Raw genomic sequence first — 288,358 nt, forward strand, 5'->3', positions numbered from 1 at the left:
CATTTGTATAACGGTGCATTCCGCCCTGATACACCAGGGTGTTTTTCTCATCTTTTTGCTGTACAGATTATTTAAATGGGTATTTATTTATACTCACAACTTAAATATTTAAAGTACAATGTTGACTCATTTAGTCTAAAATTTGAAGTATGTCATGTGCTTGCTCTAACATGTTAGGATGCAGTCAGATTTTCATTTCTTCTTATTTTCACGATGACTGCAGTTGATCTACACATCACATCCTGTATGCTGAACATATGCTGATGATCGTGAAAGTAGCACACAGAGAATTATAGAAGCAAACATAGAGAAGATAAAAAAACTATAATTTATGAAGTAAGAAGGAATTTTTCTCCTTTTTATGACAAAAATAAAACATGTTCATCATAGGAAACTTAGGAAATGCAGAAAAGGAAGACGTCTGCTTGTATGTCCACAATAGCAGGAGCTATATCAATCTTGACAACCATTCTATCTCCAATGTTTTATAGAAACAGCTTTCTTTGTACCTGGTAATTTTCCTTTTCTTAATTCTACTTTGTTTGATTATCAATATTGACACTCCAGATTTCTTTGAATTAGTTTTAGTACAGTGTATCTTTTGCCATTCTTTTACTTTCATCTTATCTTTGTCTTTATATTTAAGTCGTTGTATATTTCATACAGTTGAATCTTACGTTTTTATCCAATCTGACAATTAAGTCTTTTAATTGGAGTTTGATTATATATATTTAATTTAATTATTGATTTGGATGGGTTTAAGCTACTGTTATGCTATTTGTTCTCTATTTGCACCATCTCTTTGTTCACTTTTTCTTGTTACTGCCTTCTTTTGCATTTGAATGTTTTCTATGATTCTATTTTATCTCTATTATTTGTTTGCCAGTCAACTTTCTTTTTATTTTAGTTATTGGTTGCTCATGGCTTTACATTATACATCTATTAACTTATTACAGTCTACCTTCAAGTAATAGTATAACAAATCACATATCGTATAAAAACCTTGCAACAGTTTACTTCCATTTCCTTCTACTTGACCTTCGTGCAATTATTTATATATACTTTTATGCATGTTATAAACTCCACGAACTACTGCTTACATGTTTTGTTTTAAGTAGTCAATTATCTTTGAACAATATTTTAAAATTAGAAAAATGTCTCTTATTACCCACAAAGTTGAGTTCTCTTATTTCCTTTGTGTCAATCCAAAGTTCCATCTGATATCATATACTTTTGTTTGAAGGACTTCCTATAGCATTTCTTATAGTGCATATCTGTTGGCAAAAAATTACCTCAGCTTTCCTTATTTTGAAATGTCTTTGTTTTCCATTTTAAAGTGTATTTTAATTGGATATAAAATCCTAGGTTGATGGTGGTTTGTTTTCTCACTCGAAGTATATGGTTCCATTGTCTTCTGACTCTCATGCTTTCTTACAATCTGCTGTAATTTTCAGTTTTGTTTCTTTGTAAGTAATGTGCCTTTTTTTCTGGCTGCTTTTAAGTTTTTCTCTTTATCATTGTTTTGTAGAAACCTGATTACTTGTATAGGTATGGTGTTCTTTATTTTCTTCTGCTCTGGGTTTGTTGATCCTTTCCTTATCGTTTCCTACAAATTTTAAAAAGATTCAGTCACTATTTTTCAAATATTTTTTGTCTTCTGGCCACCCTTCTCCTTGGATTCCAATTAGATGCAGGTTGTAGACTGCAGATAGTGTCTCCAGACTCAGAGTCTTGTTTAATTTAACTTTCTGAAGACTTAAAAAAAAAAAAATCTGTGCTTTATTTTGGATAGTTTTAATTACTATGTCTGTAGTTCACTCACTTTTCCTTTGGCAGTGTCTAATCCAATGTTCTTTTTCATTTTAGATATTGTATTGTATTTTTATATCTAAACTTTCATTTTTGTCTCTTTTAATCTCCCATTTATCTTCTCATTGTGTTCCTGCTTCTTCTACCTTTTTGAACATATTGAATATATTTATAATAACTGTTTTAGTTCCTTGGATTCAAGTTTCATTATTTACAATGTAGATCTGATTCTCTTAATTGATTTTTCTTCTGGATATAGTCATAGTTTCTTACTGCTTTGCATTTTTTTTGCATGCCTGGTAATTTTTATTAGATATTAGACATTGTGATTTTGCATCATTGGATACTGACTACTTTGAATTCCTTTATATCAGATTTATATTGTGTTACCTTAGAATCAGTTTGACCATTTTAAGCTTTTTTTAAAAATTACTATGGCTAGTCCAGAGAAGGCTTTATTCTGAAACTAATTTAGCACTACTTTTAAGGCAATATAGTCTGAAAATTGGACCCACTGACCCATTTATTACAAGTGCTTTCTACTCTGGCTGGTAGGAAAAGCATTATTCCTAGCCTTCTCTGAGCCCTGGAAATAACTCAAGTCTACTGCCTTTTGGAGATTCTTTCCCTCCAGGTCTTAAGTAATTTCATATCACATCTATACAGGTCATACTCAACCAAAGTCTTGATACGAATCCTCTGCAGATCCTTAAAGTTCTTTCACTACATAGCTCTCTTCTCTCCAGTACTGTGCCCTGCAAATTCTATTTACCTTGATCTCCTTGAACACTAATCTCTAGCTCCTCAACTTGTGAAACGTCCAGGCACTATTTCAGTTTCCTCTCATTGTATTGCAATCTGGAATGTGCCTCCAGCACTCATTCTGGGTTCACGGTGTTTGCCTCGTAATCCTGCACTGCCTGGTGTCCAATGTCTTCTCCTCCATTTACTTTTTTAAAAATTTGTTTAGTTTTCTACTTGTTGTAAATGTTAATTCCCATAGCTGTTACCCCTTCATGGGCAAAAGTGGATGTCATATGTACACATTTTAATGAGATTGTATTATACATGCTGTCTTATAGATTGCTTTGTTTTTCCAATTATTGTGAACTTTTCCCTAGAACATTAAATACTTTTCAACAACCCAATTTAAAATGCTGCAGAGTAACATATGGCCTTATTCAATCAATACTTTATAGCTGAACATATAAGTAATTTCATTACCAAGCACCATGTCATAGATATATGTGCACATTTTTTTTTCTAAACAACCTCTGCCCATATAACTAGTGAAAAGAAATCATGGTTTCTTTACTAGGAATTTTCTCTACAAGCAACTAGATTATTTAATTGGCTTGACTGAGACATCTGGAACATATGCATATAATACAAAATTCCAAAAAGCCATAGAAGTTGGAATTTTATCCAATAAGCCTCTTTAGACCAGAATCTTGAGCAAAGACTGTACAATTCCACCTTTCATGTTCTGGGAAAAAGGAGGACTGTACATGAACACTAAAAGTTGATAATTTTTAAAATTTATTTTCTAAGGTATGTCCTTAAACCACAATTAATTTGGTTCAGGTTCCTTCACCTTTCCATCTTCAACTGTTATGTCTTAGAAAAGCTTTAAATGATCCTTTTAAAACAGTCTTGATGATATTTTTGATAGTGTATCCCTAGCAGTAAAAATAGCATAATCACACACTTCTGATATGCATAGTACATTTATGCACAAATATTATACATTAGTATATTTAACATATTGTGCTTAATCATCACTTACACACATAAGAAAGATAAACTCCAGGTTGAGAAAAATATATATAGAAATAGCAATTCTAATATTTTCTTTGCAAAATTCTTAATGGGTTATCTTGCATCTCTGAAATATATGTTTATCTACCTTGGAGGCCGCTACTCTCAGATATAAAATGGTATAAAATAAATCATTGGCAGTCAAGGTAACCAACTTGCTGAGTTGGCCTATGACAACTCAATAAGACAGAAGATAATTCACATTTTATGGTAAGAAAACTGAGGCTTAGATAGGTAAGAGGTTTATTAACAAGAGTCCAAGTCTAAATCCAAGTTTCTTCATTCTGAATCCAGTCAACTTTCCTTTGTATTACCAGTCCCACCATTTGAAAAATGATACTTCATTCTTGATAAATATGGTCAATATTTTTGAGCAGCCTAATAACTAGGAATAACTCAAAATCCTTCATAATGTGATTAAAACCTTAGTTTCCAAAACAAATGACATATAATATTTTATTGAATTAATATTATTCAATGATGATACTGCTGACCATATAGAATATACAGGAGATGACATTTAGTTCAATGTTTCTGTATCATTTGCTCTTTATTATTTCTCTCATTTCAGGTATGGAAGGAAGTGTGGTCAGTGGGAATTAGCTTTTTATTTCCAATTAATAAAAGGTTTATGGGGAAAAGTAGGTCTGAAATAATGGCATGGAAATGAGCTAGAAGAAGGAAAGTAGAGCACTTAGAGATAGAGGAACCTTTGGGGGAAGCCCCAATTCTCATCTGCTATCCACCGGGTAATCATACAGAGCAGACAGTGAAATACTGGACCAGATTCAGTCACTGACCTGGAGATTAAATTCTCTTTTTTCCATCATCAACTCGGCCAGAATCCACTCCCCTGGAGCCATACTTAGCCAACTTGCTATCTCCCTCCACCCTGCCTGGTTCATAAACACAGATTCAAGCAAGGAGGTGCACAGACCCAACATTCTCTTCCCAAAGGGCAAACTATTTCTGTACTGCATCAAGCAGAGCACAGGAGCCAGAAATGGTTGTAGTAAATAAAATAACAATATTATATCCTGTTTGCGGTCCTGTGACTGATGGGTGAAAGGAGATAAGAAGAGAAGACAGAGAATCAGAACTGGAAATCTTCAGCCCACTGGCTATAGAAAAGTAAATACATTTTATAGTGGTACAGTTTGGTATAGGAGAAAGAGCTTGAATTACAGTGGAAAGACCTGTGTGTTCATGTTCTCCGTTCTACCATTTCCTGTGGCTAGAGTTTTTGCACACCACCATAACTTTCCTGGCCTCAGTTGACACTTGAAATGGGAATGTAATTATTGATGTCACCATAGAGTTCTTCTAGATATTAATGTGAAAATGAGAGTACTCCATTAGCATTTATTATTTACCTTCAACTCATTTTCTGGGGTCATAACCAAGTCCCTCTTTCCTACAGACCTCTCCATTACCTTCTTCTAAAGAATACTTTGGAATAGCACTGGCCAATAGAAATATCGGTCAGAAGAAATGGGAGTCCCAAGTGTAATTTTAAATTTTCTGGTAGGCTCATTATAAAAGGTAAAATGAAATGGGTGGAATTAATTACAATAACATTTTATTAAACCAAGGATATCAAAATATCAAAGAATCATCATTCCAACATGTAATCAATATAAGAATTACTAGAGTATTTTACATTCTTTTTTCCTACTCTGTCTTCAGTATCCAATGTGTATTTTATACTCACAACACATCTCAGTTCAGACCGTGTATTTCAGGTTCTCAGTAGTCACCTGTGGCTAACAGCTACCATATCGGACAATGCAAGTCTAGATCTTAAAACTTGCCCTCCTTGTTGGATAGGTAATCCTAAACATTGGGAAATACTGTAGTGATCATCTGATCAAACTATATTTGGCAGGTGAGAAAATTGAAGCTCACTTACTCATATACTGCTTGTATCATCACATTTTGAAAAGCAGTGCCATCTCCTTTGTCATTTGAAACACAGGACCTCAAGAATTCCTCATACTCTCAGCAGTGAGGGTCCTCAGGGCACTTACATTAAGGAGGGAGGAAAAATGGATGCCATATGCTGCATATATGGAAGGTAAGAGCCTCATAAGTTATGTGACTCCTTATTTATAAAACAAATATACTAATAGCACTGACTGCATGGCATTTCATAAAGCTAAAATAAGGTAATGTATATAAAGTCCATACCATGAGTAAGGGTTCCATAAATGATTTATATTATAATCAGTGAAATAATCCACATTATCTGAAACACATGACACATTTGGTCTTTAATTTATTTTCTTCCTCTACCCAAGGAGTAAGATGCTTGAAGACAGGATATCTTAATTGACCTTGGTAATCCTTGCACTTGACCCAATTCAGTGCCTTATACTCCCTTACCTCTTTTAAAGCTTTTCATGGTTTGTATAATTCTTAAGAGTTTTAAACATATATATCCTTATTTTAACCTTTGCAAAACCCATGCATGGTGGGCAGGGCATGTATCATCACTCTCATTTTTTTCTAATGAAAAAAATGAAGTCCAGGGAGATATAATAACTTATCCTCTGCCTCATTATAACAAGTAAAAGGTAGTCAGAATTCAAATCCCAGTGATCTTTTTAATTCTTCTTCATAGCTTGAAGCATCTTGCTAATACTTCTGGGGGGAAACTTGAAGTAAATAAATAAGAAGAAAATGAAGCTAGTAAAACTTCATATTGCCTCTCCTCTCTGAGTGCCTAAGGCACATTGGAGAAGCTACTTCCAAGAACCATCCCAGAAGGTGACAACTTTCCTCCTTTGGGTGGACTGATACTTTCCTAAGGTTACTCTTGGGTGGCAACAACCAGCCCCGGGAACCCTTCAAAATACCAGGCCTGTCTTGGAGTTTCAATCAATTCAATCATCTTTGCTGATGGGCTGGGCTCATTGACTTCACCTTTAAAGATCTCGCTTGCCCTGACTCTGTGCTCCACAAATCCTCAATGGAGACTTCCAAGGGCATCTCCAGTCGTTCAGATAAATAAAGCCAGGGAATGAGTGGCCAGACTAATTTGGAACCCCAGTGCCCTCCTTTCCTACCCTCCACAATTCGAAAATTGGAATGCAGCTGAATTCCAGAAGATTCTGTTTGTGTAGCATGAATGCAGAGGTGCCCAAGTGTATAAGACCCTTGCTCAGCCTACCATATCCAAAATTTGGCAGGCTCACTAAGTCATGCAGGATTATGCAGTTTAAATTGGATGAGCATGAAGATGGTTGTTAAAAACATAATGTCAACAACTACAAAAATGAAACCAGAGACTGCCCCCATTCTCATGTGAAAACACATTTATCTCAAATCTCTAATCTAAACCAAAAATCTCCTAAAATCAGACAGTCTCAAACAAATCTGTTAATTCAGAGATTTTGTAGCTATTACTGTGTGGAAAGGGTATCCTTGGATTTCTAAAAGCACGGAAGCCCTGGGAGGGATTTGTGTTTCCCCAAGTCTCTGCAGAGGCCTGCAGGATGGGGCCAGATCTATGGTCATTTAGTAGGCAGTGGAGGTCCATTGTTCTTATATAAGGTAGATGGCAGCTTCCCAGAAGACAGATGTTTGCGCAATGAATTCTGGGCACAATCAAATAGGATCACTACTTAGAGAAGTATTTGTTTGCAGAGGAGAAATGCAGTTCGCATCCCACTAGAGACCTAGAGTGCACCAGAATATCAACGCAGCTCTCCAGGAACATATTCAACATGGTTTCAGCTTGTGATGAACAGGCCTAACTATTCCAACTTGAAAATAATGCATGCTGCAAGTGCTTGAAAAGGGGCTAGAAAAACACCTTCCTGCCTCCTCCCAGCTCACAAGCTGCGTTTTGTGAAAAGAGCAAGAGGGGCATGGAACCAGGTCTGAATTTAGCTCATGGATCAAAGGACTTTGCAGCAATTCTTGTCAATGGGAAATGAAGGTCCCCTTGCTTAGAGATGCCTTGGGGTCAAATAAGCCTTGCAGAGCGGTAAGGCCATCTCTCAGTATCACTGTGGGTGGCCTTTCAGGGATCTGGGGAACCAGGCAGGAGCTGGAGCACTGGTTGGGCCTTTTCTCAGCTCCCAGGTGCATTCCTGCATTCCAGGTGCATTTTTAACAGTATGATTGTGGAAAAAATAAAGTACCCCCTCTCTTCCATATTCTTGACCTCCCTTTCTATAGATGGCAAAAAATGATAACTTGCAAATACTAGGAGAATATCTTACACTGTTTGGTTGTCGTAAGCCAGGTTAGTGCCCCAGACAGAAAATATGTTCTGATTGTTCACTGTGTGTTAGAACTTCTAATATTTTTAAATGCAGAGAGAAAAAAGAAAAAGATTAGATTAGATGTTAGTGAGCATAGGTATGTTGTGTTTTTCATTCACTTACTCACCAGACATTTACTGAATGCATGTTGTGTGCCAGATGGTACCACAGGTTTTGTATTCTAATCCTCAATCTACCACTTACAAACCATGAAATCAAGACCACATTCTGAACTTTAGTGTCCCTGACAATGATAGAACACACAATCTGTTTTTTTTCATACACTGGATTAAAATTTAAGTGCATCAGGCACACAGCTATATTTTAATCCTCACTTAGTTCTTTAAGTTAAATATTATTGGGCTCATTTTACAGATAAGGAAAGTGAGGCTCAAACAGGTGACGTCACCTGGCCCAATTGAACCAGTTACCTAATATCAGAGGTAAGATTTGAACCCAAGTTCTTACTCAAAAATCATGCACTTAACTATGTGAAAGTCTTTATAACCAACCTAGAACAATTCTCCCATTATTATGATACAGCTAATCTCATATATTAGCCCCAATATACCTATGGGATTTTAGGAACTTTTTGACTGCTTTTATCAGCCAGTTTTTAGAAGGTTGGAAATTATCTGGTAGGATAGAAAGTGGTTCATTGTCTTCCTTAGGTCCATTTCACCAGCGCAGCACTTCAGCCAAGCTTCTGTTGCCATAGAGCTGACACCCGGGCAGCAGAGTTTGTGTTTGCACCTGGTCCTGATCTATAGCTCCCGATTGTGATGTAGCAGGCTGCCATGCTGCAATTAGGTTCCAAATACACACCAGAGTTCATGGACTCGCCAGCTGGCAGAGATGGAAGGGACTTTCAAGATATTTTAGTTCAATCTTCTCAAAACTGAGGTCAAGAGGTTACATAATGCCCTTGGCATCATGCTGTTAAATGAGTGGAAAAGCCACAAGGAGAAAACACTCTTCCTGAATTCAATTCTTGAGTTTTATTTTTAAATGCTGATTTCATGCATCTCTCAATATATTCATTAGAAATAGCTATCCATGTACTTTAAAGAAACCAATATATTAAAAATGATATCACGGCCTGGGAATACGCCCATACGGGTTATTGCTAATTGCTATGCAAAATCTTATTATTTTCCATACATAGAAATCTGGATTATGCTCTGCAGTCTACTTGGGCTGGGAAAGAGGCAATTAAAAAATATTTCTAGCTTCCGATTCCTAGACACATTCACTTTCTGATTTTCTTTGTGATGATTGGAAGTGTGGGCACGTAAAGGTAAAAAAAATAGAATCAATGTTTTACTGCCTTTGGTAATTTTTAATAACATCATTAAAATATTTCAAAATTAACTGTGATCATTGAATTGTGAAATGTGTAAGGTTCAACTGTATTTAAGAATCTTTCTGATAAAGTGTTCTGGCATTCTGAAACAACCCTGAGAATGATGTAGGAAAAGTATTACCTTCATATTGCAGATGAAGACACAGGTTCTGCAAAGTTGCGAGGGTCACACAGATAATGGTGAAGGTGAATGCCTGCACTTCATCCAGTGCTTTACAGAAGAAATTTTTTAAAAATATTTAAAATTAAAAATTATTTGTCTATGTGTTTGCCTAGGAGAAAATGATTAGAACCAAATGGGCTGGTGATGTGGACATTTATTGTTTTGGTAGTCATTATCTCTTCTCTGTATTTCTGGTAATAGCACCCCAATTGCCTTCTGAAGATCTATCTTTTCCCCTTAATCGATTGATGGACTGATGTTGAGTTGTGCCCTGGTTTTGGTGCATCAGAAGAGCACAATGGAGATTTAGTGATGATCACACAAACTTATCAAAGCCAATTGGACAAAATTTTAGGACTTTGGTTGGGATTGCTGGGAGCAGTTAACATTGGTGTTTGAGCTCCCTAGTCCTATGCGTGGAGAAAGTCTGCCTGACGATCAGGCCAACTCAGCGGGGGAAGAGTTGAGATGACCTCATAAGGACAGTAAGTCCTGATGACACAAAGCCAAACCTGAAGCAAGTTCCGTCTCTGGGTTTTTCAGTTACATGAACCAATGAATTCCTTTTTATGGCTTCAGCCATAAATGGGTTCCTGTCATTTACAAGCAAGAGAGTGTTAACTGATATACAAATTTGATTAAATATTCTCTCTTAAAGTCCATATGAAGTTGTTGTAGCCCCCTGGAATGTGTGGCAAGATCATCCTGCAAATGATTGGCATGTAAAAGTATATGGCTTGGTTGTATCATGGTCTGATATTTAATAGTGTTATTATCAGGAAGTTCTAATACAGGAATATAGATAAACATCCTAGAAGAGAAGAACAATGATTGAATTCATTAACCATGGCTTTGTTAAACCTCTCTTTGTTTGATTAGATAGACTTAATTTATTTCTTGTGACACCTGTCCTTAGTAAAGTCTACAGTGCCCAAATATTAATGAAAGAGGGTTTGGTAGCTACAACTATGTTTTCCACACAAGCAGCAGTAGGGACACAGGCTCTGTAAACAATTTTCTGTACTGACATCAGTAATAAAAGCACAGAGAATGATAAAAGCCCTGCAGTGCTTGACTTCCATGGTAGAAAGGTAAAGATATCCTTAATTCACAATTTATCTAATTCTTTCTGTATGATCTCGCCAGCAGACAAGCATGATTTCATGTCTAAAATCTAGAGAGGACCTTCTTCTGTCTCCAGGAGAGAGTATGTTGAAGTGCTGGACTGAAACTTAGGTTTCATCTCAGGTGTCAGAGCTAATTGATTGGTAGTTGTTGCCTAGAGGGATGTACTAAGAAGGGTTTGGGGTATTTGCGGGATAGAGTTCCATGATCGATTAATAATGGCTACCTCAGGCAAAGAATGGACAAGAGATAACACCAAGAAATATTGAAAATCTAATCAATTTTAGATTGGTGGGTTGAATCTACTGAAAGCAGAGAGTAACCAGCAGAAGTCAAGCTAATTGCAACAGAAGCCAATTATAATCACTGATCAAAGAATATATTTATGCCATATAAAATACCAAGCCAACCATACCTCCTCAAAATAGTAGTAGAGTAACCCATGTCATAAATGTCCAAACACCCTGAAGCTGAAAAGAAAAGAAAATATGTTTATATGCCAATCTGATGTGATGTTTGACTCTAGTTGAGGCTTACATTGTCTGTATTATAGTTTGTAAAAGTACCACTTGCATAGCTAAGCACAGAACAACATAGCAATTAAGAACATGGACTAGGGCTAGGTTTCAAGCCTAACGTCAGCTCTTGCTAGCTGTGTGTTCTTAGACAAATTATTTTACCTCTCTGATTCTCAGTTCCTTCATCTATGAAGTAGGGATAATCTTTGCCCCCACAGTTTGTTTTTTGAAATTAATTATAATTTACTTAATTTATTAAATTAATCAATATTTGTGAAGCACTTGGCAAATTTTCTGGCACATTATAAGCATGAAACAAACAGTAAACAAAATAATCAAGAATAGTAGAAGAGTCATTATTGTCATTTTGTCCAACTTGATCAGTGTGGTAACTTGGGTCAGAATTGTCATGTGTACAGTACTCAGAGTGTAGAGGTGTCATATGCGATCGGGGTTTGGGGAAGATTACATCATTCCAAAACAAAACAATACAACACAACAAAAAGCCCCTTCACTTTAATGGCATCTAATAAGCAGTGGTATGAAATCATGCTTAAATGTATGGATTTGGGAGCCTAACCATCTGAATTTTTTTAAACCCTAGTTTGACACTTTATTTTCTCATTGGGGATGATAATCATCACATCTACCTCTGAAATTTTTATGAAGATTACATGTGTTAATACCATGGAAAGCACTTAGAGAAGTGCCTGGCCCAAAGTAAGTGTTCAATAAATGCTGCTATTAATAATTATATTATATAATACCTAGTAGGAGATGCAGTATGTCTAAGCTTGGCTCTCATTGAATAAGGATTCCTGTGTGTCAGGTTTCACACTCAATACTTATTATTTCATTTAATCATTACAACAACCTTGGTGAAGTAAGTACCACTTCCTCACTAGAATATATGCTCCAAGAGGGAGTGGTCTGTTCACTGCTATAGACCTGATATCTGACTCAGAGAAGATGCTTAACAAATCAGTGCTGGATATATTATTGAATCCCCATTTGATAAATGAGGACTTTGAGGCTTGCATGGGGTTAAAGTTGTGTGCATAAAGTTGCTAGTAGGGCTTACTGTATGTCTTCCTGGGAAGGGCTGGGGCGAGATTGGGCCCAGATGTGCTTGACTCAAAACTCTATTTCTTAAATCCAGTATGCTCAGTGACTTGAAAATAATTAGCTTATTCACATGTAAGGCAAATGATGTCATTTGATCATAAGATCATCCTACCGGAGGCAAGTGGTGGGGCAAAGGAAAATCATTTTCACATCACCCATTCCCAATGATCATTTTTAGCCAGATGGAATTAACTTAAAAATGCTGCATTAACAGGGCAATGCTTTATATAGAAAAGAAGTCATGAATGGGGTAGCTTTGAAAGCTAGGTTGGAGGGTTTGTTGACTCTCTGGCCTAGAAGATGTTTGTGCATGGGTATGAGGTGGGTTGATCAGGGATGGGGGCTCCTCAGGTAGTTAAACACCAGCAGGTATTGCCACTGATCTTGCAACGTCAGAGCTGAAAGGAAAGACTGTAAAGTGATTTGATCCAAAGACCCTATTAATAGATTATATTAGTTTTCTATTGCTATATAACATGTTGCAACAAATTTAGTGGCTTCAAACAACACAAATTTAGATTGGAAGTCCAGGCATTGAGTGAGTGGATTCTTCACCAAGAGTCTTACTAGACTGAAACCAAGGTGTCAGCTGGGGCTGTGGCTCTTTTCTAGGGCTTGGTGTCCTCTTTCAAGCTCACTTGTTGGCAGAACCCATTTTTTTGTGGCTGTAGTTCTAATGTCCCTGTTTTCCTGCTAGCTGTTAGCCAGAGACCATTCTCAGCTCTTAGAGCCTTCCCTCAGTTCTTTGCCATGTGGTCCCCATAACAGGGTCAAAAACATATGTTTGCTTTCTTCTAGGCCAGTTGTAGTGGGTCTCTGGGACTTCTTTTGCATCCAGTCAGAGAAAACTCTCTTCTTTTAAGGGTTCACATCATCGGGTCAGGTCTACCAGGATAATCTTCCTTTGGTCACATAATGTATCATAACCTCCAGAGTGATACCTCATCATACTCACAGGTTCCACCTACATTCAAAGGAGAGGGGATTTGACAAGGGCAAGGGTCAGTGGGGGTCGTCTTAGAACTCTGTCTACCACACAGATTAAGAACACATGGCCCGAAAGGGCAAACAGACTTGTATGGGGGCCCAGGGCTTGCTAGAGCAAAATTGGATTAATGATTAGTCATTGGGGTCTCAGTTCTTATCTCTACCCTCTGTCTAGTCTCTCTAAATCAAAACCCTTCAAAGTTCTGTGTCTAAAGTCCAATAACCCTGATTTACAATATTATATTAGTCAGGGTATATGTCTTCTCAGAAAGTTAGAAGACCCCAAATCAAACTTAAATAGAAAGGAAAGTTATTGGCTCATCTGTATGGAAGAGTGAAGTATTTGTGTATGATTTCTGGCACTGCTGGATCAATTTTGTGGTTAAACTTTCCTCCATGTTGCCTTCACTCCCAGTAAGTCCTTCTCAGTGTGGTGGCAAAGATAACCACCAGAGCTCCACACTTGGATTCTGCCAGCTAAGTATATCCATTATTATTATTATTGCTTTTTTTTTGAGAAGAACTTTTTAATAATGGTTCCAGCAAACATACTGGAGCTGACTCTCATTGGACCACCCTGTGTCAATGCCCAAGTCTAAACCAATCACAGTAACCGGTGGAATAGAACACCCTGACTGGTCCCTTGGTTGTGTGCCCTGGATCAAGGGTCAGGATCAGCCCCTTAGAAGCAAATGGACTGAGAGACAGAGTAGGATGGTTTCCCACAGAAGAATAAAGATGCAGTTAGTAGAAGAGGAAAATGGCTGTGAGTCAGACAAAAAAAACTACACATAGCCTATGTAGGGCTCCCCCTAGTGGAGTGTGGCAGTGAGAGTTGGAATAAGGCAGACTCATCAGAAAGAGGGAGGTGCCAAGAGGCGTGGAATAGATTTGATCACTAGATCACGAAAATCATGTTTACTAGAGAAATAGAGAACCAATAACAGGCTTGGTCTGAATACCTGGGTTCAAGTAATGGGTTCATTATGACAAAGTGTTGTGATTATGCAAGTCGTTCCACATCTCTGAGCCTCAGTTTCCTTTTCTGTAAAGTGAGGCTACCTGCTATGCCTACTGTAGGTTTTGAAAACACTTTGTTATCTTTCAGTTATTGCAAAAAGTAAGATTGCAAACAAACAAAGTAAGGGTAAAATTTTATGAGATTTCAAAAGGGCTTACTTAAGATGAATTATTAATTCAAGTGGGATATTGAAGGGGTTTGTAATAGGGCTATCCCCTGAGCCTCAGCCAACATGGTAGTAATTTTCTGGACACCTTTGTTGAAACCTTTTTAGAAATCATATGCCACCTGGGTAAAAGCCTGGACAGGCTCAGGCCTCAGGAAGCTGGAATTTTAGCAAAATGGAAAGGAGGAAGAAGAGATGGAAAGAAAGCAGGGTATGTCTAATAGAACCACGTAAGAGTGTTCCAACACTTCCATTCTTGTGGCTGGAGGAGTTTTATGGGAGACCAGGGAAAGTACAACTCCTGGTCAGAGAGTTAGTAGCTATACAATATCGGTATGTTTGCTGAAAGACCAGAGCCAACAGCTGGGGATACCAAGGATAAGACATGCAAATGACCATCATGAAAGGCAGAAAGTAAACAGTGCCACAGAGTCAGAGGAGAAAGAATATACTTAAAGATTGAAGGGATCTGTACAATCTTCATTTATTTAATAAATACGTACTGAGTTTCACCCACATGAAGGGCTAAATTGAATAGTGCTTAAGAGTTTGGCTTCTGTAGGGAGTCACCCTTGGTTTAAATCCTTGCTCTGTTATGTGACATTGGGCAATTTGTTTAACCTCTCAGTGTCCCAGTTTTCCTTTTCTGTAAAATGGGGTTGATAAGCATAAGGACACTGACATCACAAGAATGCTTGAAGATTAAATGAATTAATATTTGTTAAATACACAGAGTAGTTACTAGGGCATATAACATGGTTAATACATGCTTGTCATAGCTTTACGTACCAAGCTCTCATAGTGAGGATATCCCTTATGTCTTTAAGTTTTAGTTCTAACTGGGAAAAAGTTGCTAAAATAATATCACCAATAACTGTATGGTGAGAAAGCTAATAGAGGGGATGTGCCTTGCTCTGGCGATCAGGGAAGTGAAATTTAGACCGAAACTTGAAAGATGATCAAGACTTGACCAGGTGTGGAGAGTGATGTCTGGCAGAGGGAAACACTAGTGCAATGGCCTAGAGGCAAATAGGAACTTGGTAAACTCTAGAAATTGGAAGGGAGTAATATGAGAGTAGGGGGGCACAATTTTAGGTAGAAAGTTAGGGCGAGATCATGCACAGCCTTGTAAACTTCATGTTAAATCTGTTTTTTCCTAATTGAAGTGGAGGAGGAGATGGCATGTGTACTAAATATTTATGGAGAGGTCAGATTTTGTCATGTAGAAATGAAAGGTTGCTGAGAGAAAAAGACTTTGCAGTAGAGAAACCAGCATGAATAAGCTGAGAGACGAGAGCTCAGGCAGCTACAGGAATAAGTGAGCAGAAAATTTTCGCCAAACAAAAGGTACAGGAGTGATAACTAAGGATAAATAAGACTGTAAAGGATACAGGGATGGAGGGCATTGGATTCTAGGGAGAAGGTTTGGGCTTTGGTATGCAATTAAAAGACCTTATGGGTTTCTAATAAGTGGAATGATGGATGAGAGTTGAATTTAAATCATATTGCTCTTGCAGGGTTGGTTGGGGTGAGGTGGGGGCAGGGGAGAGAGAGAGAGAGACACCAAGAGACAGAGAAACTAAAAGGCATTTTTATTCAATTAGAAGATACTCATAACAAATTAAATGAGAGACATTGGAAACTTAAATCCTTCTCATACATAGAAAGCACTCACTAAATATTAGTTCTTATTAATTCAACTGCTTTTTTAAAAAGTTAGAAAGAGCACTTGATGGATGCCAAACACTGTACCTCATACAGAGGCAACCTTTTCTTCCTCTTAGCTCTTGCAGCATTTCCTACGTGCCAGTTACATTCCATGATTGTGATTATTTTGGCATTTGTCTGGCTCTGCAATGGACTTTAGGCTCCTAGAAGGCCAGGCAACACTTTTATCTCTGAATCTTCCATACCATCTTACATTCAGTAGGCACTCAACAAGTGCCGGGTTCTTTCTGCAGCTGTTCAGCCAGTTCTGAACCCAAAGCACCCTGGATTAAGGGATTTTAACACCTTTGAGATTTGGCAGGAGTAGTAAACTTAAGCTTTTGAGGCAGCGGCAGGTGGCTTCGAGTCCTGCACAAACAGGGCTGAATCTTGTATTTATTTAAGGAGGGGGAAGTAGTGCTTCCGTCTCATCACTGAACATTCATCTATAGTTTTGAGTATTTCTAGAAAATAGACTGCTTACCTGCTTATGGATTTCCCTGGTGGCTTCCCATTTTCATTTCTTAAGCTCAAATATAAATGAAGTAATCTATAAAATCTAAGGCCATGCTGGAGATCAGAAAGGTCATCTAATGTAGATGTTCTAAATCTGGGGTCCAGGAATAGATGCCCATGGATGAGATTGGTAAGGAGACATTCCATGAAATCTCATGCGAAATTTTGTGGAAAATTTTTTTGTAAATATATTTTTGACAAGAAAGAGGGTCCTTAGAAATTGTGAGGTTTGCAAAAGGGTCTGTGACCCTTAAAAGAAGACCCAATGTTTATCAAATCCATCATGCTGTGAAGACTACAAATGAAATCGCTCATTGTTTCATTAAATGCCCTTGGAAAAAGGTCCTGTTGTAGTATATTCCAAGATCTATAGACAAGAAGTTCTTTCTTAAGTCTACCTTAATTTATTGGCACCTTCTTCCCATGCAAGTCCTTGGTAAATTCAGTGGAAATAGCAAACAGCTGCTCACCAACACCCACCCCAAAGAAAGAACAAGACATTTCTCACATATCTCAAGCTGCCTTAAATGTTCTTTCTTTGGAAAAGAAGAAAAAAAAAAGAAATATATTTTTGGCCTCTAAACCTTTTCCCACCCGTGTGTATTTCTGCAGAAATGTTATCCATATGGTTCCTATTGCTTTCTCCAGAAGTCATTAGGAATGCGTCACACTGAGAACTTTTCTGATGACCAAGGAGTCTTTGGAGACATTTTTTAATGGCCCTCTTAGCCTTTCTTCATAGAGACAGGGAAGCTAAACAGAGCCAAATGCAAATGAACTAAGACCTGGAAAGATTGGAATTTTATTCAAAACTCAGAAGTCTTAAGGCTCGGGTGAGCCTTAAATCTGTCCATGAAAGACCCTCACCTCCTCCTCCAGGAGCTGCTAAATACTCCATTGGCACAGAGTATGCAGTGGTCCCAGCAATTTAAATTGATGTTTAGGGTTAGGTGCTATGACCTATTAAATCCCCAGCTCTTCCAATTAGGCCAGGGCTTCTGTGTTATTCCCAGAGTACTCAGTATAGATTCTGAAATCAGACATGAGTGTGGAATTCCTGATTACATCACTTACTGGCTGTTTCTTGACATGTTCCTCAGGTTTTTTAAACCTCAATGTCCTATTATGTAAAAATGGGATAATAATACCCACCTCGTACCTCATAACACTGTAAGAACTGTAAGATGTGATATAGGGAAAGTTCCAAATGAAATGCCTGGTGCATGATAAAAAGTTTAAAAAAAAACTCTGCTTCTTCTTCTCTCTAACAGTAGTTGGAACTGGGAAGGCTTCTATATTTCCTTAGGGAAATATTGACTGTGTGAGTTGGGGAAGAAGAAGATAGGAAAATGTTCCACAGCGTTAAGTCCACTCTTTCAAAGACATCTAGAAACAGGCCCATCTTGGGAGAGTTATTAAGGGAGAAGTGCTAAGAGGAGTCAATCTGTACCTTGGTGCTCCTCCTGAAGTTGCCTGATTGGGTTTCTCAGGCTGATTTCAGATCTGCATTCCTGAGAGAATGCCATTGTCTATTACTGCCCAAGGAGGCAGGTATGAGCTGGGGGATGTTGGAGAAATGTAGAGAAAAGAGAGGATGAATAAAGGAAGGAATGAAGTCAAGCGAGACAGAAAAATAGAGGAAACAGAGAAGGAGGGAGAAAGGATAGGAGATAGCAATCTGTAGCTTCATACTGAAATTGACAGCATAAGAGTGAGTGTGGTGAGTGTACTTCTTCAAGGTCTGCTTCGGGAACCATCGCTCAGATCATAATCTGGACCAGGATGTGAGGCAAGGAGAAAATTGCCCAAGCCAAAAGGAAGGAGTTTCCACCATCCAGAGAACTAGTCATGTGGTCAGTGGCTGGAGAGCTGTCCGTGGTGCTGACGCTTCCTGCTTGGATTAAAGTGGAGGAAAAGCAAAGAGAAGTCCCAAAAGGCTACTGCTCTCCATTTCTTCTCTTTACCCCTCCCCTCAGCAGCATACCCAGGCTTGCTGCCACCCCGAACTCTGTCTCTCTTTCTTCCTCCCTCTTTCCTTGCTAATTAAATATTTTACCTCAAATTATTTCACTTCCATTTTGCTTCAAGACTCCTCTTTGTTCAATTAGTTCCCTGGCTCCAAGGCCTCCCTGGTTATGGCGTCTTCTCTCTCCTATCACACCTTGGTAATAATGTTAATAACACTAGCAATTATAACAGCAGATAACATGTAGAGAGCACTTAAGTGCCAGAGAGTGTCCTAAGTGCTTTTACATATATTAACTCATTTAAAACTCACACCCATCCTATTACATACATGGTTATATTATCCTATTACACAGATGAGGACTTGAAGCCATATAGATCAGTAAGTGAATTGGCCAAAATCATATAGTTACAGGATCCCAACCTCTTCTGAACCTGTGCTTTTACTCAATCTGCATTCCTTTAAATTTTCTGTCACTTTTTCCTTATCCCTCCCAGCCCCACCATCTGGCAGCTTCAGTGATATCTCCTCTTCTTGTTTAATCTTCAAGGGACTAGAAATGTCCATTGCTGACTTGGTTAAAATCCAAAGAGGAACAAAGTGAGCAAACATACGGAATATGCACAGTGTGTGTGTGTGTTGGGGGGTGGGGTGGTGTTCAGACCGTGAACAGCCTTCTTTTCTGCTTCAGGGAGAGGCTCTTTAGCAACCCTGCGCTGCATCTCAGGCTGAACTCCGCCTCCTGGGCTCTCTCTGCGACTCCTGCCTTAGCCCCCGCACCTTTGCCCAATCCCTGCTTCTGGTAGTCTCGAGAGAACTTTGCGTCCCCTCAGCTTCTCACTCCTACATCCTGCCCACGTAGAGAAGCGCTTGCTTAATTCTAGGAGGTTACGTGAGCTCACGCCTACACACGCATAGGGGGGAAAACCACTCTCAAATACTCACAGAGAAGCACGCAGATACAAACGGACCCACACGGGCACCCCTCCAAACACATACACAGGCAAAAATACTCTCAGATACACACAGCCACACAAGCACCCCCATAACCCAGAAACAGAAGTCGCCACACACACACAGCTACAGACACGCTTAAGCACACCACAATTCGGGGTTTGCGCGCACAGACACAGCTCCTTTGGGTGCACAAACACGAAGACCCTCCGCCCCTAATCCCCGGTACTATGAGATTCCCCAATGTCTCAGCCCCAGCCCACCCAGGCCGCCCCTCCCTCTGAGGCGGCTTGGGTTCTCTGCTCTTCATTCTCCTTCTCCTCCGCCTAAAGATGTACAAAACACTCCTCAGAATAAGCCCTGGCTCTCGGCTCCTCCCTCCCCGCCTCCCGGCAGCCGCTCCCCCATTCATTTCTGCCCGTCGCGGGTAAGTCCCTCCCTCCTCGTAGCCCAGCCTCCGCTGCTCCCCGCCTGGAGACCGCGGCGCACTTGGACTTCTCTCTCCATTCGCCAGCCGCCTCGCTCCGGGTCCCCACGGCTGCGAACTGATCTGGCGCGGGGGGAGGAGGAAAGCTCAGGCGAGCGAACCAGCGAGAGAGGGAGAGAGCGAGCGAACGAGCGAGCAAGAGCGAGAGAGCCGGGAGGCAGAGGGACTAGTGACCGCCTTCCGGCGCCGGGATTCATGCCTGTCCTCGGGGCCAGCGAAGGGGACTTTACGGCTGAGTATGAGCCAGGCTGCTAGGAGCCAGGTACCCCCACGCCTGCAGTCCCCGCGCCGTCCCCGGTATGCGAGCTGGACGCAGGGCTCTCCCAAGTTCCCACCGAGCCGAATAAAAAGCGTCCCCCCGCAGCTCTCCGCCAAAGACGGACATTGACTCCAGGTAAGGCGGCCCCGGGCGCAGCGCCCGTCAGCTCCGCTGCCCTTGGAGCCAACCCCGGGCCGCATTCGGGGCTCCCCCGCCCGCTCCTCCCTTCCCCCTCCCAGCACCCTGGTCCTCTGGTCCCCCGGCCGCCCGCCGCTTCCAAGCCCTCTCGGGTTCCAGGGAGGGGGTCTTTGTACCCTCGGGCGCAGGGGGTTGAAATGCGGGTTTTAGTAAGTGGCGTGTGTGCCCCCGCGAGCTCACGACGTGTGTACCATGGTGGGAACTTGATGTGCTGCTAGTGTGTTGGCGTGTGCGGCGTCGTTTGCGTTTGGTGCGTATGTGTATGTGTGTGCGTTCGTGTAAAGGAAGGGGTGAAGAGAGAGGTCCTATAACCTACTTATGGCGCGATGTCTGTGTGCATGTTTGTACGTATGTGTTTGTATGTGTGCGCTTGTGTGTCTTTTTAATTAGGTCTCACCAGCGTACACGGAACCGGGTCCTTGCTATAGGATCACGTAGCTACCGGGAAACCGGCTGTGGACTTCCTCTTGGTGTTCTGGGCTTGGGGCAGATTGTGGGCCTAGGGATGGCATCTTATTTAACCTAATGTTTGTACCCTTGAAGGAAAATTCCTCCAAGGGATGGAGTCCTGTTACACTTGGACCCACCGTTTAATATAGAAGAGAAATGGCCAAACCCTGAAGCAAATGAGTCACTGTCACTTTAAATCCCACACTGGGCAGACTCGGGATTTTGATGGGAATTTGGAGACACTGGGTAGTGGGGGACAGGAAAAGGGGGAAGTCAGGGTGAGTTCCTTGTCTGGGGCTTCACAAGTCTGGGAAAGAGATCTGCCCCTGCCTTTCCGTTTGTAATCATAACTGCATTACAGCACCTTCTGTTTCTGGTGCTTTTTGGGGAGGATCTGAGCAAGTTTGCAGGGCTGTTCATCGGGGGAAAGGAGAAAGAGTCCTGGGGGACTTGCTCATCCGTCAGAATTACACAGGGTCTGGATGAAATTTCATTTGGGGGCAGCACTGGGTAATGAGGAAGGAGATGGATGGGGCACTTTAGGAAGGCAGATTTTTCCTTCCTCTCCCCAAATCACAAGGTTTGAGAAGCCCCCAGGGACTCCTTTTCTAATCTGTGCCCCCCATGGCTTCACTGGTGTTAGGATACTGGGAGAAAGCAGGTAAAGAGGTGGAGTGTGTGTGCATGCCTGTGTGTGCGTGTGTATGCAGGTGCACACATCTGTTTCAGTACTGAGGGAGACCTGTAATTTGGGAAAGGATTGTGGATGGAGAACCCATGGCAGATTACGGGGGTAATTAACTTAAACTGCTATCGAATTGCATCTCCCATCTCTTGCTTGGTTCCCAATTACTACCAAGGGCACATGGGGCCATGGAAAGAATCTCATAGTAAGGAGGATACTTTGGGTCAAGGCCCCCTTTCCTCTTTGCTCCACCATCTAGGAGGCTCTATAGTTAAGTCCCTTGCCCATCCTGATTAAGACCTGTCTTGGGCTTGGACTCTGGGGCCAGCCATTGATTTGATTCCCGGCTGCCTCTTAAAGGCTTGCCCTACTCAGCAAAAATGCTGAGTTTTACTGCTGTTAGCATGGCTTCCAGACTCAGCAGCTGTTACTTTCCTAAGGTAAGAGGCAGCCGTTCTGCTCTAAGGCAGTGAGGCTCTGGGAGGGCAAGGGCTGAGATGCTGGGGTTGGGCCTCTTGTCTGCCTTAGCTAGAAGGGGCCACTGAAAAGGCCCTTGGGGAGAAAAGGAGCAGAAATATACTTGGCTTTTAAAAAAATTGTATAAATATGCACACAAATGTGTGTGTGTGTGTGTGTGTGTGTATGTATACCTTCTGGGGAGAGACAAAATCAAACGTGTTTGCAGGAACCTGCCCCAGCGGGTGGGTGGCTGTGCTACCTGCATAATCTTGTAGACACACCAGTCACTGGCCAGAGGCTGATACACAGCCATAAGGAATCTGCTTTAGGAAGCTCATGTCAGAGCAGAGCTCCCCAGTTCATTTTGGAAGGGGGTGTGAAGGCAGAAGAGGAGGTACCATGTCGGGAGTTGCTCTCATTTTCTCTCTCTCTCTTTTTTTTTTTTTTCGATTCATAGAAAATTGAAGCTGGAAGGAATGTGAATGAGCAGACAGGCAGGACTCAGAGGGGGGATGAAAATGCCACAACCTTCTCTAGAGAGTTGGTGGCATGCCCAAGGATAGCAACTGCATGGCCTGAGAGCCAAGTCAATTTCCTTTCCATTCTGCCACACTACCCGTGTGTTCCACCCCTACCCTCCCATCACATCCCACCCAACACTGTCACTTGTCTTTCTTCATCAAACTTCTCGTTTCAGAGATGAATTTCAAAGCTGCTCCATCTGGAAACATGACCCTAGAGAGAAAGGGTCCAATGCCTCCATCACTAAACACACACACATGCACATACGGGTGCACATACACACACAGAACAGACGTTCTTTCTTCAATGCTTTCAGAGCATTACACACAAACAGGGACCCAATACTGACCACAGCTGGTAGATAGAACCCAGCAAACCATCTGGTCTGTACCCGAACTCTCTACTAGGAAGTGCTTTACTTTCCAGAGATCATAGTGGATATCCCATCCACCAATGCAAATACTTCAGCAAATTTATTTCCTTATATTAATTGGAATCTAACCCCTATATATTTGTTTATATGACAGGCACAGTCACTTACACAAACATACATGCATGCATACTCTCATGCACACACATAGACCCAGAAACCTTTCCTACTTAGTGTATTTTCCAAAAGAGAATTGCAACCTCTGCACCAAATTGTGTGCCTCTCTATTAAGGCATCACCCACAGGAAGACTGGACTTGTTCCCCAAGGAGGGGGAGTTCTAAAGCCCTATGAAAGATAGGCTCTTGAGAAATCACCCTCAGGCCCATGCAAAAGCATGCTCCCAGACTCCTAGATTCCTGTTTCGGGGTGCAGGCAAGCACCGAGAAACAAGGGGTTTTCAGGCCCATCTGCAATATATCTTTTTCCATGCTGGCTTTTCTGGGGCTGGATGGGTACTTTAGCTCCCAGAAGGGGGAGCTGTGACTCCATTTCATTCAAGGAGAAAAAGCTCAGAGATTCCGAATCAGCTGCTGGTCCCCCGTTGAGTTTAGACAGTCCAGCCCAGGCTGCGATGAATATGTTTGAAGCAGTATGGGCGAGGACTGTAAAAACACTCCCTCTTCAGTCCCAGTAAGACATATCCCCCTTTTTAGTGTTGCAAGAGTTCATGTTATTGACCAGGAAGTCCTCTATTTCCCTGAAAAGGTCTTGGCACAAGGAGCCTTCAGTTGAATGAGAAGACGTTTTCTGATTTGCATCCTCTCACTTGCTCTTAGACAAAATCACCAATACTTATCACCTGGACAGGCCACTAAGGTTAGATATAACCCTTCTTCTCTTCCTAATTCCCCTGTGCTGAAATTCAGAGCTTAACCAGTTGTCCACTGAACTTCTGGCAACCACCTTAAAGACAAGATGGGAGTCATGTGTAAAGGACAGGTCTCCAAATGTCAATCTCCAAATAATATCTCCCTGTTGTCCCCCGCAATGTTTTCCATTCCAACCCTTCTGCAAGGAATAGATAACTTTCTTTTTTCCAACCACTATCTTCAGTCTCTAGTTTTAAAAGCCTACACGTATTTCAACATCCAGCTCGAATGACCCAAGAAGTTTTCCCAAGAGCTTACTTTGGAATTAATGCCTTTCTCCTCTATTCTGCCATATAATTTTGTCTGAGACTCTGTTTTCACTGTTGTCTCTGTTTTCCCTGTTTTACAGCTCCTTGGTATATGTGCATTTTGCCTTTTACAGTATGGTCTTCTTGGGATCATCTTTTTATCCCCAGGGACCAATAAATAGTAGTTGCTCTGTAAGTGTTTGCTGAATTGCATTTCAAGTCCAGTCTCAACTGCTGCACTCTCTCGCCACCCTCTCACTCTTTCTCTCCTTCTGTGTGTGTGTGTGTGTGTGTGTGTGTGTGTGTGTCTGTGTGTCAATTTCTAATTCCCTTATATTCACTCAAAGCAATGTGGTCATGGCTTCAAAATTATACCACCTATACCAACAAAATAGGAATATGATGGTGATATAGACAGTTAAAACTGCATCCTACTTGGATGTGAGCATTGCCCTATTGTGTTCCAGGGTCTTTACTTGTGCTGTCTTATTTAATATTCCTTCACACCCAGTGAGGAAATACGATCCCTTTTTTACAAAAGGAGGAAGTGGAGCTCATCCTGACTAGGTCCTTTGCACAAGGTCAGATCTAGGTCCTCTTTGCTTCAGCATCTCTGTTCTTTCCACTGTACCTCTATGGATTAATGGTAACCATTGTGGATGGCCAACAGATTTGGCTTGTTTAATGAAGGCTGGTAAGAGCTGAATATCATTAACTCTTTAAAGTTGATGTTATCATGGAGTCAGGGAGTCCCAGAAAAAAAGTACCCCAGAGTTTAAAGGTTTCTCAGTAATCAAATCTTTCTTATTCAAGAACCAATAGTTCTTTTTTCTGTGTCCAAAATATGTGGCTACTCAGTCTCAGCTTTAGCACTTTTAGTAACAGTGAGTTTATTACCACAGAATACAGCCCAGTTTACATTTGGAGAGCTCTGCCATTTATCCATAAGTCTTTAAAGTCATACAACATATGTGTAATTCCTTTTGCAATGATAATTCCTTCAGATATTGTGGCAGCATAATCATATTGCCACATGCATTCTCTTTCAGACTAGATGGTAGTGCTTCCACAGTTCTGTCTCCTGTGACGTTGGTTTGGAGGATTCTTACCAGGCTGGACATTGTTCTATGGCTTGTTCCACTTCTAAGGTTTAGAGCCTCAAGTTGGGAAGAGTCACTTGAAATTGAGTGAGAATGAAAAGGGGCATTCATTTATTTATTCATTTAACAAATATTCCTTGGTTTCCTACTGTGTACCAGGGATTGCTCTACACTAGCACTGTCAAATATTATTTTCTTTGATGATAAAAATATTCTCTGTGCTGTCCAATATGGTAGCTACTAAACACATGTGACTATTGAGCACTTGAAATATGGCTAGTGTGACTAAGGAACTGAGTTTTAAATCTTATTTAATTTTTACTAATTTTTATTTTAATTTAAATAGCTATATGAGGCTCATGACTACTGTGTTGGACACTGCAGACACAGACATTAAAAAAGTAGTATGAGTATGGTCCTGTTTTCATGGAGGTCCTACTCTAGTGGGGAGAGATAGATAATATATGAGTAAACAAATAGATAAGAAAAATTATTTCACATTGTGGTAAATATTTTACATAGTGGTAAATAATCCAAATGTGGATGGGACAAGTTTCAGGAAAATCCTTCTTTGAAAGGGAGATACTGGAAGTCAGATTTAAATGAGAAGGAACCAGCCGTATAATTATGTGGGGGAAGAGCATTCAAGGCAGAGAGGAGAACAAAATGAAGTCATTAAACATGAAGTCTTAGCAAGGGTAAGGGACAGGCTAAACGCCAAGGTGGCTGAAGCTTTTGAAAGGGAGGACAAGTGGCATGAGATGAAAAAAATGTAGGCAGAAAAGTAGGCGGGGGCCAGATCATACAAGGTTTTATATATGATGAGGAACTGAAAAATCTTGACATCTCCTCCTTGATTATTTCCCTGGTTGAGGAGCAGGCAGAGTCCGAGGACTGAGGAAAGTTTGGGAATTGACGGATGTTTATCAAGAAATCTTGACACATTTTCACCATGTACATTCTTTTTTATTTTATTTTTTTCTTTTTGAAGGCTTTTTAATTGAAATAATAACCTGCATTTCTTGGGCAAGGACTCTCTTACCTGAACACTCCAGCATAATATAAAGTGATGAGAGCAAAATGTTGCTGGAAAAAAACAATAGGCACAGTCTCTACCACTAATTCATCAGGGCCCCCATGTGCCCATCCTGTTCTTTTCTTTCTCAGGCCAAGCATTTAGTCAATAAACATGACTTTGGTGTGCTAACTATTCGTTAGGCTTAGGATACAGGGCATCTTTGCCCTCTGGGCACATACAGTCCAGCAAGAAAATACTGAACATCTCAAAAATTATAACACAATATTATTGTATATTAAATGTGTTAAGATATAAACAAAGGTAGCACACAGAAGGGAGAGATCATCTTTTCTTAGGGGTGTCAGGAAGGTTTCAAGAGCTGATACCTGGGATGAGATTTTTAAGATAAGTTGACATTTGTGAAATGGACAGGGCCCAGAAGGCCATCCATGGAGGCATTCACCATGACCATTCTTAATCATTTCAGTGGTTTCTTCTGAATCTTAATTTCTAGCCCTTCTCTGAATGCTGCACCCTGGAAATTCATCTAAAGGGAGGGGGAGAAACAGGAGAAGAGGAAATGGAAAATGAATACCTGTGGAGAAAGCAATTGCAACGAAGTCTGATGTAAAAGGACGAGAGCTGAAGTCAGTTGAATCAGCAGATATTAATTGTGTATGTTGCCTGTGAAAGGCCTTGAGTGAAGTGACTTAGTGGGTATGGTGATGAATCCTGCTAGGTGCTGGCAGTGTAATAGAAGAGCTGTGCAAATCCATGAATAATTATCATTCAGTGTAGAATGATAATTGCCATTTCAGAACTTCTATGAGAGTTTGGGGAAGGGAGAGATTGGAGGGTGACACAGTAGTGGTGATGGTGGTGGTGATGCTGAGGATGATGATGATGGTGGTGGTGTTGGTGGTAGTGGTGGTGGTGGTGATGATGACATTGATGAGATGGTGGTGAGGACAGTGACTATAAGCTTTTGGAGGACAGAGGCTGTCTTTTCAATGACCATCTTCACTAATTCCTAATTTGATATGGTAAGAGCAAAGGGACTCAGGACACCTGATTCTAATCCTGCCTCTAACTTTAATATCTGGAAGGAGGACCAAGCTGTGTCTTGCCTTACTGTAAGGACATTGTCCACTATATGAAAATGCTACATGACAAAGTTCTTGTAAAAGCAGAGAGACACGACACATGGTGGCCATGCTTCATCATAAGCTTTAGATGTCTTTTCAAAATGAGCATATCTAAAAGAAGTCATACCTCAGGGCACAGATTGTGACTCAAGACAGGGGACTGAGTGAGATAGATGGTGACCCTGCACCACTATTGTAACGTGGTGACCCTGCACCACTGTTGTAACACATAATATCAGAGTGATTACGTGTTCAAAACCCACTGTCCTCCTAGAACACGGCAGCCTAAAAAGACTGCCTGGAAATCCACAGACGGTCCTTGCTACTGAGGGGGCAAAGAAGATAATTAAGAAGATAATGAGGCTGAAGAAAAGTTGAAATTAATTTTTTTTTCATATGAAGGTAAAGGGGATCCTTGTCTCCCAAGGAAACTATTTTTTGGAGATTGCAGGTGGCCTTAAGGAGAATAGACTGAATAAGACGGGGTGTGAGAAAGTTCAAATTGGTAAATTACCAGGCCTGCATGCTATCCATTGGAGTAGACACAGAGGAATAGAGAACAAAGAGGCAAAGAGCCTGGTGAGGACACAAAATATATCTTTCTGAATAAATCCTGTTCTCCGTTTGTAGGGGGTTTTCTCCCAGGGTGCAGAGCTGTATACAAGGATGTCAGGGCCATGCTAGGAACAGCTAGGAGACTGTGCCCCCCAAGCATGGGGTGATAGATTCCTTAGGCAATTAACAAAGGCAAGATGCAATCATTTTTGTGTAAACTGCAAAGGTTGGAGCAGCAGGGCTCCAAGTAAATGGCCCATCTGAACAGCTAGAACCCTTTGTAAGGGTTAGCCCAATACTGGCCTGGAGGAGTTTCTGAGGTATAATTTATCTAGCTTTTCAAAAGTCCTGCAAATGAGCCAGTGGCAACGTGTATGAGAAATAATGGATCCTGGGGGTGGTGTGGAATAGCCGTGCTACAGATTGCAAACTGGTTCAGATGGAAGATGGGCAGGCACCCAGGATGTGATTGCTTCTTAGAGGGCCCACACTGATGAAAGCTATGGTTAAATGTCAGACCTCAAGTCTCCATTCTAAGAATCTGCAAAAGCAGACGAAACTCTGGTGGGTTTTGGAATTCCTGAAATCTCCGGAAGCCCCAGGATAAACCTGGAAGAGCATTCTGAGAACTGCTTCGGGGACATACATCTTAAGTAAGTTTGTTTCAGTTTACGTGGTAATGGGTAAGCTAAATTTCTCTGGAATTTGATGAGTTCTGAGTTTATTGATACTTGATAGGGGAAGGAACTACAAGAAGCATTGACTGGTACTATAAAAACATCTGCACAAAGCACTGGGGCCACTGAAAAAGAAAATCAATGCTTTGGTCTGTTTAAGAGTTTACGGGGAAGACAGAAAAACAGATTACTCTGCAGGGGTTGTTTTTGCTTCAGAGACACATTTTGGGGACACGACTCTTTTACTTGAAGTGGTCCTCATCAAAAGCCATTGCCGGAGATGGCCGAGGCAAAGGAGGGCAGGCAGGGGCCGTAAAGAATTTTATTCTGAAGGCTTATCAGCAGTGCAGCATCATTCAGTGTCCAGAGAAGCCTTACAACTGATTCCTGAAAATATTACCAGACCAGCCTCTCCTCTTATTCCTGAAAGTGGGAGTTCTACATTTAGGGACAATGTAGGATAGAATTTGAGTTGATTCTGAAAAGAGCTTCAACCCTAACATTTAAAGATGGTTGAAATGTCAGAAAACCATTAGAAAACCATTCTCAGTGGAAAAGTGTATTGCCAAGCATTTCACATATTCTTTCTTCTATAATCAGTGCTAGGTGTAGATTATCTTGTTGAAAAGTCCAAACAAGCTCCTGCATAAATAGTATTATTCCCATTCTAGAGATGAGGAAACTGAGGCTTGCAGCAGGGATGCCTCTTGTCCAAGACCACGGACTGAGTCAAAGGAGGGGTGAGGATTTGAATCTATCTCTGTTTGACATGAAAGTGTAGAGGTTAAAAGCTTGGGCATTAGAATTTAGATGCCAGCTCTGCCATGTACTAGTTATCTGACCTTGGGCAGATTACCTAATGTTCCCGGGCCAGTTTCCTCACCTGTAAAATGAAAATAGATAGTAATGGCAACTCTTCATAGAGTCATCATGAGGAATTAATGAGTTTATATGATAGGTGCTTTGAACAATGCCTGGCAGATCATCAGCGCTGAGTGACTGTTAAATCTATTGTTACCTTTCGTTATGACCGCACCATAGTGCATTAAGTTAAGTAGTGCCTGTGGTATTCCCAGGTATGTTCTTAAACTGGAAATACCCTGCAGCAAAGAGATTATTGTCAGGTTCATGGCACTATCTTGCAAATGAGCCCACTCAGTGATGCTAATTCTCCTTCCCCCGATATGTCAACATCATTGCATCAATTAGGGAAGGAAGAATTTGAGAAAGTAGTACAAGGCACTAAAAAATGCAGAATGTCCATGGCAGATATTTTATTCCTGATAATACCCAGAGCCAGAACCCAAACATAACACAGGATCGTTGCTATCAGAGCTGAAAGCCATCTTCAACATCATCTGGTTCAACTTTCTTTCCCCCTTTTTTTTTTTTTTAAACATATACACTCTTTCTGCTCTAAAGTCAAATAAACAGTAACTGGGTTGGACTAGAGCTTCAGCTTCCTGCAGCCCAGCTCACTGTATGTCTTGATTTGTTTTTTTAATTAATGAGACCAGGGTATTCATCAGGTGCATATGGGAGACTGGCTGATTGACAGCACGCTGGATGCTCTTGTCTGAACCAATTTATTATCCCCCTCCCTCATCATTATTTATTTTTTATTCATTTATTTATTACTGTAAAGCCAATTCTACATCTCCAAAATTATATACAATAGAGTTAAGTCAGATACAATTATTTATTTAAAGCAAGAAAACACTCCCCTTCTCCTCTCCACCATCTCTCCTTCCCCTGGTAACCTCTAATCTGCTTTCTATCTCTGTAAATTTGCTATTTCTAGTCATCTCTTATAAGTGATATCATACAATTTTTGTCCTTATGTGTTTTGCTTATTTCATTGAGCGTAAGGTTTTCAAGGTTCTTCCATAATACAGCACCTATCATAACTTCATTTTTTTCTTACGGCTGAATAATAGTCCGTTCTGTGTACATACTGCATTTTGTATATCCACTTTGTTGTTGCACATGTGGTTTGTTTCCAGATTTGGGCTATTGTTAATGACGATGCCATAAACATTGGTGTACTAGTACAAGTTTGGGACCCTGTTTTCACTCTCTTTGGCTCTATACCTAGAAGTGGGATTGCTGGGTCAAATGGTAATTCTATTAAGTTTTTGAGGGGCCTCCATATTCCTTTCAGTAGTGGCTGCAACATTTTACATTCACACCAACAATGCATTAGAGTTCCAATTTCTCCGCATCCTTTCAAACACTTATTTTCCACCTTTAAAATAACCATCCTTGTGGATGTGAAATGGTATCTCATTGTGGTTTTAAGTTAACACTTCTCTAATGGCTAATGATGTTGAGCATCTTTTAATGTGTTTATGGGCCATTTGTATGTATTCTTTGGACAATTGTCCATTTAAGTCTTTTGTCCATTTTTAAAAATCAGGTTGTCTGTCTTTTTTGGTGTTGTGTTGTGAAAGTTCTTTATATATTCTGGGTATTAAACCCTTATCTAATATATGGTTTGAAACTATTTTCTGCCATTCTGTAGTTTGTGTTTTCACTTTCTTGATAATTTTTTTTTGATGCACAAAAGTTTTTATGTTTTAAAATCAAATTTATCTACTGTTTCTTCATTATTTTATTAAGTGCTTGCATGCCTTAATATGTTTTATCCCATTTAAACTTTTGAAATTGGAATTTTGAAATTGGAATTTTCTACACATTTTGCAAATGAGGACATTGTGACTCAGAGGTGAAAGGATTTGCCCAGAGATATACAATAAGTGACAGCACCAGGCCTCAAACTCATGTCACTGGACACAAAACGTAATGTTCTTTCATCAGATTGCCTTCCCTCGCTCCACTCCTCAAGACACTGTCCAGTCTTTAGTAGCTCAGTTGCCTCCCAGAGTAAAAGGTTGGTTGCTGCTTCGTCTCTGCTGTCTTGGGCCAGATGAGTTTTTGCAAATTTTCAACCACTCTGCCACCCTCATGGATGGGAGCAGTGTTGTACGTGCCTAAATGAGAAGGCATCCATTTTATATGTTCCAGGAGATGGCATAACTGTTGCCATTGGAGGGAGGCTTCTTAAATCTCCTTAACAAACTGTATTTTGTTTTTTCTTCTTTATTTGTCAGCATCATGAATATTTTCCACTCTTCCAGGTATTTCTGGCTGTCAACTACATAGCCTCTTGAAACAGTAATATATCTTCTCAGTGTCTCAGCAGGAAACCTTAGTTTAGCATGTTTATTTGCACCCTTAAATTGTGGAAGTTCAAATGCTATCAAGACCAGCAGTCATAGAGTAAACTACTTTCTAACTCTAGGGCAGAACCAAGAGCAATGATCTCACTTTCCTCATGGATAGAGTCACCAAAGTCACCCCGGATAATAGTAACTTCTTAAAAGCAGTTCAGAAAATAGCAGAGTGGAGGTGGCATGAAGTGTGACAGCCAGATGTTGCATGAGAAAAGATGTATCTGTATCTGTCTCTCTACATATATCTTTATTTGTATCCATATGTCATCTCCGTCTCTCTCTCAATCTCTCTTTCTATACACAAACACACATACTTGTGCATATAAAGAAAGTAGTATTAAACATGGTTGAGATCAGGTAGGAATGAGGAGAGCAATAGATAGAGGGGAAAATGTCCAGGGGAAGTTTCTTCTTCCTTATTAATGGAACATGAGCCCAAATATGGTCATAAGATCTTCTACCATTAGAAAATGATCTGGAAGTGGGAATTCCAGGTAAAAATAGAATGGAGAACACATGCAGCCAATAAATCTGTAAAAAATTTCAACTACACTATGAATCAAATAAATGAAAATAGCAATATGATGCCATATAGCATCATCAAAATGGCTTATTCACTCACTGATTAATTTATTTTTAAATGCCTGCGTCCAGTCTTGACAAGAACGCGGGGACTAGGATATTCTCATGTAGTGTTGGTGGAAATACATATTGAGTATAGCCTTTTAGAAAATGCAGGTTTCATTCTTCAGTTTAAAAAGTCAGCAAGCATTGTTTATTTAGCACCTATTCTGTGCCCAGCACTGTTCTAAGAGCCGTGAATTACAGCAGTGAACAAAGCCAATTAAGTCTCTGCCATCTTGCAGCTGAAATTTGAATTGAGGGAGCAGATAATAATCGAGTAAACATATATTGTGTCAGATGATGATAAATAGAATTAATAGAGAAGAATAACACCTGGGTAGAGAGGTAAGGAGTGTGGGGTGGATGGTATGGTGCAAGAGGGCTTGTTATTTTATACAGGTGGACAAGGGAGCCCTCAAAGAGGTGCTGATGTTTGAGCAGAAATCTATAGGAAGTCAAGGAGAGACTGAATATCTTAAGGTAATTCCAGGTGGAGGCAGCAAGAATAAAGGCTCTCAGGTGGGATTCTTTTGGTGCATTTGAGGAACAGTAAGGAGAATAGTGTAGTTGGGGTGAATTGAGCAAGAATAAGTGGAGAGAAGAGGAGGTACATTGGAGAGGCAGCTGAAGTTTGAGCTCCTTCTCTAATTCTATCATCTCTGTCTCCATCATCTGTATTTTTAGAAAAAGGTACAACTGGTTTCACTCAGTAATTCCACTTTTAAGAAACTCCCCATGATGAGATATAAATGAATTAGTTGTAGGCAAGCTTGTGAAGAAGGAGATTTATCAGAGTGTTTGGAAGAAAAGAAAAAAGAGAAGCAATCTGCATGTCATTGATCTAGGAACAGAACTCTTAGATAAATTGGGTTACAGTGTACAATGGAATACTCTGCAGCCATTAAGAATGATGTTAGAGGAGCATATTTTGCACGTAGAATGTGAAATGAAGATAGACGCATTGTCTGTAAAACAGGGCTAACCAGTGTACCTGCCTGATAGGTTTGCTGTGAGAGTTAAACGATGTCACATACATAAAACACTTAGAAGTATGCATTTATTATGACATTCATCAAAAGGGACATATTGTTTTGGTGAAGTGTGAAGTTAAATAAAAAATGCAAAGTACAAAGTATTATGCCTATCATGGTCATTTTATAAGATGCACCCTTGTATTTAAGTGTGATTATATTTGGGTGATGGGATTATAAGTGAATTTCATTCCCACTTCCTTGTATTTCCTAATATTTCTTTAATGAATGTGTTTTTTACATGGTAGGATGTGGGTAATCGGTGAGCCATTCTTGATAGGAAAAAGTTCTAAAGAAGAGAAACATGGAGAGTTTAATGGAGAGTTTTCTAAATTTCTGAGTTCACTGGCCCTAAATCAACTCTAAATTGACTGAGATTTTTTCTTTTTTAACTTGACCTTGGCCTAAGCAATAATACCCATAAAAACCAAAGATTTAATATGTGACTTTTACTTTCTATAACACATTAATGTAGCTATAACAGCCTTAAATGAAAAGCTGTACCACCTTTGAGTCACCCGGAATTATCTCATGTTCTAGTAGTAATTTGGAAAGCACAGATTTAGTGGCTGCTTCCTTGGTGTCAGAAGACCTTAGAGTTCTGACTCGATCTTCATTTTTAATTTTGTCTAAATTACATTTTGTCTCTGGACCTTAGTTTTTTCATTGTAGAATGAGGCTTGACATTCAAAAGGGGCTCTGAGAAGCCAGCTGAGACATACTGTGGGCTTAGGAGGGGTTGAGCAAGTGGACTTGGATCCAAGCAAGGAGCTCTGCTTTACCTGCTTTACTTTATCACACTTTTTTGTATAATATTTGTAATACTTGTATCATATTTGGTATTCAAATAAGGAGTATAGTATTTGAATAAGAGGTTCTAGAGCTTTAAAAATTGACTTGAAAATCATTGATTTAAACTTAACTTTGAAATGGTTTCTAAAATGGACTTACCAGTGACAGATGCTGTCCCAGATTCAGCACCTGATATGTTAAGTCAATGTGCTGAGCTCTTTGAGAGACCAGATATGACTAAAACACATCCTGGGGCTTAGTGGGAAGAGAAGGTATACATAAGATTGTGTCTTAGTCACCGTTGTGATCACAATACATAACATATAATTAGCATCAACAGATGAAATGAATCCAAGAAAGTATGTGCTATATTCAAGTCAGCCTTGTATGGAAATGAAATAAATTTTCGTTGGAGACCTTTGGAGACAGCATGTTAGTTCAAGTTGCCCAGGAAACTGGACAGGTGGTGGCATTGGAGATGCACCTTGTAGGACAGGTAGGATCTGGACTTGTGGAAGTGGAGAGAGGGGGGACATTTCAGGTGGAGAAAATAGTAGGTACTAAGGCATGACCCCTAGCTTGCATCTCTTTCATCACAGAACCACAGAATGTTTGAACCAGAAGGAACCTTAGGACCCATCATGTACAACCTTCCCCCATTTTACAGACAAAGGAGCTAAGGCTCAGACAGGGGAAGTACCTTGGTAAAGACCATAATCTACATTAATAGGGATGCTAAACCTAGAACCACAGACTCCTGACTCTCAAGGATTTTCCGTGGTGCAACTAAACCTTAAAAACAGAAATGAGAAATGTGTTGTGTGGTCTAATTGGTATGGAAAATGCTTCATGATACTTTTTAAGGCAAGGATTGACTTGATCAGATTTGGGATTAGGAAAGAGAAGGAGGGAGTTGGGAGGAGGAGAGCGGCTGGACACCTGGTAGTCGTTTAGCAGGTTATGGTAGTGGTCCAGATGGTAGAAAGAAGATGTCCTTCTGGGCTGAGGCAGTGGCCAGGATGTTCAGGGACAGAAGTGCTGCAGTGGCACAAGGGAGAGGGAGGGGTTAAGGATGACATCCTCCAAGGTCGTGCCAGATCCAGGCCTGCTCTTTGTAAATAGTGCTTCCAGAAACAGCAGGGTCTCAATTATCTCACCGTGGGCTGTGGAATTCTAAAAAAAAAAAATAGTTCTCAAAACAAAATTACGTTTAATTTGCCTTAATTGAAAAATAAACACATGCCATCTACAGCACTCTCAGGAGGAGAAGAAAAGGCTAGAAAATGAAATGAACAGTTGGGTGTGGTAGCCCTTCAATTATTGGAGCTCCTGAAATGCGAACAGGTAGTGATTGAGAAAATGAATTCAGAGTTAAATTCAGAAATGGAAAGTATAGGCCTCCTCTCTAAGCATTGGCTTTCTTAATCTTGGGTGATATTATTGTTATTATTAAGAACATTATATGGTAGATGTGGAATAAAAGAAGGAGCTCTGAACTTGGAGTCAGACCATTCGTGTTTGATCATTTTTCTGTTGCTAAGCTATGTGATCTTTGGTAAGTTGCTTCATTTCTTAGTCTCAGGCTCCTCATTTGTAAAATGGAGATAATAAATCATACTGGATTCCTATGAGGACTGAATGATTACTATATATGTATATGTATGTGTGTGTGTGTGTGTGTGTGTGTGTGTGTGTGTGTGTGTATCCTAAAGTACTAAAAAGAGATGGTGGAGAAGTGGGAGGAGGAGGAAAATGTGGAGGAAGGTTAGAAGGAGGCAAAGGAAAAGGAGGAGGAAGAATATTACAGTGTGCCCAGTTCATTCATTCGGTCACAGGGCATTGATGGGGAGCCTTCTGTGTTCAGACACTGTGCTAGATGCTTACGATAACATGATCAAGAGAAGTGATAGGACTAAATTATAAGATAAAAATGGCAACCACCAATAATTGCCTCTGGCACCTGTATTCTAGGGATCAATGTTCTGAACCTCTAGGTCATAGAATAGAGTCAAGGACGAGGACTGGGCTCAAGGAGGTGCCTGGAAAGTCTTGAAGTGTGTTTTAGGCGCTCTTCTCTATTGGATACTTCCCTCTTCTCGTGACCACTCTGCCTTCTGCAATCAAGTGCAGACCCTCTGATCCTGACTTGGGTTCCTTTATTCTCATGGGAAATGGTCTAAGCCCCTTTCCATCCAGGTGATGGGGCTTAGACTCACAGGCTCTAAGTGTCAGATTCTTATAATATGGGCATCCTAGAATCATAGTTATAGAATTTTAGAATCTATCAAGCCTTGGAATCAGAGAATCTTGGAATAATAAAAACACAGAATCAGACTCTCATAGAATATTCATAGAATATAAAAATCAAATCTTAGTACCACTGAATCTTAAAGATCATAAAATCATGAAATTAGAGTCGCTAAGAAGAGGGTGATATTTTATGGTTATATGATCTATCCTCCTTCCAAACTCAGGAGAAAAATACTGAGAATATTTGTACAGAAAAAAAGTGGCCATGAGGGAAGTGTAATGCGTAAGAGCAAATTATTCCCTAATGGTGAATGTATCGGCCAAGAGGCACCAATGGTGGAGACAGGTGGAATTTCTGAGAACCGTAAAAGCTCATAGTGGGCTGATCATTGACTTTACTGATGCATGAGACAAACATTTATCTTAAGTAATAGAAGGCTTGAAGCAGTATTGGATTCATGGCTTTGCTCACTGACCATCCCTTCCAGGATTATTCATGTGGGTCCAACTTAACCATGCTGTCATTTTAGAAAATAGTCCCCTAACTATTGGTCTTCTTTCTGGGACTGTAAGATCCAGGAGGCTAGGAGTCACGTATGGCTCTACCTGACTTCCGTAGGGTTTCTAGACAAGGACTTTGCCTAGCTGAGACCTTCAGGCAAAGAGACTCATGGCCTTTTCCTTCTGTGTTTTGTCTTACGTACACATGGTAAATTATTGTTGATCTGTGCCCTTGCTTATGCTTCTTCTGAAGCATGGCTTGGTATTGCCAAGACTTTTTTGTAAAGAACCTGGCATCCATTTTGTGTGTGGTAGTTTTTTTCTCCACATTCTCTCATAGAACCTCAGATCCAGTGCCATATTTTGACAGGTACTGGAGGAGCCTGGTTAAAGGAAGGGTGTAGAATGTGTTGGGCTGTTTGTTTTGTATCATGGATGCTTTGTGTGTGTGTGTATGTGAATGTGCTCTTGACATACAATTCGAGTTTGAGTGTGTCCGCACTTGAATATGCGAGTGTGTGTGGGTGTATTCATGGATTCCTGAGTTCATTCGTATCTGAGTAAACTTGTATAGAAATGAATGTGCTTCTGAATAGGTTAAGATATGTCAATGCGTATGTGGATCTTGGTATACATTTATTAAACATCTACTATGTTTCCAGCAGTGAAATCGGTACTGTCATTAATGCTAATACGTTTGATTTACAATTATGAAGTGGGTTTTAAAATTTCTAAGTTGAAGATGTGCCAGCTAAAGCTCTTAGAATTGAAGTGACCAGGGCTGGGTGATTGAAATGGAGTCTCTATGTTAAAGGCTTTTTTGTATATATGTTTCTGTGTTGTGCTGGTGTATGCATGCAGAGATGTGTGTGTATGCAAATGTGTATATGGTCAGGTGGGCACGCATATGTTTCTTTCTATGTGTGGTTGTGTGTATCTATATGAATATGTGTGTGGTCAATGTGTAGTCACAAGCTGAAACCCTGATCATTCAGCAGAGCGAGTCTGTGTGGTTGTGCTGTGGGGCCAGGGGAGCAGGGACTGAGTGAGCAGCAAGGGCAGGGCATCCAGGAGACAGAGGATGGATGGCTCAGTGTATCCTCATCTGCTTCACTGACATGATGGTGGGACTTGCAGGTTCCTGGGACCATGATTCTTAACCAGCAGTTGTTAACCCTAAGGACTTTTTCTAAACATGTATACCCAGGCTCAGTCCTGATCCATGGAATCCGATTTTCCCAGGTAGGACTCCGACTTGAGTGTTTTGGAAAAGTTCCCGTCAGTTATGCAGAGCCTCCCTGATTGAGAACCCCAGCTCTGGCAGGCTTCATCTAGAACACTGGTGTGTCCCATCTCTAGGGACACTGATTGACATGTAGCGTCACAGACCCCAAGGGCCTGGAGTCTTAGAACGTCCATGGCCCCCCAAATCAACATTTTTAAAAAGCACGCAGGTGTGTCCAGGTCAGGGGGTCCTGAGACCACAGTTTGTGAAAAGCTCATCTAGATGTTAAAGTAGACTTTAACGATGGAAGAAGAGGGAGCAAAAGGAAGCAGACGTCGGGGGGCATTCATGACACAGAAGCTTAAGGAGGAGAAAGAGATAAGGAACTGAGAGGAGAGGAATGCAGCAACAGAAGAGGGAGAAAACAGGATGCTGTCATGCAAGCACCTTGGGAGGTACAGGATGTGAGAAACCTGCACGAATTATTTCCTTATGTGCCAGGTGTTTTGCTTACATTGTCTCACCTAGAGTCTGCAGGAGATCTCGGAGACAGGCCCCGTTTTTCTATTTCACAGGTGACGTCATTGAGTCTCCGGGGTAAGTGATTTTATTGAAGACACATGGAAACAGAGCTGGGATTTGAACCCGGGTTTTCTTGCCCTCATTTCCCTCTCTCCTGATCTTGCCCTCAGTTTCCCATGCTGGGAGTTTTCCCCAGGTACAACCTGAACCTGTATAAATCTCCTGTGGTCTGACACCCTGCCAAGCCACCTAAACATTCTGAATTCACTGCACTGATGCTCAGAGGGGCTGAAATAGAACTTTGGAATTTGCCTGCACTTTTAATTAAAAAAAGATTTAGGCCAACCCTGGGTTCCCAGTTCTATTTAACTGCAACTGATTTTAACCATGGCTGTATTTTTATTGTTGCGAATGTGATGCACCGATCCATCTTCCTTGTAACACTTCTCGGTTTCTGCTCCATCTGTTGAAGAGAAAACATTTGCAGAAATCTCTCGGCTTCTCTCCAAGGGCTGAAACTTCAGTTGTCTGTACAAGGAGTGCACTGCAAGAAATGGGGCAGGACATCGGTGAAACCAGTAAATTGGCAAACTCTATTTCCAGTATCTGTTTGATTATCCTTTCCCCAAACTGACAGTTTGTCCATGTCCCCTTCCGCTGCCATCAGGCTACCCTTTATTGTATACCTGGGGCACCTTACATTTAGGTTTTTTCACCCTCCCTTTCAATGGAGTCCTCAATTCTGTTCTCATTTTGCCTGTCCCTTTTCTTAGCTAGTTTCTACATTGGGGTTGTCCTATAAACCTATCACTGTTAGTTCTTAATAACAAAGACTATGTTTTGTTTCTGGAAGGGGCATTGGACTCAGTGTTGGAAGACTTGGGTTCAAGTCCTTGCTTTGCCAGGTTTTAACTTGCCAGATGGCTGGAACTCGCTGAGCCTAGATATCCTGGGAAAGCCCCAGGATGTTGTGAGGACCAAATGTTTTAATTGAAAAACAAATGCTTTACAAATTGTGAAATGCTACACTCGTGCTACATGTATCCAGTCATGTTCTTCTACACATTTGTCAGTTGATGTTCATTTATTCATTCATTCCTGTATTTATTAATGAAACATTTGCTGGATGAATGCTGTGCACCAGCTCTCTTGCTTTGCTGTGCATGATACCAGGATATTAAGGGGAAGTCCAAATCCTCCAAAGCCCATGCATGACAGTGTCTTAGGTGTTGGTATAAAGTTATGAATGGGGTGTGTTGTGTGTTTTCTTCTTCCTTGGGGAGCAGAGAATTCTTCAAAGAGGGGATGGCATTGAACTCAATCTTAAGAATAAGGGGTTTGTTAGTTTTGAGATGGGGATGGGGCAGGGAGGACATTTTAAGCAGAAGGAGCAGCCTGGGAAAAAGTGGCAGAGGGGTTAAATAGATTCCAGCATGTCTGCAGGGAATCTAGAAGTGAAGACAGAGGAATGAGAAGAGGGGATGGAGAAGGAGCCATGGAGAATGATAGGGTGAAGGGAAAATGGATAACAGGTCATATCTAGGGGTGAGAGGGAGCCACTGATGGGTTTAATCAAGGCAGTAGCCCAATAACAATGATAGCTGCCTTTTACTGAACACTTACTATTTGCCAGACACTGGGTTAATGTTTTACATCCATCATTTCATTGAATGCACAAAAAATAAAACCCTGGATAATAGGTACCGTCTGACTGATGTGGGAACTGCAGTTAAAAGGTTAAGTGACATGCACAGGGTTATATAGATAGTGGGCCCCAGAGCTGGAACCAAAGCCAGGTCTATCTGCTGTAGTCTTTGTTCTTAATCTCCATACTCTCCAGACTGGCATTTTGGGAATACCAGGTTAGCTTTGGGAAGGAGGTGATAAAGAGGGAAGGGCTGAGCAAGTGACAGACTGTGGTTCCTCCTGTGGGTGAGAAAATCCCTTAGAACTATAAAAAAAAGAAGTCAGTTTGCTGGTGGAATTCCAGGCAGCATTTCTAGCCCTTTCAGGGAGACATTTTGGGGTGAGAGGGAGAGCTTGCGGGAAGCAAGTCTATGTGGGCAACTTCCTGCTGCACCCTGGGAAAAGAGATGGGAAGTAGGAGAGTGTCAGGCCCTCTGGCTTGTGCTAATTAACATCCTTCACACCCATTCTAGTGGGTTCTGAGGAGATACCTAACATTTCTGGATAATGCCATGGAAGCTGCTTTCCCTGGAAATCCACCAGAGGCAGAATCCCAGAGTGAAAAGGCCATTGAACAACCCATAACCTTAATTTTTTTTTCACTTCTATAATTACATTTTTCTAGCATTTTAAGATCCTTGAGGGAAAAGCCATAGAATCACCAACTCTGGGTTATGGAATATCTCCGAGATTTTCAGTATCTTTCTCAATTCATGGATCCCAATGCCTATACCCCTTAATTCTACCTCTTTCTATTGCCAACATCTCTGACTTTTGGGCTTTTCTTTGATACTTGTGCCACTCTGTGATGTTCATCTTTGGTCAAGTCCTGCAGGTTCAGGTTGATGACTCACAAGTGCTGGTCTAAAATTTGGTGTCAAAATTTGAAGGGCAATCTTTTATTTTGAGATGATGGTCTCCCTATTTTATACTGGTGATTCAAATGTACTTTCTCTTATAAGCTGGGAATAGTACTTGCAACTTCTGTTCGATTGAATGTTCTTTCCCAGCACAAGAAAATTTTGATAACGTCATGTTCGTCCAAAAAAGTTGGTTTTAGAAATTTGACTTGACCATGGATTCCTAAAGGTTAATGTTGATGCAGTAGGTCACACAGAATAAGTCTGTTTCTTCTTCAACATCACAAGTCTACATTTGACCTCAGAGTACTGTTACCGTATCTTTGTATATTTCATTATCTCTGTAACACCTTGGTGATGCCTTGTCTCCAGTAGGTGGTCATTAAATGTGTGTGAAGTAAATGAATCTCCAGGCAAAAACTTAACCAAGCACTTTTCTATGTTCAGTCCTGCTTGACATGGTGCAACATGCAATAGGGTATAAATAAATTTCAGTATGATACAAAGCTTGCAGTCAAGCCTTTGGTGTTGTAGAGCAAGCTTAGTGGTTAAGAGCTAAAGTTCTAGAACCAGATTGTCTGAATGTGAGCCCAGGCTTTCCCACTAACTAGATGGATAACCTCAGGTGGTTTACTTAAGAATGCAGTACCTCACTTACCTTTTCTGTAAAGTGAGTGTAACAAAAGCTTCATGAAATTGTGAGGATTGCATGACTTCATCCAGATGAAGCCCTTAGAGCAGTTCTTGATACATAGTAAGTGCACGTTAGATGGGAGCTCACAACATTAAGTTGACACACTAGAAATGGTGGAGTGGGGAGCCCAACTTGATTTGGATCAGAAGACTTGAGTGCAAGTTACTGTTGTGTCACTTACCAGTTGAAAGTCACTTAGCATCCCTTTGTAAAACCAAATTCAGAACTGACTAGTAGTTAAGAGTTTAGAGAAAGCCAGTCTGCGTAGGATGGAGAAGTTGAAAAAACCTCCATGAAAAGGGGTCTGGAAGGATGAGCAAGGAATTACTAAGAAGAGGCTGGAAGATGGGCCACCATCCAGGAGAATCAGCCTGTGGAAATATTTGGAGTTACCTAGTTTCTTCTTTCTAGAAAGTTTTTAAAGAATTAATAAGATCATTGCGGGTGGGGGATGGTCATTGAAACAATTGCAACTGCAGCCTTTTCCATAGGGACCCTCAGAAATAAAATTTCAGTTCTCCCCAGGAATTCGTGATGAAGCCCTTCTTACCATAAAGGGTTGATGAAAAGATGAAACTAATGTTGAAAATAGGATTCAGGGAATTCAAGTTATTAGACTGCTATTGTTCAGGGTCTGAAATTGTTATCAAGTATACATAAGATTAGATCAATCTGGAAAGGTTTTCTGTACCGCGTGGGTGAAATCAGATGTGTGTGTGAATATTCAATGAGACAGGGGTTGGGGGTGCTTCTGGCTCTCTAGATTTTTCTTGTTGCCAGAGATTAGGCTGCCATCTGGATAATACCTGCATCCAAGAAGTTGCATGGATTCTTGTTGATTTTCAGAAATTCGTCAACAATGCCTTCAATTTATTTTTTGGGCAGAGAGGAAAGAAATATTGAACCAGTAAGCTTATTAGAGGGTGATCATGCTGGATGAGGTGGGGGGAGACTGAAGCTATGGTTTTTATATACTGGGGGGGGCCTTGATAAACCACAGCAAGGACTGAGTTAAAATATGTATATTTTTCATATATATATACACACACATATGTTTATATATATATTTATATATATATAAACATATATATGTGTATATCAAGTGTGAACAGAGCATGCTGAATGAATAATCTGATAGCATGCCCCTTGTAGCGAAATAAAGGTGTCTGCAAATTCAGCGGTGGCTGTGACATTTTAGGTGGAAGGGGTGACCTCAGAAATGGGAAGTGGAGGTAGGTTCATAACCTCAGCACTGGTTATCAGGTAAGCATTTTCACTAGAGCATCTTGAAAATCCATCCATCCACCCACCCATCCATCTATTTAGTTGATGAGCATATGTGGAAAGGTTCCTCTTTGTGCTAGAAACTGTGGTTAAAGAGAAAAAGTAGATGTGTTTCTGCTCTAGTGGATTTCAGTCAGTTGACAAATACATGTCATGCACCTACTCAGTGCCAAGTTATGATGATATAAAAATGAATAAGGCAGATACGGCATTTATTTTTAAAGCTCTTAAAATTCAGGAGAAAGATAATTTTAAGCAAACAGAGTATAGTATGAAAGTGTTAATATTTATATTTCTCTATTCATACTAGGTACTAATATGGTATATATATGTATCATATATGTGATGAGCATTTACTGAGTATTTACTATGTGCAAGGCATTGTAATAAAACATCGTATATGTACTGCCTCAAGGTCTTAAATAATTCTCCCCACAACCTTCTGAAGTAGCTAGGATGCTGTTAATATGCAGATTTTATCCTTATCCAATAAGGAGACAGATTCAGGAATGTTAAAATAACTTATCCAAGTTAACAACCCAGGTCTTCTGACTCCCACGCCCTTTCTCTTAGCTTCTATCCATCTGTACGACCTCCCCAACATTGTCTGGGTCTAGAGGCAAGATCAGCTAACATAGTGGGAATGAGGATGGGGCAGAGGCAGGAAAGCTGCTTAGGCTGCGTACCACAGGTCTAGTTAGAGTTCACAGGGAGGACACGAGCAGGGAGAGCATTTCGGGCTGTGGGAACAGTATCACTATGCCTAGGAGGTCTGGAAAATCATGGCCTGTTAGGAAGAAGAATTAGCTCTGAGTAAATGGGTTGGGGGCAGCTGGAGTTGAGGCAGAGGAGAGAGACAGTCATTCCCTCTGCACAGCTTTGGGCAGGTAACAGCGTCTCAGATTTCAGGATCTGCCAAGGATCACTTACTTCTCGGGGACTGAGCGAGGGAGGAAGGATTCACTGACCTGATTAGTGAACACCCCGCAGAGATGGAAATAAAGGATGAGGAAGCAGGTATTAAAAGTAGAAAGAGGGGCTTTCGGGTTCAAGAACTCCTTTGCGGGGGGCATGGGAGGCTTTCAAACAGGGTGCTGTACAGGAGGAGCAAACATTCTGAAGAAGTCAGATTCCATAAAGTTGAATATAAATGCAGTGAAAGTGGCAAGTGTGAGTCGGGGCATGGGGGAGAGCGGCTGCCTGGTGCAAGGCAGGGAATGGAGCCGTTAAGTCCAGGTTTTATGACTTGAGGAACGTGACCCATATAACCAGCTTTCTCTTGCTGATGGGTTTTTAATCGGATGTTCTTCTAAAATTCACCCTTCACTGACTCCATATCTCATTCCCCATAGGCGGTTTGGAACAATCTGTTTGCATCTGCACTTTATACAGCAGTGGGTCCTTCTCCTGTCACACCTGGTGGGTCACATCTTGGCCACAGCACAACAACCAAAGTACCATTATGCTGAATTCTCCCAGTGACCCAGAGGAAGCTCACTGTGACACTGTGTCCTAAATAATAATAGGAAGCATTTGGTGCATGCTCCCTCATGCTCCAGGTTTTCTGCTAACTGCTTTTTTTGCACCAATATATTTTATCCAGGGAAGAGCCCTGTGTGCTCTATCTGTCTCTATTTTATAGATAGGTAAACTGAGTTGCACAGGATTTGAACTGGGGGATGTCTCAGTTCTAGAACCTTGTGCTTAACTGGTAGAGTATATTACTTGCTTGAGGCTGAGCATGCATTTTCCAGTATAAGTGTAGGAGAAGTTTGGAGCAGTGCTACAATAATAATTTCATCTTAGGAACAAGGATGAAAATAATATCAGGCCACCACAAATATCATCAGGCTTAATTTTGCTCACAAATCTCCTGTCATCCATCTGGGGAGCCTTATTGGTCTAATTTCCAGAGGTCTCTCAGACTGTATGGACACATTTACTCTAGGCCTATTTCCAGGCCTCGATGCAGATGCCATGTAAGTTCCCCATTTTGTGGAGAGGTAAATGGAGGCTTAGATGGATGATGTGGTATTCTCAAGGAAACTGGAGTAATTGACAGATGTGGGGTTCATACTGAGGTTGATCTTGCTCTTCCATGAGACTGTGGGTGGGCCCCTACTTCCCTTCTCTTGTCTCTGTCTCTGTCCCTAAAACAAAAGAATTGATTAGATTAAAGCTTCTGAAATGTCATTTCTTTGGTCCCCACCTTAACAATTTCTTCTGTCCTTTTGTTCCATTTGTACTACTTAACATTTTTCTTAAAATGAATCTACTTTTTACTTAAATGCATATATTTCCAATGGAAACTTCATATCACGACTGCAAATTATAAACAACATCAGTAACAGTATTATTTGCACTAAATAGATGGTAACTGTACAAATAAATACAAAGGAAACAAAAACTGTGCAATGATATTCTAGCTTCACATCATTGCCTACCCAAGCCTCTGATCTCGAGGCCTGCCCTCTGTGTGCTAAAAAGGAATATGTGTACATGTTAGAGCTGAGCTGAAGTCATAATAGCACCATAATGAGTCTTTCTCTGTAACCTAATCAGGATCAAGAGATAGTTGAAAAGGGAATATTTATTTCGATACATGAGTTCAAGTTCCTTTATGAAAAATCAGGTCTCCCTTAAAACCCTGTCCCCTCTGACTATTGTATTGCAAAATGCTAGACCTGGGCATCTGTAGTGTCTTCCCAGCTCTTGTGTTCTCTAAGAGTCTTTTAAGGATCCACACATACCTAGAGATTCAGTTTGAAATGAATCTCTAGGTATGATTCATTTCACAGGAGATTTGTGAGCAAAATTAAGCCTGATGATATTTGTGGTGGCCTGATATTATTTTCATCCTTGTTCCTAAGATGAAATTATTATTGTAGCACTGCTCCAAACTTCTGCTACACTTATACTGGAAAATGCATGCTCAGGGTGCATGACTGGATGATGACGTGAAAGATGGATCTACACTATGACAGCAAAGAAGGAAGTGAAAAGAGAGAGCTGTTGCTAAGATGCTCTTGCTATCTTGAAACATCTAGAAGGGAGCAGGGGTTGGCACCTATAAAGTACCCCGTGTTGGGATTTTTTTTTTTCTAGACCCACCTCCTCCCATTCTGGCCTTTCTGTTCTTTTCATCATTCCACATCTGATGCCCATTAGCTTCCTATTCTGTGGCTCTTCCCATGATTCTTACCTGTTTGTTCCTCCCTTTTTCACCAGGACTGATATCAATTTAAAAACCCATGTCTAATGAGGATTTGCATTTTAATAATACTGTGCGAAGAACTAATATGGATCATGCCTTCACTCCATTCCCATCACTGGTTGGGTATTTATCATGTTATTTCACTTCCGCCCAACCACTCAATGAGGTAGGCAAGCGTTAGTGTTTCAGTGGACACATCAGAAAATGGGATTTATAGAGTGGCAGTAACTCAGTCTACGTCCCACAGCTTTTCAGGCCTAGAAAACCCGACTGTCTCCAAATCCTGTGCTTTCCTTTTGCAATTGTTACATCCTGAAGATTTGCCATGCGAAGACGAGGTTCTCAGCATGGGGGCATTTTCTGGCCCCCTCCCTGTACCCTAGGGTGGGGCACACTGTCCTGCCTCTCGGCTCAGCCTCTCTTTGTTCAGAGATTGGAGTATGATACTAATAAGACCCTACTCGTGGACTTTAGCCCCTTGGGGGCCAATTAGCTTCACTTTCCTTCAGCTGCCAGGAACCTCAGAACTAAATCCAGATCAATTAGCTCATCCCAGGTGCCCAGTAACAGCTATTCCTTCACTCATTTCAACTCTTCTTTGTTCCAGTTTTATTTTTAATTGTCCTGATTTATATCTTATTTAACTTCATAAAATCACTTTAAATGTGTCTTGGGGATAGGTGGAGGGTGGATTCTAAATAAATAAGCAAAATCACTGCGTGTCATCTCTGTAGAGGAAGAACAGCCCATCTGTCCTCTTTTGGGTGAAAGTTGGGGTTGTTTCCGAGATAGTGGCTTGTGGAAGTGAATCCCTTCCGGAGCACAAGGGAGCAGGGAGTGGGAATGGATGTGGGGAGTAGCGGGCAGAGATGCCATGTCCTTGTGGGCTAGTGAAGTATAGCTTCAAAGAATAAGATTGCAGGTAAAATCTCACTGGGAGACCAGAACTCACCCAGGATTTTATGCTGTATATAACCCTGAACAAGGATGTTGCCAAGCAAATTGCATTTCCTGTGATATAGTGGGACAGCCTTGGATTTGACCTCTTTCTCTTTAATGAGCCATGGGACTGTGAGTCACTTTCCTTCTCTGAGCTTATTTCCACATCTGTAAAATGGAAGTAATAATTGCTACTTTGATTAACAAACACAGCAAAAGCCCAGTGCCTGGCACTTGCAAGGGGACAGCCAATAACATTAACTTATTAATTTATTCATTCATTCAGAAATATTTATTGAAGTCGTGCTATATGCTGTCCACTGTTCTAGGAGCTGAGGAGTCACGGTTGACGAAAAAAGACAAAGTTTCTGCCCTCTTGGTATTGATACTCTAGTGGAGAAGGCTAATAAGTAATCAAATGGATGTCAGACACAACATGATGTAGTTGTGTAAGTTCTCTGAAAAAAAAATAAAGCAAATTAAGGCCTAGCTCAGCAGTTAACAAACTACAGCCCATGGGTCAAATCTGGCCCACTACCTGTTTTGTAAATAAAGTTTTGTTGGAACACAGCCATGCTCATTCATTTACTTATTGTCCATGGCTGCTTTCATGCCACAGTGGCCGAGTTGAATAATTGAAACAAAGGCTGTGTGTTCCATGAAGCCTAAACTATTTACTACCTGACCCTTTACAGGAAAAGGTTTTCTACTCCTGGATTAGACAAAAACAAGATTATTGGGAGCATTCTGTCCAGGAAAAAGTGGGGCTTAACTTTTCTTTATTTCCCTTCTTCATTTAGTGCCTTGTTTTTCCTTTTCCTCCTTATTTCTTCTTCCTTTATTTTCCTTTCCCCTTTCTTTTCTTCCTTTCCCCTCCCTCCCTCTCTTCCTTCTTTCCTTCCTTTCTCTCCCCTTTCCCACCCCAGTTTGCCCCCAATGAAAGTTTCCTTGTAGTTCAGTCTTTTCAATTTATAAAGAGGAAACTGAAACCCAGAAACCAGAAGTGACTGCTGAGATTAGGTGGCCTGAGAGTGGCCATCAAGGGGCACCCACTGTCCAGCTGGTGGTGTTCTCCCTGCACCTTTCACAGTGAATGCAGTGCATCGTTAGAGACTGAGAGAGGGAATATAAAAATACAGGAAAACAGCTAGTACACTCCCTGACACATAATAAAGGAAGCTTGGTAGCTACAATCCTTGAATGCAGGAAAAGCCCAGTCTAGTTGCAGAGGCAAAAAAATCATATACCCAAGTTCTGAATTCCAGAAACCAGTTAGAGTCGGAGATGCTGGTGTTTTTCAAGGGACAATCAGAACACTCCTTCAGGCATCATGACCACCTCTGAGCACACTTTAAAAATAGCTGGCTTAAGGCAATCAACTAATTTCCAAAGGAGAGGAAGCCACTTGCCCCAGGCCACACGGCAAAGTAGAAGGAAAGCCCGTTTCCCAATCAAGCACTCTTTCTATCACAGAACTCTGTTTAGTAACCATGGAATGTCAGTGTATGCTTTAAAGGGCAAAGAACAAAATTATATTCCCTCAAAGCTACAGAATTTGAAAAGGGACTGATGCAGTCATGGAAGTCTTCCTGGTGGAGGCAGGGCTTAGAAGGAATTTGGATTGAGTTGAAGATGGGGAAACATGCAGAGAAAATGTTCTGCATCTAGAAAGATAGTTAGTCCCCCAAAGCTTGAGGAAACTGGACTGGCTGTGGTTCAGGATCAATTTTGGAAAGGAAGCAAAAGCAATTTTAGGGAATTAACCCAGTTAGGAATGAGGCTTGGGTACCTAGTTAAGATGTTTGGACTCGATCTTGCAAGCCAGAGGTCACAAACTGATGCACCTAGTTAGCATATGCTTGTGTTTTGCTTGGCTGTCATAAGGTGTGGATGCAGGGAGAGAGGGGCCATTTGTCAGTCCTTCAGAATGGAGAAATTTCATATAAAAATCTGGATTTCTTTCAGATTTCTCTTGGGTGTTTTGTCCTCTCTTAGCTGCAGCTGCTCTGAAGACCTTCTGTTTGTGAGCCCCTTTATAAGACTCCAGTGAACTAATCAAGGCCCACACCTCCATGGAAATGTTCAATCAGAGGTCACACCCTAACCAAAGATGTCCCTCACAGTTGGGTGGGTCACATCTCCATGGAAACGCTCATTCACTAGGTTCCTTCCTTATCAATGCTAAAGAATATGGCTTTTTCTGGGGGACATAATATATACAAACTAGCACACCTGGACATATGCCTACAGTTGTCACTGTTCTTCTTTCTTTCAACTCTATACCTGGCTGCTTCATTCCCTCATGTTAACTGCCTGGCCTCTGTATACCACCCCTCCACTAGCACCTTGCATTGGTGTGGAACATTACAATTGATGATAACACTTTTAAAAATAATTGTGCTGTTTTTCTTAACCGTAGTTACCTTTGTTACAATTGATGAAATATTCTTAAAATAGCTCCATAATTCATTATTTACATTAGGTATATGTTTTCCCACATACCACCCTATTATTACCACCTTGTATTAGTATTGTACTTTTGTTGTAATTCATGAAATGATATTCTTATGCTTGTATTATTAGGTATAGTCCATCATCTAAATTAGGGTTCATTGTATTGTACAGTCCTATGTTTTATCACTTACTTTTTATTCTAGTAAGATATGCAACCTAAATTTCCCTGTTTAACCACATTCACTTATATATTTCAGTGTTGTGTTGTACTCATGATAATGTGCTACCATCACTACCTTCCATTTCTAAACCTTTACCATCAGCCTCAATAAAAATTCTGTACAAGTTAAGCATCAACTCCCCTTTCTCTAACCCTGATCTAATTCCTGATAACCCATATTCCAGATTCTAACTCGATGAGTTTGCTTATTATAATTAGTTCATGAAAATGGGATCACGCAGTATTTGTCCTATTGTGTCTGGCTTATTTCACTCAACATAATGTCTTCAGGGTTCATCCATGTTGTTGCATTCATCAGGAATTCATTTCTTTTTATGGCCAAATAATATTCCATTGCATGTAAATACCAAATTTTGTTTATTCATTCATCCTTTTATGGAAACATGGGTTGCCTCCACCTTTTGGCAATTGTGAATAATGTCTCTGTGAACACTGATGTGAAAATATCTGTTTGAGCCCCTGCTTTCAGTTCTTCAGGGTATATACCTAGTAATGGGGTTGCCAAATGATATGGTAATTCTTAGTTTCCTGAGGAACCACCAAACTGTCTTCCACAGTGACTGCACCATTTTACATTCCCACCAGCAATGAATGAATGTGCTCATTTCTCCACATCCTCTCCAATGTTTGTAGATTTTTTAGTAGATGTGAAATAATATCTCATTATGGTTTTGATTTGCATTTCCCTAATAGCTAGTGATGTTGAGCATCATTTCATGTACTTTTTAGCCAACTGTATTTTCTCTTTGGAGAAATGTCTTTTGCCCATTTTTAAATTGGGTTGTTTGTCTCTTTATTGTTGAGTTGTAGGATTTCTTTATATATTTTGGATATTAAACCCTTATCAGATATGTGGTTTCCAATCATTTTCTCCAAAAGAGGAGGTTGTGTTTTCACTTCCATGACAAAGTACTTCGATGCACAAAAGATTTTAATTTTGAGGAAGTCCCATTTATCTCTTCTTTCACTGCTGTGCTTTGTGTGTAAAGTCTAAGGAACCATTGCCTAGGTTGCCTTTAGGGCTTTGATTCATTTTGCATTAATTTTTGAATATGGTGTTAAGATAGGTGTCCTCTTTCATTCTTTTGCATATGAATATCCCATTTCATTCTTTTGCATATGAATATCCCAGCCCCTTTGTTGAAGAGACTATTCTTTCCCAGTTGAGTGGACCCGACAGCCTTGTCAAAAATCAATTGACCATAGATGTGAAGGCCTATTTCTGAACTCTCAGTTTGATTCCTTTGCTTTGTATGTATGTTCTTATGTCAGTGCTATGCTGTTTTGATCACTGTAGCTTTGTAACATGCTAAAGTCAAGAAGTATAAGTCTTCTAACTTGGCACTTCCTTTTCAAGATGTTTTTGGCTATTAAGGACTCCTTTTCCTTCCAAATAAATTTGATAATTGGCTTTTCCGTTTCTGCGAAGTAGGCTTTTGAGTTTGCATTTCCTGACAGAAGGGATGAGGCACTAAAAATTCAGCATCATTGACATGAGGAAATCAATGTTAGGCTGTTCATTTGTTCATCGATCAATTATTGAGCATCTGTGTCCTTCAAGGCCTTGGAAAAGAAAGATTGAGTCCATCCAGGAGATGAGTTGGGAGGCTGCTCCAGTGGTTCAGATAAGAGAGGATAAAATCTGCTTGGGGATATAGCATTGCAGTGGAGAAGAGGTTGGACCATTCTCCCTGGATTTCCCTTGTCCTCCTTTTAAGGAAAGGGCTGGAGTGCATCCCATTGCCATAGAATGTGGGTACCTTCCTTTAAGACTCCTTCCCCAGGATTCTTTTATATTATATTCACCTGAGAAGAGAGATCATCTTTTTTTTTTTAATCTTCATTCTCTCTCTCTTTATCTATTCTCTCTCCCATCTGGTCCCCCATTCCCTACAGACCTACCCCCGCATTCAGAGCAGATGATGCTGAACCTCCAAGGGGTGGGTGTGTGTCTTCACAGAGCTGCTAGAGCAGACCAGGGAGAGACTGGCTGGCGACGTCAGCCTCGGTGAGCCACCGTTTCAAATCAATATAACTGCTTTGTTTCCATCTCCGCATTTGACTGCAGTAGTTCTGTTCCTTCTGCCTTATAGCGTGCTCTCTCCTCTGCATTTCACACCCACCCTCACAGCCCACCCTCTCTGTCACTTCTCCAGTGCTTTCCCCAAAGGCCCAAACATCTCACCATCCCTCACACATATTACAGTATGATTGCTTCAAAATAATGAGGAGCTGAATTGGGAAGTTGACTTTACTGGAAATGGTCCTTATGCTAAAACAAAGCAAAACAAAAATCTTACCAAAAAAAATCAATGCCTGTAGCAGCAGGAGAGGCAGCTTGGAGTAGTAAAAATAGTATGCAGACTTGGTCTTTACTCTTGCTTCTGTCATTAACTAGCTGTGGGCCCTGGGGCAAGCCTTGGTCTCCTTTGACATAAAATAAAGCAATTGGACTTGATTCTCTTTAAGGACTACTCAATCTAAAATATTTTGGAGCACTAGAAGGAAAAAGCACCCTAATATTCCTGATGAGTTTTTTTTTTTTTTTTTTCCCCTGTAATTCTGTATCTGATGTGTGATGCTAGTAAGACATAAATGCTGCAAGCCAGGAGACTTTTACCCATATGTTTCAGCCTTAGGGAAGACTTTACCTCCTTGAACAGCAAGGCATGCTTAGGTAGGACCCCAAAGAACATCCCGACTGCATGAAATCTTAGAAGTTCTTAAGAAATGCCCTTTCCCTTTCTTATGGATCAGTGGGGATAAGATGAACATCAAATCACGGAATGTTAAGATTCTGTACATTGTGCAAATGAAAGACCAGATCAGATGATACCTTTGGGTCATTCCCCCACCTTAGGGGAGTGTTGGTAATATTGCAGAAAGCAGATTTTAGTTTTAGTGAAGTCAGCATGTGGCCTGGCACACAAAAGATGCCCAATAAATGCCAGTGGAATGAGTGGAAGTCATTAATATTTGATTACAGTTTGTCATCGGATGCCTGAGTTGGGAGGGCCCTTAGATGTCATCTGATCCATCAAACTGCTTTCTACATGGACAGACTAATGTACCTGCATAAAATGAGCCTGGTCCAGAGGCTCATTGAATTAGAGACCAAGCCGGGGCCATGGCCAGGCCTCCTGACTCCTAGGCCAGCACCTTTTGCACTGACCAACTCTCTTTGCATCCAACAATGAAACTTGGCTAAAGCAGTCTTAGGTTCACCATTTCCTGGGGCCCTTCTGGATTTTGGGCAAATTACGGGAGCCTTTTGGCGGAGGCCCAGCTGCTGCACTCCCTTCTTTATTCTCTCCTTGCCCTGGGCTGACTCTCTGTTGGTCTCAGACAGGAGAACATTATAATCTTTCTCCTCACTCTCGGCCATCCAGTCACTCACTCTAACAGACCCTGCTGAGAACCCACAGTATATCTGGAAGCCATTTTCTGTTTGGATGTCAATGGCGGTCAGCCAGCATTTCAGTAATATTTGCTTTCCTAAGGCTTAGACAAATCAAATCCATTCACTTCCTTCAGACTTGATCCCTCTTTTCTGGCATGATTTCCTCTCATCTGAGGCGAACCAAGATTGAGCATGGTTGGTTTGTTTCTTTCTCTCTGTCTCCTTCCTCCCCTTCCTTTCTCCTTCTCCCCCCCCCCCAAATGTGTTTCTTCTTTATTTACCAGGATAGAATCATAGCTTGAGACAGTTTTAAACGTGGAAGAAACATAAGAAAATATCTAAGCTGACCCCTTCTGATTTTATAGGTGGCAGCAATAGGGTTAGAATTTGGGCATCCTGATTTGGCCTAGATCAATGTCAGTTAAACCCAATGGCATCCTCTAGTTTTTCCTCCACAGACAACTGTTTTGGGCTTCATCTCAGCTTTGCTGATTGTCCTGGGGCTGGGATCAGATCTATGTGAGACCCAGCATTGCCTGTGGTCGAGAAATCTTAGCCTTATTTCTTCACTTCTCCAGAAGTTAGTTTCCTTGTCTATGGAACGAGGACTCGGTTTCCCATTCTGCCAGTGACACAGTGTTGACATGAGGGTCTGATGAGGTATTGCCCCAGGAGTGTCAGATAGGTGCCCGCCCCCAGCTGCTTGCTAATGTGAGCCCTCTTCTTTGAGCAGGAACTTTTAATATTTTGAACATGTATCATCTGTTCTATAATGAGCATTTGGGGCATCCTGGCAAGGAAGCAGGTATGATATTTTGAGGCAAAGGATTCTCTTTTAGGAACAGTTCTATTTATCTAACTGCCTACTGTGTGCTGGGTCCCAACCCCAGCAGGGAAGCAGGGCTCTTCTGGGGCTGCATTTAAATCCGCCTCTGTCAGGCAGTGCATCTGCCAGGAATAGAACAGGTGCTTCCTTTGGAGTTTCACAAAAATGGATCCGTGAGGTCAAAGGCCCCCTTAATCTGTAAAACACATGCTGTTTCCTGGACTTGAGGCCTCAGCAGACTTCTTAAGCTTGAAGGGGCTTTGGTATGGAAAAAAAAATATTTTGTGTTTTGAAGATTAAGGGTCCTTTCATCCAAAAGATGCAATTTTTTTTCCCCCTGAAGCTTCCAATGATACACCTTGTTCCTTTCTGGTTTAAAACCTGCAAACCTCCTTTCTTATGCCTAGATGGATTAAACCCAGACTGCACGTTCTGCCTATGAGAAGGATGGAACCTCAGAGAACACTCAGTGCCCCTTCCTCCAGAACCAGTCCTGCTCCCCAACTCCAAGTATGGGCCAAACATCCCCCAAAATGCTTTAAAATAATCTGGGAGCTTCTTAAAACTACAGATTCTGGGACCTCACCTCCAGAATTACTGATAAAATAAGTCCGGAGGGAAAATGGTATTTTAAAAGCAGAGACTGCTTAGGGCCCATAGGCCACTCTGGCCTTAAGCTGACATCTGCCTGGGAGACGAGAATCCTCAGCCTGACTGTCGTGCAGCAGGTGGTTAAAAGTCTAGGCTTTGGATAGACGTAGGAGTAAATTTCAGCTCTGACTCTTACTTGCTATGATGGGTCCTGGAACAAGTAACTTGACTCAGCTGACCCTCAGTTTCCTTATCTACGAAATGGGAATAAGAATAATATTACCATGCATCAGTTAGCTATTCTACAGAATTGCTGAATAACTCCGTCCACTGCACTCTATCCCCATTCGCACCCCGGCATTCAGGAACTTTAAACAAATGGCATTTATTCCTTTAGCTTTTCTATCTGTGGGTCTGGGGGGCAGCTAATCTAGCCTGATCTCTTTGATCTAGGCTGGACTGCTTGTGCCTCTGCAGTCCACCTCTGCTCCTGACTTGGCTGAGACATGATAGCTGGGCAGCTCTACTTCACACGCCTTCCATTCTCCTTTTGCAACAGTGGGCTACCCCAGGCATGTCGTTGTGGCAATAGCAGCAGCCCAAGGGAATAAGCAGAAACTGACGAGGCCTCTTGAGGTGGAGGCTCAGAGCTCTTGCACCATCATTTCTGCCTCATGACCAAAGTGAGTTACTAAAGACAAATCCAGATTCAAGGAATGGCAGAGAGACTCTGACTCTTTTGCAGGAGAAGCTTTAAAACCACATGATAGAGTGCCTGAATATAGGGAGGTGTGACAATTTGGGGCCATTAAAATAATATACCATACCTATCCCATGGGTCGTTGTGCAGAGCAATTGAAATAATGCTTGTAAAGTGCCTGACACAGCCCCTGTCACACATTAAGTGCTCAGTAAATTAGTTTTGTCACTATCATTAGTATAGTATGCACTCAAAAATGGTGGCTACTATTATTAAACCCAGAGTTCCTGAATCTAGCAACACAGATATGATGGCAGATGCTCAGAGAGGCAGTGTAGGTTTATCAAAATCGCACAGATGGGGCTGGCTGGGCCTTTACAAGTCAGGCAGTTTTTTTTTTCTTAATTCAGGATTTGAAGGGCATTATGCAAGGGCATTCAGGTATCTAGCTCAGAGTGATATCTGAAGTTCCAACAATAGCAAGGTATTAAGCCGTGGCTACAGATGACCCTGCCCACCTTCCTCCCCATAGGACAGTGGTTTTCACATTTTCATGTACATGACATTCACCTGGAGCATTTGTTGAACTGCAGCTCTCTACACCCTGCCTAATACATTGGGATTCAGTTGGTCTGGGTCAGAGTCCAGGAGGCTGAATATCAATTAAGCAAGCACTCCTAGTGATTTGGGCATGGGTGATCTGTGGACTACTCTTTGTGAAACCCGGGATTGTGCCAAGGGGTGAGAGCTAGTGAATCCCTTGTATTTCTCTTGGACTGATTATTACATTAATAGGACTGGTGATGCAGGACGTAATGAAAAGCTCTAAGATCTGTTAGGGTGTAGAGGGGTTTGGAAAGAGACACTTGCCATGCTGGAAGAAACAGCTGGCATGCACATGTTTGCCAAGGAACATTTGTGGCAGTGGGGACACCCCAAAACTAGAACCACATGGAAGGTCAATGAACTAAGGCTAGACTGAACAAAATTTCATACAATTTATACAAATATGTGTGGAGAAATTGCTGTGTCAGTTAGGGCTTTCTGTTTTCTTAGCAACAGAGAACCCAACTCACACTGGCTTAAGATGAAAAAGTAATTGGCTGGTTTATGTAAGGAAAACCCACTGGCAGAGCTGGGCAGGCTGCTCCAAGGCTCCTAGGTCTCATCATGTTGGAGCATGCCCTCCCTTTCCCAGGATCTCCCTCAGCACCCAGCCTCCCATCCTCTTAGGTTCAGGTCTGGCAGCAAAGCCTGGTTGTGTCAGTCCCAGTGGCCAGGTGAAAGGCTTTTACATCTTATTGGTTCAAATTGAGTCATGGACTAATGGCTGAGCCAACCTGTCCCTCACACTAAAAGGACTGAAACTGTGACAGAGATAGCACTACAGATAAAAATTGAAGACTCTTAAGAAGGGGAGATGAGCACCCGAGAGGCAAATAGGAAAGCTCTATCCCATTTATTGTATGCCAGGCTCCATGGTAAACCTGAAGATAAAGGGATGAGTTACAACCTGGGCCCTGCCCTTGGGATGCTCATTATCCAGAGGCAGAAACACAAATAAACACAGAATGGGAAAATGAGATAGAAACACAAATAGAGGTGCAGACAAGTTGCAGCAAGATCCCAAAGATGGGAGTGTTCACTCATCCCCGGGGAGGTCAGGAAAGATCTCCGGGAAGAGAAGACTCTGGAGATGAATTTTCAAGGGAGAGTAAGAATTTGCTCTCTGTCTAAAGGTGTAGAAGCATTTCAGAGAGTGCAGAAAAATCAAGATTACTGTGAAATGTTTGGTGTGCTGGAGAGAAGAGCATAGGGGTAATGAGGTGTGGCAAGATGGGTCTAGAAAGCAGGTAGGAGGTTTGTAAGTGGAATGCATGCTAAGGAATTTGGACTCTATGCTGTGGGTGATGGGGAGGTAAGGGCCAATTTGACAGGGAAATGCACTAGCAATGGTGTAACTAAAGGTGGATAGGGGACATGGTAGCTGGCTCTGGTGCCTCTGTAGATTCTGAGACCTGAAGAAAAGGTAGGAAAAAAATGGGCATCCTCTTTTTTTTTAAATTCAATTTTATTGTACCATGCACTCATCCAAAGTGTACAATCAGTTGTTCACAGTACCATCATATAGTTGTGCATTCATCACCCCAATCTATTTTTTTAACATTTTCCTTGTACCAGAAAAAATGAAAATAAGAATTAAAAAAAAGTAAAAAGAACACCCAAATAATCCTCCCTCCACCCTATTTTTCATTTACTTTTTTGTCCCCATTTTTCTACTCATCCATCTGTACACTGGATGAAGGGAGTGTGATCCAGGTTTTCACAATCACACTGTCGTCCTTTGTAAGCTACATTGTTATACAATCGTCTTCAAGAGTCAAGGCTATTGGGTTGGAGTGTGTTAGTTTCAGATACTTACTTCTAGCTATTCCAATACATTAAAACCTAAAAAATGTTATCTATATAGTGCATAAGAGTGCCCACCAGAGTAACCTCTTGACTACATTTGAAATCTCTCAGCCACTGAAACTTTATTTGGTTTCATTTCACATCTCCCTTTTGGTCAAGAAGATGTTCTCAACCCCATGATGCCAGGTCCAGATTCATCCCCTGGAATCATCCTGGAGTCATATCCTGTGTTCCCAGGGAGATTTTACACCCCTGGGGGTCAGGTCCCATGTAGGGGGGAAGGCAGTGAGTTCACCCGCTGAGTTGGCTTAGCTAGAGAGAGAGAGGGCCGTATCTGAGCAACAAAGAGGTACTCAGGGGGAGACTCTTAGGCACAATTATAAGCAGGTTTAGCCTCTCTTTTGCAGTGACAAGCTTCATAAGGGCAAGTCCTGTGATAGAGGGTTAGGGTCATCAAACCACAGTCCTCAATGTTTGTGGTGCCCTCTTTTATATGCTCACTTCTTTCACTGGAGGAGCCTGGCCATGCTTCTGTGTTAGAAGCTTTGATTTTTATCAGTGTGCAGGAAGGATGAGAAAGTTTAAGTCTGGAAGACCAGTTGGGGGTCTGCTCCAAGAGTTTAGAACCAGGCTACTCATGATCTCATTAGAACATGGTTGAGGTCTTAGTGCCTTGTAGTTTAGAGTGTAAGTTCTGGGTCCCAACCATATGGATTTGGTTCTAGTGCTACCTCACACTAGCTGAGTCTGTGGATGAATTACTAAACCTTGTTGGCCTCCATTTCCTCACTCATTAAATGACAATAATAATCATACCTTTTTTCAGAGGCTTGTTGTGGTGATTAAACAAATTATGGGTATTTAATTTCAAGAATTTACTGGTGTTGCGTCTCTGAAGTTTAATTTCCTTATCTCTTTAATGAGATGAATGAATCACTGCCCTGAGATTGAATGAGCTCAATCCCTTTGCAGCATGAAGTCCTGATGGAATGAAAAGATCATATGAGGAGTGCCTTGAGAGGGTGGGGATGATGGGAGCACTCACACTTTCCATACTGAGCTACGTTTTTTGAATCTGAGATTGGCAACCCAGGCACACCTGTTTAAGCACTCAAATGTGTCCCCTGCCTTTTTCCTTGGGCTCTATGGCTGTCATGGACAAACAACAGCTATAGCAATTCAGCCCATCATTTAAAAAACATTCTATAAAGTGCTAATGGCATTGTCCAAAAACTAGCAGAGCCTAAGGAGATTCTATCCAAATGGCTCGACCAGAAACCTGTCAGCTGATTTCATCAGTGACCTGCAGGAAACATCAAGCAGAGGTTTTTGATGAACAAATTGTGGGGGTCCAGATAGAAACGTAATTGTTTTTATTTATTTCCTGTACAGATTAAGAATGGATTAGCCACAGGGGAGAATTCAGAGCCATTGACTCACCAGAACACCCTATACATTTTGAGCATCTGTATAGTACCAGTTCCCATTTTCAACATATCTTTCTTCCCCCAAGCTCTTCGATGTGCCTCCTTGGGCATAGTGACCTTTCCATACTTATCCCTGTATCCTGCCCTGCCTATTTAGCAGTTTTGACATAGTAGATGGGTTTTCATGATTTCATGCTTTTGCTCACTCTGATCCCCTTATCTGAGATATCCCTTATCGAGTCTTTTTTTTTTAAATTAAATTCAGTTTTATGAAATATCTTCACATTCCATACAGTCATCCATGGTGTACAATCAACTAACTGTTCACAGTACCATCATATAGTTATGTATTCATTACCACAATCAATTTTTGAACATTTTCCTTACATCAGAAAGAATCAGAATAAGATTAAAAAATAAAAGTAAAAAAGAACACCCAAATCATCCCCCCCATCCCACTCTATTTTTCATTTAGTTTTTGTCCCCGTTTTTGTACTCATCCATCCATACACTAGATAAAGGGAGTGCGAGCCACAAGGTTTTCACAATCACACTGTCACCCCTTGTAAGCTACATTGTTATACAGTCGTCTTCAAGGGTCAAGTCTACCGGGTTGGAGTTTGATAGTTTCAGGTATTTACTTCTAGCTATTCCAATATATTAAAACCTACCTATATAGTGCATAAGGATGTCCACCAGAGTGACCTCCATTTGACTCCATTTGAAATCTCTCAGCCACTGAAGCTTTATTTAATTTCATTTCGCATCCCCCTTTTGGTCAAGAAGATGTTCTCAATCCCATGATGCTGGGTCCAGATTCATCCTTGGGAGTCATATCCTGCATTACCAGGGAGATTTACACCCCTGGGAGTCAGGTCCCATGTAGGGGAGAGGGCATGTAATTAAGTTGGCTTAGTTAGACAGAGAGGACCACAACTGAGCGACAAAGAGGCACTCATGGGGAGACTATTAGGCACAATTATTAGCAGGTTTAACCTCTCCTTTGTAGTAACAAGTTTCATAGGGGCAAACCCCAATACAGAGGGCTCAGCATGTCAAGCCATCAGTCCCCAACGTTTGTGAGAACATCAGCAACAAGCCAGGTGAGGAAGTCCAACACCTCTGCATCCTCTCCCAGCTCTTCAGGGGGACCCCGAATATATATTTTTATTCTCTGCCCAAATTACTTCGGGATGTGTTGCTATTTCACTCTAACCTATACAGACCTACCACATCTCACTTCCTGTTCAAAGTTCCATGTAATTATGGTGTTTGAACAAACTGACTGCAGAGTTACACTGTTTAGAAAATATAGATCTTGTATCAAATAGACATCTCTTCCTTTGGTCTCACATGGAAGTTGAAGTTTTAAAACACGGTTTCGACCTTTATCCCTTTGGCCTGGTTGCCCTAGTCTTAACCAGATCAGCTTCATTCATATCTCTAATTGAAGTCTGGACTCTTTCTCAGTTTTTTTTTTTTTTTAATGGGTGCTGTATGCGTTAATACTGGCATTCATATCTGCTGAGTTCTAGCTCTGAGTTTTAGGTTTCACACAGATACCCAGTGTTCCAGAGACCAATCAAGTCATACACAAAGGGATCAATATCTCAGAGTTTGGAGACAGCCATTACAATTCAGGAATAGATGTGACTGCTGTAAGAGCTTACAATCTAGGGACCATTACAATAATCATTTCCCTGTTAGACTGTGCTCTAAGATTCAATTCTGAGTTTACAAATTGTAGTTAGTCCATATTGGTGATACATTATAGTGTTTGCCTTTGTTTCTGGCATACTTCACTCAAAATGCTGTCTACAGGATCCATTCACCTTGTTGGGTATCTCATAACTTCACTCCTTCTTGTAGTTGCTCAATATTCCATTGTATGCACACACCACAGCTCACCATTCTGTTCCTCAGTCTATGTACTCTTAGGCCACCTCCACCCATTGCAAATCATGAATACTGCCTCCGTGAACACCGGTGTGCAAATGTCCATTCATGTCTCTGCTCTCAAATCTTCCAATTACATACCCCATAATGAGGCTGCAGGACCTTATGGCCCCCACATACTTAGCTTTTTGTGGAGCCACCACACTGACCTCCATAAAGGCTACTCCATTCTGCCTGCTCATCAGCAGAGGTCCAACAGAGAGGTACATCCCTCTCTCCATGTTTTCTCCATCACTTTTACTCCTATTTATATTTTTTACTACAATTTTATGGGTTTTCATGATTCCATGCTTTTGGTCACACTGGTCCCATTACCTGAGAAATCCCTTATCAAGTGTTTTTCTTTTTTTTTTTCCCTCCCCACAGCTGGAAAATCCCTACATGACCATCAGAGCCTAAGTCAAATCTCACCTCCCCTGATAAGTCTTGTTGAGTTGGTTCTCGGTGAGTTACTTTTTCCTCCATTGCTCTCTAAGAGCATTTTGTTCAGGTTGCTGATAAAATTCATTCCTGTGTTTTGCAGTTTGGGGTTTTATGGATTTATCTCTCTTATCAGCCTATAGGTCCCCAAAGCCATGAATACTTTATTTTTCTTTGATTCCCAAGTGGCTGGCCTAGAGTTTGACATTCTGCTTTAAGATTTACATCCTACCCTTTGAGCCTTTAATACTTTTTCAATAAGTTCTAATTTCCTTTCTCCCCCATAAAGTTAATAGCTTCTTTTCTTCTGGATCTATTCTTTGAGTTTATAAATACATTCAAGTCTTTCTAGGAAGAAAAAAATCCTCCTTTGACCATTGGCTTCCCTCTCTGGTGGAAAGAAAGAAGAGACACTGGCTACTGCTCTTCTTATTTTTCCTTCTTATCTAAGAACCGTGCTCTGATTTCTCTATTTACTCATGTCTCATTCATGCCTCAATCTCTTTCAGTGACTCTTCACTTTGCATCAAGGCACTGAAAACTGCCAGCCACCTATTCTTAAGTCCAGTGGGCATTTTGCATCTTATCTTGTTGGATCACTGTTCAGCATTTTGAAACTTGAGGCCCTTGTCTTCTTAAACGTCTCTACTTGCCGGGCTTTGTTGACATTATTCTCTCATAATTCTCCTCTTTCCCCTCTTACATTTACTTCTCTGTCTACTTCATGGGATTCACTTTCTCTTCATTCTGCTTAAATATGAGTGTTGCTCAGCCTTTGGTTTCCATCACTCTATTTCACACATGTTCTCTGGGTGTTGTTGCCCACTCCCAGAACTCTAACCACTGTTGGTTTCATATTGACTTGCAAATCTCTACCTCTAGCCCTGGCCTCTGTTGATTTTTGAATTCATAGGTTCTATAGCCTATTAGACAAGCGTCTCAAGCTCAATAGGTCCAGGAGGGAGCTTCTTATCATCCACCCCAAATCTGTTCCTCTTTCATTATTGCTTATTATCATGATGGGTCCCACCAGCTTAGTCACAAAACCAGACCTAGGATTTATCATAGTCAGCTTCCTTTCCCAAGGCTTTCTTTGCCTCCCAAGTATTTTTTGCTTTCTGTCTGTCAGCTAGATGTTGTTCAGATCTTGTCTAGTCTGGACTATCATGATAGCCTCTCAACTTTACCCTTATCCTTCCTTAAGTACATCTGCCACCTCCAGTAGTAGTTGTAGTTGGAGTGATCCATCTAAAATGAAAATCAGAATCCTTCAATGGCTGTCTCTGACACTGTGGTGTTCATCCTAGCTCTTGATTTATTCAGTTTCTTCATTTAGTAACCAGTGATTTAGCAGCTACTATACACCAATATGCTAAGAATGGTTCCAGATCCATTGGCACATGGAGGTGGGAGGAGAAACTTTGTTTTCAGTTAACTCCCAGTCATCTGTAAATGGGAGATAATTATAAAAATAAGAGACTCAGTTCACTTTTTTGCTTATCTCCTGCCCTTTGCTGTTTCAGAATTCCCACTGCGGTAACTTTGAGATGATTGTAGATCCTACACTCCATCATACTCCCATACTCCATCGTTCCTTTCCGCAGGTTGCTCTTATGGCCTGAAATGTAGTGCCCACTTTTCTTCACTTCACAAACGCCTAAGTGTCCTTAGGGCTCCACATCAGCATCATCTCCAGGAGGCATTCACAGAGGCCTCAGGTTAGGGCTCCATGCTCTACAGCACCCAGGGCTCACTCTCTCTGTGCCCTGTTACATTATATTGAAATTGCCTGTTTCTATGTCCCTTTCATACCTTGGACTAGGAGGTCCAAGAACACTATTAGGAACTCAATAAATATTTGTTGAATTTTACTAAACTCGCCCAGAATAGGCACTCCAAAATGTTACCTTCACCTCCCAGACAATTTGAGGGAAAAGCTCAAAAGGCAGTTTCCTTGAATCTAGAGCTTCATATTCATGTGAATGAATTCATATTCAATCAAATGTGACTCCAAATGAAATGTTTATGAAGAACAAGATGGTATGCATAACTTATGCTTATATTATTAGTTAAAAAATAATATTTACAATCTCAAAAATTTGCAAACAATAGTCCCTATATTTCAGTTTTCTTTTGAGATCCTACAGCTTTCCCTAGGTTCAGAATTTCAGGAATTGACACAACTCAAATTGACTTAACTGCCTCGTTGTTAATATTGATACAATTGATTTGTTGTTTCTGTGATTGTCAAAACAACAAAACTAAAACTAGGATTTTGAGTTTCTTAGCTTAGTGTTTTAAAGCACTGAGTCATAGAAGACAGAATTGACTTATGATGAAGTTGAATTCTGCTATTTTTACATAATACATGACATTGGACAAATAACCACATTTTTTAAAGTCTCAGTTTTGTCATCTGCAAAATAGAAATAATGCTATCTATTTTATAGGATTGTTAGGCAGATTTGATATCATGGAACAGGAGAAAGAATCTGGCATAGTGTCTAGCATAGAGTAGATGCCCAATAGTTTTTCACCCACCCCTACTAATGCATTTTAAATATATTGTGAAACATAAATAGACTATAACAAAATTGGAAATTGGAGACGGGCATTGTAAGAAGAAGGTGCTTAGGAATTATAGTTACAGTTCCTTCAGTCTGTGCAACTGGGAAATTTCAAAAAAAAAGAGTGTTGAGGATGAGATGTGAAGAAGTGGAAGTAGGAAAGATGAGTATGAAAAGGATCTAGTTCATAAATATTGTTGAATGCAAGACTAAAGAAGTAAGACAGTCAATAGGCAATGATTGGGCATGTTTAATTAGAGACATAGACATTGTCATATCCGTATCTAGAAAGATCACTCTAGCAGCTGGCTTGGTGCTTAGGTTGAAGGAGGCAGAGATCCATGAAGCAGGAAGACCAGTAGGAAGTTGATTGTGATAGTCTAAGTGAGAGATAGCTATGCTCCCAATGGCAGACTGCAAGGGAGGACGGGGCTTAGAGTGTATAAGAGGGAGAGAGAAGTGTGGGATCACACTGTGGTTCACAGAGAAGACAGGAGAAGGATAAGGTTTGCAAAGGAAGTGGATGAGTATGAAAATAAAGGAAATAGACAGATGTGAAGATTTGGGTGTGGAGGAGGGTTGGTGATGGTTGACTTGGGTAGAGGAGGGAGTTAAGAAAAGACCCACCCTTCGCATGGGCATGATTTGGGAGACTATGGGATTCACTTGGATGTGGAAGATTGGAAGAAGAGGAAGTTTGAGAGGATGACAATGGGTTTACTTTGGGATATATTGAGTTTGATGTGCTCATGGAATTTCCTACAGAAGCTATTGATTAATTCATTGAAAATGATAATATAAAAATGATAACGAACACTCGTTCCAGAGGTTCCTAAACTTTTTTTGTAATCTTGCACGTAACAATTAGTAAAAGTTTTTGACTATATACCTCCCTATGAATGTGTGTAAAAAAAAATATGTGTATATACACACACACTTTACAAATATTACCTTCATTAGCTACTATCACATTCCTGTGTTCAATATCATACTTAGGGTCAAGCAAGGGTCAGCATTAATAAAAAAATAATAGATGTAAATAGATGTAAATCCATGTATCAGTTGTAAATCCATGTATCAGTTGGCTGATCCATGTATCATGTCTTGATAATCATGAATTATTTTGCCCAATTCTTGACAAATATGATTAGCTCCTCCTTGTTTTGATCTGGCATTGCAGTGTGGCTATTCCTCTGCTGTTTTCTTTTTGTTCTCTCTGGCATATATTATCATTTTTGTCAATCTACAATTCCTTTGCAGTAATTTTTTTAAGCTACTTGCCAATTCTGTGAGGGTTGGTTTACTTAAAATCAGATAATATATTCCTAAAATCCATATCACTAGGCACAAATAATTGTCAAGTCATCCACAATACATTCCAGGTGAGGAAAAGAGGGAATCCTGCCCCTCCATGCTATAGCCCTCCCACTTTTTCACTCCATTACCCCTGGCAACTTGCGAGTGTCTGATATTTGGGCTGAGACTTGTAAATAAGCAATAAACAAGTACATCAGAAATTATAATTTTTTTTCTGCCTTGTATGCCCTGATCAGTACATTCTAATAGGACTTAATTAGCACTGAATTATATGCTTTAATACATGAAAACTACTTTGGGCAAACAGGATTCATTCACGGGATACAATAAAAAAAGAATTGTTCTTGTCTCCCACTGTTTAAACTCATTGCTAGGTCTGATTTTTCATGACATTTGGATGAAAATTAAGGCAAAGCCCATGGTAGTTTTTGTTACTTTCAAAAATTTTCCTGATCACTCCTATTCCCCACACATACTCTCAGTTCAGTAATTAATATGTCCAATTCAGTATATTGTAACCTTAAGTCAAGTTTTATTTACCCTTGAAACTTGACCCTTTCCATCTTCTCATGTCTTTCCTCATTTTACACTTCTGCGTCGCCTCCATTTTGCTAGCCTTAATCTTGACTTCTTCAGAGTGAAGGGGTTGGTCAAGGATGCGAGGTAAGGAGGTGGCAGGATTCTTCCTTGACTAGTATTATTTTGATGATCTAGTGGGTGTCTTGTGTTTAATATTTTTTCACTTGCAGCATTTTGGGGGTATCTTTAGAGCTTTCCTTCATATTTCGGATCACTTGTGACTCCACTGTCATAGGAAAATAAATCTCTCTTCAGCTGCTTTTGTGTCACTCATTCCTTGGACCCTTGGTAAAAGACAGTCTAATCCCAGGCTTCTTTGGCTGGGGTCCACTGCTCCCCCCAGGGCAGGTTCTAAGGCACCCTTCTCTGCTCTCTCTTGTGCGTGGTCCACCACCAATCCACAGGGAACACATTTCTCTGATTCATGAGTTAGGGATTGCTTCTCAAATTGAAGACCTAACTATGTTGCCACATTCCAGCTTTGCTCTCTTTAGATTTCACTTTTTTTAGTCCTTTTTTTTAGATTTCTCCAGTGTAAGTCACATACCAATCCACCATATTTCCTCCCCAAGCTCCAGTGAATATTTATTATTCTTTTTCTTCAGTTTTCTTGAAGCTTCTTTCCCTGGGCTTGCGGTGAGGGGCTTCTGCCCTCAACTCTCCCCCTGAGGAGTTTGGCAAGGGTGGAAGACTCACAGCATGGTGTCAGCTCTTACCCCAACTCCAGTCCTAACCTCAACATCTGACTGTTTTAGTGTTGAGGTGGGTGAGAGCTTAAGGATCACAAAACATGATGGATTTTGGCCACCTTGTTTTGTAAGTCCTGTGTAGTGGTCACATACCTCACTTTAAAATATGATGTCTGGTGTCTTGAGCTTCAGCTGAAACTGAGGTAAAATAGTTGCATTTAAAATCCTAGTCGATCCTTAGCCGAACCCCAACGGTTGCTCATCTTCCTGTAATTGCTTCCATTTTACAGAGGAGGAAACTGTAGCACAGGAGGGTTATTGACATTCCCAGGGTCATCCAGATTGATAGGTCTGTAGCTCAGGTGGGAAGTCTGAGGTGGAGATACAAGTTTGGAAGTTGCGACCTGGATGAGATCAGCCAATTGACCCGGGTTCAGAGGTCACCTGCTCACATCTGGAGGCCAGTCCTGTTCCTCGGGGACCCTGGAGCGAAAGGGCAGGTATTGCCTTCCATCTTCTGGTCCAGAATGTGGGTAATGACCCAGCAATCAATGCAGAAAGCTCCAGAGAATGTTCCAGAAAGCTCCAACACTGCTACTAGAAGGCCGTTCTCTCCCTTTCTCTTGCGTTTGTACCTCGGATGTAAATAATGTACAATGGCAACAATTAGAGAGCATGCTTGATTCCCTTAATAACACTCTAGGCTTAGACGTAACACGGTTCAGCTGAGGGATTCCCCCTCCCCATACTCTCCATGCTACAGTCTGCGTCAGTGGCTCCACGTCAACCAGGGCACCACACAGTCGCAGCTGGTGACTCACTGAAGGTCACTGTGGGGTCAAGGGCAGCTCCTGGAATAGAACCAGCCTCTCTTTCACAGGCTTTAAACCCCAATGACAGGAAATTCCCTTTATGAAACTTTTAGGAAAATAACATTTCCAAAATGCACGATGGCAAATATCCCGGGCTGTCTCTAGGACATCAAGATTTGGAGATGTGGTCCTTGACCCATGGAATTTTTTTTTTTGTAATGTATTTACTGAGTGTTCATTTATTGATTTTGGATGGAAGAGGCAACTGGACAGTGGCTCAATGAAAAAGTTGTAAAGGAGCACAAGTCAACCTTCTTGGGCCATGTCGTACAGTAGAAAGGGACTGCCTAGCCCAGTGCTGTCCTCTAGAAATACAATGCGAGCCACATGTGTAATTTTAAAGTTTCTAGCAGCTACACTGGAATAATTAAAAAGAAACAGTGGAAGTGATTTTAATAATGCATGTTATTTAACCCAATGCATACAAAATGGTAACATTTCAACATGTTAACAATATAAAATATTAATGAGATATTATGCATTCTGTTATTCCTACCAAGTCTTTGAAATCCAGTACGTGTGTGTTTTATACTGGCACATCTCAATTTCAACTTGCCATATTTCAAGACAGTGATAGCCACATGTGGCCAGTGGCTCCCAAATTGAAAAGCATAGTCTCCATCTCAGCCATTTGCTAGCTTTGTAGTGTTGGGCCAGTTAATTAATGTGTCTGAACCTCAATTTCCCCCGATGTGTGAAGTGGGGACCCTAACCCTTCCCTCTCATGGTATTATGATGAGTTTATGTGTGTAAAACAACATGCACAGTTCCTGGCACATAGTAAAAGCTCAGTTAATGCCTGGCTCTCTCCTCAAACCAACTTTTACAGCAACTAAACTCTAAGCTCCCCGAGGGAGGTTGAAATGCAAACCTGGCTTCTGACGTATCCGAACTGAAATCAGCCCTGCTTTTTTCCTTTCCTTCCACTGACATTTCTTTTTCCCTGAGGCATCTCCCCCACTTGCTCCTTACTTCTTTCGAGTCTCTGCTCAAAAGCCACTTTATCAGAGAACCTTTTCCCGACCACCTTGAATAAAAAGCAATACCCAAATCCTCAACCCCCCTTACCTGCCTTAATTTTCTTTAGAGCACTCTTCACCACCATAAATATAGTGACTCCTAGAAAGTGAGCTTCCTGAGCATCGTGGCTGATCTGTTCACTATTGAATCCCCAGCTTCTGGGACATTGCCTGCCACACAACAGCTGCTCAATCATGGATGAATAAAGGAATTTACTGAACATCTATAATGCTTTGCCCTTATTGTATAGCATAGAAATGAAATACACAGTTACAGCTTGATGGAGGGGTGAGAGAGGGAGAGACAGGTAATCAATGCCTTCCCAGCCCTTGTTCGCACAAAACCCCTCTGCCAGCCAATATACCAGTCTTGCTGCACACCCAATCCCTCTTCTAACAATTTCCACCCTCTCTCATCCCCAGGGCTTCTTTTATGCTACCTGCTCTGCCTGGAACGCCTCTTGCCCAATCTGTCTCTGGTACAACCTTCCATGCTGTTTAAGGTCCTCCTCAATTATAACCTCTTCTCTGGGGTCCTTCCAGATCTCTTGGTTCAAAACAATCATGCTTTCCTCTATTCATCCATTGGGGTTTATTCCTTCATTGCAGTATTTATGACAGCATATTTTGTATAGGATCACACATGTATGGGTGTGACTGTCCCTCTGTATTTTGAATCTCTGGAGGGCAGGACCTAATTTCAGCTGTGTTGGGGTGGGGAGCAATGTAGTGGAAATTATACAGACTTGGTAATGAGATATACGTAGGTTAGAATGTCGAATCTCACACTTAATGTCTTGTGATCTTGGGAACGTCATTTTACGTCTCTAAGTCTCAAGGTCCTTGCCTGTTCAGTGGGATATCTGTACTCACCTCATGGAATACGGCTTTTTTACATACACTCTGCACTGGATGCTTTGGCTGCTACGAAGAGAGCAGACAGTTTTAGAGACAAGCACACAGTACAGGCACCTCAAGTATCGGTCTCGTGACCATGGTGTCTGTCACCATAGCTCACATGACAACATTTAGGTAACATAAGTGCTAGTCCTTGTTCTAGCCCACGAAATATCTGTTTCTATTAAAATGCACTTCATAGAAACTTGTGTTTTCATTTTTAGCGCTCTGTGGATTATTGTGATTTTCTAAGTCAACAGAGATCTATTCGGACTTCTTCCATGAAGTGCTCATTTCTATTAGAGGAAATGTAGATTGTGTCACAGGACTCAAAAAAGAAAACTGGTTCAAACACAGCCACACGCCCCCCCCCCCCCCCACTGCCCTGCAGGGACAATGCAGCAGAGAAGAACACTAAACAGGGACCGAGGAGTCTAGCTCCATCTGCCCTTCACCTGCTATGACCTGGTGCAAGTCCTTCGACCCATGGGCCTCAAGGTCATGCCCAGTAAAACAAGAGTTGGGGTAGAGCAGGGTTTTTCAGCCTTCACGCCGCTGAAATGTTGGGTCTGATATTCTTTGTTGTGGGCACTGTCTTGTGACTTGAAGGATGTTTCGCAGCCTCCCATGAGATGTCAGTGGCACCCGCTCTGTCGTGGCAATCAAAGATGTCTCCAGACATTGCCAAATGTCCCGCGGCGGTGGTGGGGCCAAATTCTCCCCTACTTGAGAAGCGCTGTATTAGATCTTTCAAGTTCTAGCTAATTCTAGGACTCTAGGCTGAGGTCTCATTCTCTTACACACACACCCATAAACACACACATACACACACAACACACACGCTACTGCTCCATCCAGGTATAACAGTTTGGTTCCACTTCTGAAGGCTGCAGTGTTCTGAATTCTGCTTCCATGCAAACAGTCTAACAGCTGAGCATTTTGTCACAGGCTCCCGTCCTGCACCCACACATAACAGAAACCATGTACAAGGGCTGTATGGGTGACACGCTATGATTTCAGCATGTTGTAGCTCCCCACCGGGATCTCTGAACAATCGCCTCCTCCCCCTGCTTGCCATTCAGGTGGGCTCTGGCAGACAGCTTTGGCAGCTGTAGCTGTTATGCTTCTGTGCTCAATGTGTATAGCTTTGTTTTAGGCTCTGAACAAAACTTCAGACCACAGCTTCTGCCAGCCCACTCTCTGCCCACGTGCCTCCCTCCTTTGCCCCTGACAGCTGGGGCTTGCAGTGCCGAGTGGATTTTTGTTGCCGTTCACAATAAAATGGTTCAACTGGGTAACAGAGAGAAATATCCAACTGGGCAGGAAATTCACATCCATCCCTTTTTGATTTTCTCTTTCTCAGCTTCACTTTCCTCCCATTTCTAGCTGGAAGAATAGACAAGGTATTATATCTCATCATGTGTATATATGGTTCTAGAGTTGACAAAATGTTTTTACAATCATTGTGTCCTCACCTCATTTTTCAACGGCTAACGTAAGAATCTCAAGTCTAGAGAGGGGACGTGACTGTCCAGAGCTTCACAGCTTCACAGTGTGGTGAGCCAGACAGACACATAAACAAGTATCATAAAATACAGTAGATGCTAACATACAGGTGTATAAAAGGAGCAACTAGAGCCGAGAGCAACAGCGAGCACATTGTTAGAGGAGTAGGAGAAGCAAATGGCCATGGGGGAAATGACCTGAACTGGCCACTGAAATATGAACAGTGCCTGGAGGGCAGGTGGGAACAGTGTAAGGGAAGACACTCCCCACTAGGGGTGCCCACGACATCAGCAGCAGCTTTTGTTATAATCATCGTCATCATCATCATCATCCATGATACCATTTTATTGAGCACTTACTATATGCCAGGCACTGGTTGAGCACTTCTCATAAATTATTTCACTTAATGCTCACAGTAGTCCTGGATGTAGGTGTTGTTATGAAAGCACATTTTCCATGTCAGGAAACTGAGTCTCAGAAGATAAAATACTTGCCTGAAATAATATTGTTTATAACTGATGGAAACTGGATTCAAAGCTGCCTTTTAGTATGGAGTGGATAAGTTCTTTTTAGAATGAGTGGGTCGGGCTGGGACACAGACAGTATGGTGTAGAATGATGATGAAGTCATAGGAACAAAACCTGTAAATTTTCCTAAGGCTAGGTGTGAACTTGTGATTTATGTTCTCTTCTCCGCACAAGGGACCTGTATATAAACTGGGCCTTAGTCTCCAGCATTCTGCTAACACAGCATCACTGTGCTACGCTGCCATCCCAAAAGAGAGGCAGGCAAGAATCACCACCCCCCCCCCCCCAACCATAGCCTTTAGTTTCCCTTCTGAACACCAGGGAACTTTGAAGTTCACCGGCACTAAGGGTGATTATTTGGTCTTGCTTCCTTGGAGTGAGTGAGGCAGTCTACTGAGCATTATAGAAGTGGACTCTAATGAGCTCCAGAAACTCGTCATCACTAAGGTATCTAACCTGGATAGCCATGAAAATAATCCACTAATAAGAATGTGTGTTCATCTCATAATGAAAAATCAAAGGGCATGCTCAGTGGATGCATGTCTGTGTGAGAAGGGAAGAGAAAGGAACTCTTGTTTACTGAGTCCCGTTCTGAGAAGCAAGTTGGTTGCCATGATGCAGGTGTTAGAGACACCTGACTTCTGCCTCCATGATTGTGATTGTCTTCATTCATTCATTCATTCATTCTCATTCATTCATTCGACACAGGTGTCTTAAAAACCTGCGTTTTGCCTGCGGCTGAGATAGAGACGCTTAAGTCCATCCTCCAATTTACAGACAAAAAAATGGAATCCCTAAACGGAGAAGCAGTTTGTATACGTTCCCACAACATGTGAGCTGCAAAGCAGGACCGTGAGCCCAGATTTCCAGGGCTTCCATCCTCTTACCCAGAAACTGTGCTGCTTTCCATGAACTTTACAGCACTCTACTGATATAAGGTATTATTAAGATGGTGTGTTAATTGACTTTTTCTTTTTTTTTTCCTTTTTTTTCCTCTCCCCTCTCTCCCTCCTTTCCTTCCTCCTCTCTTTTTCTCTTTCTTATTCTTTTCTCCACAGGACTCCTCAGAATGGAGCAAGAATGAGAGGAAAAAGGCCGGCAGAAAAAGCATGAACTGGAGGTTTGCTGAGCTCCTCTACTTCCTGTTTGTATGGGGCCATATCTCTGTGCAGCCCTCCCACCAGGAACCAGCCGGGACAGATCAACATGTCTCCAAGGAATTTGATTGGCTTATTTCAGACAGGGGGCCTTTCCACCACTCCAGGAGCTACCTATCCTTTGTGGAAAGACACCGTCAAGGATTTACAACCAGATATAAAATATACAGGTAAGATCTGCGCTCAGCCAGCTTGGCTTTTCATGTGCTATGTGTTTTGTGGGGTCAGGCATTGGCCTGGGCCTTGATATATGGGGGGAGGGGTGTCTGGGTAAGGGGATGACACCCCTTATTTTTTCTCTTTTTAGATTATTTTTTTTATTTTGCAAAAGAGATTGACAGTAATGTGCTGAAGAATGGATTGAATAGCTAATATTCATTGAGTACATACTGCATGCTGGACATTGGGCTTGACACTTTGTATACTTTATTTCATTTAAATTTGATAATAACTACGGAAGATAGGTTCTGTTTTTTTCCTCCACGTTACAGATGAGCTGACTGAGCCTCAGCTAGGTTAAATAACTTGTCTAAAGTCACACCTGAAATTCAAATCCTGGTTTACCTGCGTCTGTAATCATGATGTTTCTATTGAACCACATCAGATGTAAGTAGTGTTTAGCTATTCATATACCCAATCTCCTACCTAGACATATTTCTACATCTGGAAACAAGTAGTGACATTAAGTGAACAGCCTTTTGTTGAGGAGCTCCAAACTGGTTCTTGAGCTATTGAAATCCTATTCATTTGTTTAGGCTCAGCCCAATGCCCTTTCTTCTTTGAAATCTTAGATTTTCCCCATTCTACTTAATCACTTTTTCTTTGATATAGTTATAGTTCTTTACTCTCATACCTCTTCAACCTTAATCCTTTTGGCATTTGAGTGCCTTCTTGTATTTGTTTCTCACCTAAATGGAAACTCTCCGTGGGTGGGGCTAATATATAATTTGTTTTTGTGTCCTCAAGGTGATTTTTGCTCTGCTATGTAATCGTAAGCACACAATAAATGTTTGTGGACTGAAATGTCTTGGAGGACATGAAAACTCCCTGTCGGTATAATCCTTGTCTTAAGGTTAGAGAAGAGGGGCAAATGCTGGAACTTCTGGGCTAATTAGAATAAGATAGCCAGACAACAAACTGGAGAAAAGGACCCTGGCCTACAGCTGAGAAGGCATGAATTCAAGTCTTAAATCTTCCAGATTTTTGGTATGAAAAATGGGCACACTTCCTTTGCATATTTTGTGGCATGAAGGATTTGGGCTGCATGATCTATAAAATCTCTAACAGCTGCAAATGCCTGTGATTCTGCTTTGAATGTGAAGTCACAGTGTGAAAGTAGGCTACTAGTAAATGAGGATTTGCAATGATTCCATCTATGCTAGAGTTCCCAGATGAACTTTCTATGGGCTTTAAGTAGTAAGTGATCAGAGAGTTATTAGGGAAAGGTTGTTCTGGGCAGGATGAAAAATAGGAATGCCAAGGAAAATTAATATAGGGTAGGTAAGAAAAAGGAAAAAAAAAGCACAAGGATGAGACATGTTGGGGGATTCTTCCTTAGAAGAATTTTAGAATTTCAAAAATAGAATGATTGTTTCAAAGGGTTACCCCTTGGGACAGCTATTCCTAAATCATCCAAGATTACAGGTTATCTACTTGTCAAATTTGCATACTTAAAATATTTTTTGGCAGAATGCAGTCATTGATGTTTGTAGATGCATCAACAGAATAGGGTGCACATTGACTGTTCAACAGTGCATGTAAATATCTGAAGTCCCCAGCACTGGGGAAGATGCAGTCTTGATATGCTGGATTTTAGGGAACCAAAGAAGTAATGAAGATCCAGCATATCTTGTTCTGTTTGTGTTTTGTCAGACAACAATGACCCCTTGCTTTTATGTATGGATTTCTATCCCACTGCCGCAGCCGAAGTTCCCGAGGACCCTTTAAGTTTGGGATGACTGGAATTCATATCCTCATTTTCAAGATGAGGAGATGAATGACCTGAATAAAGAAAGTCACATAGCCATGAAAAGGTGGGGCCTGGACTGGAAATAAAGTCTGATTATAAGCTCATAACCACATTGAAAAATATGCTAGGACTACAGGCATTCATTCACTGTTTACAAATGTTTCTTAGCAAATACAACATGCCTGGCCCTATGCTAGACACTGAGGATAATTAGTCCTACAATGTAGTCACAATGTGACATGGTGATAGCTATAATGGAGTTGGCAAGCAGAGCTATGGCACGTGTTAGGTGATCAATATATGTTTTTGATTGGTGTTGAGATAACTGTATAGCTAAAGAGGTACCCTGCATGGAACCACAGATACATAATTCTTAATAGCAACCGTTTATTGAGCACTTACGCTGTGCCACCGAAGGGAGGGCCTCACTCCTCACAACATCCCCTGTGAGATGGGCAGAACCTTGGTGTTTCACAAACGGGAAAACCAGAAATTGGGTTGAGCACGTTGCCCTAGGTCATCCGTCTGGTAAGGAGTGGAGCTGAGGTTCAGACACTGATCTCCATGACCCTAAAGCCCTTCTTAACTGCTACACTGGATGACCCCCAGTACAACTTCTAATTATTAGAGTATTGCAGAGCTCCGAAAGGGATTTTCCAAACATGTTCACATTGCTCTCTCACAACCACTCTGGAAGCATTTCAGGGAGAATTTTAGCGATGCTAGAAAGTTACCAATGAGGCGAGGCGGGAGATCAGGACACCTGGATACTGATTTCAGCTCTGCGGTGTACTAGGTGTGGGACATTAGGCCAGACCCCTCCTCTTCCACTCTCTTCACCTGCCAAACAATAGGAGTGATTCAGATCAGTGGTTTTCAACCTAGTTCTTTGAATCTTGAAGATTAAGTAAGGTTGTCATAGAAAACACTAGTGTGGGGAGAGAGGCAAAGGGGCTGATCAGGCAGGATTCCCAGTCCTTTGCTCCTCTTAGACAAAACAGATTGTGTCTGCTTTTGAGTTTAGATTTCACATATGCCTTACTTCGGATTCCACTGATAAAACAAAGTTTTCAATCAACCAATAAGATGATTTCTAAAACCCATTCTAGCTCTAAAATTAAGTATAAGACTTAACCAAGGTTATGGGGCTAATTAAATGATTAAGTTCAACCCAGAAGTCAGGCACCTGGCCATGCAATATTCCTTCTTTATTTAATCCTCAGATAATATTAAGCATCAGCTAGAGGCCCAGCACTGTTTTTTTTGGGGGGTGGGGGGGTGGGGACAGTATACAATATTGAGTAAAATAACCATGATCCCTACTATCATGAAAGAGACTGGCATTAATTTAATAAGCACACACACACATTCATAGAGGGTATGTATAATCTAAGTGCTACAAAGAGAAAAGACCATGGTGGGCATGGCTAGGAGACTAGCTATACCATAAACACTGACTGGGCACCTACCATATATAAGGATTAAGTGTGTGTGTGTGGGGGGGCTGTTCATGCCAAAATATGGACATGGACACACATGCAAATAAATACCCAGAGACATGCTCTCATCCAGGCACAAACCAGAGCAAAAGCCAACTAGGATGTGCGCAGTGGGGCATTTGTCAATTGATGCTTTCTCCCTAGTCTGCTTTGTTGAAACATTAAATAATGTTGAAACATTAAAACACGTTGGCAGTGATTTCCAACTGTGTCTTGCTGTGTGCTAACATGGATGCAGCACATTAGAAACTTGACATTTGCATCCCTAAAGAAGACCTTACTTATCAGGATGTGCTTATTATCTGATTCTAGAGGGTCAGTCTTACTGGGATGTCCCAGACTTCAAGCCTTGGCCAGTTGCCTCCATGGCAGAATTGAAGCTGGAATCTAGGGTGATCTGGGAACTTCAGAAAGAACGTGGGAGGAAGCCTCCTCTCATCACTGGAGTAGGTTATAGCCTTCCCCTTCCTCAGGCATGTGTGCATAGAGGCTGGTTTCAGCTCATAGAGTCGTGGTGGAGAGTCACTGCTAGTGGCAATGATGAGAATCTTTCCTGTTAAATCCCAGCAAAAGACCCCTCTCATGTTGCTTCACGGGTTGAGCAATAATATGTGCATATGCAATGGTTTGGGTACATGAGGTACATGCTCCAATACCCACAAGCCTGAGCAGACACGTGGAAGGCTGAAGGAGTTTTCTGCTCTTGAATATGCCAGGGTTTGGTGGCAGCAAGGTTGACCTTGGAGTTGGGTAACCTGGGTGGTGGCCAAGCTTGCCTGTCTCTTTGCCGTGTGAGTTTAGCCAGGATAGGGGCTTCTTTGAGCCTCTGTTTCCTCATCTGTAAAGTGAGAGTATAACTGAAATTCCATGATTCCATGAAATACTGCCATTTGAAAATATGGCATGGAATAGCAGAGAGGACTTTGGATTTGGAGTCTGGGACTCTCAGGTTTTATTCATTTTGGAGCTACTTTTAGCTTTCTCATCCTGGGCAAATGCATTCATGCAGCATATATCCTACATGTATTAATGATTCTAACATTTAGTCTGTTTATGCCACAGACTATGCTGTGGTCAAGTGATAGGTGACCAAAAGAAAACAGTAAAGCACATTCATAAGTACACAGAAAAACCAAAGCTCACAGGGTCCACTCCCTTCTTCACCAGGCTCAGAGTTGGGAAAAGGGATGGAGGGGAAAAATAATGAATAAGCAGACAATTATCATCCCATGGGGAGTAATGAATATGTAACCCCTCAGATATCCAATTTTCTCCTCTGTAGAAGTGGAGAATGTTCTCTGTCCTACCTACTAGGTCAACTGTGATTTAGTTTGTGTGAGAATGCTTTATAAAATGATTAATATCATACATCTGGAAACTTTTATTTTCATTAAGGTTCTAAATCTGCCATTCTAACAAAGTCACCTATTTTCACTTTTTCTCTGTTAAACCTATACATATATTAGTCATTAAATATTCACAGCTGTTCTATGAGGGCAATACTATTATCAACCTCTGTTACAGAGGAAAAAAGTTCTGTATCAAGAGGGTAAGCAAATTGTCTACATCACCCAGCTGGGAAGTGGCAGAGCTGAATTCAAACCCAGGCCCCTAAGACTCCACAACCCGAGTCCTTGCCTCCATGCTGTCATACCTCTCTCTGGTTCTTGGTTACCTGATTTATTACCAAATATTGAGAGGCTCCCTGTTCCGGTTTGCTAATGCTGCTGGAATGCAAAAACCAGAAATGGATTGGCTTTTACAAAGGGGGTTTATTTGTTTACACAGTTACAGTCTTAAGGCCATAAAGTGTCCTAAGGTAAGACATCAGCAGTCGGGTACCTTCACTGGAGAAAGGCCACTGGCATCCAGAAAACCTCTGTTAGTTCAGAAGGCACGTGGCTGGCGTCCGCTTGCTCCAAGGTTGCGTTTCAAAATGGCGTTCTCCAAAATGTCAGTGTCAGCTGCCAACAGCCGTCTTCAAAATGTGTCTGTCAGCTGCAGCTAGCAGTGAGCTCCTTCTCTCTGAGCTTTTATAGGGCTCTAGTGAACTAATCAAGGCCCACGCTAAATGGGCGGGGCCATGCCTCCATGGAAATTATCTAATCAGAGTTATCACCTACAGTTGGGCAGGTCACATCTCCATGGAAACAACCTAATCCAAAGGTTCCAACTTAATTAACACTATTAACATCTGCCCCTCCAAGATTGCATTAAAGAATATAGCTTTTTCTGGGGGACATAATATATACAAACCAGCACAGTCCCTTTGACCATGAACAGTCTCTCAGAAACTCAGTTTTCTCATTTGTACAATGGAGATAATATTACATACTAAGTGTAGTTGTGAGAAATAACTTTGATATCCTGGATATGGAGCCTGCTATCTTGCAGGAACTCAATAAATGGGAGTTCTTTCCTCCATCAGGGGGGTGGGGTGGGGTGGGGGGTGGTTGCATTAATACAAATTATTTTCTCCCCACAGTAATTTAAAAGTCAGTTTGATCTAAACACGCGTCCCCTGTCTCCATTGCATTTTTACATTTCTTTTTATGTTTATATTTTTTTTCCTGATTTTGACATCATCAGTAGTTGCTATAAATTTAGCAATTATTTCAAAGGTGGGTTTAATAGGAGCATTTTGGTACCCTTTATGGGCTTTGGTTCAGGAGAGTCAGGGCAGAGGGAGAGAGGCTGATAATGGTGGTTGCTTTGCCACAAGAGGTGGTGTTGTGTTGAGTGGTTTTCCCTGCAGTTTCACAGCAAGTGGTTTGTGGCTTATGGTGCACCTCCCTTTGAGTCCTAAATAAGCACCTGAAGGTTGAGTGTTAATCAAATCTCGGTAAACCAAGTCTGATTGTCTAGCTGTCTTGCATATTTATTTCAGAGTTGAATGAACCTCAATTCTAATGTGCTATCCTGATGGTTCTTTAATGTGATTCATAAAAGTATCTGTAGCAGCCTTATGAACAGTGCTACTTGGTTACGTGAATGGGGCTCAGAGGGAGTGGATGTTTCTACCAAGATGAATGAGATGTGGTCCTTTTATCTATCAATCAGTCACTAGTGGATGCACCCACATAGGCCAGGCACTGTGCACTGGAGATTCAGTGAAGGACGAGGTGGACAGGTGCCTGCCCTCAAGGGGTTTATGGACAAGAAGGAGTGAGAGAAAAGTCCGTCTCTGCATCATGCAGGAGGTTTGTGGTTTAACTGGAAGGGAATCCAGCCTCTGGATTCCAAATAGAATTTTGATATCATTCATGCAAGGGTTATATTTGTATTAGTGTGACTAAAATTAATTTAACCAGCCTTTCTTAAAGTATATAGCATGGATCTCTAGTTGAAAGTAATGTTAAAAGGTGTTTTCTGGGGGAAAAAACACACACACACAGAAGGACCTCATCAAATAAGTAATCCTTAAATCAAAAACTATAAGTTAATCACTAATATTGAAACCATCCTAAGTGCCTAGCATTGTACTACACACTGTATATAAATTATTCCAACTGATGCTTATAATAATCCTGTGTGGTAGGTGTTGTTATTGTCTCCATTTACATGTATTTTCCAAGATAAGAGAGAATTCATGGTGGAGTACGATTTGTCTCCCCGCAAGCTGATTCCAGAGTTTTCACACTTAATCATGCTCTGCTGTTTCCCAAACAATATAAATGTACATGTGGGAAACAGATCAAAATTATACAGGTCTCTTTACCAACGGACTTTTTCAAGATCTCTATTAGATTATTTAACAATATTTAACCAAACCTCTTTGACCACAGAACCAAAAGGTCTGGAATTCTGGTGAGCAGGCTCAGGAGTCTCTGGCTCTACTTGGTTTCCTCAGCTTGAGTGTTGTTTCTTTGGATGTCAGCCTGTGCAAACGCAGATGCACTCTTAAAGGGACATCTCTTCATCCTGGGTAGCTGGCTCCAGGAAGCCACCCCTCCTGATGAGCTTTTCCTTCCAGTATTTTGGTCTGAATCCACCTCTTGGTTTACGATGAAAAGAATGGAATTAGCAGCTTTGGCTTTCCTGTTGTGTCTAACCGACTTACCTTTTTGTTCTGCCCCTTTTCCTTTCTTATTCCTAAATTCAGCAGCTTGATTCAATACATGGAAAAGTTGTTCTCAGTGTTGGCTGCACATTACAATCCCCTGCAGATATTCAGATTTAATTGGTCTAGAATAGAAATGAGAACCAGGGACCTAGAGCAGGGATTGTCAACCAGGGGACATTGGCAATGTCTGGAGACATTTTTGGTTGCCACAACTGGAGGTGGTGGTGGGAAGGTTATAAGAGAATAAATGGTCTTGAATTTTGGTCTTCATGTGTTTGAGCCAGGATGGCTGAAATATGCCATAAGGGTTAGGTTCCCAAACTGTATGGCTCTGGGATCAAAGGGGAAGAGATTTTCTATGCTTTTTGATATGGCCTTGGACCAGGGTGGCAGTTGATGCATTAAGGAAAGTGAATCAATTTATACTTATTGCTGCAGACAGGGAGTGTTTAAGGGAAACTATTTCTCCTCTCCAGAAAAAGTCTCCATTTTTCCAGGAGATCTGGAAGATCTGGTGGGTTTCTCCTCTGGCTATAGGATTCCTTAGGAAGCAGGGAGTTTAGGCTCCATTTTAGGTCCAGATACACATGGCCTGAATGACTTTTCTTTCCTTTTAGAGTATTCCTGGTAGGTTCAAAGAAAGGTGAGATAGGGACAAAGTCCCATGTTTGCATTTGTCAGTTTCATCTGTTTAGAGCTTGGCAGCATTGGTGAGAGCTGCTACCCTGAACCCCCCCGCCCCCACCTTGTCCCCTCACTTAATCCAAATTTTCTATCAAGATCCACCTGAATTGAGAGAGATGGGGAGGGGTATCTAGCAAACATCTTCTACTTGTGTCAATTCAAAGATAATCTTCAATGTTGACTATTTAAAATCGATTTTCCACTTGCAAGAAAGATAGCTTTATTGCTATCAAATTGGTACCTTAGCAATCTTTTACCTCTTTCCCCCCATGCTATTACTGAAGTGACTTCCGTGAGCTGCAAACTGTGGTTCGCTACAATCTCCACATAGCAATTGTCTGGCTTTTGTCGAGAGCAGTGTCTGAAAATGGACCAGCTTGTACACTCCCTCATATGGACAAAATGACACAGTGTCTTTAAACTGATACAAAAGATGGCTACTGTTACGAATGGGGGGTTTTAGGAGGAGAATGGAGACAAATCCTTGAAGCTTCAGACTCTAAGCTCTAAGAAATGGGATCCATGATGTGGTGCTCCTGCAGCTTACTCATTCATTTGGAAAATGTTTACTCATTTCCTAACTCTTACAGACCAGACTCTGTTCTGTTCCCTGGGCATAGTCAGAAGAAAGCCTTGATCCCTGCCCTCAGGGAGCTCTTGATATCTTGGAAAAAACTTACTGGGAGGCAAACACTCACAATGCTATGTGCTAACTTCTCTGATTAAGCAACCCCAAGGGTGCTCTGTTTATTCCCCTTATGTAGATAAGGGGAATATCCCTTAGCATTGGAATGATGAAGGGGGTAAGGTTGGGAGGGAAGGACAAGTCTGGGAAGAGATTCTGGGGAAGTGGTGTTGAACTCAGTGTTCGGAGAGGGTCAGGACTTCATGGGAACATGACAGGGAGAAACAGTCTAGGCAGATGAAGTAGTGACTGCAAAGACAGGGAGACAGAAGACAGCCTGGGACTACAAGTCTTTGTGTATGTTTTTAGGTAGGAGTGACGGAATCATATATGGCTGGATATCAGCTTGAAAACAACACTGAAAGGAATTTGGGATGGCAAATAGACTCTAACCAAATTGCAAACTCTGGCTGATTGGCAGGTTATTACTGAATAACTGTTTAGAACAGTGTCGTCTGTAGTTTTGACCCTAAACCATGCAAAGAATTACCTTTTACACTGACACTCAATAAACGCAGAGATATAGATGTAGATAAGATATGTAATTGAAACAAAAATTCATGAAAGCATACTTAACCTTACTACATGTGATGCATTTTTTTCTATTTTTTTGTTTTGTTCTATTCCATTCTAGTATAATTTATCCCTTTCTGATTTTAACGCCTGTGTCTACCAACTAAATTGATTTCAGCCTCCACAGTGTTTACAAAACACTGATTTTGAGTCTATAATTGTTGTCAAGTTTTGGCTCTGAGGAAAATCATGCCAAGTTCGATTAGCAGGGTTTGCAGTTGGTTCAGATTGAGCAGGTTAGAACCTGTGTCTTGCTGGATGTGGGCAATAAGAAAACAATGAGGGTTTGAAACGAGAGACTGGCGTGATCTGATATACATTTAGAAAGATTGCTCTGGCTGAGGTGTGAGGAATGCATGGAAGGGAGAAAGAGCCAAGGGTTAGAAGGCTGTGGTAGTAATTCAAGGGAGAGAAAGGGAGCCCCTGTGCCACAACAATGGAGTTGAAGACGGAGATCATTAGCTCCCAAATACCACCCAGGACCAAGAGCAGAGCTACTGAACTGCCGCTGTTAGGCAGCCCTCTTCCTGTGCTGCCTGTAGGCTTACCTGCTGAGGATTCCGTTCTCACACCCTGTAGCAGGATGCATTCTTTTATGCAGAGTTCTGCAACTGCTGAATACCTTCATATCTCTTAAGAAAGGAACTAGAATGCCCTGCCTTCTGCCTCCAGGCATTTTCTTTTTCTCTGAAGTCTTTCCTTTTGGGCACAAGAATTATTGGGTCTCATTAGCAGTGGATTCTCAGACTGGCTTGGAGGAACGGTTTGCAACCCATCGTTTATCTATACCTGACTGTTGTTCCCTGTTCACCTTGATGGAAACTTCAGTTACAAGCTGGTAGCTAAATGTAAACGTAGTTGAAACCCGTGAAACCTGAAACAGTCACTGTAGCTTAATGATTAATAGCAAGACTTTAGATTTAAACAGACCTTGGTTTGAATCCAGGTTCTGCCACTTGCCACCTAGGAGATCTTGGGCACTTTACTTAAACACTTTTGATCCCCAAGTTCTCCCATCTGCAAAATGGTGATAAATTCCAAGATTGTTATAAGGATGTATGAAGATAATATATGATAGCACCTAGCACAGAGCAAGTACTTGGAAACTGGTAACTAAAACAAATAATCTAAAGCTCCAACCCCTGGAAATTCACCAACAGAGACTCTGAGAAAGCTTGGAACAGGGGGTTACAAGCAATAGGGGGTATGATTGACCGTTGTGTTCTGTTTCCTGAGCTTAGGTATATAGCGTAGGTATTCTAGGAAGGCAGCATTTGCTCCATTTTTAGACTAGGGGGACACTTCTTAGTAGGAAGATAGAGAAGGATGCCCGGATAGGATGATTTCTGATTCTCTGAGGCCAGCAGACTGGCAAGGTGTCCTTAAGCTATCAGCATGCATTGATTCATGTATACAATACACGTCTCATGATCTGCAAGCATCTAATTTATTAATCAGCCCAGGTGATGAGAGCAGTCTGTGACGTCTCATCTTCCGGTTCCCACTGCACAGTGCTCTCCAGGTTGTCTTTGATCTTAATGCTCAGGAGACATTGGCACCTTAGGGATGGCTTCTCCCCAGGCACCTTCACAGCAGTCAGCAGAGAGGCAGGACAGGGTGGCAGAAAGGGTAACTCTGCTTTCTCTCAAATTGCAGGCCAGTAAGAGGCTGCCTCTGTTCCAGAGCACCTGTGGCAGCCTCTCTGTGACTCTAGTGTGACACCCGGTTTTACATCACATTGATGGGGGAGTGTGGTTTGTATGACAAAGGAGGTGAATACAAGTGATATAGAAGTATCAGTGCCGCTAAAGGGCTTAGGATTGTCTGACATGATGGAAAATGCCACAAATATTTGCAGAAACCTTACTATGTGCAGGTACTGTGTTAGACTCTTATGACCCCAAGCCATTGCAGATCCATGTCCTTTAGGGTCACCACAGAGTATTTAGGGAGAGACAGACAGTAAGCAGCCAAATTGCTACCCAGTAGGAGGTGTGATAAGAAATAAGTATAAAATGTGGTAGGAATGCAAAGGAGGAGCACTAAAGTCGGTCTTGCAAGATTAAGCAAGAGGAAATTTTCAAGAGAAGAGTTTTAAGTTGGGATCTGGGCAGTGGGAATTAGGCAATGGAAGGTTGGTATCTATGAGTGTGTTTTGAGGGGATGTTGAGCAAGAGACAGACTTACTCTGGGGTCTTCCAGTAGTTCAGTGTGGATGATGGACAGAGATAATTGTAGGATGCAAGATAGAGAAGTCTATAGGATTCAAGTAATGAAGCCTTATGCATGTTGTGCAAACAATATTGAATTTTATCTTAAGGTGGAGGTACCCAATCTTTTGCATTTCACAGTTGCTTCATGTCTCAATAATTTTGTTATGGAGCCCCTAAGCCAAAAAAAATACTAGTAATTCTGTTTATTAAGTCGTTAGGGCCAAACAACTTAATAAAACATTTATGTCCTAACAACTTAGTATCCACTTGAAAAATAATAGACATGCATGGAAAGAAAAACTAGTATTTTAATTTCATTCTCAAGGAACCACATTGACTTACTACTTCTCAAATCTTGCAATCAGACTGGATATTACCACCCTCATTTTCTGTTTCTTATAACTTGTGTGCAGCACTTACTTTGTAATTGCAGCAACTGCCAAAACCCCAGCATCACAAAGATATGCTGTCATTGAATGTAGTATTGAAATTGTGAACTACCTTGAGTTAGTAGTTCTTGTGATGCCCAACAAATGTCAAGTATCCATCCATGTTTCAAAAATTTTAAATAATCCTGCCTTGCTTCTATGAGGTTACTGCAGTGCCCTGGGCCACCTCTACACACAATTTGAGAACCATGTCCCTAAGACAAAGGGGAGATGTGCCAGTTTGTATATATTATGTTACCCCCTCCCCCCTGAAAAGCCATATTCTTTAATGTAATCTTGTGGGGGCAGAGTTATTAATCTTTTTGATTAGGGTTTAGTCCTTTTGATTTGAGTGTTTCCATGGAAATGTGACTCACCCAACTGTGGGTGATAATTTTGATTAGATTATTTCCATGGAGGTTTGGCCCTGCCCATTCAGGATGGGTCTTGATTAGTTCACTGGAGTATTTAAGGGAGAAGCTAAGAGCTAACTCAGACCCAGATGCTTTTTGGAGTGGCAGACAGAAGGATATTTGGAGATGCTAAGCTAAGAGATAAAGCCCAAAGTTTGTCCCAGAGAAGCTAAGAGAGGACTCAGGTGCTTAGAGAGAAAGCCATTGGAATCGGAAGCTGAAAGCAATGCAGTCTGGGAGCAAAGGACCAGCAGATACCAGCCACATGCCTTCCAAGCTGACAGAGGTGTTCCAGGCACCACTGGCTGTTCTTCAGTGAAGGTATCCTTGTTGATGCCTTAATGTGGACACTTTTATGGCCTTAGGACTGTAAATTTGTAACCAAATAAATCCCCTTTATAAAAGCCAATCCGGTTTTGGTATTTTGCATAACAGCAGCATTAGCAAACTGGAACAGGAGCTATTTAGAGGGTTTTTCCCAGAGGTGGGGCATGTTCAATTTGCCATCTTAGAAAGATCGTCCCTGGTAGAATGCATAGAATAGACTGGTGGAGAAAAGTTGAGAAAGAGTATGGAAGGAGTACCAAATGAATGGCAGGGAGACAGAATGTTCTGGCAGTTAGCCAGGTAAAGGATGAGGGTGTCTTTGTCTAAAGTAGCAACAATGGGGATCTGAGATATTTTAAGAAGATAGAAGACTCAATACTTGGTGAGTGATTGAATCTGAAGGTTGAGAAAGAGAGAAGACTCACGAAGCAAGGGAATTGATAAGAATATATCTTAAGTGATGAATCACATGATCTAGGCTATGTACTGAAAAGAGAAAGAGCACATTTTTGGTTTGGTAAACTTGGTAGGATTATGCTCTTCATAAAGTTAGTGAGCTCCGGAAGGCAAGGAGGCTTTTGGGGTTGCATATGTTTGAAGATGATGCGCTGGTCTTGGAAATGTTGAGTTTAAACTACCTGGGATATTCAAGCACAGACTTAGTAGGAAGTTGTGAAAATGGTTTTGACCCTCAAAGGAGAGTGATGGGATAAAAATTTTGGCATTCAGAGTCACCAGGTTACTGGTGATAATTGGAGTCATCCCACAACGGCTGTGTTCATTCATGGTGTAGCCTTGTGGCATGGATAGAGGAAAGCACTGAGAAGGTGAAGAATGGCCAGTGGTACAGGAGGAAATCCAGAGATGTTTGGTACCATGAAAGTGAAAATAAACCAATGTTTCAAGACAGAAGGTATATGGAAAATAAGGAGGAATGTTTTCTGATATATTACATACATAGTTTTTAGACTTAAAATATTAACTTTGGAAAGAGCTGTTTAAATGGAATGTTGGAAACAAAGCCAGATTGCAGTGGATTGAGAAATAAGTGAGAAATAAGGGAATAGACTTTTTTTTTTTAAAGAAGCTTGGCTATGGAAGGGAGTAGAGGTGTGAAATAAAGAGCAGTTTTTTGCTGGTTTTTAAGAGGGAGGTGACCATTGGAAAAGAAGAGACTGATGCTGCAGGACACAGTGGGACTATTTTTTTAAGTTTATTATATATTTTACTGATACAGAGAATGAACAGTAAACAATTTACTAATACAAATATTTAATATTCTTTATTGTAAATTCCATATAGTCAATTGATTCTTACAGAATGCTGTTATTGATTTTTGCCAAACTCTTGTTCCTGCAGTCAACTTCTGGTTGCAATTGATGAACAAGTATATTTTGAACATGAGTGATGGCTAATATTTTTCTTTGAATTGGGGAGTAAGATGAAAATGAAAAAAAAACAAGGATATATGTTGAAGAATGACCAGTGGTAGAGGAGGAAATCTGTCTATGATGTGAGCAGTTTGTTCTAGAAGAATATCACGTTAATTTTTTTGTACTAATAATATTACTACTACAGTGCAACACACACATTTCTGTTTAATCTGCATTATTCACATTTACTCCATCACTTTCTTAAGTCTATATCCGGGGTTAGTGAACTATGGCCCACAAGCCAAGTCTGGCTTTCTGACTTTTTTCTTTTTAATTAGAGAAGCTGTAGGTTTACAGAAAAATCATGAAGAAAATACAGAGTTCCCATATACCACTGCCCCCCAACACACAGTTTTCCCTATTATTAACACTTTGCATTAGTGTGGTACTTTAGTTACAATTGATGAAACAATATTTTTATAATTATATTATTGACTATAGTCTATAGTTTGCATTAGGTTTCCCTATTTCTGTTGTACAATCCAATGTTTCTGTTTTTGTTTTTTGTTTTTTTCTAGTAATATATTTACAACCTAAAATTTCCCCTTTTAACCACATTTAAATATATAATTGAGTGGTGTTAATTACATTCACAATGCTATGCTACCATAACCACCAACCATGACCAAAACTTTTCCATCATCTCAAATAGAAATTCTACAAATTAAGCATTAACTTCCCATTCCCTACCCCCAACCCAGTTGCTGGAATGTCTATTCTAGTTTCTAACTGTGAATTTGCTTATTCTATTTATTTCATATCAGTAAGATCATACAATATTTGTCCTTTTGTGACTGGCTTATTTCACTCTACATGATGTTTTCAATGTTCGTCCATTTTGTCACATGTATCAGAACTTCATTTATTTTTAGGGCTGTGAAGTATCCCATTGTATGTGTATATAACATTTTGTTTCTCCATTCATCAGTTGATAGACACTTGGGTTGCTTCCGTCTTTTGGCAGTTGTGAATAATGCTGAAAATATTTTTTCAAGTCCCTGATAATATATTCTTTGGGGAACATTCCTAGAAGTGGGATTTCAGGGTCATGTGGTAATTCTATACTTAACTTTCTGAGCAGCAGCCAAACTGATTTCCAAAGCAGCTGTACCATTTTACATTTGCATGAACATGAAGGAGTGTTCCTATTTCTTCATATCCTTTCGAACACTTGTTACTTTCCAGTTTTTTAATAGTAGTTTTTATAGTGGGTATTAAATGGTATCTCATTGTGGCTTTGATTTGCATTTCCTTAATGGCTAATGAATTTGAGCATCTCTTTATGTGCTTTTTGGCTATTGTATATCTTCTTTGAAGAAATGTCTATTTAAGACTTTTACCTGTTTTTTAATTCACTGGTCTGTTGTTGATGAGTTTTAGATTTTGTTTTCTAAGTGTTTATATCAGGAAGTAGAGCTGGATTTTTTTTTTTTTTTTTCAGGTGTCTTTCCTGCATCAGTTGAGATGATCATGTGCTTTTGTTTTTCTTGTTTTCTTCTTCATTCTATTAATGTAATGTTGTGACTTGGAACTGTGTACCCCAGAAAAACATATTCTTAAACTTAATCCATTCCTATGGGTATGAACATCTGTAAATAGGACTTTCTGTTGAGGTTACTTCAGCTAAGGTGTGGCCCAGCTGAATCAGGATGGGTCTTAATCCTATTGTTGAAGGCTTATGGGAAGGTCACAGAGAGAGAGAAAGCCACAGGGATCATCCAGGAGCTGGAAGTCAATGGAACTAAGAAACCAGAAAAGGCCACCATGTACATTGCCATGTGACAGAAAAGCCAGGGACCAAGGATCCTGGCAGCCAGCCCTTGAATGCCAGAGTCTTCTGGAAAAAAGCATCACCTTGATGACATCTTTATATTGGACTTCTCCTAGTTTCAAAACTGTGAGCCAATAAATTCCCTTTGCTTAAACCAACCCATTACATGGTATTGGCTTTGGTATCCAGGGGAACCGAAACATGTAGTGCATTACATTAATTGATTTTCTTGTGTTGAACAGCCTTGCACAATTGGGATAAAACCCACTTGATCATGATGTGTAATTCCTTCAGTGTACTGTTGAATTTGATTTGCTAGTATTTTGTTGAGGATTTTTATATCTATATTCATGAGGGAGATTGGTCTGTAATTTTCTTTGCTTGTGGTTTCTTTATCTGACTTTGGTTTTAGGGTAATACTGGCCTCATTGAATGGGTTAGGAAGTGTCCCCTCCTTTTCAATATTTTGAAAGAGTTTGAGCAAGATTTGTGTTAATTCTTCTTGGAATGTTTGGTAAAATTCACCAGTGAAGCCATCTGGTCCTGTACTTTTCTATATATTGGGAGGTTTCTGATTACTGATTCAGTCTCTTGACTTGTTATTGGCCTGATGAGATCTTCTATTTCTTCTGTGTCAGTTTATGTAACATTGTGTGTTTCTAGGAATTTGTCCATTTCATCTGGGTTTTCTAATTGTTTCGTGTGCAATTGTTTATTGTTTACTTATAAAATCATTTTAAAAATTTTTCTGGGATCAGTAGTAACGTTCCCCCTTTCATTTCTGCTATTAGTTATTTGCCTCCTCTCTCTCTCTCTCTCTTTTTCTTGGTCAGTCTAGCTAAAGTTTGTTGATTTTTTTCATCTTTTCGAAAACCCAACTTTTGGCTTTGTTGATTCTCTCTAATTTCTCCCCCTCTATATGATTTATCTCCTCTTTAATCTTTGTTATTTCCTTCCTTCTGCTAGTTTGGTGTTCAGTTTACTCTGCTTTACCTAGACCCTCTGACTGTGACCTACACTAGGTCTTTGATTTGAGATCTTTTTTCTTTTATAATGTAATCATTTGAAGCTATACATTTCCATCTTAGCATTGCCTTTGCTGCATCCCATAAGTTTTGCTGTGTTGCTTTTTCTTTTTCCTTTGCCTCAATATATTTCTGTTTCCTATGTGATTTCTTCTTTAACCCACTGATTGCTTAAAAGTGTGTTGTTTAATTTCTACATATTTGTGAATGTCCAATTCTCCCTTTGTTATTGATTTCTAGCATCATTCCATTGTGGTTGGACAAGATACATTGTTTGATTTCAATATTTGTGAATTTATCAATACTTGTTTTGTGACCTAACTTATGACCAATCTTGGAGAATGATCCATGTGTTCTAGAGAAAAATGTGTTTTCTATTAGGGTTGGGTGAAGTGTTCTATATATGTCTGTTAGTTCTAGTTGTTTTATAGTATCATTCAAGTCTTCTATTTCCTTATTGATCTTCTGTCTAGATGTTTTATCCGTTATTGGAAGCTGTGTATTGAAGTCTCCTGCTATTAATGTAGAACCATCTATTTCTCCCTTCAAACCTCTCAGTGTGTGCTTCATATATTCTGGGGTTTTGCTGTTAGATGTGTATTATACATAATTGTTACATCTTCTTGTTGAAATGGCCCCTTTATCAGTATTTAGTGACCCTCTTTGTCTCTGATAACTGTTTTTTTTTTTTAAAGTATACTTTATATGCTTCCAGTATTGGTATCCCAGCTTTCTTTTGTTTACTGGTTGCATTGTTTGCTTGTTTTTTTCCGATCCTTTCACTGTCAACACACTTGCGTCTTTGAATTTATGCTGAGTCTCATGCAAACAGCATACAGTTGGGTCATACTTTTTCATCCAATCTGCCAACCTCTGCCTTTTGACTGCAAAGTTTAATCCATTAACATTTAAAGTAAATACTCCTAATACAAGATTTTCTTCTGCCATTTTTCTGTTTGGACTTTGTATGTCTTTTACCTTTTTGTCCCTCAATTCTTCTGTTAATACTTTTCATATGTCTTTGATTTTTTTGTATTGCACCAGTTTGAGTTCCTTCTCACTTATTTCTTCATATATTTTTATATACTTTCTTTATGGTTACCATGGGACTTAAATTTAACATCGTAAATTTGTAACAGTCATGTTTTATTTGATACCAACTTAATTTCAATAGCAGACACATACACTGTTCTATATCTTTTCATGCCCGCATTTTTTTATTACTTGCTACAAATTATATCTTTGTACATTGTATGTCCAAAGCCACAGATGTATCATACTTTTTATGAATTTGCATTATAGAACCTGTGAGAAGTATGAAAGTGGAGTTGCATACCAAAAAATAAGAGTACTACAGTACTAGCATTTATAATTACCCATGTGGTTATCTTTGCTTAAGGTCTTTATTTCTTTATGGCTGTTCGATCCACTGTCTGGTGTCCTTTATTTTCAGTCTGATGAACTTCCTTTAGCATTGCTTGTAGGGCAGATCTGATGGTGACAAACTCTGTCTGCTTTTTTTTATCTGGGAATATCTTAATTTCTCCCTCATTTTTGAAATGCAGTCTTGCTGGATATAAAATTCTTGGTTGGTAATTATTTTCTCTCAGCACTTTAAATATTTCATTCCACTTCATTCTTGCCTCCATGGTTTCTGATGAGAAATAGGTACTTAATCTTATTGGGACTCTCTTATGCATGAAATGTTACTTTTCTCCTGCACCTTTCAGAATTTCCTCCTTGTCCTTGACATTCCACAGTTCCACACTGTTTTAGTTTTTTCATTGCTAAAGCATTACCATACAATGGTTTGGCTTAAACAATGGGAATTTATTGGCTTACAATTTGGGGGCTAGGAGAAGTCCAAATCAAGACATCGTCAGTGCGGTACTTTCTTCCCTAAGATGCATTCTGGGGCTGGCTGCCAGCAATTCTTGGTCTTGGCTTTTCTGTCACATGGCAATTCATATTTTCTACTGACTTTCAGCTTCTGGTGCTTCCTCTTTAGCTTTTCTCTCCCTCTCTCTCTCTCTCTCTCTGTCTCTCTCTCTGTGACCTGTAAGGCCTTCAGTAATAGGTTTCAGACCCATTGTGGGCCACACCTTACATGAAGCAACCTCATCAAAAGGTTGTATTTACAAGGGCTTACACCCACAGGAGTGGATTAAATTTAGGAACATGTTTTTCTGGGGTTCATAGTCCCAAACTACCACAACTACTAAGTGTCTGGGTTTAGTTCTCTTCAAATATATCTTGTTTGGGGTGTGTTGGGCTTCTTGAATTTATATATTCAAGTCTTTTGTTAAATATTACTTCTTTGACTATTCCTTCTGCCCCATTTTCCCTTTCTTCTACCTCTGGGACTCCCATAATGCATATTATTGGTAGACTTGATAGTATCCCACAGGTCTTTTAGGCTCTGTTCACTTTTTTCATTCTTTTCCTTTGTGCTTCTCAGCCTGAATCATTTCAACTGTCCTGTCTTTGTGTTCACTGATTCTTACTTCTGCCAGCCCCAATCTGCTGTTGAACCCATTAGGAGCATATTTTATTTCAGTTATTGTGCTCTTTTACTTTAGCATTTCTATTTGTTTCATTTTTAAATTGTCTATCTCTTTATTGAGATTCTCACATTGTTCATCCATTGTTTTCTTGATATCCTTTAGTTTCTTCATGGTGTTGTCTTTTATCTTCTTGATCATACTGAGGATCTTTTTTTAAAGTCTTCTTCTGTTACAGCCAAAGTCTGGGCTTCTTTGTTGATGGTTTTGGATTTTTATCTTGTTCCTTTTCTTGGTTCTTGGTTCATATTTTATGTGATCTTTTGTGGCACCCTGTACATTTTATTATATTAAAGTGTTCACTCTGGGATTTAGTCCCTGAGTGATCTGTTCCTTAACTTTGTATGATAGATATTTCCTTAAATGCCAAGAGCCAACTGACAGAACAAACCAGCACAGAAAAAACTTTTCAAGTCCTTACAAATTGACTCTGCTTTGCTTGGTTTAGCCCTCTTATCAAGAAAAGCCATCCAATTTGAATGTGAAATACAGGTTCCTCTCCATCTTTTCTGAGTCTTTGTCTTATCCTGGGATTGTACTTGGGGTGGACTTGGCAAATCTCTCATTTAACAAATCAGCATTTTTGACTTAAAGCTGGTAATCCTTTGTGTCACATCCTTTGACTTCATTGTTTCTTTAGCTGTCCGCAAGCTGCTTCTGCCTGCAGGGCAAGTTCTCATAGGGTGAGCCAGAGGTGAGTTTCCTGGTTCAGTCTTTCAAGCTGCCAGTGGATAGATTGGCACCAACACACAGGCACCACCGCATGCACATGGGTATTATGATGCTCCTTCCAGAACAGGGCCAGCCACCCATAATGGGAGTCTAGACTCTCAACACTGTGGTAGGGAAGGAGCCAGGATGGGAGCCAGGATCTTTTCCTACAATTTTTTTTAAAGCTGCTTTGCTTTATCTTGATTCAGCACTCACCCAGTTACTGTGCAACCATTCAGCTGTTGTCTAGAGTTTTGACGAAGATGGTTCTGCCAATTTTTGCTAGTTATGCAAAGATTCTGTGGGGAAATGGTACTCTGGAGCATCTTACGATGCCATCTTGGTCCCCTTCTCAGAGTGGGGTTACTTTTAAAGAAGAAATTCTCGAAGAAGCAGAAAGGGCAAGAATAAGAACATAAGTGGAGGTAAAGGGAGGGACAGCTTTTCATTGAAATAGGAAGAAATGAAGGATGGAGAGATGTGGGTGTAGATTAAGTCCTATTGCTATTACTCCTGAGGATTTGAAAGGACTTTTGATGTTTTCTGTTCCCTTTGTTAAACAAGATTGAAACCAGTGACTGAGAAGGACAGGTTAGGCAATGCCAAAAATGTTCAGAGTTTGGAGAAATTTGAAACTGTTAATGTACGGAATGGTAGACTAATCGGATTATGGAAAAATATAAGAATCATCAGGGAGCAGTTAGGACTCCAATTTATGATGGCAGTATTTTATGCAGCTGAGATATTATTCTCCAAAAGAACTGAAAAGTTTGGGTAAGTGCATGTATGGTGGTAGTGTAGGGTTGAAGTAGTGTGGGTGTTTGTCAAGTAGACGAGATGGAAGGACAACTGGGCAAAGGAGTTAAGGCTGTTGACAAAAAGAAATGTAGGGATGGGTCTTGGGATCTAAGTTGGATATAAAAGGAAGTGAAGTTCGTAAATAGTATGTAAAGAGGAAGAAGGCCATGAACCTGGAGGCCTTGATGTGGTAGGAGAACTTCTGTAGTGCTAGATAAGTTAGAGAGTGGAATGTTTTAATATAACATTTCAGAGTTACTACAATTCTGGTAGTAACCACAGGAGTAGGCAGCTGGAAACAGGTAGAGGTGAAGGCCAGAGGGCATTGGACGAGTTAGATACATGGAATGGAGACAGGACTTGGGTAAAGATACAGTGTGAAGGTCAAGGATGAAGAGTTCAGGGAAATTAATGTCCAGGAATACCGTGGACATTAGTTATGGAACATAACCAGGAAGAAGTGAAGGAAGAGGATGGTGGAGTACTTGATCTGCAAAAGAAGATTTGCATCTGAGTCCTTTTTCCTTCACTATTAGATCTTTAAGTCATGATCTGACCTCTCTGAGCCTCAGTTTCTTCCTCTTTCAAGAGAAACTTAAAATCTTCACTTCTCCCACAGGGTTGTAGAGTATGATGCTCAGTGGAGAAAGTGGAAAGAAATGTGCTTGGTAAACCCTTATCTGTTAGGTAAATATAGGCCCTACTGTACTTGTTTACTGGCACCAGGGGACTGGTTTGGGATTCCTTCCACTGCTCTGATGGAAGATAGTGATTTGGTTCTTAGTAATTGCATTTGAATGGCCTGATTTCAGAATATTATTGTAGGATAACAAAATGACATCTTTTAGATGTCCAGAATAAATGTGCGAAAACAGTTGACCCAAATTGACCGATGAAAGGATAACTTGAGTTGCAACATAATAAGTTCAATATTCTTTTGATTTATGAAAAGTAACTGGGGTACCTAGGCCTGGGATGTCTGTCAGCAAAAGGGAAAATGCAGATCCTCCTACAGCTCTTTTAGACAGCACAGGGTTCTCACTCTCCAGCAACTTCTTTAACCTACGTCCTTCCTCCTCCTTCTTCTCCTCCTCCTCCTTCTCCTTCTTCTTCTTCTTCCTGTTGTTACTATTATTATTATTATTATTATTTATGAAGAACAGCAAGAGAAGAGACTACAAGAGGCAGGGGTTTCCAAACAGATTGTGTTCAGGAAGTTGAAGTGCCCTACCATGTAACTCTTCCATCCTTGATGTTTCAAGTTGAACCGAAATGGACTGGATAATGGCGAGGATCTCCAAAACAGAATCCATTTGCAATTCATTCCAGAACCAAAAACAAAACTGAAAAATAAAACAAAACAGAAAGGAACTAATAAACTAGTTTTGTACATCACTATGATATTTGTAACTAACCCTTGTATAACCTTACAGAGAACTTTATGCAACAGGTACTACCTTTCATCTTATTTTTCAGATGAGGAAATGGAGGCTCAGAGAAGTAATTTGCCCAGGGTCACACAGCTGGAAGATCACAGAACTATGATTCAGATCCTGACAATCTGGTTCTAGAGTCTATGCCCTTAGCCATGGCTATCCAGAATGCTGGGGAGGGGAAAGGAAAGCAGTCCTGGGAATCAAGACTTTTCCTTTCCCCCTCCTCCTTTTCTTTTCCTGCTCTTCTTCCTCCTATTCAAATATGCATTCCATTTGTAATGTTTTAAACGTCACAAGACACTTTTCCATCTGATACAGGTGGTAGTTTTCTGTTTTACAGATGAGGTAGCCAAGGCTTTGTGCAGCTAAGTGATTAGTCCCATGTGATATGTCTGGTAAGGGATTGAGCACTGAGTTGAATCCAAGTCTTCTGACACTACCTTCACTAATTTTAGCTGTTCCACAGCTGCCTTTTTGTTTGATGAGCCCCTTCTTTTCACTGGTACTCAGTTGAAGTACATCATTGGTGCTGACTGCAATACTTTTTAAGGGATAATGGAGAAGAGTTTTGCACACATGCAGTACTTTCAACTGTTCATGTGTGAGGATTCTAGAGGTAATATTTGGAATAAGGGGGAATGAGGCATATGCAGCTTTTACAAACACCTAGAAAAATTCCTCTTTCCTTAATTTTTGGAGCAGAACATAATCTCAAGATTCATACCTCAGCACCCCTGAATGTATTCATAGCATGCCATATTCTAGGAAGAATTTACTCTCAATTTACTCATCATTCATACTGTATAGTAGGAGCTTCAGGAAACTTTGGTCCAGAATGTAAGCTGCATAGAGGCATGGTCTTTTGTCTGTTTTGATTGCTTTTGTCTTCCCAGAGCCAAGATCAGTGCGTAATATGTAGGTACTGCTCAACAACCTTTTTGGAATCAATGATGGAATCAATAAATTCATTGTAATTAATCTTCTTTGGGTAAACTTTTGCTAGTAACCTGGATTCTGGGCTCCCATTCCTAGATTTACTGACCTCAACTAATGTCTAATATTTGATCTAGTTACCATCACAAAAAGCTAATTGGGTGCACACCTATCTTGCATGCCTTTGGATGTAGAACTTTTATACATCTGGAGCATCACTCACTGGGTGAAAGGCACCAATTCACATAATTTTCAAGTAGGAAGTTGGATTTTCTGCATTGGCAGAATTTATGAAAGGCTGAACTTGAGTAAACCATAAACTACCAACAGCTTACCTACCATCTCTCCCCCTCTACTTGTCATTCATTCATTCATTGGACACAATATAGGTATTTAACTTGTATTCTGTGCCAAGTACTCTACTAGTTTCTATGGATATGAATACTAACATAACCTGTAACCCAAAGGAGCTTACAGTATAGTGGTAATGATAGACAAGAAAAGTTATGAAATGATGTTATAAGCCATAATAAAAGCATCTATAGCCTATGTCTTTATTTTCCTTGTTTCTCTCCTGACTGTGTCCATTGTATTTTTCCATTCCCCAGTTGGCAGTCAACTTGAGCAGAGACACTGTGGTTGACTTGGTGGCAAAAGTAATGGAAAGGCTCTTATGACACTGTAGTTCTAATCCTAACTCTAAAGCTAATTTGCTAAACGGCTTTGGTCAAATCCATTGCCCTTTTGGGCCTCTGTTTACCCATCTGTAAAATGAGAAATTAGGACTAATCTTTGATTCAATGAGTCCAGCCCCTTGGTTTATCAGAGATTTCAGAAAATTAACTCTCTTCCAGAGTCATCCCCTGGCTCTGGGAACAAAGTTTTTTTCCCAAGATTGTTTTCTTAAAATTAGTAGGCTGGTATTGTAGCAGTAAAAACAACCAGCTCACCACTTATCGGGGTAGAGATCCTTTTGTCTGTTGCTGATGGAGGCTGGTAGAGGGAAGGTACATGACTGTACCTATTATGCCATCCTATTTCAGTCTACTGTATAATTTTCTTCCCTTTTTTGGATCCTGTTCTTTTGCTGAGTACCACCCACCTACTTCTGGGAGACAAGGCCAGGTGAAAGATATCCACAGATGTCTCCACTGCTTAATCATCCACCTGGGCTGGGTGCTAGATTGTCAGCAATAACTTGGGATCTTGTCTCTCAGAGGGAACCAGAGAAAGTAGCCACTGGCCTTAGATCAATATATATTATGTGCAGGAACCTACCCTGGGGAGCAGAGAGTTCCTCATGGGCTAGATTTAGAGAGAGAATTGGTGGTGGTGACTGGAAGACATCTGCTTAGTGAGAAGAAGTTTTCAATGGTCAGAGTTGTCAGATGATGGGAGGGAGCAGCTTGTCGGGACTGAGGGGACAGGAGTCACTCTCCAGTCACCATAGGGATTTAAATTAGCATAGTATGGCCAAGAGAGAATGTAAGTTCAAGTGGGAAATTGGTTTCAGTGACCTTTGATACCCTTGCTTAGTTTTCTGGGCAGTCATATACAGTTGCACAGTTTGTCCACTGCACAAAGGATCCTTGTTGTGGAAGGCAAGTGGAGGCTGCATTCTGGCATGGGTCTGCATAATTATGTCTAAAACAGACAACTCTCTGTGATTTATCTGCTGGAAGAGAATTTTTTTTCTAATTTTCATCAGTCATCTCTTGTACAGCTGATGGTTTTGATTAAACATCCAAGGGATGCTTGCATAGTGTTATAGATATTCTATCCCAGCCTTCTCTGTGGACCCCTTTTCTTCCAGACATCAATCCAATGCTACCATTCCCTCCACTTTCCCAGGGTAATCACATTCACTCCCATGTCTTCTATTATCACCTACATTCCAACAATTCCAAAATACCTATCTTCAGCTTTCATCTCTCCTCCAAATTCCAAAATTCTTGCACCCAATTTCCAACTGGACATTTCCACTGGACTTTTCCATGAAATTTTAGAATCCTAATTTTCTCCTTTCCCCACCAAACTGCTGCTTTACCTATGTTCTCTGTCTCTAATAATGGCACCATCATCGGTCAGAAGTTCAAGCCTGAATGTTGGCCACTATTCCCAAGTCATTCTTCTTCCTCACTTCTAATTAAAAAAAAATTTTTGTAGTAAATACTAGTATTTATTGAGTGTTTACTATGTTTTAGACTTCATGTTAACCACATTACATAAACTATATCAGCTAATTATTCTGCTAACCTATAACTGTTGTCCCAATTCATAAACAGAGGAAATGTAGCATGCAGAATTTAGAGCTTGCCCAGGACAACATAGTTGGTAAGTGGAGGGGCTGGGATTGAAGACAATTGCATGTGCCTTGGACTGCTTGCTATTGTCATACAGGTTTCTGGAACTCTGCTTTTTTCTTTGATCTTTTTTTCTCTCTCTGTCCGATTATGTAATTTCTTATGATCTTTCCTCAAATATACTGTTTGTTCTTCCATCTCCAATATGCTCTCAGGGCTCTGTAATGAACTTTTAAATTTTAATTGTTATACTTTTAAGCTCTAGAATTTCCAATTTTAACATACAGTTTCATCTCTCTCTTTCCCTGTTTATATATATGTGTGTAGTTTAGGTGTCAGCAAGAGATTTAGGCACAGTTCTTGCTCAGATTTTGGTTCTCATTTCTTCTGCAGGGCTCTTGCTTCCAGGACTTCCATTTTAAATTTTGTTTTGCTTTGCCATTTTTGACCTCTGTTCTCTTCTGCCCCAAGTCTGTGAGACCGGATATTTTTACCATTTTATTCTATTTTATTTTATTTTATTTTATTTTATTTTATTTTATCTTATTTTATTTTATCTTATTTTATTTATTTATTTTTGGTGCTGTCGCTTTGGGGTTGGGAACATCCTCAGACCAAAAAGCCATAAACTTATAATTCCTTACCTTTTCCAGTTATAAGTTTCATGAGTAAACTGTCTTGTGGCTCTGTCTGATTTTGAGTGCCTTCCCCATTGCCTTTAAATAGCTGACGGTTTTTTTCTGTGAAATTGAAAACAATTTTATCATTGTTACCTGTAGGAGGTTTTGTTTGACCACTTCACTCCCTTTGCCAGAAGTTCCTGATATACTTGTTGAAGGACCACTGTGGATGAAACAATCAGTAGGGGGCACTAGAGTGTAAGTGGGGATTAATAAAGAGGCTATCAGAATTGTCCAGGCAAGAGGCCGTGAAGGCTTGGACTACACAGTGTAATGGTGTTTGTGATAAATTATCCAATTCAGCAGGTTTAAGAAGCAAGGATTGTACCAAGTCGTGCGGTCTGTCGGGTGGAAAACACCTTAGTCTTCTGACAGACCAGTAGGTTAATGGTCAATGCATGATTACTAGGTTTCTGAGCTGATGAGAATTTAGAAAGAGTGACTGTTGGGACACTGAGCATCCACAATACTTTATGGGTGGCATTCAGGGCTCTCTGTGAAGTTATGTTTTTAAGGAAGTTTCTCAGCCAGATGAGAGGATCTTAGACGTGCCTCTTGTCTCTTTCCACATATCAAACCCATCACCAAATCCTACTGCTTCTGACTTACCCTTTCTACCTTCCTCTATTCCATAGCCCTAATACAAGCCACTAGCTTCTCTCAGCCTTATAACTGCAATAGTTTCCTGATTAGATCTCCCCCTTGTACAGAAGAGCCAGAGTTAATTCACTGATATCCTAAAATAAAGATCAGACCATATTTTGCTTCTCCACTATCATCTTTAATAGTTCCCAGTGCTTACAGGTATAAAATACAAACTCTCTAGCTTAGTCATTTCCTTACTATTGTATTTCTTTACGTAAGCAAGGCCATACCCAATTACTTACCACTCCCTGAATTTCATTCTTAATTTCCTGCCTCTGTGCCTTTTCTGATACTGTTCTTTTGCTCTAGAATGCTTTCTCCTCCTTCTCCATCCTCTACCTCTTGAAAGTATATTCAAACTTCAAGAGTTGGCTTAAAAGTCATCGCATCTTCAATGCATTTATCTTTATGCATTTGATTCAAATCTTTTTATTGAGCACTTAGTATGTGCCAGCACTGTGCAGTAGCCTGAAGCTATGAGGTTAACTAAGAAGCACTTTTCCACCATCCAAAGATATTACCAACAAACGGAATAACCCTATTTAAGGATTTATCACTTTCTTACTCTAAATCCGTTGCTTCCAGCTTTCGTTTCAGCTTTGATAGGTGACATATAGTAGACACTTGATGACTGTTTATTAGTGACTGCTAGAAGACATCATTTTGATTTCTGCATTGTATTATTGCTATCTTTTCCACTCCTTCTCATCTCTGCAAGCAATCTGTTGGTTGATGAGGTCAAGGCCAAGCTCTACTCATCCTTTTGCCAAAGCATTGAGCATTATATTTTGCACCCATCAGGTCATCAATTTATGTCTGGGGTATGGGAAAAAATTTTAATAAAAGGAAAAAAATTATTGAATGGTAAATGTTGCCTCTTACATATTTGGCCTCCACGAGTCACACACTGACAGCCTCATTCATGGTGAATTATTTACAGAAAGCTACTGGGAGGTTGAAGTTATTTGTACTCCTTAAATGAGTCTCTTCAGGTGAGGTGAGAGAAAGAAGGACAGCAGGAAGGAGTTCTTGCATGCAAGGAAAACAGACATTTAACAGCCTCCCACCTATGTGTTCTGGTCCTGCAGTGTAATATCTAAAGCTTGCAAACTGGCTACCTAATCCCCAAATGAGCCCCAAAGACATATTTTTGCTTGGCTCAAGTGAGTTATTAAAAGTAATAATGGACCTCTGATTTAAAAAAAAAAAAAAGTGAGGGAGATTTCACAGAAAAATCCAGATATCTGGTTTCTCTTGAAGTCTAGTAAACCTGCACCATCATGTATGCAGATCAACAATTATTGGAGCTGTTTCACAGCTGATCAATTCAGATGGAGATACTGCTCAGGCTCTACCACCAAGATGGTTTAATAAGTACATGTGCGCTTGGGCATATCTTCCATGTCCCAATGAGGTTTTTTCCCCCTCTTTTTAATGCAATTTTGTTGAGCTATATTCACACACCATACAATCCATCCAAAGTATACCATAAGTAGTTCACTGTATCATCACGTAGTTGTGCATTCATCACCACAATCAATTTTAGAACATTTTCATTACACCAAAGAGAGAGAGAGGGAGGGAGGGAAGAAGGGAGAGAGAGAACGAACCCAAAGCATCTGTGCTGGTTTGAATCTGTTGTGTACCCCAGAAAAGATGCATTCTTTTAATCCAGTCTTATGAACACAGACCTATTGTCGGGTGGGACCTTTTGATTAGGTTGTTTCCATGGAGATGTGACCCTGCATATTCAAGGTGGGTCTAAGTCATCTTTGCTGGAGTCCTCTATGAGAAGATAAAAGGCAGAGACATTTTGAAGAGAGCTCAGAGAAAGAAAGCCACCCTGGGAGAAACAAGAAGGACACACAAGAGAAGCTAAGACAGAAGCCCAGAGATATTTTGGAGAAAGCCATGGAAACCAGAAGCTAAACCCAGAAGAGGACCAGAGACTCCAGCCATGTGCCTTCTCATGTGACAGACAAACCCCAGAAGCTATTGGCCTTTCCTCAGATAAGGTATTTTACTCTTGATGCCTTAATTGGGGCATTTTCCTGACCTTAGAACTGTAAATTTGTGAACTAATAAATGCTCATTATAAAAGCCAATCCATTTCTGGTATATTGCATTTAGGAGCTTTAGCAAACTGAAACAGCATCCCATACCCCTTATTGCCCCCATCATTGATCCTAGCATTGGTGTGTGGTACATTGGTTACTGTTGATAAAAGAATATTAAGATATTACTGTTAACTGTGTAGTCCATAGTTTGCAATAGGTGTGTCTTTTCCCATTTACCACTCTATTATTAACTCCCTGTAATATTTTCATACATTTGTTCTAGTTCATGGAAGAAATTTTTTTATATCTGTACTGTTAATCACAGTCATTGTCTACCACAAGATTTACTGAGTTTTTCAGTCCCAAATTTTAACCTCTGGCTTTCCTTCGGGTAACATATATTACTCTAAACTCCTCCTATCAACCACATTCACACAACATTCAACACTTAATTATACTCAGAATGATGTGCTACCATCACCTTTCTCTGTTTCCACTTATTTAAATTTAGCTTATTTAAAAATTCTGTACATCTTAGACAACTGCTCCCCATTTTCTAGCCTCATTCTATTTCCTGGTAACCTATATTCTAGATTCCATGTCTATGAGTATACATATTATAATTAGTTCATGTTAGTAAGATCATACAACATTTGTCCTTTTGTGTCTAACTGATTTCACTCAACATAATGTCCTCAGGGTTCAACCATGTTGTCGTGTGCTTCAGGATTTCATTCCTTCTTACTGTTGAATAATATTCCATTGTATGTATACACCACATTTTGTTTATCCTTTCATTGGTTGATGGACATTTGGATTGTTTCCATTTTTGGCAATTATATATAATGGCACTGTGAGCAGTGGCATGCAAATGTCTGTTCACCTCTTTGCTTTTAGATCTTCTGGGTATATACCTAGAAGCAGGATTGCCAGATTGTAGGACAATTCTATACTTAGTTTTCTGAGGAACTGCCAAATCATCTCCCACAGCGGCTTACCATTTTACATTCCCACCAACAGTGAATAAGTGTTCCTATTTCTCCACATCCTCTCTGACACTTGTGGTTTCCTGTTTGTTTTATAGTGGTCATTCTAATAGGTGTGAAATGATATCTTATTGTCGATTTGATTTGCATTTCCCTAATAGCCAATGAAAACAAGCATCTTCTCGTGTGCTTTTTAGCCATCTGTATTCCCTCTTCGGAAAAATGTCTATACATGAGGTATAGATTGAGGTTTTGATTCCTTTGTTTTGATTGTAGGAAACTCGATGTCCTTTATATTACCTGAATTTATATATTTAATTCTCTGTTCATGAATGTAGCAGGCTCAGTGTTCTTACATATCTCACCAATTGAATTACTCTAACTACTCTGCCACAGAGATGTGACTATAGCATTCCTACTGATGAGGTGTTTTTAGTTCAGAGAAGTTAATAAACTTGCCCCAGATCACACAGTAATAAAACTAAAAAATGTGAACCATCTCTGAGTAAGGATAATGAGGAAATTTCACATTGCAGTGATTTATTTATTCAAGCAAGGACTGTTCCTTGGAACCAGGTCTCTCTTATGATGGAACACTCTCAAAAGGTTGAACTTAGAGCATCATGTGAATTATTTAAAACCAAAGTGCTCTGTACCCTGTAAACTGAGCATTTGGAATGATCTAAGATTGGGTCCCCAGAGAAGAGAGAGAAATCATTTAATATTTGCAAGGTGAATCTTTTTTTTTTTTTTTTTTTTTTTTTTTTTACCTTATCTCAAATTTCTCTTTACCTTTGATTTCCTCAAGGTGAAATCAACCAGATTATTTGGAGATTTGGGGGGACAAATGCAGCCCACTACATGTTCATGCAATCCAAATGTTTGAAGAATCTTTAAGTCTAGAAAGAGTGTAAAGTTGTTTCTTATTGAGTAAACTGAGACCAGAGTGGTTAGCCAAGTTGATCAAAATCATACATCAATTAATGGCTGAAACAAACCTAGAACTCCCTGTCCAGTGAGTCTCCACTTTCTTCTTGTGTATAGCCTCTTATAATAGGTTTCACTGCATCTGAACTTTCAGAAGACAAAAACAGTCCTTTGGCATTCAGAATTAGAGCTTGCATTGTCATTTAACTTGTTTACCCAGTTACATCAAAATCTCAAATGTGCAAAGACCATGCTGTTTATTCTTCATATTTCCAGTACATAGGAATGCATTAAATTTGCTACTGTTTGTTAAAAATGATGATGGCAATGACATTCTCGATGCCCTCAGCGGTTATGAGGAGGATATGTTATTTGTGGTGGAATAGGTTATTGATAATAGTAATGTTGACAATGACAAAGATGATGTGATCACATGATGGGAATTTTGATGGTGATAACAATAATGATATCTCTAACTGGTGCCAGTGCTGCTATTTATATTGGTGATGATGATGACAATGATGGGAGGATGGTAAATATGAATTGTTTCCAGGTTGCTCAGCTTTCTTGCCTATGCTCGTTTGTAGTTCTGCTTGAACCCATTCAATTCTCTGCCCTAATGCAAGCTGGATCCCCAGTTTTCCTAAAAAAGATGTGTTAGCAATATGCCAAAATTGAAAAGCTGGAAAAGGGCCATGCTGGATACTCTGATCAAATTGTGTTTCTTCCTGAAGGATATCAGTCACCACTACTGAGGCACCAGGAAGTCACTGGGGAGACAGGAAAACCTGATGGACAATGAGGTGGGAGAGGGGAAATGAATGAATGGGTGCATACAAAGCAAGAAAGAGTGGTTAGGCATAAAGTGCGGGGAATCTTGGGGCCCAAAGGCCTGGACTGGACGCTCTCTTGATACTATTAGTCCCTAAATCACAACTTTCACAGTTTGATAAGTAATTAGATGAAGGAATATGAGTGTATGCTCTGAGGTCAGAAATAGCTAAATTGAAATTGTTCATCTACCACCTATTAGCTGTGTGGACCTTGGGTAGCTGCTCTGAACTTCCGTGTTGCCTAATCAGTAAAACGGAGACAATCAGATCTAATTTTCCTGCTGGTAGTGGTTAAATGTATACGCATGCTTGAAGTCAAATTCCTCAGTGCCTGACACATGCATATGGTTCCCTTATTTTCTTGATTCTTCACTGTCATCCCTGTTCTATTTTGAATGTGCGGATCCACTCTGCACCAGCCCCACGGGAGCCATAAGGGTCTTTCTCATTGGTTCGTTCTGTGTCCTGATTTCAGTGATTCTCTAGAACTTTTTTCATGCCTGCAAGAACTTGATTAGTATGCAAAGGAGTGGCTGGTCCACTCCACACTGCAGCAAGAGCCCAGAGTGGAGCTGAAAGCCTTGGGAACAGTGCGATGTATTTCTCAATGGCAGGCAAAATGAACTCCGGACCAGCTAAGCCCTTGCTTGTTTCAAAAACTCCGTCATAAATTAACCTAAACGTGCTCGTTTTCCTCACCAGCCAGAGGATGGGCGCGTTTCAGTAGGCAATTAATCTTGGCTGATCTATATTAAATATTTATCTGCTGAAATGAGCCCAGTATTGTGGTGGTATTTTTCATTATAGGACTTTATCATTTCTAAAGAGATTTCCTTGTGCCGGCTCCCTTGTATATATTAAATCCAAATTTCCTGTGGAATGACACATCTTTCTTGGCGACGACCTTTTCTCTTTGTAACAAGCTACTGATATGCTGGAATTTACAGAGTGATAAACACATTTATTGAGAAGGAGGGGGTGGAGCAGTCCCCAATAAGAACTCCAGGATAGGCTCGAAAATCTGGAAATTGGTGCCTGTTTTCAGCAGGATGGGATGAGGGGGGCAAGGTTTTGACATCTGCTCTTGAAAAAGCCCTAAGGAAATTTAACAATAATTATTATAATTCCTTGAATTTGAAAACAAAGTCCTATTGTTTACCCAGGTACACCTGGATCCATTTCTTCATTTGATACAACTATCCCAAGAGAAAACAGCATCTCCATGTTAGAAGTGAGCTAATGAAAGGTTAAATGTCTGTCAAACACATAGATGAGGCAGAGCTGGGAGTGAACTGGCAACTGCTGATGGCTGCATTCAGGGCTCTTGTCTGCTCCACCCTGCCTCCCACAGGGGGAAGAGAAAAGTGTAGTTTCATCTTCAGCTGGCGCTGAGGATGTCATTTGATATTCAAGTCACTGGGGAGTGTGCAATTTGTTAAACTTGATGGTCAGCCTAGATCTAAGTTGTGCCTCTCCAAAGCAGAGGCATCTCCAAGGGGACCTAAAAGAAAAGGAAAGAGATGCAAAATGAATGAGAAGAGGAATCAAGAAAGGAGAGGGAAGGGGAGAAAAAGGAGGCCTGGTGGCAGGCTTCTCACTGTGCATTAGAATCAGCTTGGCTCTTGTTAAAATGTAGATTCTTATTCTGTCCGCCTGGAGTGGGACCTGCGAATCCGAATTTCTAGTAGGTTCCCAAATGATTCTGATGCTGTTGGTCCAAGATCGACGATTTAAGCAGCAAGGTGGCAAGGAACAGGCCTAAGGAGGAAATAGGAGTGATTGTATCAGGCATCAGTGTGTGTTTGCCCCAGGAGATCTGAGACTAGGAAAAGGTTGTTTAATTTCAGACCTTTTTATTTTTAATTCCTCGGGCTAAGCTTGTGTAATGTGACAGTGGCAGAAACATTGGTGATCTTTTGATTCAGTGATTATCAAATGTTAGTATGCATGCAGTCACCTAGAGGGCTTGCTTAAGCACAGTTGCTAAGTAAGAAGATCTAGGGTAGGGCCTGATTTTGCATTTTCTAACAAGTTCCCAAGTGATGCCAAGGACTTTGGAGCCACGCCCTAATTTGCTTCAGCCTCTTTATCTTAAAGATTCACTTGCAAAGGCATCATTTGCAGTTCCAGAACAAGTAAGGGGCAGGTTTAGTTCTCAGACTCTAGTCTGTTAACAACTAGTCCAGTCCTCTTGCTACTTCTCCAGAGCTCGGTATCCTTGGTCAGTCCTCTCATCAGTTTCTGTTCTGCCTAGGTTTAAGAGAAGTCACAGGGCTGATGGTCGGTGAAGATGATGACTCTGGCAGTTGTGATTAAATAGCTTTGAAGAGAATAGAACTTAGCTTCCTTTCAGTGGCAGGGAGCTTTAGTGTCTGTGGCACCCACGAAAACATGTACCCGTGATATGATATCGCCACCCTCTCTCTCCCTTGATCAGCTATTACTCTCTCCTTGGCTCCACTCAACATGAAAAATGTTATTTCTGAGCAAAATTAAATGCGGGGTTTTTGAAAATGAAAGAACAACATTCTTTCTCCCTAGTCCCTTTTCAGAATCTCTTTTTCTTTCTTCCAAATGTTATAGCTCCTGGCATTGCTGCTTATTGAATTTTGTGAAGACTTTTCCATATCAACAGCAGTGGAGATGGCTTATTCTTTATTGCTTCCTTTCTTTCTTTTCTCACCTTTTCTTTTGTTACCCAGTTTACGTGGCCTACCCCCATTCTTCTCTTTTGCATTCTCTCCTCTCCCTCCTTCCTTCCCCGCTTCTATCCTTCCTCTACTTCATTTCTTCTTTTAGGGAATAACTGGATGTCTGAGCCAAAAGGGAGCTTCAATCTATCAAGTCCAAATTCCTTGTCTCCCAGATGGGAAATCAAGGTCCAGAAAGCCTCCTCACCATAGAAGGGACAAGCCGGGATTTTAGCTTATTTAGTTGTATGGCTGGGCTTAGAAACCCGGTATCTCAGGTCCTTCCCACCATGGACCACAACCGTTCCTGTCTGAGCACCATCACTGCTCAGCAGACTCCCCAGCAGTGCACAGAGTAATTCTCAGGCAAGAGCTAGGGAAGCTGAAGGCCTTGTCCATACTATTCAACCCCTTAGAGGGCGTGGAGAAACTGGCACTTTCAGGCCTTCTTGATTGAAGTATAAATCTGTATTTCCGAAAATTCATGATATCTAGAACCCATAACTCTGTAATCCCACTTTTAGGAATCCTCTCCAAAAACATTCATGAGTACAAATATGCACTTAAGATATTTGCAGCAGTGTCATTGATACTAGCCAAAAAGAACAAAAAAGGGAAACAAATATCTAACAATAGAGGATTGTTCAAATAAAATATGATATAACCACAAAGCCACCAGAAAGAATGAAGACAATCCATGTCTCCTGATCTGAAAAAAAAAAAAAACAAAAAACAAACAAAAAAACGATATATTGTCAAGTGAAAAATAAAGCAGGCTGCTCAGACACGCACACGTCATGATTCCATTTTTTGCTGAAAAAGTGTTTATGCGTCTGTATGCACAGATGATAGATTTTTTTTTTAAACGTAAGTCAAAATATGAAAGATGTTTAATAGGCTAGTAGAATGATGGGTGATTTTCAATATTTGCCCAAAACAGACCGTCCCCCGTAATGCTGACTTATCCCCACTCCTGCTATCCGTGGAAAAGCCTATACTGCCCTACCCTCACCCTCCCTGTCTCCTGTCTCCCTCCCTTCCTCTTCACACACACCGTGTAAGTGATTTTTGAATGCTTACATCAGTGCTAAAAAAACCCACAGAGGAAGAACACTGGTTTCCTGGTAGTTCTTCTGCAAAGTCAGGCTGATTGATTGCAGATTGCAACCAGCTCCAACTTTCTGTCCCGGATGACAAATGAAGCACTCTTCAAAACAGAATAAAATATCTCATATGAGGAGAAGTATCTCTGCTCAGCCAGGCATGAAAGGCAGTGAGCAATGGTAACGGTGTGCCATTCCCAACCCATCCATACCTGCCTCGTTTCTACACCTGCGGAACCAGTGTTAGCAGCACTGACTGGGCTCCTTGTCTTGGCACTCCAGGTCCTTCACCATCCATTCCCAAACCACAAGTGTCCCCGTCCCCTCCCTTTCCTGCATCGTTTGCGCTGGTGGCACTGCATATTTCCTATTTCTTGACATGGAGGGCACACTCATACCTCTGTGGCTTTACCCACGTGTTTCCTCCCTCTATTAAAATCCTAAGCAGTCTTCAGAGCCTAGTGGAAAGCTTTCTCCTCTGAGAAGTCTTCTTTCACATGCCCCTGCTCCTTCAAAAGTCATCCAACTTTGCTTGCTCTGACTCTAGAGCAGTTATTTGATATTGCATTGGACTACTTTCAGTTGGGGCCAGTTGTTTACAGCAGATTGTGTCTTGAGGACAGGGATGTGTGATGTTTACTGAGTGCCCCATACATGGTAGTTGCTCAGTGAATGAAGGGGGAAAAAATGACTAGGCTATACACTGAATATTGAGATTCCCGATTCAGTTAGACCTATTAAATAATTACTATTAAATCTCAGTTGACTTTAATTCAATAGCCTTTAAAAATTCTAAACAGTTCACTCACCCTGTAAAACAACTGAATCGTTTCCTCTTCTGTATACATTGCCATACATCCATAGCTCTAGCCTTAATGCCCTGCGTTTCTCCCTGAAACTTAATTTCCAAACGCTTGTGTTCATTAAAAGTATCTCTTGACATCAACTACAATTTTCTTTATGGTGGACATTTTATTTTTTTACCATCTTTTCAAAATTATAATCAAGGCTGTTATGATCTTCTTTATGCACATAGCATTTTTCTTCCTTTGAATTATTTCCTTAGGATGGATTCCCAGAAGAAGGATTATTAGGTCAAAGCATATGAATACTCTCATAAGCCTCATTAATTTTGACCCCACTAATTCAGAATTTGTGCTGATTTGGGCAGGTAGTGAGCTTTCTTATGAACTCTCTTTGAAAGGAAAATTGCTAAATAATAAACTGAAATAAACACAATTTCCAGGGCACTATTGACAATAATTCAAGGAAACAGTTTAAGCATTTTTGTAGGCATTTTCTTGCATTGAAACTTATAGGCTAATTACAATTTACTTTCATCAGTTATTTGTACAGGCTTTCAATGATCAACACTTCTTTAACTAATCTCTACCTGTTCCTACACAATTGATATGAATGAGACCTTGGCTACCTGTAAAGAGCTACCTACTGTTTTCATTTGAGAAACATGTATTAAGCACCTATTACTTACCCAAAACCCTTTTAGGTGCTGAAGATACAGAGGTGAATACACAACGGCCTTTCTTACAAGGAGCTCAGCGTCTAGTAAGGGAGACTGGCATGTAAACAAATGCAACTCAGAGGATCAGGGAGGTGCAGGGATGGACAGGATGCTCTGCCAGCACTTTAAAGGGGCACCACAGGGAGCCAGGGGGCAGGGCAGAATCCCAGGAGGTAAGCAGATACCTGCATTGAGTTCTAAAGGTGTGGGAGTTTGCCAAGCAAAGAGTTAGATAGGCCATGTATTCCAGTTACTGCGTAGATTAGACAGTGTTTGCCTGATTTGAGAATTATAAATCACTTAGCCTTTTCATTAATTCAGATTGAGCTTCCCCCAAATAACCTGAATTCATGTTGCTTTATTTATCTACTCTGTAAAGCACATTGAAAAATACCTAAGGAGACCAGAGGTCTAAGTTTGGTTCTATTACTGATTGGCTTTGAGTCCTAGAAAATTAGTGTAAGTCTGAGCGTCAGTTTCATCATCTGTAAAAGGGAAATAGAGTATGTGATCTGCTTCAGTAGTTGGAGTATTACAAGGACTAAACAATCAATTTATAGAAAAAAATATTTAAATTAAAAAAAAAAAAGAAAACAAACAATGCCAGGTAAATTAATTAGTCTCGTTTACTCATTTCTTACAGTGCCTCCCTTATCTCCTCAGGCTCCAGTCCTCCATCTCTCTGTTTGAAGAGAGAGAGCAGAGTTGCAAATATAATCTATGGAATGTGAAGGTGGTTCCCTAAAAAGCTGTAAATGAGGCCAGGAAAAAAGTTGCCAAACAGAATCAGCAAACAAGCAGTCAGGGAGTCTGCACTGCCTCCGACTGAGCCTGGGATTGTTCACTGCTCAGGAAGCTCCAGACTCTAAATCCAGATGCTGCCCCCCATACAGGGATGCAGGAAGCAAGCTGGAGAGGGGATCCCTGGGAGGACTGAAGCAGGATCTCAGGGGAGTCAGGGGGTCCTGGAAGGGACCTGTGTGTTCATCCAGCACAAAGTCCAAATTGTAAATACAGAAGGGTCCTGAAGAAGGGGACGAACAAGTGCCAAGGCTTGTCCACCTCACCTCGAGCAGAGGGAAGAACAGTGGGCAAAGAGGGTGCAGCTGGATTCAGTATAGATGAGAACAGTCACTGGAGGTAGTGAGCGCCCAGCCACGGGAGAGAGTTTCAACCAGAGGTTGAGCAGTGTCTTTTTCAAAGATATCAAACAAGGGATTCGGGGAGTAAATGAAGAGTGGAAGATGAGGTGGATTGTCCTCAATTATCTTCAGGTCCTTTGTCATCAGTGCTACACTTTGTGCCTTGAGAGATTCCTAGATACACTTTTATCTCTGGAATTCCTTCTCTTTTTCTGAGAAGTTATGACCTTATGTCCAAATCAAGATACAAGGCACATAACTCTGACTGCCAGACATTCTTTCCCTCAACACTCCTCTGTGTCAATCTGTATTGCTCAGTTGGGAACTTTTAAATAATGAATTTTTTTTTCCTTGCTCTGTGTGGTAGGCTCATGCCTTGGAATCAATGGTATGCTGGTATACCACTACCTCCTACCCACCCACCCCCCACCCCCCACCCCCAAAAAAAGCTCTGATTAATAGTGTTTGTGGATTTCTGTGGAGTAAGGACTGCCCCCATCATCCATTCCTAGCTAGCAGCTTGATTTCACTGAATGTCGGGTTGGGAAGAGAAGCACACAGTCAGCTCTCTTGAGCTGGTAGGACCCAGATGACTTCAGCACAGCCAACTACCTGGAACCATGCTCAGCTTCCTTTATGAAGGTTTCACTGTATCTCATCTATTACAGAGGTACTAGAAGGGGGCAAGGAGGAAATGATAGGGAAAGGAAGAGGAAAGCAAAAGAAATAAAGACTGGAAGCATTCCAGATGTTCTTAACATATGAATGGATAAACAAAGGGTGGCACATCCTTACCCTGGAATACTATAGAGGAATGAACTTGAAAGACACAACAATTAGGATGAACCCCAGTGACATCATGCTGAGTGAGAGAAGTCAGACTCAAAGTGCTCCAAACCATATGAGTCCATGTGTATGACCTTCTGGAAAAGACAAAATTATAGGGACGGAGCACAGAACAGTGGTTGTCAACACTGAGGGGTGGGAAAAGGGTCCCATTTAGGGGATGATGTAACTGTTCTTTAGCCTGATAGGGGTGGTGTTTAACAACACTATGCAGTTTGTCAAATATCATAGAACTGTACACCAAAAACATAAATTTTAATAATAGTAATAATAATATCAGTAGAAATAATGGGGAGCATGAAAGGAAAGATAATTATAAAGGAAATTAAGAAGGAAAAAGGGTATAAAATGTGTGCTTTAGAATGAGCAAACCCTCTGACCCTGCAGTGCTATCTCTTAGCACTTACCCTAGAGAAAACATGCACCTGTGCACTGGGAGATATGGATGAGAGTATTCATTGCTAGATGATTTGTAAAATAATAGTGAAAAAATTATAAATGGTCTAAACATTTAGCCCACTTACAGGTCAAGTTTTGGTTTGCCTGTAGTGCGGAACATTCTGCAGGCAGTAATTAAAAAGAACAAAGCAAAACTATTTGTATTGGCATAGAACATTCCATAGGGGATTTTGTTGCAAGTTATAGAATGATCCATATAGTTGTGTTCCCTGTATGTATATTAAACACATGCACACAAGACACAGATATTTTCTAGTTTCTAAGAATATATTTATATGCATGTAAATGTGAAGAAAATTTAGAAGGTCATATCATGATAAATGGTGATTACCTATAACTGAAACGTGTTTAAAAACAAAGAAACTGTATCCACATATTACTTGGATAATTAAACATAAATGAACTTCCATTAGGAATAATATGATGGAGCCTTATGACTTTGTTTTGGGTGTGATTAGGAAAGTACCCAATTAAGATTACTGTTACAGATATTTCAGGAAAGTGAACCCTCAAGTGAAGATGTTTTGTCTGGCTGCCACGTGGGAGAAAATCATGAAAGGAGGAAAAAGAAGAGGAAGAGAAGATAACTGATAAGGAAAATAAAGGAAAAGTGAAAAGAAACAGAGAAGCTGGAAAAGAAGGGAAGCAGTGAAGGAGGAGGGCAGAGTCAGTGACAGATCAGTGGAGATGAAGGGAGAGAGGACGTGGCTCTGGCCTGCTGGTTGGAGCTTCTACTCTAGGAAGTTCAGTTACATGACATGCTTTCCCACTTTATAGGCTCTTTTTAAAAATATCTGAATGCCTGTTTCATATAGAATTTTAGTCATTGATAGAATATGTTCCATCAAGATCATAAGTGCCCGGAAACTCACAGTTTGTGCCTTAGGATTAATGCATCCAGCAAAAAATAGTGAAATAAGTGCTGCAGGTATGATGGACACTAGTTCGTTGTGAGGTTATAGGAGGTCACGTGGTACAGGTGGACCTGGTCATGAGACATCCAGAATGCTGCACCGGGCCTGCCCAGCGGCGTGGTCACTTTAGGATTAGTCTTGGAGGGCCCATCATATTAAGACTGTGCATTAAACCTCCCTTAGCACCTTAGAACCATTTAAACTAACCAATCAGAATAGAATATTTATGTGGGTCCTATTGGATTCATCACATAGTTCATGTGCAGTTACTATGTGCTGGACCATGTCAGAGGGCACAGAGTTAAACAGAATGAGGTTAGAGCCCTAAAGGAGCAAAGTCTGCAGGGAGTCGGGAATATATATATATAACCTCAAGGAGAGAAAAACAACCAGGAGGTTAGAGATGATTTGATGTTAACAAAATGCAGTTCTTTCTTACTGATTAGAAGCGGTCCTATTCCTTTGAAGTTGGACTTCTATAAGCCTAAAGTACTTATTAAAGGGAAAACTTTTTATTTTAGGTATGCATTATGAATTCCAAGCATGTATTATCAGGGAAACAAGTAATATAATAATTCAGGTACACAAGGCCTGGAGACACACAGACCTTGCTTCAAATCCCAGCTCTACTTTTACTTATGCATGACCCAAGGCCAGTCACTTTCCTCTCTAGGCCTCAATTTCTTTATAAATGGAGACAACATGATTTAACCCATGGGGCTATTGTGGGGATTAAATAATGTAAGTATGTGAAGTACATAGCACAGTGTGTTTTTGTGTGTGTGTATATATTTATAGTATATATACATGCATATATTGCGTGCATCTAATGTATATATAGTATAAAGGTTATTTATAGTATATATACATGCATATATTGCGTGCATCTAATGTACATATAGTATAAAGGTTTGTGTATATTTATATATGTATAATTTAAGCATTATATAATTATAATGTGTTTTGTATATATTATAATTATATAATGATAATAATTAGAAAATCCTCCAAGGTCAGTGCTGAATTCCCTTGCTGTGACTTGGAGCCACCTCTTGATGCCTCATGATCCTGACAAAATCACTTGGCTCTCTGAGCCCCAGTTTCCTCCTCAGTATGGAATTGTGCATGCTTTCCCGCTCTGTCCCTGTGGCTGACCCGTGAGGCAGGCAGGTCTGGCTCTACTCCTCACATCACAGATAAGGACACTGATGTGCAGCAAGTGGGAGGAACTTTGCCAGAGTTGCCGGCACGGGCGCGTGTGTGCTCCTCTAGCTTTGACTGTGGTTTCTCCCAAATCCCAGACAGCTGGGGGTTCAGTCCAGTGAAATGAATCCAGACCCATCTAGCTAGATCCGTTGGCAGAAGCATGCGGGCTCTCAAATGTTTTTCTATAATCTCAACCAAATCCATCTCTTAGTGACCTGGTGGAACCATTTAACACTGTTTATCCTTCATTTTGTATTTTCCAGTGAGAGTTTGATTTCTTTCCCTCATGTGCCCATGACATCCCAGTGTTCTGCTTTCCAGGGTTGAATGACCCAAAGCCAGCAGAGAAGCTGGCCTCTCCCTCATTTCTCATTCCCCATGTTGTCATCTCTATTGCTCTGTGCTGGGAAACACCTGCCTTTCAGAGAACACAGCCGGTGGGTGGGAGGAGAGAGGGAAGACAAAGGTTTGCTTGGCTTGCAATGACTCAAGATAAACAGAATGTGACTGACTCAGCCAGGTAAGGATGCCAATTGCATTCACTCTCTGCTTTTAGCTTCCTAGCCCACTGCAATCTGTCCCTCAGCCTAGGGATCCAGTGTCATGTTGTTTGAATTTACATTTTGGTAATCAGCTTCAACTGTATACCAGGCCCTGTACTTAGGCCCTGAGAAGACAAAGATCGAGGTGCCTTGTCCTTGAGAAAGCTCACCATCCAATAGGAAGCTAAGCCATGGGCAAATGGAACGAAATAGTTACAAAGAGATTGGTCTGGCTGGGTGACTTTGGACAAGTAACTTAACCTCTCTGAGCCCAATTCTTTGCATCTTTATGCTTAGTAATACCTACTCCTTTCAGTTGTGACAGTTGAGTGAGATATTTAAAACACATGGCCCAGAGTAGACAGTCAGTAATTGGTTATCTACTAATGGGTACCAAGGAGATCATTATATGTGACCCAGCCTGGGGAGTCATTGTGTTTATCGGAGATCTGGAGGGCTTCCTGGAGGAAGTAGCACTGTGCTGAAACTTTCAGGACAAATTGGGCTGATTCTTACATGCCTTTTTCACCCCTTCCCATCCCTCCTCTAGGCCTTGCTCATATTGTTCCCAGACCTTGGAATTCCTTCCTTCCTTTTCTTCACTCACTCAAATCCTCACCACCCCCAAAGCCCTGCAAAATATTGCACCTCGTCCGGCTTTGCCCCATCTGAATTTCTCTGGCCTCATTTCTAATTGAGATTGAGACTCACCCAAGGTCCACACTCATTTGTTCTCTAATTGTTTCAAAGAATCATGATATGTTCCTATTGAAAGGGGCTTCAGGGAACTATTACTTCATTCCATGGTTGTGTAGATAGGGAAGCAAAGGCCCAGAAAGGAGAGAAGGCTGGCCTAAGCTCACAACACACTTTGGTGACAGGGCCAGAAATAGTACACTGGGCTTCATTCTGTGTTCTGAGTTTTTTGAGTCTTGTCTCTGTAATAAGATTATTAACTTCCAATGAGCAGGGCTATTCCTTTCTACTCCTGTGCTACAGCACTCAGGACTGGGCTCAGAAAACTGTGGGGCCCCCAGACCCTTGCTGCTTGCCTGCTTTCAGTGTGTGGGCATTGGAGCAGACCAGGCAGGGGGATTTTATAAACTCTGCAGGAAATCTGTTAGCAATTTTACCCAGGGCCCACATTCTCTGATCTAAGAACTAACTACTTTTATGGACAGAGGACCTGTACCACAAAACATAGCTCAAATTACTTTCATTTTTACTTGTTAACTTGAGTTAATGTAACAAAAACGCAGACTACCCTGACTTCTCAAATAAAGAGAGGGAGCTAGTGGTTGAACGATGCTTATGGAAAGCATCTCCTTCTACAGTGTGGCTGCTGGAGTGGTTTGGATACCAGGGAGGATGCTGTCTTATGTTTGTTACTAGAGCAGGAAACGGTGTGGAAAGAAATGCCTGGAAGTGGCAAGCTCAGTACACACAGGCTCTGTGTCCCCTTCCAGCTGCCCCCACCTCCAGGCCATGCCTGGGTAGCTGGGGCTCTTTCCCCTTGGAGCTAGCTTGTCATGATTTGAAGGTGAGATCCTTGGGGCATTTTCTGCAGCATTCTCGGTAGTAGCGATTTACCTGCTCCTGTGAATTCAACACTGGTCACATTCTCACACTGATTTCAACATGGATACCCGAGGCAGCCACCTCAAAGAGATGCCGTATTTAAGTTCTTTGTTATTAAGCAGTTCTCTTTTTTTTAAAAAATGTTTATTCTAGTAACAGATATTCACCCTAAATTCCCCCCTTTAATCACATTCAAATACACAACCCAGTGCTGTTATTTACATTCACAAAGTTATGCTATCATCCCTACCATCCATTACCAAAACTTTTCCATCAGCCCAACGGGAACTCTGCACCAGTTAAGCATGAACTCCCTTTTCCCTACCCCCACCCTAACCCCTGGCAGCCTGTGTTCTAGTTTCCGACTCTATGAATTTGCTTATTCTAATTATGTTATATCAGTGTGATCATACAATACTGATTCATTTGTGTCTGGCTTATTTCATTAAGCATAATGTCTTCAAGGTTTATCTGAAACCAGTTGTACATATATACAGTGGAATATTACTCAGCTGTAAAAAGGAATGAAATTCTGATACATGTGACAACATGGATGAGCAATTGTTTTTAAAAATAATACCCCTAACAATTTATTAGATAAAAGTAAATTTAATTTCAAAAAATTTTGAAAAATAAAAAAGTTGAAAGAAAAGGATAATGGACAATTCTACATATTTTACCTTATTTGTCAGTGATTAATGTTTTGCCATATTTGCTTACTACCCCTTCCTGTTTTTCTGAAATAACTGAAAATAAGTTGCAGACATCATGGCACTCCTCCTATAATAATTCAGCAGCTTCTTCTAGGAATGAAGGCATTCTCCTCAATAGTTATATCATAAAACTCCTAAGAAAATTAACAATAGTTCCATAATATACTCTAATAATTAGTATATATTCAAATGCCCTCAATAGTCTCCAAAAAGATCTTTCATTCTGTTTTTTTTCCTCTCCAGGATCCACTGGAAGTTCACACATTTGTATTATTATTAATTTATGTATTTGGTGTCTCTAGTTTCTTTTAGGGTAAAGTTGTTCCCTATTATGGATCAAACTGTAACCCTTAGAAAGATGTGTTGAGGTCCTAATCCTCGGTGGCTCAGAATGTGACCATGTTTGGAAATAGTGCTGTTGCAGATGGAATTAGGCAAGTTAACGTGAGGTCAGAATGGAGTGAGGGCCCCTTAATCCAATGTGGTGTCCTTGTAAGAAGAGGGAGGAGACCCAGCGGACATTGATAGACACAGTGTCATGTGACGACCGAGGCGGGGACTGAAGCCTGAGAATTGCCTGCAAACCCCCAGAAGCTCCGAAGAGGAGCAGGAGGTGTTCCCTGCAGCTTTCAGACTTCTAGCCTCCAGACTTGGGAGACGATAAATGTCTGCTGTTTGAAGCCATCCAATTTGTGGCACTTTGTCACAGCAGCCCTGGGAAACTAACACCTCCCTTCCCCACAGCCTTGTTTTTTTATGACATTGACTTTGTGAAGAATCCAGAGTGTCCCACATTCTAGATTGGCTGATTATTTCCTCATGGAATTGTTTAATTTGATCCTCTGTTTCATGTATTTCCTATAAGATGGTACTCAGGTCTAAATACTTGTTTAGACTCAGGATAAACCTTTTTGGCCAGAACACTTGCCAGGTGATGTTGGGAGGGATCCAGCCTGCATGCCAGACTCTTCCATCTCTTCTCATGGCAATTCCCCTCCCTTGGTGTGTGGACTGTGGGACACAAATGCCTTAGGCTCCCCCAAAGTGAGACACCCCAGAACAGGACACAGTTGATTTACCAGATTTTAGGGAATCCCTGGCATCTCTGTGGCTCTAACCACCAACCCATCTCTTTGCTTATCCCCCAATGCTACCTGTCCATATATACCAACCATAAAATCTCAACCACCACTTCCCACAGCAGAAAATGGCTGTACCACCATCTGAAACCTCGGAGAACTCTTAATACTCTCTTAGAGCATTAATCACCTCTTTTAGGTTACATCATTTTCTACAAACATTTACTGAGAGTTTGTGATGGGCAAGCTCTGGGGATGCGGCAGTAAATAACTGTCCTGGTTCCTGACATGACAGAGCTTAGAGTTTGATTTGCCTCACATTCTCCTTTCTATTGGGTTTATTAGTTCCTTTACCGTGAGGGTGGATCTTTTTTTTCCATTTTTTTTTATTAGAGATGTTGTAGGTTTACAGAAAAATCATGCAGAAAATACAGAGTTCCTATACACCACACCCTTGCAAACAATTTTCCTTATTATTAGCACCTTGCATTAGTGTGGTACCTTTGTTGTAATTGATGAAACAATATTATAATAATTGTACTATTAATTATAGTCCATAGTTTACATTAGGGTTCACTGTGTTGTACAGTCCCATTTTTTTTTTAACTTTTTCTAGTAACATGTATAAAACCTAAAATTTTCCCCTTTTAACCACATACAAATATATATTTCAGTGGGGTTAATTACATTCACAATATTGTTCTACCATTGCCACTGTGCATTACCAAAGTTTTCTATCACCCCAAATAGAAACTCTATACCAATTAAGCATTAAATGCCCATTCCTATCTCCACTCCAGTCCCTGGTAATTTCTATTCCAATTTCTCACTCCATGAATTTGCTTATTCTAATTATTTCATAATAGTGAGATCATGTGATATTTGTCCTTTTGTCCTGACTTATTTCATTCAACATGATGTCTTCAGGGTTCACCCATCTTGTTGCATATATCAGAACTTCATTATTTTTAGGACTGAGAATATTCCATTGTATGCATAGACCACATTTTGTTTATCCATCCATCTATAGATGGACGTTTGTGTTGCTTCCATCTTTTGGCAACTCTGAATAATGCCACTATGAACTTTGGCATGCAAATATCAGTTCAAGCCCCTGCTTCAATTCTTTTGGGTATAAACCTTGAAGTGGGATTGCCAGGGCTCATGGTAATTCTATACTTTCTGAGAAACTGCCAAACTGATACTGTTTACTACAGCATTTGTACCATTTTACATTCCCACCAACAATCAAGGCGTGTTCCTAATTCTCCACATTCTCTCCAACACTTTTGCTTTTATTTAAATAGCCATTCTAGTGAGTGTGAAATTGTATTTTGCGGTTTTGATTTGCTTTTCCCTAGTGGCCAGTGATGTTGAGCATATTCTAATGTGCTTCTTGGCCATTTATATATCTTCTTTGGAGAAAAGTCTGTTGAAGACTTTTGCCCACTTTTAAATTGGGTTGTTTGTCTTTTTCGTCATTGTGTTATAGGAGTTCTTTATGTATTCTGTATGTTAAATGTGTATTGCATTTCTGAATATTTTCTCCCATTCTGTAGGTTGTCTTTTTTATTTTCAGGATGAAGTCCTTTCATGCACAAAGTCTTTAATTTTTATGAAGTCCCATTTAACTTTTTTTTTTTCTTTTGTTGCTTATGCTTTTGGTGTAGTCTAAGAAATCATTGCCTAACACAAGGTCTTGAAGATGCTTCCCTATGATTTCTTCTAGAAGCTTTATAGTTTTGGTTCTTGAGTTTAGGTGTTTGATACATTTGAGTTAATTTTAGCATACGGCATGAGCTAGGGTTCCACCTGCATTCTTTTGCATATAGATGTCCAGGTTTTCCAATACGATTTGTTGAAGAGACTATTTTTCCCCATCAGTGGACTTGAAATGCCCTTGTGAAAAATCAGCTGGACATAGATATAAGGGTTTATTTCTGAGCTCTCAATTCAATTCCATTGGTCTATATATCTGTTCTAGGGCCAGTACCTTACTATTTTAATTAGTGTAGTTTCATAATAAGTTCTAAAATTGGGAGTGTGAGTCATCCAACTTCATTTGTTTTCAAGGTGTTTTTGCCTATTCAGGCCCCTTATCCTTCCATATAAATTTGGTGATTGGCTTGTCCAATTCTGTAAAGAAAACTGTTGGAAGTTTTCATTGGGACTTCACTGCCTCCATAAATCATCTTGGGTAGAATTTACATCTTAATAATATTTAGTCTTCTAATCCATGAACACGGAATGTCTTTCCATTTATTTAGGTTTTCTTTGATTTCTTTTAGCAGTCTTTTATAGTTTTTCATGCATAAATCTTTTACATCCTTGATTAAATTTATTCCTAGATATTTGATACTTGTTGCTATTGTAAATGGATTTTTTTTCTTGGTTTCCTTCTCAGATCGCTCATTACTAGTGTATAGACACAATACTGAATTTTATGCATTGATCTGCTTCCTGCAACTTTGCTGAATTCATTTATTAGCTCTAGAAGCATTGTTGTGGATTTTTCAGGAATTTCTGTATATAGGATCACGTCATTTGCAAATAGGGAAAGTTTTGCATCTTTCTTTACAATCTTGATGTCTCTTATTCCTTTTTGTTGTCTATTTTTTTCTGGTTAGAACTTCCAATATAGTATTGCATAACAGTGGTGGCAATGGGAGTCTTTGTCTTATCCCTGATTTAAGAAGGAAAGTTTTAAATATTTCACCATGGAGTACAATGTTAGCTGTAGGCTTTTCATATGTGTCCTTTATCATGATGATGATGTTTCCTTCTATTCTTAGCTTTTTTTAGTGTTTTTATCAAGAATGGCACTAGATTTTGTCAAATGCATTTTGTATGTCAATTGAGAGGATCATGTGTGTTTTTTTTCCTAAGTTCTATTAATGTGGTGGATTACATTGATTGATTTTCTTATGTTGAACCACTTTGCATAACTGAGATAAATCCCACTTGATCATGGTGTATGATTCTTATAATAAGCTTTTGGATTTGTTTTCCTAGTATTTTGTTGTACATTTGCATCTAAATTCTTAAGGATGTTGGTCTGGAATTTTCTTTTCTTGTGGTATCTTATTTGGGTTAATATCTTGGTATTAAGGTGATGTTGGCTTCATAGAATGAGTTAGGAAGTGCTCCCTCTTCTATAATTTTTGGAAGAGTTTGAGCAGGTTTGAATCAGTTTTTCTTGGAATGTTTGATTAAATTCACCAGTGAAGCCATCTGGTCCTGCATTTTTGGTTGTTGGGATTTTTCATTCCTAATTCAATTGTCTTTACTTGTTATTGGTTTCTTTACATCTTCTATTTCTTCTTGATTCTCTGTAGGTAGTTTGTGTTTTATCACAAACTTGTCCATTTCATCTAGGTTATCTAATTGGTTAGCATACTGTTGTTCATATTATCCTCTTACAATTCTTTTTGTGTGTGTGTGTGGGATTGGTAGTACTGTTTCACCTTTTATTTCCGGTTTTAGTTATTTGTGTCCTCTCTCTTTTTGTCATTCAGTCTTGCAAAAATTTGTTGATTTTATTTTTCTTTTCAAAGAACCAACTTTTGTTTTTTTTTGACTCTTTCTATTGTTTTTAATTCTCTATTTAATTTATATCCACTCCAATCTTTGTTATTTCCTTCCTTCTGTTCACTTTGGGTTTAGTTTGTGCTTCTTTTCTAGACCCTCCAATGTGACATTATGTCTTTGATTTGAGATCTTTCTTCTTTTTTTGTGTAAGCATTTCAAGCTATAAATTTTCATCTCAGCAATGCCTTTGCTGCATACCATGAATTTTGGTATGTTATGTTTTCAATTTCTTTTCTGTCAAGATATTTCATAATTTTGTTTCTGATTTCTTCTTTTACCCATTTAATGTTAAAGAGTGTTGCTTAATTTCCACATAGTTGTGAATTTTCCAGTTCTCTCTTGGTTGTTGATATCTAGCTTCATTCTAATGAATCTAATGAATCTTTGAGAAGATATCTTATATGATTTCAATTTTTTTTAATTTATTGAGACTTGTTTTGTGATGTACCCTATAGTCTAGCATAGAGAATGATCCATCATGTGAATTAGAGAAGAATGTGTATTCTCCTAGTGTTAGGTGAAGTACTCTGTAAGTCTGTTAGACGTCGTTATTTTATAGCATCATTCAAATCTTCTCTTTCCTTTTTTATCTTCTTTCTAGAAGTTTTATTGTTGAAACTGGTGTCTTGAAGTTTCCTACTATTCATGTAGAACTGCCTGTTTCCCCATTGAAATCTGTCAACATTTGCTTCATATATTTTGGGACACTGCTGTCAGGTACATATATATATGTTTATAGTTGCTGTGTCTTCTTGTTGTATTGACCCCTTTATCGGTATATGGTGATCTTTTTGTCCTCATGACAGTTTTTGACTTAAAGTCAATTTTACCTGATATTAATATAGCTACCCCAGCTCTCTTTCGGTTACTATTTTCATGGTGTATTTTTTTTTCATCCTTTCACTTTCAACCTACTTGTGCCTTTGAAATTAAGGTGAGTTTCTTGTAAACAGCGTATTGTTATGTCATGCGTTTTTATACATTCTGCTAACCTCTGTCTTTTGAGTGAAAGTTCAGTCAATTTACATTTAAAGTAACTAGTGCAGGACTTTCTTCTACCATTTTGCTTATGGTCTTTGTAAGTCTTATACCTTTTTTGACCCTTAATTCTTCCATTAATGTCTAATTTCATATTTATTTGATTTTTTTGTATTGTACCATTTTGAATTCCTTCTCATTTCTTTCTGCATATATTTCTCAGATATTTTCTTTGTTGTTCAATGGGGCTTAAATATAACATCCTAAATCTATAACAGTCATGTTTGATTTGATATCAACATAACTTCAATACTATACAAATATACTATTCCTATACCCACTTTTTTGCTGTACTTTTAAAAATTATATCTTATACATTGTATGTCCCAAATCATAGATTTATCATTACTTTTTATGCATTTGCATTTTAGAATCTGTAAGAAGTAAAGAAATGGAGTTGCATACCCAAATGCAGTACGGTATTACTGGCATTTACAGGTACCTATATGGTGACTTTTATCATAGGCTTTTATTTCTTTATGCCACTTCAATCCATTGTTTAGTTTCCTTTTCAGTCTGAAGAACTCCCTGTAGCATTGCTTTTAGGGCAGGTGTAGTGGTGACAAACTCCCTCTTCTTTTGTTTATCTGGGAATGTCTTAATGTCTTCCTTACTTTTGAAAGACTGTCTCACTGGATATACAATAATTGATTGGAAATTGCTTTCTTTCAGCACTTTAAATATTTTGTCCCACTGCCTTCTTGCCTTTATGGTTTCTGATGAAAAGCTGGCACTTAATCTTGTTGGAATTCTCTTGTACATAATATGTTGCTTTTCTCTTGCAGCTTTCAGAATTCTCTCCTTGTCCTTGGCATTCAACAGTTTAACTACTATAGGTCTGGGCATGTTCTCTTCAAGTTTATCTTTTTTGGGTTTCTTTGGGCTTCTTGAATGGGCATATTCATGTCTTTCTTTACATTTGGTAATTTTTCTGCCATTATTTCTTTGAATATTCCTTTTGCCCTTTCTTTTTTTCTCCTTCTGGGCCTCCTATATGCATATATTGACAGGCTTGATAGTGTGTCACAAATTCAATTCACTTATTTTAATTCATTTTCCTTTCTGCTTCTCAGCCTGAATCGTTTCCTTTGTCTTGTCTTTGATTTCACCAATTCTTTCTTCTGCTAGCTCCAATCTGCTATTGAAATCCTCTTGAGAATTTTTCATTTCAGTTATTGTGGTCTCCAGTTGCAGTATTTCTGCTTGATTCCTTTTTTAAAACTTCTCTTTCTTTAGTGAGATTCTTATTTTGTTCATTTGTTGTTTTCCTGATATCCTTTATTTCTTTCTCTGTGTTTTCCTTCATTTCCTTGAGCACACTGAGGATCATTTTTAAAGTCTTTGTCCAGTTTGTTCAAAGTCTTGTCTTTTTCATTGATGGTTTCTGGATTGTTACCTTGTTCCTTTAGATGGACTACCATTTCCTGTTCTTTATAAGTCCTGTAATCTTTTGTTGCACACTACACATTTTAATATTTTAAAGTGTTAATTCAGAGATTTAGTCTCTGAGCTATCTTTTCCTTAAATTTGTTTCCAGCTAGTGATATGATGCAGATTTCCCTAAGTGCCAGAAGCTAACAAAAACAAACAAGCCAATGCAACAAAACAAAACAAAACAAAACACCAGTCTGCAAATCGGCTCTGGGTTGGCTGGTCTTTTCCTTCTCAGTTTACTCCTCCTATCAGGAAGATTAGCCCAAGTTGAATGTGAAGTGCAGGATCCTCACTGTCTTTTCTGAGCCTCTTTGTCCTGGCCTTTCCTCATGGCCTTATGAATTCCCCTGTTTTCAGTATTTTGAATGTACTCTCTACCACCTATGAAATACACTTCCTCCCTCTCCCAGGTGCTTTAACGTATGACTTGGCAATTCTTTGCCCATGTTTCTTTTTTTTTTTTTTTTTACTCCTTCTTTTTTTTTTTTTTTTTTCCCCATTTTTATTGAGATTGTTCAGATACCATACAATGAACCAAAGATCCAAAGTGTACAATCAGTTGCCTCTGGGTACCCTCACACAGCTGTGCATCCATCACCACACTTAATTTTTGTTCAATTTTTAGAAACTTTTCATTACTCCAGACAAGAAATAAAGTGAAAGATGAAAAAAGAAAAAAAGAAAAGGAAACTCAGATCCTCCCCTATCCCTAACCAACCCCCCTCAATTGTTGACTTGTAGTATTGGTATAATACATTTGTTACTGTTTATGAAAAAATGTTGAAATACTACTAACTGTAGTATATAGTTTGCAATAGGTATATAGTTCTTCCCTATATGCCCCTCTATTATTAACTTCTAATTGTATTGTCATACATTTGTTCTGGTTCATGGAAGTGAATTCTAGTATTTGTACAGTTGATCATGGACATTGCCCACCATAGGATTCAGTTTTATATATTCACATCGTTGGACCTCCAACTTTCCTTCTGGTGACGTATATGACTCCAAGCTTCCCCTTTCCACCTCATTCACACACCATTCGGCACTGTTAGTTATTCTCACATCTTGCTACCAACACCCCTGTTCATTTCCAAACATTTAAATTCATCCTAATAGAACATTCTGCTCATACTAAGCAACCGCTCCCCATTCTTAAGCCTCGTCCTGTATCTTGGTACCTTATAATTTCATGTCTATGAGTTTACATATTATAATTAGTTACTATCAGTGAGACCCTGTGATAATTGTCCTTATGTTTCTGGCTTATTTCACTCAGTATATTGCCCTTGAGGTTTTGTCATCAACCCTTTTTTTTTTTTTAATATTGTTTTGTTCACTCACCATACATTCCATCCTAAGTAAATAATCGATGGTTCTCTGTATGGTCATATATTTATGTGTTCACCACCTTCACCACTATCTATATAAGGGCATCTACCTTTCTTCCACAAGGCAGGAGGGAGAGTCAAAGAAGGTAGAGAGGCAAAAGAAAGAGGAAAAAAAAATGACAGCTAGGAAGCAGCAAAAGGAAAAATAACCTTAAATCCAAGTATAGTAAAGAATCAGACAATACCACCAATGTCAAGTGTCTAACATGCCTCCCCTATCCCCCCCTCTTACCTGCATTTACCTTGGTATATCACCTTTGTTACATTAAAGGAAGCATAATACAATGATTCTATCAGTTACAGTCTCTAGTTTATGTTGATTGCATCCCTCCCCCAGTGCCTCCCCATTTTTAACTCCTTGCAAGGTTGACGTTTGCTTGTTCTCCCTCGTAGAAGAACATATTTGTACATTTTATCACAATTGTTGAAGACCCTAGATTTCACCAAGTTACACAGTCCCAGTCTTTATCTTTCCTCCTTTCTTGTGGTGTCTCACATGCTCCCCACCTTCCTCTCTCAACTGTATTCATAGTTATCTTTGTTCAGTGTAGTTACATTGTTGTGCTACCATCTCCCAAAATTGTGTTCCAAACGACACACTCCTGTCTTCTGTCACTCTGTAGTGCTCCCTTTAGTATTTCCTGTAGGGCAGGTGTCTTGTTCATAAAGTCTCTCATTGTCTGTCTGTCAGAAAATATTTTGAGCTCTCCCTCATATTTGAAGGACAGCTTTGCTGGATATAGGATTCTTGGTTTTCGGTTTTTCTCTTTCAGTATCTTAAATATATCACACCACTTCCTTCTTGCCTCGATGGTTTATTAAGTTTCCTTTGTATGTGATGGATTGCTTTTCTCTTGCTGCTTTCAGGATTCTCTCTTTGTCTTTGGCATTTGACAATCTGATTATTAAGTGTCTTGGCATAGGCCTAATCAGATCTCTTCTGTTTGGAGTACGCTGTGCTTCTTGGATCTGTAATTTTATATCTTTCATAAGAGATGGGAAATTTTCATTAATTATTTCCTCTATTGTTGCTTCTGCCCCTTTTCCCTTCTCTTCTCCTTCTGGGATACCAATGATACGTACATTATTGTACTTTGTTTCATCCTTGAGTTCCTGGAGACGTTGCTCATATTTTTTCATTCTTTTCTCCATCTGCTCCTTTGCATGTAGGCTTTCAGGTGTTTTGTTCTCCAGTTCCTGAGTGTTTTCTTCTGCCTCTTGAGATCTGCTGTGGTATGTTTCCATTGTGTCTTTCATCTCTTGTGTTGTGCCTTTCATTTCCATAGATGCTACTAGTTGTTTTTTTGAACTTTTGATTTCTGCCTTGTATATGCCCAGTGTTTTCTTTACAGCCTCTATCTCTTTTGCAATATCTTCTCTAAACTTTTTGAATTGATTCAGCCTTAGTTGTTTAAATTCCTGTATCTCAGTTGAAGTGTACGTTTGTTCCTTTGACTGGGCCATAACTTTGTTTTTCTTAGTGTAGGTTGTAATTTTCTGTTGTTTAGGCATGGTTTTCTTGCTTATCCAAATCAGGTTTTCCCAGACCAGAACAGGCTCAGGTCCCAGAGAGAAGAAATATTCAGTATCTGTTTTCCCTGAGGGTGTGTCTTAGAAAATTGCTCCACCCTGTGATGCCTCAGGTCACTGTGCTTTTCTGCCCAGCAGGTGATGCCTGTTAGCCTATAATTCTTGACTGGTGTGAGGAGGTATGGCTGTGTTCCCCCAGGCTCTGGGGTCTGGTTCTGAATGGAAAGGGCCCCACCCCTTTCCTCTTAGAGAAGATAGACCCCCTAGGGGGAGGTCATTAGCATTTCAGTGGTCTCCCTCTCAGCTTGTGCTGTCTCCACCCTTCTCTGAGTCACAGCCCTGGAAACTGAAAATGACTGGGGCTTTCTCCACTGAGCAGAAAAAGAAACAGATAGTCCCCTTCAGACCTAGTCTAAGTCCTCCAGCTCTCCAAGGTCAGTCATCATCCAAAGCCTCTGTCTGTTTTTTGGGGATTTGTACCTGTATTGAACAGTTCACACTTGCTACTTAAAACCCCAGTTGGAGCTCAGCTGAGCTATATTCACTTGCTGGGAGAGAGCTTCTCTCTGACACCACAAGGCTTTGCAGCTCAGGCTATGGGGGAGGGGGTCTTGCCACTTGGATGTGCAGGTTTTACTTACAGATTTTATGCTGTGTTCTCAATCATTCCTCCCAATTCAGGTTGGTGTAAGATGAGTGGACGGTCTCGTTTGTCCCCCGCAGTTATTCTGGATTATTTACTAGTTGTTTCTCATTTTTTGTAGTTGTTCCAGGGGGACCACTTAGCTTCCACTCCTCTCTGTGCCGCCATCTTGCCCAAGCCCTGCCCATGTTTCTTTGACTAGTAGTTTCTCACAGTGTTTTAGCTGTCCGCAAACTACTTCTGTCTGCAGGAAAGTTCTGGAATGGTGAGCCAGAGAGGAATTTGCTCATTAAGTCTTTCAGGCTGCCACACAATAGATTGTCACTGACATAAAAGCCCAGCAGTATGAATGTATGATTTATGCCACTGTCTCCAGAACACAGACAGGGACTCACAGAATGAGCACAGGCTGGCTCCACATTGTCTCTGGGAGGGGTTCCAGGAGGGACCAGCAAGGGTGACATCAGCTTCTCTACTGTTATTTAAAGCTGTGATTTCTTGATTTAGCACTCATATTGTTATTGCAAATGTTTAAGTGTTTTCTGGCATTCTGAGGAAGATGACTCTGCCAGTCTTTTCTGGTTGTCAAAGATTTTGTGGCAGAACAGCAGCCTGGTACTGCCATCTTGGTCACCTAGAAGCTAGAGTGTATCTTTTTTTGTTGTTGTTTCCCTAATACCTTGCACTATTCTCCTTGGACAAATAGTGCTGGCTACCGCTGGACCAATCTGGAAACCTCCATCCCTTCTCTTCCCTTCTCCTTCAGAATTGGTCAGAGTGGTGGACATATTCCAGAATGGGGCCCTATAGGAGAGATGTTGACCATCTTGTCCTGGGAAATTTTCTCATATGCTTTCTTCTACTTCCCACTGACACATATAACGTTTCTTTGAAATGGGTTGGGAAGCTCAAAACTGGTTGAACTGTGAAGTAGGGATGGGGAAAGACAACCTTCATGCCAGGTTTGGTTCAAAGCCATTCAAGTAGATATGGCTCGAGAAACACCATTCCTCAGGGGAACTAGCCAAATTCAATACAGCTCTGCACTCAAGATGGGGCAGAAGTCCCACTGGAGATATGGTGCTTCATTGTCTTGGAAGAATTCCTGTTCTAAGTAAGAATTGTAGGCTTCTCTGTCCCCTGGCCAAATATCATCTCAATACTATCCACCTAATATTACCCTAGGTAGCTAATGTCCATGTATTGAATGAACGAATGAAACACATGAATTCTCATCTTATGATTTCTCCTGGAATCAGAGTTTCTACCTCAGTGGGGGGCAATCTCTCCTCCTCTCTTCCTCACAACTCCACAGTCACATGGTTCCTAGGGAGGTTCTCAGCCCCATCCCCTCCTGCCAGGTGTGCCGCTCCCCATGGTGGCAGTGCTCCCAGTTCCCATTACCCCTGCTCTTCCTGCTCACATTCTGCCTAATGCCAGGAGGATGTCAGGTCTTGGTTTAGCTTCAGTTTACACACATAAAAAAGACCTGGCCTGAGCTTCCCCAAATAACTCTGGTTTTCCAGTGGGAAGTCATTGTCTCTCTCTGTCTCTGTCTCTCTCTTGATCTCCCGTAAATGGAGTCATGGGTAGCTAGCTGTAGGAGTGTTTGTGCCACTAACTGGGGCTTTTGTAAAAAAATGCTTTTGCCAGCATTTTGCAGACCTTCTCTTTGTTGGGGAATCTGCAGCCAGAGAAACTCTTTCTTAAATGACCTTTAGATTATGTGATTCTCTCGCTTATAAACCTTCATTGGATTGTCATTGTTCTTAGCATGAAGTTGAAATATTTGAGTTCACAACTCCCTTTATGATCTGCCCTATGTCATTCTTTCCAGCCTCATCTCATCATTTCCACCTCCTGCACCATCCCCATGCCTCACAGGTACCAACCAGCTTCTCTTCACTTCTGGGTTGTTCTCTCTGCCTGAAATACCTCTTCCTCCTGTGCCCCTGGCTAACTATTTCTTCAGGTATCAGCTTAAATCTCACTTCTTCTAGGAATCTTTCAGTAACTCCCCTGGAATAGGTAAGATGCCTTTGCTGTGTACTCTTTTAAAGTAATGTACTTTCCTGACCAAAATCCTCATCACATTGTAATATAATTTGTTATGATTATCTCTTATACTTGCTCTGCCTTCCACCTTGATGGTGGGCACTATGTCCATTTTCTCCCCACCATATTAATACTCAGCAGTTCCTTTTTTGTAATATCATAAAATATTGAGTAGATGAATAAATCTTCACTCAATCATTTTTTTAAGGTGAGTGGGGTGTAAATAATATTTCCTGCCCAAACATCTCTCCAGATTTGTATACACAACTGCACACTTGACACCTCCATCTGGATGTCTGGTTGACTCCTCAAAAAATATAACATGTCCAAACCTGTACTATTACTATGACTGCCACCCCACCCACCTATTACCAGCCAAACTATCCTAACCACAACCTTTCCCATCTTCGTTAGTGGAGGAGCCATATTACCAGTTGCTTGAGCCAAAAACTGTTTACTCTTCATTGATTCCTTTATTCTCTCACACCCCACATCTAGTCCATTAGGAAATTCTACTTGCACCACCTTGGCAATACAAATCCAGAATCTGACCACCACCTCTTGCTTCCACTCCTGTTACTCCCTTGGTCCAATCTACCTTCCTTTCCCCAGGATCATGCAATATTCTCCATTATAGTTTCCCTGCTTCTACTTTTGATCATCCACAGTCCATCGTCAGCACACAATCATAATTTGTAATATTCTCCAATGGCTCCCCATTTATTTCATAATAAAACCAACATACTTAACAGTGGTCTACAAGGTCTTATATAGTCAGACCACCTGTTTTCTTTCTTATTTTACCTCCTTCTACTCCCTACCCCAGTTCCTACTAGCTAGTCTCCAGGCCTCCTGGTGTCCTGGTGTCAATTTTGGCGGAAAGTACTTCCCCCAGGTGCCAACATAGTTTAACACTCCTCCCACCTCCTTCATGTCTTTTCTCCAATATCACCTTCTCAGTGAATCCTACCTGACCATGCTATTTATAATTGCACCATCTTCAGCCAGCACTGCCAATCCCTGTTAACCTGCCCCTCTTTCCTTTTATTCCATAGTATTTACCACTTTCTAATTTATTTGCTTTTGTCTGTCTCCTGCTAGAAAAGAAGTTTCACAAGAGTAGAATCTTTCAGTATTTTGTTCATTGATGTATTTCAAATACCTAGACTAGTGCTTGGTTCTTAATAAATACTTATTGAATGAGTGTGTGAATGAAGGAAGGAATGGCTGATGAATTAATGGATGAATGGTGTGGCACAGCAGAGAAGCACAATACTCAAAATCACTTATACCTGGGGTCTCCTCCTGGCCCCACTGTTTTCTGGCTCTGTTACCTTGTACATGTCATGTTGCCCATAGTGCCTCAGTTTACACACTTGAAAAATGGAGTGAATAAAAACCTCTGTCACACAGGCCATCTTGAGGATTGAACTAAGGTATTTGAGATGTGTTTTGCAAACTGCAAGGCACTGTATAAATGTTAGCTTAGGAAAAAAAAGCATGAAGAAAAAAAGAGAGGGAAACAATGAAGTAAGAGGAGTGACCAGCAGGGAATTTTATGGGCAAACTCCCTCACTCCCAATGCAGGCACTGCTACAGATGAGATGCTAGTAAAAATGAAGTGGAAGAAATTTAGGCTAAAAATGCTGCATGCCCCTGAGGAAGTGGAAAGTGAATCATTGCACAAGTGTTTACAAGAAATCTTAACCTTCCAAGTCACTGCACTCAAATAGAGTTGAATTGGTACTGATAATTTCACAGTGTTTGATGGGAACAAAGCCCACATGTAAAAGAACTGCAATCCGGGGTCATGAGTGGTTCTGATGCTTGCAATGGGGATGCCAGAGAAGGGAGGATAATGATTACAAGGTAATAGACCTTGTTTATGAGCTCCTCCATGTGGCCAGCCATAACCTCCATTATCTCTAACAATGACCCTTTGGAGGAAACACCTTTATAATCCTCACTGTGCAGGAAACAAACCCAGAGAGCTTGTGTGACTACTGCTGGTAAGTGGCACAGTTGGGAGATGGTGTCTCTTCTGGCTTGAGTTCCAGACCTGCCCCCTTTCTACCACATTTTAGTGTCTCTCCTGTTTTATTTTAAGATGGATGGGGGTGGGGTGGGGGTGCGGATTTCCATAAATGAAGGAGGATTTTATCTTGTTCTTGATGGATAGGTGAATTCTTTCATTTGTCCAACAAGTATTTATTGAGCACCTAATGCGTGCTGAGCATAGTTCTAGACTGAACCATGCAATGAAGAAGATAAAGTCCTTGTCCTCCTGGAGCTTATATTCTAATGGGGAGAAGGGCTGATGCCTGGAGATTATGTGGCAGAAGAACAAAGTGTAAACGAAGAACAAAATAATTGCAGATGGTGTAAATTATCTGTGAGGAGGACGAGGGAAGAGGAGGAGGAGGGGGAGGAAGCTGAGGAGGGAGAGAGAGCAGATTGTAAGACGGGGGCTACTTTAGCTTCCTTGGTCTGGAAGAGCCTGTCCCAGCCTGAGCGCTGTGGGGTCAGCACTGCAGACATCTGAGGGAGCAGCGCCCCCTGTAGGCTACAAAGGCCCAGAGCCAAGAGAGCTCATCCTGTTCAAGGACTGAAAAAGGCAGCTGAGGTTGGGATGTAGTTACTGGGAGGGGAATGGTGAGAGATAAGTTGGAGAGGTAAACAGAGTCCAGATCATATAAACCATGGTAGGGCCTTTGAATTTTGTGCTTTTTAAAACTTCTCCTTTACTGGGGATCTCTCTCTCAGTGATCTTCCTTGTACATGGGGCTCACCTTTTCAGTGCCTTTGCTGGATGCTTCTCTTTTTGCAACCTCTAGGTATTAGATTGCCCCACATCTCAACCCTTGGGTCTCCAATCTGTCTATGTCCCTGCTTTGATGACCTCATCAATTCTCATGGCTTTAGATAATCTACTCTAAAGACTCACATTGTATACACACTCTGGACCTCTCCCCTGACTTCCAGAGTTGTATACCCAACTATTTAATAGGCTTCTTAAAGGTACTACGTCAAAATCTGAATTTTTGGTTTCCCTCCTGCCTCTGCCAAATGTATCCTTTTATCATTGTTTCCTTTCTCATCTGATAGCATCACTATTGACCCAGTTGTTTGCCCTCCAAACCAGGAGGCATCCCTGATCCTTTTCTTCCTTATATGTCCCACATCAGCAAATCCTGCCATCCCTACTTACACAATGCATCTCCAGGGTATTCACTTATTGCCATCGGGACCACTGCCACCTTAGTCCAGGCCACTGTCACTTTTCATCTGGACCGCTGCAGTGGCCCCCTAGTGCTTACCCTGCCTCTAATTTTATCTCTCTCCCTACCCCACACCACCCCCTGCCACTACCAGCTTCAGCTTTCCTCCACAAAGAAGCCAGAGCAGGCTTCCTGAAATTGATTTCAGATCCTGTCACTCCTTCTCAGAACTCTCCAATGACTTTTTTTTTTAATGTTCAGATTTTTATTAATAACCTTGCAACAAATACAAAAATAATAAATCCTTATTCTTGTGTAGTATTTTACAGTTTTGAAAGAACTTTCACATATACCAATTAAACCCTCAAAACATCCTGTGAGGAAGGCAAAGTGTTATTTTTCTGTTACTGGAGAGGAGATCAAGGCTCAGAGGTGAAATAAGGTCACGCAGTTGGTAGATGGTGTAGCCAGGACTAGAACCTGGGCCTTCTGACATTCTGCCTCCCTGAGAACATTCGAGTTATGATATCATATGCTATATAATCAACATTTCTCATCTATGATGTTGATCAGATCTGTTTTTAATATGTTTTATACCTCCTTTCCCTAATATCCAAAAACTCTCAAACTGTGATGGACATTTCTACCCTGTTATGGAATGATTTATCTCAGACTTATCAGGCATCACCATCCTAAAATGAAACTTGGCTATAAACTCTAAATTATATGAACAATTTATTTTAGAAAATTCTGCAAAAGTATTCTTAAATTAAATTTACTTAAACTCAAGAAATACAGAACATACATATCTGTGGTTATATTTGTGAACATTTTGCAAACTATTTTCCATGTATATACATCCAGTGACTTTCCAAAACACTTAATACAAAATCTGAAGTCCTCGTCATGGCACATTAAGAGAGTATTAGCTTCTTTTTGCTGCTGTATCAAATCACCACAAATTTAATGGCTTAAAACAACACACATTATTTCTTCTGTGGTTCTGGGGGTCAGAAGTCTAAAATGGGTCTTACAGGGCTAAAATCGGGGTGTCAGCAGAGCTGCATTCTTTCTGGAGGCTGCAAAGCAGAATCTGTTTTCTTGTTTTTTCCAGTTTCTAGAGGCCACCTGCAGTCTTGGGCTGGGGGCCCCTTTCTCCATCTTCAAAGTGCACCCCTCCAACTCTACATCTGTTGTCTTATGTTCTCCTTCTGCCTTTCACCCTCTTGCTTCCCTTTTGGGATTACACTGGGCCCATCTGGATAATCCAGGAAAATCTGCCCATCTCAAGATCCTTGACTTAATCATACCAGCAAAGTTGTTCCTGTCACATAAGGAAACATATTCACGTGTTCCAGGGATTAGGATGTGGACATACGTGGGGGCTATAATTCAGTCTACCACAAAGATGTACACCTTCCCACACACTTCATGTTCAAGTTCACCCATAGCCCCAGGCATTTTGCACTTGTTCTTTCCTCTACCTGCAACAGATATTTACCTCTATGTCTCCCTTGCTCATTCAAGTCTCTTGTCATATTTCTCCTCTTAAAGTATCTTTCACTGCTCCGATCAAAAACTGAGCCATCTCCACCCCTGCCACGTTGTATTCCCCATCTTGCTTTATTTTTCTTCAGGAGGTAGCATTGTCTGGCATTTTATTATATATGCATTTGTTTGTTTTTTTTTTTTTCTTTTTGTCTGGCTCCACAAAAGCAAGAATTTTGTCTATCTTTCTCAGCACTATACTTCTGGCAATTCAAATGGGTGCCTTGGAAATAGTAGTAGCTCAAAAAGTATTTCTGAATGAATGAATAGATGGGGAGCCTTGGAACCAACTGAGAATGAATGAGGCTTGGCTATTCTTTCCTCAAATATTTGAGAATATGCTAGATGCCAGGCCTTGGGCTAAGAATACTTTGTAAACAAGCTACCTCTTTCCTATTCTTACACAGAATATCTCATCTTATAGGGGGCCCCACAAAGTAAAAAGGCAGTTTTAATCCTGGGAATTTTGTACTTTGGAGGAATGCACGGTGCTATTGGTAAGAGTGAGAAAACAAAGTAGAGGAAGAGTTTTTCTGGTAGAGGAAACTACATGTAGTGAGGTTTGAAGGTCAGAGTGAGTTTGTACATTTGATAAGATCTAAAAATGAAACAAAAACAAAATAAAAAATTGATTCCTGAGGCAGGGCTGGGGAGGGTAAGAGAAAACCAAAAATGTAGGTCACATTTCCATGCCCAGTATTAAGAAACCTGGGCTCAGTTTTAGGTAGTGAGTAGTCTCCAAAAGCTCATGAACATGTGAACAAAACGTAGAGGTGGGTAATATTATTTGTGGCTGGGTCCACAGAGCAATTCAATTTGACTGTTGTAAGGATAGGTAATAGAGGAAGCCGGGAATTTGAAGTTTAAGCCTGCTCATGAGATTCTTGAATGTGAATCAAGGGAGTTTCCTATTGATTTTGTAGACAGTGGGGACTTGCTGATGGCTTTCCAGGGTGGAGGAGGTGGCATGATCCAACTGACTCTTTGAGAAGGTAATTCTAGATTAATATTTAGAAAGAATTGTAGGGTTGTCAAGGTGGAAGCAGGGGAACCAGGTGGATCTTTGCCCTTCTGTGTGTCTTGGCCAAGACCCTTGTTTTATTTAATCCCATATGAGTTGTTTGTTTCAGATCTGGAAGCTTATTAGACATGCTACCGATTGGAAAGTAGAAAATGAAAGCACTAAAGAGTAAAGGATTAATTTCAAATTTCCTCACCTCTGCTGATTAAATTACCACTTCTGACTATGCATAGAACAGGATACAATGATACATAGAAAAAGGAAGACACTGATGACTTTTAGGCAATTTGGAAATAGGGTCCTAAGTAACTTGCTATACTCCAGGGGTTCTGCATTGGCAGTGAAACAATTTCTTGTGGGGAGTGCCTTGGAACACGAGTTTCTTAATGCTGGAAAGGGGAGAAGACCCATCCATAAACACGTTCTTCATCTATTTAAGAAGTATTTATTGAACACTGTAAGTTCCAGGAAATGACTTAAGAGCTGAGCAAGATAGATACAACCCCTGTCCCATGGAGGTTGCTATCAGTGGAGAATGACAATCAAATAACCACACAGCTCAACAATCTAATCGCTAGCTGTGGTCAGTTATCTGGGAAGCTGACCTGGCTGGGGGAGTTGGGGAAGGCTTCCCTGTGGAAGTGACCCTCAGTCTGAAACCCAGAGGTTGAAAAGAGTTTAGTAGGTGGGGATGAGAGAGGAGACTGTCCAAACACAGAAGAGACCTCGAAGCCCTTCAGTGCTGAAGTTCTCACTTTTATTCTGCAAGAGAATCACTGGGAAGGTGGTTAAAAATCACAGGCAGACTCATTCTTGTTTCTATATTTTAACATGGGTTCCTACCAAATTCTGATGTGTGCGGTCTAAGGACCTCCATCCAAAAGCACAGATGGACTGAATCTGATAGTTTTTAAATTGTGCTTCTTGGCCTGACCTGGGGGTAGGGTGGTGTTTTGGATTGTTAAAGCTGCCAAAATGCAATATACCAGAAATGGACTATTTTTTAACATAGGGATTTATTAAGGTACAAATTACAACTCTAAGGCCATGAAAATGTCTAAATTAAGGCATCAACAAGAGGATGCATTCTCTGAAGAAAGGCTGCTGGCATCCAGGGTTCCTCTGTCAGATAGCAAGCATATCTGCTAGTCATTCTCTCCCTGGTTTCATCGCTTTCAGCTTCTGATTCCAGTGGCTTTCTCTCTGAACATCTGAGGGTTCTCTCTTAGCATCTCTGGGATGTTTCTCTCTCTCAGCTCTTTCCAAATATCTCTGCCTTTTTTCCTCTCATAAAGAACTCCAGTAAAGGATTAAGACCCACCTTGAATGAATGGTCTGGGTCACATCTCAATTGAAACAGCCTACACCTACAATAAATAGGTTTGCCACCACAGGGATATATTAAAAGAACACGGCATTTTCTGGGGTACATAACAGCTCCAAACCAGCTTACCCCACCCTCTGGACCCTCAAAAGACAGGTTCTTTCCTTATGCAAAATGCATTCATTCCATTACAATATCACAAAAACTTAAATAATTTCAGTAACAATAAATAAGTACAAAGTCTTATCAAAATCAGTAACAGGCATGCTCTGTCCTAAGTCAAAACTCCCTTCCAGCTGTGGACCTGTGAAACTTACAAGTTATCTGCTTCCAATATACAAAGGAGGGACAGTCATAGGTTAAATTTTCCCATTTCCATAGGGAAAAATTGGAAGGAAAACAGGGGCCGCAGGTCCCAACAGTTCCCAAAACCTGCAGGGCAGACTCCATTAGATTTTAAAGTCTGAGAGTCATCTACAAAAAGATGTTTTATCCTCAGGGCTTGAGAGAGCAGCAGTCCCACCCTCTCCAAGGTCTTTACGCAGCAACCCTGCTCTGTCCAAACACTGGGGTGAGGGTTCTAACATCTCCAAGCTTTGGGGAGACCACCAAGTTATTGGATCTACCCTATTCAACCATCAGGGCAGCACCTGGACCCTCTGTCATCTCCAGGACACACTCTCAACCCCCTTAGAACAGTGGGGAGGTGGCCAGGCTCTCCCCAATCCCCAGGGAATGTGCTCCATCCTCTTTGAGGCCTGAGGTGGCAGCATTCTTCATAAACAAGGGGGCAACCGAGCTCCTCTCAATTCCACAGGCATCTAAGATCCCTGGGGTGGTAACACCCTTCCTGAACAATGGGGAGGAAGGTCAGCCCTCTGCAAACTTCGGGGCAAACTCACTCTCTCTCCTGGCCCAAGATTTCTTGACTCCAGACCTCAGCTTCCATGGTTTCTGTCTTTAAAGTCATTTTTTTTTTTCCTTCGATCTGTCCCTTTTCTGTCCCTTTTAGTCCAGGCTGGCAGTGGTTTCATTTATACAGATCCCACAATAACACACAGGGGTCTCAACTGTAAGACAATAGGACTCTCCATAAATCCTTTCCAGATAATTCCATATCCAATCCTGATTTGCACTGAGATGGCTGACTGGTTAAATCCTCACATGGGGCTCTGTTCTCTGGGAACTTGCTTTCCAGAAACTGAGAATTTTCGAAACCATTAATTTCTGGTTTCCTTGTACCCAAGAGTTTAGCTTTCTGCTCATCCCTTTCCTCTCACATTTTACTAAAAGCTGCAAGGAGAAACCAGGCTGCATTTTCCACATTTAGTTTGAAATTTCTTCGGCTAAATATCCAAGTGCATTGCTTTCAAATTCTGCTGTCCATCCAACACCAGGACTCAATTTTGCAAAATTAGCTGCCACTTTAAAACAAGGACCACCTTTCCTCCAGGTGGCAATGACATATGCATCATCTCTGTCTAAAGCCTCATTGGAAGTACCTTTAGCATCCATATATCTACCTACAGTCTCTTCCAAGTAACCTAGGCCTTTTCCATCCAGCATCTCACAATTTTTCCAAAATCTTCCTCTCATCCATTTATAAAGCCATTACAGCATTTTAGGTATTTACAAATTGCAGCACCCCAGTTCTCTGATACCAAAATCTGTTTCGGTTTGCTAAAGCTGCCAAAATGCAATATACCAGAAATGGACTGGCTTTTAACAATGGGGATTTATTAAGTTACAAGTTAAAATTCTAAGTCCATGAAAATGTCCAAATTAAGGCATCAACGAGAGGATAACATTCTCTGAAGAAAAGCTGCTGGCATCCAGGGTTCCTCTATCAGATAGCAAGGTGCCTGGCTGATGTCTGCTGGTCCTTCACTCATGGGTTTCATTGCTTTCAGCTTCTAATTCCAGTGGCTTTCTTTCTGCGCACCTGAGGGTTCTCTCTTAGCATCTCTGAGGTGTTTGTCTTTCTCATCTCTCTCCAAATGTCTCTGCCTTTTATCCTCTCATAAAATGCTCCAGAAAAGGATTAAGACCCACTTTGAATGGGCTAGGTCACATCTCAATTGGAACAACCTATTCAAAGGCCCCAACTGCAATAAGTCTACCCCCACAGGGATGGATTAAAAGAACATGGTGTTTTCTGGGGTACGTAACAGTTCTAAACCAGCATAGGTGTAAGGGGAGAGATGAGGTTTTACAACCACCCAAATCTCCAGAGAAGTTCTGCTTATATCTAATTACTTATTTTGCAAAGATTTATTTGATTATTATTCATGCTTTCCCTAGAAAAATGCAAGTTCTTTGTCTATATTGTTCTCTCCTGTATCCTTAGCACTTAAAATAGAGATGGAATCATAGTAAATGCTAAATACAGGAAACAAAAAAACAACCTTATCTGAAAGAATGGATTGATGAATTACATGTTTCATATCTAAACAAAAATGCAGAAGCCATTAATCTAGACAACGCATCCATGTTCCAGATTGGAAAAGTGAAATCCAAAGAGAAATCATTACTTGCCCAAGGCAGTCCAGCTTATTATGAAGGTCGAGTAGATGTCAGATTTACAGTGTCTTTTATTTGCAGTCCAGTGCTCATTTTTCTAAATCCAATGTCAGCCTTTAAGGAGACCTGTATAGCCAATGGGATTCATAGTCAGGGGTGACCTCACTTTGACCATCTGTTTTTTATCTTAGATGTTATCTTCTTAGAAGTGAGACTCCACCCAAATCATAAGACTATCAACCAAAATATGGGCAGTACCTTACTGAAAATGCTAGAGATAAATAAGAAATACAAGATAGTTGAAGAACAGTTCACATAAATTCATGGACTTGAAGTTTATAATGGGCAATTAGCTTGCTAGACAGAATCTTGGATTGAAAGCAATCCTAAGTGAGATCCAGTGTGCACATAGTGTAATAGAGAGTTATACCTGTGTTGGACTCCTAACCTTGCTGGTTATAATGAAAGAACTTGAGTTTCGTAAAATGAGGTTGATCATAGCCACCTCAAAGCGTGCTTGTGGGCACTAAATTGAAAGCATCCAGCCCATGTTAGGTAGTCAATATATATTTATCCATAGACATATAGAGTTGAAGAATCAAGCATATTTGATATTGGAAAAGAGATATTAGGGATTTACATGGGTAAGTGCATGCAGGAGAAAGAGAGAAGATGACTTGTTGGGAAAGTATCGAGAGAGCTTGCAAAAGAATGTTTGCTAGATAGTGACTTCCGTAGGATATGACCATGAAAATTCCTTTATACCCAAGAAAAATAACATGGTAATTGTATGTGGAGACATGAAGAAAGAAGAACAGAAAGATCATTTGATAGAGAGAAACCTTTTTGTGTGCTTTAAAAGAAAGAATGGAGCTAAAACTCAGTCTGAGGATAGCCATTGCTATAGGGCATGGGGCTGGCAGCAATCAATGTGTTTTGCACTATCATTCCAACTAATGCAGAGCTGAAAAATGCTAAGAAGATAATCTCTTGCATAATCATTATCCATCAAATCCTGGTGCCTTCATGAGACTCAAATATCAGTGACTAACACGATGATCAGTTCCCAACTAAAACATATCCAATTCATCTGGCACTTGGAGGACAGTTCCTAATGTTCTGTGCACGTTTTTCTTTCCTGAAACTGATAAGAGTATTCCAGTCAGTAAGAACAGCAAAAACACCCATTTCCAACTACCTTTTAGATTCTTATTCCCACCTCTACGGATCTCTGTCAATCAGTTACCCACACTCTGCTCTGATAACTTCAGACAGGGCCTTCCCGGCTTCCCAGGCCAGCCTGTTCTATTCTGATCATCTCTGACAGTCAAAAAAGAGCTTGCTTTCATTGAGATGGTCTTTGCCTTGCTGTAAACTCTCTCTTGTCATTCCAGGTCTAGCCCTTGGAGCTGTGTTTTCACGGCATGAAAACTCATCAGGTCCTACTGGTTAGGAAAAACAGTTAACTTTTTGTGGCATTTGGGCAATCAGATACCTCTGAGAATGCATTAGAACCACCCTCCCCAACATTCGATGATGCTTTTTTTTCTTTCTTTTTTTTCATCACTTCATATAATGAGTTAATTACCTTGTTTAATCTTCAAATCATATATTCCACTTGAAACAGTCTATTTTCTTTACTCAGATTTGATCTGGGCATCATTCATCAGTTCCTTCTGATGTGCATTTAAACAATGACTTTGTTAGTTAGGTTTAAAGGTGTTCCAAGTGGGTTGTGTGGGAAAGCATCCTTTTTGTCTAATTTGCTTTGGCTCCATCGTTTTCAAACATTTTTAGGGCAAGAGAATCCTTTTGTCAAGGAAAACTTACACAGAATCTACTTATCTGTCTAGCTCTCTGGTCAGTCTATAAATCTTTGGGGACTTCTTGATTATTTTCTTAAATTAAGTTATTTAAATGGCCAAGTCAATGGATAAATCTGAAGTCAGCAAACTTTCTATAAAGGGCCAGATAATAAATATTTTAGACAGCATGAGTCTTCTGGTATCTGTTACAGCTTCTCAGCTTTGCTTATGTAACACAAAAGCAGCCACATACAATATATACACAAATGAGCATGGCTGTTTTCCAATAAAACTTTATTTACAAAACAGGCAGTGGGTCAGATGTGGTCAGTGGTCCATAGTTTGCTGGCCCCTGGTTGAATAATTTCTAAGTACTTGGGCACATTAGGTGAAATAAAGGATGGCCTTAGATTCCCAATTCCTGACATAGGGCCAGATATTCAGTGAATGTTTGTTGAATGAGTTGGAGAAAAAGGTATTTCTTAACTGGCTTAAAGCAGGAGCAAGGAAGTTTTGTAAATGGGGAAATGAAAGAAGGTTCTAGCTGAGATTGTGGAATTTGGGGAGGCTCTAAAATAGCAATGTGCTCGCTAATCCCAAGCTATTTTAACAAGAAAGAAATTGGCAGTTAAGTGTGGTGTGACTTGCTGAGGAAGACATTGCTCACTTTTCTCTTAAAAAGAAGCACTATGGCAAAGGGAAATGAGCAGAGGCCTGTGTGTGCAAGACGTGGATTTTAAAACCAGGTACTGCCAGCTGAGAGGGGAAACAGTATCTCCCCTCTCAGAGTCTCTGTGTTTCCATCTGAAGATTGAAGTCAGTGAAGAAGATATTCTCTGCGGTTCCTCGGGGCTCACAAGTTTTGTGATTTGAAAAATAAAATTCATATAATTGCAGTATTTAATGGGATTTATGATAATTGGAAAATAATTGCTGTTCCAAACTTTTATTAATCTATATTTAGTTATGAGTCATGCATTCACAATAGATGCTTTGGAAATAAGCAGAAAGACAAATTGAGTAAACAGAATTTTACATATTTTATTTCTATGCAGTTTGCGTAATCCCTGGAGCCCACGGGCATATTAAGATCATTTAAAATAACCATTAAAAGTTAAGTGTTATATGACAAACTCCCATTTTAGAATGCCTAGCCAAAGGATAAATAACTAACATTTATTGAGTAGCTACTATTGCCAGATTAATTGCATTCATTATGTTTCATCCTTCCAGCAACCCTGCAAGGTAAGTACTATGATTCCTGTCTCACTGATAAAGAGGAACAGAGGCTGAATCATCTGCAGTAGGTCACTCGGTGGCTCTTCAACTGGGATTCAAAGCCAGGTCAAAGCCAGGTCTTTCCGCTAAAACGTCTGTCTGTCCCATGGTGCCACAGCATCTTTAGGCAAGGACTTGTTTTGTGTGCCCTTTCCAAGTACTCAACGATGGGAGGTTTATTGGTTTCCTAGAATTCATAACAAAGAACCACAGACGGAGTGGCTGACAAAAACAAATTCAGATTGTCTCACAGTTCTGTAGTCTAGAAACCCAGAATCAAGTGGTTGGCAACTCTGAAACCCACAGGGGAAAATCCTTCCTTGCCTTTTCTTGCCTTGGTATTTGCATTCCTTGGCTTGCAGCTGCAACCCTTCAATCTCTGACCTTCTCCCTGCGTCTGTCTGATATGCCCAGTCATATCAGATTAAGGGCACACCCTACTGCAGTGACCTCATCTTAATATAACTAATTCCATCTCTAAGGGATCTATTTCCAAATAAGTTCACATTCCTGGTACCAGGGGTTCAGACATGAACGTATCTTTTGCGGGGTCACATTTCAGCCCATAACAGGTGGTCTAATTTGTGGAAAGAGCCTTTGCTTTTCCTTGATAGCCAATGTCTCATTCTTCTGCAGAACACGGCGAGACCCCTGGCAAGGCCATTGGGGAGAGTCAACGGCAGTCCTCTGCTGCATGGTGACCCAGCCTGGGCAGGGGAGGAGGGGGCAGGAAGGACCTGGGAAGAGCCCGGCAGCAAATCATGAAATCTGAATTTCCATCCCAGCTCTGGCATGTATTTGCCATGTAGCCTTCACTGCCCTGGGCCTCAGTTTCCCCCACTTGTGATGGGGCTGGCAATACCTTCCCCCTTCCAGGTTCTTGAGAGGATGATGTACATAAGAGGACTTTGAAAAAGACCAAGTGCCCTGCAAAACCCGCAGAATCCAGATAATATGAATGAGGCAGTGTCAGCCAGAGAGAGAATACTGAAGCTGAGCTCAGGAACCCCAATTCCAGTCACCCTACCACCGATGGTTCTGTGGCCTGGTGTGAGTCCCTTTCTCTCTCTGGGCCTCGGTTTCCTCATCTGAGAACTGCCAGTGATGACTTAGTGTGATCTGTCATCAAAATCCCTTCCATCCTGGTGTTTTAGATTCTATATGGCTAAGTGGGGAGGCTGGTCAGATGCACAGAGGGCATCTCAGGAAATGCTGGCCCCTTAGAGTAAAACAAAGCACGTGTGTTATTAAGTTGTCTCCCCCACAACTCCTAATATGCGCCCCCTGCCCTCAGTAACAGTGCTGTGATGGAGCAAGTTGCTCTTGTGCAGATGGTCCATCACATAAAAGTTAGGCCATTCTAAGGGTGCTTGTCCTGTTTCTGTTTTTCTCTTTTAAGTTTCTACTCCATGAGAAACACATAGCTATATTCCAGTACACTTCCCCAGGATTAACTGCCCCCATTTCTCTGAACTGCGTTCCTGTAAGAGCCTGCAGAACTGCTTCTAGGGTTGGTATAAGGCTAAAATGTCATTCCTTGAATGAACATGCTTTGGAAAACAGCAAGTATTCTATACTAATTTGAAGCAAGACTTATTTTATTCTCTAAAGTTAAGTCAGTGTCTTTACTTGTAATTAAATAATATTGTTATTCATAATCTTATTTTCCAGAGACAATTCTTTTGGTTTTAATTCCCTGTCCCGCCAACCCTCACCCCCACCGCAGGGCTGAAATGCCCTGAGATATCTGCATGCAGGCTGCGATTTCTCACCTACCCTCCTTCTTATGTTCTGGGGCTTGGTGGAGGCAGAGGCTTTGGCGCTGACACCCTCACCCATTAAGATGCATCATTTCCACCTCACACATGCCCTTGGGTTCACCTTTCCCTGCACCGGCTGGGGATTGCATCAGGGGAGATTGGGAGCAGCAGGCAAGAGCAGTGCCCTCTCTCGGCTCAATAATTTCTTCTCGCTCTCCTCCTCTGTGATTCCCCTTGCTCATCTCTGGGGAAAACTTGCTGCCAACAGTAAGGGAAGCAGTCACAGAGTTCCCCTCCATCACCCTGATGCTCGGAAGCTTCTTTTCATTCCGCTTCCGAATGATGCGTTAATGCAACCGATGGGATAAGCCGCCTACGAATAAACACACACAATCGTCTCAGGACTACAATCAGTCAGGCTTTCAGCAAACATTTATTGGGGATATGGTATCTATAAAATGTTCTAAAATGTATCCTTGGATAAAGTTTGACCACCAGTGAGCTGCATATCTTGACAGCAATATGTTTCCCCCTCATGCCGTTGGTTTTACTGGCTTTGGCATACGCCTTAGGCAGCACTCAATGGGGTGTCATTGAGGATGTCACTCACCAGTGTCCACTCTATCCGTCTCTTTATGAGAAACCACAGGAGATGTTTGACCCGGAAATCTGTGCTTCTCCAACAACTACTCAGTTATCACCTTGACTGTGTGGATCGTTCAATTATGCTTCATGTTTTACTTTGGCTGCAAAGAAGCTCATATACTTTTGTGGTCTGCTTCCATCAAATGATCAGGGGATTATAGAGTTAATTTTGCCTGCTGATTTTCACTCAAGCTTCACTTTATTTTCTTCCCTTGATTTTCCCATTTTCTTTATTTTTTAATGTCTATACAACTTGCTTTATAAAGAAGAGTAAAGCATCTCTTCATTTATTCAGAGGTTATTAGTGGCCTTGATGATTCTGAAAACAATGGCGAAAACTCTGATTTATCCTGTGCTTACTCTGGCCCAGCACTGATGGGGAGGCTGTCCTCAAAGCATCTCTGAAGAAGCAGAAATTGACAACCCCATTTCACAGAAGAGGAAACCAAAAAAGAAAGTTTCAAGCATTAGAAGCAGCATTAATAAAATAACTTATTATTATAAAAATAATAAGAGTACTGGTAATAGCAACAGTAGCCAACAATTGTGCATGCCTTGTTGCAGTTTACAGAGAACTTTCCTAAGCATTATTTCATGTAAGCCTCATAGCACTATTTGGGTGGGAGGCACGATTTAGTCCTCACATCACATATGAGAGAGGAGACTTGGAGGGAATTTATAAACTGCTGGTCCATTACTTAAAGTCAGTTTCACTACTTTTACTATGTTTCAAAAGAATTAAATCCCACCCAAAAGTTCAATTTGCTGAGAAAGAGCATAATTGTGTTGTAAATTCCTCCACTTTACTCCTCCACTTTACCCCCCCCATCCTTCTACTCTCAACCCCTTCTCCCATAGGGAACCCCTCAGATAATTCTAACAATGAAAATGCTGATAATGACTTTAACAACTACCATTTTATTCTAGGCACTGTGTTATATGATTTAATATAATTCTCTGCCTTCCTCTAAGGTGGTTATCATTTACATTTTACCCATTATAAGCAAACTCACCCAAGATCTCTTAGCCAGCAGGTGGCAGAGTGAGGTTTTAACCCCAGATTTCTGCCACCAAAGCCTGGGCTGAAAGATACGGGGCTGAAGATCATCTGATAGAGTCAGCTTATTTCACAGGTAGGGGCACCAAGGCCCAGGAGAGGAAGTACCCTTCCAAGACCCTGGAACCAGGTCTCCTGCCTGGCTCATAGTCCTTATTCCTTTCTTCTCCAGGGCTACTTCATTCTCTATGCATTATTTTGGGGTCTGTGTGTGTGTCAGAGGGTATCAGTGTGGTGAAAGAGGGTGAGGGGGGATTCCTACAAAGGCAGTGCTTAACTCTACAAAGAAAGCCATGAACTTAATATTTTTCTCTCCAGCCTCATTTTAAATCCTGTAACCCTGGTTTCAGGCTTCATCTAGTCATCACCTGGCCTCCCACCTTCAGCTCCCTCAGTGGGATGGGCCTTGCTGCAGCCACCCTAAGCCTTCCACCCAGGCTCCTTTTTTAATCTCAGTCTAATTGGTTCGCCCACCCTGCTGGGATGCTTAATTTGGCATAAGCATATTCCACAGATCCTGTGTCTTTGTGAGTTCTGCCTTCTCCTCCAAGGGAATTTGCTTGCTCTGTTGGCTCAGAAGGAAAGGGTATATTTTATATTGTGCTCGATTCACTGAGAATGTACATGAAATTGTGTCTGGGCCAGCAGAGCAGTTAGACAATATGACAAGCAAGACCTTTTTCCTTTTTCTGTTGCTTTCCTGTTTGTCCTTAGGTAGCCTGTTGCCATGGAAAGGGTGTTGCACTTGGAGTCATGAGCCCTAGGTTCTCATTTAAGTCCCACCAGTTATTTGCTGCATGATCTTATGCAAATAGCTTAAATCTCTTTGGCATTAAAAGTTTAACCATTTGTGAATTGAGTGCTTTGGATTTGATGATTTTTATGAATGGAATCAGAGTGATGCTTTCAGAATAGGAGTCAGCAAACCTCAGTCTATAGGCTAAATCTGGCCCATGGCCTGCTTTTGTAAATAAAATTTTATTTATGCTTGTTTACATATTGACTGTGGCTGCTTCGCACTACCACGGCAGAGCTGAGTAGCTGCGACAGTTACCCTATGGCCACATATAAGCCTAAAACATATTCTCTGTGGCTCTTTAAAGAAACTGTGCAAGAGCACAGTGGAAGTCACAGTGTTTTGCAACATCATTGTGAAAGGGACACGCCATCACTTTTTCATGTATTCTGTTTGTTGGAAGCATGTCCCTAGGTCCAGCCCACACTCAGAGGGAAGGTATCACCCAAGGGCATGTACACCAGGAGGCAGAGGTCCATCACACCAATAAAATTCTCCTCAGCTGGCACCCAAGTCCCCTTACCTGTCCCTAGGTTAGGAAACCCATTTGCTCTATCTTGTCTCCTTCTCTACCACCTTCTTCATACACTACCCTCTTGTTCACCTCTTCCCTTAACATATTCTAATACCCCCTGTTACTCTGCTCCTGCCCTTTAACTTTTGTTGTTGTTCTGTTGTTTTTAGCCACATTTCCGTTAATCTAGATCCCATGCCGACCTCAAAACTACGACCTTCTCTGTGACATTTCCCTAGAGGCCTGAGACCTGCAGGTTCTTCCTCTGTGTCTGTAGTCCTCACTTTACAATTAATTGAAAATATTCTGTCTTTCCTACCAGACCGTGAGCTTCTTAAGGACGGGGACACTGATATGTCTATCCCCATCCTATAGGCATCATACTTTGTACTTTGTAGATGAGCTGCAAGGGTTCACTGAGTGCAGTTGATTGATTTAATACGTACCTACCATGTGAAAGGCATTGAGTTGACTTTACTTAAAATTTGAACCATGTTATGAATTAGGGACAGAAATTCCTTAAGCAGACACAGACCATAAGCTCTGAGGCTTGTAAATGTAATCCAATTTTAAAGCTTTTTTCAGAATCCGTTTCCTCTGCATTAGGGTCAAACTCCATCACTGAGTTACCCAGGCATATTCCAGCCTGATTCCTACCTCTTGCCCTGTATCCCTTCCTTTATTCATCCCTCCCATCTTGTGGCAGGGGAGAGAGACCTTTTCATTAGACTCTGGTTCCCATAATTTATCTACGTTGACCTTACAAGCCTCCTGGCTGGTCTGTTTTTCTTAAGGGACTGAGAGCTTGTAACTCTGGCAGATCAGAGAGCTGGTTGTTCCAGGGAGAGCTATATCTTTGGTAGGAACAGTGATTGTTAGTTAAGCAAAATCCACCTGAACCAAGACACTTTAAATTTCTACTTGTACTCAGTTTGCATGTTCCTTTTTCACTGTCTCTGAACCTTTAATGATCTGCATGTCTGGAAACTTTTGAGGAAATAAAGTTATATATAATCCTTCCCATTGGGTTAGTGCCTTTCAGTTTCCTTTCAGTTTTCACACCCTTTGTTTCATGTAATCCCTGCAACAGCAAGAGGGAGTAGATGATATTAGTTAGATTTTATAGATGAGGGAATCACGGTTGAGAGAGGTGACCTGCCTTGCCCAGGCTCACACAACATAGTCGGCAAGAGGCAGAGCAAGACTCTGAGTTGGGCTCCAAGTTCAGTGCTCTGTGGTCTTGCTCTACCATATCGTTACAGAAGGGAAAAATGGAAACTCTTCCTCATGGTCTTCAGAGCTTACCCTGATTTCTCCCAAGTAGTAGGTGCTCCATAAATGCTTGTTAAATTTTTGAATTAAACTGAGCTCTGGGCTATTTTTTTGTTTTTTGTTTTTTGTTTTTTTTTTTTTTTGAATCATCTTAGAACCAAACTCTGGTTGGGCCTTAGGTTCTCTCCATTGTCCGTCTCTACCTCCCTCCCTTCCTTTCTTCTTTACATCCATTTGTTTATTTATTCATCCAGCTAACATTCTTATGAATCTTACCAGGTAAAAAGCAGGGAGCTGTTTACTGGAGAAGCAAACTAAAATCAAGTCAATTCCATCTCTGTGAAATTAGTCTTGTAAGGGAGATGAACAAGCAACTTGATGGCAAGAACTAGTTCCTGTGATAGGCAGAAGAAAAGGATAAAAATCCCCTGTCACTGGACCGGGGTGATAATCAGATGAGAAAGTCAACATGATATTCTTGTGGACTATAAAATGCCATGAAAATCATCATCATCATTATTGTCATTGTCACTATCATAATTTTATTATTATGTTATTATTATAACTCTTTGTCTTTCATTAGTTTCTCTACCCATAACCTAGTAAAAATTACCCCTGGTTTTTGTATCCCTGATGAGGGCAGGGACTGCATCTGTCTGATTCATCACTTCATCCCCAGTGACGAGAGCAGTACTCAATAAATATTTGTTGGTTGAAAAGGATGGAGAGCTCCAGACTGAAGTATTCCTAGTGGATATCAAAAGTGATTGCAGGCGCCCTCCCTGCTGAGGACAGATGCCTGGATGTGGTGGTTGGGTGGGCTTTGGCATGAGGGCAGAGGTGGTAAGTTGAGTCTCGCTCATCTCTCCTGCCCAGGGAGTTTGCCCGTTGGAAGGTGAGGAACACAGCCATCGAGAGAAGAGATCTGGTCCATCACCCAGTGCCCCTCATGCCGGAATTTCAAAGGAGCATCCGCCTGCTTGGCAGGAGACCCACCACTCAGCAGTTCATCGACACCATCATCAAAAAGTACGGCACCCACCTCCTCATCTCTGCCACCTTGGGAGGTAGGTCAGCAGTCACTGGGCCATGGCCTTTTCATGATTTGGGGTCTGGGGTGGTGAGTAGTTCCCCGAGATCAAAACCTTCATATGCTCTCTGCCATCAGGCATCACTGAAAAGCATACGTTGCCAGAGAAGCTAAATTGTCTCGATTGTTGTGTGGTCATTTCTAAGCAGCTGAATCACTTCAGTGGGACAGTCTAACTTGAGAGTTTGCTAATTTTTGTGGAAATATGGTTTAACCTTGGAATTAGCACAGTTGATTTGAAGTGCTTAATCTGATCATTGCCTCAGTTACTTTGGAATGTAGTCTAATCAGTGGAGATAATTAAATTTTAGATATTATTTAGGGAATTGGCTCCATTTACTGAAGTCTACCTTAGGGACTTGAGGCTATCATCTTACAAATGTGATGTCATTTGTATCTCATGTGGGCCTGGACTAAGTTAATAGGAAAACAGAAAAATTGCTCCACCCTGATCAGCCTTACCCATTCTTCCCATCAGGTCCAATCAACTTTTGAGGGACTAAGAATAAGAGGGGATAAGGGAAAAGGATAAAGGAAAGGAAAAGAAGTGCAACGAAAATGGGAAATTTTAGAGACTAGTGCATTTAGATACTTACAGGTCTTGCCTGTATGCATGATTTGATATTATGGGTGGCAATCCCTTGGAGATCAGTTTTCTGCCATACTGACTGGGTCCATTGAACTTTGAGAAAGCCCCTTTGGTGGTGCAGTGTCATGCCATCAGCTTGGGGAGCTCCTGAGTTGCATTTAGGTATGACTCATGCCAGCCAAAACATGATTGATGCAATATTGGATGCAGGATGAGCTGAGTATAATTACATCAGCAGATCTTCTCCAGAGAAGGGACTCAACACTATATTGATTGGGGTGGCCAGGGCAGTCTTCATGGAGGAAGTGGCAGTTTAGCCCAGCAGGGTCTGGCTAAGTAGGAGGAAGGTGGCAGAGATTTCTAGATTGATTATACAGTATACATTTTGAGAATACCAGATAAGTAATTCAGTAGTATATGGAATTTTGTAGGGACTGTGGATGGAGAAATGTAGTTGGGCCAAATTCATTCATTCTCACAATAATATTAGCCACTAACTATTGAGTATTTGTCACATAGGAGGCATTGTATATTGTCTGTAATCTTCAAAAACTGTAAGTCAAGTCATATTATCTCCATTTTATAGATGAAGCTGAGACACAAGAGGTAAAGTAATTTGTTCCAGGTTGAATAGCTATTAAGTGAGAAAGCTAAGTTGTAAGCCTAGGATTTTCTGTCCACAAAGCCTGCATTTTTTTGTTTGTTTGTTTGTTTGTTTTTTGGCACAATATCAGTTACCTATTTAACCAACTCATCCAGCCACTTACCCACCCACTCCAACAACCAACCAATGAGTATGTGTTTGTTGTCTGTTGCTGGTCAAACATTGAGTTAAGTAGGACTTTTTGAATCTTTAAATCATGCAGTATAAATTCTATTTTATTATAAAGTGAAAGAGAATTCACTTCTACACTGAGTGTGGCATTACCCTATATCCTTTCCTTCGAACTTCTCCCGCTTTCCATTTCACTTGAAAAAAAAAAGAAATCATTGAAAGTAATTTAATCCTTCCATTAAAAGCTAAGTTCTGTCCAAGTCCCTGGAAATCCCAAATAACAAAGACCTTTCTTTCGTGATGAAATATATTTTTAATTTCTTCAAGGCGAGGTGGTGAATTATTCACAGGGCCTTGTTCTTCCCCTGTTTTTACAGCACAACGTTTTAAAATATGCAAATCTTTGGATTGAGATCTAGTTTTAGGCAGCAAGCCCTAAATGGTAACTCAATTCTCAACGTGGAGGAGTGGAGAAAGGGAAAGGGAAGAGGTTTGCTGTTGATTAAACACTTATATGCCAGAAACTGTGTGGGTCCTTGTTACATCATCATTTCATTCATTCATTTATGGAAGAATAGTTCCTAAGAGCCAACTCATGCAAAATGAGAGAAAGGGAGGTAATAAGTTGTAGCGACTAAAAGAGCAGGCCCTTGGGTGTGGTTGTCTGGGTTCCAATCCTGTCCCCTGCTACTCACCAGCTTTGTATCACCTTGGCAAGTAGCTCAACCCTATAAGTCTCAGTTTCCTCTTTTCTAAATAGCCATAATAATAGCACTTCCTTCATGGTTATTATGAGGGTTAAATAAAATGATGCATTGAAATTGCTTAATGCAGTGTCTGGCAACTACCAAAGTGGTGGTGATGGTGTTCTCGTTATTTCATGGAGCAAAGGAACTTGAGGACTCGGGGTTGAAGCTCATTTCTGCCATTTGCTGGATGGGCAGGGGACCTTAACAAATTCACTTTCCTGACTGGATATCTATTTCCCCATCTATATACAGGAGGTACAGAAAATTTAATTGGCTATAATTTTTTTCTAAGAAGAACGCTCTATTTGTTTAGAAGAAATTCTTTGATAAACCATTTGAGGTGTCAGGTGAGATCCCAAATGTATACTCAAACAACAAAAGATGATCCTTAAATGAATTTGTTTGGCTCCTAATGGAGGGAAAGGGGAAGGAAAGGGAGAGAAAAAGAGGATATGGATCTCATAGGAGGATTGAGAACTAAGTCATCTTCTTGGGATCCCCAAATTTTGTGAAATCTATTTTGCTCACAAAACCCTTGGTCTGAATGGTTTTCTTATGGAAGGTGGTTCAGGGAAATATCCTGGATCTGGAATGAGAATGACACACACGAAACAAAGACAACAATTTTCCTTAATCCCTTTTGGGCCAGGAAAAGGTTTGGAGTCTGTGTGTCTGTACGATATGTAGGATTAAGCTTAGATGCATGCATGAGTAGGTATGTCTCTGTGCATAGATGGATGTGCACAAATGCTACCTTTGTTTAGCTGTACGTTAACTTAAATGCAGACATGTATACATATACATTGCACTCATGCATGGAATATATACATATATGTGTTTGTGAATGTGTGGGTATAATGTATGCACGTCTTTGTATTCATGAAGGCATATGTTTTTATTTGCGTGTATATGTTTGTGTTCATTATCCCCCGCCTCACATTTTGGGAGATCTCCCCTTGGCTAAGAGGAAAGCTGAGAATTATGGAGGCTTAAAAGGAGAGGATGAGGGACATCCCAGAGGCCTAAAATCCAGACACACCCAGTCCCCATCTGAGAGCAACATTGCCTACTAATTCAAAAGGAAAAACGAGCAGCTCCCACTCCATCACCCAATTCATGTGTGTCTGAGTCCTACTTTATTTCCCTCTGCTGGAAGGTGCTGCCGAGTGTGAGGCAACATCCCCTGGAGGACCGAAAGACTGAGGAAAGGCCTATGTGGGGTGAAGAAGCAATTTGCAGGAATGCTCAAATGGGAAAGCAACTCTAAATAGAACACTCTCTTAATAAACAAGAAATTAAGTCTCAATAATGCTGCAAGAAGCCCATTAACCCCTCTTGATCTAAGGTTTGCTTCTGCCAGTTCTCTGTCCAGAGGGAACTGGATTTCTTTCACCTTCTCTTTCACAGGCCCCTTAGAGAGCTCGAGCTGACAATTGAAGTTTTTATTCCTCTGCATTATGGCTCTAACTTTTAGAATATTCACTTACTTTATCATTTACCTTTCTCTACCCATCTATCTATAACATCCATCCATTTAGTCATCTAACCCCCCATCCATCCATCTGTCCATCTATGTATCTATCGAATGAGGGAAGATATATCCTACTATGTATCCAGTGAAGGCTTCCTGGAAAAGTGCAAACATGAGTGCCTTACCCAAAGCTCAACACAAGACTAGGCCTGGGAAACCCAAAGATTAAGATGATACTTCTCTGGTGGGAGTGGGGGGGGTAGTTGGGAAGGCTTTACTGGGGAGATGATTCCTGAGCAGGTTCTGAAGGGTGAGAAGGAGTTTGATAGGTCAGGGCAGAGGAGGAGGTAGTAAGAAGAGGTGACCTTTGATTTGGGCTCAGAAAGCTGAATAAGATTGCAATAGTCAGATATTTACAGAAGAGACCGGATGGAATTCCAATCACAGGAGAGTCTGAGATTGGCAAGAGTAAATCATGGATGCAGGGAAACAGGGCTGTAAGGTAAATACAATTAGTAACCCTATTTTACATGTGAAGAAACAGAGAGGGTAAGTAACTTGCTCACTCAGCTAGTTTTAGTCCAGGTAGTCTAGCTCCAGAGTCTGTGCTTTTAACTACTATTCCAGATAGTTTTTGACTGCTACAGTGTACCAGACACTGTTCTAAGGATTTTACGTGAATTGACTAATATATTCTTCTTATGGAGTAGGTGCTGTTTTTCTTATAATTGTGCTAAAGAATAAATTGAGGAATAAAGGTTAAGAAACATGCCCATAACTTAGCCTTCTAGTCATCTATATATGCATTTCTAAGGAAAACTTCATGGAGGAAAATATATATGCTCGTATATTCATATATCTATCTAACTATCTGCCTATCTGTCATCTGTCTATCCATTCATCTGTCCATCTCTTGATCCATATATCCATCCATCTATCTACTCAAATCTATCATCTATCTATCTCTCTATCCATCTATCTTTCTTTCTAGCTAGCTATTATTTATTTACCTAGTGTCCCTCTCTCCCAATACCTGACTTTCTGGTTATCCCTCTCTTCTCCTTTTTCCCTCCCAGAAAATGTACTCTTCTCCATTGCATGCTAAGAAGCACAGAGCCTGGCCCACAGTAGGTACTTATGAATTGCTTACTGAATTAATGAAAGCATTGATGAATTAACTTTTTACTTAGTGTATACACTAAGCCTGGCACTGCACTACCTACAAATGTTTAGACAGTGGCAAATATATACAGTCTCCCTTAACAGAGCTGATTGTTTAGTTTTTCTTCTCTATATTGGGGCACAGTTTTTCATATCTGTCTATCTCAACCTCTAAACTATATATGTCTTATCTCTCAGTGTCTCTATCCTATCTATCTCTATCTACCCACCTACCTACCTATCTACCTATTTAATCTATCTAGAAGGGGGTAAAGGGAAGAGAAAGAGACAAAGAAAAGGGGGAAGGAAGGAGCAAAGAGGAAAAAGGTAAGTAGAGAGAAAGAACAGGAGGAACTGGATGATGAGGAGGAAACAGAGGTGGAGGAAGAAGGAATGGGAAGGGATCATCTATGCTAAATCCATCATTTTACAGAAGAGACTGAGCCTCAAAAAGAGGAGGTGAATTGTGTTGAAAGATGATGCTTGTGAGAAATGTGAAGTAGATTAGCAGAGACTGTACTCAATGACTAAGGGTTTTTCTACGATCCTTGTTTTTTTGTTTTTCAAATTAAGTTCAGTTTCATTGAGTTATAGCCACATACCATACAATCATCTATGGTGTATAATCAGCTGTTCATGGTACCATCATATAATTATGCATTCATCACCCTACTCTATTTTTGAACATTTTCCTTACACCAAAGAATAAGAATAAGAATAAAAGATAAAAGTAAAAAAGAACACCCAAATCATCCCCCCATCCTTCCCTATTTTTCATTTCATTTTTATCCCCATTTTTCTAATCATCCATCCATACGCTGGTTAAAGAGAGTACATATGATCCTTGTTTTTATGGAGTTTGCTGCTTACAACCACCTCTGGACTGTTTCTCCTTAACTGTGCCCTTGAGTTTCAGAGGCTGGAAGAAATTTGGACAAAATTAAGTGAAGGTTCAAGATCGTTTCCAGTATCCATCCTTGGAGCCCTCTCCCCCCATCAGGAAACAAACAAACAAACAAACTTGACAGGTTACCTGAGTCTTGTTCCTTTCCCATGCAGGGGAGGAGGCCTTGACCATGTACATGGACAAAAGTCGCCTCGACAGGAAGTCAGGGAATGCCACTCAAAGTGTTGAAGCTCTGCACCAGCTTGCATCATCCTACTTTGTTGACCGTGACGGCACCATGAGGAGGCTCCATGAGATCCAGATATCAACTGGAGCAATCAAGGTACTATATGAAGGTTGTTTGGGAGGCAGGTCTTTAAGGTAGTGTAAGGCAGTGGTTCTGAGAGTCATTGGACAAAATCCCTGGCTTCATTCCCATTAAGCTCATGGCGTGCCCTGAGCCCCACTCTGAGTGATGTTGCCCGGTGTCCTTTAAAGGCATTAGCATCATTGGGTTGACCAGATGTACTGATTTACTGGGCCAGTCTAGGCTGTGGTCCTGGCATAATTATCAACAGTTCTCTCATCCACTCTTTCTCCTGTTTGGAACATTATCGGGCCCCCTTTCTAGATGAAGAAACTGGGGCTACAAATGGGCAGATGCTTTCCCCAAGGTCACAGAGGGAGCAAGAGTCAGATTTCCAACACAAACTTGGCCTCAGAATCCTAGGGCTGTAATTTTTTAAACATTTGTGTTTTTCATTCCCCTCTAACCTCTTTTTACAGGTGGATAAACTGAGGCCAAGGGTTAAAGCCTCTTGATCAGGGTTATACAGCTAGGGAGCACTTTAATAGAGACTAGAACTCAACTTTCTAGAACAAATTTTTTCTGTAAAGGGCCAGATAATAAATATATTAAGCTTTGTGGACCCAGTGGTTTCTGTTGCCACAACTCAATTCTGTCATTGTAGCATGAAAGAAATCATGCATGCTATATAAACAAATGGCATAGATGTGGTCCGGTAAACTTTATTTACAAAAACAAGGGATGTATAGTTTGCTGACCCACATTGGTCTAGAACAGCACTTCCAATGAAGCTTCTGTGATGATGGAAACACTCTGTATCTGTTCTGGCTGAGACAGAAGCCTCTAGTCACACGCATTTACTGAGCACTTGAAATGTGGCCATTTAGGAACTAAATGTGTAATTTCATTTAATTTTAATACATTCAAATTTAAATGGCCTCATGTGGCTAGTGACCCTATTGGGTAGAGCAGCTTTAAAAAATTATGAAACAGATTCCATTGTAAATATAATCAATTCAGAGATTACCTCTGCACAGAGAATGTGGGAGGACATTTTTAATATACCGGATTCGTTCTTCTGAGGTTTCAATAAAGATTTTTGCATCTCAAATTTTCTTAAGCCAGATTAGGCCTGCATTTTGCTTCTCACTCATCACTCTAATTTCTTATGAATAAAATTCAGACCTAGCCTCCTCACATTGAGGCTTTCAAAGATATCTCTAGGGAAAAAGAGGTTTAAAAAAATGAAGATGGAAGGAGAATCAGGCAGAAATTGACCAAGGAAAGAGAAAATTGTGGGAGGGAGAGAGTTCCTGAGGCGGGAGGGAGTCAGAGAGAAATAAATCAGATAGACAAACAAAGGGCCGGCTTATCTGAGAAGAATCACCTATATTGGGGGGGATTATGTTGTTTGGGAACTCGGTGCAGAGAGAAGGGTCTTTATGAAGCCATCAGAGTCAGAGTGCTGCAAAGTCCTGGTTTTCATTATCACCAAATGATTCTTTCCCCCTGCTGGTTGGGATGTGAAATTGAGATATCGAATCTCCGAAGAAGATAATCCTCTTTTGTACATCCTGGAAGTGCAGCCTGCCTCTTTGGGTGGAATTTCTTAAAGAATTTGAACAGAGGCCATTCAAGAAGCCATTCTTTGGGTATCACCATAGCCCTGCCTTCTGCACACCATCTGAGACTTGAGTTTTTCTTGCCATTTCTTGCCATTAACTTAAGACCCAGCTGACTAGACTTTGTCTCACTGCCAGCTCTGTCTAAGGCCAGCAGCTGATCCAGGTGGGGATGTTTTGCCTGTGAATTTCTTTTCCTATCATTAGCAACATTAGGTGATCATTTTGACTTTCACTCAATAATAAGTATATTATTATTCTTTGCAAAGGGATATTCATTATTAAAAAAATCTTACATTTTTTATCTGTTTCCTAAATGCTAATGCTTCAAAAATATTATTTTCCTTTCCCAATGAGGTAGGTAACAGCATTACTGACATTTTATAGATGTGGAAAATTGAGGTTTAGAGAGGGAAAGTAACTCCTTCAAGGTTTCAGAACTGTAATATGGCAGAGCTGGCGTCTGAAAATATGTCTGCCTGTTTCCCATGTCGTCATTGCTTGCAACAGTGGAGGCTGTGCCTTTGTAATTGGGTGCAAACCCCAAAATAACCCTTCAAATGATTGTGCTAAATAATAGGAAGTGAAAGCTAAAAGGGATAAAGAGACCTCATTTCATACTAAATAATTCATATTTCAGGTGTAACCTTTTTAATAACTATTCCTATTGTCTACCACCTCAAGTTTTCTAAGATAAGGTTTTAGAAAGACACTGCTATATAATTGGGGTGTTTTGTCATATGGTAGCACTTATTGGGCTAGTTGCTGAAACTCCTTTTGGAAAATGGGGATAATTTTTTGTTCTTGCCTAATGCTAATGCTTATGGACTCATTCCAATTTATAAAGAGTTTTTGTAATAAGATGCCTGTTATGGAAACATATGCCATGTGTTAGGGACTTACAACCATCATGTCTAGTTTTCACAGCGTCCTGAGTAAGGATTTACTAGCTTTAGTTTGTGGAAACTTAGAGAAGTTAAGGGACTTCTTTAGCAAATTAATGGCCCAGCCACAATTGAAAGTCCAATTTTCCTAATCTCAAAGTCCATGCTTTTGAAATATACCACATTACTTCAACTATTGCATGTGATACTTAAAATGACCTTGTGAAGTGAGAATTAGAGTTCAAACCTGGGCCGTTTAGTTACAGTCTGTGTATTGGATCACTCTGCTGTCCTGTCTGGACACCCCAGTGTTGGTGACAGACAAGTATGGTCTCTGGCACAGGCAAAGCATTCAGGAAGCAGCTGTTGGCTCAGGACAGGAAGACCTGCTCTGCAGGCTTTGCTCTGCTGGGGGCAAACCCCACGGTGTCTGTCCCAGTCAAGGGCACCTGTCTCACACCTCTGTCACTTGCTGTCCACTCCAGGTCACAGAGACACGCACTGGGCCTCTGGGCTGTAACAGCTACGACAATCTGGACTCTGTGAGTTCCGTCCTTCTGCAAAGCACGGAGAGCAAACTGCACCTTCAAGGTAGGAACCAGATGGAAATGTTGGGGCCAGGCTAGGGGAGAGAGTGGGGAAGGGGAAGGAGCAGGTGGGACGTGGGACGCAGAGAGGCAGGAAGGAGGGAGACAGATGATGTGGAGAGAGAATGAAGAAGATGAAAGACAGAGAAACAAAGAAAGCTATGGATGTTGAAATTAGGACAGTTATGATGCATTTTTTTTTTTAATTTTAACATGTATAGTAAATCCATGGTTCTTAATTATTTTTTCAAACAGAAAGTATGGAAGTGTGAGCTTCATCTGATTATTTCGATGAAAATATCTAAACAGTGTTATTTATAGTTGCCCTGGACCTAATATATATTAAAGTTTCATATCGTATCATCTGAAATGTCTACACAATTGCTTTTGATTTTCAATGGGTTTTGGCAGGTGTTATTTGAATTCCAAGAAATATAGGGCAATTTATAGAATTCTCAGTGCTATATAATCTCCCTTTTCCCCTTATTTGCTAATCATCTGTGGTCTTATGTATATGTATATACATATTCATATACATGTAAATACACATACACATATACACGCATGTAAGTGTGTGCATGTGTAGGTGTGCTTTTAGCAGAGTTTACAAATGGCAAAACTCAGTGCTGACTGGGGTATAGAGACAGACTCCTGGAACCTGCTATTCAGAATACAACCATTATAGGGATTAACTTGTTGGTATTTATTCAACAAATATTCAATTGATGTCTATTAGATATCAGGTCCACATTAGGTCCTCCATATGTGCTTGTGACCTTAAGGAAAATATACACATTAAAACAGTAATTTCATCTTTATTATTAATTCATCATAAAAAGAGAGGAGATTGCAGGAGAAAAATGACAAGGCTTTAGGGACAGATCAAGCTGTTCATAAAAGTATGATTTGTAATAGCACAAAACAGTATAAAAACCTCAGTGTTCCAAAGGAGGAGACTAAGTGAATCATGTTGCTTCCCTAAGACATAATACTAGACAGATACTTAAATGTTGTTTATACAAAAATTCCAACAATATGTGAAAGTGGTTTGATATAATGTTAATTAAAAATGGAAGATTTCCAAATGCAAATGAATGTATGGCATTATCTTGATGTAAAGAAATAAGTAAAAAATAATATTGCAAGGATATTAAAGGAAGTTACCTCTGAATGGTTGGGTTATAGATGATCTATTTTAGGCTTTCAGTTCCTTTTCTAACTTTCCTACAATGATCATGTATTAACTTTATAGTCAGAAAAAACTGACATGCTCTAACTTTGAGCAGATTTAAAATGTGACCTTCTAGAAAGGTATATGATAAAGCTGATTCTGAATGTCAGTGGGAGGAAAGTTGGGCTGAGATTGGCAGGTAGAGTTAAGCAGAGCCTAATATGGCTTTTATATTCTGGTTCCTTGGCAACTCTTTGATTCATGCTCCTTTTATAGAGGATGGTGTGAAAATGGTATGGAAGGGCCTGGTAGTGTCTCTTGAGAGCAGTGAATGAAAAGCCCTCAGGAAAATTCAGACCAAGAAAGTGGTACACTGTTAAAACAAAACACAATAAAACAAAATCTCAGATACATGAAGAATAACATCACCATCTTTAGGAGAGGAAAGAGCAGAAAGATGGGTTTGGGAATGCATGGAGAAAAAAGTAAAGGCTGGTAGACATATCTGCCTTGTATATATCAGGATTTTCAACTTATAAGTTCATGTGATACTTAAAGCAACCTTTAAGAGCCGGGGTTTGAACCTGGGCAGTTTGGCTCTAGTCTGTGTGTTTGAGCACCCTGCTTCTCCCATGCTATATTTGTTGAGGGTAGAGAAAGCTCTGAGAGATAAATGGAGTAAACTTAGGAGGATTTAACAGGATGTTATTACCAAGGAAGTTATTGAGCTCTTAGAGACATTTAGGGGTGAAGTTACCATGAAGTTAATGAAGCTTAAGGTCCAGGATTCTCTCACTTTCCACGTCTTATCTTTTTTCATCCTAAGTAAAGATTTGTTTTCGTATCTAATTTTGAATTCACTTTCTCAAAGGACAACTAGTATATCCGCTTCAGTATTCCAAAACTGAGATCAGCCATTGGTTACATTATTAGAAATATGCTACCCACAAAAAATGGAGGTGGCAAGCCCTGCCCTGTTCTAGACTGGTCAGAACACACCCGGAAGATTGGACCCAAGTCTGAGCATCACACTTCAAGAGAGACATTGATTGAGAAACTCCAGTGTGTCTATAGGAAGGTGTCCTATAGTTAATAGCTAAAGATGGTTAACCTGTAGCAAAAAGGACTTATATTCAGATTCCTGAAGAGCTGCTTTTCAGAAAAGACAGTGGATTTCATTTATATGGATAAAATAGGCCACATTTGTTCTTGTGGGGGAAATTACAAGGGTCCCAGCTTTTAACTCTATGTAAAATAGATCCTTCTAATACAAATTTATGTCCAAACTTGAAATGGTATGTTGAAGGGTTCAGTGACTCTGTGTCATCATACAGTTGAAAGACATTGGATAGGAATGCTATCTAACTTATTTAAGCATCATTCGCTTGGGTTGGATGATTGAAGTAGATAGTTTTTATGTCCCTCCAAATACTGATTCTCAAGCTTTCTGAAGACAATGAGTCATCAGAATTTATTGAGACCGAGTATAGGTCAAACCCAATCCCAGTCCCTGGCATATGTGCACAAATTAGTTCAATTCAATTCAAAAAATATATATATATATATATATATTTATATATATATATATATATTTATATTTTAAAAATCTATCTTATCATTGAGTTAGGTACAAAAATCATTGATGAATGAAACAGACATGGTTCCTGTCCTCAGGAAACATACACTCTATCAAAGAAGATGGTTCAACACAAATAATACAAGTATAATAAATTTTAATAGAAAAAAATAATGAGTGTTTAATGGTACCAAATAGTAAGGGGATTTCACCTACTAGGGATTCAGGAAGCTTTTTTTTTCCTGTAGAAAAGATACATAGGATGAGCTCTGAAGGATGGGTAGGAGGGTGAAGCTTGCATATACAGGCAAACAGAAGAAAAGGAAGATGTGTGAACACATGCACTTGTGTATTTGGGAAATGAAAAAGTCTGATGAGATTAAAACAGAGATATCAGTGGTGAGAAAGACAAGACACTACTAGCGTCCAAATCCTGGAAGGCATTTGCGGCACATTAATGAGTTGAACTTTAATTTGAGAGCAGTGGACACCATGGAAGGATTTTAAGCAAGGAAGTAGCATGAAGGGATTGATGTTTGGGGACATCACTCTGGCTACAGAAAGGTAGATTAGAGGCTGGTGACCATTTAGGTGACTATTGCAAGACTGAAGATGAGATGTCACAGATTTACACTATGGAGGTAGCAGTTGGAATGGTGAGAATTATACCGATTCTAGAGTTACTTAGGAGGCACATTGACCAGGATGTAATGAAAAACCATGAGGAATTTAGAAAATTGGGTGAACAGGGTATGGGAATGTGAGAGAGAGGAGGGATATAGGCAAATACATATGATACAATTTAATATGTAATATAATAGAAATAATAAAAGTAATATATAGTACTATGGGGATGCAAATTCACTCTGTCTGGCCAGGTAGGAGATAATATAGGGGGAAAAAAGGCATTGGAAGAACAATATTCTCTAGGCAGAAGGAAAAAAAGCATCTTAAATTTAACACTGAAGAATTTTGAGTAGACAGATACATTTTTCACTAGGCTACAAAAAGCACTAAGTGCAAAGAAAGCAATTGATTAATTGGACTAAATTAAAATTCGTAATTTCTGTTTATCAAAAGTTACCATGAATAGAATGAAAATGCAAGTGACAGAGTGGAAGAAGATATTTTCAGTAAAAGTATCTTAAAAGACCTCTTGTACAAAATATGTAAAGAACACCTAAAATCGAGAAGAAAAAGACAGACACTCCAGTAAGAAAAAAAATGGGTAAAGACATGAACAAGCACTTCACAAACAAGAATATCCATGTAGCAAATTAACATTTGAAAATGTGCTCAACGTTTCTAATTCTGAAAAGCAAAATGTAAATTAAAACCACAGTGCAATACTGTTACAGAGCACTCAGTGAGGCTCAAATGAAAAGAATTGATGATGCCAAGAAGCAAAGATATGGAGTAGGAACTTACATGCACTGTTGTTGGGAGTATATATTGGTATAACCACTTTGGAAAACTGTTTGATAGTGTCTACTAAACATTAAATATGCCCTTGCCCTATGATCCAGCAATTACAACTCCTAAGGGTATACCCAACAGAAATGTGCCCTCTGTTCACAAAAAGATATGAATGCTTATAGACACTTTATGCAAAATAGCCCCAAGCTGGAAACAACCGTAATGTCCATTAACAAGAGAATGGGTCAATAAATTGTCCTACATTCACATGATGGGTTCCTTACAAAAAGAATAAACGTGTTTCATGCAGTGATATGGAAGAATCTCATGAACATATCAGAGTGGAAAAATCCAGACACTAAAAAGTCCATGCTGTATGATTTCATCTCTGTACCCTTCAAAAACAGTAAAAGAAAATACATTGGTTTAAAGGTCCAAAAAGCTAACCTTTGGGCAAGAATGGGGCAGTGACAGAAAGGAACCCAAGAGAGGTTTCTGGGATGTTGGTTTCTTGATCTCTGCAGCAGTACATGGTTGCGTTCACTTTGCAAAATCCATCAAGCTGGGCACACATGCCCTGAATGCACACATTTCTGTGCATACCATATGTATCTATTTTTAAAAGTTCATTTATTAATGTTCTCCATGTGACATCGTCTACAAAGAGAAACTGTGAATAAAGCAGAGAGGCATGAAAGAGCAGGGGCTGGTCCATCCCAGCTAGGGGACGGGTAGCTGGACTAGGGGTAGTGGAGCCAGTAGTAGCAACAGCTACTGTTTATTCAGTGCTTTCCTGTGTGCCAGACATCATGCTAAGATACTTACCTTTATTACATTTTTAATCCTCACCTGACTCCATGAGGAAAGCATACATATCTCCATTTCACAAATGAGGAAGCTCAAGAAGTGGTTGAGCTGGAATTTTAACTGACTGTCTGACTTCAGAACTTGTTCTCTGAAATGGCACTGCCCTCTACTTCCTCTGATGGAGGCTGGGAGGGGAGATCTTCCAGAGGTTTATTTTGGTGGATTGAGGAAAATATGAATGACACTCTAATGATCTTCACCTTGTGGTATTTCATAAAATGTTCAACAAAAGAGGGAAAAGTTAGAGGGAAGAATAAAAAAGAAAGAAGAGGATTGAAGAAGGCTAGGAATGAGAAAGGATCATGGGAATGATTGGAGGCTATCAGTAGTCACAGCAGCAGCAGCCAAACTAGTGGTAATAACACTGATGGCATAATGATAACTTCTTATTTCACACTTCTCTCTCTAAAAAGCCCATTGAATGTTTTACCGACATTGTCATGTAATTTAATCTAGCATCCATCTGGCGAGGTATACTGAGATCAGTGCTCTGCCTCAGTGGCTCACTGACATGGAAAGGGATGCAGAGAGAATATTTTGCTGAAATATAGGGATGAGCCAGAAATTTACTGATTTATTCATTCATTCATTCATTCATCTATTCAGTAATATTATTGAGCATGAACTCTCTGTCAGATATTGTTTTAAGGGCTGGATATACAGCAGTGAATAGAAAAAGTGAAGTCTCTCTCCTTTTGGAATTTATATTTAGTATGTGGGTGTGTGGGGGGGAGTAGATAAATAAATAATCGAAGAAATATATATATATATTTTTTTGCAGTTAGAGAGATAGAGAGGGAACCAGTCATATAGAAACTTGTAGACCACTGGAAAAAAACTTTAGATTTTACTCTTGATGAAATGAGAAGTCATAGAAAAGTTTAAGCAGAGGGGTGGCTTGACTTGACTTACATGTTCAGTGTATAACTGTGCTGTTGAATAAGAAACACTATAGAGGGCAAGAATGCATATGAGTGGGTGGGCGGAAAAAGGAAAAGAAGGGAAGGGAAGAAGGAAAAAAGGAGGAGAGAGGGAGGAGATAGAGGAAGAGGAGGAGGAAAAGAAGAAGGAGGAGGAAAGAGAACGGATAGGAGAAGTAAGAAAGACAGGGGAGGATGCTGAAGAAGAGAAGTCGTGGCAAGAGCCCCTTTCTCAGTAAGTAGCCGGGCATCACAAATGGGGAAAGGACTATTTCAGAAATCATCCTAAAGAAGTAACTGAATGAGAGGAACAGAAAATGTCAGAGAAGTCATTAAAAGTAACATTTTTTGAGCTCTTACTGCTTCTTAGGCATTGTGCCAGGTGCTCACATACATTGGCCCATTTATACTCTCCCACCAACTAAGAGGTAGGGAGCATGTTACTCATTTTACAGATGAAGAGACTGGGGGCTCAATGATGTAAAATTCCCTTCTCTGGAGATTGAGCTTTTGATTCATGACCAGCTTTTGATCCCTGGTTGCCTTGGCTCCAAGGTCGCTTTACCCATCTCACGGAGCTCTGAGTCAGCACAGCACACTCTAGATGTGGGGAGAAGGGGAATCCGTCTCTGACCAGCTGTCATCATGGGGGAGGAGGAAACTGGACGTGAATAGGCCCACTTTTCATACACCCATCTCCTCTCCCATACCCCTTCATCCACGTGGCCTTGTGATCCCAGGGTGGGAAGCTGCACAACTGATGCCAGTGTCTCTGGGGTGAGTCTTCATTAAGAATTAGCCCAGGCTCACAGGCAGTGGCTTGTGGCTAAGGTCCCACTTGTCTGATTAGCAGGAACCTAGGAGGCCCTGATGGAAATTCAGGTTTCTGCCTTCCAATAGCTCTATGAGGCCTGTTCAATAAAAGAGCAATGTCTTCATGACAAGCGGGATTGCTGCCTTCCACCCAGTTGGCTGCGTCCAAATACTGGTTTTCCTTTATGAGCCAAAGGAGCACCCTTCTGCCTTGCCAGAAGGAAAGGTGGGGTGCTTCTCCAGAAGTGGATGGAAGATATCAATCGAAGACTTGAACATCAAATATAAGGGGGAAGATTAGAAGAGTAAACTGCTGGTATTAAGACCTTGAGCTAGTCAGGTGTCTGAGCTACCTAAAATCTTTTAATTGGCAAAACGGGGATGAGAATACCTCTACCTCAGACTCACAGTTCTGTGTTGGATGAGAAAATATACAGAAAGCACCTGACCGAGACATCAAGAGAGCAGGAATCATCATCTTCATCATCATCATCATCTTCATCATCATCATCATCATCACAGCTCTGATTTACTGTATGAGTCCCATGTGTTAGGTATAGAGGTAATTTCTTTATATAAATATCTCATGTAAACCTCAAAATAACGCTATTTTCCAGATTTGGAATTTGAGGCTCATGGAGTTTGAGTAACTATCTTGTGAGTGGCTAAGCAGGAATTTAAACCCAGGTCCGCCCAATGCCAATGCTCTTAATAAAACACCGTACTACTTCTCAACCTAGGACACATAAATGATAATCGTGGTTTTTATTATAGCAAGTATTTACACAGTCCTTTCTATGTGCCAGCACTATAAAGCCATGTAGGTTCTGCTGTTTACTTTAGAGTAAACATTAGAGTGCCTATGATTTCCCTAAAATTATTTGCAAACTTGTGTGAGTATGTGTGCCTGATTTTCAGGGGAGAAGACTCATAGCTGCTCTCATATTCTCAACAGGATATAGAACCAAAAAAGACCAAATGGCCTTACAACAGACACTCACTAAGGCTTGCAACATTCCAGGAGTCTGTGACTATTAAAAATGCTGCCTTTGACCTGGAGTCAAGGTGGGGATCAAGGCTCAGACTTGTGCAGGAAGGAGGTGGAAATTCTTAGCACATATGAACTGATGAGTGTAAGCTGGTGCAGAGAAAAGGGATATCAGCAGTTATCTCCTGGTATGAGATCATGTGGGGCTATGCCTTTGAAATAAACTTGGGTCTGAGTACGCGGGATGGAAGTCTTGATTGATAAGTGGTCAATCTAATGTCCCATTAGGTTCTTTGTTGATCTTGTTGATTGGGCAGAAATCAGGCAGCAGGACAGCCAAAACCTAAATAAGTCAACCACAATAATTAGTTAATTGACTACACATCGGCATCATACCTATTTATTTTTTAAGATTATTGATTTCAATCCTTATTTTTTTCCCTCACAATTCACCCTAGTCAGAATGACTATCTCCTTTTGCACTGAAAACATAGCACTTTTAATGGGCCTTTATTTTATTCCATATACATTCTTCCTTGTCTTATGCATACAATTTTATGTACCGGCCACTAAATTGTAATAAGTTTCCCGAGAGTAGAGATTGTATCACTTTTTTATTTGTGAAGTATTCACTTCTCTTTAGCAAAGTGATAAGCTCATTGAGGCCTAATAAATGTTTACTGATATAAATTGATTTAAGCTGTTAAAATGTACTGTTCTATGCCTTTTTGGGGTTAGACAGCAGGTCTTCTCTTTCTTTGCAGCCCAGTGTGAAGTGTGAGCTCTATTGTAGATACTAATAAAAATCTGCTGAATAATAGAGAGCACGCATCTACCTTAGGTCTTATGATTCTAGCTAGAGTGGCATTTGCACAGTGTGCTCCATTGTACACTAGTTTTGATGGCTATATATTTTTGCTTTTTATATTTTTATTATGGTAAAATACACATATAATACTTACTGTTCTAATCATTTTTAAACTGTACAATTCAGTGGCATTAAGTATATTCACAGCATTGTGCAATCATCCCACTATCTAGTTCTAGAACATTTTCACCCTAAAAGGAAACCTTATGCCGATTAAGCCATCACTCCCCATTGTCCCCTCCTTCCAGCCCCTAACAACTACTAATCTGCATTCTGTCTCTATGGATTTGCCCATTCTGAACATTTCATCTGAATTGCATCACACAGTATGTGGTCTTTTGTATCTGCCTTATTTCATTGAGCATAATGTTTTCATGTTTCGTCCAGGTAGTATACGTCAGTACTACGGTCTTTTTATGGCTGAATAATATTCCATTGTGTTACTATGCCACATTCTGTTATCCATTCATTGGTTGACGAACACTTGGTTGTTTCAAACCTTTTGGCTATTGCGCATAGTGCTGCCATTAATATTTGTGGACAAGATTTTGTTTGAACATCTGCTTTTAATCCTTCTGGGATCATACCTGAGAGTGGAATTGCTGGGTCCTATGGTCATTCTACGTTCTATGTTTTACATTTTTAGGAACTGCCAAACTGTTTTCCACAGTAACTGCAATATTGAACATTCCCACTAGCAATATATGGGGGTTCTGAAGAATATTAGTAGGTCTAAGATGAAACAAAAGAAGTTTTGGTGCTCAAATAAGTTTATATGCTTGCTTTGTGTCAGGTTGCATTATTGCTGTCTTCCTCTAAGGAGATTATCTACCCCAGTCATTGCCATGTGATGTGCAATGCTGCCCTGCGGGAGGTGTATACTTCCCTCCAGTTGACATCGGGGTTGGCCATGTGATTTGGGCATGTTACATGGCACATCTAAGCAGATGTCTTAGGAGACGTTGCCTGGTTTGGCCTTTGCTTGTTTTCTTCTGCTGTGCGAATGTCAGATTTCTGATATGACTGCTCCTTCAGCCTGAATCCAAAATGAAAAAGACATCTGGAATAAAGCCAAAACACATTCACCATGTTATATGAGTAAGAAATAAACCTTGTGGTTGTAAAGCTATAGGGATTTTGAGGTTATTTGTTACCACAGAGTAGCTTAGCAAAAACTCAATAATACTGAAACACTGGATTAAACAAGATAGACCACATTTACTACAGGACTTCTCAGGGCCTTAACCGTGCTAATTCGCAGTATGAGTCAAAAGATGAATCTTATACAGAGTTTCCTGAATGTACTTGAGACTGGGGACCTTTGTGGGTCTGTGATTCCATGGCATGCAACTTGACAAATGCTGGACTATACTCATTGTTTGGTTCAGTCCTGTCTATAATAACTTTTCTGAACTTCTCTACTCCTACAGAAGTAGGGAGCTTGTCATCTTTGCTCTCACTGAAACTTGTGTATATTTATGTGTATGTTTTATTGCAATTATACATTTTTGAATCTTGATCTCCCACCTAAATGGAGCCCCTTGAGGTCATAAACTTTGCCTTCTTCACTTCTTATATCTCTAGCATTGAGTACAGTGTCAAGTGAATATATTTTACTAATAGGTGCTGAATTGAGACTTTCCATTTATGCACGCCTACTATGATCTAGCATTTTGCTTGATATCTTGGAAAGAATTCAAAGAAATAGAAGACCGTTATTGTTCTCAAGAATCATAATTTGTAACCAGAAGTTGAAAGTCAGTGAAAACCAGAAGAGTAAGGAAAAGAAACTGCCCTGTGCATTGCCACATGATGGAAAAGCCAGAGAGCCCCAAATATTGCCAGACAGCCAGAAGATACCAACGCTGGGAGGAGGCAAACCTAGCCTTTGAAACCGTGAGCCAAGAAATTGCTATTATTAAGCCAACCCATGATTTGGCATTTGTTTTAGCAGCTGTGAAATTAAAACAGTTTTGGGTACCAGAAAGTGAGATGCTGCTATTACAAATATTGATAAGTGTGGAAAAGGGTTTGGAATTGGTTAATGGGTAGAGGCTGGAAGAATTGTGAAGTGCTTGATAAAAAAAGTCTTGGTTGCTTCAAAAAGACTATTGGTGTGACTATGGATATTAAAGGTGCTTCCAGTGAGTCCTTAGAAGGAAATGATGAAGGTGTTATTGGTAGTTGGAAGAAAGGTAATTCTTGTTATAAAGCAGTAGAGAACTCGTCAGAATTGTGTTCTAATGTCGGATTGAAAGCGGGACTTGTAAGTGATGAACGTAGATATTTGGCTGAGGAAATTTCCAAGCTGAGTGTGGAAGGTGCAGCCTGCCTTCTCTTTGCAACTTATAGTAAAAGGGAGAAGATGAGAATTGAACTCTTAAGCACAGAGGAACCAGCAACTGATGATTTTGAAAATCCCCAGGCTGTCAAGATTGTATACTCTGAGACTAGGGCCAGAAATGGCTCTATTGGGGACATCCCTGAGTTTTTGGGAAGTGAGTCCCCAGAGAACAGGGCTCCATGTGAGGATTTAAGACGACAACCCTTTGCTAAAGAAGTTGTAGCTGAACACGGCTCCAGCCATCCATTTCATTAGAAGTCAGGATTGAAAATGCAGTTATCCAGGAAGAATTTATGGAAAGTTCCTATCGTCTGATGGTTTGAACCTGCTTGAACTGCACACAAAGCTGAGAAGATCTTTGCAAAATTTGTGCGAGTAGAACCACTTCCAGCCTGGATTGAAGGGATGAATTACAGGAAGAATGACTTCAAGGGCAGGGACTTCAAGGACAGAATGACTTCAAGGAAGTAGAGGTCTGGACCAAAAAGATCTCCTCAGGCCAAGAGAGTGGGCCCACCCATGTGTATGGAAAGAGCAGGTCCACCGCTGTGCGTGTAGGGGGCAGACCATCTGCCCATTGCTCAGGGAGAGTGCCACCACCCAGTGCTTGGGGAGGGTGGGGCCTCTACCCCAGTGTTGGGGGAAAGCATGGCTGTACTGACACTTACAAGATGTGGGGCTGCCGTTCCATCAGTCCCAGAGGACAAAACACTAATCCATAGATGGTTCTAAGACCTTGAGGGTTTCAGAGTTTGGAACCTGAGATACCTGTTTCCCTTTCAGTTTCTCCCTTCTGGAATGGTAATGTTTATCCCATGCCTGTTCCACCATTGTATACTGGGAGCAGATAACTTGTTTTCTAGGTTTCGCATGTCCATCAGAGAAAGAAATTTTGCCCCGTCAGAGAGAGGAATTTTGCCCCATCAGAGAAAAGAATTTTGCCCCAGGGCAGACCACACCCATAACCAATTTTGATGAGACTTTGTACTTAGCATTGCTATAAAATGACTGAAGGCTTTGGGGATGATGTGATGGAATTAATGTATTTTGCATGTGGGAGGAACATTTTTTGGGGGGGCAGGCTGTTGGAGATTGAATCAGGTCCCCCAAAAAAGGTTTGTTCAGGTCCCAACCCCTGGTCCTGTGAATGCGAATCCTTTTGTAAATAGGACCTTTCAAGATGTTACTAGTTAAGGTGTGCCCAAACCGAATGAGGGTGAGCCATAATCCAATATGGCTGAAGTTCTTATAAGCAAAGGAAATTGGACACAAAAAAAAGCCATGGAGAGCAGCCAGAAGCTGGAAGTCAACAGAACCTGGAGGAGAAAGAAGATACCATCAGGTGCATTGCCATGTGACGAAAAACTTAAAAACCCCAAAAGATTGCCAGCCAGCCAAAGAATTCGACTCCAGGAAGAAGCAAGCTTTGTAGCCTCAGAAACCGTGAGTCAATAAATTCCATTATATGGTAGTTGTTTTAGCATCTGGGAAACTAAAGCAATCTGAAACCTGAAAGATGAGCAGGAGTGAACTAGGCAGTTGGGGCCTTCCATGGAGAAGCAAAGGCATCTTGGAAGTGTCTCTCGGGCAGGGTGAGTGTGACTGGATGTGTGGATTCAAGACAGCTAATGAGGCGGTGGTGGCCACTCCTTAGGTTATACAAGGTCTTATACCGTCTCAAGGACATTTTCATTTTTACCTTGGTGAAAATGAAAAGTAATAAAAGGGGTTTTAACCAAAGAAATGTCATGAGAAGCATGGAAGCAACTAGCAATATGAGGAGAAGCCATGGAGGGGAAAAGGAGTTATGAGGCCATCGTGTGTTTCAGATCAGATGCTTTGGTAGTTTGGTCTTAGGAGGTGATGGTTTACAGAGAGAAGCGGTTTATCTGACTCTAAAGCCTGTGTTCTGTCCACTCCCTCATCAAGGGGCCTTGATAGTGGGGCTGGAGAGAATGACATGCTGGGTGTGTCAGTAAGGAATGCTTAATTACTCTAAGACAAATATCCAACACATAGCGGCTTAGACAGCAAGGGGTGTATATTTTTCAACCTATGAGAAGCTCTGAGGTAGGCTATCCCTACCTGGCCAGGTGATTAACACACCATCAGGCACTTGGCCTCTGCCCATCTACCTTTTCCACTCTCCTTCATGTGGGGCTTTCAGTCCCTTGCTTGCAAAATGGCTAATGCATCTTTAGGCATGGTTCCCACATTCCGGAAAGGAAGAAGAAATTAACAAAACAGGGAGAGGTGATACCTTTACAGAAAAAGCAACATTTTCCCAGAACTACCCAGCAGACTTTCCCTTTTATTTCAAGGGCCCAATTGTTTGATATGGTGTCCACCATCTGTGAGAAAGGCCGGGAAACAGATTCTTTTCTAGCTGGGCATATTATTACCCTTAACACAGCCAGGTTTGGTTGCCACGGAAGAAGGTGGGACTACATTGCAGGGAGGAAAATAAGAATGTTTACCATAATGGGAAAAAATGTTCGTTGTTTTGCATAAATCTAATCTTAAAGGTTTAGGAAAGCCTCCAGGTATCTTAATTCCTTTAGATAACTGGCAGCCATTGCTTTAAGGAATCCTTCACCCCTGTGCCAGGGGATTTCATTCATTCCAAAAATATGTACCAAACTCTATGAAATACTGTGCTAAGCAGTGTGGATTCAGGAGTGAACAAGACAGATTAGGTCTACAGCCTTCAAGAAGATTCCATCCTAGTGAGAGAGACAGATATTAATAATAATAAAAGGATGAAGAAGTACAGATTGTGATTCATGTTAGGAGGGAAATAACAGAGTAATATGAAAGCAGAGAACTTGAGTTAGCAAGGATGGTCAGGGGAAACCTCTCAGCAGATAACATTTAAGCTGAGTCCCGAAGGGTGAGAACAAGTTAGTATTGCGAAGAACTGGGAAAGAGTAGTCCAGGCAATGGAAACAGTAAGCGTGGAGATAGAAGAGAACAGGACATGTCTGGGGACCAGGCTTTGGTATTGCAGGATGTGGCAAGGAAAGGGAACTGGTAGTAGCGGACTTAGGAGAAATCAGCTGATCCAGGGACCAGGTAACACAACGTCTTATAAGTAACGCGTTTGATTTTTATCATGAATTCTGTGAAGAAACTTAAGTTTAAATTGAAACAATTTCTCCTGAAAGCTTCAAGAGTATTTTCATGTTGAAATTTTATTAGCTTGAATATTAAAAAGAGATCTCAGCCTCCTTATCCTTCTTGATATCATAGTTTGGAACATATTTGATGTTTTAAAATTGAAAGTGTCATTGAGAAGTCCTCCTGCACCGAATTTTTTTGTCGATGTTAATACTTACCTATTTTTATTTATTCATATTATCTTTCTCCATCACTTAGAGGTAAGGTCCATGAAAATAATGATTTTTGTTTCTATTTCATTGCTGTTTCCCTGGGGCCTAGAACAGTGCCTGGCACATAATAGATGCCTGATGAATCTTTGCATAATGAATGAACAACATCACAGAGTAGAATCGTGGAAGATTGAGGTTACAAAGAATCTTGGTCATCTATACAGAGGTTGACAATTTTTTTCCTGTAAAAGGCCAAGTGGTAAATATTTTAGGCTTTGCGGGTCACCCAGTCTGCTGCAAGTACTCAACTCTGCCATTGTAGTGTGAAGGCCGCCTCAGACAATACAAAAACCAGTGGGTATGTCTGTGTTCCCCTAAAATTTATTTATAACAGTAGGCTGCATGTCACATTTGGCCCACAGGCCATAGTTTGCCAACTCCTGTATCTGTCAGTAAAAGCTCCGTTTATGTTGTGATCACAAACAATCCCTGAATCTCAGTGGTTTGCAAAAGTAAATGTTCATTTCTTTTACTTATGCTACATCATGGTCACAAATTGACTGTGCTTCTCATCTGGTGGCCTCTATCTGTAGCATGGTGCTCTTTTGGCAGTGGTGAAAAGCAACCGATGAACCCACCTTCTGTCTCTTACAGATTCATTTGGGAAGTGACACACATCACTTGCACTCACACTTCATTAACCAAAATGTGTCAGGTGGGTGCATCTGAGTTCAGAGGGTAAAGGTGTGTAATTATCTCAAAGGGAGGATACTTCAGGGAAGGACACGGTATATAGGTTAACATTAGTCCAGTCTACCAAGTGCCATGTGGATCTTGGGTTCTCTAGGGCCTTCCTGCCAAGTCAGCTTTCAAACTCTGTACACGTCCAATGTGACGTTCTCTACCAAGGCAACTTGTTTCATCCTTCAAAACTTCTGATACTTAAAAAGGTTTTAGTTGTATCATGCTGAATTCCATTTGCCTGTCTCTTTTACCCAAGGCTTGCAAGGACACTCCTTAAGAACCCGCAGAATAGGTGATGATGCTTGCTAAATCAAATGGGTACTCTATCCAGGAGGTGGAGAGTCTCTAATTCATACATCAAGGGAGCCCCCTCCCCTTTCCCCCAGGTAGCTGCCTTTCTTCATTTACCAGAGTGTAGATGACCCGTCACGGAGGCAGGGCTGAACTTCTGAATAAGATCATAGCCTTTTCGCCCTTTCTGCACAGTTTCACCCGGTGAATTATTGTCTTATTTTCATTCCACTCCAATAAGCTGTCAGCGATGGATACTGTAATTCACAGCAATAGAAACACAAACAGATGGGTAATTGACCCGCATGCCTTCATTACACTGGAGTTCAGCATGGCTGTTGGAGCCATAAAGTCCTTTATCTGCCAGTCTGAAATCCCTGGGCTTTCACAAGGAAGGGGATCTTTGCAAAAGGTAGTGTTAGTTGTTGCTGTCCCCACCTGATGCATTTTAGAAATGGAAAGAGTTTGACAAGCAGAACTTAACAGGTACAAGACAACAGCTGGGACTCCTATAGTGCTCAGAGATGTCTCCAGGGGGCCACATCCTGATGCAAAGAAAGGATAGAAAAATATGTATACTTAACCAAAATAGAACCTGCATGTTCTCCTTCTTCCCCTTGACACTGTAAGGGAACATGCATTTAATATCTAACGAAAAAGGTCAGAAATGAACAAATGCATCAAAAATTGCATTTGTAATTAGGTAATCAGGATCCAGAGTAAAATAAAAACAAAGCTGAACAAAAACAAATCATGAAGGTGCATGTTGCTTGCCCTTGAACAAGACTTGGATTGACCCAAGCAAGATATTCATGCCCGGACCCACCTTGACCAAGGGGTGTCCTCTGTTCAGACCCTGCTCATGTTTCTAGACTCTGCTCACATCCCACACCCATTACAAAGTCTTCCATAATATTTTCTCCAGGCTTGTTTTTCTTTCTTCTTTATAGTAGTAGATCACTGAGTTATTCAATATTTGAAAAACCCTTTTTATTAAACCCCTTCTATGTACCAGGCATGATGCTACTTTTTACATTTGAGTCATTGATAATAAGCCATTATCTGCTTTTCCTTGGATTTGGGGCTTTTGTTTTGTCACCAAGTAGCCCCTCTGTATCCTTATAAAGTGGGAAGCATGTGTTAAGCCTCTCCTTATCTCCTCCAACAAATTTCCTTGTACTAAAGAATTACTTTTCAAAGGAAAGAGGAAGAGGCCTTAGCCAGTATCGGTCAGCAGAGGAGCAGGATCAGGGTTAGAGACCAAGGCTGGGCTGTAATCCCCTGATCTCAGGTGTGCCACCAGCTTCTGTGATTGGGTCTTCTTTTCCAGACATTAAACATTTCCCGGGCTCACAGAGGAAGGTCACCTGAACCAGGTGCCTGCTGTAGACAGCAATTTTGACAGTGTCATTGAAGTTCTCCAGGGATACAGCGCTGGTCCTTGAACGTTCTTGTGCCTTTAGCGCCCCCAGCAGTTGAAACACAGTAACAGCGCCGGCCCCCATTTCTTTTTTTCTGAATCTCAAGTAGACCCACAGCCCACCATGGACGAGGATCTCTGACCTTCTGGCTCTAAGAAGTACTGTTCCTCTAGTGAGCTCCAGGTCTCTGCTCCGTGTCATCCTCCCTTTAGAGTTTTGATCTTCTCCCTGACTTCAGAAATCTTCCTTCTCTTCTTTAAGGGAATTTGAAAGAAACAAGCAAAAAGATGAGTCTTAATCAGAAAGGAATGTGATAGCGAGGTCAGTTCTCAGCTGGAAGAAGTCCTATTGCCAAGGCCTGTGCGTGGGCTCTTGCTACTTTCTGTGCCTCTCACATCCCTTCAGGCCTGTTTATGCATTAGGCCTTAGCTTAGATGCCACTTTTCCCAGGAGAGCTGCTTTGACCACCTCTCCCCTGCTCTATTCCGGGTTTGGTGCTCTTCCTCTGTTACTCGAGCGCCTTGTGCATCATTCTGGCAGAGCACAGCTCTTACTGCATCTGAACAGTTTGTTTACACATCTGCCTCCTTTACTAGACTGTGAGGTCAAAGAAGGCCTGGCACATAGTAGGGGCTTCAGTGATTTGTGCAGAAGGAAGAGAAGAGAGGAGGGAAGGAAGGAAGAAAAAATGGAAGGAAGGGAGGGAGGGAGGGATGAAGGGAAGGAGAGAAAGAAGGAAGGGAGGGAGGGAAAGAAGGAAAGAAAGAAGGAAAGTTCATAGAAGAAAGAATGAATGATGCAGTGGTAAATAACAAAGCCCTGTAGAAATTACAGTAATAGCACAATAGTGCTATTGAACAAAAATACACTCATAGAATGATTCTGTAGCCTTGAAGGGGATATGCAAAGTGGATTTTCCTGAGAAGAGCTTGAGTTTGGTCTTGTTAATGGATCATGGCCTGATGTGGAGTGAATGGGGGAAACCTAACATTTATTGAACACTTCATTATGCCAGGTGTTGACTTAAGTGCTGTTTATGACTTCTCCCCCTCATTTACTCCTCATAACGGCCCTAGAAGGTGGTTATTGGAATTTCAGCTTCACAGCTAGAAAACTGAGTTTCAGAGAGGCTAAGACATTACAAAGGTCACCCTGTGCTGGAGCTGCCACGGTGATATAAATGGGAATTTTTCTCAGTTCCTGCTTTTTTCCACCAAAGAGGCGGAAGGACCCTTGGGTGTTTCAGAACCCAGAGTTCCTGATTCAAGTCCTGACTATGCTACGATAGTTAGGGTTCTTTGGGCAGATTGCCTAACTTTTCAATTCCACCATCCAAAAAGCTTAATGGGGCAGCTTTCTTTTCAGCTGGGATGAGGGAGGAGGATAGTTCTTTTGTTCAACAGATGTGTTCCTGGAGCCAACTCTGGGCTTGGCCTTATTTTTCATTCTGGGCTCCACAGTGAACAGACAGAGCCCTTGCCCCTCTAAAACTCACTCCCTAATGAGAGAAATGGAGAAAACACCATGAAAACAAATTACTAAAATTATCTTAGTCAGTAGTTAATCTTAGGAAGAAAACAGAAGAGGCTAAAACAGAGGCCTATGGGATTGGGGCTGGCATTTCAATTTATGTGTCTCTGAAGGTCTCAGTTACCAGGGAACTATGCAGAGCTCTTAGGAAAGAATATTCCAGTCTCAGGGAAGAGCAGGCATGACGTCTGGAGGAGCAAGACTGGCACATCGGAGGGACTGCAAAAAAGGGCAAGGCGTCTGGCAAGTTCTGAGTTGAGAGAATATCAGGAGATGAGGAGAGTGAAGGAGGCAAGGAAATGTAGACCTCTCATGTGACAGAGAGAAGAAATAATATCTTGTCACAGAAAAACTGTATATGATATATGAAAAATGTCATGAGATGGATGTGTTAGGGCTGGGGTGGGAGGGAGGACCAAAGAGAAGGCAAAAATCAGGAAAAGAGAAGGAAGACAGCATGGGCGCTGCACGCCTGCATTGCCCCCACTGTCTGCAGCACAGCAAAACCTTTCATTTAAAAGTCTAATGAGATTTTTATTTAAAAGAAAAAGTATAAGGAGATGGGGGGGTAGGGCGCGGTGCAGAATATTCCATATGTTCAGCGTGGGTGAGTTGGTGTTGAAATGAGACTCTCAGCTCTTGTCTTTCCTGGGTTTGGGGAGGCAAAATTTAAATAGCTGGCAATAATGGTGGCCTTTTTTTCTCTCTCATTTTCTCAGTTTTTGTTTCCCTCTGTGTCAGTATTTGTGTATGTGAGAGTGTGTGTCTTTGGGAACTGTGGGCACAGAATATTCCACCCCAGCCGGCAGCAGTATATCTTTCAAGCAGTGGTTCCACAGGCCAAATCCCGCTCCAAATTATTTATGACTCCCATTGAAGCGGGCGGGATTCAGGCGCCGAGCTGTGGGGTCAGCAATGGGCCTCTTTGTTGGACACAGGTCATCAGGAGAGGACTCTGGCTGTGACTGCTGTGTGAACCTCCGCCACCGTAGAAATGGTTATGTAACTTTAAACAGTAATGACATTTTGCAGAAAAGTGCTTTTTAATTGCTATGTCTTCATTATTCTCTTTCAAAATTGCCCAGGAGATTCTGCCTCGGAGACAGCTCGGCATATTCTGAGTTTCCATTTTTAAAGAGCAGCCAGTTTTGTGTTTCAGCTGCTCTCAGAAACCCCCCAACCCCAAACTTTATCTGTTTTCAGTTGCATTAAATGGGGTAGGTAATACTGCCTTTTGTATCCTTGCCAAATGGAGAAATGATTTGACGCAGTTTTCTAAAAATGCACTCCTCAAATTCCTTTTGGGCTGGCACCAAGAATAGAATATTTTATCTCCTACAAAAGAGAGGAAGAAAATGATGAGCAAGCTAGAAAAATAGGACTGAAAGTTTAGTCTATAGAGTCCCTTGAAGCAATGGAAACTTAACCCTAATCCATAGACCCAGTTGCCTATAGGGGATTGGGATCAGCCAAAAATACATTTTGCTTTGAAAGCAAAAATGTTGATACAGATAAAGTGACTTAATAATGCATACTCTGAGAGAATTGTAGACGAGGAGGGATTTATAGCTCGTTTTGTAACTCCCACCTTTCAGCATCTGCAGCCCCTGGATGGTAGCCCTGCTGAGCAATCGCTCAAACTCAGATGAACCCCTTGCACATTGGTGTGAGCTCCCCAATTCCAGTGGACCCCTGCCCTGCTGGACAATTGCATCTGCTGGAACAGCTTCCCTGCATATCGTCCTGCACAGCCTTCCCACCAGGGCCTGTTCAACAGGCACAGGAGAACACAGAACCCTCTTTCTAGTGAAAACTCCCCAAATATCTGATGACTGCCTCCTTGAGTATTTTTTTCTTATTATTAAATACCCACCAATGTTGTCCCTTCATTTATCCTGTGTTGAACCTTTAAAACTTTTAATCAGAGGAATGGCACCATCGTCGTCATCATCCTCAAAAATAAGAATAGATAACATTTATTGTTGCTTGCTCTGTGTCAGGAATGCTTCCAAACAATTCGAAGGAATTATTTCATTTAGTCTTTTCAACAGCCCCATGAGGTATCTTCATTGTACAGAAGAGGAAGTGGAGGCTTAGTGGCCTATTCCTTGCCCGAGAAGAGGTAGGTAGGAAGGAAAGGAGGCTGATGTCCAACTCTTAAACGGCACTGTGGTTTCTCACCATAAGGCCACTGGAGACATAGGCTCCTTTCCCACAATGCCTCTCTGAAACCAGTCTTTTTTAGCTGCCATATGAAGACAGGTTGAAATGATGGGGCTTGCTTTTTTTTTTTTAATATAACATGCAGGGGAGAGGGAAAAAGAGAATAATCTAGAAGTATGACTGTGAAGCAGACATAAAAGAAATGCTGGGTTTATTCAGCAAATTCCTGATGTGTAGGATCAGGGGGTGCTCCTGAAGAGTGAATTAGGAAAAAAAATTAATCCAAATAAAAGCAGTCCTCTTTTACACAGTGGATAGTGAACCGTTGCTTCCAGTTGTATGGAAGGCTAAAAGTGAGAGCAGCTCCAAATGACGGGGAGAGACATGTCCCTGGAGAGAGTGCCTTAATGAATTAATTCTGCCTAGAGTTTTCCTTCTGTCCGGGCACCATAGGTAATAACCTGCTATGCTGACATTTCAAGAGTACTGTGATAGTTCTTGTGCCCAGAAAGATCCTTCTTCATCATTGTCCCTCAGGATTAAAATTTTGATTAGTGAAGTGTAATGAAATGATCTTAAGAACCAGTAAAAAGGGCTCATCTTGTAACCATGGACCAGTCACATCCTCCATGTGTGCCTTAGCGTCATTTGTCGAACTAGGAGAAAATGAATTATCTCTAATGTCATTTATTTTTCATGAAAATAATTTTTTTTTTCATGGAGAGGTGGCCCCACTAAATTATGTCACTCTAATTATATCACTCTTACCCTTGAAAATTACCGAAGGATCCCATTATCCACAGGATAATGTCCAAACTCCTTAGCATATAACAAAGCCCTTTGCACCCTGGCCTCTGATCCTCTCTACCACTTGATCTCCTAAAGCTGATATGCCCCCTGCCCCACTCACTGTCACCTCATTCACCAAGCACCTGGAGACATGTTATGCCATAGTTTTAGCTATTCCTCATTTTTAAATTCCCTTTCTGTTCTTATTTATACATGATGATCTCTTACTTTTTTACCACCCCAAATGCTACCTCTTCCGTGAAGATTTTCCTGCTACCCACTTAACATTAATTGCAGACTTCTGTTGTCCAATTGTATGATTTGGCTGTTTCTGCTATAAGTCTATAAAGCTGTGTTTTGGTGATGTGTGTCCATGTCCCTGCTGATTATATTGTAAACTCCCCATGGGCAAGGATCATTTCCTTTTTTAACTCTATAGATATAGTGCCTATCTCAGGACTTGTGCTTCATAGATAGGGTTCATAAATATTAGAAGAAACAAAAGGAAAAACATGAAAGAAATAAAGATAAATAAACAATAATCTCATACTTTCAATAAGGGTTTTCTCCAAAAATAAAGAAGGTATAAACCAAAGCTGGATCGCTTCTCATTCCTAATATGACCGAACAGCGTGTACCTTTCAGAGATTGCCAAGGTCATGACCTGAGAAGTTTAAATCCAAGCAATACAAACGGAAGCCTCACCAATTACTCCCTGTCTGGGTCTTGGCAGACCCAGAACTATTTTGGTTACAATGCACAGGGAGAAATCTAGCAACTTCAAATTCCTAGGCATCACCTTTTGAAACTGTTAATGAAACACCTTTTTTAACCTTTCTATTTCCCCTCCTTGCTATTCTCAATCAGGTCTTCAGATCATCTTCCCTCAGTATCTGCAAGAGAAGTTTGTCCAGTCGGCCTTGAGCTACATCATGTGCAACGGCGAGGGCGAGTATGTGTGCCAGAACAGCCAGTGCCAGTGCCAGTGTGCAGAGGAGTTCCCGCAATGCAACTGCCCCATCACCGACATCCAGATCATGGAGTACACGCTGGCCAACATGGCCAAGTCTTGGGCGGAAGCCTACAAGGACCTGGAGAATTCAGGTAGAGAGGGGCTCATTTAGTGCGACTGCATGGACGGTTCTGAGCCCGGTGTAGAAAAGGGTATCCCCCAGCTGGAGTTAGGACCGCTGTGAGGAGAACATGGGTGACCCCATCTCTTTCACTTTGGATGGTCCAGAGCCTGCCATAGTGCCTGCCCTGAAGTAGGTACTCAATAAATCTCTGCGGAGAGAAGTGATGAATGACGTGATGGGGTTTGTGGTCATATGATGTATTGTCTCTGTTGTACCCTGGAGGCGAAAGAGTTAAGGCTGCATAGAAAACCTCTGGAGAGTGGGGTCCAAGGAATTTTTATTGATTCCTGAGCCTCTTTCTTTCTCTCTCTCTTTCTTCCTCATTCTCTGTCTTTCTGTCTCTCTGTTTCTCTCTGTCTCTGTCTCTGTCTCTCTCTATCCATTTATTTAAAGAATTCACAGATGTCAAAGCTAGAAGTCACTTTTCAGGTAACGTAGCTATTTCCTGCTTTTCATGGTTAAGAAAAATGAATTTCAGGGGAGGAAAGTCAGTCACCCAAGATTGCAGTGTGGGTGAGGGGTAAGTTGGATCTCTGCCCTATGGAGCTTCCAGTTTTGTGGGAAGAAAAAAAAAAAGCCAGACGTGAATCACGTAACCATGCAAATAATTATAAAATTACAACTGCATACTTGTAAAGAGCAAAAAGCTGCTGTGAGCCAGTGCCGTCAAATTGAGAGTTGATGTGCCCAGGAAAGCTGGGTGAGGCCACTATGAGAAAGTGGTCACTGAACAGAAACCTAAACGTCAGACTGTGGGGCAGAGATCAAAGGGTATATGTGGGTGGGCCGATTTGAGGCCATTCCCTGGTGCCTAGGAGAGAGATGACCATGTTACAGATTAAGGTGATGGTGCGAGTGGTCAAGATGGGTAACGTGCAGATGCTGGGCTACTTAGAATGAACAACTGACAGGGCTTGCTGTTAGATTGGCTGTGGGATTTGATGAGAAGAGGGGTATCAGAGATGTATCCAGGTTCCTTGCTGGACTAACTGGAGGGATGTTGGTACCATTCACTGACTGAAAATGTCCAAGAAGGTTTGGAAAGAAGACCATGGACTCAGTTTTGGATATAAGCTTGAGAATGCTTGAAGCTTCCAAGAGGAGGTGCCAAGTAGATAGCTTATACTATGTGCTCAATAAATATCTGCTAATTAAATGGATATATGTATAGAGCTTTGCTGTTTTAAACACAGTGTTACATTCCTTGCATCAATCACATTAACATCATTAGAGTAAGCTGTGTTATAGAGGAGGTTGCAGAGACCCAGTGTTTTCCCTAGGATTACATAGTTAGTAAATCACAGAACTAGGAGTGGAATTCAGCTGGACCTTATTTCAAATCCAGTGATCACCGCAGCTTTTGCAACTTCTTAATTTCTACTGTACCCTCAGGCCTCAATTCCTTCATTTGATAAATGAGAGGACATGTTTGTGTTTTTAATATTTGAATTTATTTAAATCTTTAGCCAAGAAAGACTTTGATCAAACAAAATCTTACCTTGGAGCCACTGGTGTGCCACAGTTAAAAGCAGAGCTTTGTTGAGAAGGGTTTGGAAACCACTGGTTTCCATGAGCTCTGAGCCTCCACTAGCTCTGGGAGCACAAGATGCATCCAACGTCCTCTTCTCCCAGGATGAGGGCAGCTCAGATGGAGCTGCAGGTGCCTTATGAACCTGCACCCATTAATCCATTTTAAATCCTGGGAGATTCATAAAAGAGAGAGGTTCATGATGGAATCATGTGCTATGATTAGTTGGGCTCAAACAAAAGAAGCGTTTGATAAAATGCTTTTGCAGAGAGGTTCTACCGATTGCTAAAAAGCAGAGGGGAACCTAAGTTGAGTGCACTCGGGCAGTCTGTATCCTTAAGAGAAACCACTTTAAATGTGTGGGTGGGGATATACTGAAAGCTGAGATGCAGCAGCATAAGCTGAATAGACCACAGAAATCATGAATGTGTCACGCTTTCTGCCCACAAAGGCACACATTTGCTCTAGGTGTCCCTAGATAACCTTGCAAGTGTGTTTTCCTCCATTATATTTTCTTCCCTTAATATTAATAACTCAGTGCCAGGTAATGCAGAAGCATTAAGGTAAGGTAAAGGCAATTGATTCCTTGATGTCTCCAGAGTGTTGGTCAACTAGATCCTGGTTTACACACCCACATGTGGGTCTACATTTCTTTTCCTGGAGGGGACCTTTCTACTTTTAGACAAGAAAGCTAAAGTCTTTAACTTGTAAATTGTTTTCTTATTTGACCCAAATTCCGGTTCATTGTAAAGACTGTTCTCCCCTTTGAGGTTTCAGCAGGGTCCTTTGCAAAATGAGCTGCATGTCTTCTTTAGAAGGAGAATCAGCTATTCCGAACACCAAAGGGTCATCAGATCCAGTACCCTGCCTCCAGCCAGCTCACCAGATAAATCCTTCAGTGCAGTCATGTGTTATCTTTTCAATCTTATGCTACCATGTAATGAGCACTTAATGTGCATCAGGGATTATATAGGCAGATACAGTCCTTTGTCACCTGCTTGATATTTGGATTAGATACTATTATAACCTGACTGACAGATGGGAGCACGGAGGCATTGACAGGCTATGTCCTTTGCCCAAGGCCACACAGCTATTCAGAGGTTGAGATATGATTTGAACTCATGCATGTCTGATTGTCTATAATGAGGTACCTGAAGTTCTCTAGGAGCCAGAGGCTCTTGTTTTGAGAACCTTTTACTTATTTTTTGCACCCAGTATACTGATACTCCAGACTGCCCTCTTCATGTGTTGAGAGGAAGTATAATACAAGAAGTGAGAGCACAGGCTTCAGAGCCAGGCTATAATCCTGACCCTACCATTTATTGGCTGTGTGACCTTGGGCAAGTTACTTAACTTCTCTGTGCCCTATCTTCTATAATTGGGGGTGATAAAACTACCTACCTTATATGTTTGTTCTAAAAGTTAGTAATATGTATTAGGTGGTTAGGACAGTGCCTGGAGTATGTTGAGTGCTATATAAATATTTGTTAAGTAGAATGAATGTCTGGTATACCAACTAAGATGTAGATATCATAACATGATGTGAGTTTTAGGCCTCAGAAAATTTTTTAAATCTAATCATTTTAGCCTTTCTTTTTGCTGAAAAATAATCAGTCTCAATTCTGTAATTTTCCCAGTGTATGGACAAAAATAGAAGTTTGGACTAGAAAACAGAAACTCAGGTTTTAGTCCTCATTCTTGTCACTCATTGGCTGTACTACCTTCAAAAAGCACAACCACTTTGGGCCTGTTTCCCTGTATGTATAACAAAAAAGCTGAACTAGATCATTTCTAATCATTTCTAATGCTGTCTCAGCACATGCTGACATTCTGAATCTCAGTATCACAAATCGAAACAAAACTCTTCATCCAGAAGGACAAACCCAAGAGTTTGTCCCCATCTCTCATTCCCCGAAATGTAAAATGATATTAGATGATACACACAAATGACTTCAAATAATTGAATGACACCAAAAGAGGTTGATCTGTTTTAAGTTCTTTGTTAAATCTGCCGTTAACATCAAAGGAAAAGTTTGTTTGGTGCTAATATGCCTTTAACACCTCTCTAACACTTGATAGTTTCCTATATTTCAAAGTGAGAGCAGGAACTAGGGTTTGGTCATTTAGCAGGCAACAGTATCTGGCTGGAATTTACTAATTTTTTTCATTCTGGTTTGTTTTTCCAGCTTTATTTTTACACCTACCATTCTACTGAAGGCATGTGACGGTAGCTTTCTATGTAGAATGGGATCAAAGTTTTGTATTTAAAGTAAAAAATAATTGATCCAAGGGAAATACTAAATAAATATAAGTACATGTGATATGTGAACATCATTATAAAGGTGGTATTCAAATGACAGAATTTTGGCAAGCCCTGTCTTAAGCAAAGGTGCAGAATACAATTCATTATTAGCTGTGCAGCCTGGGCAGTAGCAAAGTAAGAGAACCTTCAGTGAAAGTGCCATGGTCTTTGCACTGCTTAGTAGGAGCAGAGAAGGCTAGTGCAGTGTTCTATGGGCCTCAAACAACTTTAGTTTTATTTGCAAGCCTGCTTTATTGGTAGGTGGGACTAAGCATCCAAGGGGACCATGCAGTCTGCCACGCTCAGTTCTTCTCTCTGGGCCTTTTCTCTTGCTAGATGAGTTTAAATCGTTTATGAAACGCCTCCCCAGCAACCATTTCCTGACCATCGGGAGCATCCATCAGCACTGGGGCAATGACTGGGATCTACAGAACCGCTACAAGCTCCTGCAGAGTGCCATGGAGGCCCAGAGACAGAAGATCCAGCGCACTGCCCGCAAGCTCTTCGGCCTCAGTGTCCGCTGTCGCCACAATCCCAACCACCAGCTACCTAGAGAGAGGTGAGTTGAGTTCTGCGGCCACCTCCCACCTCTGCAGGAACCAAGCTGGTGCTAGTTCACATTTGCTTGTTGCGGAGGGAAATGCAATGCACATGATGCATTTGTGGTTGGTAGGAAAGGCCTTGCATGGTTGGCCAACCATTTTCTGATTCGTCTCTGGCTTCTCCCTTACTGGCTCCAGCTTCAGTGGATTTCTCTGTTTCCTGTCTCATCTAGCAACTTTCAGCCTCTGTGTTCTGTCTGCTCCATCTACTGAGGAAGGGAATTAACACTAGCCCTAACTGCTTTCTGGTGCTGGTCTGGTTGCTTAAATGTATTCTCTCTTTAATTTTAAAATAACTCAGCAAAGCAGAGTTTAGCATCCCCGTCTTAATGGTGAAGAAACTGAGTTAACTAATTAATCAGTCAAGTACTTTGATCAGGGCCTGGAGTAGAGGGAGGCAAATGGCACACCTATGGTGCAAAATTTAAGGAGGCACTCACTCTCCAATTCATGCAAGTGCAAGGTCCTCACCTGAGATTGAGTGCCTCCTTATGTGAGTGCCTCACTTGCCTCACTCTAGTCCTGACCTTGCCTTTGATGAGCCAGGGACCTTGTTGGACGGTGGACAGGACCAAGTCAAACAGGACCTGTGCCTTTTGCAGAACCCTGATTTATTTGCTCTCTCAGGGACCCACAGGGAATGAGTCAGGATTTGAATTCAGGTCTTTCAGATTCCATTCTCTCAGAGGATTTATGCGCTGCATCTCAGAGTTTTCTATATTGATTCCTCAGATTTTTCCATGAGGATATCACAGGAGACAAGAAAGCACTGTTTTGGGTATCTACCTTGCTTCAGCCAGATAAGCACTGCTTTCATCTATTTCATATTTGGGGCTTCTACATTCAATTTTATTCCAAGAGAAGACATCCGCTCCTAATAAGAATGGTATTACATCACAGTCATTTAGTACACCTATGTTAGGCACACACATATACACACAAACACATGCACACAAACACACACACACATATAATACATACATATATATTTTGTCCCCATTGTACAGATCGGAAAAATGAAGTTTGGAGAAGTCAATAAATTGGTCCAAATCTACAATGTATGTCAGGTTCTCAACCAGGGGTTAATTGTATCCCCAGGGGACATTTGGCAATGTCTGAGGACATTCTGATTATAATAACTGAGCAGGGAACTGCTAGTGGCATCCAATGGGCAGAGGCCAGGGATGCTGCTAAACATCCCACAATGCACAGGGAAGGTTCCGCAAAAAAGAATTATCTGCCCCAAAAGTCAATAGTGGTAAGGTTTCAAAACCCTAATCTAGGAAGAAGAGACAAGATGACATCTAAGTCCATCAGTCCCAATTCTATGCTCCTAACCACCTGCTATACTAGCACTCAGGGTTTTAAAACAGCTACACTTTTCTATGCAATCTCCCTCTAACCCAGTCAGCCCCATGCATTCATCCTTTTTCGTCTTTGTAAACTCAAATCAATTGTTGCTTCCTCCATGAAGTCTTTCCTGATTGTACCAGGCAGTACAGAAGGCTTCTTCTTCTAAGTTCTCAGGAGAAAATTCCTGCCTTATTCAGCATATTTTCCCTTCTTTTCGCCATTAGGAAACCTCTTCCATATGTACTTGCCCATGCTTATCTCTGTATCCCCCTTTGCCTCTTCAGGCCCACTGTTTTGCACCTAATTTGTGTTGTTTAGTGAATCAAATGCAATTTCTTCTGCCAGTTATTTGCTTGCTGTGATGCTATAAAACTAGGGAGTAGGAAAAGGGCCTAGTCACAAATTGTACTCCTTGTCATCTGTGACAGATTCCCAAACTCCCACCATGACTGCGTGTCGGAAGTAGATTCATTTCCATCCATCAGGCATCTACCACATGACTTGCGTATGACCTGCATCGGGCATGTGGGAAGTCCAGAAATAAACACAGCCTGGTCCCTGTCCTCATGTTCTGGTGGGAACCCAACCAAATCACCACCATAAAGGAAGTCACTCGGAGCAGGAGTGAGTGGGGAGTTCTGCCAGCAACGAGAAAAAGCTCCACACAAGAGGTGGCCTTTGATTGGCTCTTTAGGTGAAGACCCCTCATATCCCCAGAATTGACCAAGCTGGGTTCAAATGTGGTGGAGAAGGGCAGTATTTAGTCATTGGCAGATGCCAAACAGAGACCTCTGTCAGTTTTACTGGTTGTCACCACAGAGAACGAAAAGGGAATGAGACACTGGACAGAGGCATTTGTTACAGGTGAGAATAATGTCCAGCACCGGGCAGGCAAGCCAGGTCTAGGGAAGGTGCAGGAGGACTGCAGAAGGAGGGGAGCTAGACAGGCAGTGGAGGGAGGAAGGAAAGGGAAAACCTTGGCAGGGAGTCAGGGGGCCTGGATTTGAGTTCATGCTCTACCTCGGCCTTCGGCACAGCACTTCCCTCTTCAGAGCACAGGTGTCCACATCTGTGAATACATCTCTGCTCTTCCTGTGCAGCCCGTCAGGTGTAAACAGCCAGAAGGCCCTGCCCCCATGGGACCTTCAAAAAAGAAGGACTCACTGTGTTGTCCTCTCTCTTCCTGAGATGAGTAGACTTGGCCTAACCGCAACGTGCCTCCTCCCCTCACCTGGAGAAAATGTCTGAAAGTTCACCATTAGCAAGTCCCTCAATTATATTCTCTTTACAAGTATTGATGCTGGTTCCTGGGAGTGCAGGGACACTAGGCTCTGTCCCTGATTCCTCTGGAGCCTTCCCAGGGGAGCTGACCTTCCTTGGCCTGGCTGTGGGCTGCTTCCTGACATCTGAATCCAAGGCTTTAATGAGCATTTCTCACACTAGCAAAGCACCTCTCTTCCATAGAGCTATGTCAGACAGAGGTGCCGACACCGGGGACCATGGGCCACCCCTGGCTGCACGAGCTGGAAATTGCAGATGAACTGATTTCTCAATTTCAGTTCATCTGCTTGCCGAACTCCATTCAGTCCACTGAGCAGAGCCGTTACTGCTACAGGTGTCACAGGGATTCTCACTTGCCTCAAAAAGAGGAGGTGGCTTTGTGGAGGCAGGTGGGAGAGGACTGGAGCCCAGGCCATTAGCCTCCAGACAGGGCCCAGATCCATTATTACCAGCCTCATGGCCTATCTAAGTCCCTGCCTCTCCTTTGCAAAATGGGATAATAAGACTAACTTTTCAAGTTAAGTGTAAGGAGTAAGGTTTAAAATTTAAAGAGCCTAGTAAAGTATCTGACTCAGTAGAAAGAATAAGAGACAGAGAAACGGCGAGGGAGAAAGTTAACAGCAGCTGTGACTTGGTGTCTGTAATGTATGGGACAGGATCTATCCTAAGTGCCAGAGGAATTACTCATTCCCTCCTCCTCAAGCCCTCTAAACTAGGTGGTCTTACCATCCCTAATGAAAGATAAAAGAACTGACACAGAAAGGGTAATTTTATGCTCAATGTTAATTTTGCCATTACTTCAAAGAGGTGCTTATGGTAAGACTTAGTTGAGAGGGCAAATATAGATCATTGGAATTTGGCCTCCTCAAGGCTTACTGGAACCTTGGTATTGGTCTGGAGGGGAAAAGGTGTGTGCTGGTTACCTATTGCTGCAAAAAAAAAAACTCACTCCAAAGAACCTCACTTCCACCGTAGGCTGTTGACCAAAAGTGAGTTACTGGCCCAGCCTGGACTGGAGGTGTGATATTGGGAGGTGTTGTTCATTGGTAGGGACAAAGGAAGCATTGTCTTCTTTGGAGATCAGCTGCCATAGGAGAAACTGAGTATAATTGGAGCTCCAGGGTACTCTCCCAGATGTTGGGCAAATAAGGTGGATAATCATAACAATAAAAACAACCACCACAAAAACAATAACGACCTCTTACTGAGCAGCTACTTTAACAGGCAACAGAGTTGGTTAAGAGTCATACTACCTGTCTTCTCAAATCCCAGCTTTGTCACCTGCTTGCCTGATAACCCTTGGGAAGTTACTAACATCCTTGAGCCTCAATTTCCTTATCTATAAAATGGGTATAAAAGAATGCCTACCACATAGTTTCGGGTGAGGATTAAATGCATTAAGTCCCAAAGGGGCTTAGCACCAGGCCTGGAAATGGAGGGCACTCGATGCCTGTTAGCTATCTTTCTTCTTGTTGCTATTTTTACCAGGCACTGTTATTTTGCTTATAAATTGCTCGGCCCAGGGCAATCATCCAATGAATCTGATGTTGATGATGATGACATATTTTGCCATTTAATCGTCATGCTATCTCCACGAGGTAGATGCTATTGGATCTGTTTTGTAGATGAGAGAACTGATGAGGCAGAGTTTTAATTAACTTGTCCAAGGTCACACAGTAGGTAAGTGGCAGGATTTGAGTAGCCTGGCTGGCTCCATTGGCAGGAAGCAGAATGCATGGCTGGGCTTGGTGGTCCAGAGCCCTGTCCAGGCTGTAGCATGGGGGTGCAGAGCTGTAGGGCCCCTTGTGCTCTGTGGCAGGGTGCCACTGTAAGGAAAGATAACTGGGCTGTGGCTGGGGATTGAGTGGATGGTGTGCTAAGGGCAGGCTCAGGTCATCTGGGTGGCGGGAGTGGTGGCAGATCAGGGTTAGAATCTATAAGCTCTAGTCAAGAGTTCTGAGGTTCAGGAAAGGGCTCTGGTTGTGCAACTTAGTCAACCCTGTAGCCAGGCAGAGATGCAAGCACATAGATCAGATGCATCCCCAGAAGGCAAAGAGAAGAGGCCTGTTTCAATGCTGGTAACTTAGGCATTTCTTCAGAGCTTACTATATGTCCGAATCAGGAAGCACAAAGATAAATAAGACCTATCCTTACTCTGAGGCCCTCTGTTTGTTAGGATGAGGGCAGCAAGACTAATGCCAGGCCACATGTGCTGTTGGGGGATTCAACACCCAGCTGGTAATTATTGGGTGCTCTTTGAGGTGCTGAGGATACCATCACGGATTTCCGTTAGCCCGGGTGAGAGTGGGTGCTAATGTCAGACCTTGCCACTACAGGTGAACAGGTCAAGGGAAAGCAGGGACACACAGGGAATGTTCCTAGGGCTGTTTTGCCACCAGCATATCCTTATGTAGTGCAGAGTTAGAAAGAGACAAAGTGTGGGAGATGGACTTTGAGTTTGGTCACTGCTATCATTGGAGCTGAGACTTTCTGAGTCTTGGTTTTCTCATATGTAAATGGGTGCAATAATTTCTGCCTACCTGCCACAGAAAGTCACAGTGGGACTCACCTGAGATAGTGTGTCTAGAAGCACTTTGTAGACTCTGAGTGCTCTAGAAAAGGCGGTATGAAAACAGGGTAAACTAGAAGCCAAACTGATCAGGAAGAGAATGAGGTTGAGTTTTAGTCCAAGGCAACATTCAATAGCTAATATTTATAAAGCACTTACCATGCCCCAGACCCTGTCCTATATGCACTTTCCCCTCATTCAGTCACCCTTACAATCCTCCCTAGTGGCACTGATTCATCCCCACTTTACAAATGGGGGACTTTAGGCACAGAGATGTTAAATGACTTGCTGAGATTAAACAGCAAGTAAGAGGCCGGATTCAAACCCAAGCAGCATCTATTCTTGTAACCTCAGTGCCATTCTACCTGTCCCTGAAACAAAGCATTTAGATTACCTTCCTAGACTAAAAACTGAATTTTGGTGGAAACCAGCTCTCATTGCAAGGAAGAGAGGGAGGAAAGAAGGGAAGAATAGCTGAAAAGATGAAGGAACGAAGGAAGGGAGGGAGAAGAGGAGGGAGAAAGAATACAGGAAAAATGGAAGAAGGCAAGAGGGAAAGGAGGATAGAGAAAAAGAAAAAACAAGAAATCAGCTTGGCCATGTTTAATTCCATTAGCTTCTGTGCAACTTCATGGATGTTTACTGACCACCTGGCATCCCAGCTCCGTGCCAGGCAGTAGAATGTGTTTGAAAAAAACAGACAACAAGGTGTTTATCCTCTACACACCATTATATAGCCTCAGGGTGTGCTGAAAAGGATGCTGGTACGTGAACCAGGAGCTTGATTTCAGGTTTTGGTCCTTCTCTGTGCAGGCCAGACTAAGCCCACCATTGGGCTCGAGCCTTATTACCTGGAATGCAGAATCATGCCTTACAGGAGAGGGGTACAGGCTGAATAGCAGCATGCGATCCTACCTCACCTTGAACTAGAAGAGCTCTTGATTTATCTTGTTTCTTTATGGGAGTTCTGAATTAAAACTCATTTGGGAAAATAAGAGGATTTTTTTTTCTTTCTTTTCCTTTTTTTTTTCCTTGTGAAAGTAATTTGAAAACGACTGAGCTCAATTATCTCCAAGGTCCCTCCCAACTCTAGGAGAAATAGCACTCACGGAGAGGGAGCAAGTAACAGTTCAACTCCAAAATATTGGTAGAAGGTCAGTAATAGAATCTCTGACCAGTATCGCTTTCAGCTGATGCTAATTAGTCCATTTTAATGTGTAACCCATAGTTCAAACTATGATCTTCTTCAGCCCAAAATTACAATGGCCTTTTAACTAAGTCTTCTATGATCTATCCTAATCACTCTCCAATCTGTATTCCACAAGGCCGTCAGGATGAATTTAAGGAGCAAATTTAATCTTATCCCATCCTGCTTCAAACCTTTGGGTGGCTACCCACTGCTCTTCGAAGAAAGCTGCCACACTCTGCCTACCTTTTAAACTGCGTTTCACACCTTTCCTTTGGGATCTCTCAACAACAGCCCCACTGAACTTGTTTTCAATCACTAAACATACACTGCCCCCCTCCCACTCCCCAGGCTCTGCAAAGGCGGTTTTCTCTACCTGGAATGTGCCTTCCTTTTTCTTTCACTTCAGTAGCTTCTACTTGTCCTTTGGATCTCAGCTCAAATGTCAAGAACGAGTTCTCTACACTGAAACCATGTCAGAACCTGTATTTTTGTTCACTTTCTTGGCCCTCTAACTTCCCAATTACAGTCCAAATCACAGTTTACAATTATATTTAGTTCATCTATTAGATCAGTGCCTGTCTCCCTCGTGAGGCCGAAAGCTCTGTGTGTGCAATTGCTCCCATGTTCTTCACCGCTTCAGCCTCAGATGCCCTTAGCACAGTCCCTGGCACACAATCATGATTCAAAAAACTTTGTTCAGTGAATGGGCAAGTGGAATATTTTCTATGCAGAAGGGACCCAACATCATACTGACATAATCTTTTAAAACTCAAGTCCCATTACCTGCAAATAATCTGTGGATACTCCTCATATATTGCTTATGTTTAGGTTGTATTCCTCGTTCGCAAATGGAGAAACTAAAGCCAAAAGGACTTATTCAGGGTCACTCAGGAAATTTGTGAATATAAAATGATGATTATAATCCAGGCCCTCAGAACCACAGTCCAGGTGGTTTGAATCCAAATACTGAAAGTGTCTCTTGCTAAGTCTGTTACTTTGGGAAATGTTCGCTATTGAAAATAAAGGAGGCCAAAAATAGACACTTCTCAGAATTTATTAAATTCAATGAGATAAAGTAAAATTTCTAGCACAGAGTAGGTACTCAATGTCAGATTGATTTGATGTGTTTTCCCTACATCCTGCTCTCTCCTGAATTTTTTAGAGGTTATATCATGGAGAGGCAAAGCAGATGCATAGAAACTTCACTTGTGGGCGGACAGTTTAATGATTTGCATTTTCCGATGACTCTTGGTCTTTGGTTTATTTTTACTTCCCCAATTCACATGGCCTTGACCCAGCAGTGCAGGTCTTGGCCAAGCACAATGCAATTATGCATGGTTGAAATGAAAATCTCTTGGGGGCATCAACCTCCATGTCCAGTCCTGGGGACACAGCTTCTGAAGCCATGTCAGCTTTCAGCAAATTTCCTGCTCCACGCAGTGTTTAATTGGTGTCTACGGAAAGATCCGGGCCACCAAGATAATCGTTCTCTCTATTGTGGTGACCCTCAATATCCACACTGGTTTGATTCTTCTCTCTTCTCTCTGAACCCTGTACTTACTTGCCTCTGGATTTATTCTCCATTGACTCCTGCAGTGGGACAGAGGGAGACGACTTCTTGTATTTTATTGAACTGAAGTCAGTTTCAGTTTATTAGACTGACAGTCCCTGCTCTGCCACTTATTAGATGTGTGACCTCCAAAAGTCTTTAAACCTACCTGAGCCCTCTGCTTCCTCATCTGTATGAATGGGATAATAAGAATAGCTACCCCACAGAGCTGATGTCCTAGTCAATTTGTACGATATGTGAGAAAACTCTTCGTAACCTGTAAAGAAGTGCACAGGCATAATATGAATATAATCAAGAGCAGAGCCGTGCTAGGCTCCAGATGTTGATGGAGACACTGTTTCTGCTTCCAAGGAGTGGTTGATGCTGTCAGAGAAAAAAAAAAGCAAGAATCCAAGAAAATGTAATAATATAATAGAGAGGCACTGAAATTTAAGATACTGTAGACCTCAAGCTCTGGAGTCTGGCAGACCAAGTATAACTACCATTTACTAACAGTGTAACTATGTTACGATATTAAGCTATCCAGACTTCAGTTTCCTAATTGATATGATGGAGAAAAAAAATAGTACCTAATATTGGAAAGTCAATAAAATAGCATATGTGACACTTGTAACACATAGTAAGTAGTCAGTAAAGTATAAGACTCCTCGTCAGACAAAATTGGGATCTAACCGTTGGTCAGTGAATTGAAAACGTTAGGTCGGGAATCCTAAAATGCATATCTGCTGTAATACATAAATATATTTATTTTAATTTAAAACATGTAAACATACGTTTATTGGCCAGCTTTTTGAAGTAGGGAAAAATCTTTTTTGAGGGTGATGGCATATTCTGCTATGTGACATTCTATGACTTTCTTGCATAAACCACACCCAAAATTGTATATTTACAACTTTGGTTCATTTAAAGTTGGAACAATAGCTTAAAGATTTTTAAGAGTCTATCTAAATGTTTCTAGATTTTCAGTGAGCACCTCCAATCTTTTTCAGTTACCTCACTTTTACCTAAACTAATGGCTTTTTTTTTTTTAGCAAATTGTCTTTATAGAATTTTTCCAAAAAATTGAAATTAGTTCCAAAGAAAGCACAACTCGTTTTCTTCTTACATTCTTATATCATGGATTTATTTTACTTTTAATTGCATGATATAATAATAGCAAATGCAACTGGTATAAACAGCTTTGGGAACAAACAAAACTGGCCCTGGATAAGTGTGAGGACAGAAATACACAGACTTTATAAGATGCAGACAACCAGCCATGGGCTTCACATACCACATTCATCTGAGAGAAGGAGTAGTGTCAGTTTTGTGGCAGGTCACTTGCGAGGAGGTCAATGAGGAGAGCTTGTCCTGAGACAGAAATTCTTGCACCTAGTCCCTTGCTCAAAGTCATACAATAAGAAAAAAAAAATAGTTACTATGCATTAATCATTTGTTATAACCAGGCACAGTTTTTAATGCTTCATATATATATTAACTCATTCCTTACAACAACCCTATAAAATAGATTCTATTATGGTGCCCATTTTAGAGACACAAAGTGTAAGCAATAGTAAAAGTAAATGCCACAAGAGGAGGGAAGAAAGAGAAATACATTCCTGATGGTGTGACTGGAGAATTCCCCTTCCCTCTTGGTCTGATTTACTCTTTCGTCCTTTAAATTTCAGATTAAACCCTGATCTCTCAGGGATGCTTTCCCCGATACACTGAACCAGGTTGCACTCCCCTGCCGGGCATCTTGAATGCATCCTGCCCAGCCTTTTCCCTAACACTCTGCACGTTTGCGATTGTGTAATTAATCCCAGACTTCCCCTACCTGACCACAGTCTCCATAAGGACAGGAACCTTGCTTTTCTTGCTCATCAGTGTGTGCCCAGAGGCAGGTGCAGTGCTGTACCTGGCACATAATGACATAGCATTGGCCGAACTGAAGAGAGGGAGCATTTGAGATGGAGTTGAGGATGATGGCACTTTCAATTTAGGGCAGGGAGGATGGTCTCTCATTGAAGAAAATGACATATGATAATGAAGAATTGAGTCTGAGGATAATTTCATCCAGAAATGGGAAATCAGAAATCAGAGAACATACATAAATCATGATTAAGTATGTGGGTTTTAGAATCAGACAGCCTGGGTGTAAGTCCTGGAAAGCTGCAGACTCAGTGTCCCCCGCATCTAAGTGTCCTCATCTGTAATATGGGGATAATAGCCATAGCTTCTTCACAGGATTAGGTGAAGATTACTAAAATGTATATGTAAGTGTTAGCATATAGTAAATGATGAACAAGTATTAGCTTTTAGTGGAATCACCCTCGTTGTTATAAAATAAAGTTAGACCTGGATATTGGGGTGACTTGGTGGGTGGATTGAATATCTTGCTCTGGAATTTGTTTCTTATCATTTAGGTGGTTGGGAGCCATTAGAAAAAAAGAACGGATGCTAGGGTTTGGTAGGTGTGTGCTGGTAACCATTTATAAGACAAATGGGGAATCGATGGAATCTCTCTCCCAGGTGTAAAAGGATTCAGTATTTCTTCCCTGTGTTTACACAAGCATTACCACTGATCTACGGATTAGAAAAGTGCTTCTCACACTGGGGCTGGCATCTCAATCACCCAGAAGTCTTTTTAAACACAGATTGCTGGGCCCCACCTCCAGAGTTGCTGATTTGGTAGGTCTGGGATGGGCTTCAAGATCCTGGGTGATACTGATGTCACTGGTCAGGGAGCCAGGCTAACCCTGGATTAGAATAACCCACTCACAGCCATAAAAATGGTCCCCCTCCATGTATGCACTTGGTTAGAACAAGCAAAAGTGAATCCTGGAGGATATTGTCAAGGGGAAAAGAAGGAGGGGTGTCTGTGATTGAATAAATTTAAGAAATGTTGAATTACATATAATCCTCATTGAATTAATGTAATCCTAATCATATTATAATATAATCTTAATATAATTCTAAAAAAACTAAATAGAGGGGCTGTCCAGTTTGCGTATTTTTCAAGCTTCTTTGGCCATGGATGCCTTCTTAAAGTTTTTCAAGGGAATGGGTTCCTTAGAACACAGCCTTGGAGAAGACTGATTTACACTAGATTAAGAGGCAGTGTCCCAGATTACTTGGTATGATACCACAGGCTTTGATTTTGCTTCCTGTCAATAGACAGCGTCATCCTTCAGCTGATCTTCCTTGAGTTGAGTTTCTAACACCTACTGCTTAAGCAGATGCTAATGGATTTGTAGCCCGGCAGGTACTGCTCCCGTGGAGAGGTGGCATGACTGCTAACCAGCAGCTGCCAAAGTAACAGCAGGAGGACGCTCAGCTTCTGGGATAATTAGGGAATAAATTTACCCCATTTGGCTTAGGGACTTTCCTAACCTTAAGAAAGTAAGCTATTACTAAGACAAATACCTAATGTATAAATTATTTTAATGTTTGCAAAGAGTTTTCACATTGATGAGCTTATTTGATCCAAATAATAAGCTATGGGAGAGCTAGAACAAGGATTGATTACCCATTTACAGATGAGAAGACTAAGACTCACCAAAATTAAATGACTTGCTCCAAATTATGGAATAATACTCCTTCTGTTCCATTCCTACATACATACAATCCTTTTTCCACAACCCTCTAATGCAGAGTATTTGCATTAACATTTATACTGAATCTTCATTCATTCATCCATTCATCCCTTCATTCAACAAATATTTTACTGAGCACCTACATTGTGTCAGTCATTATGCTACTCCTGTTCACAGAGAGCTTGAGATCTAGTAGATAAAATAAAACTGGTCCTGTACCCATGCTTTACACTAGAAATCTGAGCTCAGGGAGGTTAAATGACCTAAAATTTTGAAATCACAAATGTCATAGCTGGGGGTGGCGGTGAACCAAGAGATAATCTAACCTATTCCTGTCCTTTTATAAAAGAGTGAAGTGAAGCAGAGTGGGAAGAATAAATGTATTAGTTTTCTTGTCCGGCGCTGCCCCGCTCGGTCCCCGGTTCCCGGCCGGCGAGGGGAAACAGGGAAGGAGAGAGAGAGATGCAGACTGCGCGAACTAACCTGGTCATGAATCACGACTCGAACCACACGGCAGTTGTGAAAGCAAGCCCTTTACTACAGCTAGATGAACATTCTGTGTTACTGGTTCCCACACGGGGCACGGCGCCTCGTGGGAGAGCAGCCTCGATGTGGCCGTCAGGCACGGCTCCTTGTGGGCTGTCTCACCCTACCCCGTCCGGGTAAGACCTTTTATACACAATTAACAACCAATAAGCTTCTAGGCTAGTATCGCGTATACAGGATTTCGATTGGTAGGAGCGGGTGGCGGATACATGCGTCACTATGCGGAAACAGGATGCAGGCGCCATCTTGGCTCACTCGATGGGCGGGGGTAACTCTAGAGCAGGCTGCAGCGCATACGCTAGGCCCGATTCGGGAGGCGGCTTTCCACATCTCCCCCTTTCTTATTTATTTTTGACCCAGTGTCTCCAGTGATGAGCGTGCTCCCGTGAACCCAAATGGTTCACAACCTCTTTGGTGCTTTGGGGAGTCTGGACTAGGCCTCAGCCATCCAGCGGCGGAGCCTCTAGCACCAACCAGAATGCTCACGTCATATGGAGACCGGAGAGTCCGTAAGCTGGAAGCAACGTGACTCTCCCTGCAGTGCTTTGCCTGGCAACTGGGGAACAACGACGGGGGCAGGAACAGCAGTAACCAGAGTCGGGGGTGTCACTAGGTGTCTCTGTGCAATGGCTAGGGTCCAGTCTGGCCACAACTAGGACTCTGCCCTAGAGACCCACCTGAGACAAAATTATGACTACTGGTGTCGCCTTTTACACCCGAGAAACAGCCATGCGATTCGCTACAAATTTTGCTCCAAAGCGCCCCACCTGAGGCGACCAGGAAGGGGTATGGTTAATAAATCGGTCACTATCGGGGGTAACAGAGGTGGGAGTCATAGCCATCATAGTGGTAACACGCAATTGCTGCTGCGCTTGAAACAGGCGTTCTAGCAAACATTTAACAACGACTAATCCCACCAATAATCCCACTGCAATGAGGATCCAATTAGTTAAATTGGGCCAAGAGAACCAGGAAGAAACACTGTGCAATAGTTTCTGTAGAACCTCGCCTAACCCGGAGAGATCGACTTTAACGGGTTTTAACTTGATCCCCCCAATTGTGTCTAAACTAGATTCCACCTGTTGGGAGAGATTAACAAATTCAGGAAAATATGACCTTTTCAGCCAATCAGAGACTCTGGAAATGCTTCCGGTCACGTTGGCCCTGACAGGAGTGACACAGAGTTTAACCGTAAGCCACCGGGTGTCACATGTTTGCTGAAGCACTCTCCAGAGTCCATCTATTTCCAGTCCAAGTTCATCTATCTCCGCTTGGAGTTTCTGAATGGCCTGGAAATTTAAGTTCAGCATCTGATTGTGGCGGCGTAGCACGTCTCGGGTAAGGTTGACCAAGCCATTTACCGTTTCCATCGTTATGGCGAGCTGCCGATCTGTCCATGCTTGTAGCACAGCCTGCCCGATCGTTGGGACAAACAAAGAGGAAGCTACACTGGCAGCATTCGATAGCCATTCTTTTATGCCTCTTGGACGCCTAGACTTAGAGAAGGGGATATTGTTAAGTGAAACAACTTGAGAAACAGGGCCAACCCAGTCGGTTGCCTTGACGGGGAGCCAGACATAACTTGGGCGATACACTAGGATAGCAGGGCGGCGAGGCATCCGGGTCTTTGGAACGGTTGCAGACTGTAGGAGCAAACCCCGAAAGGAAAAGGCACCTTTGAGTCTCCTTTTTACTCAAGATCCCTTCACAAGACTGGCGGCTCTTCCCTGTAACGTTAAGAAATTCAAGCAAGACTCCCTTACTTAACTCGCCATTACCAGTTTCACAAGTAGCATTCGCCGCAACTGTGGTGTTGACAACCTTGACAGAGAGGTTAGCAAAAGAGAGGATCAGTGTGTCATTGGTGAGGGGGAAGGACTCGTTGAAGCTTGTGGAGGGTCAGAAGGCAGGTGGTGGAGACCTAGAGACAGGGTACGAGTGAAAAACACAGGAGAGGCGGGAGACCCAGCAGAGAATGGGGCCAGGGTCGGGGGATGATGCCACAGGCCCCAAAGACCACTCTCCTGCGCTACCACAGTTCCACTAAAAAGAAAAAGGCAGATTAGAAGGATTGCTATAGGAGAGCAAAGAACAGAGTTACCGATCCTCTTTTTGGGCAACCGCGGGGTGGTCAGTCCTACTATTATCGTCTTGTCGGTCGTCGCCATCATCAGCAGGGTCGGAGGCTTGGTCTAATGGTTCAGGTTGTATATTCGTTGGCGTTTCTGACAGCTGTTCCTTGGCTTCTTCAGGTGATGTCACGGTTCTCACCAGTCTTTCCGGAACCCACACTGGTTGACGTCCTGGTTCCTGGGGAAAAACACAAACAGAGCCTCTGGCCCAGCTGAGCACCGGGTCAGGGCCTTTCCACTGCCCCGACAGGACATCCTTCCAACGGACTAGACCTCTATGCGGAGGACTCGGGGTGGTGTGTTGCAGGGCAGGTGTCATTCCTTGTGAATTTTCGTTTAAAAAATTATATGTGAGCAAGGCTACAGACAGTCGAGCTTTTGGGGACAGGCCGTGGCCTATACCCTCTTTCTGTTTTTTAAGCAAGTCTTTGAGAGATCTGTGCGCTCTTTCAATGATTCCTTGCCCCTGAGGGTTATAGGGGATGCCATGTTTTAATTGGACATCCATGTTGTCACAAAATTTTTGGAAGGATTTACTAGTGTAGGCAGGCCCGTTATCCGTCTTTAACGTCTTTGGCTTACCCCAAGCTGCCCATGCAGCAAGGCAGTGTGCAATGACGTGGGAGACTCTTTCTCCTGGTTCAGCAGAGGCAAATAAAACTTGGGAGCATGTGTCCACCGACACATGTAAGTACTTGATCTTACCATACTCTGAATGATGAGTGACATCCATCTGCCAAGTATCCCCTGGGGTGAGACCCCTAGGGTTGACCCCAACCGAGGGGACTGCTCTCTGCTCTGCACAATTGTTGCAGGCTCGGACAATATCTCGAGCAGCTGCACGTGGTATGCTGAACCGCTTAGCTAGGGTACCTGCATTGATGTGAAACTTGGCATGGAATTCTCGGGCTTGTTGATACGGTACCAGCGTCGGAAAGATGTGCAGCTGTCGAGTGGCTACATCTGCGCTATGGTTCCCCTGGGCCATAGGGCCAGGCAAACCTGTGTGGGCTCTAATATGGGTTATGTAAAAAGGGTGTTGCCTGGTCCATATAACCTCCTGTAGTTTGGCAAAGAACGTCCTTACTGTAGAGGAATGTTTAACAATGCCCACCGTTTCTAAAATTTGTACAGAGTTCACAACATAAGCAGAATCCGAGACGACATTTAAGGGCTCGGAAAGGCTTTCCAGGACTGCAATGATAACCTGCAGTTCTACCCATTGAGGCTTTTGTGGTTGGAAGAGCACTGTTTTAGGAGTGTCCCCCTCCACACAATACGCCCCTGTTCCAGAGCTGGAGCCGTCCGTGTATACGGTGGGGGCGCCTGCTAGTGGCCTAGGAGAGGTTACTTTGGGAAAAATCACTGGGTGCCAGGTGACAAACTGCAAGAGAGGAGCCTTAGGGAACTGATTGTTAATGGGACCAAGAAATGTACACCGGAGAATGGCCCATTGATCTATGCATCCGGTGAGTATCTCAAGCTGCTGGGAAGAATAAGGCACCCTGAGATTTTTGGGCTGCTGACCGAAATGCTGCACAGCCCTTTTAATGCATTCTAGGGCCAAGTCTGCAACCGCTGTAGGATAGTGCTCTAGGACTTTTTTGGGGGAAACTCCAGGGTGGACCCAGAGCAGCGGCCCCCGCTGCCACAGTACCGCAGTGGGCTGTAATTCTGTCGGCAGCACGCAGGCTTCAAAAGGCTCATCAGGGTCTATTCTCTTCAATGCAGCGCCACTGAGCGCCTGTTCCACCTGGCATAGTGCTCGCCTTGCCTCTGGAGTGAAGCTTCGAGGTGAGTTTATATTAGAATCCCCCTTCAACAGGTCGAACAAAGGTGTTAGTTTGACATTGGGTATTTTTAGGTATGGACGGATCCAATTGATATCCCCCATGAGTTTTTGTAGATCATTGAGAGTGTGTATATTGTCTAGCCTGAGAGACACCTTTTGGGGGGAAACATGAGTGGGTGCGACTTTCGCCCCCAGGAAAGTGGTAATGTCAGTCATTTGGATTTTTTCAGGGGCAATCTCTAGGTTAGCTTCTCTAAGACTAAGGACTAAATGTGACAAAACTGTTTTAAGAAGATCTGTGTCTCTATGGGCTAAGAGAATGTCATCCATATAATGGATGATTTTCACTTGAGGGAACTGCTGCCGAGTGCTAGCTAGCTTCGCAGCGACATACAGCTGGCACATGGTAGGACTATTAGCCATGCCTTGGGGCAGGACTGTCCATTCAAAGCGTTGACAGGGCTCCTCTTGATTACTAGAGGGCACAGTAAAGGCAAACTTAGGGGTGTCTTCAGGGTGGAGCGGAATAGAAAAGAAGCAATCTTTCAGATCTATGATGAAAATCGACCAGTGCTCCGGTAATGCCGAGAGGAGGGGCAGTCCCATCTGAACGGGCCCTAAAGGCTCCATGCAATCGTTAATAGCTCTTAGATCATGTAGCAGTCTCCATTTACCAGATTTCTTTTTTATTACGAATATAGGGGTGTTCCACGGTGACGTGGAAGGGGCGATATGGCCCTTTTCTAGTTGTTCTGATACTAGGGCGTGCAACGCTGCAAGTTTTTCCTGTGGCAAGGGCCACTGAGGCACCCACACCGGAGCCTCGGTTTTCCATTTTAGTTTTATAGGTGTGGGTGGGAATCTCTCCTCAGTGGCCCCTATGAAAAACCCAAGCCTCGTCTGTCAGACTTGGGGGCAGCTTGTATAGGCTCCGCACGTCCGTGCAGTGAAGCTCCTAAACCCTTGCCGGGGGTATACCCCATTTCTTTTAGCAGTCGCTTAGAGGTTGGGGAGTAGCCGCTAATTAAAGTAACGTCCATTTGGGTCAGAATGTCTCTTCCCCACAAAGACACAGGCAGGGCTAATACATAAGGCTGGAAACTGCCTTGGTGTCCTTCTTCATCGGCCCAATGAAGGGCAGCTGCACTGAGCATGGGCGCTGAAATTTGGCCTATTCCTCTAATGGGCTCTTCCGCCCTGCTCGTTGGCCAGGTGGGGGGCCATTCTTGTTGTCTTATGATAGACCGATCGGCCCCTGTATCGAGCAGGCCCAAGAAAGATCTGCCTTGCACCTTAATGGTTAGCATAGGTCGAGACTCCAGGGACATATGGAGTCCCTCAAAAATCGCTCCACTGGATCCGAACCCTTTTTCCCCTCTCTGTCTGATTCTGCTTGGAAAGACTGCATGTAAGCTGGGTAAGAGCAGGAGCTGCGCCAGCTTATCACCTTCTGCAATGACTAAGGTGCCCCGCTGAGATTGAACCATAACTTGGGCACGGCCTGTGAAATCTGAATCTACAAGTCCTGGTATAACTGTTAATCCTTTCAGGGCCGTGGATGCTCTTCCCAATATGAGCCCTACAGTACCAGCCGGTAAGGGCCCCTTGAAGGAGGTCCCTACTAACTGGACACCCATGGAGGGGGTTAGTACGAGTCTGGAGGTGGCACAGAGGTCCAGTCCTGCTGAGCCGGGGGACGCACGAATTTGATCGGATCCTGTGTTGTCGAATGGCATGCAAGGGGGTCCGTCGAAAGGGCGGACCCCCTCTTCCCGTTTTTTGGAATCTGCTCGGGGCGGCCAGAGAGGCGTCTACCCTGCGCATCGAAAACCGATTTACAGTCTTCTGCGCGGTGGGGGCCTTTGTGGCAACGGCCACACGGCCTGGTTGCTGCACCTGGTTCGCCAAACCGTTGAGTGGCAGGGGGCTGACGTCTATTGGGACAATCTCTCTTAAAGTGCCCTGATTGGCCACAGCCATAGCACCCGTTAGACTTTGCCCCTAAGGTTCTCGGGCTTTTTGTAGCCACCTGTAGGGAGCTGGCTAGCATGGCAGCTAGACCTGCATTAGTTAAAGGGCTGCCAGCATCTCTACAGAGCCTGACCCACTCTGTCAAATTTTTTGCTCTGTTTTGTGCCAGGATAACTTTGCACTCCTTGTTGCACTGCTCAAAAATCATTTGCTTAACCACAGTCTCTGCTACTCCTGGATCTGAGAAGATTCTCTCAGCTGCGGTTTGCATCCTGGCTACAAAATCCGCAAATGGTTCTGTGGGGCCTTGGTGTATATTGCTGAGTGAGGCCTGAGCCTCTCCCTCACCTGTTAGCTTTTTCCAGGCACCCACAAAACAGCGGAAGATCTGGGCATAGACCTCTTGTGGGAAACCCGTTTGGTTCTGGGCATGGGCGCCTCTCCCCAACAGCATGTCAGCATTCCACCCGCCACGTCTCCCCGCCGCATTCCTTGCGGCCTGCTCTTCAGCTAACTCCTCAAACCATGCTTTCCAATCTATGAATCGGCCTGACGGCAAGCAAGCACGGGCTAGCTGAAAAATATCTGCGGGTGTATGATTTAGAGCAGAGAGGTTCTCGATCATGTTCAAGGTATAAGGGGCATTGGGGCCATACTGATGGACGGCCTGCCTCAATTCCCTCAATAGTTTGTAATCATATGATTCGTGCCGATTGCCACCTTGGGGATTGATAATAACCGGGTACATTTCTGAGACTGGCTGCGGCTCAAGTGGCTGGTAGCCACCCAGCATGCCAAAAGGTCTAAATGTTGTGAAAGGGTTCCATCTCCAGAAATGTCTCCCACCACTACCTAATGGCAAAGGGTCCTGAGGGCCTGTATACTCGGGCAGGGGGTACGGCAAAAGTTGCCCCTCCCCTGACCGACCCATCGGGGTTTCCGGGTCTGGCAGCAAAGGATAATTACATTTACTGGGCATGGCCACTAGAGGGAGCTCTCGGCGAGGTCCTTTGGTGGGACCGCCCAAGGCGTCAGTTGGGAGCTGGGGTGTCCCTGGGGGTGCAGCGGTAGACATTGGCGGGGCGGAAGGCCGCACGGGTGTGGCGGGAGGCTCCTCCCACTCAATTAGCGGGGATGCTTCCGCCTTCTCGTCAGTATCGCTATCTGACTCTGAGTCAGAGTCACTGGACTCCGGCGGTTTGCCCTTACAGGAGCCGTCCGCTGACGAAACTGACTGGGTTTCTTGGAGCGCGCACCGTGCTTCTTGCAAGACAGAGGACGGGCTTAGGCCGGTAGCCGATTCTAGTTCAAGGACCGCACGGACGGTCTCCCATATGGGTACTAGAATCGGGTCCATACACACGCCCGTCTGGCGCGCTCGGTCTATGTCGCGACCGAGCTTCATCCAAGAGGGTAGGCTAAGGCTGCCGGTGCAGGCAAACCAAGGGGCAAAAGTATCAACATCATCAAGAAAACGCTGAAGGGAGCTTTTCCTGACCGAGATACCCCGTTGTTTCAAAAGGTTCTTTAAGGGAGCTAAGAGAGGTGAACTTCCGGACTGCCCCATGATTGCAGTCGGCACTATACTTCAGTCACTCGGAGAGCTCTTCCGAGTCCCCCGGGGTCACCTGAAAACCCACGGGCCCTAACTATCATGTAATAAGACGCACTCACCTTCTCGCGTTGATCAGGCGCGGGAAGTCCGCCGTAAGCTCGACGCGCAGCGCTGCTCTCCTCACAGAGGGACCGTCGAGAGCGAGGCAGGAGGAGGAGCTTCCCCGTACGGGCCACCACTTGTCCGGCGCTGCCCCGCTCGGTCCCCGGTTCCCGGCCGGCGAGGGGAAACAGGGAAGGAGAGAGAGAGATGCAGACTGCGCGAACTAACCTGGTCATGAATCACGACTCGAACCACACGGCAGTTGTGAAAGCAAGCCCTTTACTACAGCTAGATGAACATTCTGTGTTACTGGTTCCCACACGGGGCACGGCGCCTCGTGGGAGAGCAGCCTCGATGTGGCCGTCAGGCACGGCTCCTTGTGGGCTGTCTCACCCTACCCCGTCCGGGTAAGACCTTTTATACACAATTAACAACCAATAAGCTTCTAGGCTAGTATCGCGTATACAGGATTTCGATTGGTAGGAGCGGGTGGCGGATACATGCGTCACTATGCGGAAACAGGATGCAGGCGCCATCTTGGCTCACTCGATGGGCGAGGGTAACTCTAGAGCAGGCTGCAGCGCATACGCTAGGCCCGATTCGGGAGGCGGCTTTCCACATTTTCTGTATCTGCATAACAAATTGCCACAAACTTAGAGGCTTAAAACAGTGCACAATGATTATCTCACAGTTCCCACGTGTCAGGAGTCTGGGCATGGTATAGCTAGATCTTCTGTTTAAATCTCAGGCTGAAATAAAGGTGTCAGCCGGGTCAATGTCTTACTTTCCCAGAGGCTCTGGGAAAGAATCCACTTCCAAGCTCATCAGGTTATTGGCAGCATTATGTCCCTTGTGGTTGTAGGACTGCTCCATTTCCTTGTTGGCTTTGGTCAGGAACACTCTTAGCTCCCAGAGACTGAGTTCTGGTCCTTGTGTGTGGCCCCTCCATTTCCAAAGGAGCAGCAGTGTGATGAACCCCCATGTTTCTAGTCTCTCTAACTTCTCCTGCCAACAGCTGGAGAAAACTCTGGTCTTTCAAAGGGGCTCATGTAATTAGATTGGGTCCACCCAGGCAATCTCTCTGGCTTTAGGTCAACTGCATTGTGTAACAGAACACAGTCATGGGAATGATGCCTCATCACAATCACAGGTTGTAGGGATTAGGCCACAGTAACATAGCTTGGTAGTAATAGAACAGGGAAGAGATAACCCGAATTCTCATTGGGGTTCACAGTTTACAGGTCTGAATATCTGTTGCCTCAAACTTAGGAGCTTAAAACACCAATCTTTACATCCTACACATGATCACGTTCAGGAATTTGTACTGGACTTTGCTGGACAATTCAGCTCCCCACAGGGTTGACTGGCATCATTCACTGGTCATCAACTGGCAGCTGGGCTTGGCTGGAGGTTCCAAGCTTTCCCTCACATGTCTTGTGCCTTGATGGGGACGGCCAGATGCCTGGGCTCAATTGAGCCGTTCTGCCTTTCCGTGGTATTCTCGGGGCCTTCCATGTGGTCTCTTTAGTGGGGTGGTCTCTCTTATAAGGAGTGTCAGAGCTCCAAGAAGGGGGATTTCCAGGAAGCAGAAGGTGAAAGCTGCTAGTCTCTTAAAGCCTGGGTCCATAAACTGCAGGAATCACTTCCGCCTCATTGTATGGGTCAAGGCAATTGGAGAACCTGCCCAGATTTAAGAGGAGGAATTACAGCCTCGCATCTCTATGAAAGGAGTGTCAAAGCATTTGTCCTCATCAGCCAACATAGTGGGTTTTTTGTTTGTATGTTTTGTTTTGTTTTTCCAGTCAAACCCCGTATTAACACAGGGGAGTACACCCATCAGAAACCTTGCGAGGAAACATTTTGTAAAGCAAATTTGTCCTTTAGAACATTTGTAAGTCATGTTTGTTGTTTCCTGGGTTTATCTTGATTTTATGTCCTTTACTGCATGCGTCTTCCCAATGCATGTTTTTGTTTGTTTGTTCTTAATTTTCTTTTTATTCCCTTGGAATCTGGTTAAAGAGGTAAGGTGTCCCTTGGTGGATTTATGTGTAGGGAGGATCATCTCATTGTTACTACTTATTATTATTATTATTATCAACATTATTATTTGGTGGGTATGTGCATAGTGAGGATTCTGGGAGTGGGAAGGAAAGGTCAGTTGTATAATCTTTATACAGAGAAGTGGAATTATGTAATCCTTGCATAGAGAAGAGGATAAGATTCTGGTTCTTGCCTGACAGATATGGCTTATGTCATCTCAAGCAAGCCATGTAACCTCTCTGGGCTCTGTTTCCCATCTGTAAAATGGGCCAGAGATTTTCAAAGCATCATTTAGCTGCAGGATTCTGAAATGCTACCACCCTAACCCTACAGATAGCTCCCCTCAAAGTAAATTTCCACCTTGGTTACCTCTGAAAGACTGATTTTTGTGTGTATGTGTGTATGTGGGTGGCAGGGCCAATTTGGGTGGCAAAGACCTAATCTGAGTGTGTATGAAGCTGCCCTGTTAAGTGAGAGGTGCAGGGCCACAATAAACCTAGGCTAGCGCGGGGCAGCTGTCTGTCAGTCGCAATAGCTTACAAATGTCCTCCCCACAGCGTGGCAGTGAAACTTTTAACTAAGAATATTTTTGGCATTTCGTTTCAATTTATGGGAGAAAAAAAGAAGGTAGTGAGGCTGAACACTGCAGCCAACCGAGGGTGTCCAATCTGGGCGAGGGGCTGGGAGAGGCGTGATGGCAATGAGCTTTGCCATGAGTGACATGCAGGATTCAAGTTCGTGCTAGTAGGCATATCTCCCATTTCTGACCCTGTTTGTCATTCTGCATTTGTGGCAAGTAGGGCAGTTGACTCACTCAGCTGATGGAAGAAAAGAAAATAAGCATCTCCAGTTCCTTTTTGTTGTTTTTAGCTTTCCTGCCACCCCCCTGCCTCAGCCCCCACCCCCAGGACTCGGAACTGGATTCCTGTTTGGATAGAATCTAGAGGCACTCAGGGATTGAGTCATAAATAGAACTAAGTTCTTAAAATTTCTGTGGATAAGAGGATACGAGCTCTTCCTTCTCCTGCAGAGCCACCTCCCAGCTCTCTGCCCCATCCCCACCCTCCACATCTTGCCAAGGAGAGAAATAATCCCAGTGATAAGACAACTCATTGGTGACCTTCACTAAGTCACGTCTCCTCTCTGAGCCTGTTTGTCAGATCATTAGAATGAGATTCATGATCACTTTTCAACCCAGCCTATGAAACAAAGATTGTGAGGCCCAAAATGAGAGAACAAAGCAGAAGAGCATTAGAAAGTTTAAAAGCGATATAAGAGTGTAATATATTACTGTCTCAGTAGTATTACTCTGGCTGTTTTAAAAAGAACCATCTTTTTTTTGAATTTTGTTAGCTTTTTATTGAAGTAGGACATGTGTACAAAAGTACAAGTACTGTAAGTGTGCAGCAAGATAAATTGTCACAAACTGAATTCATGCACGTACCCAGATCCCAGACCAACAAACAGGGGATATGGATACCATGGAAGTCCACCCACCCCCCACAACCACTCCCCCTGCCATCTCCCCAAGAAAACTATGTCTCTTACAGCTGCGCCCATCAGAGATTGGTCTTGCCTCTTTTTATCCAGTAAGAAGACTTTCATGTCAAGCTTTTTTCACCTTTTTGTTCTTCGTTGAGACTCCACTATTCATTCATTCCCATGGCTGAAGAGTAATCCATTGTGTGTGTGCGAGTCTCTTCTGCTAATGGGCGTGTGCATAGGTTTCCAGTTTGGAGCTCTTAGGAATAGTGCTGCTGTGACCACTGCTGTGCATGTCTTCTGGTGAACCTATAGAAGTATTTTTGTTGCGTATATACCAAGAGGAGAACTGCTGAGACATGGAGCATGCATATGTTTGGCTTTAGTAGACACTTCCAGTTTCCCAGATATGCTGAACCAATTTTCACTCCCACTGGTAGCATATGAGAGTCCTGGTTATTCTGCATCCTTGCCAATACTTAGTGTGTCCATCTTTTCATTTATTTATTTTATTTTATTCTAGCTGTCCTGCTCTGGAAGCCTCTCATTTGATTTTAATTTATGCTGCCCTGGTGACTAATGAAGTGGGGTGTCATGTACTTATAGGCCTTTTGAATCTCCTCTTTTGTGAAGCACACGTTCATATCATTTGTCTGTTCTCCCTTTTGGTTATCTGACTTTTTCTTTCTGATTTTTAGGTGTTCTTTGCGTGTTATGAATATGATCATTTGTTGACTGGGTGTACAGCAAATATGTACTCTCTGACTGAGATTCTCTTCACTCTCTTCATGGTGTCTTTTGATGGATATGTTTTAATCTTACTGTAATCCTAGAACCATTGTTTTTTCCTTGATGCTTAAGACTTTTAAGAAATCTTTGCCTGCTTCAATGTCGTAAAGACACTTCTATGTTTTCTTCTAAAAGCTGTTTTGTTCTGGTTTTTATTGTTTTAATTTTCACATTTAGATAAGCAATCGTCTATTACTGATTTGGGGGTACAGAAGAGGTTAAATGTCGAGATCCCTTTTTTTTTTGGTTTTATATCTTTAAACAAATGATCCAACAGCATTTATTGAATTCTTTCTCTGGATTTTTAAATCTACAATTATATTGATTTCAAAGGGACAGTTTACTATGTGAGCTCAAGAGGAACACAACAGTTTGTTTTCACACTAGCCAGTTGCACCTACTATATGTCAGAGGCTTTACATACATTCTCTTTTCTGACCCTTGAAACAACCCTACAAGAAATGTATTGTTATTACATTTGAGGAAACTGAAGTTCAGAAAGGACAAGCAATTAGCTTGAGGTTAAATAATGGGTAGCAGCGCTATGATTCAACACCCAATCTTTCCGACTCCAAAGCCCACATCTAGCTCTTTCTTCTGCAGGCATCATGGTGACAGCATTCATTAGAGCCGGGGAAGGTGAATAACAAGTGAGCCTAGGATATTAGGCTGCAATCAGCTGGGCTGTTCTGGTAACTGAGAGGAACACTCTACTGAAACCCTATAAAACAGGGCTCTGCTTCGCTCTGAGTGACAACAATGGTTAATGATCAGTCATAACTTCCCATCAGTAAAAACCTCCCAGGAGCTTTGTACATCCATTTCTAATTCTTAGGACAAAGTGCAGGGTCGGTGTCATCTACCCGCCTTTGACAGATACAAAAGCTGAGGGTCCAGCAAGTCAAGTGACTTTTCCAAGGTCAAGGAGAAAATAGTTTAGAGCAGGATCTTACTTAACAGGCTCCCAAGCCCTATGACCTCCCTACCTCACTTCAAGGATCATTTATCTGGGTGGCCGTGATACTTGAGTGGGTTAAGGCCAACTCAAATGGCTCAGCCTCTTCTTACTTCTCAGCCTTTTGGTCGGAGAGTCTTGCAGCCTCCCATCTGGGAGTGACTAGCTGCTTTTAGTCCTCCCTGCAGCCCTACAGGAGCTTCTGGCTCCTTCCTTCAGGTACCCCCAGCATACCCATGCCCCCAACAAAATGCTGAATTTGAAAATGCAGCTGATGTTGTCTGTTACCTCCTTCCATTTTTACATTGGTGCTCTCCTCATTCCTTCTTCCATCCCCACCCCTAACCTCTGCAAAGATTTATTGTCTTCATTCAGCATTCCCAAGCTATGAAAAATATCTTCAACACGGCATGGGGGCACACAATTCTTCTGTTGGTCTTTCTTCCCTTATTGTTATGAGCTGCTCAACAAGGTTCTGACATCATGTGGAGAACTGAGAGAAGAAGGAAAAACAGGTTGTTAAGGCAATGGTAGGAACTCAAAGAAGGGAATGATTAAAAGCTAAATATTTGTCTGGGAAAAATGATGAACAGAGAGTGGGTCTGATGTCCAGTTATAATTCATTTAGCACATCCATAAACCAAGGATTATGAGCCCAAATACATCATTGATGTATTCATCTTTTGTCAGTGCCATTCTTTTAAAATGTGTGCACACACACACACACACAGTCACACACAACACAACCAAAAACAGTGCATCACCAGAAACCTGAAAACAACTGTTTGTCTTACAGTCCAGTCTATGGTATATGGAGTATACATTTTGTGGAGTCTCACAGAGTTACTCAGACACCCATTATGATGTCAAAGAAATGCCAGGGAAGAAGCAGAGGGCATAAATAAAAGAATAATTCAGAATACCGATTTCAATTTTCTTCATTTCCTCTCCACTTTTAAATAAACACTCCTGGTGGGCAAATGGGAGTTATGGATTATGGTTTTCTATTTTAGCCTAGATCTATTTTTCCCCTCTCTCCTTGGCACTCGATTTGTATGATCTTTCCTAAAATGCCTCTGGCCAGGCACTGCATTCCTGTCTTAGGCAAAACCTCCAATTAAAATCAGCAGGGAGTTTGCTTGAATTATGAATCCCAGGCTGGGCTCCCCACCTGGGTGGTTCTGAAGGGGAGATGTGTGCCTTTGAATGCACCTGATGGGAAGCTCCGGGGGGTGGAGCCTCTGTCCTCCAAAGGATGCGCGACTCCATGCTGTGTCACCAGGAGACCTGTCAAGTCCCCAGAAAATCCTGGCTCAGGCATAGACAGAGCCTGTAGGGAACCAGCTGAGGCGTCCCCAGGGCTCCAAGCCTGGCATCCCCTGCAGCCTGGGTTTTAGAGGGTAGGAAATCTACAGCAGGGTCATTGAGAGTGCACTGGAATTGACCTTTGGTCTGCTATTTCCATGCTGTGTGACTTGGGGAAAGCCACAGTCCCTCTCTGACCTTTAGAACCTTCATCTGTAGAATGGAAATCCCAAGGAAGCCTATCTCATAGGGTTGATATGAGGGTAAGGGGATATCTGACCTGATGAAATAAGCACTCAAGAAACATGATTCCTCAATCTAAGCATTTCCAAGGCCTCTTTCTTGAAAGTTCTCTGCTGCTGTGGCCCAAGCTGCTTCATTTGGAGTCTCTGTGGAGGGTCTGTCAATCAGACTTCAGAATTTTTCTCCTTAAAAATGAAAATGCAGCTTCCCACCCAACCTGTCATTCTTCCCTCTCCTCAGTACCCCCTATCAGAATGAATTGAAATCCCGTCCAATAGAAAGAGGTGCTGATTTGGATGCATTGGAGTTCAGCTTTGGCTACAAACAGAAGATGCTTTGCTTCCCCAGGGACAGAGAAAAGCATTTTAAAACATGACCCTCCTTGCCTTGCACCAACTGCCTTGCAGTGGGGTTGTGTCAGCCCTTTGTGAGACCCTCCTCTCCAAAGCCAGCCTATTAGGCTGGCTCCTCTGTTGCCAGGGTTGAGGCTGGCTATCACCAGCTAGCCTGGGAAATGGTATTTATAGCTCAGAGTCCCTCCTACCCTGGTCCCCAGCCTCTCCCTGTGAACTTGTCAGTGAGCTCCAATTATCTGTGAGTGGGTCCAGAGGAAGTAGGGAATGTGATAATAGGCCCTTCACATGTTCAAACTTCCAGTGTTTTTCCATTATTTCCATTCCGTTTTCTTCTTGTAGCCTGCTTCCTCCTCCTTGCTTGCCTTATCGTTATGATTTTACATTACACTCTGGTATTTGACTGTAGGGTAATTTCATGACCTCGGATAACTTCCCTCACTTCTCAAGGCCTCATTATCTTCATCCGTAACATTTAGATGGTTACACAAGCTGCTCAGAGAAACAGTAGGAAGAGCCTCCAACACAGTGTCTGGTATACAGTGGGTGCTCAGTTGCAGTGAGCTGCTGATTTCTTCCACTGATTTACAGTGCCGCCTGCAATTGACCTTGCCGGATTTCTGAATATCAGGGATTACCACTCAGGGCATTAGCTGGAGATGGAGAAGGTATAGGAGATTGATCTGATTGAAGCTGATACCTCGATATTAAAAGTTGCTTGTGTTAAAAACAAAGAAAAAACTGGAATCAGCTTGTTTTTCTGGCTTCATTGTTCTGCTAAAATAAAGTATTAAAGGCAAAGAAAAGTTCGCTGACCTTGGGAATCAGGACTCACCGGCAACATTGCTCCCCTTTTCAGGATCCCCTTTTACAGGCTCCAGTAAAGGAGGGGTGGGTGACTTGCCCTCCAGTGGCCGATCCAACATCCACCATCTGTGACTCTGAGTTTTGACAAATGAAGGCTCATCTAGATTTCTTCATTTCTCTCCTGCTCACTCAAATTCCATCCCATTCTCTTCTTGCAGGACCTCCTTCCACGTGGCCCCTCTCTGCTTATCGAGGGCTGGGTTCTATCTTGTTCCCCAGCAACTCTGACACCAAGTCGTTTACTCATCTATCACTCCGCCCTGTGCTCCACCCTTTGCCTCTGTTTCCTCTTTCCCTGGGCCTCACTCTCCCTGCCCGCCCCCTCCCTGCACACCACCTCCTTTCTAAGTCCTCTTGCTGTATCATTAATGCCTTCTTTGATGCAGCCCACAACCTCATGATTATTCTGAGGTCAGGAGATGCAGGTGCCATGCAGCTCGCTAATGTGTCTCAGAGGGCCTCTGTCCCCAATCCCTCCTGCCCGACAGGGCCAGAATCCTAATTGTACCCTAGCCCGATGCTTGTTGCAGCATCTCCAGGAACTTTCATCTGTTTATTTCCCCCACTGAGGATGCAGAGAGTTCAGCCACAATGAGGCATTGATGCAAGGAGTAGGGGCTGCAGTCCTTACAAAGGGTCCCAATGATGGGACATGAGAAAGGGGGCCCTCCACGGGGTTATAGAATGCCTTGCAGATGGGAACAGAGGAACTCTAAATGGAGTACTGTCCTGTCCCTTGGAGAGGGAGTGACAGGGGCAAGTGTGGGCCATTTGAAAGAGGCGTTTTGAAATGATGCTCTCATCAAATGCAACCGTGTAGTCAGAGATGTGTGGAGGGCCCCTGCAGCTCACGAAAATATCAGATGATTCATCCCCAATATTCAGTCAATGTTCTGATTTGGGAGGTGGGAGCCGCATAGCTCATTGTGATTCTAGCTCCGTTTCCTGGAGGCTGGGCCTCTGCTGTTCTCCAGGCTGTAATAGAATTAGTCTCACGAAGCAGAGAGCGGGGCAACCTGGGCTTGTGTGGGCAGACAGTATCCAAAACGAACCCCACCGTCCCCACAGGACAGGGAGGATGTTGTTGGTGCGTGTGCGTGTGTGTGCGCGTGCGCGCGTGTGTTTAATGAAAAAAAAGAAAAATATTAATTTTCTTTAGTTCATTCTTTCAGCAAATATTCATTCATTCAGCAAACATTCATTCGTTCAGCAAACATTTGTAGAGCTGAGCTCTGGGGTAGGTGTGCAGTTTAAGAGAACCGAGCCTTCTCAAATAGGAGAGCTGGTAACAGATTCTGGAGGGACAACAGAAGGAACCCAGGGCTTAGGTGCAGTGTATTCAGGTTGTAAGAGAGGTTTGATTGCCAGGGGTGCGGCTGTTCTGGGACTTGAAATGCACAGCCCTTTCGAGGAGCAAACTAATTATTCCTCCATTTTCTCTCAGCTGATAAGCAACTCATTTAAAGCAAAGCTTTCTGGGAAGCCATTTCAACAGTATCCATTTTCAAATGCCCCATGTAACAAAATGGTTTCCCTCAAACTCCAGAGAGATAGTGAAATCCCTGAGAGTGTCTCAATACCTTCAAAGGACTAGCTTATTCTCTGGGATGAGAATACTTTTTGTTATTACTTTTTAAAATAATTGCTCTATGCCAGGTTCTGTGCTAAGCTCTTTAAATATATTGAACTCACTGAATCCTCTCACCAGCCACATAAGATGGGCTTTATTATCCTCACTTTAGATATGGATACTAAGGCTTAGAGAGACAAAATGACTTGATCCTGGTTACAGAACTGACTTTTGAACTCAGTTCTGCATGTGCCAATGTTCATGCTCTTCCCGTCAGGATCTGCCATGGCTCTTGGGTTTGGCAGTCATGGCTCAGCAACGGAAATGACAGAATGGATGGATTGCTGATATATCCCACCACAGGCGGGACATTGCCAAAAGGGCTTCTGTTTTCAGCTGTGTAAAATGGAGATCATGTTCCAGGAAATTTTGCCACCATCACCACCATCACCGTCATCCCCATCAACATCGCAGCAGCACATCACCACCTTACAAAAGACTTTCTTGACTCTTGCTTGATACATAATACATAAAGACATAGGTGTGAGCCAGGAAGCATCATCTAATTATAGGACTTTGAGCCTATCATTTCACCTCTGAACTTGGATAGCCACATCTATAAAGTGTAGCTGACAGTCCCTTTGCAGGAATAACAAAAGCTAATATTTATCAGGCCTTTAAGACCTACCAAGTTTGAGGCAAAGCCATCGCATGTGAAAATTCCAGTGATCGTCACAGCAGCCCTGTGTGCTAGGAACGGTTGGGAAGGGGAAGGGAAACTGTCCAGCATCATTTCAGCACACATGTGGAGGAGCCAGGGTTTTAAGCCTTCTCTGCACAACCTCAAGTCTCAAGCTGTCTTCAGAAGGGTTGTTGTGAGGTTCAAGTCAGAAATTGTGGGTGAACATGCCCTGCAGAGGGCAAAAAGTCCTAAAAGCATGCAAGGGATTCTTTGTAGCACAGCAGACAGCCAAGAGGTGACTTGCACAAAAATGAGGAAAGATGAGAGTCCTCTGAGATGACTGCCTTACACTTTTTTTTTTTTTTAACCTATTCTTCTGGTGCTGCTTCTCTAATTGGGGATCTATGTTGGAATGCTTCAGTGGCTGGAATCTGGGCACAGACTTGGGAATTGTTTATAATGTGGAGATGTGGGGAGGAGGGGGACCTAGAGATTTATGATACAATGGAAATGCCACTGAACTGACTGTTTGGAGATCTGGAAAAATGGGGAGCATCGCATCTTTCTGATTGTGTTTTGAAGAGCAACTGTGAAGATTCATATAAATAATCAACATGGAAGCACTGTGTCATCTTAGAGTACAATAAAATATATCTTGTTTTTGTTGAAGTGGTTGGGTGTTATAGAACCTCATGGGAGGAATCAGTGAAGGGAGTTGAAACATCTGATATGTGTGCATGTGTGGGGGGTGGGGGTGGGGAGGAGGGTTGGTAAAAGAACTAACCCCTAAGGTTCTTTCCATTGCTGATTTTCTACCATTTGTTGTCATCAGGCAGGGATATTTGAGTTCAGACACTTTAATTTCCTGGATCAAACTTCTTTGGAGCTAATATATAATGGAATCATAGAGCTGGAAAAACCTCAAAGAACATTTAGTCCAAACTCCTCAGTCTGTAAATGAGGGAATTGAATACTAGAAGAATAAAATCCAATGTCATAAACCTGGTTTGTGTCCTTACCTGCATTCCAATGTAGATCTTATCATTTAAATCCTATGCACTTCCTATTTACCACATTGTCTAGAGATGGAGTCTGCTCCACCTAGTTCTTTCATTCATTCTTTGAGGTCCTCCAATTTGCATTACCATCACCCACAGCCCCACCCATGGATAACCATAACCCATTGCCCTGCCCATGGTGGTTAACATTGTTTTCCCTCTCTTCCCCAGGACAATTCAGCAGTGGCTCGCAAGGGTCCAGTCGCTCCTTTACTGCAACGAGAACGGGTTTTGGGGAACCTTCCTGGAGAGCCAGAGGAGCTGTGTGTGCCACGGCAGCACCACGCTATGCCAGCGCCCCATCCCCTGCATCATCGGAGGGAACAACAGCTGTGCCATGTGCAGCCTGGCCAACATCTCCCTCTGCGGCTCCTGCAACAAGGGCTACAAGCTGTACCGAGGCCGCTGCGAACCGCAGAACGTGGACTCGGAGCGGAGCGAGCAGTTCATCAGCTTCGAGACCGACCTGGACTTCCAGGACCTGGAGCTGAAGTACCTGTTGCAGAAGATGGACTCGCGCCTCTACGTCCACACCACCTTTATCAGCAATGAGATCCGCCTCGACACCTTCTTTGACCCCCGGTGGCGCAAGCGCATGTCCCTCACTCTCAAGAGCAACAAGAACCGCATGGACTTCATCCACATGGTGATTGGCATGTCGATGCGCATTTGCCAGATGCGCAACAGCAGCCTGGACCCCATGTTCTTCGTCTACGTCAACCCCTTCAGCGGGAGCCACTCCGAGGGCTGGAACATGCCCTTCGGGGAATTTGGCTATCCACGGTGGGAGAAGATCCGCCTCCAAAACAGCCAGTGCTACAACTGGACTCTCTTGCTGGGCAATCGATGGAAAACGTTTTTCGAGACAGTCCACATCTACCTGCGAAGTCGGACTCGGCTCCCTACCCTGCTGCGTAACGAGACGGGCCAGGGCCCCGTGGACCTGTCCGATCCCTCCAAGCGGCAGTTCTACATCAAGATCTCAGATGTGCAGGTATTCGGGTACAGCCTGAGGTTCAACGCGGACCTCCTCCGCAGCGCGGTGCAGCAGGTCAACCAGTCCTACACGCAAGGCGGCCAGTTCTATTCCTCCTCGTCGGTGATGCTCCTCCTGCTGGATATTCGGGACCGAATCAATCGCCTGGCTCCCCCGGTGGCCCCGGGGAAACCCCAGCTGGACTTGTTCTCCTGTATGCTGAAACACCGCCTGAAGCTGACCAACAGCGAGATCATCAGGGTGAACCACGCCTTGGACCTCTACAACACCGAGATCCTCAAACAGTCGGACCAAATGACTGCCAAACTCTGTTAACCTGGGACTCCTCGTCGTGGACTTTCCCTTTGGTTGTACAAACACAACAGGATGAAACAAAGCAAAGCAAAACAAAAATTTGTAAAATGTAATTAATATTCAAAGAAAAGAAGGAAAGTCTTCATTTGTTGGAAACGAAAACGTTCTAGCAACTGTATAAAACCGTTGGGCATGTTTGTTATTTCTATACTCTGTCATGAAGAAGGGTCTCAGCCTTTTGTGGAGCTCTGAAGGTGTTGCTTCTTAGGCCTCAGGTGCTGTATGGAACAGGGGTGAGGGGGAAAGGATATGCAATGAATTGTAAAGATCTCTGCTGTGCAGGTGCTAAGATTAAACACTAAAAAGAAAGAGAGGTATATGTAATGTACAACTGACACTGCCATTTTTCCTTGTGGGAGGAAATGGACATAGATAAAGAAGATATTTCTTCGGTTAAGATCTTTGCCCCTCTTTATGCTTAATTCCTTGTGGTTCTTTTGCTTCACTCTTACACAGGGGTGGGGACACAATGACATTGCTGTCTTATCCATTTGGCTTCTTTCATTCCAAATAAACTAATGGAAGCTGGACAAAACAGATTGCAGGGACAGACATTCCCATAATCATAGGGTGTTACAACAATAAGGAATCTTAGATATTAGCTCAGTGCTCAAAAAAAAGAAAAACTCAGTGCTCACTCTTCTGAATCATGCTGGTTTGGGGTTTTCCCCTATAACCATTCTGACGGGAGAAAGTATGTTTCAGTCTCAGGTTGTTTTATTTGTTTGTTTGTTTGTTTCGTTTCATTTAAAATCAAGAAACCCATTCCACCTACCTTCTGCAGAAAGAAATGGCGTAAGATTTACTAGAAATGCTTCACATTTTAAATACTAAGTTCTATTTTCAGTAAATTCAGACCAAATTAAAATAAAATAGGTCTTAGACTGCATTGGTACCAGACCAACTCCTTGAAACAAGTATCTAAAAAATTGTCCTTTGATTAACCCAGAATACACCCACACAAACATGTGGAAATAAACTACCACTGCTACTTCTTTGACATCTAGGAAAGGTGAGTAGTAGTCTTTGTGTGAGACTTGAAGGAAACATTGAAGAAAGAAAACTTCATTTCAAAGCACTGCTGTAAAGGATGTGCCATAAAAGACGTCACTTCTTAGTTTCCAAGAACTCCAAGTTTATCTCTTTGCTAAGGTAGTACTTGCTAGAGGTGTTTCCTGAGCATCTGGGTCCTCACTTCTTCAGTGTCAGAGAAACAGAATCGCAAAATTTTAAGGTTGAAAGAGAAAAGTAGAAATCCTCTGATTCATACTTCCACCAGGGGAATCGTCACTTTTCTCTGACAGAACCATTGCAGGGACAAGCAGCTAATTAACCTGATGATCCCACATTCCTTGGATTATTCTTTCACTGAAAGGGAGCAACAACTTTCATTCCAGCTTGCTCTATTAAGCAGTTCTAATTAATAGAAAGCCATTCCATGCCTTGACCAGCTTTTGTGTACTTTCTACCTATTGATTTGGAATGTACCTTTTCCTCTCATGGTGATGTTATCCTAGGTAAAATACAAGGATCTATCTCAGAGGTCACCAGAGTATGTGATAATATGACACAATCACCAATATAGTTTATCTTAAAGTAAAAGAAGGAGAGGTCCTCACTGTTTAAGATGTGAAAAATTTTCTAGTTTATTTAAGTAAGAAATTTTATTCTTTTTAATCCAGAATAATAAATGCCAACTTTAATGTTGAAGTATTTGGTATGAATTGGCATATATTTTTGATACTAGCTTTAACACTTAGCTTATACTTCACACAAGCGTAGGTTGTAGCATCTCAGATCTTGAGTGAGTTCAGTGGTCATTTAGATTGAAAATCCTTTAGCCCAGGGGTCATATAGCAGCTTATCCATCAAACGCAAGAATTTGCAGAAGGTCATTGCTTAAATACCTACTATATGAATGAGGAATGTCAGAAATACGAAGACTTATAAGAAAATGGTCCATGCTTTTGAGCCACTCACAAACTAATGGAAAAGGAAGGCATATAAACCAGTAATTACAATACACCATGATGACTGCTGTAGTGGGGACAGGAACACACAGCAGAGCCCGAAGAAGATATTAACTCTGTCCATAGGGTTGGCAAAGGCTTTTTAGAAGAGGCTTGTGCATATTGAGTCTTGAAAAGTAAATAGGATTTGGGCAAATAGCCAGCAGCAGTGATGCTGAAACAGAGTTGTAGGTATGTATGATGTATTTGAGGATCAGTAATAATAATAATACCATTTTAAATGGTTACCCAGCAAGGGGATAGAATTTTGACTCTATGTAGAAGGAGGAAATAATCATCTATGATCCCTATGACCTGAAGAATGAATTTAAGACTGATTATCCCGCACATGCCTCTCTTTATCTTCACCTTCTGAGCCCTTCCAGAGACTCATGATAAAGTAATGCCTTATATTTGCACAGTACTTTACATATGCTGGAGAATCTCATTCGTACTGTGTTACCGAACCCTTATGACAATGAATTAGAGCCTTTAACCTGAGCTCTTGCTTAGACTTCAAAAACTGCATGTGTGTGGGAAAGGCCTCTTTCCTGCACCTTGAAAATAGTCACTTCACCTTACAAAGAGAACAAAGTAATGTCTAATTATTGGAAAGGTCAGGGAAATAGAGAAATTTTCAAAAGGAGAGAATGCTTCGGACATCAAAATATTTATTCTGAGGTGAGAGGACAATACTTTGCAGTGAAGTGACACACAGTTCTTTGAGCTAACCAACTTCCCTACCAGCTGGGAGGAAGAGAAGCCTGAAGCTTTAGAGTGAGATTTTGATTCAATTACTCTACTACTGGTTTGATGCAGCAATCAAAGACCTATGATTAATATGCTGATGCTAAGGCACAAGAGTGAGCAGAATGCCCATATGGATAAAGCCTGGCAGCAAAGTGTGGCATTGCCATGGAAACCACAGAGGTCATTAATTAACTATCAAATAAAATCATTAAAAAATGCTGGACTCTGCCATATGTACCCCCACCCCACCCCCCACGTCCCCAAAAAAAGAGCAATGCAAGGGTTGCAATAACAGCAATCCTCCCTTCAGTGATTACAATCATAGTTGCACAGACACTACATGTTACAAAGTGTAAGAAAGCCTGGGAAGTAAACAGACAAAAAGAAAGGACTTTGGGATTATTTAAGCCCAAGAATGTAATTTTGAATGTGGGATATCTTGTTGGATTGTCTATACTGATAAAATTATCTCAATGACAGTCACTTTTATTCTCTTTTCTGTGGAAAGAAAGGGAGAGGAATGATTTGAGACCACTAGAGGGGGATAAATAATCAGAGGAAGACATCAGATATTCAAAGGATGAGGAGTGATGAATAATAAAATTATAGATGTAGACCATATAACTTCCAAATTAGCATACTTCTAAAATAAAAAATAATAATTAAAATGAGGGTAGGAAACGCAAAAAAAAAATCATTAAAATAGCTGGACACAATAACAAAACTTACTATGTAGATAGTCACAATAAATGTAAATGAACAAAACTGGTCAGTAAAAAGACAGAGGTGGTCAGATTACAAGTTACATATAAAAAAACAAAGATACAGAAAAATTGAGAATAAAAGAGTAAAGATATACCAGACAATTATTAACTAAAAGGAAGCTGATGTAGCAGTGTTGATAGTCAAAATATACTTTAAGACAAAATAAATGATTAGGTTTAAAGATGGTCAACATACCAGGGACAGTGGAGAGAAGACTGGACACAGAATCATAGCCTCATAGAACTTAAAGGGTCTTTAAAGCTCATCTACCCCAGTCTCCTAAAAAAGACAAACCATCCCATGACATTTCCACTAATGAGCTACACAAACACACATGCATATGTTCTCCATCCATCTATATATCCATCTATATATCAAAGAAATATATTTATATATATATATGTTTACATATGAATATATATAGATATATTTCTTATGTCTTCTAAATCTTATCATATATAGGACATTTTTCCAATTGAGGAGCAAATCCTTGGATAGTTATAATGAGTTTCAGGTGAATGGGGACTCTTTTTCTGAAATCTGAGCAATACCAGTGACTTTAGCCCTGTCAAACCTAAGAACACAGAATAAAGAGGTTGCCAGTTGAACTCCCCTGTCTCAACATCCCTCCTCCAAACTAATATCAGGGCCTGCAGTTAGGGCACCCTTACCTTTTCATATTGGGACTAACTGTCAGCATTCTGAGTCAAGGTTTATGGTACATTTTCCATACACTTCGGCTTGGAAACATTTCCCTTCTCAACAACACACACAGATTGATGCAATATAAGAATAGATTCAAATCGTCAAGCAGGAAATCACCTCAAAAGTTGCACAGTTAATTTGGAGAGAATTTCAGATCTCTTAAAATGTATCTTCACTCATAATTTTGAGTACTATTTCACAGATCCCTTAATGACCTTTCATGGACATATGGAATGCTACAACCTTAGGTAAGTACCTTTGATCTACTCTAAACCCTTTATTTAAAATTTTTTGAAACATTTGCTTTCAGAGATGAGAAGTTAATACTTAAAGTTATTCTACAAGATTTGAATGCTGCTGATGAGTTTAGTTCCCTTTTCACTATCACATGTGTATTTTGACCTAGGATCACAAATCAAGTTAATATAGTAAGAATAGCATAATTCTGCTCTTAGGAAAGGCGGTCTTTATTTTAGAGATAAAAAGTCTTGATGAGAATGGCAGTTGTGGTCACTTTAACAAAAGATATCATACGCTATAACCCAAATGTATTTATTAGAGAAGTTCTTTTTAAGTACAGACCAAAAGAAAGTGGCCTCTAAACCATAAAGTAGTAAGTTGAGGGATGAAAAGGGATGCAGTTGATAAGTATTATATCATCAGTGGACAGAGTCTAGTTCTCTGAATCTGGCACAGAGAGGATATGAAGTTTGAAGGAATGTTAAATCAGTTAAAGAAAGACTTCCATTAAGTGGCTTGAAATAAGAGAATGAATTTCATGAATTACAAGTTGAGTTGCTCCCTGAATTGAGTATCTGATCTCCATCCCCCAAATGCCTTTCTTTCTAAGTGTCCCCCAAAACTGTCTTGGCTCCACCCAAGAACCAATCTTTCCCCAAGAGTGTACAATGAGCTTCTGCCACAGTCAAGGCTTCAGAGTAGAAGCAGTGTAGTGCTCTGTTTAAAGCCCAGACCTGGAGGCAGGAGTCAGTGGTTAGAGTTCTGGCACTTACTGGCTGTGTGACTTGGCTGAGTTATTTAACCTCTCTGTGCTCTTTTTTTTTCCTATAAAAAAGACGTTCTTAGTAGCTTCTCCCTAATATGGTTTTTAGAATTAATTTTTTTACAGGGCCTAGATATATCCCTTTCTTAAATAAGTGATATATATAAAAATAAAATTTCATAGACCAATATACAAATTAACAATCTTGATAATAGTAGCTAAAATCAATTGCACTCATTTGATCAGCCAAGCACTATAGTAAGAATCTAATGCAGACATCTCACTTAAGCTCACGACAAATCACTAAGGTGGGTCTAATTATCACTTCAGTTTACAGATGAAGTAACTTAGTTGTGGAACGTGTCCATGACCAGGCCTGGTAATTCAGTGATGAATTATCTAGTAGCAGGCTCCAAAAACAGGTCTCCCGACTGTGGCCACAGGGTGTTTTCCTAATAAGTGCAAATAAGTACTCTAATCAAGTTACCTGTAAGAATAACCCAGACCCCAGAAGGTACCTGGCACCATATCTCTAATATGGAATCATTCAATTCATCTGTGAGCCAGAGTCAGGGGCATTAAGATAGTGTTAAATAGACTGACTCCTGCAATCACAATGTCAGCAGGTGACTCAAGAGGAATGCGCTGTCTAGGGCAGATTTTCCACTGGGAGGAGCAGGAGGCTGGCTCATTGCCCAGACGTATTTCTGACTCCTTCTCAAACACCTCCAGGAAGCCTACTGGCTCCTTGCAAGGCCACCCTCTTCTGGCAAATTGTTGTTGACTCCTGTATTGTTTCACTATGAAAAAGAGCAGTCCAGTCCTAAGGGACTGGAATGGGCAGGCTGTGAGCAGTGGCATGGGTAATTGGGGTTAAGGGATGAAAACTGTCTGTTCCCTGCAGCTATCACACCAAGAAGAGGCCTTTGATCCCCAGCTGGGCCAGTTCCTGCATTTCAACACAATTGGTAGAGCTGGAATCCATCTGGTCCAAGGCTCCCAAAGACCCTCCCCAGGCCCTTCTGACTTAGACCTGCATAGCCTGAGGGGATCTTTAGAATTGACAGGAAGCTGGACACCAATGGGGGTGGCTTCCATAGGCAGTGGATGGATCTCTGTGAAGTTATCCTCTTTGTTCCTTGCTCTGTTTCCTGCTGTCACTCTACTTCCCACTATTTGCATATCCCCAGTCCTAGAAGTCTCATAATTGTCATCCTTAGTCAAAGCATCCAAACCAATATTCTTTCTGCCTCTATGATGTTTTAGTTACCTGGCTGCTAAAACAAATACCATGCAACAGGTTTTTTTTTTTTTTTTTTTTTTTTTTCTTTGGTTACATGTTTTGAGGCTCAGAAGTCTCAAGGTGTCATCAAGGCGATGCTTTCTGCCACGAGACTTGGGCATTCTAGGGCTGGCTGTCAGCCACCCTTGGCTCTTGGCTTTTTTGCCACATGGCAGCCTCCCCTTTTCCTCTGTGGTTCTGTTGACCTCCAGCTTCTTGCTTCTCCCTGCGGCTTTTTCTCTCTGTGGCCTTCCCCATAAGGCCTTTGGTAATAGAATTAAGACTCATCCTAATTCAGTTGGGTCACACCTTAACTGAAGTAACCTCATCAGAAGGTCCTGTTTACAAGGGTTCATACACACAGGAATGAATTAAGTCTAAGAACATGTTCTTCTGGGTACAGAGCTCCAAGTCACCACAGTGGCATAAAGTGTTATTGATAGAAATGCATAATTAAGATGCTATATCATGATTAGGGATTTTAAATGTTTACAAAAGCATTACTTCTACATGTATTTTTTTGACAAATGTCTCTGTAAGAGGGGACTATAAATGCCTACCCCATCTTCTATCCTGATAGTGTCAGTCAGTTCTTAGGAAATGCAGTCATACAATTACAGGAGAGTAAATGTCCCTTACATAGTATTTATTGATTGTCTTTGATGTCCCAGATATTTCACATGTATCTAATTTTATCCTCACAACTCCTAAGAGAGAGCTGTTATTACAAACCCTTAAGAGAGAGTTGCTATGATTCCCATCATACAAGTGGGGAAGCCAGGCCACCAAGAAGGTCAGGTAACTTCAGTTTGGTTTGGCAATTCCTTATTTAGCACAAACATTAGGTGGCAGGATGGAGTGGTTAACAGCATGGGCTCTGTTCTTTATAAACCATGTGACCTTGGAAACTTAACCTCTGTGAACCTCAGTTTCTTCATTTGTCATGTGGGAAGAATAACTTCCACTTCATCCTGTTGTCATGATTTATTTTGCCAGATTTCCACCGCTTACGAGAACGAGTATAGGCAAGGCCCTGCCTAGCATAGCATAGAACATAGTAAGCCCTCAGTAAAAGCTAGTTTTCATTATTCATTGGAACCAAGCATGTTGCAAGGCAAGGGCTTGAAATTATGACCCCTTATGCCCCTCCACTTCCCCTGTTATGTATGTGGCTCCTCTGGACTTGTCTCCAGCATGGAACGGAGTGGAAGAGTCAAAGACAAATCTCTGCCCTCCAGGGGCTCACAAGCAACTAATGGCTGCAAATACATTTAAAACCAAAAATAGGGGCAGGGTACAATCAGAGAAGTATCTGTTTTAAACAATAAAACTGGAATCAGAGAAAACAAGAATGAAGGACTGAGTTTGTAAGAGAAGTATTGAAGAGAAGGAGCTCTGAGTGACTGTTCCCAACATCCTCAACTCTGACAAGGCCAATCAGGCCCAATTCCAGGCAAGCAGGGATGTTGCTTAGCAACCCAGCCAGGAAAAGCAGAGTGAGCTGTGTGCTGGTGCATTAAAGGCTGCTACTGCAGTCGTGAAAGGGACCAACCTTTTGCTTAAAACCCACCTCCAGCACAAGAAATACCTGCAGATTGGAAGTACGTGGGTGGAGAGTCCTCTGAGGAGTTAGGTTGAGCAGAAGGCAGGTGAAGTGGGGAAACTGGTGGCAAAATTGAGAGAGTATGTTTTATTTCTTTCAAACACTGCCGAAACTTATTAGGAAAGATTTTCCAAGCCAAGACCTGGTGAGTCTGCTTTATTGGATGTGGCAATGGAGGCCAGAAGGACATGCCTGGTTCCCAGTTCAAGTAGAACACCTCTCCAACAGTTGTACCCACTGGATTACCACCTACAAGGTCAATCTCAAAAAGTAAGATCTGGAGAAAATATTGCCCTTAGAAAATAGAGATTGAAGGTGTTAGAGTTCAACTCTATATTCATTCTTTCAGTAGCTATTTTTTGAGGCATTAACTTTTAAATGTGATACATACTAAGAAAATGATAGGGGAGTCTTGGGGATTGACTCGTGTCCCCCACAATGGCATGTTCAGGTACCAACCCCTGGTATTATGAATGCAAACCTATTTGTAAGTAACATCTATGAAGATGTTATTAGTTTAGTTGTGCCCAAACTGAATGCTATGGGTCTTAATCAAATATGGCTGAAATTCTCATAAGCAAAGGAAATTAGATGTGGAAGAAAAAGCCACAGGGAGCAGTCAGAAGTTGAAAGCCAATGGGATCTGGAAGAGAAAGGAAAAGACACCACCCTGTGCATTGACATGTGATGCAAAAGCCAAGAACCCCCAAGATTGCCAGTTAGCCAGAAGATACTGACCCCAGGAAAGCCTCAGAAACCATGAACCAATAAAATCCTGTTGTTAACCCAACCATCATATTGTATTTATTTTATCAACTAGGAAACTAAGACAGGGAGCATAAAACATTGGCCACTAACCCAGACTGGGTGGGGAACAGAAAGGTCATAGAAAATGCCAGAGAATCTGATATTTAATGAGAATCTTGGATGATAAATCAAAGTCAAAGAAAGAGAGGAGGGGAAAATTGTTCCATGCAGAGTAACTAGCTCATGCACAATGGTCCAGTTCAGCTGGAGATGAGCAAGAGAGAAAAAATGAATAATTAGGAATGGGGATGAGGAGTGATAGCAGAAGATAAAAATGGCCAAGTATGCATTGTCATGTAATGATGGGGTCTTGAAAATCATACGAGGGTTTTGGATTTTACCAAAATCCAAATTAATGAAGAGTAATTAGCTGTCACTGCAGAATTTCAAGCATGTCAACATGTGATCAAATGTACTCAACATCCATTCAGCCCTTCTGCTATTCCACCCTATGTCTGTATCCCAGTACCTGGAACACAATTCTAGAATTCTGAACTCTGGGCTTGATCAATAGCCTTGATCCCCAGTCTGCAAAGAAAGGGAACCCTGCATTTCTTTGGTTGTATATCCACTTCTTCCCTGGTGTATGAAATCCTATCCTTAACCCAAGCCCAGGTATCATCAATTTACCTGCCTCTCCTTTTGACTGCCACCCTTCCCCTTATTCCACCATGGCTGCCCCTGAAACTGTGTGATTGGACCGCATCTCTATCACACTATTGCTTTCTTCATCTTCCCTATACTAACTAGTTATCTTTCCATGGCCTACAGCTGCTGTGTCTGAACCCATTACTTGCCCAGGAACTGACTCATCCCAAAGAACTTGTCTTATTTCAAGTCCTGGTCACTCTAGTGATGGTGCAAAGAAGCCATCTGGCCCACCCACCTCTTTGGAATAGTGGTTAGGACATATATTCTGGAATCGAGCAACCTTGGGGATGAATCCCAACCTACACCAAAACACAGTTGTGTGAACTTTTGACAAGTTAGTTCATCTCTCTGAGCCTGGCTTCATCATCCTTACATGAAAAAAACATCACCCACTTCCTGGGGTTGTTATGAGCATTTAAAGTGTCTATGGAGAAAAAATATCAAAAATAGTGGCTTGCACATTTTAGAAGCAATATACATCTTGGTTCCTTTCCACCCTTCCTCTAAAAGCACATTATCTGAATATACTTTTGATTTTGTTACTTACAATGACCTTCAATAATTGGAAGATTAAAGGAGATTATATATATGCCCAGGTGCCTAGTAAACACTAGATAAATATTAGCTGTTATTATTAATTATAATTGTTAATGAAGCAGAATATCCAGATTGAGACATTAACTGTGTCTTATTTTCTTGAACACAGGCTCATCATAAAAGAAAAACAGGTAATCATCCATCATGATTGTCCTTCCCTGCATGTGCACACATACCACCCATTAAATGCAATATTTATGATCTATCTGAAGTTTCTTCTCAAGCCTCTAGAAGAGCTGGCAACTCCTTTGAGTTTCAGAGGCCATTCTGCAACAGGATGGCTACAGTGTGTAACTCCATGGGTGCAATTGCCATCATTGTCTACAGGAATGGCATCCCATGCAACAGTAGACAGTGTTGATGGCCCATCACAGAATTAGGGTGCAGTCACTGTGAAGGAAGGTGCAGGCTTGGAGGAGAAGGAGGTGCTTGGATCAGGAGAGATAACTGGTTCTTTGGGAGATGATTTGGTACTTGGATTTCCTGAAAGTGGGTGTTTGGAGTTCTGCACCTCACTCCTACCTGGGGAGCTGGATCTTGATGCAGCTGCTGGGATAGATGCCTATTGTATGGTCTTCAGAGCTGTAGGCAGGTCCCTGTGTGAAGGACATTGTGAGCAACCTCATTGTGGCCCTCTGTAGAAGCAGTACCCTTAAAACCACAGAGGGCTGGTCAACAGCATCTCCAGATAATATCTGAACATCTTGTGCCTCATTTTCCTGGGACCACATATGTGCAGGATTAATGTAATATCCAAAAAAGGGGTGGAGGGAACTTCATTAATGACTTCAATGGTGATCCTGCTAGCCAGGTTGTTAACAACTCACAACCAGTGTGCTGGTTTGGAGGCATTATATCTCCCAAAGAGCCATGTTCTTTAATGCAATCTTGTGGGGGCAGATTTATTAGTCTGTTGATTAGGGTGTGACCTCTTGATTGGATATTTCCATGGAGATTTGACCCCACCCACTCAGGGGAGGTCCTGGTTAGTCTACTGGAGTCCTTTAAAGGGAGCCACATGGAGACAAGGGGGATGAAAATGCCCCAGGATATGCTAAGCCAAGACCCAAATGCTTAGCTAAGAAATGCTGGCCCAGAGTTTGCTGCAGAGAAGCTAAGAGAGGACAAAACACTCTAAGAGAAGCTGAGAGACATATTTTGGAGACAGCCGTTGAAGGCAGATGCTTGGAGATGTTTGGAGATGCTAAGCTAAGGACACACAGGAGCTGAGAGAGGAGTTAAAACACAACCTGGGAGCAAGCAGATGCCAGCCACGGGCCTTCCCAGCTAACAGACATTTTCCAGACACCATCAGAGATTCTTCAGTAAAAGTGTCCTATTGTTGATGCCTTAGTTTGGACACTTTTATGGTGTTAGGACTGTAACTTTATAATCAATAAACCCCCTTTATAAAAGCCAATCCATTTCTGGTATTTTGCATAATGGCTGCATCAGCAAACCAGAACAATCAGATATAATTTGAAAAGAAAGGAATGTGTGACATTAATCATCTGTGTATTGTGGAATAAATTTATATCCATTGTATATTAGTAGATGGAAAAGCTATAAAGTTACAATAGTAGGGTAAGGGACACACTTACCTTGTTCTCTGCTGGATCTCTATTATTAGCACAACACTTCGCACCAGGTGTGTGCTTAGTAAATATTTGTTGAGTGGAGCAATGAACTGCCCATTGTTTATTTCCTTCATTTTGGAGATGCACTGATAGACAGAGGCCCAGAATGGTAAAGAAACCTAGCCAAGGTCACACAGTGAGTCAATGTCAGAGACAAGGCAAGCATGAAAACATCTGACTTCCATTACAATGCTTTGCTGAAAGTCTATGTAGGTATTGAACATCCTCTCTCCAAAAGTTTTGGCTCAGGATTCTGCCTGGACCAGGCCAATGGATGGGCAGAATGATTTAGTGTGACAAATCCTCTCTCCTCCTGTCCCCATGTGAAGGGAATCTGCCGTCTTCTGTGATCAAGCTGGCAACATCAATTTGGATGTTCGTTCATGACACTGACCTAAATCTGTCATGTTGCAAGGAACCCTTCACAGCAGCTGGGATTTGCTGCCATATAACAACATCATTGTACATGGACTTCTCTTATGAACTAATTAAAAATATATTTTTGAAGCATTAATATATGCTTTTCAGACATCTAATAAGAAGCAAGGTGAATGGAAACATCACACTGAGAGTAGAAAGGAGGGATCCTTTATATTAGGAGCTGCCCATGGCACTTCTCTCATGGTAACCAGGGCAAAGGTCTGGAGTGATATCTTCATTTCAAGCTTTCCTTGGTCAGTAGATGAGGGCTAAAGTTGTAAGTGAGCAAGCAAATTGAGCTAAAGTAGTGGGCATCTCTAGGATGGAGTGATTCCTGACTGTGCCTCCTGACACAGGACATATTACTACTGATGTACCTGGCACTGAGCTGCAGGTTCATATTCCTATTTCTCCAAAAGACTCCAAAAGAAAGGTAGGCATGAACATTCCCATTTTACAGAAGAGGAAACTGAGTCTCAGGATATGTCATTTGCCGTTGGAACTTTGAAAGAGCAGAAGTCATGCCAGCTCTAACACCCCAGCTCATGCTGTTGAAGACATGCATTCCTTCTTTCATTTCGCAAATCTTGATCACCTCCTATGTGCTTAGAAGCCCTCCTGCATCAACTCAAAGGAAATGGTGGAAACAACTCTTTCCAATCAGAGTGTTCACAATGTGCTATGGAGTACCAGTTTTCTAGTTGAAATACAGATCTCATTCTTATTAGTAATTTTCCATTACATTAATAAACCCACTCTCATATCTGAGTACAAAACTTTGTGATTCGACCATCCACTTTCGCACCCATCACCTTGTTATTCTTTTCTGCAAATGCTGACATTGGCATATCCATTGTAGGGATGAGGCAATTGAGGCTTCCTTAGCGCCTTCCTTGATGATGTTTCAGGGAGTCCAATGTCACCTGCTTTCTAAACAGTTGAGACTGAGAGCAGATAAGCAGCTGGAGATCTAAATATCACCTGTCACACTGATAAATGAGAGGGTGGAGGACAGACCTTAGGTATACATCAAAAGGGGCTCCCTGATGCTGCCCCCTGCAGTTATTGACATGCCCAGAGGCTGCACTAGACAACCCCAGGTCTCTTTCCTTGAGGACAAAACTTCCATCCCAAGCTCATTACAGCATGTCAAGGAGGAGACCAGTGAACCACTTTGCAGGAAAGCAGAACCCAGAGAGGAGAGGCTGCTTGCTTGCTCTCCCAAACACAATCCTCAGGACACACACTCCACTTTCATGTGAAAAATAAGTGAGGAGGTGGAGAGAAGCCCAGAGAATGGTTCTGAGTAATGGATGTCCTTCTGTGTGGAACCAGTGAGCCAGAGCTAAAAAGATGCATGTTGCAGGAAGTAAACAATGCTGCCAGAACTGGAATTCCCAGGGTCCTAGAACCCAGATGTGTCCCCAGACACCATTCTTCATTGACCTCTTGGCAAGCACTATGCTTTTTGTTGTTGACTTCCAACTCCCAGGGTCTCTATGTGTAAGGGTACTGCAGATATTTAAAATGCGAAAGCTCTAAGTAACCTTCTTTGAACTTAATTAACACCACGTTTAAGGAAAACAACCACACATCCCACCGACCCAGGACTATATCCCAGTGCCCATACTTGACCACTCATAGTTGCCTCACGTTATATCTGAATGCAGTCAGCCATTCAGATTTGGCTCTGTTAGCCGCATCTTAGCCCTGTCTCAGCTTCTTCTCTCCCTTTTTACTGACTAAAAATGCTGTTCATTTGCTCATTTCATGAACATTCATTAAACATTAACTATGTGTCAGATACTATTCTATTTCCTGGGGATATAACAACTGCTTAGTTCTACTCTCAAAGGATTTACCCCCAGTTTTAGGAAGAGGGGCACTATCACAAAGAATGCAGACATGCACCACAAGAACATAGATAGGCATATTTGCAGGCCACAGTTAAGGTATAGGTGAGTCAGAGGTACATTTCTGAGTCAGTTATCTCTTGTTTGTGCTGCAAAAACATTTACCCTTGCTCGTCCATTCACATCAACTCCCCTTGCACTCCCCAACCCTCAATTCTCTTCCACCTGCCTCCCAAATTATTTCCAACATCCATTTGTGATTTGGCTGACGTCCTCAACATCTACATCAGTCACCTAAAATAAAAAGATTTAGATCAGATGCCCTAAAAGACACCAGCCTGATGCTCTTATCTGTGTCAGATTCAAGTGCCAGTCAGATTTGGGCTGGGACTGCTTTGGAGCCTGCCTTAGTGCCTTCTGCTGCAAGTCTCTTGCTGACAGTGCCCACATTGTACCTCCAGAGATCTAGAGCCTGTGGGATACTTTCCATGGTGAGGCTGTGCCCTGGGATGGCTTAGACAAGCTGAAATGCAATCCACTCACCTCCTGGTTAAGGGGCAAGATTTAAAGCCGTAATGGTTTCTCATTGATTTCTTATCCTATGCTCAGAGCTGGTGCTTTGCTGTTGCATATTTTAATTGTCAATGTTTCATTCTTGCATCCCGAGGTGATTTTATCAGGCAGAACACATGCTTGAAAAAGGTAAAGTAAATATAAGCAAATCTCATTAATTCACACTCCACTAACTCAGGCTGAACTGGAACATAACTCTTTGTTATCTAGAATAAAAAAGATTTTTTTAAAAATAAATTAGTGGTGGAAATTATTCCACAGGGGGAGGAGAATTTTTCAACTGTTTAAAAGGCAGTGTTCCCAAACACCTTTAGGGGGTCCAGAAGGAACATCAACAGGCAAACAGTTTTCTCTGTGTTTGGTTATTAAAGCTAAAGATTTTTTCTTCAAAAAATAATTTCCTATCTAGCAAACTTTTCCTTTTGTTTCTTATTCTGTATAGTTGGCAAGGCTATATATATATATATATATATATATTTTAAATACCAAATCTACCCCCTCCATAATGCTGAAGATATTATAGGTATATTGTATATATGCATAAAAGTATATGCATATGTATTTAAAATGCTATATAGAAATATCTTAAAATGAAGTGGCATATTTTGGCTGGCAGGATTAAAGGTGATTTTTATATCCTACTTCTTATTTGTAAGTATTTTCTATAATGAGCTCTTATTTTTATCAATATCAAAAATAAAAAATAAAATCTTACATGTTCTGATATTTAACAGGTTTTATTTCCCCAATAGTTTTTATTAAATAAGGTGAATCGTATTCAGCATTCATGAATTGAACAACTTTGTGAGTTATGCTTGTGGTTGGAGTACAATGAGGCCAAACTTGCTTTCAGGCCACTCTTGTTGCAGACAAACTGGTCCTGTGCTTAGTTTAGAATAAGAGTGATCCAAGGAACTCAGGCAAGATGGCGGCATAGAGAGGAGTGGAAGCTAAGTAGTCCCCCAGGAACAACTACAAAAAACTAGAAACAACTAGTAAATAATCCAGAATAACTGTGGGGGGACAAACGAGACCATCCACTCATCATACACCAACCTGAATTGGGAGGAATGCCCGAGAACACAGCATAAAATCTGTAAGTAAAACCTGCGGAAACAAGTTGTGAGACCCCCTCCCCCATAGCCTGAGCTGCAAAGCCTCGTGGTGCCAGAGAGAAGCTCTCTCCCAGCAAGTGAATATAGCTCAGCTGAGCTGCAACTGGGGTTTTAAGTAGCAAGTGTGAACTGCTCACTACAGGTACGCAGACCCAAAAAACAGACAGAGGCTTTGGGTGACAACTGACCTGGGATAGCCGGAGGGTCACCTTGGGCTGGGTCTGAAGGGGACTCTCTGTTTCTTTTTTGGCTCAGTGTAGAAAGCCCCAGTCATTTTCAGTTTCCAGGGATGTGACTTGGGGAAGGGTGGAGACAGCACAAGCAGAGAGCCAGACCATTGAAATGCTAATGACCTCCACCTGGGGGGTCTGTCTTCTCTAGGAGGAAAGGGGTGGGGCCCTTTCCATTCAGAACCAGACCCCAGAGCCTGGGGGAACATGGCCATACCTCCTCACACCAGTCAAGAATTATAGGCTAACAGGCATCACCTGCTGGGCAGAAAAGCACAGTGACCTGAGGCATCAAAGGGTGGAGCAATTTTCTAAGACACACCCTCAGGGAAACCAGATAATGAATATTTCTTCCCTCAGGGACCTGAGCCTGTTCTGGTCTGGGAAAACCTGATTTGGATAACCAAGGAAACCATGCCTAGACAACAGAAAATTACAACCTACACTAAGAAAAACAAAGTTATGGCCCAGTCAAAGGAACAAATGTACATTTCAAATGAGATACAAGAATTTAAACAACTAATGCTAAATCAATTCAAAAAGTTTAGAGAAGATATTGCAAAAGAGATAGAGGCTGTAAAGGAAGCACTGGGTATGTATACGGCAGAAATCAAAAGTTCAAAAAAACAACTAGTAGAATCTATGGAAATGAAAGGCACAACACAAGAGTTGAAAGACACAATGGAAACATACAACAGCAGATCTCAAGAGGCAGAAGAAAACACTCAGGAACTGGAGAACAAAACACCTGAAAGCCTACACGCATAGGAGCAGATGGAGAAAAGAATGAAAAAAATGAGCAACATCTCTGGGAACTCAAGGATGAAACAAAGTACAATAATATACATATCATTGGTGTCCCAGAAGGAGAAGAGAAGGGAAAGGGGGCAGAAGCAATAACAGATGAAATAATTAATGAAAATTTCCCATCTCTTATGAAAGACATGAAATTACAGATCCAAGAAGTGCAGCGTAATCCAAACAGAAGAGATCTGAATAGGCCTATGCCAAGACACTTAATAATCAGATTATCAAACGTCAAAGACAAAGAGAGAATCCTGAAAGCAGCAAGAGAAAAGCAATCCATTACATACAAAGGAAGCTTAATAAGACTTTGTGTGGATCTCTCAGCAGAAACCATGGAGGCAAGAAGGAAGTGGTGTGATATATTTAAGATACTGAAAGAGAAAAACCACCAACCAAGAATCCTGTATCCAGCAAAGCTGTCCTTCAAATATGAGGGAGAGCTCAAAATATTTTCTGACAGACAATGAGAGTCTTTGTGAACAAGACACGTGTCCTACAGGAAATACTAAAGGGAGCACTACAGGGTGATAGAAGACAGGAGTGCATGGTCTGGAACACAATTTTGGGACATGGTAGCACAACAATGTAAGTACACTGAACAAAGGTAACTATGAATACGGTTGAGAGAGGAAGGTGGGGAGCATGTGAGACACCACAAGAAAGGAGGAAAGATAACGACTGGGACTGTGTAACTTGGTGAAATCTAGAGTATTCAACAATTGTGATAAAATGTACAAATATGTTCTTTTACAAGGGAGAACAAGCAAATGTCAACCTTGCAAGGTGTTAAAAATGGGGAGGCATTGAGGGAGGGATGCAATCAGCATAAACTAGAGACTGTAACTAATAGAATCATTGTATTATGCTTCCTTTAATGTAACAAAGGTGATATACCAAGGTGAATGCAGATAAGAGGGGGGATAGGGGAGGCATGTTAGAAACTTGACATTGGTGGTATTTTCTGATTCTTTATTCTACTTTGATTTAAGGTTATTTTTCCTTTTGCTGCTTCCTAGCTGTCATTTTTTTTCCTCTTTCTTTTGCCTCTCTACCTTCTTTGACTCTCCCTCCTGCCTTGTGGAAGAAATGTAGATGCTCTTATATAGATAGTGGTGAAGGTGGTGAACACATAAATGTATGACCATGCAGAGAACCATTGATTATGTACTTGGGTTGGAATGTATGGTGAGTGAACAAAACCATATTAAAAAAAAAATGGGTTGATGACAAAACCTCGAGGGCAATACGCTGAGTGAAATAAGCCAGACACATTAGGACAATTATTGCAGGGTCTCACTGATAGGAACTAATTATAATATGTAAACTCATAGACATGAAATATAAGGCACCAAGATATAGGACGTGGCTTAAGAATGGGGAGTGGTTGCTTAGTATGAGCAGAATGTTCAACTAGGACGAACTTAAATGATGGGAAATAAACAGAGGTGTAGGTAACAAGATGTGAGAATAACTAACAGTGCTGAATGCCATGTGAATGAGGTGGAAACAGGTAGCTCAGAGTCATATATGTCACCAGAAGGAAAGTTGGAGGTCAAAAGATGGGAATGTATAAAACTGAATCCTATGGTGGGCAATGTCCATGATCAACTGTACAAATACTAGAAATCACTTCCATGAACCAGAACAAATGTATGACAATACAATTAGAAGTTAATAATAGAGGGGCATATAGGGAAGAACTATATACCTATTACAAACTATATACTACAGTTAGTAGTATTTCAACATTTTTTCATAAACAGTAAGAAATGTACTATATCAATACTACGAGTCAACAAATGAGGGGGGTTGGTCAGGGATAGGGGAGGATTAGAGTTTCCTTTTCTTTTTTTTCTTTTTTCATCTTTCACTTTATTTCTTGTGTGGAGTAATGAAAAGTTTCTAAAAATTGAACAAAAATTAAGTGTGATGGATGCACAACTGTATGAGGGTACCCAGGGGCAAGTGATTGTACACTTTGGATCTTTGGATAATTGTATGGTATCTGAATAATGTCAATAAAAATGAAAAAAATAAAAAAAAATAAAAATAATAAAAAATAAAAAAAATAAAAAAAATAGAGTGATCCAAGGTTACTTCTTATTTTGAAACAGCAACATTTTACTATGCTTCTATTGTGGGTAGGCTTGTGCTTACCACTGAGGACTCAGGGCAAGTCGATTCTGCCTTTGTGGGTGCCCTCCAAGAGTTTATAGGTGTTGTAATCAAACAGGTGAAGCTCACTTCCAGGAAGGTAGACCATGTGGCTACTCAATACCTTCTAGGCCATAGCCAGTGCCAACTACCTCCAATTAAACTCCACCGACTCCTGCTGTTTACCGTTAGAATGGTTGTAGCTGTATTGAGTGTTTCATCTGAACCAGGTAATTTTCCATGCATTTTACGGGCAGAATTTACTTTTTTGCCACAAATAATCACAGAATGATGTTGTGGGAAATCAAATAAGTTGCCCAGGTTCCCACAGCTGATACACGGCAGATGTAAGGCTCAAATGCACAGTCAGCCCCTGCAAAGCCCCTGCCTGTCCGGTCCCTAGCACCTGTGCTAGCGCTCTCTGCACAGGGATAACTGCCAGCCTGCTTCCTGATTGCCTCAAATATCAGCCTGGGCAGTACAGTGGGGACGCAAGAGTGTTTGGTGTTTGCTGCTCATTTTTGAATTTTGGTGTTTAACTCTTGAGGCAAATAAAGGGCGGGGGGAGGCACGGGATTTAGAATAGCCAATTTCCCTTCAGACTGGAGCATATTTTTAGGCTTGGAAAAAGCACATTTTATAGAAAGTGCACTGGGCTATGGGTCAGACCCTTGGGTCCAAGCCCTGCCTCTGCTACTAATTAAATGTCTGATCTTAAGCTTTGTACTGAGCCCCCACAACCTCAATTTTCTGTAAAATGGTCAACATATAGAGATTGTGAGAATAAATAAGATAAATTGTTTTACAATACCATGGAAAGTTTTCTTTTTCATTATTATCATTTATAATTAACAGTATCTTCACCTCCTCACGGGTCTCAGCAAACAATTCCGAATTCTCTGCACTAGATGGTACAGATACCCTTTTAATTAGTACATACTTGAGTAGGTCTTTTTAGAAGTAAAAAGGGTTGTTCTAAACAGGAAGAAGCCCTACTCGAATCTGATCTGCACTCAGGAAGGCATCAGTAATTTCTCCTCCTCCTGCCCTAAGCATCTGAAAACCAAATCTGAATTCAGATGTTTCACTATTGACAGAAGGGGGTGGCGGGGCAAATGCCCTGATGAAAACCAAATTAGGAAGGTTGTTCCTACTGAAACAAACCATCCAGTGTCACGACCTAATAAAAATTCTACTTCTCGTCCAATGCGGATTGGGTCATTCTTCTTGGTGATCCCCTTCGAGTAGTAACTTGAAGATCCAGACTCCTCTCTTCATCCCTTTGTGCAGTAGTAGCCCCCAAGGCTAATCTGATGGGTCAGTGTCTCTGCTGCTCCAGTTGTTCAACATTATATTGCCTGGGATTCCTTGCTAAAGTGAGTAAGGCTAGTATTGAAATGAGTCTATGTTTTGTTTTATTTTATTTTGTTTATAGCTTATTTCAATTTATTATTATATATTTTATTTTATACTTAATTTTTTATTTTATTTTACTTTATTATTTAGGAACAGAATATAACTTTAGTGTCCACAAACTATTATCCCAACTTGAATTCCCAGAATTACTTTAGAAACTGTTAAACTCAAAGCAGATGTGGTTGCTTAACCATATCACAATAGCAGGTCAGGAGTACTTTTTTTTTTTAAATAGCCTTTATTTTTCAGACTACTGTTAGAGTTACAGAAAAATTGAGATGATAATATAAAGAGTCATCATATACTCTACACCCAGTTTCCCCTATTTTTAACATCTTATTTTAATATGATATAATTGTTAAAATTAATGAACAAATATTGATACATTGTTACTTACAAAAGTCCATGGTTTATTCAGACTTTCTTAGTTTTTTCCCTAATGTCCTTTTTCTGTTTCAGGATCCCACCCAGGATACCAATTTATATTTAGATGCCATGTCTCCTTAGGGTGCACTGGGCTGTGACAGTTTCTCAGACTTCCTTGTTTTTGATGAACTGACAGTTTGGGGGAGTATTGGTTCAGTATTTTGTTGGATGTCCTTCAACTGGAATTTGTCTGATGCATTTTTCATTATTAGACTGAGGCTATGGGTTTTGGCGAGGAAGACCACAGAGGTAAAATGCAATTTCCATCACCTCATATCAAAGTTTCATACTATCAACTATCACTTTTGATTTAACCTAAATCATCTGGCTGAGGTAGTGTTTGTCAAGTTTCTCTGCTGTCAGGATACTACGCCCCACCTCCACTTTCCATACTGTACTCTTTAGAACAGTCACTGTGCACAGCCCAAACTGCTTTCCTCCTCGAGATCAGAGTATCTATTATTTTACCTTTGGAATTCTTCTGCTTGAGAGATTTGTCTTCTCTCCGATATATCCATTTATCCAATCATTTACTAATACCAGTATAGACCCCAACATCTAGAAGCTGGTTGTGTTGACTGCTACTGGAAGTTCATTTCTTTTAGGCCATCACAGCTGAAAGAATAAGGAAATAAATATATGTGTGTATATTAACCTGTGTATACACATATATCTATAAATATGTTTATATGTATCTATCTGTATCTCTGTTAAGCTAAACATGAGTTCATACCAATACCTCCAACTCTATTCCATCATGTTACTGATCATTCCAGCCTCTTCCCTTGCTTATCTGTAAACTCACACTCTTATTGTGAGAAACTGACTCCAACCATCTACTACCCATTGACTTAATTGTTCAACTCCAGAATGCATGTACAGAAGTATTCATGTACATGCATGTATTGTTAACCCAAACCCCTGTGTGAAACAACTCTGTCAACTAGAGTACTGTGCATAGGTGCAGTTTCTTTTACCTTGAGTCTTAAAGACTCCTTTCATTTTCAAAATTACTTAAGATATCAACATTTCTCCCCATCCCCTTCAGTGAGATTATTTCATGCATTTGTAACACAGTTACAGTTTTCACTGTCTATTCTTTCCTGGTATCCCCCATCCTCCCCTCTTGAATGGATTTTTTAAAGTTTGCAAACAAAAAAGTTCTGTGGGTTTGGACAGATGCATATCCTGTATCCACCATTACTGAATGGTACACAATAGATTTATCATCCTAAAAAATCACCTGTGCTTCACCTATTCAGCTCTCCTCCTGGAAACCACTGAACTTTTTGCTGTCTCTATAGTTTTACCTTTATCAGAATGTCATATAATAGGAATCATACTGTATGTAGCCTTTTCAGACTGGGTTTGTCAATTAGAAATATGCATTTGAGATTCATCCATGTCTTTTCATAGCTTGACATCTTATTTATTTTTATTGCTGAACAATATTCCATTGTTTATCCATTCACCTATTGAAGGTTATCTTGGGTTGATTCCGGTTTTTGACAATTAAAACAAAGCTGCTATATACATTCACAGGCAGGTTTTGAATAAACGTATGTTTTCAAATTATTTGGATACACACCTAGGAGTACAATTGTTGGATTTTATAGTAAAATCAGGTTTAGCTTTGTAAGAACCTGACAAACTGGTTTCCATTTCGCATTACTCCCAGCAATGAATGAGAGTTTCTTTTGCTCCATATTGTCTCCAACATTTGGTATTGTTAGTTTTTGTATTTTAGCTATTTGAATAGATATGTGGTGATCAGTTGCCCTTTCAAAGCTTAGAAGTGTTTTGGGGTCACTGTGGGAATAGTCAGGCAGTGACATAGCAGACTGTCATGAATTAGCTATTACTCACTTTGGATAGGGAATAGGGGTAGCTAGTAAGGTGCTGATGAGAAGGGAGAGAAAATTTTCCCCCATGTCAACTGGGTGAGCAGCTGCTTGGGGGTAGATTCTATAACATTTTCATTCATTAAGAGGCTGAACAATCAACTGGTGAAAACTCTGATCTAACCTATCCCTTATGCACTGTAACAGTTCCCTTCTCAGGAATCCATCTGCCAACATCCAGTGAACATAGGATTGTCTCTGTAATCTATTTCACATGGTAGAATTAGTGGAATCAAGACAAACAGATCCAAATCATCACCTAGAAAACTAGTATATGGGGTTTTCATGGAAGCAGAAAAGACTTGTTTATGCAGAAATACAGAAGTTGATAACTAAGGAGGGGAATGCCCCCAGGGCAGATGACATAGCCGACAGTGTGAGAAAAGACTGTGAGTCGATGTCCCAGAATTGAAGCTGCCAACTGTCCCAGATTCTCCCTCTCTACACACCACATATCAAATACTTAGCCTGGTAGAGCAGCTTCCATTCAAAGATGATCAATAACATAATGGGATCCATATTGGACCTCGGTATAACTGAAGTGTGAAAACACAGAGGCACTTGCGTATGCATCTGCCTTCACCCCACAGTCAGAGCAGAATTAGTGATACCAGACAGAAGAAGGTAGAACATAAAACCAGAAGAATAAATGAAACCATCAATTATAAAAAAAGGATTAAGAAAATATTATCTTATGTTCTGAAAGAAAAAAATAACCTCAATAAGTAAAAAATTCCATAGCTAGTATAAAAGAACAAAATAAGATAATAGGGTATATGTATAAAAGTGAGTTCTATAAATTAAAAAGAATTAGATGAGAACAATAATACCACTATAGAAATGGAATCATCATTAGAAAGACGGAGAAAAAAAAAAAGTAGAATTAAGACTTCACTAAATATCAAAAACAGGATTATGGAGAATAGGCTTAGGAAAATAATATAAAATAATATCAAAAGCAAGAAAGAGTAAAAATGGCTGGAATGAAAAGTAAAGCTATGAAATATACAAGAGAGCAACCACTAGATGAACAATATTCCAGAAGAAGAAAACAAGTTGGATGGAAAATAATATTTTTAAAAGGTAACAGAAAAAAATACTGAATTAAAGAAACACCTACATATACAAAGTGAAGGGTATACTAACTCTAAGCAAAGTTATTTAACAGACAGACAGACAGACAAAAACACATTCAATGTGAGACACAGTTGTGTGGGGTTATTAAATTTCAAAGGTAAAGAATGACTTCTAGAGGCTTTCATGCACTGATGCATGTGCATGCCTGTGGACCCCTACTGAGAGGAGCCTATGGAGCTGCCTTCTGATTTTTTCTAGGCAACATTAAATGCCAGCAGACAATGAAGCAATGAGCAAAAGCAATGTCTTCCATGATCCAAGGGAAAGTAAGTGTGAACCAAGCATGTCAAATTGGTGTTCCAGTATAAAGCGACTAAAAGGCATTTTAATACATGAAGGAACTTGGAGAAAATGTCACCCATGAGCCTTTCCTGAAAAAAAGACTTGATCATAAAATCCAGTCAACCAAGAAATGAGGCAAAATAAAATGCTTAGAAAGGGATGAACTATGGTAACAAAGTTCTTATGCACTGAATTTATTTTAATTTAGAAGTAAGGCTAAAGATTTGGGGGAATGTTGGTTACTCTGCAAAATGTGACAGTTATAAACCATGAAAATACATACAAAAATTAACAGAAATTGTGAGTGGGAACATTGGCAGTGGAAGGAAGACTATATATGTGTGTGAGTTAGCGTATGTGCACACAGGCATATATGGTAATTTTTCTCATTTTTTATTGTGGTGGGGAGATTCTATAAATATTACCTATGTTTAATAAGTTAAGAAAAATATATTTAGACATTCTTATGAATGATAAAAGTAACAAATAGAGATTTTTTAAATTGACTAAGTACCTTCTAACTTATCAGAAGGAAATCACAGATGAAAAATAAAGCAAAGAAGCACATATCAAAAAGCAAAGCAAAGAAAATCTAATGGATCCCGAAACCAGAAGTTAATATAAAATCAAATGGTAGAACTAAAAAAGAAATGGGTATGATATTTAATTATAATGGGATAAAAACTCACATATTAATCAAAATGACCATGATATTGATTCGGATAAAAACATGGAATTAGAAGCAATAAAAGCACAACTACAGAGGGGGATCCAAGATGGTAGATTAGGAGAGACAGAGCAAAATACTTCTCCATGAATAACACGAGTTAAAAGACAGAAAGTGCTCCTGAATACCAGTTCCAGGGATGTACTGGCTAGACAAGTTCTGCTGCATCCACAATGACTGTGAACTTGATGAAACTGAGAGTCTGCATTTGGAAATGAGTGAGTGAGGCTGCTGGGGAAACTGCAGCCATGCCGCAGTGGGGAGAAAACTGGGGTTGGCATTTGGAGGCGAGCTAGTTTCAAAACGCTAAAAGTGGCTGTGGATCCTGCAGAGCCATGCAGTCGAGCACGATGGGGGTGCTTTCCATGCTCCAGGCACCCACCTCAGTATCTGCTGTGGATGATAGCCTTTCGCACACCCACAGCTAATTGTCCCAGAGCTAGGAAGTCGGAGGTCCATGGAAGTGGGAAGTTACCACATCCTGTGCAACCATCTTTTCAGTGGACTGGGAATGCTTCTGCATGGAGCTGCAGCCCAGAGCAACCCTTGGTGATTCTGCTTGCCTATGATGTTGCATAGTCTTCCCTCTGCGGAGGCTTGTAGAGTACGCGGCTTGGAGGCAGGTCCTGCACAGAAGTCCCCAGGGCCCTACACCAATCCCAGGGGCTTGTGGGCCTGCAGCAGAGAGAGACTGTGGGGAGTCTGAGCCAAAGGGTTGGACTCCTGCAACAGCTTTAAGTCTCCAGGAATGGCTGGGAGATCTGAGTCTTAAAGCCACCCTCCCTCCCTAACTGCACGGGACACACCCTTCACCTTCAGGTCTGGCTGTACCAACTTCACACAGAAATTTGGTGCCCTGATTGGACCCCCACAAGATTTGGACCCCCACTCACCACATAGACGAAGTTGGAGAGAACTGGCTTGAGGGTAATAGGTGGCTTGGGGGTGCCATCTGCTGGTAAGTTAGAGAAGTGCACTCCACCAAGCTGTAGCTCTGATAAATTATAGATAATTGTTCAAATAAGCCTGCATACACTAAAAAAAAACCTTATCAAGAAAAGAAAATGCCAAGAGGCAAAAAACTACATAAAATTTTAAAGCATATAAAGAAACCAGAAGATGTGGATAACCTAAACCCAAACACCCAAATCAAAAACTCAGAAGAGACACAGTACTTGGAGCAATTAATCAAAGAAGTAATCATAAACAATGAGATCATGGCATAGGATATAAAGGACATGAAGAAGACCCTAGAAGAGCATAAAGAAGAATTTGCAAGAGTAAATAAAAAAATAGACTATCTTACGGATATAAAAGAAATTGTTGATCAAACTAAAAAGACTCTGGATACACATAATATTACATTAGAGGAAGCTGAGGAAAGAATAAGTCAACTGGAAGAGTGCAGGCTTGAAAATGAAAGTACAGAAGAAAGAATGGAGAAAAAAATTGAAAAATAAGGAATGGATCTCAGGGTTATCATGGACAGCATGAAGCAAACAAATATAAGAGTAATTGATATTCCAGAAGAGGAAGAGAAGGGTAAAGGTCTAGGAGGACTATTCAAAAGAATTGTTGGGGAAAACTTCCCTGCCCTTCTAGACAATATAAATGCACAAACCATAGATGCCCAATGAACTCCAAACAGAATAAATCCAAATAAACCCACTCCAAGACATATTCTGATCAATTGTCAAATGCTGAAGAGAAGGAGCAAGTTCTGAAAGCAGCAAGAGAGAAGCAATTCACCACATAGAAGGGAAACAATAAAAGTCTAAAAGTGACTACTCAGTGGCCACCATGGAGGTGAGAAGGCAGTAGTATGACATATTAAAAATTCTGAAAGATAAAAATTGCCAACTGAGAATTCTTTATCCAGAAAAGCTCTCCTTCAGATTTGCAGAAGAGCATAAAATCTTCACAGACAAACAAATGCTGAGAGAATTTGCTAACAAGAGACCTGCCCTACAAGAAATACTAAAGGGAGCCCTACCAACAGAGAAACAAAGAAAGGAGAGAGAGGTATGGAGAAGGGTTCAGAACTAAAGAGATTTAGTAAGGGTACATTAAAGGAAATAGGGGGAAAATATATCTGACAAACAAAACCCAACTGATAGGATGGCTGATTCAAGAAATACTTTTACAGCCATAACATTGAATGTGAATGGATTAAACCTCCCCAATTAAAAGATATAGACTGGCAGAATGAATTAAAAAATATGAACCATCAATATGTTGCTCATGAGAGACTCATGTTAGACCAAAAGACATAAAGAAATTGAAAGTCAAAGGATGGAAAAAATATTCCATGCAAGCTACAGCCAAAAGAAAGCAGAAGTAGCAACATTAATCTCAGGTAAAATAGACTTTAAATGCAAGGATGTTACAAGAAACAAACAAGGTCACTATATACTAATAAAAGGGACAATTCAACAAGAAGAAATAGCAATCATAAATGTTGATGCACCCAATCAAGGTGCATCAAAATACATGAGGCAAACATTGGCAAAACTGAAGGAAGCAAAAGATGTTTCCACAATGATTGTGGGAGACTTCAACACATCACTCTCTCCTATAAATAGATCAACCATACAGAGGACCAATAAGAAAATTGAAAACCTAAACACTCTGGTAAATGAATTTGAATTAACAGACATAGATAGAACATTACATCCCAAATCACCAGGATACACATTCTTCTCTAGTGCTCACAGAACTTTCTCCAGAATAGATCATATGCTGGGCCAGAAAACAAGCCTCAATAAATTTAAAAAGATTGAAATTATTCAAAACACATTCTCTGATCACAATGGAATACAATTAGAAGTCAATAACCATCAGAGACTTAGAAAAGTCACAAATATCTGGAGGTTAAACACCCTCCTAAACAATCAATGGGTTAAAGAAGAAATAGCAAGAGAAATTGCTAAATATAGAGAGATGAACGAAAATGAGAAAACAGCATATTTAAACTTATGGGATGCAGCAAAGGCAGTATTGATGGGGAAATTAATAGCTCCAAATGCATACATCAAAAAGGAAGAAAGAGCTAAAATCAAAGAACTAATGGAACAACTGAAGAAGCTAGAAAATGAATAGCAAACTAATCCTAAACCAAGTAGAAGAAAAGAAATAACAAGGATTAAAGCAGAAATAAATGACATGATGAACAACAACAGCAAATAAAAAACAATAGAGGGAATAAATGACACCAAAAGTTGGTTCTTTGAGAAGATCAGCAAGATTGACAAGCCCCTAGCTAGACTGACAAAATCAAAAAGAGAGAAGAACAAAATAAACAAAATAATAAATGAGAGAGGCAACATTACTGTGGATCCCAAAGAAATTCAAAAACATGTAAAAGGATACTATGAACAACTGTATGCCAAGAAACTAGATAATGTAGAGGAAATGGGCAAATTCCTGGAAACACATGAACAACCTAGACTGACCAGAGAAGCAATAGAAGACATGAACCAACCAATCACAAACAAAGAGATCCAATCAGTCATCAAAAAGCTTTCCACAAATAAATGCCCATGGCCAGATGGCTTCACAGGGGAATTTTACCAAACTTTCTAGAAAGAACTGACACCAACCTTACTTAAACTCTTTCAAAACCTTGAAGAATATGGAACACTACCTAACTCATTTTATGAATCTAACATCACTCTAATACCAAAACCATGTAAAGATGCTATAAGAAAGGAAAACTACAGGCCAATCTCCCTAAAGAATATAGATGCAAAAATTCTCAGCAAAATACTTGCAAATCGAATCCAAAGACATTAAAAAAATCATACACCATGACCAAGTGGGGTTCATCCCAGGCATGCAAGGATGGTTCAATGTAAGAAAATCCATAAATGTAATACAACACATTAAATCAAAAGAGAAATATCAAATGATCATCTCAATAGATGCTGAAAAAGCATCCAACAAAATCCAGCATCCTTTTTTGTTAAAAATACTTCAAAAGGTAGGGATTGAAGGAAACTTCCTCAATACAATAAAGGGCATATATGAAAAACCCACAGCCAGCATAGTACTCAATGGTGAGAGACTGAAAACCTTCCTTCTAAGATCAGGAATGAGACAAGGATGCCCGCTGTCACCACTGTTATTCAACATTGCACTAAGAGTGCTAGCCAGAGCAATCTGGCAAGACAAAGAAATAAAAGACATCCAAGTTGGAAAGGAAGAAGTAAAACTGTCATTATTTGCAGGTGATATGATCTTATATCTGGAAAACCCTGAGAAATTGATGACTCAGCTACTTGAGCTAATAAAGAAATTTAGCAAAGTAGCGGGACACAAGATTAATGCACATAAGTCAATAATGTTCCTATACACTAGAAATGACCTAACTGAAGAGACATTCAAGAGAAAGATAACATTCTCAATAGCAACTAAAAAATCAAGTACCTAGGAATAAACTTAACCAAGGATGCAAAAGACATATATATATAGAAAACGACATAACTTTACTAAAAGAAATAGAAGGGGACTTAGAAGATGGAAAAATATTCCTTGTTCATGGGTAGGAAGGATAAATGCCATTAAGATGTCAGTTCTACCCAAACTCATCCAGATTCAATGCAATTCCTATCAAAATTCCAAAAACCTACTTTGCAGACTTGGAAAAGCTAGCTATCACAATTATTTGGAAGGGGAAGATGCCTCAAATTGCTAAAAACTTTCAAAGAAAGAAAAACGAAGTGGGAGGGCTTACCATCCCTGTTTTTGAAGCTTATTTTAATGCCACAGTACCAAAACAGCATGGTACTGGCACAAAGATAGACATATTGATCAATGGAATCGAATTGAGAATTTGGAGATAGACTCCCAGATCTATGGTTGACTGATCTTTGATAAGGCCCCCAAAACCACTGACCTGGGACATAACAGTCTATTCAACAAACGGGGCTTGGAGAGCTGTATATCCATATCCAAAAGAATGAAAGAGGACCCCTACCTCTCACCCTACACAAAAATTAGCTCAAAATGGATTGAAGACCTCAATATAACAGACAGTACCATAAAACTCCTAGAAGATAATGTAGGGAAACATATTCAAGACCTTGTATTAAGAGGTTACTTCCTAGACCTTACACCCAACACACAAGAAACAAAAGAAAAAATAGATAAATGGGAACTCCTCATACTTAAAAGGTTCTGTATCTCAAAGGAATTTGTCAAAAAGGTAAAGAGGCAGCCAACTCAATGGGAAAAAAATATTTGGAAACCATGTATCCCTGACAAAAGACTGGTATCTTGCATACATAAAGAAATCCTACAATTCAATGACAGTAGTACTGACAGCCCAATTATAAAATGGGCAAAAGATATGAAAAGACAGTTCTCTGAAGAGGAAATTCAAATGGCCAAAAAACACATGAAAAAATGTTCAGCTTCACTAGCTATTAGGGAGATGCAAATTAAGACCACAATGAGATATCATCTCACACCAATTAGATGGGCTGCCATTAAACAAACAGGAAACTACAAATGCTGGAGAGGATGTGGAGAAATTCGAACTCTTATTCATTATTGGTGGGACTGTATAACGGTACAGCGAGTCTGGAAAACAGTCTGGCATTTCCTTAGAAAACTAGATACAGAGTTACCCTTGGATCTAGCAATTGCACTTCTTGATATATACCTGGAAGATCTGAAAGCAGTGACATGAACAGAATCTGCATGCCAATGTTCATGGCAGCATTATTCACAATTGCCAAGAGATGGAAACAGCCCAAATGTCCTTCAACAGATGAGTGGCTAGACAAAATATGGTATATACACATGATGGAATACTACGTGGCAGTGAGAAGGAACAATGTCATAAAGCATATGACAACATGGATGAACCTTGCAGACATAATGCTGAGTGAGATAAGCAGGCACAAAAAGAGAAATATTGTATGTTACCACTAATGTGAACACTGTGAAAAATGTAAAATAAATTGTTTATATTGTAGAATGTAGGGGACCTAGAGATAGACAGTAAACAGTGAAGGGGGAATGATAATCTAATAAGAACAGATAAGTTATGGAGAGTAAACTTAATGTTCTGGGAATGCTCAGAAATAACTATGGTTTGTTAATTACTGGGGGATATGGTAGGAACAAGTTTGCAGAAATGTAGTTATTTTATTTTATTTTATTTGCTTTTCTTATTCCTTTGTTGTGTGATAGTCTGTTTATTTTCTTGGTGTAGGGTAGGAACATGTTGGAAACAATATAGTTATTTTAGATTATTTGTTTTTTCTTATTCCTTTGTTTTGGTTTTGTTTTAAATGTTGTTTTTTCATCGTGTTTTAAAAGAAATTGATAAAGTTAAAAAAAACAATGAATGAGTGTGAAAAAAAGTAAATGAAAAATGAGGGGAGAAGGGGAATGAAATGTCTTGGATGTTCTTTTTTATTCTAATTTTTATTTTATTTTTTGCAGTAATGAAAATGTTCAAAGATTGATTGTGGTGATCAATGCACAACTATGAATTGTACACTTTGAAGGATTGTATGTTTTATGAATATATCTCAATAAAAATGCAATAAAAAACACAACTACAACAAATGCCTCTGAAAGACTGTAAAACAGAATAAAAACATTCTATTCAAAAGAATAAGTCAGGGATTAAGTTACATATAAGATAAATAAAAATCAAAGTAAAAATAAATAAGACATTATTTATAATGATAGAATATGCAATTCAGCATGGAAATTTAACTTTCATGGCTTTTTATGAAAATAACATCATTCATATTAAGACAAAATGTAGAGTATGTCAAAATTATATATGCAAAAACAACATTCAACAATTGAGAAATGGTAGAAATTGACATAAAATTTTCTGATCACAATGAAATCAAACGGGTTGCAAGGTCAGGGACAAGATTAGAAACCCCACCCATACCACCCTCTTTTTTAAACTTCTCAGAGAACAAAGAGAAAAGCACATCTAAAATTGCTGAATATCTAGAAAATAGCAATAATGAAAATGTCATAGATCAGACCTCATATAATAGAGTTATAATTATGCTCTGAGAGCAAGTCATAGCTGTATACACATTGCTACATAAAAAAAGCATGAAAAGAAATGAATTAATCATTCAACTGAAAAGGTTAGAAAACAAAAGGAAAACAAAATACACGTAAGGAAATCAAAAGGGAATTAATGAGTAAAAACCAAAATTAATGAAGTTGAAATACAGTAGAAATAATAAATGAAAGTAAGGTGATTCCTTCAGAAAAACGAACAAAAATAAATTATCCATTAGCTATCTAATTGAAAAAAAAGGTAGGCATGTGTTTGTGTGTGTGTGTGAAGAAAGACAATATTGATTTCAGAACCAGACAATTAGGAGTAGAATAGAATCCATTTGCACATTAATACATTAACACATTATAACCAAGTGGGATTTCTTTCCTAGAAAAAAAAAGACTTTTCAAGATTATGAATTAAATTAATATTATTTAATATCTTAATGAATCAAAGGGCAGTGATTCAGGATATGGTTATCTCAATTAATACACAAACAGGCAAATTTTGAAATTTACATATACCTGATAGTAATATTTAATGCTTAATAAAATATGAAATAGATACTTCCTTCACCATATCTCGATCCAAAAAGTATTTCCATTAAACTCGAGAACAAGGCAAAGAAAGCATTGCTTTGACCACTATTTAACACTGCTCTGGAATTATTAGTCTGTGCATTTAGAGAAGAGAAGGAAAGAAGATGTATAAAATTGGAAAGATAGAAAATTAGTATTAGCACATGAAATGACTATTTATATTCTTTAAAAATTTAGAGAAATGACATAAATTATCATTTGAAAAAGGTATTATAAGATAATTTGTTAGACTTAATAAAATTCAATAGCATTTATATTCTATTAATATAAATTTAATGTAAGAATCTATCTCATTTATAAAAGCATAATGAAGATTAATTACTTAGAAATAAACTTAAAAGATATGTCTGAAGCCTATATGAAAAAAAAAACTAACAGTCTACTGATATCCTTAACAGAAGACTTGAATAAATAAACATAACTTATCCTTGTAAAGAAGGCAGAATATGGTTAAAAAAGCAGTTATATTTTTCCAAATATTCAGTTTGAATCCAATACAAATATAAATACAATGTTTCACTTTGGAACTCGAAAATATGACTCCAAAATTCATCTTGAAAATACGCATGAGGAAATTGCCAGAACCACTTTAAAAAAGAATAGGATGAGAAGGGACTAGAACCATTAGATATTAAAATGCACTATAAAGCTATAATAATTAAAACTATGTATTACCGTGGCAAGAATAGATTTAAAAATTAATGGAACAGAGAACAAATTCTCCAAATAGGTTCAAATTACATTAAAAATAGATTATTATAAAGTTTCAAATCAGTGGAAGAAAGATGGATTATGGAATATATTTTCCTGGACAACTGCGAGCATTTGGTATGGACAGAGGAGTAAAAATTAAATCCCTCTATTATTCTTTACACCAAAATAAATCCTAGATAGGTCAAATATTTAAAATGAAATGTCAAACTCTAATTTTTCTTATGAAAAAAACTAAAATATCTTGAGGTGGGAAGGCCTTTCTACATATGACATAAAACCAGAAGCTGTAAAGATATAGATAACTAAGTATACATACATAAAATAAATACTTATGCACTATAATTAGAATCACAACCAAAATAAAGAAAACTGAAACATATGAGAACTCGATATGCAGCACACAGGGCAAATAGCTAATTTCCTTAAAATATAAGGAACTCTTACAACCAGTAAAAAAAGAAAAGACCTATTGTCCAATGGGAAACTGGAAAGGACATAAAAAAACATCAATTCATAGAAAAAATACACATATTTTCTCATAAACTTATATTAGAAAGATTATCAAATCGTCTCAATTAAAGAAAATGATAGTAAAATAACTAGATACCATTTTGAGACATTTTGCCAAAGATCAAAGAGTATAATTGCTACCTTTTTAAGATTAGATCTGCACTGATTTTCTTATTCCAAAGATTATTTCTAAGAATTTATCCTGTAGATACTCTTGGTCATACATGTGTAAGAATGTTCTCTGAATACCCAAAAAGAAGTAATCAAATTAATTAGGGTACATCCATACAATTGGATATTCTGCAGATATTCTATTTTAAAGATTGAGAATTTTTTATAAGTGTAAATATTGAAACATCTGTAATCTGCATTTAGAGGAAAATAAAAAAATCAATGTACCAAACAGAATATAGCATGACCCTATATGTTTCTAATAAATTAAAAATTACCTGCTCATGCTTTCAACATTTCTGGAAAAGTACACAAAAACATTTTACACATTTTACAATGGTATTTACTGAGGTATGGATTGTGCAACTGATTTTTCAGGATGATTATATTTCATTATTTAACCATTTGAACTATTAATATTTTGACCATATATTTGTGTTTCTCTTATAATACAAATTTTAAAAGAGACACAACAGTATTTTCTTAAATGAACAAGTGAGAGGGAGAACACATAATTATTTGTAAAGAATGTTTTATATCCTTTTGTGAATCAATTTGCAAACATATAAAATATATTTTACCTTGAGTAAAAAGAACTAATAGATGAATGGTGAAATCTTACTTAGAGGATAAATGATTAGTTCCTGGAGGCATGCAGACATTATTTGGCATCTTAGTTTGCCTGAGCTCCTATCACAAATACCACAGATTCCTATCACAAATACCACAGATTGGTTTTGGCCTAAAAACAGGAATTTATTGGCTCAAGGTTTTGAGACTAGGAGAAACCCAAAATCAAGGTATCAGCAAGGCTTGCTTTTCCACCAAAGACTGAGTGTTCTGGTGCTAGCTACCTGCACTCCTTGGGGTTCCTCGGCTTTCCCATTACATGGAGATGTCCTCTCTTTTCTGGCTTCTGTGACTTCCAGATTTTCTTTATAAGGCCTCCAGTAATCCGGATTAAGGTCCATCACAGTTCAGTTGGCCACACATTAACTAAAAATAACATCTCCAAGAGTTCCTATTTACAATGAATGGATTCACACCCACAGGAATGCAGGCTAATATGAAGAACATGTCTAAATTGGGGTACATTATTCAATCTACCATAGTTGAGATTCTTGCCCCAACAATAAAGCACATATGAGCTGTATTCATTCATTCAACAAAACTGGCCATAATCTAGGCAGGGTACTTACTTTCCATAATTTTCTGTTTATATATTCATATAGGGATACTGATATTAATAATAATAACAATAATAATAACATAAATATCTACTTCATAAAACTGGTGGTATGGGCAAATAAAGCTTCCAGCACAATTCCTGACAAAGTTATTACTTAATAAATATTAGCTATAATCAAAAGGAATGCAAACTACCAGCCATTCCTCACTCAGAAATAACGACTATGGCATTTTTTATTTCTCTAGAAGACTTAGATAGATAGATAGATAGATAGATAGATAGATAGATAGATAGATAGAAGATAGGTAAATGGATAAATGGATCAATAGATACAAAGATATAGACCTATTGTAATGGTTTGGAGCTATTATGTACCCCACGAAAGACCATGTTCTTTCAATCCATTCTTGTGGAGGCATACCTATAGTGGGTTGGACCTTTTGGTTAGGCTATTTCAATTGAGATATAACCCAGCTCATTCAATGTGGGTCTTAATCCTTCACAAGAGTTCTTTATGAGAGGATAAATGGCAGGTAAAGCAGGAGAGAGTAGGCAGAGAAATGCCCAGAGACATTTTTGGAGACAGCCATTGAAACCACAACCAGGAGAGAAGGACAAGAAGATGTTGCCATGCTCCTTTCCATGTGACAGAGGAACTCCAGCTGCCAGCAGCCTTTCCTCAAAGAAGGTAGCTTCCTCTTGATGCCTTAATTTGGACATTTTCATGGCCTTAGAACTGTAAATTTGTAACCTAATAAAAACCCATTGAAAAAGCCAACCCATTTCTGGTATACTGCATTCCAGTAGCTTTAGAAAACTGAAACTTCTATGTAGAGATACAGATAGACATAACTATATCTTTTAGACCCACAGTGAAATTCATATTGTTTGGAAACCTGCTTTTACCCCTTAGTAAGGCATTGCCAGTATCTTTCAATGCCAATAAGTACATCTCCATTCCTGCTACCATATTTTCTTGCCTGAATCTTTGCAACAGCAGCTAACACATCTCCCTTCTTCCATTGTCTCCTGATGTTACAGTTTATCTCCTTCCCCTAATCGTTCAAGGGCTCCCCATTGACCAATAGGGTCCAAACTCCATCATATGGCACACCAGACTTTGGAGGACATAATTGTTATTTATTCGTGCAGATTTATCAACCATCACCCTCCTCCATGAACTTTATGCTTCTGTCATACCTTACTCATCAAAACAAAGTACTCTTCTATACCTTTCCAGAAGGCAGTATGGTAGAATGGAAAGTACATGGACTTTGGATCCAGACAGACCTGCATTCTAGTCTTGGTTCCAACACCTACAATTTTGGGGCCATTGGAAACTCATTTGACCTTATTTGCTGGTAAGATTTGCTTTCTATGAGACACACTTTTCTTATTTAAACATCAAAATAATTTTTGAGTTTATAAGCCTGAGCACAGCAATAATTACCCAAAAGTACAGTGTTCCCCACATAGTAATAATTTACTAAATGTTATTTCCCTTAGAACAGCTGCAGCCTTTCTCACATCTGGCCCTTTCTTTTTATTTCTTCTATAAACACCTTAGTTCCAACCCTCATTAACTCTTGTCTGGATTATTATAACAGCCTTCTAACTGATTTGATCCCTCCTCCAGTCCTTTTTTTTTTTTTTTCAGTTTCTTCTTTCTAAGTATTTCTCTGATCATATCACTCTGATGCTCAAAAATCTTCGATGATCTCTTAACTCTTATTACCCACAGATTAAGCTCTGAGTTCCTGCCAGTACACTCTTCCAGCCTTGCACCCTCCAGTTCTCCTCTCTTCCCCTGCATTCCAGCATTCTCAGACCATTCCCAACACTGTGCCTTTGTTCAGCATGTTGCCTGCTTCTGGGATGTCCTTTCTTTTATCACTGTCTTTTGGTATATCACTCTTCTTTCCTGCTCAAATTGTCACCACTCCCATTAAGCTTTCTTTGCTTTATGCAGCTGCAAATGGGCTCATTCCTTTATTTTTTCAGAACACTGTTTTGGTGTTTTTCATATGTATATATTATGTTCTGCCTTTTAAAAGTTCTTCTTTCCTCCACTAGATTTGGAGCTCCTTGTAAGCAAGGGCTATAACTTAATTCATCTTTGTACTTCCATCACCTGGAATCATAGTTGGTGCACAATGGCAATTCAAAAGAATGTTTATTAAATGAAATGAGACAATAAATGGCCTGCCAGCCTGAATTCAGCTCTCACTCACTACTAAGTTTGCAGATTAATAATGATTTTAGTGCTGTGTTAGAGTATAAAAGGCATAATAGTATAATATCTATTTTTAAAACACCCATTTTATGCCAGGCCCTGTACTAGGAATTTTTTACATGTTACCATAGTTAATTCTGACACCCTAGCTAGGTCTATTTCATTTTTCCTATTTTACAGATGAGAAAACTGAGATTCAGAGAAGTTAAACCCTGGTCCACCTGCCTCTGGCATTTATACACTTTTCTTTTCTATTTTATAGCTTATGGAAAGCTAGTTACTTTTTTATTGCATGCTAACAAAATGCCTGATATTTTTGCCTGGCTCCTTATATCTGTTTCTTCCTATCATTAAGCCCATTTTAGCAGCCAGCAATAGAGATGCTAAATTATTTTCCCAAGGCCATTCACCAAGTGTCTAAACAAAAATTAAAACTCCTGTCTGGCTCTAACAACTCCTAAGCTATAGATCAAACCACACGGCTACCTTGAAAGAAATGCATTCCATGAACAATTTTATTCCACCAAATGCAATATGGTAGGATGATTTATTTGGTAGGCTGGATTATGAAGTTCATGAGGGAACAAGTTAAGAGACAACATGTTTAAGAACCACATCACCAGGGACTTAGCATTCCATATGGTGTGGTTTGGACTGTCTCCTGTAGGAAATGGAGAAACACTGAATAATTATAGCAGGAGAGAATGAAAGCAGGAGAGACACCCATTGGGAAGCTGCTTCAATAGTACCAGCCACGGAGATGGCAGCTGAGACAGGGGTGATGGAGAGGAGTAGATTGAGTCAAGAGGTATTTAGAAGGTTGTCTGTTTATCACATTTGGTGATTGCTTCTTGAGGGTACTTTGGGCAACCATATGAAGTTCATTACAATCTCCAATGCAACTGTTGAAACCAAAGTAAAATTTGTGGTTACTATTGCCCATAGGCCTAAAGTTTATTCTGTCATCATTAGTGGGGATAAAAGCCTTCCAAAAAGAAAAATGATCATTTAACTTCACATTATTATATAAGTTTAAAAGATAGCAAGGTACAACACTCATGTGGATGTACGAAAATCAGTCTTCCTTTTGTGAGGGGATCAATACCTGTTCTGCTAGCAATGGCTACAAAGTACCTTTTAAAACTAATAATTGTGGAAGAGCCAGATCCTTCATAATAAAATCTTTAAAACCTTTATAAAAATTCCTCTGCAAGGCCATTTTCCTGGGGAGACCTATAATTATTGAAAGGCAAGATGAGAACATCAACCCATTTCACATAAACATGGACAGTACAAGCCTCAGCCAGGAAAGCTGAGAGTAGGGAAATAAAACTCACTTGAGAAAATGAACCAGGAACAATTTTCTTCCCAATATATTTTATTGTATACAAGCAATAAAGCATAAACAGCCTCTGATGTCCCACTATATTCTACTGATTTTTTTCTAATAAAGATTGTATAGCTAATACTGAATCTCAAATCCTATTATTCCAATATAATATACGTGTCATGGTCAGATTCCACACATCCTTCTGCAGTTGACTCCATTTCTCAAAGGGCCACATCTCATTTTTCTTGAGTTTTATATTCAGACATTTAATCAGCATTTAGAATTTTCTTTTCTCTTTGATCTCTTCAAAATCATGCTCAGTGTACTGGTTTATTCTTTGTTGTTTAAAAAGGAGAGAAAAGAGAATCTGATTAGACCCAAGTTCACCCCCAACTGTTATTCCAAGTAATGTTCCTGCTTCTAGCTCCTTTTTCCAAGACTCTGCTTTCAGGAAGGTCTCACAGAACTTGAGTGAGCCTCACTAATCTATACCATGTAGGAAAGAGAGAGAACAGGAGGTCAGAAACTCAAAACACGATGGGATCTTGGCAAAACATTTTATCACCCAGGTCTCAGTTTACTTATCTCTATCATGAAGGAGTTGCACCAGAAGTTGGAGAACTGATTCTGAGCAATGAAGAGTGACTGCCTTAAGTGTTGTCTTCTGAGCTTTACTCCAAACTCAGGAGTAAAGAGTATTCTGACCTTCTAGTGATGTCTACCAGGACCGTAGAATGTGGCAGTGTTAACATGAGTGCTAATTTTTTTGGCATTCCTGGGAGTTGTACTTTCAGTTCTTGTGTGATTCCTGTTCCCATATTAAAAAAGGATAAAGTCTATATCTTGAGCTAACTAAGCAGTTAAAGGAAATTTCCGTACTTTGAACAATGGAGTGCATGCAGATTCGAGGGTTAAGGGAGGGTTAACTCAGTATTCCAGAAGAAGATACCTAAACGGACACTGAACATAGACGACAATCCAGAGGCAAATTATTCATCGTGAGAAAAGAGAATCAGGGAGATTAAGTAGAGCAAAACGGTATAAGCAGACACATAAATGGGCTGATAATTGAGATAAAACCTGTTGTCTGTAGTTGATTTGCCCTAGTATGATGTTTGATGGATAGCTGTGTTAATAATAGGCTACTAATATCCTTAAATCAGTCACTCTGTAATTATACCACTCTAAAAAATAGGGCATATTTCATGACATTCAGAAAATGCTCAATAAATGGATACTAAATCCCCCCTCCCTCCACCAGTGGGACATATGGAAATGGCTGGAGACATTTTTGTTTGTCATGACTGAGGGGGTGGGTGCTACTGGCTTCTACTAGGTGGGTGCCAGGAATGCTGTGAAACATCCTCCGATGCACAGGATGGCCCTGCATAGCAAAGGATTACCTGGTGCAAAATGTTAATTATGCCAAGGTGGGGAAATCCTGTACTGAAAGTAATAAATGAAAGAACACATGGCAGAAAGCCCTATCCTACCCATACTCCACTGGCTAGAAACTCCAGTCTTTGCCACCATCCATTATCTGCTCTTCCTCTTTAACCCAAATCTAGCACATGTTTCCCAACCCACTTTAAAGTCAAGGTTGGACATTTAACTTTCAATGTGGCCATTCAATGGAATGAGAATGGAAGTTACATTTTACATGCGACTTTCGTGACAGTCATTAAAAACCTGCCAATCTCTGTTTTTCCTTTTCTAATAACTAAGTGAAGAGGGTTTTCATGACTTAGATAGAAGAGGAAGCAGCCACAGGATGCAGGGAGTCTGTGTCAAATAGAGCATCCCCTCAACCCCTGATTCCTCATGTTGGATTGTGTCATGAAGGAAAAATAAACTTTAAATTTTTATATAATTAAGCCATTGGTAATTGTGTGTTACAGGAGTTAGCTTATTTTGGGTGATTCATCTAAATTCTGACCAACTGGACTATATCGTATTCCCTACCATGATCTGCATTTTCCACTCTTCCTCTCCACACGTGTATGTGCATGTGTATATATATGCACACATGTGTGCGTGTGTATTTCCCCGTTTCAAATGGCTTTTTCCCTCCCCCCAACTAGACTGTGTTACAAGAGACATTTTTAATTTGCATGAATCACCATCCAGGAACAGGGATTCCCTCTTGTACTAAGTCATTCCACGATTTTAGAACACCACCTGATGATACTGTTGACTTGATTTGGGTCTCTTTCACTGGGCTCCAAAGCCTGCAAGTCTGCAAGCCTGTACAGTCATCTCTAAACCATCCTCCATTAACCCATAGTGACATTCCCACCCTGCTTATCTCCCCTAGTTAACAGCCAATCTGCTCTCGTTTTCTTCTTCTTTTCCAGGCACTTAGCTCAGGCATGCAGAGTTCTTTGCTACCACATTATATTATCATATATTGCTAACGGTCTTGGACATAGTTGCATATTTTGTTAACTTCCCTTTTATGGCATTTATTCCAAGTCTGAGATTCCCCATTTTGAGAAGTCATTTTTCATCATTTTTCCCTGTTCATGGCTGTTGACAGCTTACATCAGTAAGTACAATGTCACAAAGGTAGGAGGAAGGGGCTAGTGTCTCTCTTTCTTCTAAAAGAGTTTCTAGGGCCCTGAAGCATCATGACTCTGTAGCAGAATAAAGGATCCTTGAATTATTTTACATTCAGAAGAAAAAGTATTATATAAAGCACAAGCTAGGCTCTATGGGTCATAAAAAAGTATGCTGTTTAAGACACTTCAAAGAATTTGTATTCTGGTAAAATAAATGTAAAAATACAAGGAAAACTAATATAAATATGTTACGAGAATAAATAAAATCTTACAGACGTTCAAAACGAGAAATGTTACATGTGGTTAGAGATTTCATAAAAGTATGATTTGAAGCAATGGCATTTGAGAAGGGTTTCAGGAAAGGGTAGGATTTTGACAGGGGAGATACAGACTAGGACTACAGGCTAAGGCTTGAGGACTTTCACAGTGGGGATTCTGCACACTAGGGGGCAGCAGGATGCCCAGTTGTTCAGCATCTAAGAGTCGTGCCATCCAACAGAAATGCAAGTGAGTCACAAATGTGAACCAGAAATGCATTTTAATTTTTATGGTAGCCAGGTTAGAAAAGTAAAAAAGAAACAGGTACAATTAATTTTAAAAATACATTTTAAATCTATATATCTGGGATACCGTTATTTCAACATGCAATAAAAATAAAAATATATATATTAATGATATATTCTACCATTTTTGCCTTTTGTACTGTCTTTGAATTCTGGAGTGTATTTTATACTCACAGCACATCTCAATTTGGACTAGCCACATTTCAAGGGCTCACTAGCCACATGTGGCTAGTAGTTACTATATTGGGCAGTACAACTAGAGACGATGCCAGTTGAAGGGCCTGGACGTTGTGCTTGAAATCACGCATGTTTCCCAGAGCACAATCATTTGCACAATGGTGCCCGATGCTGTTTGTTGGGAAGATTGGTTTTAGTAAATTCTTCCATGGAAGACACAGGGCTATGAAGCTTCAAAAAAAGACTTTTCTGCTGGGGCGTGGAAGAAGCTGTTCCATCATGGAAGGAAGTCTCAACCGGTTACCTCTCATCACCCTTCCTGAACATCAGTCTCTGCTATTTGACTTTGACATTTTAATATCTATCGTTTTGTCTCTTTAGCCACATAAGACATTTTTCAGCAAGGTCACCCACAACAGAAGGTCATCACAATGGAGACAGGAGGTTCTAACCTTCCAGACACTTGTGAGCAACATCACCAACTCTGGACCTGGGACCACATCCAGATCTTCTGGACCAAATCCAATACCCCTGGGGGTTGTGTTAACTCACTTGCAGAACTCTTGGAAATTCTGTATTTTTAAAAATTAAAACCAATGTCTTCATTTTTTATTTAATTTTAAGTTTTACTTAAGCTATTTGTTAGTTATGCTATATGTCTGTCCAATCTCTCTCCACCTTCTCTTGTTCACTTGCTCACTGCTCACTTGCTCTAAATTCCACCAAACTTATCTCTCTGACTCAAGCCTCAACCACCACAACCCATTCCTCCCTCTTGCTTGTGTGATTATCTCCAAAAAAAAAAAGTGTAGTGTTTTTTTTTTTTTCTTTCTCTGAAAACATCACATTTGCTTCTACAGAGGTCTCAAACTAATTGTTGGAAAGCTGCTTTTGATTCTTAAGAAAATTTTGTTTTATTTAGCCATGAGCTGTGCTTAAAACAATCATTAAAAAGAACAATTTTAGGTGCTACTCTCTAGCATCTTTCGCCCAGTGTGGCTGGCCCTCCTTATGTGAGTCTGAAACCTCTCATTTTGGTAACAAAGTCCAAACTTCTCACTTTCATAGCTTTCTGTGAACTGATCTCAGATTACCTTTCAAAGACTTATATCACATCACATCACACAACATTTCTTGATTTTTCCTATACTTATTGTTTCTGAATTGTGAAGAGAAAGAGCTGAAAATGTTTCAGCATTTGCTATACACTAGGTATCATATCTCAACTGCAAGTGTTGGTTGAATTCTCACCACAACCCCATGAGAGATGTGACATTTTATAGGGTAGGAAATCAGGGCTATGACCTTGATCAGGGACAGAGAGCCGGTGCAAATCAGAATAGGATGTCAACCCTGAGCAGTATCTGACTCTAAAGCTCAATATGTTAAGCCCTCAACACCTGTGGACATCTCTGCAGTGTTGTCATGGCCTTCTGTCACCCTGAAGAGCACGTCACCCTACCCTCCAGCTAGCCTTTTCCATCCCATCAGATGCAGACCAAAGGCTGCCTGCTTCCTCCATGAAGCCTTCTCTGATATGTCTTAATAGATCCTTCCTCTTCCTTCAGTTGTACAGAGGGATTTGGCAATACTTCATTAATATGCCCTTTTCCTTTGGTAGCTGTTTATATGTATTTCACCTAATAACCTTTGGTGAGTCATTATTTCTTCACATCTCAATTTCCTTTCCTTAAAAATATTCGTATCTCATAGTGATGTTGTCAGAAGGAAATGCCAAGCAGATAGCATATGTGAAATTCTTAGAACAGGGTGGAACATAGGAAATGATCAGTACTGGTTAGCAGGCTAGATATCATTTTCCCCACCATTATTACCACTAAACTGAGTATAAAGGAATTTTCGTTAGACATTTCTATACCCCGAGTTCTTAACTTTGCCCTTTTCCTGCAGGTAAGTGTTCCATAAAAGTCTGGTGAACTGAATCCTGCTGAACTGCTGTTTCTTCCATGTCTCTTGGACTTCTCTGCTAGGCATCCTAAATCTGTCAGCATTCTGTCCCTCTGACTTCAAACAAATCACAATGTTCTTTGTTTCAGAATATCTCTGTCTGCTCTCTATGAATCTGCTAGTTTCTCAATTTCTTCTTCTTCTCTCTCTCCCCTTCTCCTGCCTCTGGAAATGAAATAATAAACAAAAGAGGCAAGTTTCCATTCATATGGAACTTATACTCCAATGGATAAGAAAACCAATTCAAGGAAACAAATAAATACACGTGCTCTGAAGAACATCAGCATAAAGTTATTATAGAATACAGGTTAATATGGAGAATGGTAGTTGTGGCTATTTTAACAAGGTAGAAGAAGCCTTCTCTGAAGAGACCTGATTGATGGAAGAAATCATTTATTCAAACAGCCAGGGAAGAATGTGTCTTGATAATGGGGACAGCAAATACAAAGGTGGTGAGTTAGGAATAGGCTTGGAGTCTATCAAGAATAGCAAGAAGAGTGATGCTATCAATATGGTGACATAAACAGCTACTGAAAACTCCTCTCCAGAGATTCAATGAAAAAAGGACAATTCTAAATTGTTTGAAACTCTGGAGGAGGATATAGACTGGAGAAGGACCCTGCAGAGGCAGAAATGAAAAAAGAGAAGAAACATCAGGTTGGAATTTTCCATTCCAGACCAGCCAGTCCTCTTGCTTCCCTCTTACTTGGTCTGAGTGTAGGAAAGTCATTGAATCAGCAGGCGGAAACCATCCCACCAGGGACACATATTTTAAAATCTCTCGCAGCAGTTAGACATACCTTACTGTTTGAAGGCCAGGGGACAGGGGAAGACATTTCAAGACCCAGATCAGTGAGGGACAAAGAGACTGAGAGAATGTGGAAAGAGACTGTTTGTCCAGCCCTGGGTCTGAAAACTCTTCCCCCAACCTTGAGAGAAGCAGCAGCTTGTGGCCATTTCCCTGCCTTGGGGACGGCTGGAGTACTGGCTCAGCTGAGGGAGTGCTTTGCCATGGATGGAGCCCCACATCAAGCCAGATTTTGGCCAGCAAAGTGAAAGCATAGGAATCCTGCAGTTTCAGCTCACCTGTGCTTGGAGACAAAACAGCCTCTGACAACAATTAAGTTACACAACTGCACCATCAGATGGACAGTTCAAAAGGTTCAAGAGAACTGAAACACTTTTAAAAAGATGCTCCAGACCATTCATTAGGACCACAGGAGCTGGTCTACAGGCCCTGAACAGAAACCCAGCCTGATTTCAGCTGAGAAATACAGACAACTCAAATGTCAAAGCAGGACTCTAAAACAAACCCAGGTCTTGCTGGCTGGCAGAATACAGAGCACCACTGGAAGCCAGCAAATCTATTTTACCAGATAGAGGGAACTTTCTGGGGTGCCCAGTGCTTACTTCCCATCCCTGTGGCAGGCCATGGGGGGTACCTGATTTTGGGGGAAGACTGTGGGGTAGAGCCAATCTGACAACTGGCCAGTGAGAAAAACAAAGAAATATAGAGAACAAATAAAACACAAGGCAAAAGAGAGAACACAAACTCCAGAATAAACTAATCAAGAAAATCAGATGCATAGACAGCAAAAAATCATGAGCCCCACCAGGAAACATGAAGTTATACCCCAGTCAAAGGAACAAACTAACACCTCAACTAAGATTCAAGAGTTGGAACAACTAATTAAAGATGTTCGAACAAATCTAAATCAAATCAATGAGTTGAATGAAAATGTGGCAAAAGAGATGAAGGATATAAAGAAGACACTGGATGATCATAAGGAAGATTCATAAGCTTGAAAAGACAAATGGCAGAATTTATGTGAATGAAAGGCACAATAAAAGAGATGAAAAACACAATGGAGACATACAACAGCAGACTTGGAGAGGCAGAAGAAAGAATTACTGAACTAGAGGACAGGACATCTGAAATCCTACACACAAAAGAACAGATAGGGAAAAGAACAGAAAAATATGAGCAGGGGCTCAGGGAACTGAATGACAAGATGAAGCTCACAAATATACATGTTATGTCCCAGAAGGAAAAGAGAAGGGGAAAGGGGCAGAAAGAATAGTAGAGAAAATAATCAATGAAATTTTCCCAACTCTTATGAAAGATATAAAATAACAGGTCCAAGAAGTGCAATGTACACCAAACAGAATTGATCCAAATAGACCTACTGCAATAAACTTACTAATAAGATTGTTAAATGTCAAAGACAAAGAGAGAATTCTGAAAGCAGCAAAAGAAAAGCAATCAATCACATACAAGGGAAGCTCAATATACTAAGTATAGATTTCTCAGTAGAAACCATGGAGGTGAGAAGGCAGTGGTATTATATACTCAAGATACTGAAAAAGAAAAACTGCCAACCAAAAATCCTTCAAAAATGAGGGAGAGTTTAAAATATTTACAGATAAACAGACATTGAGAGAGTTTGTGAACAGGAGACCTCCTCTACAAGAAATAATAAAGAGAGTGCTACAGACAGATAGGAAAAGATAGGAGAGAGAGGGGCTTGAAAAAGAGTGTAGAAATGAAGATATGAGGAGATTGAAAGAGGGTAAAGATTGTGCATTTGATGCTGAAGGAGTATAGAATGTTCAACAGGATTGATTGTATAGAATAAATGGATAGCACCATATGGGGTGATGGTGGCATAATATTGTAAGTACACTGAACAAAGATGACTGAATATGGTTGAAAGAGGAAGGTTAGGGATATGTATGACACCAGAAAGAGAAATAGAAGATAAAGACTGGGATGGTATAATTTAGTGAAACCCAGAGTGGTCAATGACTGTGATTAAATGTATAAATTTAAGGATATTTTTACATGAGGGAGAACAAACGAATGTCAACTTTGCAAGGTGTTTAAAATGGGATAGTATTGGGGAAAAAGATAATCAATGCAAACTAGAATCAATAGTTCACATTAATATTATAATATGCTTCCATTAATTGTAACAAAGGCAATATACAAAGCTAAATGTCTATAAATGGGGGGTATAAGGAAGGGGTATGGGGTTCTTGGTGTTGGTGTTGTTCTCTGACTTTTTATTGTATTTTATTTTAATTTTATTTTGTTCTTTTGGTGCTGTTTAGTGGTCATTTTCTTCTCTTCTTTTCCTCCTTCTTTTTTCTTTTTTCATCTCTTCCTCATTCTTTGTGGAAGAAATGGAAATGTCCTCATGTAGATAGTGGTGATGAATGCATAACTATGTGATTATACAGGGAACCACTGATTGTTTACTTAGGATGGAATGTATGGTGTGTGAACAAAACTGTCTAAAAAATAAACAGAGGAGTACAAGTGCTGGAGAAAATGTGGAGAAAGGGAAGACCTACTGACCATTGGTGGGGAAGTTGAGTGGTGCAGTCTATCTGGAGGGCAGTGTGGTGGTTCCACAGGAAGCTAAGCACTGGGTTGCCATATGGTCCTGCAACCCTGTCATTGGGTATATACTTGGAAAACTGAAAAGAGGGACACAAATGGACATTTGTGCAGTGGGGTTTATGGTGACAGTATTCATGATTTTCCATGGCTGGTGGTGGCCCAAGGGTACATTGACTGATGAATGGAATGGTGAACTGTGGTGTATACATACAAAGGAATACTGGGCTTCTACAAGAAGGAATGAAGTTGTGAGGTGAATAGACATTGAGGACAGTATTTTGAGTGAATTAAACCAGAATTGAAAAGAAAAACATTATAATGCCTCACTAGTATGGACTAACTATAATGTGCAAACTCTATAGAATTGAATCTGAGAGCATAGGTTATCAGGGGAAGGTGTATTGTAAAGGTTCCTAGATTGTAAGCTCTTACAGCAGTTACATCTATTCATGGGTTGTAATGGCTATTTCTAAATTCTGAGATGCTGGGCTCTTTGTGTATAGCTTGGTCAGTCCCTGGAACTTTGAGTATATGTGTGACACCTGAGACTCAGAGCCAGAGTCCGGCAGCTATGAATGTCAGCATTACCCCATACAGCAAATGTTAAAGAGTATGAAAAAAGAGATCAGACTTCAATTAGAGATATGAACAAAATGGAGTTGTCTAGGACTAAGGTAAATCACACTAAAGGGTAAAGGATGATATTGAAAATCTTTTAAGACTTCAACTTCTGTATAAGACCAAAGGAAGAGATATTTATTAGGCACAAAATCTATATTTTTTGTAACACACTATATAATTTAACTTGTATGGTCAGTTTATTCAAACACCATAATTACATGGAACTTTGAATAGGGAGTGAAATCTGGTTGGTTTGTACAGGTTAGTGTGAAGTCCCAATATGTCCAAGAGTAATTTGAGCAGAGAATAAAAACATATTTTCAAAGCCCCCTTGAGGGACTGGGGATAAATGTGGAAATATTAAACTTCCCCACCTGGGGAGTTAATGATATTCTCACAAGCATTGGGGACTACCAATTTAGAAGGCCAAGCTCTCGATCTTGGGGCTTGCCCTTATGAAGTTTGTACTGCAAAGGAGAAGCTAAGCCTACTTAAAATTGTGCCTCAGAGTCACCCTCAGAGAACCTCTTTTGTTGCTCAGATGTGACCTCTCTCTCTAAGCCAATTCTGCATGTAAAGGCCTACCCTCCCCTCTACTCTGAGAATCTGACATGACTCTCAGGGGTGTAAATTCCCCTGGAAATGTGGGACAGGACTCATTGGGATGAGTCTGGCCCTGGCATCATGGGATTGAGAAAGTCTTCTTGGACCAAAAGGGGGAAGAGAAATGAAACAAAATAAAGTTCCAGTGGCTGAGAGATTTCAAATAGAATTGAGAGGTCATTATGGAGGTTATTCTTAGGCATTATGTAGATATCCCTTTTTAGTTTTTAGTGTATTGGAATAGCTAGAAGGAAATACCTGAAACTGCTGAACTGAAATCCAGTAGCCTTGATTCTTGAAGGTGATTGTATAACTATATAGCTTACCCCATGTCACCATGTGATTGTGAAAACCTACTGGCTCCCACTCCCTTTATCTGGTTTATGGACAGATAAGTAGAAAAATGAGAATAAAAAGTAAATAAATAATAGGGAGGGATGGGGGGTATGGGATGTTTTGGGTTTTCTTTTTTACTTGAATTTTTGTTCTTATGGTAATGAAAATGTTCAAAAATTGATTGTGGTGATGAATGCACAGCTATATAATGGTACTGTGAGCAACTGATTGTATACTGTGGATGATTGTATGGTTTGTGAATATATCTCCATAAAGTTGAATTTAAAAAAAAAGAATAGCAAGAAGGGGCTTTTGCAGAGTGTTAGAAAATGAAGCCCATGGAGCTGAGGGATGTCAGTTCATTTATCTTCATGTTGTAGACTAAAGGGTGTATTTTTCCAAAGGCTTCTGGGTAGCTACTAGAGATTTTGATGCAGATAGTAACATGATTCAACTTACGCTGTAAAGGGATCACTTTGTCTGCATTATAAAGAATAGCACTGAAACATATCAGGTACTGGTTATGGTTTGGATAATGGGTAACTGTGGAGGTGATGAATACTACTTGTATTTAAGATACATTTAAAAATGTTATGGAAATCTTTGAAGATTCATAGAAGTAGGAGAATGGAAAAATAAATTATTATGTATCCATCACCAAGTTTATCAACATCCTGCATTGTGTTTTCTATCTCCCCATACTCTGTCTTTCTTTTTCTTTCCCTCACTCCTTGCCTGGTGCCGGAGTCAGCAATCTTTTTCTGTAAAGGGCCACATAGTAAATGTTTTCAGTTTTGTAGGCTGAAATTACTGTCACAATTCTCAACTCTGTGGTGGTGGCATGAAAGCACCCAATGTGTAAAAGAAAGAATGTGGCTGAGTTCCAATAAAACTTTATTTACAAAAACAGGTGGAGGTCAGATATGGTCCACAGACCATAGTTTGTCTAACCCTGTCCTAGAGTCCTATGAAGAAAACACCAGATATCTTAACATTTTTACCCATAATTACTTCAATAAGTTCTCTAACAGATGGGAACCACTTCTCCCTTTTCCTTCTCTGCTTCTTCTTCCTTCTTTTTCTTTCCTTCTTGTTCTTCTCCCTCTTCCTCATTCTCTTTTGTTTTCTGCCTCTTATTATTATTATTGCCATGGTGCTTTGATCATACATAACAGAATTATCACTTCCTTATTGTCAGCTAATATCTAGTCTGTGTTCAATATTTCCCCACTGTATAAAAAATGTTCATTTTAAAAATATTTTTCCCAAGTCAGAATCCAAACAATATCCACACATTGAATGTGGTTTATACGTCTAATTTCTCCCTTAATCATAGCAGTTCTCTATCCATATTTATATTAATTGATTAAATAAAATATTTTTTGTTTCTAGCTATAATTTAGACAAAATCTTGAGTATACAGCTTAATAAACTTAAACTTTAAATACTCATATAAGAACCACCCAGATTATGAGCCAGATGGTTTCAAGCTATGTGCTCCTTCTTGGTCAGTACTCTCCCATGGAGGAACCATCATTTTATTCCTTATAATGTAGATTTTGAACTGTTTATGAATTTCATATAAAAGGAAACTTCTACATCCTTTATAAGATTAACATTTATTTTTAAAAACTGGGTCACGTGCCTTGTAGATTTTCCCACATCTTCACAGTGTCATCGTATGTGTTCATCTATCCCCTGTTTATTCTAAACTGTGAATGTTCTATCCAGAGGCTTTATTAGATTCAGGTCATGGATGTTAGGTGGAACTTCCTACTGCATCCCAGATTATGCATGGTCCGATAGTCTGTAAGTGATGCTAAGACTGAACAGTGGGCTATAGTGCTGTATGCCTGAATTCTTTATCAAGTTCACCATCAATGTCTTACTTAATAGTTTTAATAGCCATAGGTGAATGGTGCCTTCATCCATATTGTTTTATTAGAGTAGAACATATTTTGAAGAGCTAAGGGACTCAGTGCAAGGCAGGAGAGGAGAGAGGAGCAAAGATTTCTGGGTTGAGCCACTGGGTAAATGATAGCTCATTAACTGAGATGGGGAAAAACAGAGTTTTAGGGGAGAAAATAAAGATTTTTATTTTAAAAGCATTAAAGAAGTATCTATTAGATGTCCAAGTTGATTTCAGTTTAATAGATGAATTTCAAAATCACAGGAGAGTTCAGGCCTGAGGATCTAAATTTGGGAATCATCAGAGATCACTGAAGCCCTGGGATGGAATGCAATCGCCAAGAAAGGGATGACAATAGAAAAGAAGCCCTAAATGATGGCCTCCATGGGACCATTGTATAGTCTATAAATTTTTTTTAATATATTAAAGATAAAACAGACCTTAGAAAACTCTGCTTTCTGAACATCAGTCCTCTGATTTTATAGCTGGAGAAGCTGAGGTCTTGTGCCAGTTTGAATGTATTATGTCCCCCAGAAAAAGCCATATTCTTTGATGCAATCTTGTGGGGCAGACATAATAGTGGGGATTAAGTTGGAATGTTTGGATTAGGTTGTTTGCATGGAGATGTGCCCCACCCAGCTGTGGGTGGTGACTCTGGTGGGATACTCCCATGGAGGTGTGGCCCTGCTCATTCAGGGTGGCCCTTGATCAGTGGAGCCATGTAAATGAGCTGACTCTAAGAGAAGAAACAGAGTGCAGCTGTGAGTGACGTTTTGAAGAGGAGCAAGCTTGCTAGAAAGGAATGTCCTGGGAGAAAGCCATTTTGAAACCAGAACTTTGGAGTGGACACCAGCCACACGCCTTCCCAGCTAATAGAGGTTTTCCAGACGCCATTTGCCATCCTCCAGTGAAGGTACCTGATTATTGATGTGTTGTTACCTTGGACACTTTATGGCCTTAAGACTGTAACTGTATAGCCAAATAAACCCCCTTTTTATAAAAGCCAATCCATCTCTGGTGTTTTGCATTCCGCAGCATTAGCAAACTAGAACAGGTCTATATAGAAATACAACTCTTGAATAAGGGGAAGAGGGTTTAGAATCACAGCAACCAAGCTTGGCCACTTAGTCATTGCAGGACCCTGGATAACAGGCAGCCATTTTGAGCCTCAGTCTCCTGGTCTGTAAAACAGTGATACACAAACCTTATTTGTTTGACCAATTCCCAGTTGTCTTAGGATTCAGCCTAGCTCTCCCAGCCCCCAGGAAGCCTTCTCTGACCTCCCTGACACTAAATTGTGTTCCTCTGACATCTTGTGAACCACCATCTCAACATTTCTCATCCTTCATTGTAACTAAATATTGTGGCTTATTTCCAACTCTAGACTGGGATCTCCTTCAGGGCTGGGTCTATGCTTAATTCATCCTTGAAAACTGAACACCCAGTGCTTTGCCTGGTATGGAAATGCATTCAGTAAATAATTATGGAAGGAAGAAATAAAGAAATAACAAGTGAGTAAAGGAGTGGAAAGAAGATGGAAGGGAGGGTGGGAATAAGGGAGATAGGAGGGCAGAAAAGGAGGGAGAATATGGATAGTCCCTTGTACTAGATGGAGTTTCTTAAGACTAGGGACTTTTTCTTATTAGTTTTGTTTTTATTTTGTTTTTGTTTTTGTTTTTATCTCCAGCCCTTTCCACAGGGTAATAGTAAAATAACTAACAATAATCACAGCAAAACTAATTCCAAAAACAAGCTATCAAAGAACTATTATTACTTGTCAATATTTTATTTTCTTTTAGTCAATACACATTTTAGACAGACACTGAAATTTTAGTACTTTTTCTAAACCCACTTTTTTTTTTTTCAGATGAATGAGATGAGGTCTAAAGAGATAAAGTCACTTGTTCACTGTCATTAGTTAAAGAGCCAGAGCCAGAATTTTTGTGCCTGCAAGTCTCCCTATTTCTACCCTAATTTCTTTGGGTCAAAACTAGAAAATGTGGAATGGACTGAAGTTGCAACTCAAGTGGCGGGAACATAGTAACTACTTAATAAATGTTAGCTAATATCATCATTTCCTACTCATTCCCAAGGACTTTATTAAAGGCAAATTACTCAGTAAAGCCTCCCACAATACCTGCTTTTATTGATCTTGCAGTTGTCAAGTTTGACCTTTATTCATATCTTGTTAACTAATACTTCATGTGCTTTTGTCTTGCCTTTTCGACTTAATGGTAAGTGCCTTGTGCTCTGGGACAGTATCTTAAAATGCTTTTTTATCTGTCATGTTTCTATACCAGTACCAGCTAAACAGTGGGCGCTCCACAGATGCTTCTGGATGGATTGGTTGATTTTAAATCTGTAGGCAAGTTTGTGCAGAAGGAAGAATATTAGTTTTACTGGTGGAAGTTCTAGTTCAGGTTCAATTATTGGCTGTACAGGGGCCATAGGAGAGCCACTTAACCTCTCCATGCTTTGATTTCCAATTTATAAAACTTGGATAATGTTCTCTGTCTCCATAATTCTCAGGGATATGGTGAGGTTCAAATAGGATAATGCACACTGTGAACTGCATCCCAAATACAGACTTTATTATCCCAGTTACATTATATTCCTCAATGTCTAATTGCAGCATATAACCACCTTCTTGTTTAGGTGAACAGTCAATATTCACGAAAAGAAATTCCCTAAATCAATAACATAGACAAAGAAAACAAGATGGTCTAGTAAAAGAGGCTCAGGAAATAGACTCTCAGGGTATGTATACAGTATTGTCCTGGAAAGATAGGCTAATATAATATGCCACTAAACCTTTAAGTCACAGAAGAATTTACCAGAAAGCTTACAAGTAAATGCATTTTCTACAATTCTTTCTAGTGCAGCAATTCTCAGGAGATAATACTATTAATACTCCATTTCAAATTAAAAAACATATGCTTTTTCCTCTCTTAAAAAAGAAAAGCAAGAGAACATGGCCCATTTTCTTTCCCTTACAAAAACAAAAGCTTTTAAAATGATAAAAATTGCTTCTGCTTGATAAAAAAGCCATCTGTATCTGATTTAGTTAAGTGTTATTCTTGTATCTTTTATATTATTATTATTATTTCTGTTTCCAAGAAAATATGAAATACAAAGAGAGGTCTTTGGGAAAGGTCATGCAATTTCTAGATCAATTATTCCTGAAACTTTGCTTTACCTTCAGACTGACCCTAAAATGAATTCTTAACCCTAAAGGAGGGATTTGAAATAAAGCTTGAGAAAATATTTTTAATTATTTATGTATAAAATCTTTCCTCTGTCCCCCAAATTTATGATGTTGGTGGAAAAGAGATATTAAGAAACTTTAGAATGAAAAATTTCTATTGCATTTGACATTTATATGACCCTCTATTATTATAATCATTTTTTATTAAGTTATTTCTGGTGATGGCTCTGGGAGAGAGATTAGATAAGCTTAGTATTCAGAGTGGGTGAGTTCCCCATATGCTGTTAACTCCACTATGATGGTCATAAACACCAAATGGCCTGCCATATGAAACAAGCACAGGGAGGGTTTTCCAAATATGCAATTAAGATAAAGGAGATAGCATCAGCTATACAAATGCTGCATCATCTTCAGAATTAATCCCAGGGAGATGGTTCCTTTGAGTTTAGGCCAAAGGGCACAGAAGAGAAGGCTTGTTGATATTGTTCTTAAATGGGCCATGTCAGTAGTACCAGCTGAAGTCTACAGCTAAAATAGCTCTGAGAAAGAGGCTAGGTGTGGGCTTTTTTTTTTTTTTTTTTTTTTATTGGAGAAGTTATTGGTTTAAAGAAAAATAAAGCAGAAAATACAAGATCCCATATAATTTCCCTCATTAATATTTTGCATTACTGTCAAACCTTGGTTACACCTAAAAAATATAATTGTTCTTTTAACTATATATAGTTGATAGTTTACATTAAGTTTCACTGTTTGTGTTGTACATTCCTGTATTGTTATTTTTTTTTAGTTCTTACTCTAGTAACATTATATTCAACCTTTTAACTACATTCAGCTATATAATTCAGTACTGTTATTACACTCACAATATTGTGCTATCACTGCCATCCATACCCAATCTTTTCCATCACCCAAACAGAAATTCTGTACCAGTTAAGCATTAATGCCCTATTCCCTATCCCCACCCTGATCCCTGGTATCCTATATTCTAGTTTCTGACTCTATGAATTTGCTTATTCTAATTATTTCATATCAGTGAGATCATACACCATTTATCCTTTTGTGTCTGGCTTATTTCATTCAACATGATGTCTTCAAGGATTATCAAGTTTGTGGCATGTATCAGACCTTTGTTACTTTTTAAGGGTGAATAATATTCCATTGCATGCATATACCACATTTGTTTATGCACTCATTTGTTGATGGGTTGCTTCCATCTTTTGGCAATTGCAAATAGTGTCACTGTGAATATCAGTGTGAAAATATATGAGTCTCTGCTTTCTATTCTTCTGGTTATATACCTAGAAGAAAGAATGCTGAGTATTTGTTTATTCTGTATAAAATTTCTGAGGAACCACCAAACTCTTCCACAGAGGTTACAACATTTTGCATTCTCACCAAAAAAAGAACTAGTGTTTCTATTTATCCTCATCCTCTCCAGTACGGTTATTTTCTATTGTTTAGTAGTAGCCATTCTAGTGGGTGCAAAAGGTGTTATATAGTGGTTTTGACTTGTATTTCCCTAATGGCTAATGATGTTGAGCACCTTTTCATGTGATTTTTGCCCATTTATAAATCTCCTTTGAAGAAATGCATATTCAGCTTTTGCTCATTTTTAATTGGTTGGTGTCTTTTTGTTATTGAGTTGTAAAAATTTTTTATATTTTCTGGATATTAAACCCTTATCACATATGTGGTTTCCAAATATTTTCTCCCCTTCTGTAGGTTTTCTTCTTACTTTCATGATGAAGTTCTTTGATGTACAGAAATTTTTAACTTTGGTGAAGTCCCATTTATCTATTTTTTTGTTGTTGTTGCTCATACATTTGGTGTAAAGTCCAAGAAATCACTGCCTAAAACCAGGACATAAAGATGCTTCTTCTAGGAGTTTTATATTCCTGGCTCTTGTATTTAGGTATTTGATCCATTTTGAGTTAATTTCAGTTTATGGTGTGAGGTAGGGATCATTTCATTCTTTCGCATATGGATATCCAGTTTACCCAGTACTATTAGTTGAAAAGACTGTAGCTCCCAATTGACTAGACTCAGAACCTTTGTCAAAATCAATTGAGATTTGTGTAGGTATATTTATGAACTCTCAATTTGATACCATTTGTCTATAAATTTGTTGCTGTAGCTTTGTAATAAGATTTAATGTCAGAAAGTGTGAGTTCTCCAACGTCATTCTTCTTTTTTTAAAGATGGTTTTGGCTATTCAGGGCCAATCACCCTTTAATATATATCTGATGATTGGCTTTTCCATTTCTGTAAAGAAGGTTGTTGGATTCTGATTGGGATCAAGTTGAATCTATAAACTGCTTTGAGTAGAATTGACATCTTCACAATATTTAGTCTTCTAATCCATGAGCATGGAACACCCTTCCATTTATTCAAGTCTACTTCAATTTACATTATCAGTGTTTTGTAGTTTTCTATGTATAAGTCCTTTTTATACTTGATTAAATTTATTATTAGATATTTAATTCTTGTAGTTGCTATTGTAAATGGATTTTTTCTTTATTTTCTTTATTCATTACTGTAGAATTACTATTGAAATACAACTGATTTTTGCATGTTGATCTTGTGCCCCTCCACTTTGCTGAATTTGTTGATTATCTCTAGTAGTTTTATTGTGCATTTTTCAGGATTTCCTATAGATAGAATCTTGTCATCTGCAAGTAAAGTTTTATTTTTTGCTTTCCTATTAGGATGCCTTTTATTTCTTTTTCTTGCCTAATTGCTGTGGCTATAATATCTAGTAAAATGTTGAGTAACAGTAGTGACATCCTTGCCTAGTTCCTAATCTTAGAGAGAAAGCTTTCAGTCTTTCTCTTCTGAGTATGAAGTTAGTTGCAAGTTTTTAATATGCTATTTATCATGTTGAGGACATTTCCTTATATTCCTACATTTTCTAAGAGATTTTATCAAAAAGTTTTGCTGGATTTTGTCAAATGCCTCTTCTGCATCAACTGAAATGATCATGTGGTTTTAACCGCTGGTCCCATTAATATGATGTATTACATTAATTGATTTTCTTACGTAAAACCATCCTTGCATGTCTGGGATAGATCCCAATTGATCATGGTGTATGATTCTACTAATGTGCTAGTATTGGATTTGGTTTACTAGTATTTTGGTAAGGATTTGTCCATTTCACCTAGGTTACCTATTTGGTTGGTATACAGCTGTTCATAGCATCCCCTTATAATCCTTTTTATTTCTGTGGAGTTGGTAGTAATGTCCCCACTTCATATCTGATTTTACTTATTTGTGTCCTCTCCCTTCTTTATTTGTCAGTCTAGCTAAAGATTTATTAATTTTATTGATCTGTTCAAAGAACCAACTTTTGGTTTTGTTGGTTCTATTTTTATAAAATTCTCTATTTCATTTATCACTGTTCTAATCTTTGTTATTTCCTTCCTTCTACTCATTTTGGATTTAGTTTGTTCTTCTTTATCTAGATACTTCAGTTGTGAGATTAGGGTGTCTGATTTGAGATCTTTTTTCTTTTTTAACATAAAAATTTAAAGCTGTAAATTTACATCTCAGCAATGCATTTGATGGATCCCATAAATTTTGGTGTGCTGTGTTTTCAATTTCTTTTTCCACATGGTATTTCCTAAATTCTCCTGTGATTTCTTCTGTGACCCATTAGATTTTTAAGAGTGTTTTTTAATGTCCACATATTTATGAATTTTCCAGCTGTCCTTCTGATATAGATTTCTTACTTCATTCCATTGTGGTCAGAGAAGATACATCATTCAATGTTTTTGTATTTCTTGGGACTTGTTTTGTGACCTAACATTTGGTATATCTTGGGAAATGATCCAAGATATACCAAATGCACTGAAAAAAAATGTATATTCTGCTGCTATTGGGTGAAGTTTTCTATATATGTCTATTAGGTCTATCTGGCTTATAGTATCATTCAAGTCTTCCATTTCCTTATCAATCTTCTGTCTAGATGTTCTATCCATTATTGAAAGTGTTGTATTGAAGTCTTCCAATTTTAATGTAGAACCAGCTATTTTTCCCTCAAATTTGTCAAAATTTGCTTCATATATTTTGGGGTTCTGACATTAGGTACATATATATTTATAATAGTTATGTTTTCTTGTTGAATTGACACCTTTACAGGTATATAGTAACCTTCTTTGTTCCTTATAACAGTTTTTGACTTAAAGTCTACTCTATTAATATTAGTATGGCTACTCCAGCTCTCCTCTGTTTACTAGTTTCATGATATCTTTGAATTTAATGTGTATGTCTTATAAACTGCATAATGCTGTATCAGGCATTATTATCTATTCTGCCAATCTCTGCCTCTTGAATGGAGAGTTTTTTCCATTTGCAGTCACTGTAGTTACTGGTAAGGCAAGGCTTTCTTCTGCCATTTTGTGACATGATCTTTGTAAGTCTTATATCTTGTTTGTTAGTTCTTCCATTAATTCCTATTTCTGTATTTATTTGATTTTGTGCATTTTACCCTTTGAAACCCTTTTCAATTCTTTCTCTTTATTTTTCATACATTTTCTTTTTGGTTACAATGGGATAAAAAAATTTCATTTGCATTTTAGAAGCTATAGGATGTAAAAATTGGAACAACATACCAAAATATAAAGTACAATAATAATGATATTTATAATTATTCCTAAGGTTACCTTTACCAGCAGTCTTTATTTCTTCATGTCTCTTCAATCCACTGTCTGGTGTCATTTTCTTTCTATCTGAGGAACTCCCTTTCACATTGCCTTTTGGGTAGATCTCGTGGTGATGGACTTGTTTATCTGGGAATGTCTTAATCTTCCTCTCATTTGTTAAAGACAGTCTCACCATTTATAAATTTCTTGGTTGGTAATTGTTTTCTTTCAGAATTTTAAATTTTCATACAACTTCCTTCCTCACCTCATGGTTCCTGATGAGAAATCAGCACTTAATCTTATTGTCACTCCCTTGTGAATAAAATGTTGCTTTTCTCTGCATCTTTATAACTCTCTCCTTGTCCTTGTCATTTGACAATTTGACTACTCTGTTTCTGGACATGGTTCTCTTCTGGTTTATCCTATTTGGGGTTCACTTGGGATTCTTGAATCTGCCCATTCATGTCTTTTGTTAAGTTTGGGAAATTTTCTGCCATCATTTCTTGAATGTTTCTTCTGCTTCTTCTCTTTCCTCTCCATCTGGACCTCCCACAATGTGTATATTGGACACATGCCCCACATGTCTGTTATGCTGTGTTCACTCTTTAAAAAATTATTTTTTCTTACTGCTCATTGGCCTGACTCATTTCAATTGTCTTGTCTTCAAGCTCACTGATTCCGTCTTCTGCCAGCTCCAATCTGTGGTTGAAACCCTCTAGGGAATTTTTCTTTTTCAGTTACTGTGGTTCAATTCCAGTAATTCTGTTTGGTTCCTTTTTAAAAATTTCTCCCTTTATATTGAGAGTTTAGAATTGCTTATTCATTGTTTTCTTGATATCCTTTAGCTATTTCTCCTATTTTCCTTTATCTCCTTGAGCAGATTTAGTATATATATATATATATATATAAATTCTTTGTCTGGTATGTCTATAGTCTGGTCTTCTTCACTGAGTTTTCTGGATATTTATCCTGTTATTTTGGACAGCCATCATTTCTTATTTGTTTGTCATGTAATTTCTTATTGCACACTGTACATTTTAATATTTTAAGGCTTTTATTCTGGTATTTATTCCTTGAGTTGCCTGTTCCTTAAGTTTTCTATCATATCATGGTATAACAAAGATTTTCTTGAGTGTCAAGAGCTAACAAAACTAAGCAAACCAATGCCAAATAGACAAATACCTTTCATGGCTTTTGCAAATTGGCTCTGTGTTGGCTGGTGCTCTGCTACAGAATTTAGCCTTACTATCAAGAAGATCAGTCTAAGGCAAATACAAAGTATAGGGTCCTCTTTCTTTCTTGGGTTTGTGCCTTGTCCTAGGTTTTGCTTGCTAGTGGCCTTAGGAATTCCCTTGTTTACAGGAATTTGGATGCCCCCTCTAAGACCTACAAAATAGACCTTCTCCCTCTCTTGACTGCTCTATCATAATCCTTTGCCCCAGGCTGCTTTTTTGTTTAACTTAACAATTAATTTAATTGTTTTTTACATTGTTTTGGCTGCCCCTGCAGAGCTTATGTCTGCAAGGCAAGTTCAGGTGGGCTAGCCCAAGAAGATTTTTCCTAGTTCCGTTTTTCACGGTGCCTCCGTATTGGCACTGACATACAGGCTCTGCAGTATGCTCATAGGGGTTGCTGTGTTCCCCCTGGAATAGAGTCAGGGTCCCACCATGGGAGAACAAACTGGCTCCATACTGCATGGCTTGTGGATGGTGGAGGGGCCAGCAAGGATGCTAGGACCTTTTACTACCTCTTTTACAGCTGCATTTTCTTTATGCAATGCTTGCCCAGTTACTGCACTCCTCTGTTTTCCATAGTTATGAAGAAGGATACTTTCTTTAAGACTCTTCTGCTGCTTTTGTCTTTGGAGGATTAGAACAATTTCTGTTCTCAAATTTGGACTCAGTTGATCTGAAGTAGCTGATCAAAAGTACTCATCAGCAATCAGATGACTCACACACCCATCACCCCCACCCCCAATTTTAGAGGACTAGGTTTTTATATCCCAACCTGGCACCAGCAACTGCACCAGGAAAGGGGGTTGTGGCCCCCACTGAGGCCTGCCCGAAAGCTGAAGGTTGGGGGTGGTAGCTACTGCCATGGAGTCAAATTCACTGGTACTTACTGTAATTTACCAGCTCTTCTCTGGATACTGCATGGTGTTCCACTAGATTTCAGAGTTTCAAAATAGTTGATTCAGACAGTTGCTGCCCATTCAATAGCTGTTGTGGTGGAGGGATTGATTCCTGGAGCTTCCTACTCTGCCATCTTCCCACATCTTCCCTGGGTGTGATTTTGACAGTATACTCTTAAACTTAAATTGCAGGGTGAAAAATGGTGACTATTACATCAGACTAAAAATAGAAGATCAGAAGACATGGATTGCAGTCACCTGTTCTACAACATATCACCTTCATGACTTGGATCATGTCCCTTACATATTTGCTCCTCTGTTTGGTCAGTTATAAAATGGTTTAATGACTTCAGCCACTCCAAATGATACTGAGGGGAAAAGTTGAGCTACTGAACAGGGCAACCTGGACACATATTTTTGCCACATGGTCTCCAATGTGTCTGATGCAAGAGGCTTGGTATGGTAAAATCTGGTAGCATAAAAAAGAATAGTGAAGTCTCCGCTGAGACCAGATCACAGAGTGACAGGGATCTTTTGCTTGGGGCTGTGCACCAATGAGCCAAGAAGCCATGGCTTGGGTGCTTTTTATTATAGTTCTTCATTTGGTTTCTTTTTCCATTTTTAGTAGCAGAGAAGAGAAATGGTAAGTGTTTCAGAAAAAAAGAATATTAATCCAATTAAGGAAAATGGTTGGAGGAGGAAGAGAAGAAGCAGAGAGGCCAGTCAGGAGGCTTTTGAAAGATGTGGTTCAAACTATTGCAATTGTGAAAAGGATGAGGGCAGTGAGGAGCTACAGTGGGCAATGGGGATGAAGTTAGAATAATTCTGCATGCAGCCCTTGTCTACATGATGTATATATATAGGCAGTATGTGAAATCAGTTATAATTTCCTCCACTGGGCTGTCCTTTGCAATTTGGAGATGACCCCACTGATGGTGATTACTGTGTTATATACAGCTGTGGCTGAAGAAAGTGACTTAAGGGAGCAGGATTTATCACATGAGTCAGAAAGCAGTCTTGTAGAGAGAGAGTCTGTAAGGCAGATTCAGGTTTTCATTTAATAACTTCCCTTTCCTTTCAGAGTTCCCCCATCTGCCCCTTCCTCTCTGTGCCCAGTGACCTGTCCTCATGTATGATATAATCCTAGAAGTTTAGAGCTCTGGGGAATGGGCTCAGAAAGGAGAGTGATACAGATTTTGACAGACACTGGACTTGAAAATGGTCCTTGCCATATCTACTGCATAATTTTAGACAAGAATTAAACCAACCTCCTTTGCTTCAGTTTCTTCACTTGTAAAACATATATGTGAGTACATACATTGCATGTATAATTGTGAATTCAGTAAGATAATTCATGGAAAGCACCTGGCATAGTGCTTGTTCACAGAATGAAAGCCAAGCAAATGGTACTTATTCTAATGACTATGAAGATCTTTGTAGCTACCATACTTCAGAGATTTTCCTCTCATTTCTCTCTCTCTTTATTATAATGATATTAACTACCCTGAAACAAGTTGTTATCTTCAGATAGTACCATTCCAATTTTGACACTGAAGAGGCACTGTTCTGGTTAGTATGAGGCAAAATTAGGAAGACATTCAGATGACATGGAGTCACTGCAGAGCCTAGATTCTGACCTTTAGGAGGCAAATGTTAGAGACTTCACTTTCAGCGTGCAATGGTAAGGGTACAACAAATAAAGACCTAGTAAGGGAAAAAAACATTTTGAAATAATATTTATTGCTTCAAAAGTGTAGTTCTCAAAGGGAAATAATCAGTGATTGGAGAGGGTGGCAGGCATTGTGGTGGATTCTAATACTCAAATTGTACGGTTTAAGCCAGGAGTTCTTAACCCAGGAGTGATTTTGCCCTCAAGGGGACATTTGGCATAGTGTAGAGACATTTATGGTTGTCACAACTGAGGACATCTAGTGACATCTAGTGAGTAGATGCCAGGGGTGCTGCTAAGCATCCTTCAATGCATGGGACAACCTCCCTCATCAAAGAATTATCCAGCCCCCAAACATCAGTTATGCCAAGTTGGAGGAATCTTGGTCTAAGTCAATCATGGTAACTCCTCCTTCTTTGCCACAGATTGATCCTGGAATCCAGCTGCAAGCCAATGAGAGTATCACATTCTGTTGGTGCTTATTTTTATTTTATTTTTTTTATCTTAGGGAAGGCACACTTTCTAAATTGGCTAAAAGAAAGAACAATTTCAAGACTGGGAATCTCTTCCCCACTCAATGTGAATGTATGTTTTCCTAGTCACTGCAGGCCACCATCTTGTGAACTTTAGGGAAAGGAGTCTGAGGATAAAGCTTTTATTCCAGAGATAGCAGAGAAGCAGGAACAAAAAAAACTCAGTTTCTTGACAACACTGAATTATTCACTTCAATTCTACCCCACTTCTGGAAATTTTATGAGGTGATATAATAAATGTCTATTAGTGTGTCACTTTACATCAGAATATTTTTTTACAAAATAATTTAAAATTATACCAAATAATAAACTACACAACTGTGATCTCACACTTTTCCAGGAATTTTACCTTCTTGTTTTGGGTTCTCTTGCTTGAAATGCAATGGCTTCTTAGCATTGAAATGCAATGGTTTCTTCCTTGGAGGCAATACCTTGGCTCACCAGTGACTGGACAGTTCTTTCAGTTTTTCATTAACAGAGCCAAGAATGAATAGGACTCAAAAACAAAAGGACTTAAAATTCCAAGTAAGAACAAAAGGATAATAAACACAAAAGAAAAAAGGGGATATTTTTAAATCACAGCTAAATTATGAAGTTTATTGCCAATGACTCAATTAAATAATTATTAAGCATCTATTAGGAGCCCCTGAGAACTCCACCAGGAGCTGTGAAACCCTCATTCAACAAAAGGCAATTTTTGTTTTCACAAGGAGCCCAAGTTTTGGGGGTGGGTACAGAAGGGTAAGGAGTTAATGAGAGTATGGTGGGATGGGCCCAGTAGTTGTACAGCAAAAAAGAAAGAGAAGCAGCACAGAAGAAAGAAAGATTTATCAGGTTGCTTTCCTGGTTTCTCTCTCCATTGCTCCTGATCTATTTCTAAATGGACAATTCCATCTCACAACCCACTGTACAGAATTACCTCCCAACCACCTTGACCCTTCCATGATCAAGAGCACAAAAGATAAGTTCTCATCATGCCACCCATCTCTAACTCATATTTTTGGTTGTTTTTCTGGTTTAAGAGACATGGTAGTAAATGACGCCCTGAACGACTTCATCTTTCAGGGAAGAACTCCAATATGGTATCCACACGGGTGAGGAAGATAATCGGTCCAGCCAAGCTGTATGTTCACTACAATACAATGCAAAACAAGAGACAATTAGGCAGTACAATAAAATGTGGCTGATATTACAAAAATTACACAAATACAGTTGCAGGAGAGTCGTCACCTTATAGACTCATACTTGGGACACATGGTAGAAATGCAAAGAAAGGTGGCCCAAAAATAAATTTCAAAGGAGGAATCAGGATTTACTGACATAAGGAGTGAAAAAGAGGGTGGGTAAAAATGGATTCAGCATCTGAATACAAGGTAACTTGGAGAGTGATCATATCACTAAGAAGAATGGGAGAGAGTTCAGGAGGAAGATCCAGTTAGAGAGAATAATGACAAATTTTCTCTTGGTAATATTTCCTTTAAAAATCGACTAGGTTGGCAGACTGCTTTGGCAATGTTGTCGTATTCTGGGACTAATTGAAAGAAGAATATGCGAGAACAGATATCTGGCAAACTTAAGAAAAAAAGAAAGAAAAAGCAAGTTTTTCCAAACTCTATCTACCAGTATTCACAGATATCATGAGTTAATATAGCTTCTTGTTCCCCACCCCTACCTTTTCTGTCAGGCATAAAAAATAGACCAATTTGTCACTGAGTCTGCATAATGTCAGGATAAGAGTGTACTGCTCCCTTCTCTTAGCAGAGGTCACGGAAAAGAGTGTCTTGAAGATTGTCTGAAGGAAAACAAATGAGCAAGCCCAGAAATTGGAGGCAAGGTGCTCTGCTGCAGTGGGGGAAATGCCGAGATGATGACTTTTGGAAAATTGCATCGGGTTTATCCAACACAGGACTGTTTTAATCACTGTACCATGGGACTAGCTTCAAGGACAGACAGATAATGCGTGTTTCAGAAGGCTGATGGAGAGAGTGCGGATCCTCAAAAGTGTTGAAGAGGCCGTTAAGCGAGCAAACGTCCTTGTTCATCTGCTTGGGGGTATGGGACTTAGCATCTCGAAGGAAACTTTAAGGGTTCCTGGTGGGCTCAAAGGAGCACTTGGGGAGGCAGCCAGCCTCTGGAAGGCTCTGCAGAGAGAGGATGCAAGTTCTGCCAAGTCCAATCAAGGCTTAACATCCCCTAGATCCACAGAGAGACAAACAGACTCTCAGCCTCCTACGTTGACCTTGTTATGCTCCCAATCCCCAATGTTCCTATACCTTGCTGATAGAGCTGACCCAAGTGCCAAGAATTTAGGGAGGCATAGGGAGGGGCTTGAACCAGGAAACCAACTGTCTCAAACTTGTCATTTTAATGCAACTAGTGGAGGCTTTGCCATTAAAATTTCCAGGTCCATATCCTAGCTTTGTTATGAATTGTGCAGCCTTGGGCAAGTTGCTTAAATCTCTGAGTCTGGTTCTTCTCTAGGAAAGCAGGAAAAAGTGTTCCTGTCTGATGACACGTGCAAACCTAAATTGTTATACAGATATTTGTTGCTATTACAGTTATTTTTCTTTTATTTTTGGTTTTATTTTTAGTGAAGGAGTGGCTCTGTGAGCCTGAGAAATCATATTCACATCACCTCTCTGGATCTTAGTTTTCTTATGTTAATGAAGTGGTATTTTCATGAATAATATATGCAATAAGAAAAATATTTAAGGAGCTCTTACTATCTCTCAAACAATGTTCTAAACACTATACATTTATTTTCAAAAAAAAATTTTTATATTTACCATTATTGTCCCCATTTTGACATTGAGAAAAATGAGACACAAAGAGGTTGAGCTTCACACCCCAGGCTGATGCAGGTGGCATATCTGGGATGTGATCTCAGACACTCTGACTTCAGAGCCACCTCTCTAACATCTCTTGTTCCTTGTCTAACAACACATGCCATCTCCAGCCCCAGAAACAGGTTATTTACAGGTACATTTCCTGGTCCTAGGGGTGGTGTAACTTCCCTTCCAAAAACCTCATAGTTAGCTTGAGGAGAGACACCCAGAGGCCACTGGCAGCTTCCCCTGGTGCTACCAGGGGAACTTACTTAAAAGGTGAAGAAAACAGTATTTTTAGAGAAACTTCTGAGGAGAGAACCTTAGAGCCGTAGATTGTATCAAAGGTGGAAGGGAACACTTGTTTCAATTTCCAGGTGGGGAAACTGAGGTACAGAGGTGAGGGTCTTGTTCAGGCTCACAAAGTGAACAAGTAGCAGAATATGGACTTGGAATCCTGCTGACTCCAAATCCATTGCCCCTTTTTTACACTATGTATTCAGCATTGTTCTCAGACATCAGTACAGCACTGAGTCCCTGCTATAATCTTTTTTTTAACTTAATTTAATTGAGATTTTTCACATGCCATGCAATTATCCAAAGATCCAAAGTGCACAGTCAGTTGCCCATGGTACCATCATACACCGTGCATCCATTACCACAATTTTTAGAACACTTTCATTACTCCAGAAAAGAAATAAAGACAAAAAAAGGAAATTCAAATCCTCTCATATCCCTAACCACTCCCCCCCTCCATTATTGACTCATAGTATTGGTATAGTACATTTGTTACTATTGATGAAAGAATGTTAAGATACTACTAACCATAGTACATAGTTTGCAATAGGTATATTTTTTTTCCTATATACCCCTTTATTTACTTCTGGTTGTACTCTCATACATTTGTTCTGGTTTATGAAAGAGGTTTCTAATATTTGTATGGTTAAACATGGATATTGTCTACCACAAGTTTCACTGTTTTATACATAACCATCTTGTAACCTCCAACTTTCCTTCTAGTGACACACGTTACTCTAAGCTTCCCCTTTTCACCACATTCACACACCACTCAGCACTGTTAGTTATTCACACAATAATGTGCTACCATCACCTCTGTCCATTTCCAAACACTTAAGTTCAACCTAGTTGAACATTCTGCACATAATAAGCAACCGCTCCCCATTCTTTAACCTCGTTCTATATCCTGGTAACTTATATTTCATGTCTATGAGTTTACATATTAAAATTAGTTCATATCAGTGAGACCATGCAATATTTGTCCTTATGTGTCTGACTTATTTCACTCAATGTAGTGCCTTCAAGCTTTCTTCATCAACCTGTTTTTTTTTTTTTTAAAGATGGTTTTGTTCACCCACCATACTTTTTGTCCTAAGTAAACAATCGATGGGTCCCTGTATAGTCATATATTTATTTATTCAACACCTTCACCATCATCTGTATAAGGGCATCTCCATTTCTTCCACAAAGAAGGAGGAAGAGTCAAAGAAAGTAGAGAGACAAAAGAAAAAGAAAAAGAAAGAAAAAACATGACTGCTAAAAACAACAAAAGGAAAGATAAAGTTGACCTAAAGTAGACTGAAAGAGTCAGACAATATCACCAATGCTAAGAGTTCCTTACCCCTCCCTTACATCCCCCTCTTTAAGGCATTTAGCTTTGGTGTATTGCCTTTGTTACATCAGAGATGGTTAACTATAGTCTCTAGTTTGCATTGATTGTATTTTTTTTCCCCAATACCACCCTATTTTTAACACCTTGCAAGGTTGACATTCATTTGTTCTCCCTCAGGTAAAAACATATTTGTAAATTTTATCACAACTGTTGAGCACTCTAGGTTTCACTGATTTATGCAGTCCCAGTCTTTAGCTTTCCTCTTTCTTTCTGGTGTCCCACATGCTCCTAACCTTCCTCTTTCAACCATATTCACATTCAGCTTTTCTCAGTGTACTTACATTGCTGTGCTACCATCACCCAAAATTGTGTTCTAAAACCTCTCACTCCTGTCTTTTCCTATCTTTTCCCTTTAGTTTTTCCGGTAGCACAGGTATCTTGTTCACAAACTCTCTCATTGTCTGTTTGTCAGAGAGTATTTTAAATTCTCCCTCATATTTGAAGGACAGTTTCGGTGAATATAGGATTCTTGGTTGGTGGATTTTCTCTTTCAGTGTCTTAAATATATCACACCGCTTCCTTTTTGTCTCCATGGTTTCTACTGAGAAATCTGCACATAGGCTTATCAAGCTTCCTTTGTATGTGATGGATCACTTTTCTCTTGCTGCTTTCAGGATTCTGTCTTTGTCTTTGACGTTTGATAATCTGATAATTAAGTCTCTTGGTGTAGGCCTATTCAGACCTATTCTGTTTGGGGTACGCTGCACTTCTTGGATCTGTAATTTTATGTCTTTCATAAAAGATAGGAAATTTTCACTGATTATTTCCTCTATTATTGCTTCTGCCCCTTTTTCCTTCTCTTCTCCTTCTGGGACACCCATGACATGTACATTCATGTGTTTCATGTCATTCAATTCCCTGAAACATTGCTCATATTTTTTCCATTCTTTTCCCTATCTGTTCTTTTGTGTGTAGGATTTCAGGTGTCTTTTTCTCTAGTTCCTGTTTTCTTCTGCCTCTTGAGATCTGCTGCTCTATGTCTCCATTGTGTTTTTCATCTCTTGTATTGTGCTTTTCATTTCTATAGATTCTGTCAGTTGTTTTCACAAACTTTCAATTTCTACCTTAAGTTTGCCCAGTGTTTTCTTTATAGCCTTCATCTCTTTTGTTTTATCTTCCCAGAACTCACTGATTTGGTTTTTGATTTGATTTAGCATATTTCTTTGAAAATCTTTAACAGATTGTTTCATTAAAGTGAAACAATATCTCAACTGTTTCTTGATTGAAGTGTAAATTTTTTCCTTGGACTGGGCCATACCTTCATTTTTCCTGGTATAGATTGTAGTTTTCTGTTGTCTAGGCATCTGGTTTCCTTGGTTACCCCAGTCAGATTTTCCCAGACCAGAATGGGTTCAGGTCTCAGTATGGGTTATATTCAGGGTGTATCTTAGAAGAATGATAGACTTTCCTGTGAGGTCTCCAGTTGCTGTGCTTTTCTTAACCTGTCCAGAAGGTGGCATCTGTCAGCCTGTCTCTCCCACCTGGTGTAAGGAAATGTGGCCCCTTCAGTTTCTGTTTTGGCTGTTTTCCCCCAGGCTCTGGGGTCTGGTTCTGAAGAGAAAGCTGTGCCCCACCTCCTCAGTCTTAGGGATGATACACTGCATAGGGGGTTATCTTGTACATTTGAATAGTCTCTCTGACTCTGTTTTCTCCACCCCTGTCTGGGTCAGAGTGCTGCAAACTGAAAATGGCTGCAGCTCTCTCCTCTGAGCCCCTCAGGTTGAGAGAGAAAAAAGGGACAGAAAGCCGCCTTTTAGAGCCAGTACACGGCCCACCAGTTTCACTCGTCAGCTGGAGGTAACACCTGGTCTTCTGGGCTCCCCCTCCCAGGACAGATAAGTCTTCTGGTTCTTTAACATCAGTTATCACTAAAAGCCTCTGTCCCTTATTGGGAGTTTGTAGCTTGTATTAAGCAGTCCACATTTGTTAATTAAAACCCCAGTTGGAGCTCAGTTGAGGTATATTTGCTTGCTGGGAGAGTGCTGCTCTCTATCACGGTGAGGTTTTGCAGCTCAGCCTGCCATGGGGGGGGGGGGTTCCTGGCACAGTTCCAAAGTTTTTACTTACAGATTTTATGCTGTGATCTCAGGCATTCCTCCCAACCCATGTTGGTGTACTATGTGTGGACAGTCACGGTTGTCCACCAGCAATTATTCCATATTATTTACTGGCTGTTCCTGGTTGTTCATTAGTTGTTCCAGGGACTAACTAAATTCCAGTCCTCTCTATGCCACCATCTTGCACTGTTGTACCTGCTATGATCTTTTATATGCATGGAATTAAAATGCAATTGTCAAAGTACTAATGTATTTTCATTTACAGATTAGAAAAATTGACTTCAAATAAGGTGGAACATCTTGATTGAAGCAAACACTTGGTTAATTGCTTGGTACAAGGTTGGGTACACCACAGGTATTTAATCAATACTTAAGTTAGA

At 40.6% G+C, this 288,358-nt stretch overlaps 1 protein-coding gene across 2 annotated transcripts; it reads left to right on the forward strand.

Annotated features, from left to right (window-relative positions):
* Nucleotides 1-19,965: 19,965 nt before the first annotated feature.
* On the forward strand, nucleotides 19,966-220,165 carry BRINP1 (BMP/retinoic acid inducible neural specific 1). Of its 2 annotated transcripts, XM_037798467.1 has the most exons (9): nucleotides 19,966-20,387; nucleotides 72,924-73,192; nucleotides 150,083-150,273; nucleotides 156,101-156,270; nucleotides 159,226-159,331; nucleotides 181,425-181,661; nucleotides 182,087-182,122; nucleotides 185,860-186,082; nucleotides 217,276-220,165. In XM_037798467.1, exons 2-9 carry the CDS (start codon nucleotides 72,975-72,977, stop codon nucleotides 218,414-218,416), a joined length of 2,322 nt encoding a protein of 773 aa, XP_037654395.1. In that variant the 5' UTR covers nucleotides 19,966-20,387; nucleotides 72,924-72,974; the 3' UTR covers nucleotides 218,417-220,165. The 2 variants fall into 2 exon arrangements, with proteins under 2 accessions (XP_037654395.1, XP_037654396.1); XM_037798468.1 differs by lacking the exon at nucleotides 182,087-182,122 and having other exon boundaries at nucleotides 19,970-20,387.
* The last annotated feature ends 68,193 nt before the right edge of the window (nucleotides 220,166-288,358 follow it).

This window comes from Choloepus didactylus, chromosome 10, assembly GCF_015220235.1.
Source record: "Choloepus didactylus isolate mChoDid1 chromosome 10, mChoDid1.pri, whole genome shotgun sequence".
Classification (NCBI taxonomy): Eukaryota; Metazoa; Chordata; class Mammalia; order Pilosa; family Megalonychidae; genus Choloepus; species Choloepus didactylus.

Bases quoted from the DNA above. Each gene is read 5' to 3' on its own strand.
- BRINP1 (XM_037798467.1), top strand. From the start codon at position 72,975: ATGAACTGGAGGTTTGCTGAGCTCCTCTACTTCCTGTTTGTATGGGGC. The intron at 73,193-150,082 runs GTAAGATCTGCG...TCTCCTGCCCAG, and splicing joins ACCAGATATAAAATATACAG to GGAGTTTGCCCGTTGGAAGG. The intron at 186,083-217,275 runs GTGAGTTGAGTT...TCTCTTCCCCAG, and splicing joins CACCAGCTACCTAGAGAGAG to GACAATTCAGCAGTGGCTCG.